The 288358-nt window shown below is 43.5% G+C and overlaps 3 protein-coding genes, 1 long non-coding RNA gene and 2 pseudogenes across 8 annotated transcripts; all 6 read right to left on the bottom strand.

Moving 5' to 3' along the window:
* Positions 1–17569: 17569 nt before the first annotated feature.
* Positions 17570–26143, bottom strand: LOC144763832 (E3 SUMO-protein ligase KIAA1586-like). Its single transcript, XM_078649800.1, is given in 3 exon segments — positions 17570–18248; positions 18250–19588; positions 26068–26143. Coding segments are annotated over 3 exon segments (2094 nt in total).
* Positions 26144–27013: 870 nt separating this feature from the next.
* On the bottom strand, positions 27014–28960 carry LOC144763825 (uncharacterized; annotated as a pseudogene).
* Positions 28961–63026: 34066 nt separating this feature from the next.
* Positions 63027–71020, bottom strand: LOC144772569 (uncharacterized). The gene is made up of 3 exons (XR_013599805.1): positions 70859–71020; positions 69824–69895; positions 63027–63233 (listed from the first exon to the last, which is right to left on the bottom strand). It is a non-coding gene; the product is annotated as an uncharacterized LOC144772569 (long non-coding RNA).
* A 15489-nt stretch (positions 71021–86509) lies between these two features.
* LOC144763815 (E3 SUMO-protein ligase KIAA1586-like) lies at positions 86510–90591 on the bottom strand. The gene is made up of 2 exons (XM_078649779.1): positions 90555–90591; positions 86510–88530 (listed from the first exon to the last, which is right to left on the bottom strand). Exons 1-2 carry the CDS (start codon positions 90589–90591, stop codon positions 86510–86512), a joined length of 2058 nt encoding a protein of 685 aa, XP_078505905.1.
* A 6706-nt stretch (positions 90592–97297) lies between these two features.
* On the bottom strand, positions 97298–99244 carry LOC144763812 (uncharacterized; annotated as a pseudogene).
* A 41010-nt stretch (positions 99245–140254) lies between these two features.
* LOC144822512 (chloride anion exchanger-like) lies at positions 140255–253880 on the bottom strand. Of its 5 annotated transcripts, none has more exons than XR_013608632.1 (22): positions 253761–253880; positions 251039–251257; positions 238490–238629; positions 235646–235756; positions 235050–235222; positions 233942–234106; positions 230621–230773; positions 212976–213058; positions 207487–207634; positions 197895–198008; positions 196552–196629; positions 193717–193812; positions 191567–191673; positions 184247–184316; positions 184064–184156; positions 180015–180110; positions 171983–172219; positions 155076–155130; positions 153380–153525; positions 152345–152416; positions 141493–144847; positions 140255–141445 (listed from the first exon to the last, which is right to left on the bottom strand). XR_013608632.1 is itself a non-coding variant. In XM_078680141.1 (21 exons), the coding sequence occupies exons 2-21, from the start codon at positions 251167–251169 to the stop codon at positions 144824–144826; spliced, it is 2292 nt and encodes a 763-aa protein (XP_078536267.1). In that variant the 5' UTR covers positions 251170–251257; positions 253761–253880; the 3' UTR covers positions 140255–144823. The 5 variants fall into 5 exon arrangements, 1 of the variants encoding a protein (XP_078536267.1); XR_013608633.1 differs by having other exon boundaries at positions 140255–141408; positions 141715–144847; XR_013608634.1 differs by having other exon boundaries at positions 140255–141406; positions 142526–144847.
* Positions 253881–288358: the final 34478 nt, after the last annotated feature.

The following is a 288358-nucleotide window of genomic DNA, read 5'->3' as shown; positions in this document are numbered from 1 at the left end:
ATTCTTTAAAACGTTTAGCTTGGCTGGTTCTTGTAGAAAAGCCTGGCCCCCCAGGTCCTTTATTGGATCAATGTATTGTAGCAATTTCCATCGCCGCTCCATAGTAAGTTTACTCAAGTCCGATCTAACAAAAAACGTAACTGAATCAGTAGTAACTGGAGTGTTCGGTCTTGCCTTTAATGAGATTGCTTGGCGAAGTAGAAAATTACCTATACATATCAAAATAGGGCGCGGGTATTGACTACCCTTATTTCTTTGAAACAGAGTAAGTCGATCGGCTCGCTGTATTTGTGAGTCCCAATCCCAGTCCGATAATTCAGGGAATCAAAACGGTTTTATGTTTTTTGTTTTTTTTATATGTAAGCACAAAATATGCTAACACATCCTATAACACAGCAAAATATATAGGGGCAGATTTACAAGACCCTTGCGCCACTTTTGCTTTATTTTTAACTTGGGAAAAGTGACGCAAAAGTGGCGCAAGGGGCTTGTAAATCTGCCCCATAGTTTTGTGTACTTTTTGGGAATTTCACTTAATTTCTGATAATTTAACCTCTTAAATTTTAAGAAGAAATGTAGACCAGACATCTCTGAAACCCGATCATGCAGGACAGAAAAATATAACCAACCAACACAAATAGATGTAAACTAAAAATGTATTGAATAGTCAGTCAGTTTAGCTGTATGAGGAGTTAATTCTGCCATAATGTGCTAATTGTGCAACATTATGGGCGATGTAGAGTAAATTACTGAATGTTAAAGTGTGTACTTAATACCTGTCGTAAGAAAATGTACAATGGGCAGATTTACGAATTCAAAAATCATTTTGAATTGGAACCCTTGGAACCCATTATACTTGTTCAAAGCAGACCACATTGGCTGGTTGTGACACTCACATTTGAGATGTTCCTTATCAATTTGCCCCTACAGCTCGCAGCATTTCCAAAGCTGTAGTTAGATTAAATTTGTATGCTAATGTGCCTGTCATTGCTTTAACAGAAGGAAGAGATAGGAGGTGAGAGACAGCAAGGAACAGAGACTACAAGTGATCCAGTACCATACAGTGCAGGATTTGCAACAGTGGTTGCATAGGTGGCCACTGAGCAGTGTTCGGTTTGAAAAATAAGTGCTGGTGCCCAAAGTTTGTTGCTAATGCCAAAGTTGGCATAATTTGGGATTGCCAAATTCCAAGGCTGCATAGTCTTGTTTCCACAACATGCCTCTTTCTTCCACCACAGTTGCAGTACCAGTCCCATTATTCCACTCTTTCAAATGCTCTTTCATCTCTACTTCCTCCTTTTGTGTTTTTATGTCCTGCCGTGGGTCTAAGTCTGATAAGGAAACGTATAGCCGGTCCCAATAAATGAGTGCTTGTGAGCCCCACCTTTAACCAGTGGCTCAAATTAAGCACTGACACACACACTTGTGACCCAGTAGCTGTGGTGACTGGTGATTTCAGAATAAGGGACAGCAGGAGATTTTTAGGCCTCGCCTACGCAGCGCGCATGTGCTGCTTAGGAAAAAGATCTTTTTGAAATGGATTCACTTTTCGCCCTAAAAACGTGTACGTGTTGCATTGCTTTCAATGGCAACGAGTGCACGTTTGGCGATTCCCTTGCGGGAACGAGCTTTGAAACCATATGTTTGTAATTAACTTGCAAACACATGGTGCCCTTGGCTTGCTCCCGCAAGGGAAATGCTCTTCCAGTCTTTTATTTTTTTACTTTTTTTTTTTTTACTTTGAAACTGGCGCGGCGCCGCTTAACGGACATTGCGCTTGGTTTATTTATATTTTTTTTACTTTAGCACTGAGTGCAGCGCTTGCTTCAAGGACACCCCTCTCAGTGTTGAAGTTAAGAAACATATAAAGAAACCGAGCGCGGTGTCCGTGAAGCGGCACAGCGCTCAGTTTTAAACGTAAGCATTTGCAATGCAATCGGATCGATTACATTGCAAATGCTTGTTTAGAATAACTTGTGTTCCCGCGTGCTGCGTTACTGAACGCCACAAAGAAGCTATTAGTTCAGAAGGACAAATCCTTGCAGGGCCGGGTCGGCCGCTCATTCTTCCGAGGTCTATTGCAAAATGACCCCTTGTATTTGGTGTTGACATCTATCATATAAGCATGTTGAAATGTCCAGTTTGTGGGGCATTCTTATTAGTCAGTTTTGTTAATCTAGAAGACAGAAACATCATCAGCTTTTTTTGCCGTGTTTTCCCACATGTTGGAAAATTATTTATTTTTACACCCAGATATGTGTGAAAAACAGACAATGAGACAGGCAATAAAAATAAAACTTGATTAAAAGAGAGAAGACGTTTCACCTACATTAATTTGTGAGCAGGGGGTGTTGCTCTCCCAAAGCTCTGGCACATGCTGGCCTTTAGCTGTGCGCTTCTACCATTCAACTGCTCGGATGACGTGTTAAATATTTATAAGGTGTGAAACCACGCACAAGTTGCAGGAAAGCGCGCCTTCTCCATTGATTGAGATCTTATAAGAGGCCTCCTCTTTCCCACTTCTCGTCTGATTGAACTGCATGTACTGGACATATCAACGTGGTGTGGAAAGAGTTGCCGGTACCCAAAAGATGTTCCTCAAAGAATTTGATCCCCCGTCTCACCTGCTTTATTTTAATGATCGTGTGTGATTCATCTGTGATGGGAATACTGCACCTCTCCAAATCCGGGTGTGCTTGTTGGTTGCAGGAGACATGCCTCGGTGCCCAGCCCTGGCGCGGCAATGATTTCTAAAGCAAATATTCGGACAATTTGAGCAGTTTTAGAATCTAACTAAACATAACCATGGACACTGGAATTATGTGGAAGGGCCTACTTAATTATGCGGCAACAAAAGGCAGTTATGGGGCTAATGCGGCACGTTCTCTGAAAGTATTAATGCACAATGCGGTCATTTTAATTAACATTAATGCAGACTTGGCAAACGTTTTTTCGTTACTACCTGTTGAATATCCAGATACTGCCACAAGCACCTGGAATGGGACAAGTGAACTTTTGTAAAGGGTCTACCACTGCGATAAACCAGGTGTGGCACTTTTTAGGAACGTTTTGTATATTTTCTATAGAAACCATTATTTTATGCTAAACGGAGGCCTGCCATTGGAAATGTTTTTTTGTTGACACCCTTTTGCCTCGGATCCGGACTGGGTCGCCTATTTTCTGCTGTCGCCATTGATGTAATGTTTGTCATTGCATGGTAACTAACAAGTTCTTGTTACCCAACAGCATTCTTTTCTTTCAAACCTGAAGGAAGAAAAAGTGAATCAGCCTGCTGTTAGTTTATAGTGAGACCTGCATTTTGCACAAGAGCATTAAGGTAGATATTTCCAAGTCACCCTTAGAAGAAGGTATTTAACATCTTTAGGAAACAGACCATGAAGGATATTATGTCTTGTCCATATTGGAGATATTGTTGCTGACCTTGTATCTGCTATTACATCTTCAAAGTGTGGCCCTCTCTGCTAATTGTCTTGCCTGCCATTCCTGAGATGGGCACAAGCATTGTTTAACCATTTTTGTTAGAATCTTGTCTCAGCTGGCACCTAAAAAGAAAACAGAAACACATTTAAGGGTTGATTACGATGATGGGCGGATTGCAACCGCCGGCCCGGCGATCCACCCGCCATCGTAACCTGATGTACCCACCGCCAGATTACAACGCGGTGGGTAACGCGGCAGATAGAAAGTCAGTCTGCCGCTTTTCCGCCGGTCGGCAATCGTTACGATTGCCGGGCGGGCGGAGCATGGGCACATATATGGTGGCGGTGCCTACTAGGCACCGCCATCCATATCATGATCTGTGGACTTTAATGCCTTTCCATGGTGGCGATACTGCCATGGAAATGCTGGCGGGATTAGCTTTGGGGGCCCGTTGTGGTCCCCCAGGGTGGTGTGGGGGTGCAATGCTCAAGGTGGCAGTGACTGCGCTTTGCCTGCCACGTTGTGCATGGCAATGCACAACATGGCATTTTATCATTGCGGCGGGTGCTGCAGCCAGCAGCACCCACCGCAATGTTAAAATGCCTTATGCGACTCCCACAGTGGCGGTGGCATCATAATTGGGGTGGCGGGACCGCCTCATGGCAGGCGGACGGTCCCGTTACCGCTAGGGTGGTGGGCGGACGTAAGTCACTCGCCACCCTAATCACCCCCTTAGTATGCTGCCTTGTACAGAGAACAAAGCCATTTTCCTAATTCTCAAAATCACAATAAGTATTAATTGCAACTTGCAATTATATGTATTATTGGCTTATGAGTCAATTGATCAGTTATCAACATCTCAAAGCAAATAGTAACTAATTTGCAAGCTAGGTAAACCTAGGTGGAGCAGGCAGTGGTCCCTTGGACCACAGCGTGCTTTCTCTGATGTGAAAGCAAATTAAAAAAATGTTTTTTTAAATTGTAGCACAGATTCTTTTTAGGAACATGGTCTGGTTAAAATAAATCCAATTTGTGAATGCAAACACAGGGATGCTGATCTGCTGCTCCTTGTGGGCCACCTCCCTGTGTTTATAGCTAATCCCTGAGGGTCACACATAGTGACCTGCCGAACTAATATTCTTTATGCGGGTCATTCGGCAATCACCTGCGACTGGTGATTTTGCAATGTGACCTATTAGTACCTGGGGTGCATTGCACAACTACTGAATGGTTGGAAAAAGTCAGTGCGCAATTTGCAACTATTTTTCACAATCAGTCTTTTATGATATGAGGCCTTAAGTATGCTGTTTTTCTTTTCTTGCTTTTGTTCTATGGTTCTAATTTATGCAAAATTAACTTAATGTAATTAAAATGAACTGACATTCAGTGACATAGAAGCACCTTGTGGCGATGCCCATGTTCAGGCACTGCCACATAATGAGGCACCGCTCCTCAGCAATGCAAACATGCATTAAATCATTAAGCAGGTTGGTCTTCAACCACCTGACACTGGAGATTTTGCAATGTTACCCATTGGTACTTAAGGTGCATTGCACAAAGCCCAAGTGGTCGGAAAAAGCCTGTGCACAATTTGGAACCATTTTTCACAATCAGTATTTTAGGATATTAGGCCTTAGGTCTCTATGATTCTAGCTCATCTCAAATGCTAATGCACTTTACTTTATTTTGTACTTACTTTAGATTTGCCCACCATAGGTTTGTTATTTTTCTGATTAGAAATGGCAGTTTTAAAGGCTTGGAGACCTGTTTATTTATTCTGTCAGATGCTATCACTCCTTTGACCTCTTACACTGTTGGATGCTTTTTATGCACTGCTGCCACGGTTAGGGTCAATCTTGATGTTTGTTGATTGTCTGATTTCATGACCATCCTGGGACATTTAATGATAGGGATTTGCTGTCATTTCTTTTATATGAAAAAAAATGAGAGATGGTGTGGCACACCTTGTTGTAATCAAGTTCAAAAAAAGGTAATCCTAAATGAAATTTTAGTACATTTCTGGGCACTTCAGGGATGGTCCCTTCTGGCTGGTAAGGGACTCTTGGAATGAAAACTAGAATTGGAGAAGTGTGGAAAATGTCCACACTGAATCCTGAAAGTGCTCCTGGAGAGGTAAAATGGTCCTCTAATATTTTTATCGAAATTAGTCTGATTCAAAAGTCCAATACGTTCATCAAATTTTTTTTAAATTATTCGAAAAAGTCATGTATTATAATCATACTGGCTCAGATAGAAAATATTGATTTTAAATCCATCACGAACGTTGCAAACGTTACAAAATGCCAAAATCCCAATGCATTTCGAGACGGAATGTCTCTTCATCAGGGGAGTACAAGTTTATCTGTAAGGGAAACCAACACTGTATCAGGAAGGGGACTTACCCTCAACTAAATGAAAAGTGACTGGAAAAAAATGTGATGTGATACATTCACATAAAAGCGAAAGGAGGTGAAATATAGTGAGATAGGGGATATCAAAACGTGTATCTAAGTGACTACAAAAGTCTAAACTGAAGGTGAAGTGAGGTGAATCACAGACATTATAAAAACGAGCGGTAAAAAAGTGCATGTAAGAACGGCAAATAATAAAGTTTCTCAAGGACAATTCAGAATCACCAAAGACACACCCGATTTGTGCTCTTAATGTAAACGACAGAAAAATATACAAGGAAGGACCTCACGTGAGCAAATTCTTACCCAAGCATTCGAGTAACCACACTCGGAAACGAATGTCGGCGTGAAGCGTGACGCGCAAAGGAGAAGGAGTGTTATTGGAGCAAGGGGTGTGACATAGAAAGCGGACAATAGACATTATTATTATTTTTAATTCATTATTTTCAATTTTTTCTCCTTCGTTTTCCCGCTTTATTGCTATGTATATTGGCTATTTTGTAGCGTTACCCTTAACGGAGCCCCGGGGCCCTTTTAACACTTGGTTTACCATAGTCTCTTCTCTACGTCTATTGTCCGCTTTCTATGTGTGGACATTTCTTTTATATGCACATACTAGCAGCCCGCCCCAGCGTTGCCTGGGGCAGAAGGGGGCTGGGGGCAGCATTTTAGGCTTGCGTGCACTCCCGCCCGCCACGACATTGTCTGTGTCCCGGAGCCTGAGCCTTACCTCAGCCGCTGTTGTTCAGGGCCAACCTCCCGCCCCCCTCCCTATCCTGCCCCCTCCCGGCCCGGCCCCCTCCCGCCCGTGTCCCCCTCCCGCCCGTGTCCCGGAGAGCCTGATCCTTACCTCAGCCGCCGGTCCCGCTCCAGGCACCCCGCCCGCACAGGCCGCCACTTCGCCCAGCAGCAAGCAGGGCTGCGGCAGTCCTCCCAGCAGGCCGCGATCTTCGCCGCCATTTCAGGAAGTGTTGCCAGGGAGCGCAAATGATGTCATCACGCAGACGTTGCGGCCGGTGCTACTTTCAAGGGACTACTTTATTTTTATTTCTAAATTTTTTAAACAACGTATATTTTTTATTTTTAATAGCCTATGTCCTTCTGCTTGCCCTGAGGCTTTCAAAGATGTCTTGGGTGTTTTGATTGGTGGTGTACTTTTCGAGTTTACCTGGCTCAAAGGACACAGTTCTCTCTTTATAATAGTAGTATAGAGTATAGATAAAATGCAGTTTCTTTACTTTTATGGTTCTAATTTATGCAAAATAAACTTAATGTAATTAGAGTGTACTGACATTCAATGTCATAGAAGCAACCCCTGTGGTGATGCTCATGTACAGGCAGAGATACAATCCCAATTGAACCGAAGTTTCACTTCACATGTTAAACTGATGAGAAAAAGATGAGTAGGACAAGGAGTGAAAACCAAAAATTACTGAATAGTCAAGACTGGAGTAAATATGCATCTATTGGAAACCGATAGGAGGCCTTGTGATACTATGCAATCTTTGATAATAGGATGCTGCCAAACTCAAGCTACGGCCATGCATGCATGGCCAGTAAGATGTATGCTGATGAGGTCCCAGTATCAATCAACTCTTAGTTCAGAGATCAAATACCTTTTGTCACTTCTCCTTCAACCTGGTGTACAAGTTGTACCTGAACCCCACAGCCCTGTTGTCAGTCGAAACATAAAAAGTTGTGAAATTATTTGTCCATTACATGTTGCTTAGAAATGTTTATTCTATGAAAATGTTATGCTCATGACAGAGATTTATCTGCACCTTATTCTGGTTGTGGTACTTTCTGTGCTTGAATTTTCAAACCTATTATATGACACGACTATGCAAAAAAGCACATATTTATTAAAACTACATCTTCTTAACATACATTGCTATTAACTTTCTAAACTCAAACATTTTTTCATAAAATGATACGGACAATAATTGGAATATCAACCTTACACATGAGTGTTTGGTAAGTTCAAACTACATATATATTTTTGCAAACTAAAAGTTACTGAAAAACATTGGAGTCTTTAGATCCTTCTGTACCTACCCCAATACCCTTGTTCTATTGATAGTTCCAATTAGTCATCACTAGATTAATTATGTTTGACAAGTGGTTAATCCACTAATAACAGCAAGTTGCTTTGGTTGTCACATTGTATATTAGGCAGAACAACACAATGATTCAGCAAATTCTTTATGGGGAGTACATGAGGTCCGTACATGCAAACATCGAAATTGACTTTCGACCAGCCCAATCATCTTTACAGTGGTATTTTTATACTGCTCTGCTTTTGTTTTCCTCTTCATTGTTGTGTGGATACAGTGTAGGGGTAGGAACTGCCACTTGTAGTCTAAAGCCAGGTAATTCTTAACAAGGATTTCTGCACTTTGAAGCCACAAGAAGGACACCAAGGATCATAACATGATGAAGTTAATTAATGCAGAGGTCATAACATGATGAAGTTAATTAATGCAGAGGTCATAACATGTTTCAGACAAAGACACAGCTTCACTTAAGGTTTCAATGTCATTCATGTTCATGCTCTCCTGCTGAATGCCCATCATGACTGGTGGAATGCTGCTACTCCATAAGATATAAATCACGTGTAGCAAAAGTCGTTGAATAAATCGTCAGCACAAATGATTTGCACATTAAAAAGTATGTCATTTTTCTGTTGTGAAGGATTTCTTGATTTGCTTTTAGAGTGTTCATCCATATGTGTGTGTTACCAATAGCACCTACCACATGAGGAAATAAAGGAAGGGTTTAGAAACCAATTTTTACAGCAGTCAACTCTACCTGTCTTTGGGTAATCAAAGCCACATTTTGTAACATTCCTCTGAGAACTTGCTTGATTATTCTGCAGAAGGTTCAACTGGAAAATTCAGTGGAAATACTAATAGTTCTTCGAACATGCTACTTTCGCAGAAATACAGACTAGCCAAAAGTTCCATCAAGGGGATCAAGCAATATGGATACTTGTGCATTGCTCTAATTTAGCCTTCATCTGAATGTCTAATATGATCTGCTTGTCCAGTTGCTAAATGTTAAACAGATTTGCTCCTCTTCAAAAAATAAAGTTCTCCCTACTTCTCTGTGATAATGCTGGTCTAGGCTGTTTCAGAAAGCTGCTGAACTCTGCCTCCTCAAGTTGTAAATGACTGTTGGCATTTTTCCCACGTCATCAGCAAGTTATTGCTATATGTCAAGTGCCAATAGCTGTAGTACTAAACTGCAGAATAAGGTCATTGTAGGATAAGATTATTGCAATTTAATTTCTTGCAGTTTTGCATAGCGCAGAAAAAAGTTTAGATCTCTGTTTAACTTTTTGCTATTTTATTAAACTGCAAAAAATTAAATGCAAACTGTCACCATACAATAGTCTGGATGAGACAAATTGCCTCTGCTTCAGTCTAAGTCAATGAGGAAAATACATGGTTATATGATACAACCACGCATGTCTAAAGCACATGGTCTGAACCACAACCTTGTCTTTACCACACGGTCTGAACCACAACCTCATCTTTACCACACGGTCTGAACCACAACCTCGTCTTTACCATGCATGCCTTTACCACGAATGTCGTTGTAACAGCATGATTGCTAATGGAATATGCATGGTAAAACTCATGCTCCTGCCGTGCAGTCCACCCTGCTCCAGCCCTTAAAAAATGTCCTACACCTCACCCTGAGCCCTGATACTTGGCCCCTGCCCCAAAAACTACCCAGACCCCTGCCCCAAAAACTACCCAGACTCCCCACACCCTGAACCATAAACTCTGCCCCCTGCAAAAATACAACCCAACCCTAACTGTCCTGAACTCTAAAACCCTGCCCCTTTCCAGAAAATTTACCTGACCCTCCTCCCACTCTGAGCCCTAAAAGTGACCCAGTCCTGAAATTAAAACTGCCCCTTCCCTTCCCCCCCTCAGGCCTAAAACCCTGCTCCATGTCAATAAACGAACCCAACCCCAACCCCGTAACAATGACCAATAAAACTGACCCCACCCCTAAATCCCCCCCCACTTACCTGGCTGAATCTGCAGCTTCCTCTCTCTTAGTGTTCCTCTCTACGTCCATCTGCAGATGCGTGGTTTAGGCAAGCATTGTTACGCTTGTGTGGAGATGGCAAGCATAGCTCGGCCCGCGTTGTACCGGCCGTTTCTAAAATACATTCTTCCTGCTATTTTTTTTTTAAAGCTGCCACTTGTCTGCTCAACAATTGTTGGCATGCATGGAATGTATAGATGGCACCTCTTGGACCTCATTTCCTGACAGTGGTTTCTGAAATCTAGCACTACCTCTACTCAAAATAAAATAAAGATACATTAAACAAAGAACATTCACAATTGTTTATGCCATCTTGTATTGCATTGCTTTACCCAATACTGTGCTGTTCTCATGATCTGGATGAAAGTATAGATCCAGGAAAATACCTGGCAAATTGCAGACCAAAGCCCCCCTGGACTGTGCCCTAACACTGATACCCCAGCCCTGTAATCCACCCCGCCCCAGCCCTTAAAACTGCCCAGAGCCCTAATACTAGGCCCCTGCCCCAAAAACTACTCCGATCCCCCGCCGTGAGCCCTAAAACATTGCCCCCTGCAAAAAATAATTTAGGCAAGCATTGTTCCGCTTGCATGGAAATGGCCTGCATGGCTCCACCCGCGTTTTAAAGGCTGTTTCCTCAATACATTCTACCCTCAATTTTTTTTTTATCTCCCACTTGCCTGCTCTAAAATGTTGGCATGTATCGAATGAATACATGGTACCTCTTAGACATTACCTGACAGTGATTGCTGAAACCTAGCATTACCTCTACTTCAAAAAAATAAAAATAAATCAACATTCACAATTGCCATCTTGTTTTGCATTGTTTTACCAAATATTGTGGCTTTCTCATTATTTGCCTGAAATGTAGATCCAGGAAGCGTTTTGTTTACAGCAGTATAATTTCATGGAATTTTTGGCATATTGCATTATGCTTATTATGTGAAATGCCCAAAAGTAGGACATTACAATACATCACATAATTTGATTCTGTTGCGCTAAAAATCCTGTCACCGAAGATGCACATAAGCAATGTGAATAGGCAGAACGTAAGTACCTGTTATCCGAATCAAGCAATTTTTTTGGCCACAAAATATGTCCTCAGAATCTATAATACAGTAAAATGCTAAGTAGGCATTTTGCATAGTATTGTGTACTTTTCCAGAATTTCGTGTAACTTCTGCTATTTTAACCTCTTAACTTTTTAGAAGAAATATAGTCCATCTCTTGAAGTGTAAGCCAATCATGCAGGACAGAAAATATCACTAACACAAAAAAATGTAAACTTAAAATGTATTGAATAGTTAGACTGTTTGGCTATATTACGAGGTAATTCTGCTCTAATGTGCTAATTGTGCAGCTTTACGAGTGATATAGAGTAAATGACTGAATGTTAACATGGGCACTTAATACTTGTCATGAGAAAACGTACAATGGGCAGATTTACAAATGATGTATACTGATGAAGTCTTATCAGCAGCCAACTCTTACATCATAGATCAAATACCTATTGTCACTTCTCCTGCAAACTGGTGTACAAGTTGTTGCGTACCTGAACCCACCAGCCCTGATGTCAGTAGAAACATAAAAAGTAGGGAAATTCTTTGGCCATCACATGTTGTTTAGAAATGTTTGTTGTATGAAAATATTACACTCATGACAGAGATTTACCTGCACTTTATTCTGATTGTGGCACTTTCTCTGTTTGAATTGTACTGTTCTTTAAGTTTTTAAAAACCCTTGATAAGACAAAGCTATTAAAAAACAAGCAATTATTTATTAAAAACACATCTTCCTAACTACATACATTGCTAATAACATTCTAATCACAAACAGTTGTTCATTCAATAATAGGGACAATACAAGGAAAATCAAACTTACACAGGAATGTTTGGTAAGTCCAAACTACATACATATGTTTGCAAACTAAAAGTTGCTGATAAACATTGGAGTCTTTAGATCCTTCTGTACCTCGTTTTATTTATACTTTCACTTTGTCATTGCTAGTTTCATTTTCTGTGACCAGTGGTTCCTCCATTAAAAACGCAAGTTGCTTTGGTTGTCACATTGTATATTAGGCAGAACAACACGGAGTGCATAGGCAGGTATTTCCTAACGAGGACTTCAGCATTTTGAAGCCACAAGAAGGACACCAAGGATCCATAACATGATACAGTAAATTAATGCAGAGGTCATTGCATGTTTCAGCCAAGGACACAGCTTCACTTAAGTATTCAATGTCACTGATGTTCATGCTTTTCTGCTGCCTGCCCATAATGATTGGTGGAATGCCTTTTCTCTGCAAAATATGAATAATATGTGTATCAAAAGTTGATCAATAAATCTGCATCACAAATAATTTGCACATTAATAAGTATGTTTTTTTCTGTTTGAAGAATTTGTCGCATTGCTGTTAGTGTGTTCATCCAAGTGTGTGTTACCAATAGCACCCACCACATGAGAAATGAAGGAAGTTTTTAGAAACCAATTTTGACAGCAGTCAACTCTATTTGCACAAAAATGCAGAATAGCCAAGAGCTCCTCCAAAGGGATCCAGCAATATGAATACCTGTGCATGTCTCTAATTTAGCCTCATCTGAATGTCTAATATGATCTGCTTGTCGAGTTGGTAAATGTTAAACAGATCTGCTCCTCTTAAAAAAATAAAGTTCTTCCTCCACCTCTGTGAAAATGCCGATCTAGTCCGTTCTTCGTTAAGCTGCTGAACCTTGCCTCCTATAGTGGCAAATCACTGCTGCCATTGTTCCCACATCATCAACAAGTTATTTCTATATGTCAAGTGCCAATAGCTGTAGTACTAAACTACAGGATAAGGTATTGCACTTTAATGAGTATACTTTTTCTCTCCAAAACGGTAATTTATTAACTTAAGTATGTTATTAAACAGCATAATGATCACTGAAATGCAAAAGTTGCCAAACTTCAAATTATTTGCAATTGCCACTATAGCTGCTGAAAAATGTGTAAGTTGGAAATTCTTTTATAAAAACATGCAACTTACAGAACTTTAAAGTAAGGAATGGCAAAAGTCAAAACTTCTATATAGCTTCATAAAATTAAAACACAAAGACACAGGGCGACAGAACAAAGGTAAGGGACCTATTACGCCACGCCGCATATATTGCATTGTGGCAGGCGGTGCTGTAAGCAGCACCCGCCACAATGCAATATATGCATGTTGTGCATTTGCATGCACAAAGTTGCAGGCACCGCGCGGTGCCGGCAACATTGTGCATGCAAATGGAGGGGGGTTCCATGGGTACCCCCAAGTGCACTTCCAATCCCCCACCAACTCTTGGGGACCTGCAATGGGCCCCCGAAAGTGAACTCCGCATGGCTTTCCATGGCGGGGTCTCCGCCATGGAAAGCCCTGCACCACTGCCCATCCTTATATGGATGGCGGTGTCTTGCAGACACCGCCACCATATTGAAGCCCTTTTCCGCATGGTTGCCTGTCCGACCGGCAGAAAACCGGTGGACGGTCTTTCCGTCCGCTGGGGTCCCCACCGCCATCGTAATTTGGCTGGGGAAAATGTTAGGCGGGTGGGGGAAAATGACGGGCGGATCGCCACCACCAGACGGGCGGTGGCGATTCACCCGCCATCCAAATAGACCCCTTAGTTCTTATTATGTTTACACCCAAAGAGTAGCATTGAAATCTTATTAACTGGAACAGTGGTTAATTACACACTTTTGTCCGCACCCACTCCCTCGCATTCACTCCCCTCTTTGTCTGCACATATGTGCAGTATGATGCCAAACAGATTGTGACCACACAGTGCACAGCAAATGATTGCAAAAAAGATGCTAGAAAAACTCGATAAAATGTACGTGTGGCTGGTTTGATTTTTAGCTAGGAGTTAGTGCTTTGCTTTAATGACCATGGTAGGGCATGCCCTATTCCAAGATCAATACACTAGATAAGTTGATTTTATGAAGGATTGTTTGCATGGTCTGCATCTGGGCAATGGAATAAACCTTCCTTCAAAAACACACTTCTGTATCACTCATCATAAGAACTGGAACAATGTCACAATCTATTGCATCGTATGCATGTCAAATTCAGAGAGGGCTCATCTCAGCGGAGAGAGAAATGCTCAATGGCAAGGTAAGAAAGGGTTGAAAGCTGAATGACATCCATGCCAAACCTCCCGATGCAGGCAGGAGACTACCGATTTCATGGCTAGTCTCACGCCTCCTTTATTCCTGCATGTAGAAACTCGATTCGGATTGCCAAATCATTTTTTGCTGGAAACGAGGCAGCTTGAGCTTGGAAATATATATCCTGAGTCAGACCACTTTGCCCTTAATTCTTGAAGTGTGTGATTAGAGGGCGAGACGGGCCTTGACATTTAATTTCTTGCAGTTTTACATAGCGCATAAAAAAAGAGTTCATAACTCCCTTTATGTTTTCGCTATCTTATTAAACTGCCAAAATTTAAATGCTGATCGTCACCATACATTCCAATAGACCAATTCAGACAAATTGCCTGTGATTCAGTCAAAGTCAATGGGGAAAATACATGGTTGTATGATACAACCACGCATGCCTAAAGCTCTTGGTCTGGACAACCACCTCATCTTTACTACGCATGCCTTTACCACAAATTTTGTTGTAAAAGCATGATTGCTAAAGGAATATGCATGGTAAAATGCAGACCCAACCCCTGCCCTGTGTTCTGGCACCCGATATCCCAGCCCTGCAATCCACCCTGCCCCAGTCCTTAAAACCAACCTGGCACCTTACCCTTTGTCCTAACACTTGGCCCCATCCCCAAAACTACCCAAATCCACCCGCCCTGAGCCCTGCAACACTGCCCTCTGCAAAAATACCACCCCAACCTCACCACCCTGAGCCCCAAACCCTTCTCCCTGCCACAACATGACCGCCCTAACTGCCCTGAGCCCTATAACTAACCCACCACTAAAACCTGCCCCTTTCCCCCATCCTGATCCCCAAAACCTGCCCCTAGCCCCAAATACTACTCTGACCCTTCCCCCTACCAAACTACTCAACCCCCCACCCTGAGCCCTAAAACCGACCCAGCCCTGCCCTTAAAATGACCCCTTCCCCTCCCCCTGAGGCCTAAAACCCTGCTCCCTGTCAAAAACTACCCCAACCCCCAGCCCCCTTCCAGCCTGAGCACTAAAGGTGACCCCACACCTAAAACTTCCCCCTAAAATCTTGCCCCACTTACCTTTCCACTTTCGGAGCTTCCTCTCTCTTTCTTTTCCTGTTCCTCTCTCCGCCCATCCGTACATGTGTGGTTGAGGCAAGTGTTCCGCTTGAATGGAAACGGCATGCATGGCTCAGCCTCCGTTGTCCAGGCCGTTTGCCAAATACATTCTCCCCGCATTTTTTAAAATTTATTTAAATCTCTCACTTGACTGCTCTAATATGTTGGCATGTATGGAAAGAATAGATGCCACCTCTTAGGCTACATTACCTGTCAATGGTTGCTGAAATCTAACACTACCACTACACAAAAGAAATCAACTTTCGCAATTGTTATTGCCATCTTGTTTTGCATTGCTTTACCTAATACTGTGCTGTTCTCCTGATCAGCATGAAAATCTAGGTTCAGGAATATGCGTGGTAAATTGCAGACCCCAGCTCCCCCTCCCTGTTCCCTAACACCCGATACCCCAGCCCTGCAATCTATGCCACCCCAGCCCATAAAACTACACTGACAACCCTGCACTGAGCCTTAAAATCCTACCCCCTGCAATAATACTAAAGCCACCCGCCCTGAGTCCCCTGCCAAAAAACAACTGTACTAACTGCCCTGACCCCAACAAATGACCCCTCCCTATAACACTGCCCCATCTCCGCGCCCTGAGCTCCTGAACCTGCCCCAGCCCTTGAACTCTGACCCTCTCATCCTGAGCCCTAAAATCCTGCTCCCTGCCAAAAAACTACCCTGATCCCTCCCAACCCTGAGCCCTAAAACCGTCCCACTCTGACTTCAAAACGACCCCGACCCCACCCCCTGAGCCCTAAAACCGGCCCACCCTGTCCTTAAAACCACCTGACCCACTCCTGACATCGAAAACCGATCACACCCAGCCCTTAAAATGACCCCATTCCCTCCCCTGCCATGAGACTTAAAACTATGCTTTCTGTACAGAACCAACCTCAGCCCCTATTCACCCTCAGCACTAAAATGGACCACCAACCAACCCCTCCACCCCCCCCCAATCTAGCCACGCTTACTTGTCCGCATCCTGAGCTTCCCCTCTCTTCCTGTTCCTCTCCCCGCCCATCGGCACATGCGTGGTTTAGGCAAGCGTTGTTCCGCTTTCGTGGAATCGGCACCCGTGGCTCAGCGCGCATTGTAAAGGCGGTTTCCCCGAAACATTCTCCCTGCTATTTTTTTTTAAGCTCCCTATTTCCTGCTCTTAATTGTTGGCGTGTATGGAATGAATAGATGCCGCCTCTTAGACTGTATTAGCTGACAGTGGTTGCTAAAATTTAGCACTACCTCTAATAAAAAAAAAAATCAACATTCACAATTGTTTTGGCCATCTTGTTTTGCATTGCTTTACCTTAATCTGTGTCGTTCTCAATATTTGGATGGAAATCTAGGTCAAGGAAGCATTTTGCTTATGACATTATAATCTCACTTATTTTGTGGCATACTGCATTATGCTTGTTATGGGACGTGCCCAAAATTACAACATTACAACACGTCACATAATTGTGACTCTGTTGTAGGGTAAAAATCCTGTAACAGATGCACATAAACAATGTAAACTGACCGTAAGTATCTGTTGTCCGAATCAAAACGGTTTAATGTTTTTTTTTTTTATGTAAGCACAAAATATGCTAACACATCCTATAACACATCAAAATATATAGGGGCAGATTTAAAAGCCCTTTGCACCACTTTTGCATCCTTTTTAACATGGGAAAAGAGACGCAAAAGTGGCACAAGGGGCTTGTAAATCTGCCCCATAGTTTTGTGTACTTTTTGGGAATTTCACATAATTTCTGATAATTTAACCTCTTAAATTTTAAGAAGAAATGTAGACCAGACATCTCTGAAACCTGATCATGCAGGACAGAAAAATGTAACCAACCAACACAAATAGATGTAAACTAAAAATGTATTTAATAGTCAGTCAGTTTAGCTGTGTGAGGAGGTAATTCTGCCATAATGTGCTAATTGTGCAACATTATGGGCGATGTAGAGTAAATGACTGAATGTTAAAGTGTGCACTTACTACCTGTCGTGAGAAAACGTACAATGGGCAGATTTACGAATTCAAAAATCATTTTGAATTGGTAGCCATTATACTTGTTCAAAGCAGACCACATTGGCTGGTTGTGACACTCACATTTGAGATGTTCCTTATCAGCAGGGCTTTAAGTGGGGAAAAAAAACCTGGGGGTGCTCTAAAAGGGGCGTGGCTACTCTCATAAAGGGGTGTGGCCTATCCAAGTAAGGGCGTGGTCTATCCGAGTAGGGGCGTGGTCTAAATCAAGATAACTAGCATTGTGTGCTTAAGAAAATCATGAAGTTGCATCCAGCAAAGGATAATAAAATAGGCAAAAAAGTATATTTATTAGGTATAAGCCATACAAATACCAAACACTTTAAAAAAACATGTAAAAATTATTTATATTACTTAGAAATCTATTGCAGGATTCCCCAAAACCCTTGAAGATATTCAGTGTGATTATTTTGCTGGGGTTTCTCACAACAATTTTCTTCAGCGGACCTTCTACCTTTTGCAAGCCAATTCTTCACATACAGCTTTGCATCAAATGTTTCAAATGGAGGACCATTGAGTTTTACCCATAGGCATGAAGAAATGGTCTCTACAAGAAGAGAGGCCCTTGTTGGACAAGCAATTAAGTTCATTCCTCTCTCGCAATCCGCATTACTTGCTGGCAGGGTTTCCATGCAAACGACTAACTTTTTTAATGCTTCAGGGGTTTTCTTTCCACCAAAATCTTTGAAAAGTCTAAAAGCTTGGATAGTATCTCTTACTGGCAGCTGAAACTCTGAACACAGTTTCTGGATATCTGTTTCCCCATAAAGAATACATTCATCACCAGAAGGCAAGTTGCTTGCATCTAGCACACTGAAGCTGGCTATAAGTTCTTTCTCAGAATCAGGGGCACATCGTTTATTTATATTTACAGACAGGCTTTGGTAAAACTGATTTTGATTAAGGGCAACAGAGTTGCTTCTACCATGGGGAAGAGGAACATTCTTGAATTTGCCCTCGTCCACTGCTCTCTGAGCCGCCGATGCAAACTCCCCTGGGGAGTCCTTCATTGCTATAAATATGCGTACTTGACTAACAAAGTCTGTGGGCATTAACAATTGTAATATCCCTCTTCTGTAAGGAGAGTGATAAGTCTTTGAGCTCTTGAAGTGCATCACACATTACCCCCAAATCTCTGATAAAAGAATAGGATGTAAGCTTCTTCAAGAGACCTTCATACTTACTCCGGTCTCTTATGGGTCTGGATGGGTCTTTAGAAGCATTCTCAAAATGTTTGCACAAGGCAGGGAAGCAGTTCCAAACAGCTTTCACAGATCTGTAACTGGATGCTACCCATCTAGTATCAAGCATTTTCCCTATCTTCTGAAGCTGTACACATAGCTCGCTGGCGGCAAGATTTAGCTCTCTCTGGTTTTTTGGTGACATGCTGTATGTGGCATACAATGAGTCCATGAAAATCTTGAAGTGATTGACCCCTGCAACCTCATCAACTGTATCTGCCACAGCAAGTTCTAGTCTGTGAGCCAAACAGTGCCATGTCAGTACAAGATTTGGAAATTCTGATTTCAACAATGCTACTACTCCTCCTTTTTTACCAAACATAACTGCTGCTCCATCAGTACATACCGCAATCAAGATATCATGAAGCAGACTTTTTGTGAGTCCAACTTTTTCAAAGTAGCTTAGGAGAGCGGTCTTTACGCCAATAGCATTAGTTTCTGCCAGCTCCAGGAGGCCGAAATAGATGGTCACTGGGGTACTTTCATTTCCAAAAATGCCACGGAGGTAGATGATCAAGGTAGAAGCATTGCTAATAGAAGTGCTCTCATCAATTAATACTGTGATCTTTGGTTTGTGTTGTCTGATATAACAGACCAATCTTTGTTGCATTTCCAATGCAATATGTTTTATTATTTCAGTTGCAGTCACATTGCTGTGCAAAACACGTCCCATTGCGCTGCTATTCTTTGCCTGAAGGAGAATTAGATCAGGGTGGTCAGTGAAAGGGCGATCTTTTTTTGCCAAGTAGTAGGCAGTGTCAAATACCCTGCATGTGCTCTCCATATGTTTTGCATTACATTCGTGTACTGCCACCACCAATGTATTTTTCTGCTGAGCTGTAAGAATGTCCTCAGCTGCCAAGTGACCAGCGCTCGCCTTATGCTCCATAATCTTCTTCCTGAGCTGTTTCTGCCTGAAAGCTTTTCTGTCACCGGAAGGCCCAACCTCGCCATCTGCCCACACTTTACTTACGCGCATGCCTTGGGTGTTATTGTGCACTGAAAGACCTGTTGATTTAGCCCGTTTACAGGAAGAACATCCAATATTGCCTGGCTTAAGATACAACCATTTATATTCCTCCTGAAAGTAATACCACTGTTTAGTGTTCCAGCAGTCAGGGAGTTTGACAATTTCTTTCTCTGGCACACGTTGAAGTTTTTCTAATGGTGGACTGTCCCTGTCAGACTCACCTCTGACAGACACAGGCCCTCCCCACCCCTCCAGCACAGACACAGGCCCTCCCCACCCCTCCAGCACAGACACAGGCCCTCCCCACCCCTCCAGCGCAGATACAGGCCCTCACCACCTCTCCAGCGCAGATACAGGCCCTCGCCACCCCTCCAGCACAGATACAGGCCCTCACCACCTCGCACAGACACAGGCCCTCCCCACCCCTCCAGCACAGACACAGGCCCTCCCCACCTCTCCAACACAGATACAGGCCCTCACCACCTCGCACAGACACAGGCCCTCCCCACCCCTCCAGCACAGACACAGGCCCTCTCCACCCCTCCAGCACAGACACAGGCCCTCCCCACCCCTCCAGCACAGACACAGGCCCTCCCCACCCCTCCAGCACAGACACAGGCCCTCCCCACCCCTCCAGCACAGACACAGGCCCTCCCCACCCCTCCAGCACAGACACAGGCCCTCACCACCTCGCACAGACACAGGCCCTCCCCACCCATCCAGCACAGACACAGGCCCTCCCCACCTCTCCAGCACAGACACAGGCCCTCCCCACCTCTCCAGCACAGACACAGGCCCTCCCCACCTCTCCAACACAGATACAGGCCCTCGCCACCCCTCCAGCACAGATACAGGCCCTCGCCATCCCTCCAGCACAGATACAGGCCCTCACCACCTCGCACAGACACAGGCCCTCCCCACCCCTCCAGCACAGACACAGGCCCTCCCCACCCCTCCAGCACAGACACAGGCCCATACAGGCCCTCGCCACCCCTCCAGCACAGATACAGGCCCTCACCACCCCTCCAGCACAGATACAGGCCCTCCCCACCCCTCCAGCGCAGATACAGGCCCTCGCCACCCCTCCAGCACAGATACAGGCCCTCGCCACCCCTCCAGCACAGATACAGGCCCTCGCCACCCCTCCAGCACAGATACAGGCCCTTGCCACCCCTCCAGCACAGATACAGGCCCTCCCCACCCCTCCAGCGCAGATACAGGCCCTCGCCACCCCTCCAGCACAGATACAGGCCCTCGCCACCCCTCCAGCACAGATACAGGCCCTCGCCACCCCTCCAGTACAGACACATGCCCTCACCACCTCGCATAGACACAGGCCCTCCCCACCCCTCCAGCACAGACACAGGCCCTCCCCACCTCTCCAACACAGACACAGGCCCTCCCCACCCCTCCAGCACAGACACAGGCCCTCCCCACCCCTCCAGCACAGACACAGGCCCTCCCCACCCCTCCAGCACAGACACAGGCCCTCCCCACCCCTCCAGCACAGACACAGGCCCTCCCCACCCCTCCAGCACAGACACAGGTCGTCCCCACCTCTCCAGCACAGATACAGGCCCTCGCCACCTCTCCAGCACAGATACAGGCCCTCACCACCTCGCACAGACACAGGCCCTCCTCACCCCTCCAGCACAGACACAGGCCCTCCCCACCTCTCCAACACAGATACAGGCGCTCGCCACCCCTCCAGCACAGATACAGGCCCTCGCCACCTCGCACAGACACAGGCCCTCCCCACCCCTCCAGCACAGACACAGGCCATCCCCACCTCGCACAGACACAGGCCCTCCCCACCCCTCCAGCACAGACACAGGCCCTCCCCACCCCTCCAGCACAGACACAGGCCCTCCCCCCCCTCCAGCACAGACACAGGCCCCCCCCCTCCAGCGCAGATACAGGCCCTCACCACCTCTCCAGCGCAGATACAGGCCCTCACGACCTGTACAGTCCCTTTAATCCCTTTAGCACTGAGCGCAGCACCCGCTTCAAGGACACCGCGCTCAGTGTTGAAGGTAAGAAATATGTAAAGAAATATATAAAGAAACCGGTGGAGCGCTCAGTTCTAAACTTAAGAATTTGCAATGCAATCGGACCGATTACATTGCAAATGCTTGTTTAGAATAACTTGCATTTCTGCGTGCTGCATAACTGAACGCCACAAAGAAGCTATTAGTTCAGAAGGACAAATCCTTGCAGGGCCGGGTCAGCCGTTCATTCGTCCAAGGTCTATTGCAAAATGACCCCTTGTATTTGGGGTTATTAGTCAGTTTCGTTAATCTAGAAGACAGAAACATCATCAGCTTTTTTTTCTGTGTTTTCCCACATGTTGGAAAATTATTTATTTTTACGCCCAGATATGTGTGAAAAACGGACAATGAGACAGGCAATAAAAATAAAACTTGATTAAAAGAGAGTAGACGTTTCACCTACATTAATTTGCGAGCAGGGGGTGTTGCTCTCCCAAATCTCTGGCACATGCTAGTCTTTAGCTGTGCGCTTCTACCATTCAACTGCTCCAATGACGTGTTAAATATTTATAAGGTGTGATAGCATGCACAAGTTGCAGGAAAGCGCCCCTTCTCCATTGATTGAGAATCTTATAAGAGGTCTACTCTTTCCCTCTTCTCGTCTGATTGAACTGCATGTACTGCACATATCAACGAGCTGTGGAAAGAGTTGCCGGTACTCAAAAGATGTTCCTCAAAGACTTTGATCCGCCGTCTCACCTGCTTTATTTTAATGAACGCGTGTGATTCATCTGTGATGGGAATACTGCACCTCTCCAAATCCGGGTGTGCTTGTTGGTTGCAGGAGACATGCCTCTGTGCCCAGCCCTGGCGTGGGCAACGATTTCTAAAGCAAATATTTGTACAATTTGAGCAGCTTTAGAATCTAACTAAACATAACCATGGACATTGGAATTATGTGGAAGTGTCAACTTAATTATGCGGCAACAAAAGGCAGATTATGGGGCTAATGCGGCACGTTCTCCGACAGTATTAATGCACAATGCGGTCATTTTAATAAACATTAATGCAGACTTGGAAAATGTTTTTTTGTTACTACCTGTTGAACACCCAGATACAGCCACAAGCACCCGGAATGGGACAAGTGAACTTTTATAAAGGGTCTACCACTGCGATAAACCAGGTGTGGCACTTTTTAGGAACGTTTTGTATATTTTCTATAGAAAGCATTATTTTTGTAGTCATGTGCGAATTACGAAGGAGCTGCTTGATTATCAGCAAGTGCAGTAAATCCATAGTTCTGATTACCACACTCTGCTCTCGAACCGCATAATTACAGTAGCACTTGATGTACCATAAACAAATAAAGACACCTGGGTCAACGCGATGTACATATTTGTTACTGATCAAATGGGGAAAACTGAATGCTAGCATAATTAGTAATGCCACTGAAGTAGATGTGCGAATGTCAATTTTGATTTTTCAGCTCTTCTAATTAGAAAAGTCATTATATCCCATTCAATATCTTTTGTCAGTTAATTAATGTTTTATACTAGCCAGTACGAATTTTGTGCCCATGTATACTCGGAAGGAACAACCGGGTGAACATCAGTGCACTACAGAACATATAGGAAAACCATATTCCGTATCTTCTGAAAATGGCCATTAAAATGCTTAAATTGAACTGTGATGGGACTGTATATTTATTTTTATAGAAATGATTGCTAACCAGGGCCGAGAAAACAAGAGAAAATTCCCACTTGACATGTTTTTCTTCTATATGTTTAAGCAGTACTATATGTTCTGAAACAGAAGGAACATTAGATACTGGACATACATAATACAACATTTCTTTCCTTTTTATATAGTGGTTGTTTCAAGTCAACTCAATTTCATCAATAAATGTATTGTTTTCATATAATCACTGTTTTTATAAAGTTGATTGTACTTTTAGATCCACATAGAACATTTATTTAACACAGACTATACAAAATACATCTAGAGATGTACAAATATAAGACCCCCATCCAGCACTCATTCATACATACCAGCAGACCCACCTATCATTCCATGTCTCAGCACAACCACACATACAAAAAAATAATAAAACAAGAGGGAATGAGTTTGTTTTTCAGCCGTTGAAATGTTGAGGGCTGAGACCACTTGATGTTCGGTCCACGTACTTTTCGGTGTGGAAAGTGTATGTTATCCAAACACTTTCTTCAGTGCAAGAAATCATCTCTAAGGGTGGCGGCGGAGGGGGGAGGGGAGGGGTGTAGGGTAATGCAACAGCTTAAATTCTTGAGGACACAAGACAGTGGGAAAATACCTTGTTGTAAATTACTGCGATATATGCTTTCTTCACGTAGTAGCAATACGAGCCAACCAAGAAGATGTAATCTAGGGCCCTCTTAAATAGCAAACTCCCAACATATAGGGACAGAGTCGTTTTGTACGGTGCTTTAACGGGTCATCCAACCTCTTGTCAGAGTAATTCTGTCATAATTGTTTTTCTGTATACACGCCTCTGTTCTTCGGTGCGCTCTACTGGGGTCTCCTGCAAAAGTTGCCGGCGCTCACAAACCGGATGAATGGCTAACCAGGACCGGCCTTTAGCCTGTGCTAGCTAGGAACCACGGCAGGGCTCAGATCTTTAGATGGGCGCAGGAGCTTCCTGCAGCTGTCTTTTTCAGACATGACTCCAAAGAAAGTTGCATTTCAGCACTTTACTGGAAACTGCTGGTAGCCATGTCTGCATTTTGTTTAGTTTTCTTCTAATGGGTCTCCTTTCTCTTACCCCCTCACCTTCCTCCTACCCCTCACATTTTTTTTTAACACACAGGCCCTTAAATGCATTTCTTAAGCAGTTTTCAGTTGCATCATGGTTAAAGCTTTTTTCATCCACAAGCTTTTTTTACACAATGGAACTGAAAGGAAAAAACAACAACTTTGCATCCACTCGCAAACAAAACGTGCCTAACAAAAATGAATGTGCCCTTATGTAACGCAAACGGTGCTAATGTAAAGCGCTCTGATATCCAATACTTTAAGGTCAGGTTTGCGCTATATAATACTCAGAGGAAAAAAATGAGTTCTAGGTAGAGACAGACGCGCATTCCCCTGTCTATTGTTCTTTGCAACAAGCTGACGTCACAACAGAATGATCGCCATGTTATTTGTGTACAATTGCTAGGGCATCGCACGTGCAGGATGATTGCACCTCCTGTTGTGACAACCGTTGAATCCCTGGCTGTAAATGGATCTTCACTGCCACAATTGTGATGTGAAGTTGTAATTAGAAAGACATTCCTTTGTCAGAGCACAGGGGCTCTGCACGTTGCAAATAACCCAAAGCTGCTGGGTTGCCCCTCTACAGTATCTATACGCAGTGTTGCCAGATTTTTAGACCCGGCCCAAGCCCAAAGCCGCTCAAATATAAGCGCAAAATAAGCCCAATCAGACTAGTTCCAACCCAAAAACCAGCCCAAGTTAGCAAGTCTGAAATTATGCACAAATTATCATCAGAAACAATTTTAAGGACAAATATACATTGTATTCAATATACAGATGGTGGGAGGGCGTTAACTGGGCACCTGCCTTAATGCTACTCAATTTTAAGACCAGTCCATACTGTGACTTTGTCATGTGAAACAGGCACCGCTCAGAATACAATAGTGGAAAACAAAGAATAAGCAAGGCTTAAAATAGTGTTCTGTGCAATTTACTGCTCCTTCTAAATTGCATTGTAAGAAAGTCTGTAAAACTTAGTGTCTTCATTATTCATTACATTACAGATTAAAAATCTACATTGAAAAATGGGCACTCACTTCTCTTGATGAGCAGCAATTCTGTAAATCTTGCAGACGCTCATTTCAAGGGGTGAGGCAAGTCCCTGTAAACAGGGCCAGCACAGGGAAGCTGCAAATTGTTCATTAATCACTTGTTTGTATTTCAACTTTGGCAGCTTTTGGCTGGACACAAAGACCTCAGCAGGAGCCACTTAGGTTTCTTCCAGTAGAAGACAGTCAGCTAGGTGAATAGGCACATGGCATGCCTGCAGACGCTCGTTTCAACGGGTGAAGCAAGTCCCAGTAAACATTGCCAGCACAGGGAAACTGCGAATTGTTCATTAATCACTTGTTTGTATTTCAACTTTGGCAGCTTTTGGCTGAACACTGGGTGCATTTGGAAGGGAGGGAATTCATCTTTCAAAATGTTACCATACCCATCTATAGTATTAATGGATGTACAACAAGCAGTTTGTGTGGCAAACTGGATTTCTCTTCTTTTCTGGTCGTTGGGTATTTAATGGATAGGTTGTACAAAGGATTGCATAGATGTGCTTGCTGCATTACAGCATGAGCTGTGTTTCTTTGTTACTGCATGTTGCTGCAAATCATTATAATGGGCATGCAGTTCTATAGGGCAGTACTTGCACGCTGCCTTGGTATGATCTTATTTTATTGGGTTATCCATCCTTCGGATTCAGAAACCACTACCACCGTTTTTTATGTTTTGAACTCACTTGCCCATGTTGCACTCTTTAAACTGCAACTGTTACGCTGCTGGGAGAAGCTGCACAATGATGAACTGTGTTGATGAGAGGGCAGGGGAGTACCTGAAACTGCAAGAGACAATTATATCTATCTGTACTGGCATACCTGTGGTAATACTAGTGCTAACACATGACAATGGCACCTGCTCAATCAAAGTAGGGAGAAAATAGGCATGGCTCATCTTGATATTGTGTGGCACAATCTTAATGCAAAGCAGTGTTCAACATGGGATGCTTTGCAAACGTTTAATTTTAAGGCATCATATTGTTCAAGTAAACTAATCTATGTTTGAAGTGTCAAGAAATGAGCAGGAGGATACAGTTCGCCATTGTGACTCCGGACTGTAGTAATCCTAGAGCTAATACATGACAATGGCAGGCACCTGCTCAATCATAGTAGGGGGAAAATAGGCAATCTACACGATCGGACGTCAATAGCCACAGTGTTTTGCAAGGAGAAATTAATTTCAGGGACATGCCTCCATCCAATGTGAGATACAACTCCTTATAGTCAGCCTGGTGTTTTGGTGAGTGCAAAAAACAGTTGGGAGTTTCTCTGATCACAAATTCTCCTTATTGCTTTCTTAGCAGTGATGTCAAGGGAGTGGCAAATACAGCGCACAAGTTGCAAGGATGGATGCTCATCTCGCAACATGATGAATGTTGAGTGGTGCTTCCCACACATGATGCTTACACCATCTGTGCCTATGCCAATTGCACTTTTTAATGTCAAGGTTACAGTTTTCAAGCAAGTTTAGGTCTGCATTTGCAATATCTTCGGAACAGGCATGATCTAATACTACCATGGCAGGGAAAGCGCTTACAAATTTGTTAAGCTTTTTGTTGAAATATAGAATGGAAATGCAGTGCTGTTTTTTCACTGCAATGTGGCTTGCTGGAAGTAGGAGAAGGTGGAGAATGGTGCTCTTCTAGGGTTGGCACCAGCAGGAGTGACACGCAATGCTCTGGGGTACACAGTGGCAAGAGTAGGTCTAACAAAGTGTTCTTCTGGTCCTGTTAGTAGCAGGCAGGCGTTGTGCCTCCTTCTGCAGTTAATGAGCAGGTATGTGAAAGTGTTTTTCTACCCCTGGCAACATACATGAGCTGCATGCAGCTCCAGGGTGGTGGCGGTGCTGACTGTTGCAATTTGAATCATACATTGTTCTGTTAAATTTTGCAAACAATTGCGGGGGTGGAAGAAATGAATAGGACTTTATTGCAATGCGTTTCAGTCCAAACTTAATATATAGAATATTTGAAAGCAGTTTTAGGCCCATTCTGTTCCTTCTATAATTTTTAAACAGCGTCATCTGAGAAAAAACGTTTTCAACATGAGCATTGGATGTCGGGAGAGTCAACATCTTTATAGCACCCATTGCAAGCTCGTGAAAACAATGGTTGCCAGCAGCATCGGTGTAGTTATACACTTCCATCCAGAACAATTCTATGTTTGAAGTGTTATGAAATGAGGATGAAGATATACATCTCCATTGTGACTCCAGGACCTCCAATGGACTAGTGAAAAAGGCTTCTGGCAAATCTGTTACAGGTGGTTTGGGATCTGCAAGTGCTTTTTGCGGACTCAAACTTTCTAACTTTTTAAGCATGCTGAGAGACTCGGGGAGAAGAGCTTTATATTCAGACACCAACAATTTCATGAACTCTAGGCACCTTGTCACAATGCCTTCCTTTGACACAGAGGGGAGTTTACTTTCTTCCAGCTTGTTACGGAAAGTGAGCCCAAGATCCACATCATCCTGTGAAAGATAAATGGCAGAACTTTGTAAGTCTAGGCTCTGCAACTGCTCCTGATTATTAGATGTGAAAACACTTGGTCTTAGTATCCTTTTAAGTGTGGACAAGTACAGAGTATATAGATCGCGGAAGATGTGGAGTGCATCCCCGGATTCTAGCTGAAAAATCTTGTTAACAACCTTTACTTTTGGAGCACTGGCTTTAAGAAAGTGAGGTAAAGTAGATTTATCTCATTTTGATATGTAATTTTAAGGCATCATATTGTTCTAGTAAACGATCTACACAATCTGCCATCACTAGCCACCGTGTTTCACAAGGAGAAATTAATTTCAGGGGCATGCCTCAGTCCAATGTCAGATACAACTCCTTATAGTCAGCCTGACGTTTTGGTGAGTAGGAAAACCAGTTGTAAGTTTCTCGGATCATAAATTCGATATTGCTAGGAATGCTCCTTATTGCTTTCTTAGCAATGATGTCAAGGGAGTGGCAAATACAGCGCACAAGTTGCAAGGATGGTTGTTTATCTCGCAACAAGGTGAATGTTGAGTGGTGCTTCCCACACATGACGCTTGCCCCATCTGTACCTATGCCAATTACATTTTTATTCTCAAGGTTACAAGTTTCCAGCATGTTTAGGACTGCACTTGCTATATCTTCAGAACAGGCCTGATCTAATTCTACCATGGCAAGGAAGGTGCTTACAAATTTGTTAAGTTTTTTACTGAAATATTTAATGCAAATGCACAGTAGTTTTTTCACTTCAATGTCAGTCGATTCATCAATCAATAAAGAAAATGGTGATGTTCCAATATCTTTCAGCAATTCCTCTTTGAAATATGGGCCCAACAGAGAATTAATTAGTGCTGTACATTTTGTGCGGTGCATTCGGAAGGCAGGGAATTCATCTTTCAAAATTTCACCATACCATCTATATTATTAATGGATGTACAACAAGCAGTTTGTATGGCAAATCTGATTTCTCTTCTTTTCTGATCGTTAGAAATGGAAGGGATAGGTTGGATAAAGGATGCAACAGATGTGCTTGCTGCATTACAGCGTGATCGGTGTTTAGTGGTTGCTGCCTGTTGCTTCAAATCATTATAATGGGCACGGATGTCCACATGGCAGTACTTGCATGCTGCTTTGCTATCATCTGTCCTTACAGGGGCAATCCATTTTTTTAGTTCAGGATCCAACTGCCACTCTTTTCAGTATATTTTTTTATATTGTGACCACTTGCCCATCTTGCAATAATTAAACTGCCAAGTCAGCTGGGCGCAGAAAAATGGACTATTTCACGATGAGGCTGGATGACTACCTGAAATTGCAACAGACAAAAGGCAATCCTTGTCCCTGGCTCACTGCCAAACATGTAAAAAGCAATAACAAAATACTATCAATAAATCCCTACTTGCAATGGATACTATAGCATACAGGAGCAGCCCGTGCAGGTAAGAGGAGGTGGGGGGGGGGGGTAATTTGACACACAAGGGAAATGGTATTATTCAATTTGCCCTCTGGGTCGTCTGTCCAATCCCTCCCCGCCTCCACTACCACCCTGCCCCACTGCTCTTACCTGTACAGGCCACTCCTGGTAGCATACCTCAACATTGTGCATGTCCAAGGGTGTCATTTCACTATTTGGGGTACAATGCCAGTAAAATCAAAAGGAGACAGTGTTGTTGACTGAACTTGGGCAAGTAATTTTACGAAGGGCTGACAATTGAGTCTGATTGTGTCAGAGTGGGATTTGTAATGTTTTGAAATGGAGGGTGGGCCAAAGGGTAGTGAGCCTCTTATTCAGTGAGTGTTAAGAGGTATGCTCTAGCTTTCAATCTATTTATAATAAACAAGGGCATCTTAGGGATCTCAGCAAAAATGAATACATCCTAATGGAATACCCCTCATACTTTACTTTCATGTCGGTCTAAAGCTTGTGACGAGCTTTCCTCTTTCCATTCTAAACTGATATTACTGTGCTCTAAGCATGAAGTATTGATGAAAAATGCATATTAAAAAAACCCATCTTATTTAGGATTCAGAATTCTTTTTTCCTTGCGCATTTGCCTGTGGTAAGAAAACTAAGGAGGATAATGTATTTGCTGGAGGGATCCATGTTTTGTCTAGTCCAGTTTTTCATTTATAGATAAAGGCCAAGTTAAGGTACCATCAGGCCTACTTTAGAACGAGTGACCTGCAACTTCACACTTAAATGTAAACACAACGAAGAGGAACAAAAGAACACAGCTCATCTTTTCACAGGTACTGGAGAGGCATGCTTGACTTTTTTCAGTCCCTTCATGTAAGTGCATGGAATGCTAGAATGTCAGATGTGTTGGTCTGTCCCAGTATTTACACACAATTTAAATAGCAGTATTTTATTTATTTTATAGCGCACTTCAGGGTATCACAGTGCTTTACATAACAGACACATTGGCAATAAATCATGCAACTGTACAAATCAACGTACAAGATGTGTTGCATGACTGAAGGTTAAAAGATGTAGCAGTCACACATAGCTCAATGTGCAATAGTGAAAGGCTTACTAATTATGAACTGCAAGGAGCAAAAGGAACTGGGGGCATATTATCAAGACTGGAGATAAAATTATCGCCGCTTTATCGGCAGAAAACTGCTGATAAAGCGGCGTTAATGGGCTTGATAATAAGCTCTATGGAATTCAATTGAAGCCCATGTTAGATGTGAAGACATCTAACATGGGCTTCAATTGGAATTCCATAGAGCATATTATCAAGCCCATTATCGCCGCTTTATCGGCAGTTTTCTGCCGATAAAGCGGCGATAATGTTATCTCCTGTCTTGATGATATGCCCGTGTGTGTGTCCAAAGCAGTAGCGCACGAAAGTAGCTACATTAAAAAAAACTGTCATCTGCAAATTACATTATGTGTAGTGTTTTGCAGTACACACATTACACTTCTACACTACTTTGATTCAGATCTCGGACTACACAAAGCAGACATCTCTCTAAAATACCTTAACCTCCAGACTTTTCACCAATTATTATTCACTGGTTACTGGGCACCTCTAAAGATGTCTTAGCCCCATAAACTATTAAAAAATGCACTTTCCAACCAATTCAGCATAACAGATGTAGTACCATACTTCTTCTTGTTGGCACTTTCGTTTCTGCTATTTAAAACTGCCTTAAGTAAAATATGGAATCAATCAGATGATTTAGGTGGGGAACATGGATTGGCCGTAGCTCTAAAATTTATATATATGCATTTATTGTACCTCAAATAACAAAAATATGGGGTGCTCTGTGAACATCGCAATTGGCAGCAAAAGAGCAAACAACACAAATATCACTGAGAAAGATTGGATCAATCATGCTAAAACATTGTATGGTAATGACAGACTGGGAGCAAACAATCCGGGCCACAGGGAAATCATGAATGAGGAGCCTGTTATGACTTTTAATGACAACTAAGTCAGTAAGGTCATTAAGCAATAGAAACAAGATGCTGGTCCTGTTTGCCCACAGCCATCAAGGAAGACCTAACATACGGCCACAAGTTTTGACTTCATTATACAATCATTGCCTTCTCTCAAATGATACACCTGAATTTTGGAGAGGTACTGTATTACATCCAATAATACAGCTAAGTCATTAAGGAACTCCAGCGAACTACAGCCTAATCATGATAGACAACTCCCCATCCACCCAGGCATCAGAGTAACAACAACAGCCTCCATTTGAGAGATAACAGATGCACCTGGGAATACCTGGGATTCGCAGCGACTGGGGGTCACCTCCACCCCCCACTCCACACATCCACCCAGGCAGCGTTAAGTAATGACACAGTGACAGGCAGCACAGCAGCCTACATTTCATGGACAGATAACAGGCTGGCAGGTGGTAGTGGAGGGTGGGAAAAGGCAGCCTGTGGGCAGTTTTAAGTAACTATAACCGTGTGCAAGTAGCAACCCAGACTCACCTGAGGTCGAGGTCCAGGAGAGGTACCGCCGTCACCGGACAGTCAGCAGGCTCACTCACTCACTGCTGCAGTGGCAGTGCAGAGACAGACAATGCGGCGCGAGTCGTCGACGTCGTCATGGTGACTCGGGAGTGACTCAGTCTCTCTAGGCTCACAGCACTCAGACTCAGTGAGTGAGTGAGTCAGTTCACGTGCGCCGCCGCTGTGGTGGGCAGTGGCTGGGCCTGGGCTGCGTGGCTGGGCCTGGGCTGCGTGGCTGGGTCTGGGCTGCGTGGCTGGGCCTGGGCTGCGTGGCTGGGCCTGGGCTGAGGCTGGGCCTAGCGTGGCTGGGCCTGGTGTGGGCTGGGTGCTGGACCTGCCTGAGGCTGGGCCTGGGCTGAGCCTGCTGAGTCTGGGGGCTGGGCCTGCTGAGGCTGGATGCTGAGCCTGGCATGGCTGGGCTGAGGCTGGGCTGAGGCGAGGCTGGGGCAAGGCTGGGGGCTGGGCCTGGCGTGGATCGTGCTGAGGCTGGGGGCTGGGCCTGCCTGAGGCTGGGGGCTGGGCCTGGGCTCAGGACTGAGGCTGAGTGCTGGGCCTGCCTGGGGCTGGGCCTGGCGTGGCTGGTCCTGGGCTGAGGCTGGTGCTGGGCCTACCCGAGGCTGGGGGCTGGGCCTGGTGTGGCTGGTGCTGAGGCTGGGTGCTGGGCTTGGGCTCAGGCTGGTGCTGGGCCTGCCTGAGGCTGGGGCCTGGCGTGGCTGGTGCTGAGGCTGGGTGCGGCTGGTGCTGAGGCTGGGTGCTGGGTCTGGAGTGGCTGGGCCTGGGCTTGGGCTCAGGGCTCAAGGCTGGGTGCTGGGCCTGCCTGGGGCTGGGTCTGGAGTGGCTGGTCCTGGGCTGAGGCTGGTGCTGGGCCTGCCTGAGGCTGGGGGCTGGGCCTGGCGTGGCTGGTGCTGAGGCTGGGCTCAGGGCTGGGCTCAGGGCTGGGCTCAGGGCTGGGCTCAGGGCTGGGCTGGGCTGGGCCTGGGTGCTGGGCCTGCCTGAGGCTGGTCCTGGGCCTGGCGTGGCGTGGCGTGGCTATTGAGACTAGGTTGAGGCTCACACCGCATCACACCGATGTTATCCACCCTCCCCTGGCTTCCCATCGAGGCTAGAGCTATCTACAAGACTGCCTGTATCACCCACAAAGCCTTGCACTCCTCCTCTCCTTGCTACCTTGCTACCTGGCGAATAAACTGAAACTCTCTGGAGGCTCTAGACCATCACGTAATGCGGAAAATCTACTGCTTGAACCTCCCACTTTCAAGAAGGAAAGATCAAATCCTTTTCAGGCAACGCGGTGAGAATCTGGAACTCCCTTCCACCTCAGCTCCGGACCACCACCACCTCCTCCCAGGCCTTCAAAATGGACCTCAAAGTTCTCCTCCTCCAAAGACACCTTCAAAAGTAATTCACGCTCTCTCTATTATCTGAAGGAAGACCTCCCTGTCGCGTGGCGCAAGAAGGAGGAGAGACTTGTTCCGGTTTGCAGAGGGTTTTATTTGTAACTTGTTACAGAAGCTTAGTGGCTTATAAATAAAAGTTCAGGGATTCCTGTCCGTTTTCCTGTCGGCGCTGTCTCCCTCCGGTCCCGCTCTCTTTCTCCGGACAGGTCCTCGGTAAAGAAAAATAAGAAAAAGGACGGTTACTACACTGTCTTACTCTTCAATGCAACAATAACAAAACAATGTTCGTTTCTTTGTTACTCCAACAAGTGTCCCTCTGTCTTTTGGGGTTCGATTCTCCACTTTTCAGAATGAGAAGAGAGAGATAGGTTATTTTCACTAAGTATCGGGGCCTCCTGTAACAGGGTGATCCCTGGTTTAGTTTAGCTGGTTTTCTCCCTCACTTTCTCTAACCCCTGTCCGTTTCACAACCCGGAATAGCTGGCCTGGACTCCCCACCAACCAACCACCGTATTCCCAGCTCTTTTTAGCACTTGCCTGAGGCCGGGACCCGCATGTGGGATCCCGGCGTCTCCGTCCGTAGCGCCTTCCTCGGACCTCTTCCCGGCTTCTCCAGGATACCCCCTCCTTTCGTCCCCAGCCGTCCCGGTCTTCTGGTCGCTTTCCTTTCGGTCTTCTCTTGTCTCCGGTTTCGTCTCGACTTTCCTCGCTCCTCTCGGTGGTTCTGCTCCTTCGCCTTCTCTGCTCTCCCGTCCCACCCCCGGCACAGCTGATTCCAGGGATTTTACGTTGCTCACACCCCGCCCCGGGCTTGTGAGTATCGTGCTCACAGGGTGGGGCTGGAAGGTGCCACCGGGCACTCAGGTGTATCTTCGATGCCGATCCGCCCAGATGCCTCGTCACACTCCCATTACTAAAAATTCTATTCTCCATGACTATGGAAGTGCCTTCCCAGTGTGTTCTTGTGGTTGGAGTGTTTGCCATTTATTGCAGTATTATCCTTGTACCTGTGTTTGGTACTCTTTTGTAACATGCACACGCCACTTTTCTCTTGTAACACACTGTTTGCTACCTCTCACATTTTGTTTGCTTTTGATACTTGCACAAGTGCTACCATTGCCTACGTAACGTTTGCTCTTGTGCCTGAGTGTCTAGCATATATTGCAGTATTATACCTCTAATTGTACTTTGTTTTCTCTTGTAACCTGCACACTTGTCACTTTTTCCTCCTGTAATGCACTGTTTTCTACCTCATGTATTTTGTTTGCTCACAATTGTCACTTTTACCTCATGTAACTTAACGTCTGCTTTTGTAATTTGTTCACTTGTAATTTTCTCCTCATGTATCATTACTGTTCCTATTTTGAAGCACTCTGATGCCTTCGGGTAAAGTCCGTGCTATATAAAAATGCATAAATAAAATAAAATAAATAAGGATGGGCCTGCTGGGGGCTGGGCCTGGCGTGGCCTGGGGCCGAGGCTGGTGTCGGCTTCAGTTCGCCTACCTTTGCTGAGTCAGTGTGTCACCGTGTCTTGTGCTCTTCAAGGGCTGGGGCTGGGCCTGGGTCTGGGCGCTGCCGCAAGTTGACTGTGGTATGGCCTGGGTGGGCGGCAGCGGCCGGCAGCAGCAGTGTGACACACGACGAGTGTCACGACTCACGAGTCCTCCTCCCGACCTCCGCTCCTCTCCAGCAAGCAGCCCGGGCCGTCAGTCAGTGGAGTGCGCCCGCAGTGCAACGACGACGTGTGGCAGCGTGTGAGAGTCACACGAGTCGTCATCGTCGACAGTCTGTCTGTCAGTCACCGCAGGTACCACCACTAACATCACAGACCCTCCGCCGCCCCGGGGCCCGCGCTGAAAGAGAGTGTGGTCACATCAGCCCCCCCGCATATATGGGAAGCGCGTGGAGGCTGACCAACAACTGCTGCCCAGGGCCGTCATTGGTAGCACTTTCGCGTGCTACACGAATGACAGCCCTGGGGGACCCCCCCATTGGCTAATTTATTGTGGCAAATGGCTCCAGGCGTAACGTTGCTAGCAAGCAACAAAGCTAGGTGGTGACCTGGGGGAGGAGGGGAGTGGACGGGCGTGCAGGTACAGCACTCGTGTGGAGTGAGTGTGTGTGTGCACCTTGCCGCCCAGCAAATGAATTACAGTGACAAGCAACCAGATAACACAACAAGCAAGAATGTAGCAAGGACTGAGCCAGGCCTGCAGCAGGCCACAATCATTGATGGATGCCAGACCTCTATGTGGGCGGGGTCATCATGTGCCTGTGCAGAGGCAGGCCCATCAATCATCGGACCTCCAATCAGTAGTGAGTTAGTGACTGTGCGCAAAGCGCTCTGAGATTGGTGTGTGTGATTGTGGGCGCCCGCCCAAGCCAGTTTTTTGCGCACAAGAACCCAAATGTAGCCCAAAAACTAGCCCCCCGCCAGGTATGGGTTTTTCCCTCACAACTGGGAAAAAAGTCACCCAATTGTGCGTGAAATAGCCCAATCTGGCAACCTTGTCTATACGTCGATCATCGCGTATCCTGTAATTACTGTCTCTGTAAATGGCTGTGCCACGCCAATCCCTGAGCAGCTTTCATTGATTGGACAAGTGAACTTAGGGCCTCATTTACAAACAAGCATTGGCATAGCCAATAGGTCTTGCCTTTGGGACCTTATAAGTGTTTAGCCACGCAACAGTTGATATTGTTGCACCAAGGATATTGTGCTGCATAACTAACTACTTATAAGGTCCCAAAAGCAAGACCTATTGGCCATGCCAATGCTTGTTGTTGCCTTGTGTGGGAGGTAAAGTCATTCCACAGAAGAAAGTACGAAATGATGCGGCAGGTAGACAAATAGAAGGGAAAGAAAGGAAGTAACACTGAATGAGAGTAAATAAGAGTTCTGCAGCGAGAATATGAAAATAAGCCAGAGGAAAAAAAGTGATGTCACAGATGCCTTTCGAAATCTTTCAAATTCTTTACAGGAAGAAATGTAAAATAAATTAAAAGCGGTAAGGCACAAAAACCCCATATGAAGCGATTGCCATTTAAGAATGAACAAAATAAATGTACTTGCATTTGAAAAGGTGTATGTACATTATTGGCATTCTATACAAAGCACAAGTAATCGTCCCATTACTGTACACAATATGTCAAGCAAACCAGTTGTCTATACATAATTGTACATGAACAACACAAATTTGAATAACCCTGTGCATTTGTATTGCGCATAAATTTCAGGAGAGATACATATACATTTATGTACACATTCAACTAAAAACACAACTCGCTGTATTCGATGATAAACAAAAGGCATCAACGGATAAAGAGAAAGAATATTATTTGACACTAAACTATTATTTTAAGAATTCTTATGAAACCCTTGAAAATATGCTGATAGTTCTAAAAAGTACATTTATAATCTGGTAGGAAATGGAATGTGTGAGAATCTTCCTTAATTCAGATTCTGGAGCCTTCATGCCTCACCACCCCTTGTTGTAAATTGAATGCAAAGAGTGCATTATTTTTAAAATGTCATCAATATTTTGAAAATGAGCTTACTTTGAAAAATCATAATTGAGTGTTAACATTTTACACACGAGTCCTTTTAAAACTAGAAACCATTCATGTTTATGAATCGAGGTAGGTCCTCGGGGAAATATATTATTTGTAAGAGTTTTGGATAGCAATGGTTGCTGCCTATGGGGTGCTTGAGATTTTGTTCAATTTTACTGGATATATTCAGAAGGCAAGAGTCTCATTAAGTAGCATATTTTAGTATGTGGCTGCACGTCGAAGTTGGTAGATTTGATGGCCAAAAGTAGACCTGGAGATAAATGGTTGTTTTTCATTTATAACTAAGAGGTAAACCTGACATTCATATAAGCCACATATACATATGTAATTGCAAGTTTCTTTGCTACTCTTATTTTCAAGAGGAATTAGCATGGTGTTGATGACTGGAGCAGAGCAGACAGAAATGAGGCATGTTATGTCTTGCTACTATGGGGTCTCCTACTGCACCGTAAAGCGTTCATCTAACTATGCTGCCGGGGACACCACATATAGCTAGGCAGCAATATGAGGACCCTGGGTGCTCAATGGGGGAATGTTCACAGCTTTGCTTTCTCTGCCCTCTTCCTTTTTCTCAACACCTTTCTATCTTCACATCTGCCTGTTGTTTTTTTTGTCTTGTGTTTCTTAGTTTGATTTTGCTAAAATGCAAAGTATGCTATAATTGGTCACAGCAGCTTTCTGTCAGCCCTCTTCAGCCATTGGCCTGTTGTTGTCATTCACATTTTCCTTCCACTCACTGCAGCATACAGCATGGGGCAATGGGTCAGACCACTTCAGCCATTGGCTAACTTCACTAAGAGTGATGGCATTCTGCCCTTTCACAAGTAGCACATCCACAAACAAAGTAGTTCCCTTCAGTGACATGGACTACTATGGTGATGTGTGGATTTTGAGACTATACATTTTATTTTACTGAAGATTGACGAGGGCTGTTATCTTTCCCAACAGCAAAGTTTGCAAAAAATAAAGAAAATGACAAAACAAAGGAAGCCTTGACTAACCCAAAAGGCTAGCAGCCTAGGTAAGAACAATTGGCTTTACCAATGCGGGTTAACTTTTTGTTTATTTCTAATTTTTCTTTATGTCTCTCCCATCACTTACTTTAACCTTTTCTCTTTTTTTATCCATTTTAACTTTCACTCTTTTCCTCAACCATTAGCCTATCACAGTCTTGCTCTCTTTTATCTTTGCTCTCTTCTTATACCCTTTTTAGGTCTCGCGTGGCGTTGCAGCACAAAGCACTGCTCGCTCGGTGAGAGTTTTTGTGGATGAGGGGTTTTCAGAAAGGGACTCGAAGACCCGCCCCTCATTTCCATTTGCTTGTGTCACCGTTTATGGTAAACGGTGGCCTACCATTGGAAATGAGTTTTTTTTTTTTGTTGACACCCTTTTGCCTCAGATCCGGACTGTATCACCTGCTTTGCTGCTGTCGCAGAGCACTTTCTTATCTTTATGGGGCCATGTGTTTCTAATTAGAAACACATGGCCCCATAAAGACAAGAGATCGATGCTTGTTAAAAGTCCCATTCTGGTGAAGGCGTATTGTCTAAGCACTTGCTGGGTTCAAGGGGAGGCCGTGGGCCTTTCTTTGTGGCCCCTACTCCTTGGGAGTCTGTTCTCGTGGCTCATCTTCGGCGTGAGACTATCTGCATGGCTCACCCTTGGAGCGAGGGTCCGTGCGTGTGCAATAGGTTCTAGTCTTTCTGCACATGATTTCTCCCATGCCTCTAAAGTTTCTGGTGCAAGGGGGTGCCCAGGGTGACTTGTCGCAGTGACTTGTGGCTCACTGGTTAGAGGAGGCAGACCTGGAAGCAGAGGTCAGCCCGGGACCAGGGTTCAATTCCCGGCTCGGCGGGGTCTTGAGTCCTAAAATGTCCATGGACTCGACAATACTCGCTCCGGTGCCTACTCGATTCACGGGTTCACACTCTGCGACTCTGGGCAATAGCTTGCTTAATCTCCACAATGGCCCCTCGCGGTGGGATGCCTGGCTTTCACCTTGCGGATACCCTGCCGGGGTTATCTCACAGGGGAATACCAGGACGGGTTCCCTAAGCAAGCGCTTAGAAACCGCTCGGTGATTTGCGCTATATAAATTCCTGTACATTTACATTTACATTTACATTTACATTTACATTCACACCTTTCTCAGCCTTTTTAAATTTTTTCTGGTGCAAGCGGGTGCCCAGGGTGACCTATCGCAGCACCACGCCTTTCTCGACGTGTTTACATTTGCAGTCCGTCATCACGTGCACAGTGTGCTTCCTGATCCAGTGGAAGACGATGGCAGTGAGGATGGACAAGATGCCCACCATGATGCCCAGGTGAAGGGGCTCCGGTAGACGTGGTGTGGTCCTGGGTACTGCTGTGGCGGTGGTGACGTCTTCGGAGCTCCCTTCCTTGTCGCCATTGAGTTTACAGGACAGTAGGTCGGCTTGCACAGTGTACTTGGGCCGGCAGGAGCTCCGGAAGGAGCCGGGGTGTTGTCACAGGCCTGGTCACAGTACTCCGAGAGGCACTCATTAAGATCCACACAGACCGTTCCACCATGCCACTGATCAATTGCAGCGAAGTGCCCAAAACCTATAACCAACAGAAACCAGGCAGCAAATTATGAGTCAAAAGCAAATGCTCCAAGAGCACCTTCACCCCGGTTCTGTTTTCTGGCAAGTCAGCATCACTTTAAACATTTCTGCCACTTTCAAACGTAGGCACGTCACACTCGGAACACGCCTTCAACATAAACCATCCATGAGAGCAGTGCAGCAGTTGTCCCGCATGAGGAACATTTTTCATCAGACTTTCATTGTGACTGGCTAGCATAGCACCAATTACCAGGTTGATCCACCTTGAAGGGATGTTCAGCCTGACACCCGATAAACAAAGACAAACTCCTACTACACTGTGGCAAGCACTGCATACTTTTTCTTCATATTAAATGCAGATGCCCTTAATTTTCTTTAACACGGTGTTTCTTAGTGTAATTGTAATACAGGCATAAGCCCTCACCCTGACTATTTAACCTGGTATTTGCCTGACACTAAACCACACTTCTGTCTAATGATAGCCTCTCCAGAAAGTCACCCTAGAGGGACACTGAGTGGGTCTTTGGTACAGAGAGCGGGTCCATAGGGCAATGAAGGATGTGCGATAAACCTTCAGCTGTTCTCTGATGTTTACTAAACACACAATGGGCCCAAGTACCAGAGCAATGTAAGATGAGATGTGTTCTGCGTAACCATGCCGATAAATTGCCGATAGATTGCAAAAAAGAGGCCTCTGTGAGTCAGGGCCACTGTGGCACAAAATTAAAGTCGAACGTCTGGCCGACTCAACCAGCGCGCACATGTGGTGTCTGCAGGATGTGCAGGGACCCTTCTTGCAGCCACGTTGACTACCCTAGTGCTGAGGGGGTAGCTCTCATCAAAATAGCAGGTGCATAGGTGCAGGAGTACAGGGGAGAGCCCACTGCACTCCAATTATGGCCTTCTTTACCTTCCCAGGGGCAGGATGGGCCTATCAGCCTGGCCTGCAGTGGGACCTAGGGCACCCTTGCTGCGTCACTGGACATTCACGGGGTTATGACCCACGAATATGAGCTCTAATTCCAAATTCAAACATTTTGCCTTCAGAAAGAACTGTCATGTGGAAGTCTCCCTGTGGTAGTCCTGCGGCCGCCCATTTAAAGCGCGTGTACCGCACTTTGTGGCGCACCACAGACACTTGTTGTGCATGTATGCAACAAACCCTCAATGGGATAGGGCAGGGAGGCCGTGATTTGTAACCTCCATTTTACAGCGACCCTTACATGCCTCCTCCGACTTGGCTGCTCACTTATAAACCCTGGGGAGGGCTGGGCGCCGTCTGTAAAAACAAAGACCAGGCTTTCTTGTTGGCTGCACACTTGCTCGGGTGGGAGAGGTGTCTCATAGAATGTGCATTGGAAAAACAGAGGCCTTTCATTTTTAGACAAAGTGGCTTTTTGTTTTATTCATGGAGGAATCCATTAAAGGTGAGATCTGAAGTAGTATGCAAATGACATGCCTTTCAAGGTAGAGCCAGGGCAAATGCACTCCATCAGCTAGTGATGCCGCTCATTATGTGCGGGTGCGGTGGTAACGACGAGCCCGCCACCCGCCAGTCCGGGGCCTGACGCGAACCCCCGCAGAACGGCCATCTCAGCAGGGCTCATTAGGGGCCTCTGAAACCGGACTCCCACCACCGGAAAATTCCAGGCAATGGATTCGGGCTCACTACAACTCGGAGAAGACTTTGAAAGAGATGATGTTTGGGCAGAGAGCACCAACATTTCCCGCAAGATGGCGGGATGCGTGACTGTTACAGGTCGAGCAAGTTTCCGACTAATTTGAGCGTCTCAGAGCAAACAAAGTAGCCCCCGGCATACCCACACATACCCGAGAATTATCAAATGATAAGATTTCTGACAGGCCGCCAAGTTTCCAACAGTATTTTAGCGTGTGCGCGCGCAGTCAAAACGGACCGACCTCTACACACAGAGCAGATACAGGAAGATCAGAGTGGGTGGAAGCTGAATGCGAATACGGTGCAGAGCTGTTACTACTGGAAACCAGAGAGTAAGTGTGATTTTAAAAGCAATACTCTTGCACTTTTTGTAAAATGTTGCACAACTTCTGTAGTGTTCGCCCTCTGGATAGGCTTCCCAGGGTGTGCCCCCCACGCACCTCCACCCCGCGCCCTCCTCCCACCTATTAATTTTGTGTTCAACCCCGTGCACTCCAGGCTCCAGCAGCTGGTCTGCCAGGCTGCACTGCACTCACAACCCAAACGTGTCAGCATTCCTTGCTCTCCTGTTTCACACACACAAGCACAGCAACATGCACAGTACACACAGCCGGGGCAGCACGCACCACACAGGACGAGCACAAGAGCAAGAGCACGTCCAACGAACAACCAGCAGGTAGAAAAGTAAACAGCTGACAAACAAGCAACCCAAACAGCTGCACGAGGAAAACAAACAACTTTAAAAAATAAATGCTCTGCAATTCAGAAAATATTAACTCGAACTAGTTGAGCTCGCCACTATGTCCTCTTGCATGAAAATCATGCTGATTCCCACGCGCCACAAGTTAATTACAAAACACTGATAAGTCGCAAGTGTTTTCTAAAGGCGGAATGTCCAGCCGGCCATGACGGCTGGACTAAGAACAAAAGATGCTGCGTCCTAAAACTGCTTTTTAAGCCGATTGCACCACTAGAGCTCACTACTGCCCCAAGTCCCCACAGCTGTTCTGCTCCCCACTTAACTTTTGCGCTCGAAACGCCGTCCTCCTGTTGTTGATGTCTACACCATTAGCGCTGTTTCAGGCGTGCTCCAAACGCTGCCCTGCCCATGGAGAGACCGTCCTAAAGTCGCGCTGTTCCCTGGAGCGCACCCACGCCGCCCCGCTGTGAAGAAAGTTCGCCCCGACCATCCTGGCTGCCTTCCTCTTGCTTGTCCACCACTGCACGTTCTCCTCAATCGAACCTGCAGAGGGCCAAAAGGAAAAAACAAGCCACGCGATCCTGTCCTTGAGCCTCTTTGTCCACTATGACCTGCAACAGGAACAACATCAGAAAAAAGAATTACAGCATCCTAGAGGCTGGAGGGGCAGGCCATGGAGCGCGGAGTCAAAGAGGCAGACTCCCGTGCTCCCTGGCCTTTTAACCCCTCACTGGTCAGGCTGGATCTAACCGGCCTGGCCTTCGTTCCACAGTGACCCGGAAGTGATTCAATCACTTCCGGGTCACTATGAGACTCTGGGTCCAATCGATGTGGAGGCGCGCCCGTCGCGTCATGGTTTTTGTTACCCGCCAGCATTCTTTTCTTTCAAACTTGATGAAAGAAAAAGTGAATCGTCCCGCTGCTATTTCATATTGAGACCCACATATTGCAAAAGATCAATAAGGTGGATATTTCCATGTCAGCCCTAAAAGAAAGTTTTTTACATCTTTGAGATACAGACTCTAAATGATATTATCTTATGTCAATATTGGAGATACTGTTGCCCCTCTGCTATTACATTTTGAAAGTGTGGACCTCTCTGTGCATTGTCTCGCCTGCCATTCCTGAGATAGGCACCAGCATTGTTTTAACCATTTTTGTTAGAATCTTGTCTCAGCTGGCCCCTTAAAAAGAAAACAGAAACGTATTTAGTATGCTTCCTTGTACAAACAATAACTCCTAATTGTAATTTGCAATTATATGTATTATTGGTTAATGAGTCCATTGATCCGTTACCAACACCTCAAAGGAAATGGTAACTGTTTTGCATGATTTGCAAACTGATCTATGATTTGGGACAGGTACATTTAGGGGTAGGGACGAGAGGACCACTGCCTGCTTTCTCTGATGTCATTTGAAATAAAAAACATTTTCTTTTAAATGTAGCACAGATTCTATTCAGGGAAATGGCCCACTTAAAAAAAATATCAACATTTGTGAATGCAAACACAGGGATGCTGGTCTGCTGCTCCTTGCGGGCCACCATCCCTCTGTTTACAGCCAAACCCTGGAGGTCACACATAGTGACCTGCCTAACTAATATTCACTATGCGGGTCCTTCCGCAACCACCGGCAACTGGAGATTTTAGATTGTGACCTATTAAAACATAGGGGGCATTGCATAACTACCGAGTGGTTAGAAAAAGCCAGTGCGCAATTTGCAACAATTTTTCACAATCGGTCTTTTAGGATACCAGCTTTTAAGTCTTTATGATTCTAGCTCAACTCAAATGCTAATGCGCTTTACTTTATTTTGCAGTTACTTTAGATTTGCCCACCATAAGTTCCTTTGATTAGAAATGGCAGCTTTTTATGTGCAACTATAAAATGCTGTTTATCTTTTCTTGTTTTTTGTTTTGTGGTTCTAATTTAAGCACAATTAACTTAATGTGATTAGATTGAACCGACATTCAATGACATAGAAGCAACTCATGTGACAATACCCATGTACAGGCAGTGTCACATAATGAGGTACTGCTCCTAAGCAATGCACAACTGTATGCAGAGATGCGATGCCAATTAAACCGAAGTTTTGCTTCACATTCTTAAACTGGTGAGCAATAGATGGCTAACACAAGGAGTAACAACAAAAATGACTGAATAGTCAAGACTAGAGTAAATATACGTCCACTGGAAACCAATAGGTGGCCTTCTGATTCTATGCAAGCTTTGATAGTAGGATGCTGCCAAACCAATGCTCTGGTTGTGCATGCATGGCATGGCCAGTAAGATGCATGCTGATGAGTTCTCATTACAGCCAACTCTGAGTTGTTGTGTACCTGAACCCACCAGCCCTGATGTCTGGAGATAGATAAAAAGTAGCAACATTTTTTGTCCACCACATGTTGTTTAGAATCTTTATATCATATTTACACAGAAATATTTGGTAAGTCCACCCACCCCCAAACCCACCCTACCAAACTCCTCCCCTTCCCCCCTCCCTCATGAGGCTTAAGGACCTTGGTCCTCTGTGATGGACAGTGGATAATGGACCCCCCCCCCCCGAAGTGACCAAAACAATGATGCAGTCAGGAAAAAGAAAAAACGAATATCTGCATTTAACGCTATAAAATAGGGAAGGCAATGCAGACATCAAACAAGCATAAAGACAGAGTATCTTGTCTATCTCAAATCACACTCAAAAAATCCTTAACTAGGATTTCAGACCCCCATGTATAATTTTCAATTTGGCTGGAATAAGTAAAAATGCCTGAGCCACCTTCGCCTCAAATAAAGGGATCATTTGCCAAAGAAGCTATCTCTTTTGGACCGTAACCTGGCAGAAATCAGGACGGACAAAGAATTCACATCCCTTGCCCGCTCTCTTCCATGTCAAATCATATATTGCTTCCCGTACCAAAAAATTGTTAAGACAAATCATGATTGCTCTGGCTCGTTTAATTGACCCCCCCCCCAGTTTCCTTGATTGATTGAATAGGAACCTATGAGCTCTCTGTAGCTCAACTTTCCAGTCCCAATGCTGCAGCTCTTGAAGGGCCTCTGCAAAAAGTTCAACTACGAACTGCCGAATATCATTTCCCTCCAGTCCTTCAGGTACTCCCAAAATCCGCAAATTGTTCCTTCTAGATCTGCTGTCCAATTCAGTCAACTTCCAGGATGTATCATCTTTCTGAACCTTCAAGGATTCAGTAATGGCCTTCTGTTGTGCCAGTTCATCTTCCAATACTGATATTCTGTTTTCAGCTTCCCCGATTCTTATTGCAAAGTCTGAACAGGTCATTGTGACTCTGCGCACAGCATTCTGCAAGTTGCGAGAATACACATTTTTTTCATGTTCAAGGTACTTAGCTTTTGGTATGGGCTGGTTCGACCCGAGTTGATTTCTTTCAGCCACAATGATGATTGGTAAATTACATATCTGTTCATGGAATATATGTGGTCTGAATGATAGGAAGAAAAGAGGGGTGACCACCTGAGAGACCTGCACTGGCTCCCCGTCAGCAAGAGGATCACGTTCAGACTCCTCACCCAAGCACACAAGGCTCTCCACGACCTGGGCCCCAAGTACCTCAACAACCGCCTGACCTTCCACACGCCCACCTGCCAGCTACGGTCGACCAGCCTTGCCCTCGCCGCCGTTCCACGCATCCGCACAGCCACCGCCGGTGGAAGATCCTTCTCCTACCTGGCAGCCAAGACATAGAACTCCCTCCCCATCCACCTCCGGCTAACCCAGGACCATCTCTCCTTCAGGAAGCAACTCAAGAGCTGGCTCTTCGAGCAGTAACGTACTCCTCCCCACCCCAGCGCCTTGAGACCCTTCCGGGTGAGTAGCGCGCTATACAAGTGTCATGATTGATTGATTGATTGATTGAAATCTTACAGTCTATGCAGATCGACTTGCTTTGTTTCCAAGAAACCCATATCCCCTGGAATAATTTGGGGTGGCTGAGGGATTTGGGTTTGGATGTGCTTCCTGGAACTAGACAAAGAACCACGACTAGAGGGGTAGCCATTTTGGCAAAACATGGTTTAGTTGTCTGTAAACATGCAAATGAAGATAGTTTGGGGCGGTGGGCTATTGTTGAAATTTTGGTTAATGGCTCTGCTTTGTCAATCTGCTCCATCTATTGCTCTAATCTAGATGACTCAGAAGTCTTGCATTATTTGAGTGTTGAATTAGTATCATGGCCTCATCCCTTAATTTTTTGTGGTGATTTTAACTTACATCTTGATAGCTGTTTCGACATCACGAGTAGTCTTCCATACACGTGAAAAAAAGCTAACGTTTTCAAAGCTATGCAAGGGTTAGTTAAGTAGTTCGGGCTGGTGGTTGTGTGGTATTGGCCCAGAAGAGATGATCCTGGAGCTACTTTTTACTCAGCTCTCCATACAAAATTTGTGTGTCTTGATTTTCCTTAGTTTCACTGGAAAAAGCTGAGAAAGCTAAGATAAAGATTACACCTCGAGTTATCTCTGATCATAACCCGTTAATTTTAGAAGTACCAGTTAGCCCTAAGAAACAACCAAAGCAGTGGACTGTTGAAAGAGAAATATTACTGGATCCGGCATATTGTACGCATATGGGAAACTGGATTCAAGAATTGTTTAGAATCAATAGAAGCTCAGCTCCTGATGCTATTGTATGGGACACCTTTAAGGCCGGGGTCCAGGGGAGACCCTCAGTTACTCTTTATCTAACCAGCAGAAAATGCTGGGAGAAATTAATGGTTGGATTGAACAACTAAGAGTATTAGAAATAGAACTCATGGGCAAAATAATAAGGTGTCTAAATGATGATGAAACTCAAAGCAATCGCTATCTTAAAATGAAAATCCATCAATACTTTGCCGAGAAGGTAGCTGCTATATCTGCCCTTTATAGGGCTCTAGTTTATGAAATGGGGGAAAATACTGGTAGTATATTAGCAAAGAGATTACAGCAAAGGGAACCAGCCAATCAAATTTACAGAATTAAGGATCATGCTGACCAGATTTAAGATACTCCGGAAGAAGTTTTAGGAGTGTTTAGAAGATACTATCATCAACTATATACAGAGGGAGAGGTCATTTGCCGGAAGCAACATGATGCAGGAATTTAGCTCAGAAATAGGGACAAATAAGGTCACATATGGTCAGAACGGAAATTGGCCACACGTATCACCTGGGAAGAAGTAGAGGGAACCATTGTGTCTCTTGCTAGTGGCAAAGCGGTAGGCCCCGATGGTATCCCCCTAGAATTTTTTAAGACGTTTCGGCAGGTGCTTTGACCAGAACTAATGATATTATTTAATTCTGCTCAACGGGGTTCAGTTCCAGGCTCTTGGCGAAAAACCATCATTATTATCTTTTAAAAAAAAGATAAACCTGAGCTGCACACTTCTTCATACCGACCCATTTCTCTGATCAATTGCGATAGCAAAATCTTAAAAAAAATTATGGCTTGTCGGTTAGGGAAGATTATTACTTCTTTAGTTTCAGTTTATCAACATGGTTCATCCCCGGAAGGGACACGGTTGATCATGTTAGAAGTGTAATAGCACTTTTAGATTGGGCTCAGGCAACGGAATCCCCGCTGGCGCTCATCCTGTTGGATGCCGAGAAGGCATTCGACAGGGTCTCCTGGCGGTTCCTGTGGGATGTTATGCACTGGAAGAGCTTCTGCTCGGAATTTATCCAAGCAGTAAAGGCTTTATACATTAGCCCAGTGGCCGTCATACCTATCTCTGGGCAGGAGGCAAGTTCATTCAGCATTAGTAGAGGTACGCGGCATGGGTGCCCATGCTACCCCCTGCTGTTCGCACTGTATATCGATTTATTTCTTAATAAACTCAATTTGAGTGTTAATAATATTGAACCAGTGAGAACCCAAGCCACTGAATATAGAGCATTGGCGTATGCCGATGATATCGTGGTTTTCACTAGTGACATCACCTCGGCTCTCCCTGCTATAAGAACTCTGGGTGAACAATTTGGTAGATTTTCTGGCTATAAATTAAATATGGATAAAACGCAGCTGCTTCATTCACATACCAAGTTTCCGGCAAACCAACCAATAGCTACTTCAGCAACTTATTTGGGTATTAAAATTACACCAGAAGTGGATCAGATCCCCGAGCTGAACATCACACCAGTGATGGATAAAGTAAACAAAACGTTGGAAAGATTAGATGGGGGAAGAGGCCAATAGCTGTTTGGTAAAGATACTTGAGCCTAGTTATTATAAAAAAAAAAAAATTAAGATACTTAAGGCTGCACATCAAGGTTGGAAGCAGATTAAGCGAAAGTTAAACATTCCAAACCTTCATGCTTATATCCCTTTTACTGCTTCTGTCTTGCTTCCTATTATATTTCGGGATCAAGTTGCATTTAGATGGGGCTTGAAGAATCTCAGATATTTGGGTGATCTGTTTGCCGGAGATCAATTTTTGACCTTCTCAAATCTGCAGGAGAAGTTTGGCCTATTAATGCAAATTTCTTTAAATACCTTCAAATTCGTAGCTTTTTGGGTCGGCTTGGGTTAGGGGCAGAGACACAGTTGGCTAGAATTGCCCTGATTGAAAAAGTGAGGAAAAAAAATTCAATTGGGCAGGTATATAGACAGATACTGGAAACATTTCCGATGACATTGATATATGGAATGCTAAATGGGAGAATAAACTTGGGCTCGTCGGTATAAGCATAGAAGAATCTTTGGACTTGGCGAATCAGATTCTTATTACTGGCAAGGTCAGGAGTCAGCATTTTATGTCTCTGTTTGATTTATATGATACCCCAGGGAAAATTGCTAAATGGGGGGCACCGAAGGGGGAGAAATGCAATAGATGCGGATTACAAGCTGCAGACTCAGGCCATATGTTCTTCTCCTGTCCTAGATTGGGGATTTTTTTGCAAGAGATTGAAAATATTTTACTTATGATACTTGGGACACGGATACCGCAGAATCAGTAATTTGGGCATGGGATTTGATAGGGAGGGCAATACAAAGCTGAGCTCTATGACTGTTATGCTGTTCATTGCCATGGCCGGCGTCCAATCATGTATCCCTAGTAAATGGATCGGATGTATGACGTTACAACTCATACTTTTACAACGCATACCATTACAACGAAATTTTTACCACGCAAAAACTATTACAACGCATGTATTTACAATGCATGTATTTACAACGCAGGTACCTTTACAACGCATACCATTACAACGTAAGTATTGGTAAGTATATATTAATTTTTTTAATTTAAAATAATCAAAAATAATCTATTTTAATTTAATTTAATGTTATTTAATTTAATTTCATTTAATTGATTTAATTTAAATTTTTATTTTTTTACCCTGTACCCCTGTATCCCAAAAACCCCAAACTGACCCTGAACCCTAAAAATACCCCTGTATCCCAAAAACCCAAAACTGACCCTGAACCCTAAAAATACCCCTTTACCCAAAAACCCAAAACTGACCCTGAACCCTAAAAATACCCCTTAACCCAAAAACCCAAAACTTACCCTGAACCCTAAAAATACCCCTTTACCCAAAAACTGAAAACTGACCCTGAACCCTAAAAATACCCTTTTACCCACAAACTGAAAACTGACCCTGAACCCTAAAAATACCCCTTAACCCAAAAACACAAAAACTGACCCTGAACCCTAAAAATACCCCTTTACCCAAAAACTGAAAACTGACCTTGAACCCTAAAAATACCCTTTTACCCAAAAACTGAAAACTGACCCTGAACCCTAAAAATACCCCTTTACCCAAAAACTGAAAACTGACCCTGAACCCTAAAAATACCCCGTTACCCAAAAACCCAAAACTGACCCTGAACCCTAAAAATACCCCTTTACCCAAAAACCCAAAACTGACCCTGAACCCTAAAAATACCCCTTTACCCAAAAACCCCAAACTGACCCTGAACCCTAAAAATACCCCTTTACCCAAAAAACCCAAAACTGACCCTGAACCCTAAAAATACCCCTTTACCCAAAAACCCCAAACTGACCCTGAACCCTAAAAATACCCCTTTACCCAAAACCCAAAACTGACCCTGAACCCTAAAAAACCCCTTTACCCAAAAAAAACCAAACTGACCCTGAACCCTAAAAATACCCCTTTACCCAAAAACCCAAAACTGACCCTGAACCCTAAAAATACCCTTTTACCCAAAAACTGAAAACTGACCCTGAACCCTAAAAATACCCCTTAACCCAAAAACCCAAAACTGACCCTAAACCCTAAAAATACCCCTTTACCCAAAAACTGAAAACTGACCCTGAACCCTAAAAATACCCCTGTACCCAAAAACTGAAAACTGACCATGAACCCTAAAAATACCACTTTACCCAAAAACTGAAAACTGACTCTGAACCCTAAAAATACCCCTTAAAAAAACCCAAACATATAAAATTAAAAATATAATTATATACTTACCAATACTTACGTTGTAATGGTATGCGTTGTAAAGGTACCTGCGTTGTAAAAAAATGTGTTGTAAATACATGCGTTGTAATGGTTTTGCGTTGTAAAAATTTCGTTGTAATGGTAGTGCGTTGTAAAAGTTGCGTTGTAAAGGTTGTGTTCCCCATCAGTTCCGACTCACCCAACTTTTTTAATTGGCGGTCTAGATTCCTAGCTACATACAATTTAGAAATCTCAGTCTATATCAATCAATCAATCAAGACATTTATAGAGCGCACTACTCACCCATAGGGTCTCAAGGCGCTAGGAGGGGGGGGGGGGTGCCGTCACTGCTCGAACAGCCAGGTCTTGAGCTTCTTCCTGAAGGAGAGGTGGTCTTGGGTCAGGCGCAGGTCGGTTGGGAGGGAGTTCCAGGTCTTGGCGGCCAGGTAGGAGAAGGACCTTCCTCCTGTTGTCGCTCTTCGGATGCGGGGGACGGCGGCGAGGGCGTGGCTGGTTGATCTGAGGTGGCGCTTGGGAGCGTAGAAGTTGACTCGGTTGTTGAGGTAGCTCGGGCCTTGGTCGTGTAGGGCTTTGTGTGCGTGGGTGAGGAGACGGAAGGTGATTCTTTTGTTGACGGGGAGCCAGTGCAGGTCTCTCAGATGTCCGGAGATGTGGCTGTTCCGTGGGATGTCGAGGATGAGTCTGGCTGAGGCGTTCTGGATCCGCTGGAGTCTCTTCTGGAGCTTGGCGGTGGTTCCGGCGTAGAGGGCGTTGCCGTAGTCCAGTCGGCTGGTGACGAGGGCCTGGGTGACAGTCTTCCTGGTCTCGGTGGGGATCCACCAGAAGATCTTCCGTAGCATGCGTAGGATGTTGAAGCATGACGAGGAGACGGCGTTGACTTGTCTGGTCATGGAGAGGGAGGAGTCCAGGATGAAGCCCAGGTTGCGTGCGTGGTCCGTCGGTTTGGGTGCGGTGCCCAGGGGGGGGGGCCACCAGGAGTCATCCCAGGCGGAGGGCGAGGAGCCCAGGATGAGGACCTCCGTCTTGTCTGAGTTCAGTTTCAGGCGGCTGGTCGTCATCCACTCGGCTACATCTCTCATCCCTTCGTGCAGGTTGGCTCTGGCGGCGGCGGGGTCGTTGGTCAGGGAGAGGATCAGCTGGGTGTCGTCGGCGTAGGAGATTATGTTGAGGTTGTGTTGGCGTGCGATGGCCGCGAGGGGGCTCATGTAGACGTTGAAGAGGGTGGGACTCAACGAGGATCCTTGAGGGACGCCGCAGATGACTTCGGTGGCCTCTGATTTGTACGGTGGTAGGCGGACTCTCTGTGTTCTTCCGTCTAGGAAGGAGGTGATCCATTCCAGTGCCTTCTCCTGGATTCCGATGTTGCAGAGGCGCTGCACTAGGGTGCGGTGGCAGACAGTGTCGAATGCCGCGGAGAGGTCCAGGAGGATGAGGGCCGCTGTTTCTCCGTTGTCCATCAGGGTTCGGATGTCATCAGTGGCAGCGATGAGGGCGGTCTCGGTGCTGTGGTTGGCTCGGAAGCCAGACTGTGAGGGGTCGAGGGATCCATTCGTCTTGAGGAAGGCGGCCAGCTGTTTGTTGACGGTCTTTTCTATGACTTTGGCCGGGAACGGGAGTAGCGAGATGGGACGGTAATTCTTGAGTTCGGTGGGGTCCGCTGTAGGTTTCTTGAGTAGAGCGCTGAGTTCTGCGTGCTTCCAGCTCTCCGGGAAGGTGGCGGTGTCGAAGGAGGCGGTGTCGAAGGAGGCGTTGATAATGTCCCGCAGGTGGGGTGCGATGACAGTGTCGGCCTTGTTGAAGATGTGGTGAGGGCAGGGGTCGGTCGGAGATCCGGAGTGGACGGAGTTCATTGTGCGATGGTGTCTTCGGTGCTGATCGGAGTCCAGGCGCGGAGGGTGGTGGTGGGTGGCGTAGCTGCGGTTGTGGCGTGCGTTGGTTGGATGCTGAAGCTGTTGTGTATGTCCGCGATCTTGTTGTGGAAGTAGGACGCGAGGGAGTTGCAGAGGTCTTGCGACGGGGTGATGTCGTTGTTTCCGGCGTTGGGGTTGGAGAGCTCTTTCACGATGTTGAAGAGTTCCTTGCAGTTGTGTGCGTTGTTGTCCAGCCGGTCCTTGTAAGTATTTTTCTTGGTGGCGCGGATCAGTTGGTGGTGTTTCCGGGTGGCGAGCTTGAGGGTGGTCATGTTGTCCATAGTTGGTTCCCTTCTCCATACTTTCTCGAGGGCTCGGCAGTTCTTCTTGGAGCTCTTGAGTTCGTCGGTGAACCAAGGGGTTTTTCTGCTGCCGGGTCTGCTGGGCGGGGTCCTCAGAGGGGCGAGTTCGTCCGCGCAGTTGCTGATCCACTTCGTGAGGTTGTCGGCGGCCTGGCTGGGGTTCGCTGAGCCGGCAGGAGGGTGCTGGCTCAGGGAGGCGGTGAGCTAGTCGGCTGTGATCTTGTTCCAGCTTCTTCGGGCAGCCTGTTGCTGATGGTGGTGGATCGTCGTTCTTTTGAAGGTGAAGTGGACGCAGCTGTGGTCCGTCCAGTGGAGTCCTGTTGCGTGGCTGAAGGCGATGTCTTTGCTGGATGAGAAGACGGCGTCGAGTGTGTGTCCGGCGAGGTGGGTGGGGGTGGACACCAGCTGCTTGAGTCCGAGATTGGCGAGCAGGGTGATGGTGTTGCGGTCGCTGTTGTTCTCCAGGTGGAAGTTGAGGTCCCCCAGGAGGATGTAGTCGGCGGAGGGGAGGGCATGCGGGCTGATGAAGTCGGCGATGTCCTCGCTGAATCGTGTGCGTGGTCCCGGAGGTCGGTAGATCAGGGTGCCTCTGAGGGTGGTGTTCGGGTCGGTGTGGATCTGGAAGTGCAGGTGTTCGGCGGTGGTTAGGGTGTCGTCGGTGTTGGTCGTGATGCGGATGGTGTCTCTGTGGATGATGGCGATGCCTCCTCCCATCTGGTTGGCGGTGCGGTCCCTCCGGGTGATCTTGTAGCCCTCTGGGATGGCGATGGCGATGTCGGGCGCTGAGGAGGCGTTCATCCAGGTTTAAGACCAAAGGGAGAAGGAAAAGAGCCCAGGGCTGCAAAAAGTGGGCTCCCTTCACTGACTGGGTACAGCGAACTTGGCGTTGGGTGTTTGAGAAGCAGGTGAGAAGGCTTTGGTACCCGCATCTACTCATTTGCTGTTGATATTCATTTTCTATGTTGGATTTCATGGCTATGTAATTAAAGTCTTAAAAATTAATATTCTATGGTGGGTAACCAGCCCAAATTGGACAATATTTTTCGTACCGTGCTTTCTTGTTCGTTTATTGTTTTCTGTTTATTATTGTTGTGATTGTACCATAACCGTTTTTTTCTTTTTGTACCATGCAAAAATTATAAACTAAGAAAAAAAATAGGAATGTTTGGTAAGTCCAAACTGCATACATATTTTTGCAAACTAAAAGTTGCTGAAAAACATCGGAGTCTGTATATCCTTCTGTACCCTACGACCTTGTTCTATTTATAGTTCCACTTTGTTATCACTAGTTTCATTAACGTTGACCAGTGGTTCATCCAACAATAACTGCAAGTTGCTTCTGGTTGTCACATTATATATTAGGCAGAACAACACAATGATGCAGCAAATTCTTTCTGGGGAGTACATGAGGTCCTCACCAGCACATGCAAACATGGAAATTTACTTTCGAGCAGCCCAATCATCTTTACAATGGTATTCTTATACAGCTCTGCTTTTGTTTTCCTCTTCATTGTTGTGTGGATACAGTGTAGGGGTAGGAACTGCCACCTGTAGTGCAAAGGCAGGTAATTCTTAACAAGGACTTCTGCATTTTCAAGCCACACGATTGACAAAAAAGGATCCACAGCATGAAGCAGTAAATGAATGCAGAGGTCATTGCATGTTTCAGACAAAGACACAGCTTCACTTAAGTTTTCAATGTCACACAAGTTCATGTTGCAAGCCCATCAGGATTGCTGTAATGCTGCTACTCCATAGGATATGTCACATGTGTAGCAGTAGGTGATGAATAAATCTGCATCAGAAATAATTTGCACATTAAAAGGTATGTCATTTTTCTATTGTGAAGAATTTGTTACTTTGCTTTTAGAATGTTCATCCATATGCGTGTGTTACCAATCACACAGGGTCAAGACTGATTTGCATATGGCCATGTCTGAACTGGGGTGGATTGGTGAGCAAAATAACGATGGATTAAACCCAGATCTGTAACTGGGGGTGAATGTTTTGCCATTGTGCAACATTCCGTCCATCATCTTGTGTGTTTTACCAATCGCACCCACCACATGAGGAAACCACAAGAGGAAATAAAGGAAGGGTTTAAAAACCAATTTTGACAGCAGTCAACTCTACCTGTCTTTGGGGAATCGAAGATGGACAGCCATGTTTTGTAACATTGCTCTGAGAACTTGCTTGATTATCTTGCAGAAGGTTCAGCTGGGAAATTCAGTGGAAATATTAATCGTTCTTTGAACATGCTACCTGGCAAACACGTAGATTAGCCAAGAGCACCTCTAAGGGATCCGGTCATATGGATACTTGTGCATGGCCCCAATTTAGCCTCCATCTGAATGTCTAATATGATCTGCTTGCTCAGTTGGTAAATTTAAATAGATCTGCTCCTCTTCAAAAACTAAAGGTCTTCCTCCTCCTCTATGATAATGCTGGTGTAGGCTGTTCTTCAGCAAGCTGCTGAACCCTGCCTAGTCACGTGGGAAAACATGCCGCCATTGTTCACATTCCATCAGCAAGTTTTTGATATATGTCAAAGTCCAATACCTATAGTTCTAAACTCCAGAAGAATGTCAGTGCACTTTAATGAGTATGCCTTTTTCATCTCCTTAACAGCCATTGCATTAACTTAAGTATGGTATTAAACAGGCTAATGGTCACTGGAATTGAAGGGTTGCCAAACTTTAAATTATTTGCAATTGCCACTGTAACTGCTGAAAGATTTGTAAATTGGAAAGTCTTTTTTAAAAAAATGCAAATTACAGAACTTTCAAGTAAGGAATGGCAAAAATCAAAACTTCCATATAGCTATAAAAATTAACACATGAAGATAGAGAGCCAAATCTTTGTTTATCACACTAATAAAATGTAAATCGGAAAGTAAAAAGACGAGTTTGAGCACCCCCATGGTTGACAATTGTATTTAATAGAAAAACAACTGCTTAGCCAATAAAGCTACACCCAAGGAGTACCATTGAAATCCTATTAGTTGGAACAGTGGTTGGTTACCCACCTTTGCCTGCACCCAATCCTTCACATTCCCTCTCCTTGTTGTCTGTGAGCATATGTGCAGTGTGATGCACAACAGATTGTGACCACACAGCGGTCAGCAAATGAGTGCAAATAAATGCTAGAAAAACTTGATTTGTTGTAGGAGTTATGCCTCAATGACCATGGTAGGGCATGCCCTATTCAAAGATCAATCCACAAGATAAGTTGATTTTATGAAGGATTTCTCGTATGATCTGCATCTGGCCAATGGAATAAATCGTCCATCGAAAACACACTTCTGTATCACTTATCGGAAGAACTGGAACAATATTACAACCTATAGCATAATATGCATGCCAAATCTAGAGAGGGCTCATCTCAGCGGACAGATAATTGCTCAATGACAGGTTAAGAAAGGGCTGATGGCTGAATGACCTACATGGCAACCCTCCCCATTTCAAGGCTAGTCTCCTGCCTCCCCCATTCCTGCATTTAGAAACTCGATTCGGATTGCCAAATCATGATTGAGCATGGAAATATAAAGCGTGAGCCAGAACACTTTTCCCTTAATTCTTGTAGAGGGTGATTATAGGGTGTGACAGGCTTTGAAATTTAATTTCTTGCAGTTTTATATAGCGCATTAGAACTTTTTTTAGCTATGTTACTAATCTGCAAAAAATGAAATGCTGATTGTCCCCATACATGCCAGTAGACCAATTCAGACAAATTGACTCTGCTTCAGTCTAAATCAATGGGGAAAAGTGTCTTTACCACGCTTACCTTTAGTACACATGCCTTTTCAACATATTTTGTTGTAAAAGCTTGGCTGCTAAAGGAATATGCCTTTTAAATTGCAGACCCTAGCCCCCTCAGCCCTACACCCTAGCACTCAATACTCCAGCCCTGCAATCCACCCCACCCCAGATCTTAAAACTGACCTGACACCTCACCCTAAGCCCTAACACTTTGCCCCTGCCCCAAAAACCACCCTAAAACCTTGCCCCATCCAATACATTTCCCTGCCCTGAGCCCAAAAAGCCTGCCAAAAAACAACCTGCACTAACTGCCCGGAGCCCTAAAACTGACTCCACCCCTGAAAACTGCCCTTCCCCTCCTGCCCGAGCCGTAAAACCCAGCCCTTGAAACTACTCCGACCTCCCAGCCCTGAGCCCTAAAACCCTGCCCTCTGCCAAAAAACTACCCGACCCCCGCCCTGATCCCTAAAACCCATCCCACCCTTCCCCTTCCCTCAAAACTACCCCTTCCCCTCGCACCCTCCCTGAGGCCGAAAACCCTGCTCCTTCCTAAAAAAAATGACCCCAGCCCCCTCCACACTGAGCATTAAAACTGACCCCCATCACTAAAAACTGCCCCTTCCAATTCCGGCCCGTCCAGAGCTTCCTCTCTTCCTGTTCCTCTCCCTGCTCATCCGCACATCTAGACCGCGGTCCGCCTTAACCACACATGCATGGTTTAGACTAGCGTTGCCCCACTTGGTTGGAAATGGCACGAGTGGCTCAGCCCCCGTTGTAAAGGGTGTTTCCCAAATACATTCTCCTCGCTATTTTCATTTTTATTAATCTCCCACTTGCCTGCTCTAAAATGTTGGCATGTATGGAATGAATAGAAGGCACCTCTTAGACTACATTACCTGACAGTGGTTGCTGAAACCTAGAACTACCTCTACTTAAAAAGGAAAAAAAACCTATATATTCACAATTGTTTCTGGCATCTTGTTTCGCATTGCTTTACCAAATACCGTTCTCATTATCTGGATGAAAAGCTAGGTCCAGGAAACATTTTGTTTCACCAGTATAATCTCACTTAATTTTTGTAATATTTCATTATAAACAATATGAACAGGCAGAACGTAAGTATCAGTTGTCTGCATCAAAGCGGTTTTGTGTGTGTTCTTATCGTATTTTTAACACAAAATATGCCCGCACATCCTATAATCCCGCAAAATGCCGAGTAGGCATTTTGCATACATTTGTGTACTTTTTGGGAATTTCATGTAATTTCTGATAATTTAATCTCTTATCTTTTAAGAAGAAAGATAGACCATCTCTTGAAGTGTAAGCCATTCACCCGGGGCAGAAAAATATAACCAACACAAATAATTGTAAAATAAAAACGAATTGAATTGTGAGTGAGTTTAGGTGCATGACGAGGTAATTCTGCCATAATCTGCTAATTGTGTAGCATTTAGGAAGTGACTGAATGAATGTTAACATGTGCACTTACTACTTGTCATGAGAAAACGTACAGTGGGCAGATTTACGAATTAAATAATCATTCTAAATTGGACCGCATTATGCTTGCCCAAAGCAGACCACATTGACTGGTTGTGACACTCACATTTGAGATATTCCTCATCAGTTTGCCCCTACAGCTCCCTGCATTTCCAAAGCTGTGGTTAGATTAAATTTGTATGCTACTGTGCCAGTCATTGCTGTAACAGAAGGAAGAGATAGGAGGAAAGAGGGAGGGAGGGACCGAGAGTCCAAGTGATACAGTACCATATAGTCCAGGATTTGCACCAGTGGTTGCATATGTGGTCTCTAACCAGTCCTTAGTTTGAAAAATATGTGCTGCTGCCGGAAGTTCGTTTCGGATGGCCGCAGCCAGACTTGTCGGATGTTGGGATTGCTGAATACCAAGGCTGCATAGTCTTGTTTCCACATCATGCCTCTTTCTTACACCACCATACAGTGCCTGTCCCATTATTCCACTCTTGCAAATCATGTTTTATTCCTACTGTCGCCTTTGTGTTTATCTGTTCTGCCCTCCAGTCTGGAGGGGCCCACAAGTCTGGTGCTCGTGGGCCCCTCCAGCAACTAATAGCTCAAATGAACTCCTTCCCTGCAGTGTTAATTTGGCCGCGGTGCGAGGGGGGGTTGTGGGTGCGGCGCCCATGATGGCTCCCCAACCATCATGAGTCACAGTAGGCGTGTGCTCATGACGGCCGGGAGCCCTCCAATCTACGCCCACTGATTAATTCGCCCGCACAGGCGGGGAATTAATCGCGCGTGGGCAGAGCGGAAACGAGTTAAGCACTGATACACCCATTCATGACACAATAGTTGTGGTGATGTCAGGATAAGGTACAATAGGGGACCTTTGTTGACTCATGTGGACGGTCAACTCATTCCGTAGGAGAAAGTACAAAATGATCCAACAGGTGGAAAAATAGAATCGAAAGAAAGGAAGTAACAGCGAATGAGAGTTCATCAGAGAGAATATGAATATAAGCCAGAGGGAAACAAGTTAGATCACAGCTGCCTTAGGAAATCCTTGAAATTCTTTATAGGAAGAAATGTAAAAATAAATTAAAAGCAGAAGAGCCCAAAAAACCCTTTTCAAGAGATTGTCATTTAAGAATGAAAACATTTAATTTACTTGCATTCAAAAGGGTCTATGTACATTATTTACATTGTATACAAAGCACAAGCAATCATCCCATTACTGTACACAAAATGCCAATCGAACCAGTTGTCTTAAATATAATTGTACATTAACAACACAGATTTTAATAACCCTGTACATATTTGTATTGCGCATAAGTTTCAAGAGAGAAGCATATACATTTATGTACACATGCAACTAGAAACACAACTCACTGTGTTCTATGACAAACAAAAGGCATCAATGGATACAGAGAGAATATTAGTTGATAAGAAAATATTTTTAAGAAGTCTTTTGAGATCCTTGAAATTATGCAGATAGTTCTAAAAAGTATATTTATAATCTTGTAAGAAGTTGTATGTGTGAGAATCTACCTAAATTTAAATTCTGAAGCCTTCGTGCCTTGAGTGGTAATAGTGTAATAATTGTAATGTTTCACCAATACTTTGACAGTGACCTCATGTAAAACCATAATTTAGTGTTGATATTTTGAATATGAGTCCTTTTAAAACTATAAATCATTCAATGCCCTTTATGTTGTCAGGGTCGCAGCAACAGTCCTGCACCAAAGTAAACAAAGTTGAAATTGTTAGGTAGGTCCCTGGGGAAAGATAATTTTTTATTTATTTAAGAGTTTTAGATAGTGCTGAATACTGCCAATGGGTTGCTTGAGATGACTTAGACTTTACTGGATATACCGTATTCAGAATTAATGAGTCTCATTAAGTAGCATATTTTAGCATTTGGCTGCAACTCGAAGTTGGTAGCTTTATTGGCCTAAACTAGACATGGAGCGAAAGTGTTTTTTTTCCCATTCATAACTAAGGAGTAAACCTGACATTCACATATGACACACACACATATGACACACACACACACATATGACACACACACACACACACACACACACATATGACACACACACACACACACGTTCCCTCTCTCTCTCTCTCTCTCTCTCTCTCTCTCTCTCTCTCTCTCTCTCTCTCTCCCTCTCTCGCTCTGTCTCTCCCTCTCTCTCTCTCTCTCTCTCTCTCTCTCTCTCTCTCTCTCCCCCTCTCTCCTTCTCTCCATCTCTCCATCAAAAAGAATTTTAACACAGCACTCTCCTTGGCATGATATTATTTCTTTTATTCAGATCTCCTTCTCCTCCGCCTTCGAACACAGAGTTATTGTTCACGGAAGTATACAGAGTCCCTCTTTAGTTTTTACATTTTATACCAGTTCTCCACGTTACCCATAATGAGGCCTTGTGGGACTGGTAGTTTTGCACATATAACGCAAAGAATATTTATAGTTGCAGGTGGAGGAGAAGGAGATCTGAATAAATTAAATAATATCATGCCGAGGAGAGTGCCATGTTAAAATTCTTTTTGCTGAAAGATATCTGTAACTGCAGGTTTCTTTGCTACTCTTATTTTCAGGAAGAATTAGCCTGGTGTTGACTGGCGCAGAGCAGACAAAAAGGGGACATGTTATGTCTTGCTACGATGGGGTCTCCAACTGCACGTAATGTGTTCATCTAACTATGCTGCGGTGGACATAACTAATAGGTAAGCAACAATATGAGGACCCTGTGTGCTCACTGTGGTATGTTCACAACTCTACTTTCTCCCCCCCTTCCAATTTCTCAACACCTTTCTATCTTTACATCTGCCTGTTGCTTTTTTTGTCTTGTGTTTCATCTTAGGTCTGACACTGGCAAAAACCTTTTGATTTTTCTAAAAACAAAAGTACAATACAATTGATTTCAGGAGCTTTCTGCGAGCCCTCTTCAGCCATTGGTCTGCTGTTTTCATTCACATTTTCTTCGACTTACTGCAGCATACAGCATGGGGCAATGGATCAGACCACTTCAGCCAGTGACAAACTTAACTATGAGTGATGACATTCTACCCTTTCACATGTAGCACATCCACCCACAAAGTAGTTCTTTTCAATGACTATCATGCTGATGTATGGATTTTGAGACGGGAAAAAATGTTTTACTACCAAATGTGTTTTGATTGATGCGGGCTATTGCTTACCCAACAGCAAAGTTATTAAAAAAAATGACAAACAAAGGAAGCATTTACTAACCCAAAAGGCTAGCAGCCTATGCGAGAACAATTGGCTTTGTCAATGCAGGTTATCTTTTTGTTTATTTCTAACTTCTCTTTATATCTCTCCATCGCTTACTTTAATCTTCTCTATATTTTAACCCATTTTATCTTTCAGTTTTGCTCTCTTTTATCATTGCTCTCTTCCTACACCTTTTTTCTTATTCCCTCTGTACTTATTATACTCTTTTGACATTGAAACTTCTCTCTCACACAAGCTAACCTGCCTCTGCCTTTCTCCATTATGTCTTCCTCTTCATTAGGTTCTGGTGCAAGCGAGACTTGTCATGTGTTGATGGGACACAAGAATTTGGTGTGTATTTGCAGCACTGCAAGTGTTCTTGTCCTGCCTGTGGCATATTTTTAAAACCCTGTTTGATCTCTCCCCTAGACTGCTTTTGCGATATTTCATCTGAAAATTCACTTTCTGTATATGATTTGCTTATTCTCCGGACTCACACTCAGTCCCTTTTACCTCGCTGTTCCACCTAAACATGTGAACACATGTACCACATGGACTCATAGTGTCAGCTCTGCGTACAGTAGATAAAAGCTGTGACAATTCTCAGCAATCTATGTTAGCGCAGGAGATTTAAATAAACAGACCAACTAGTCCTTGTGCAAGGGCACAGAAAAATATTCACCTTCTAATAGCTAAAGTAATCATATTCAAAGGAATTGACTATTGCAATTGTTCGAACTCCCAGCTAAATAATTTTCAAAGGGTAATTTTGACAGACCCATGGAATTAATCAGCCTTTTGGTGTCACGGAAAATATTAATACTAGTTGCACTATTCATCAGATTAGGCGCTAGGGTTGTTAATGATACAATATTGAAATATTGTATGCTAAGTGACTGCAGACAGTTATGTGGGGTCTACGGGAATAGTGGTCTTGTTGGGAGGATGTCAGATTCAGCACTATACAAGTGAGAGGTTTCAATATTGAGTTAAAGATGTGAGAATATGAGAATATTTAACAACTTAATGCAATTAAAACTTTGAGTCCCCCCTGTCACCTTCTTGCCACCAAACATTTCTGTCATATTCATGCACCATGTTTATTCTAAACTGAATGTGGATTTGGTGCTTCAAATATATGTTAAATAAATATATGGAGTACAATTGTCAATTTGATCTTCAATGTAACATCCAAATGATCAATTCATGTGTGTGCAAATCTAATTCTGATAAAATGTGCTTTTTGTTTAAATCGAACCTTTCAGACAATCCCTTCTTCACTGTAACTGGGATACTACATGATGAGTGTCTCTGTTCGCACTTAGAGATGTGTTGCCTGGTGTGGGGGGGGGGGGGCATGAGGTCATAACTGAGCCTGGAGATATAAAGTGCATTAATGATACATGGTTTCTTTAGGTGATAACTAACATCGGAAGCTCTATGGCCTATCTTGAGATTACAAGAAAAGTTCAAATATTAGGAGGAGTAATTACTGATACATTTGATGTTTTATGGTATAAAGGGTCCTATGGAGACGTACAAATCAGGCATCATTGATGCGGCCTGAACCTTGATACTTCTGCTCTGTAGGCCAGTGGGGTCCTGTAATCGCACACTCCTGTCTGGAGCCCTTTGGAAAACTAGGAGCATACTGCTCAAATTTACAGCATAAAAGGGCAACAGTATCATTAATAAGAAGTAAAAAGAAAGTCATTTGTTCTCCATGTGAAGACTGGTTTCTGCACAGACCTGTTTCTTGAGATATGCAGGAAGAGACATTTGCTGAGATCTTCTGAACCACGATACAGAGATGCTGTTGTATAGACAAACTGAAGAAGATTATTACCCTCAGATTGTTAAGAAAGCATCCCATATAATTCCGCTTCTAAAAGTACTTTGGAAAAGGAGTTCCATTATTTTGGAATTCTTGCAGAGAAACAATATAACACAATGTTCTTTTCCTCTGTTGTGTAAATTAGTCAGGAAATTTACAAAGTAGCAGTGGCCTCCTCTGTAATCGGGTTGATCCTCTGGAACTTGTTTACTCTTGAAACTGGAATGTTAGTTGTACAGAATTTAGCAGATAAAAACTTGCTCTAAAATTGCCCTTGATGTAATGGTTGTCACAGCACTGTAACAAACAAGTTATTGTTACCCAACAGCATTATTTTCTTTCAAACCTGAAGAAAGAAAAACAGAATCATCCCGCTGCGATTTCATAATGGGATCCGCATGTTGCACTAGAGCATTAAGGTAGATATTTCCAAGTCAGCCTTAGAAAAAAGATCTTTTATGACTTTATGAAACAGACTCTAAAGGACATTGTCTTATATCAATATTGGAGATATCGTTGCCACTCCCTCGTCTGCTATTACATCTTCAAAGTGTGGATCTCTCTGTGCGTTGTCTCGCCTGCCATTCCTGGGATGGTTACCAGTGTCTTTTTAACAATTTCTGTTAGAATCTTGTCTCAGCTGGCCCCTAAAAAGAAAACAGACATGCAATTAGTATTCTTCCTTGTCCTGGGACAAAAGCCATATTCCTCATTCCCAAAATCACAATAGCTCTTGATAACCAATAGTTAAATGTGTACTAATTAATTTTTGGGGGGAGTGCCCACAACAAACATGCCAAACTGGGCAGATCTTCAAATATATATGTTAAAAATATGTTGTACATGTGCTAAATGTATGAGAAATTCAGGAGAAGTGATATTTTTAACGTTTTCTTAAGAAAGCATGAAACATTAGTAATCTCCATCATCACAAAAATTGTGAGCAAATGCTGTTTGTGCCAGATTACAAATCACGAGTTCTGAGCAAATTACACTTAACCCCTGGTTTTTGCCCATGCAAGTTCCTCCAGGTAATGGCTAGAGAAATTTCTGTGGCCAAAATAATACCCAAATAGGAATACCATGCTTTACTGCTGGTTGCACACATTGTTATGACATGTTAGTCCACATTAAAAATTCAGAGTCTGATGCTAATAATGTCTGATACTGTGGTTAATGGTATTTCCCCTGTGCGTTTTTTCACTCTATTTTGCCAATAAGACCATATGAGTATATTATTAGCTTTCTGTTTAGCAATATCGAGGGCATCACACCTTAATAATGTTGCCAAATAAATCATGATCTAAACCAAATTAAGCAAGTTTTAATTGCCCACCTAAATCGAGGCTTCTTGTGGCATCTTCCTGCATGTTCTATCATTGATCTGGTAGTTTCAGTAGGATTCTGCTGTTACAGCATGATGTATATCTAGGGTTTTAGGATCAAATCCCTTCAAGTAAGGTGATTCGAGATTGTAAAAGATTCACAATTCAATGCTAGATCCTTAAACATTCAGTGGCAGACAATGCAGTATTTTGCAAGCAGGTTGGTTGCTGGGGACATGCAAACTCAACCCCTTCAAGAATTATTTATTTCAAGCTTCACCAAGTTGGTGCACTTAATGGCCTTGTGCTTATGGTAGTGTTAGAAGATCCATGTGAATTGAGCAACAAGAAAAAAGTATTTGTGGTGGAAGAGAAAAATGGAAAACCTTGTAGCCTGGATAACTCTTCAGCAACAAACATTTTTGGGAGAAACGATTCTACCAACATTTGTTTAGGATGCTTTGCTTGTAGGTTTTGTTGTGTCACGTGCACAAAATGTATACATTTTGTATCACTATATCAGTGAGAAATAAATCAGAAGAGCCCTATTGGTACTGGCACTTGCTGCTATATTCTGAAGTGCTTGGAGTTTATCATTCTCTTTACCCAATATCCCTCTTAGTAGAGGATTATGATAATTTTGAGTCTTGTGATATCTCTTTCTATATATATTACTTCTTCTTCTAGCATAAATGGGTGAACGTTTAAGAGAAATATAATGGTAATTAGAGGAAGCTTTCACTGCAATTGCCTGTTTCTCCCCATACATCATAGAGCCAAATAATATACCTATCATCTTTACAATCTCTGCATGAGTGAATAAATTCCCAGCAAGATGGACCTTTTCATAAGACTCTTTGCTATTGGGAAGTTTCTGAATAGAAATTACACTAAGTAACTCATTTTTCTTGTGCAGGCAGACAGAGTCATGCTGGGGGTAGTGTTTATGGGTTTAGGGTAGTGTTGTGGTGTTTGTGTAGTGTAGGGTCATGCGGGGGTAGTGTTTTAGGGTTTAGGGTAGTGTTGTAGTGTTTGTGTAGTGTAGGGTCATGCTGGGGGGTAGTGTTTTAGGGTTTAGGGTAATGTTGTCGTGTTTGTGTAGTGTAGGGTCATGCTGGGGGTAGTGGTTTAGGGTAGTGTTGTAGTGTTTGTGTAGTGTAGGGTCATGCTGGGGGTAGTGGTTTAGGGTTTAGGGTAGTGTTGTGTGTGTAGTGTTGGGTCATGCTGGGGTAGTGTTTTAGGGTGTAGGGTAGTGTTGTAGTATTTGTGTAGTGTAGGGTCATGCTGGGGGTAGTGTTTTAGGTTTTAGGGTAGTGTTGTAGTGTTTGTGTAGAGTAGTGATGTTGTGTTTGTGTAGTGTAGGGTCGTGCAGGGATAGTGTATTAAGGTAGTGTTATAGTGTTTGTGTAGGGTTAGAAAAGTGGTTTATGGTAGTGTTGGGGGGTCGTGCTGGGTAGTGTAAATGTAGGGAAAGGACTGTGTGTCGAGGGTTGATTGTGCATGGGTACTACATTAGGGTGTAGGGTAGGGTAGGGTACTCTCTCTTACCTTTAAAACTTTTACAATGAGTATACCTTTAACATGCATGCCTTTGCGTTGTATTGGCATGCGTGGTAAAGACATGGTCATTGTAAAAGTTTGCGTTGTTATAATTTGCGGGGTGATTTTATTTGTGGTGTAATAATTGCGGAGTGATGGTATGCGGGGTAAATGTTTGCGGAAAAATGTCACATATTCCTCTGTCATACCACTAGCATTACCCTGGAAAAGCTTACATCCTTGGACTGTTACCCTTTCAGAATAAAGTTACAGTTTAATTCCTATTTGTAGAATATATATGCATAGCCTGCAGTGAATATGAATATACAGCTAATAATCTTTTGCAAAAAATTATTATATGCAGATTGTTTGTCACATTTTAAAACAGCAGCACTCTAGAATGTGGAGAATTATGCAGCAATGTTGCTTTTGTGTAATGAATTGTTGCTGTGCAATAACACATACTGGAATGCATGTCTCCTTTCTACTAATTTCCTTTTATGGTCTTCTCAGAGAAACACATTTCAGAAAAGGTGAACAGCTATTTCTATCTTTTCTTTGTTTAAACAAGGATTGTAATTCTGGTGAGTGACATACTTTACATTGCCTTCTGGCTTTGAAAGTAAACATTGGAGCATCACAACTCAACTGTAAGTGTAAATTATTACAGATCATGTCACAACTACACTGTAGTAAGAACATCAGCTATGTATTTCTATACATGTATTGCATGCTTCCATGTAGGATACAAATAAAAATAAAATTGATGGCTAACAGAAAAATATTTTGTTGAGCTCTTTTATTTTTTGAACACTATATGTATATGAAAAGCCTCGAAACCTGCCAATTGTCAGGCCATGAGACAATGCGGTTTAGGAAGAGGCAAACATTGAAGTGACAGCATATAACAACGGAAATTGCCCTGTTTCACACATAACCCTACACATTTCTCAGGCTAGGAGTTGCAGCCCAAGCCACTAGAGGATATCTAGACACGCTCCATGGTCAATGGTGCCTCTCACATTGAGCTCACTTGTCTGGCAATAGTGGTTGCAGTGACTCTTTGCTACTCTAATTAGTTTTACCTGGCTTGACTCGATCCCTCACCTTTGTTGTTTTTACCCTGGTGGCTTAAGTCAGTTCCCTTGTTATCCTTCCTCTAATCATTTTGTTGATATTGTATAACCCATATAGCCTTATAGCCTGCAGTTGCGGGCTATACCAGCTCTTAAAGGCCTGCTTCTGCATTAAAGGCCCGATGCTGAAGGCGAGGGACTTTAACAAGGGCCCGGGACTTTAATAGCCGGTATAGCCCTGCAACGAAGGGCTATAAGGCTATTAGAACATTCTGCCACTGGAGGGCAGAATGTTATAACAAATAAAACAAAGGCCTCTCGGAGCTCGAGGGGATTTAAATCCCCAGAGCTCCGAGAGACCTTTGTAAAACATTGGAATGTTGTTCTGCGGGCCTTTACCGGCCGTTAGAAGCATGGAGCACTCCATCGTCTACAATGGAGCTCCCAACATTCCAATGCTCTAATATCAATTGCTTGACAGTAATGTACTGGGGAATCAATGTCTCAAAACCCAGTCGAGATGGAACTGAGCAAGAGAGCTTTCACCTTGATAAATCAACTTATAGTACTTATCTGTGGTTAGGAGAAGATGCAGTGATAGGCATCCTGACCCAAAGGAAGGAGGTCCTGAAGATGGCATCCAGTAAGACCACAAATCTGTTCATTTTTCAATCAATGACTTCGATACAGGAAGAGGAATTGTTGAGGGCATTTCCGAAAAAACTGGCTTTGGGTGCGGGGCACTTTTTTAGGTTATGTGTCATGCTGGCACAACAGTGTTCAACTCCAGTGTTTAAAAATTGTAGAGTCACAGCCTGCACCTTCTTTCCTCTTCACACTCATTTACCCTTCCCTGACAATCTGCCTCTCCCTGCCTCCTTCACACACAGCTATGTGTGAGACTTCAACTTCACATGGTTAAAGTGCACAGCTTGCCATATGTTTTTTTCAGGGAAATATGGGACACCCTCAGGCTCCAGTTTAATGGAACCATTGCACTGCGTGAGGGTTAGGCATGGTTTGCAAATATGCTACAATTCCTGCTTCTATTGAGCAGTGCAGTGTTGGGATTACAGTAGGACTGATCTGGTATCCTATAATAGGCTTCCACTGTGATAAAAGAAGCATAGGAGTGAGGGTGGATGATTTGCATAGTGGCACCTGTCTGAGAATGACATGTGGCTTGCATGAATACATAGATACTGATGTACTGCCAATTTCTGCGAATAATGTATCTCCAAATGAGCGTCCTACTCTAAAAGCATACTTACGTTTATGAAAATGTTGAGTAGATATTGTACACGTGCCAGTGAAATGTGTGTAAAGTTTGTAGCAAAGTTCTGGAACTAATAGGCCCTGTACTTTTATCCCTCGTTAGGGTAGCTCTTACAAGTGTGGTTCAGGTATAAAATATAAGGCAGCCATACTTTTTCTTCTGGACTCCATCCTCATTGTTGCTAATCGGTGCCACAGCTTCTTTCACAGGTTGTAGTGGAATAGAGTGATTACATTATTACACAATCCTCGAAATTAAGTCTTCAGCTAACCTTCAAAATACCATGGACTCGTTATAGTTGCACAGTTAGCAAGAGCAAATCATACATCATGGAAAGTGTTTGAGGATTGCCAACTGTTGTTGCAGTCCAATGTATCTCTCTATTAGCTTTACCACTGTTGCTCAAAAAGGACTCAGAAAAGTCCATGGTTTCTCCTGACTCCCTTGCCACATCCATAATCAAAGAAAATCAAAGGTTATTAAAAAACACAACTACAATATAACAGTAGATGAATTATCTTCAAGAATGTTATAGCCAACATTTGCAACATTTAAAAGAACTTTTTATATTCTCACCTGAAGTAGATACATGATTGCATAGTGTTTAGTACTTTAAACGCAGCATATTTATAGGTTGTGGCAGATTTTCCTGGGCCTTTAGGAGCAGACCAATGTTAGAAATGGAGCAGTAGTTTCTACTACAGATGTGAAAATTGCAAAATTTAATTTTGTTTGTAAAGGTTACGAAAATGTACCTGAAGTTTGCTAGCTAATATTCCATGTAGAGTCTGAATACTAGTGCATACCTTGGATTCAAAAGGTACATGAGATTCCAGCATAGGTTTGGTTCGAAGGGAAAATGTCTTACAGCTCCAGTTGTATTGTTCTGTGATACATTTTGTGTTCAAGCCAGTTTCCAAAGGGTGATAACTACCCAAAATTAAAATATAAAATGTCATAAAATTGGGGTCATTAAAAATTGATGAGTTTTGCTTGTGTAACACAATTTCACCCACATCGAATTGATAGTTCAGGGAACTAAGAAAATTCCTTGTGTGGATCCACATATGCTTGCTTTGGCCAGGGGTTGGGCCAGTATCAAGGAGCAAATAATGAAGAGGGTGAAAATTGCATAATTTACTAAAAAACATTGCTTAACGTCAATTGAGAAATTGGGACTTCTCCTGCAGTTTGGCATGCTCAAATGTAAGCCTTATATTCTTTAAGAAAGATTAAGGTTTTCATGTATGGTGTTTATGAATGAAATCCTCCTTGCCCCTGTGCACTTTGGAATCAAAAGAAATGTGTAGCCTTGGCAAAACCCAATGCTTCTTCCAAGAGGCTACTGTTTTAAAGCCAGCTTCTTCATGGGGAAATGTTCACAATTAATTTGAATGACTTGGTAAAAGAGATTGTATCACTGGTCATGGATGGGAGGGCAGAGCAATGAACTTTTCAAGGGACAGCCCTGGAGAAACCTGTAGTTGACAAAGAAATGTGGGTAGAAGTTTTAGATAGGCCTATTGTGTATATGTCATTGCTTTAGACTGTAACTAGGGACTAGTAGGGGAGGTTTCTGTTGGAGGGAGGCAATAAGAGAAATCTTTATCGACGGAAATAAGAAGTCAATGAAGAATGTGGTGATTTTCCATATTTTGTTTTTAAAAATCAATTGTGGGCACATTTTCACTGGACACTCCTTTAAGGTGTCTGAAAATTATACTAAACTATGGAAAGTCCAAAGCTAATCAGTACAATATGAGGAATTTATTCTAAAACTCAAAACGTGGCACCAAACCTTTCGACCACTAGTCACATGGAAGGAAAAGAACTATTATGCTCATGACAAAGAATTCTATTGGTCTGTTCCTTTCAAGACCATTTAAATCAGACATCTGTGAAGCAGTAAATGGATGACTGAATATGCTGGTACCAAATTGTAATTCAGAGTTATCACCAGTTGCAAAATGAAGATCATTAACAACGACTTATACACCAGAAATAGAAAAGTGAAAACTTACTGTGTGTTCCCTATTGCGGAGGTTTCCATTTTGGAATTCAGCCACGCTATCATACATATGTGTGCCTTTCTCCTGTTGGAAAAGGAAATTGCATTTATTTCAGCAAAGTATCTATCCCTCACATTTATTAGCATTTTTCATTCAGAGATCATCACACAACTCTTTAAAAATACATTTCCAAAATGCTTATTATCTTTATTATTCTAGGTACATTGTTGTGAGATAAAGAAGATGAGAGCTGCTACTTCCCAACTGAGTGGGCCTAGAGGGATGGATGGACTTAATCCAAAAGGAAGGGGCCAACCATAATAATTATCATTAATCATTCAGGAGAAGTTGGTTTTCTACAACTTGTGAAACTCAGAAATTAAACTATGTACCAGCATCCTTGAAAAACGAAACTGTGTTCTCCTAAAGAATTAGCTTACTAAAGAAGTATTGCATAACAGTTAAAAGGCTTTCCCTCAAATCTATTTGGGACATTCATTAGCGCAATGGAAAAATGATTTCAAGGGAGCTCTCAATGTTAGTTTGGTGGTTGTTATTGCTGTTGGACAAGCAAAGTGAGTTATGCTCAACTCCACATGATGACAGCTATGTTAAGGGCCTCATTATGAGTGCCCTGAATTTTGGGCCACAATACATGAGCTAATGATATACAGGGCATCATTAACTCCTGGGATGGGGTTGAGTGGAAGTCAATGGAATTATGAGAGGAAATAATTGAGGTATGACCATGTAATCAGAAATTCTGCTCTTAAGTTCCTCAGTAACTCCCCATTTTCCCACAGAGTACCATAGAGAGAATGCCTAGAGCAGGCAAAGTGCTTGAGAGATGCACCTGGGATCCGCAGGATCTTACAATTTCAATGGGGTTGCTAACTATTGGCACTAGCCGTATCAGTATTAAAGGGTCACATGTAATGTAATGAGACCCTAATAATCTGCTGTGTGGGGTGTAATCCTATCCCTGGGACAAGTGCAGAGTTGTCCACGTCACTTGAGCAGCTATTATAGATCTGAAATTAGTATTACCTTTATGGAGTTGTACTGTGGTGGACATGCCATTTCTCTTTTCATGAGTATATGTAACATTGCATCATGAATGGTGAGAAAAAATATGTCAGTAGTGACTTCTTCATCGAAAAATCCAGATCTTTGTAGTTTCTCCAGAATGTCATCTAAAAGTAAAGAAGAGGAATTTAAAACTGGCAATCTTGAAGGTAAGGGATATGCATGCCCACAGATTGCACACACATTGACAGTGAATAGGAGTTCTGAAAGCTGAACGTAGCTTTGTATATAGGCTTTCCCACATAGAATCACACACAATGTACACTTCTGTGGAATTACCTTTACCGAGAGTGATCCTGTGTAATTTCATTTCTTCAGGTCATGTGGTAGAATTTCCAAATGTCTGCTTAATGTGTGTTCCTTCAGAAAGGTGATGTCACCAAACACTAAGTTAAAAGCCTTACACAACTTTAAACACTATATAAAAGTTAGGGTTGTTTATTGAAATGTTACATATAGTTTCTGCAATGTTTTGAAAGTGTAAAACGTTTAATGCAGAGGGTCAGGTTTAAGGGCCTGTGCATTGCACACAAAGCTCAGTATGGAGCGGCATCCAGCTATATAAAAGATCGACTGAAGCCTTATATGCCTGGCTGTTGTCTTCGTTCATCCGGGAGAAATTTGTACTTTAACAGAGCTACACTGGATGGGGGGTGGGGGGGACTTTCTCTGTGTGGTAATCCCCCAGCTCTGGAATAAGCTACTGGAGAGCCTACATGGAGAAGCTACGCTACTTCCTTTTAGGAGGAAATTGAAGACCATCTTCTTTACTGAGGCATTTGGATAAGCTTCCCCACCTTTGCTCGATCAGCTGGCAGTAGGGGACCACTAGGTTTTGGGTCAATGTGGTAGCCCTTGGAGACCGTTGGTGCTTTGGTACTTTACAAATATATATTAACAATAACAATAATGTTAAATAGATATTCTTATCTGTTTAGCAAACAACAATGACTTTTTTAAACTCTCAGCTAGTTTAGTTGGGCATGAAAGAAATAAAGTTTAATAAAGCTGACAACGTTTGAGCTTGTTTGTATAGATACATTTTGGTACTATCTGAAATATTGTTACAATTTTTTTTTCCAACAAACATTACTAATGTATTTCATAAATTTAGAACTTTAACCAACCTTTTAAAACCTTTTTGTATATTTTCTATAGAAACCATTATTTTATGCTAAACGGAGGCCTGCCATTGGAAATGTTTTTTTGTTGACACCCTTTTGCCTCGGATCCGGACTGGGTCGCCTATTTTCTGCTGTCGCCATTGATGTAATGTTTGTCATTGCATGGTAACTAACAAGTTCTTGTTACCCAACAGCATTCTTTTCTTTCAAACCTGAAGGAAGAAAAAGTGAATCAGCCTGCTGTTAGTTTATAGTGAGACCTGCATTTTGCACAAGAGCATTAAGGTAGATATTTCCAAGTCACCCTTAGAAGAAGGTATTTAACATCTTTAGGAAACAGACCATGAAGGATATTATGTCTTGTCCATATTGGAGATATTGTTGCTGACCTTGTATCTGCTATTACATCTTCAAAGTGTGGCCCTCTCTGCTAATTGTCTTGCCTGCCATTCCTGAGATGGGCACAAGCATTGTTTAACCATTTTTGTTAGAATCTTGTCTCAGCTGGCACCTAAAAAGAAAACAGAAACACATTTAAGGGTTGATTACGATGATGGGCGGATTGCAACCGCCGGCCCGGCGATCCACCCGCCATCGTAACCTGATGTACCCACCGCCAGATTACAACGCGGTGGGTAACGCGGCAGATAGAAAGTCAGTCTGCCGCTTTTCCGCCGGTCGGCAATCGTTACGATTGCCGGGCGGGCGGAGCATGGGCACATATATGGTGGCGGTGCCTACTAGGCACCGCCATCCATATCATGATCTGTGGACTTTAATGCCTTTCCATGGTGGCGATACTGCCATGGAAATGCTGGCGGGATTAGCTTTGGGGGCCCGTTGTGGTCCCCCAGGGTGGTGTGGGGGTGCAATGCTCAAGGTGGCAGTGACTGCGCTTTGCCTGCCACGTTGTGCATGGCAATGCACAACATGGCATTTTATCATTGCGGCGGGTGCTGCAGCCAGCAGCACCCACCGCAATGTTAAAATGCCTTATGCGACTCCCACAGTGGCGGTGGCATCATAATTGGGGTGGCGGGACCGCCTCATGGCAGGCGGACGGTCCCGTTACCGCTAGGGTGGTGGGCGGACGTAAGTCACTCGCCACCCTAATCACCCCCTTAGTATGCTGCCTTGTACAGAGAACAAAGCCATTTTCCTAATTCTCAAAATCACAATAAGTATTAATTGCAACTTGCAATTATATGTATTATTGGCTTATGAGTCCATTGATCAGTTATCAACATCTCAAAGCAAATAGTAACTAATTTGCAAGCTAGGTAAACCTAGGTGGAGCAGGCAGTGGTCCCTTGGACCACAGCGTGCTTTCTCTGATGTGAAAGCAAATTAAAAAAATGTTTTTTTAAATTGTAGCACAGATTCTTTTTAGGAACATGGTCTGGTTAAAATAAATCCAATTTGTGAATGCAAACACAGGGATGCTGATCTGCTGCTCCTTGTGGGCCACCTCCCTGTGTTTATAGCTAATCCCTGAGGGTCACACATAGTGACCTGCCGAACTAATATTCTTTATGCGGGTCATTCGGCAATCACCTGCGACTGGTGATTTTGCAATGTGACCTATTAGTACCTGGGGTGCATTGCACAACTACTGAATGGTTGGAAAAAGTCAGTGCGCAATTTGCAACTATTTTTCACAATCAGTCTTTTATGATATGAGGCCTTAAGTATGCTGTTTTTCTTTTCTTGCTTTTGTTCTATGGTTCTAATTTATGCAAAATTAACTTAATGTAATTAAAATGAACTGACATTCAGTGACATAGAAGCACCTTGTGGCGATGCCCATGTTCAGGCACTGCCACATAATGAGGCACCGCTCCTCAGCAATGCAAACATGCATTAAATCATTAAGCAGGTTGGTCTTCAACCACCTGACACTGGAGATTTTGCAATGTTACCCATTGGTACTTAAGGTGCATTGCACAAAGCCCAAGTGGTCGGAAAAAGCCTGTGCACAATTTGGAACCATTTTTCACAATCAGTATTTTAGGATATTAGGCCTTAGGTCTCTATGATTCTAGCTCATCTCAAATGCTAATGCACTTTACTTTATTTTGTACTTACTTTAGATTTGCCCACCATAGGTTTGTGTTTTTTTCTGATTAGAAATGGCAGTTTTAAAGGCTTGGAGACCTGTTTATTTATTCTGTCAGATGCTATCACTCCTTTGACCTCTTACACTGTTGGATGCTTTTTATGCACTGCTGCCACGGTTAGGGTCAATCTTGATGTTTGTTGATTGTCTGATTTCATGACCATCCTGGGACATTTAATGATAGGGATTTGCTGTCATTTCTTTTATATGAAAAAAAATTAGAGATGGTGTGGCACACCTTGTTGTAATCAAGTTCAAAAAAAGGTAATCCTAAATGAAATTTTAGTACATTTCTGGGCACTTCAGGGATGGTCCCTTCTGGCTGGTAAGGGACTCTTGGAATGAAAACTAGAATTGGAGAAGTGTGGAAAATGTCCACACTGAATCCTGAAAGTGCTCCTGGAGAGGTAAAATGGTCCTCTAATATTTTTATCGAAATTAGTCTGATTCAAAAGTCCAATACGTTCATCAAATTTTTTTTAAATTATTCGAAAAAGTCATGTATTATAATCATACTGGCTCAGATAGAAAATATTGATTTTAAATCCATCACGAACGTTGCAAACGTTACAAAATGCCAAAATCCCAATGCATTTCGAGACGGAATGTCTCTTCATCAGGGGAGTACAAGTTTATCTGTAAGGGAAACCAACACTGTATCAGGAAGGGGACTTACCCTCAACTAAATGAAAAGTGACTGGAAAAAAATGTGATGTGATACATTCACATAAAAGCGAAAGGAGGTGAAATATAGTGAGATAGGGGATATCAAAACGTGTATCTAAGTGACTACAAAAGTCTAAACTGAAGGTGAAGTGAGGTGAATCACAGACATTATAAAAACGAGCGGTAAAAAAGTGCATGTAAGAACGGCAAATAATAAAGTTTCTCAAGGACAATTCAGAATCACCAAAGACACACCCGATTTGTGCTCTTAATGTAAACGACAGAAAAATATACAAGGAAGGACCTCACGTGAGCAAATTCTTACCCAAGCATTCGAGTAACCACACTCGGAAACGAATGTCGGCGTGAAGCGTGACGCGCAAAGGAGAAGGAGTGTTATTGGAGCAAGGGGTGTGACATAGAAAGCGGACAATAGACATTATTATTATTTTTAATTCATTATTTTCAATTTTTTCTCCTTCGTTTTCCCGCTTTATTGCTATGTATATTGGCTATTTTGTAGCGTTACCCTTAACGGAGCCCCGGGGCCCTTTTAACACTTGGTTTACCATAGTCTCTTCTCTACGTCTATTGTCCGCTTTCTATGTGTGGACATTTCTTTTATATGCACATACTAGCAGCCCGCCCCAGCGTTGCCTGGGGCAGAAGGGGGCTGGGGGCAGCATTTTAGGCTTGCGTGCACTCCCGCCCGCCACGACATTGTCTGTGTCCCGGAGCCTGAGCCTTACCTCAGCCGCTGTTGTTCAGGGCCAACCTCCCGCCCCCCTCCCTATCCTGCCCCCTCCCGGCCCGGCCCCCTCCCGCCCGTGTCCCCCTCCCGCCCGTGTCCCGGAGAGCCTGATCCTTACCTCAGCCGCCGGTCCCGCTCCAGGCACCCCGCCCGCACAGGCCGCCACTTCGCCCAGCAGCAAGCAGGGCTGCGGCAGTCCTCCCAGCAGGCCGCGATCTTCGCCGCCATTTCAGGAAGTGTTGCCAGGGAGCGCAAATGATGTCATCACGCAGACGTTGCGGCCGGTGCTACTTTCAAGGGACTACTTTATTTTTATTTCTAAATTTTTTAAACAACGTATATTTTTTATTTTTAATAGCCTATGTCCTTCTGCTTGCCCTGAGGCTTTCAAAGATGTCTTGGGTGTTTTGATTGGTGGTGTACTTTTCGAGTTTACCTGGCTCAAAGGACACAGTTCTCTCTTTATAATAGTAGTATAGAGTATAGATAAAATGCAGTTTCTTTACTTTTATGGTTCTAATTTATGCAAAATAAACGTAATGTAATTAGAGTGTACTGACATTCAATGTCATAGAAGCAACCCCTGTGGTGATGCTCATGTACAGGCAGAGATACAATCCCAATTGAACCGAAGTTTCACTTCACATGTTAAACTGATGAGAAAAAGATGAGTAGGACAAGGAGTGAAAACCAAAAATTACTGAATAGTCAAGACTGGAGTAAATATGCATCTATTGGAAACCGATAGGAGGCCTTGTGATTCTATGCAATCTTTGATAATAGGATGCTGCCAAACTCAAGCTACGGCCATGCATGCATGGCCAGTAAGATGTATGCTGATGAGGTCCCAGTATCAATCAACTCTTAGTTCAGAGATCAAATACCTTTTGTCACTTCTCCTTCAACCTGGTGTACAAGTTGTACCTGAACCCCACAGCCCTGTTGTCAGTCGAAACATAAAAAGTTGTGAAATTATTTGTCCATTACATGTTGCTTAGAAATGTTTATTCTATGAAAATGTTATGCTCATGACAGAGATTTATCTGCACCTTATTCTGGTTGTGGTACTTTCTGTGCTTGAATTTTCAAACCTATTATATGACACGACTATGCAAAAAAGCACATATTTATTAAAACTACATCTTCTTAACATACATTGCTATTAACTTTCTAAACTCAAACATTTTTTCATAAAATGATACAGACAATAATTGGAATATCAACCTTACACATGAGTGTTTGGTAAGTTCAAACTACATATATATTTTTGCAAACTAAAAGTTACTGAAAAACATTGGAGTCTTTAGATCCTTCTGTACCTACCCCAATACCCTTGTTCTATTGATAGTTCCAATTAGTCATCACTAGATTAATTATGTTTGACAAGTGGTTAATCCACTAATAACAGCAAGTTGCTTTGGTTGTCACATTGTATATTAGGCAGAACAACACAATGATTCAGCAAATTCTTTATGGGGAGTACATGAGGTCCGTACATGCAAACATCGAAATTGACTTTCGACCAGCCCAATCATCTTTACAGTGGTATTTTTATACTGCTCTGCTTTTGTTTTCCTCTTCATTGTTGTGTGGATACAGTGTAGGGGTAGGAACTGCCACTTGTAGTCTAAAGCCAGGTAATTCTTAACAAGGATTTCTGCACTTTGAAGCCACAAGAAGGACACCAAGGATCATAACATGATGAAGTTAATTAATGCAGAGGTCATAACATGTTTCAGACAAAGACACAGCTTCACTTAAGGTTTCAATGTCATTCATGTTCATGCTCTCCTGCTGAATGCCCATCATGACTGGTGGAATGCTGCTACTCCATAAGATATAAATCACGTGTAGCAAAAGTCGTTGAATAAATCGTCAGCACAAATGATTTGCACATTAAAAAGTATGTCATTTTTCTGTTGTGAAGGATTTCTTGATTTGCTTTTAGAGTGTTCATCCATATGTGTGTGTTACCAATAGCACCTACCACATGAGGAAATAAAGGAAGGGTTTAGAAACCAATTTTTACAGCAGTCAACTCTACCTGTCTTTGGGTAATCAAAGCCACATTTTGTAACATTCCTCTGAGAACTTGCTTGATTATTCTGCAGAAGGTTCAACTGGAAAATTCAGTGGAAATACTAATAGTTCTTCGAACATGCTACTTTCGCAGAAATACAGACTAGCCAAAAGTTCCATCAAGGGGATCAAGCAATATGGATACTTGTGCATTGCTCTAATTTAGCCTTCATCTGAATGTCTAATATGATCTGCTTGTCCAGTTGCTAAATGTTAAACAGATTTGCTCCTCTTCAAAAAATAAAGTTCTCCCTACTTCTCTGTGATAATGCTGGTCTAGGCTGTTTCAGAAAGCTGCTGAACTCTGCCTCCTCAAGTTGTAAATGACTGTTGGCATTTTTCCCACGTCATCAGCAAGTTATTGCTATATGTCAAGTGCCAATAGCTGTAGAACTAAACTGCAGAATAAGGTCATTGTAGGATAAGATTATTGCAATTTAATTTCTTGCAGTTTTGCATAGCGCAGAAAAAAGTTTAGAACTCTGTTTAACTTTTTGCTATTTTATTAAACTGCAAAAAATTAAATGCAAACTGTCACCATACAATAGTCTGGATGAGACAAATTGCCTCTGCTTCAGTCTAAGTCAATAAGGAAAATACATGGTTATATGATACAACCACGCATGTCTAAAGCACATGGTCTGAACCACAACCTTGTCTTTACCACACGGTCTGAACCACAACCTCATCTTTACCACACGGTCTGAACCACAACCTCGTCTTTACCATGCATGCCTTTACCACGAATGTCGTTGTAACAGCATGATTGCTAATGGAATATGCATGGTAAAACTCATGCTCCTGCCGTGCAGTCCACCCTGCTCCAGCCCTTAAAAAATGTCCTACACCTCACCCTGAGCCCTGATACTTGGCCCCTGCCCCAAAAACTACCCAGACCCCTGCCCCAAAAACTACCCAGACTCCCCACACCCTGAACCATAAACTCTGCCTCCTGCAAAAACACAACCCAACCCTAACTGTCCTGAACTCTAAAACCCTGCCCCTTTCCAGAAAATTTACCTGACCCTCCTCCCACTCTGAGACCTAAAAGTGACCCAGTCCTGAAATTAAAACTGCCCCTTCCCTTCCCCCCCTCAGGCCTAAAACCCTGCTCCATGTCAATAAACGAACCCAACCCCAACCCCGTAACAATGACCAATAAAACTGACCCCACCCCTAAATCCCCCCCCCACTTACCTGGCTGAATCTGCAGCTTCCTCTCTCTTAGTGTTCCTCTCTACGTCCATCTGCAGATGCGTGGTTTAGGCAAGCATTGTTACGCTTGTGTGGAGATGGCAAGCATAGCTCGGCCCGCGTTGTACCGGCCGTTTCTAAAATACATTCTTCCTGCTATTTTTTTTTTAAAGCTGCCACTTGTCTGCTCAACAATTGTTGGCATGCATGGAATGTATAGATAGCACCTCTTGGACCTCATTTCCTGACAGTGGTTTCTGAAATCTAGCACTACCTCTACTCAAAATAAAATAAAGATACATTAAACAAAGAACATTCACAATTGTTTATGCCATCTTGTATTGCATTGCTTTACCCAATACTGTGCTGTTCTCATGATCTGGATGAAAGTATAGATCCAGGAAAATACCTGGCAAATTGCAGACCAAAGCCCCCCTGGACTGTGCCCTAACACTGATACCCCAGCCCTGTAATCCACCCCGCCCCAGCCCTTAAAACTGCCCAGAGCCCTAATACTAGGCCCCTGCCCCAAAAACTACTCCGATCCCCCGCCGTGAGCCCTAAAACATTGCCCCCTGCAAAAAATAATTTAGGCAAGCATTGTTCCTCTTGCATGGAAATGGCCTGCATGGCTCCACCCGCGTTTTAAAGGCTGTTTCCTCAATACATTCTACCCTCTATTTTTTTTTTATCTCCCACTTGCCTGCTCTAAAATGTTGCCATGTATCGAATGAATACATGGTACCTCTTAGACATTACCTGACAGTGATTGCTGAAACCTAGCATTACCTCTACTTCAAAAAAATAAAAATAAATCAACATTTACAATTGCCATCTTGTTTTGCATTGTTTTACCAAATATTGTGGCTTTCTCATTATTTGCCTGAAATGTAGATCCAGGAAGCGTTTTGTTTACAGCAGTATAATTTCATGGAATTTTTGGCATATTGCATTATGCTTATTATGTGAAATGCCCAAAAGTAGGACATTACAATACATCACATAATTTGATTCTGTTGCGCTAAAAATCCTGTCACCGAAGATGCACATAAGCAATGTGAATAGGCAGAACGTAAGTACCTGTTATCCGAATGAAGCAATTTTTTTGGCCACAAAATATGTCCTCAGAATCTATAATACAGTAAAATGCTAAGTAGGCATTTTGCATAGTATTGTGTACTTTTCCAGAATTTCGTGTAACTTCTGCTATTTTAACCTCTTAACTTTTTAGAAGAAATATAGTCCATCTCTTGAAGTGTAAGCCAATCATGCAGGACAGAAAATATCACTAACACAAAAAAATGTAAACTTAAAATGTATTGAATAGTTAGACTGTTTGGCTATATTACGAGGTAATTCTGCTCTAATGTGCTAATTGTGCAGCTTTACGAGTGATATAGAGTAAATGACTGAATGTTAACATGGGCACTTAATACTTGTCATGAGAAAACGTACAATGGGCAGATTTACAAATGATGTATACTGATGAAGTCTTATCAGCAGCCAACTCTTACATCATAGATCAAATACCTATTGTCACTTCTCCTGCAAACTGGTGTACAAGTTGTTGCGTACCTGAACCCACCAGCCCTGATGTCAGTAGAAACATAAAAAGTAGGGAAATTCTTTGGCCATCACATGTTGTTTAGAAATGTTTGTTGTATGAAAATATTACACTCATGACAGAGATTTACCTGCACTTTATTCTGATTGTGGCACTTTCTCTGTTTGAATTGTACTGTTCTTTAAGTTTTTAAAAACCCTTGATAAGACAAAGCTATTAAAAAACAAGCAATTATTTATTAAAAACACATCTTCCTAACTACATACATTGCTAATAACATTCTAATCACAAACAGTTGTTCATTCAATAATAGGGACAATACAAGGAAAATCAAACTTACACAGGAATGTTTGGTAAGTCCAAACTACATACATATGTTTGCAAACTAAAAGTTGCTGATAAACATTGGAGTCTTTAGATCCTTCTGTACCTCGTTTTATTTATACTTTCACTTTGTCATTGCTAGTTTCATTTTCTGTGACCAGTGGTTCCTCCATTAAAAACGCAAGTTGCTTTGGTTGTCACATTGTATATTAGGCAGACCAACACGGAGTGCATAGGCAGGTATTTCCTAACGAGGACTTCAGCATTTTGAAGCCACAAGAAGGACACCAAGGATCCATAACATGATACAGTAAATTAATGCAGAGGTCATTGCATGTTTCAGCCAAGGACACAGCTTCACTTAAGTATTCAATGTCACTGATGTTCATGCTTTTCTGCTGCCTGCCCATAATGATTGGTGGAATGCCTTTTCTCTGCAAAATATGAATAATATGTGTATCAAAAGTTGATCAATAAATCTGCATCACAAATAATTTGCACATTAATAAGTATGTTTTTTTCTGTTTGAAGAATTTGTCGCATTGCTGTTAGTGTGTTCATCCAAGTGTGTGTTACCAATAGCACCCACCACATGAGAAATGAAGGAAGTTTTTAGAAACCAATTTTGACAGCAGTCAACTCTATTTGCACAAAAATGCAGAATAGCCAAGAGCTCCTCCAAAGGGATCCAGCAATATGAATACCTGTGCATGTCTCTAATTTAGCCTCATCTGAATGTCTAATATGATCTGCTTGTCCAGTTGGTAAATGTTAAACAGATCTGCTCCTCTTAAAAAAATAAAGTTCTTCCTCCACCTCTGTGAAAATGCCGATCTAGTCCGTTCTTCGTTAAGCTGCTGAACCTTGCCTCCTATAGTGGCAAATCACTGCTGCCATTGTTCCCACATCATCAACAAGTTATTTCTATATGTCAAGTGCCAATAGCTGTAGTACTAAACTACAGGATAAGGTATTGCACTTTAATGAGTATACTTTTTCTCTCCAAAACGGTAATTTATTAACTTAAGTATGTTATTAAACAGCATAATGATCACTGAAATGCAAAAGTTGCCAAACTTCAAATTATTTGCAATTGCCACTATAGCTGCTGAAAAATGTGTAAGTTGGAAATTCTTTTATAAAAACATGCAACTTACAGAACTTTAAAGTAAGGAATGGCAAAAGTCAAAACTTCTATATAGCTTCATAAAATTAAAACACAAAGACACAGGGCGACAGAACAAAGGTAAGGGACCTATTACGCCACGCCGCATATATTGCATTGTGGCAGGCGGTGCTGTAAGCAGCACCCGCCACAATGCAATATATGCATGTTGTGCATTTGCATGCACAAAGTTGCAGGCACCGCGCGGTGCCGGCAACATTGTGCATGCAAATGGAGGGGGGTTCCATGGGTACCCCCAAGTGCACTTCCAATCCCCCACCAACTCTTGGGGACCTGCAATGGGCCCCCGAAAGTGAACTCCGCATGGCTTTCCATGGCGGGGTCTCCGCCATGGAAAGCCCTGCACCACTGCCCATCCTTATATGGATGGCGGTGTCTTGCAGACACCGCCACCATATTGAAGCCCTTTTCCGCATGGTTGCCTGTCCGACCGGCAGAAAACCGGTGGACGGTCTTTCCGTCCGCTGGGGTCCCCACCGCCATCATAATTTGGCTGGGGAAAATGTTAGGCGGGTGGGGGAAAATGACGGGCTGATCGCCACCACCAGACGGGCGGTGGCGATTCACCCGCCATCCAAATAGACCCCTTAGTTCTTATTATGTTTACACCCAAAGAGTAGCATTGAAATCTTATTAACTGGAACAGTGGTTAATTACACACTTTTGTCCGCACCCACTCCCTCGCATTCACTCCCCTCTTTGTCTGCACATATGTGCAGTATGATGCCAAACAGATTGTGACCACACAGTGCACAGCAAATGATTGCAAAAAAGATGCTAGAAAAACTCGATAAAATGTACGTGTGGCTGGTTTGATTTTTAGCTAGGAGTTAGTGCTTTGCTTTAATGACCATGGTAGGGCATGCCCTATTCCAAGATCAATACACTAGATAAGTTGCTTTTATGAAGGATTGTTTGCATGGTCTGCATCTGGGCAATGGAATAAACCTTCCTTCAAAAACACACTTCTGTATCACTCATCATAAGAACTGGAACAATGTCACAATCTATTGCATCGTATGCATGTCAAATTCAGAGAGGGCTCATCTCAGCGGAGAGAGAAATGCTCAATGGCAAGGTAAGAAAGGGTTGAAAGCTGAATGACATCCATGCCAAACCTCCCGATGCAGGCAGGAGACTACCGATTTCATGGCTAGTCTCACGCCTCCTTTATTCCTGCATGTAGAAACTCGATTCGGATTGCCAAATCATTTTTTGCTGGAAACGAGGCAGCTTGAGCTTGGAAATATATATCCTGAGTCAGACCACTTTGCCCTTAATTCTTGAAGTGTGTGATTAGAGGGCGAGACGGGCCTTGACATTTAATTTCTTGCAGTTTTACATAGCGCATAAAAAAAGAGTTCATAACTCCCTTTATGTTTTCGCTATCTTATTAAACTGCCAAAATTTAAATGCTGATCGTCACCATACATTCCAATAGACCAATTCAGACAAATTGCCTGTGATTCAGTCAAAGTCAATGGGGAAAATACATGGTTGTATGATACAACCACGCATGCCTAAAGCTCTTGGTCTGGACAACCACCTCATCTTTACTACGCATGCCTTTACCACAAATTTTGTTGTAAAAGCATGATTGCTAAAGGAATATGCATGGTAAAATGCAGACCCAACCCCTGCCCTGTGTTCTGGCACCCGATATCCCAGCCCTGCAATCCACCCTGCCCCAGTCCTTAAAACCAACCTGGCACCTTACCCTTTGTCCTAACACTTGGCCCCATCCCCAAAACTACCCAAATCCACCCGCCCTGAGCCCTGCAACACTGCCCTCTGCAAAAATACCACCCCAACCTCACCACCCTGAGCCCCAAACCCTTCTCCCTGCCACAACATGACCGCCCTAACTGCCCTGAGCCCTATAACTAACCCACCACTAAAACCTGCCCCTTTCCCCCCATTCTGATCCCCAAAACCTGCCCCTAGCCCCAAATACTACTCTGACCCTTCCCCCTACCAAACTACTCAACCCCCCACCCTGAGCCCTAAAACCGACCCAGCCCTGCCCTTAAAATGACCCCTTCCCCTCCCCCTGAGGCCTAAAACCCTGCTCCCTGTCAAAAACTACCCCAACCCCCAGCCCCCTTCCAGCCTGAGCACTAAAGGTGACCCCACACCTAAAACTTCCCCCTAAAATCTTGCCCCACTTACCTTTCCACTTTCGGAGCTTCCTCTCTCTTTCTTTTCCTGTTCCTCTCTCCGCCCATCCGTACATGTGTGGTTGAGGCAAGTGTTCCGCTTGAATGGAAACGGCATGCATGGCTCAGCCTCCGTTGTCCAGGCCGTTTGCCAAATACATTCTCCCCGCATTTTTTAAAATTTATTTAAATCTCTCACTTGACTGCTCTAATATGTTGGCATGTATGGAAAGAATAGATGCCACCTCTTAGGCTACATTACCTGTCAATGGTTGCTGAAATCTAACACTACCACTACACAAAAGAAATCAACTTTCGCAATTGTTATTGCCATCTTGTTTTGCATTGCTTTACCTAATACTGTGCTGTTCTCCTGATCAGCATGAAAATCTAGGTTCAGGAATATGCGTGGTAAATTGCAGACCCCAGCTCCCCCTCCCTGTTCCCTAACACCCGATACCCCAGCCCTGCAATCTATGCCACCCCAGCCCATAAAACTACACTGACAACCCTGCACTGAGCCTTAAAATCCTACCCCCTGCAATAATACTAAAGCCACCCGCCCTGAGTCCCCTGCCAAAAAACAACTGTACTAACTGCCCTGACCCCAACAAATGACCCCTCCCTATAACACTGCCCCATCTCCGCGCCCTGAGCTCCTGAACCTGCCCCAGCCCTTGAACTCTGACCCTCTCATCCTGAGCCCTAAAATCCTGCTCCCTGCCAAAAAACTACCCTGATCCCTCCCAACCCTGAGCCCTAAAACCGTCCCACTCTGACTTCAAAACGACCCCGACCCCACCCCCTGAGCCCTAAAACCGGCCCACCCTGTCCTTAAAACCACCTGACCCACTCCTGACATCGAAAACCGATCACACCCAGCCCTTAAAATGACCCCATTCCCTCCCCTGCCATGAGACTTAAAACTATGCTTTCTGTACAGAACCAACCTCAGCCCCTATTCACCCTCAGCACTAAAATGGACCACCAACCAACCCCTCCACCCCCCCCCAATCTAGCCACGCTTACTTGTCCGCATCCTGAGCTTCCCCTCTCTTCCTGTTCCTCTCCCCGCCCATCGGCACATGCGTGGTTTAGGCAAGCGTTGTTCCGCTTTCGTGGAATCGGCACCCGTGGCTCAGCGCGCATTGTAAAGGCGGTTTCCCCGAAACATTCTCCCTGCTATTTTTTTTTAAGCTCCCTATTTCCTGCTCTTAATTGTTGGCGTGTATGGAATGAATAGATGCCGCCTCTTAGACTGTATTAGCTGACAGTGGTTGCTAAAATTTAGCACTACCTCTAATAAAAAAAAAAATCAACATTCACAATTGTTTTGGCCATCTTGTTTTGCATTGCTTTACCTTAATCTGTGTCGTTCTCAATATTTGGATGGAAATCTAGGTCAAGGAAGCATTTTGCTTATGACATTATAATCTCACTTATTTTGTGGCATACTGCATTATGCTTGTTATGGGACGTGCCCAAAATTACAACATTACAACACGTCACATAATTGTGACTCTGTTGTAGGGTAAAAATCCTGTAACAGATGCACATAAACAATGTAAACTGACCGTAAGTATCTGTTGTCCGAATCAAAACGGTTTAATGTTTTTTTTTTTTATGTAAGCACAAAATATGCTAACACATCCTATAACACATCAAAATATATAGGGGCAGATTTAAAAGCCCTTTGCACCACTTTTGCATCCTTTTTAACATGGGAAAAGAGACGCAAAAGTGGCACAAGGGGCTTGTAAATCTGCCCCATAGTTTTGTGTACTTTTTGGGAATTTCACATAATTTCTGATAATTTAACCTCTTAAATTTTAAGAAGAAATGTAGACCAGACATCTCTGAAACCTGATCATGCAGGACAGAAAAATGTAACCAACCAACACAAATAGATGTAAACTAAAAATGTATTTAATAGTCAGTCAGTTTAGCTGTGTGAGGAGGTAATTCTGCCATAATGTGCTAATTGTGCAACATTATGGGCGATGTAGAGTAAATGACTGAATGTTAAAGTGTGCACTTACTACCTGTCGTGAGAAAACGTACAATGGGCAGATTTACGAATTCAAAAATCATTTTGAATTGGTAGCCATTATACTTGTTCAAAGCAGACCACATTGGCTGGTTGTGACACTCACATTTGAGATGTTCCTTATCAGCAGGGCTTTAAGTGGGGAAAAAAAACCTGGGGGTGCTCTAAAAGGGGCGTGGCTACTCTCATAAAGGGGTGTGGCCTATCCAAGTAAGGGCGTGGTCTATCCGAGTAGGGGCGTGGTCTAAATCAAGATAACTAGCATTGTGTGCTTAAGAAAATCATGAAGTTGCATCCAGCAAAGGATAATAAAATAGGCAAAAAAGTATATTTATTAGGTATAAGCCATACAAATACCAAACACTTTAAAAAAACATGTAAAAATTATTTATATTACTTAGAAATCTATTGCAGGATTCCCCAAAACCCTTGAAGATATTCAGTGTGATTATTTTGCTGGGGTTTCTCACAACAATTTTCTTCAGCGGACCTTCTACCTTTTGCAAGCCAATTCTTCACATACAGCTTTGCATCAAATGTTTCAAATGGAGGACCATTGAGTTTTACCCATAGGCATGAAGAAATGGTCTCTACAAGAAGAGAGGCCCTTGTTGGACAAGCAATTAAGTTCATTCCTCTCTCGCAATCCGCATTACTTGCTGGCAGGGTTTCCATGCAAACGACTAACTTTTTTAATGCTTCAGGGGTTTTCTTTCCACCAAAATCTTTGAAAAGTCTAAAAGCTTGGATAGTATCTCTTACTGGCAGCTGAAACTCTGAACACAGTTTCTGGATATCTGTTTCCCCATAAAGAATACATTCATCACCAGAAGGCAAGTTGCTTGCATCTAGCACACTGAAGCTGGCTATAAGTTCTTTCTCAGAATCAGGGGCACATCGTTTATTTATATTTACAGACAGGCTTTGGTAAAACTGATTTTGATTAAGGGCAACAGAGTTGCTTCTACCATGGGGAAGAGGAACATTCTTGAATTTGCCCTCGTCCACTGCTCTCTGAGCCGCCGATGCAAACTCCCCTGGGGAGTCCTTCATTGCTATAAATATGCGTACTTGACTAACCAAAAGTCTGTGGGCATTAACAATTGTAATATCCCTCTTCTGTAAGGAGAGTGATAAGTCTTTGAGCTCTTGAAGTGCATCACACATTACCCCCAAATCTCTGATAAAAGAATAGGATGTAAGCTTCTTCAAGAGACCTTCATACTTACTCCGGTCTCTTATGGGTCTGGATGGGTCTTTAGAAGCATTCTCAAAATGTTTGCACAAGGCAGGGAAGCAGTTCCAAACAGCTTTCACAGATCTGTAACTGGATGCTACCCATCTAGTATCAAGCATTTTCCCTATCTTCTGAAGCTGTACACATAGCTCGCTGGCGGCAAGATTTAGCTCTCTCTGGTTTTTTGGTGACATGCTGTATGTGGCATACAATGAGTCCATGAAAATCTTGAAGTGATTGACCCCTGCAACCTCATCAACTGTATCTGCCACAGCAAGTTCTAGTCTGTGAGCCAAACAGTGCCATGTCAGTACAAGATTTGGAAATTCTGATTTCAACAATGCTACTACTCCTCCTTTTTTACCAAACATAACTGCTGCTCCATCAGTACATACCGCAATCAAGATATCATGAAGCAGACTTTTTGTGAGTCCAACTTTTTCAAAGTAGCTTAGGAGAGCGGTCTTTACGCCAATAGCATTAGTTTCTGCCAGCTCCAGGAGGCCGAAATAGATGGTCACTGGGGTACTTTCATTTCCAAAAATGCCACGGAGGTAGATGATCAAGGTAGAAGCATTGCTAATAGAAGTGCTCTCATCAATTAATACTGTGATCTTTGGTTTGTGTTGTCTGATATAACAGACCAATCTTTGTTGCATTTCCAATGCAATATGTTTTATTATTTCAGTTGCAGTCACATTGCTGTGCAAAACACGTCCCATTGCGCTGCTATTCTTTGCCTGAAGGAGAATTAGATCAGGGTGGTCAGTGAAAGGGCGATCTTTTTTTGCCAAGTAGTAGGCAGTGTCAAATACCCTGCATGTGCTCTCCATATGTTTTGCATTACATTCGTGTACTGCCACCACCAATGTATTTTTCTGCTGAGCTGTAAGAATGTCCTCAGCTGCCAAGTGACCAGCGCTCGCCTTATGCTCCATAATCTTCTTCCTGAGCTGTTTCTGCCTGAAAGCTTTTCTGTCACCGGAAGGCCCAACCTCGCCATCTGCCCACACTTTACTTACGCGCATGCCTTGGGTGTTATTGTGCACTGAAAGACCTGTTGATTTAGCCCGTTTACAGGAAGAACATCCAATATTGCCTGGCTTAAGATACAACCATTTATATTCCTCCTGAAAGTAATACCACTGTTTAGTGTTCCAGCAGTCAGGGAGTTTGACAATTTCTTTCTCTGGCACACGTTGAAGTTTTTCTAATGGTGGACTGTCCCTGTCAGACTCACCTCTGACAGACACAGGCCCTCCCCACCCCTCCAGCACAGACACAGGCCCTCCCCACCCCTCCAGCACAGACACAGGCCCTCCCCACCCCTCCAGCGCAGATACAGGCCCTCACCACCTCTCCAGCGCAGATACAGGCCCTCGCCACCCCTCCAGCACAGATACAGGCCCTCACCACCTCGCACAGACACAGGCCCTCCCCACCCCTCCAGCACAGACACAGGCCCTCCCCACCTCTCCAACACAGATACAGGCCCTCACCACCTCGCACAGACACAGGCCCTCCCCACCCCTCCAGCACAGACACAGGCCCTCCCCACCCCTCCAGCACAGACACAGGCCCTCCCCACCCCTCCAGCACAGACACAGGCCCTCACCACCTCGCACAGACACAGGCCCTCCCCACCCCTCCAGCACAGACACAGGCCCTCCCCACCCATCCAGCACAGACACAGGCCCTCCCCACCCATCCAGCACAGACACAGGCCCTCCCCACCTCTCCAGCACAGACACAGGCCCTCCCCACCTCTCCAGCACAGACACAGGCCCTCCCCACCTCTCCAACACAGATACAGGCCCTCGCCACCCCTCCAGCACAGATACAGGCCCTCGCCATCCCTCCAGCACAGATACAGGCCCTCACCACCTCGCACAGACACAGGCCCTCCCCACCCCTCCAGCACAGACACAGGCCCTCCCCACCCCTCCAGCACAGACACAGGCCCATACAGGCCCTCGCCACCCCTCCAGCACAGATACAGGCCCTCGCCACCCCTCCAGCACAGATACAGGCCCTCCCCACCCCTCCAGCGCAGATACAGGCCCTCGCCACCCCTCCAGCACAGATACAGGCCCTCGCCACCCCTCCAGCACAGATACAGGCCCTCGCCACCCCTCCAGCACAGATACAGGCCCTCGCCACCCCTCCAGCACAGATACAGGCCCTCCCCACCCCTCCAGCGCAGATACAGGCCCTCGCCACCCCTCCAGCACAGATACAGGCCCTCGCCACCCCTCCAGCACAGATACAGGCCCTCGCCACCCCTCCAGTACAGACACATGCCCTCACCACCTCGCATAGACACAGGCCCTCCCCACCCCTCCAGCACAGACACAGGCCCTCCCCACCTCTCCAACACAGATACAGGCGCTCGCCACCCCTCCAGCACAGATACAGGCCCTCGCCACCTCGCACAGACACAGGCCCTCCCCACCCCTCCAGCACAGACACAGGCCATCCCCACCTCGCACAGACACAGGCCCTCCCCACCCCTCCAGCACAGACACAGGCCCTCCCCACCCCTCCAGCACAGACACAGGCCCTCCCCCCCCTCCAGCACAGACACAGGCCCCCCCCCCTCCAGCGCAGATACAGGCCCTCACCACCTCTCCAGCGCAGATACAGGCCCTCACGACCTGTACAGTCCCTTTAATCCCCCCACCCCCGTGACTTTCTCCCAACTAAAACTGTACAGTTTTTCGACGTACCCTTTTAACTAAAAGTGACAAAATAATTCGTTGCAAAGTACAGTCCCTTGCCAGGAGGCACTTGGCTGTCAATAACAAAACACGCATAAAAAACAAAGATGCAAGTTTGTGACTAGAATCTACACGTTATGCAAGCTGAAACAAAAAAATTATTATAATCAAACTGTGGGGATAACCCACTGCACTTACCGATCAAGGATGGGGCTTCACAGGTGAAAAATGCTGAAACGAATTTCCCCGACCTCTCCAGTTCTAAACACGGCGCAAATTCATCAAGTGAAGGTCGGGTAGGTCGTGCTGGAGCAGGCTGCCTGGGGGCCTCTGCCTCTTCAGTTTTTGATCATCCACGACGTTGCTCCTGCGATGGTAAAGGTCCCGCGCTGGCACCACCACGACGTTGCTTCTGCACTGGAAAGAGAGGAGAGAAGGGAAATCCTGAGAGAAAATGGCTCTCTTAAAGGATTTCCCTTCCTCCAACAAAGCTCACCTGGCATGACGTCATGACGTCGTGCCGTGGACGTCATGCCGTGACTACTACTGAGTGAGGAAACGGAGCTCTCACTGCAGTAGTGCAAAATGTCCCAGCAGGTTTTTCTAAACGAGCAGCAACCGCCAGGGCTTTAAGTGAGCAGAGGCAGAGTCTGAGCACCGGCAGTTTTTTTTGGGGCCCTCGAAACGGGTCTGGAAAAAAAAAATAAAGAACGGACTACCTTTGCCAGCCGGTAAAATAGAGCCCGATAGAGACCCGTTTCGAGGGCCCCAAAAAAAACTGCCGGTGCTCAGACCCGGACCGACCCGGCCCACTTAAAGCCCTGCAGTTATCAGTTTGCCCCTTTAGCTCGCAGCATTTCCAAAGCTGTAGTTAGATTACATTTGTATTCTACTGTGCCTGGTATTGCTGTGACAGAAGGAAGAGATAGGAGGTGAGAGACAGCGAGGGACAGAGACTATAAGTGATCCAGTACCAAACACTCCAGGATTTGCAACAGTGGTTGCATAGGTGGCCACTGAGCAGTGTTCGGTTTGAAAAGTAAGTGCTGGTGCCCAAAGTTTGTTGCAAAAGCCAAATTTGGCAGAATTTGGGATTGCCAAATTCAAAGGCTGAATAGTCTTGTTTCCACAACATGCCTCTTTCTTCCACCACAATTGCAGTACCAGTCCCATTATTCCACTCTTTCATCTCTACTTTCTCCTTTTGTGTTTTTCTGTCCTGCCCTGGGTCTAAGTCTGATAAGGAAACGTATAGCCAGTCCCAAAAAATGAGTGCTTGTGAGCCCCACCTTTAACCAGCGGCTCAAATTAAATACTGACACACACACTTGTGACCCAGTAGCTGTGGTGACTGGTGATGTCAGAATAAGGAACAGCAGGGGATTTTTAGGTGTCGCCTATGCAGAGTGCATGCGCTGCATAGGAAAAAGATCTTTTTGAAATGGATTCACGTTTCGCCCTAAAAACGTGCACATGTTGCATTGCTTGCAATGGCAACGCATGCACGTTTGGCGAGGGAAATGCTCTGCCAGTCTTTTTTTTTTACTTTGTTTTTTTTAACTTTGAAACTGAGCGCGGTGCCGCTTCACGGACATTGCGCTCGGTTTATTTATATATTTTTTAACTTTAGCACTGAGCGCAGCACCCGCTTCAAGGACACCACGCTCAGTGTTGAAGGTAAGAAATATGTAAAGAAATATATAAAGAAACCGGTGGAGCGCTCAGTTCTAAACTTAAGAATTTGCAATGCAATCGGACCGATTACATTGCAAATGCTTGTTTAGAATAACTTGCATTTCTGCGTGCTGCATAACTGAACGCCACAAAGAAGCTATTAGTTCAGAAGGACAAATCCTTGCAGGGCCGGGTCAGCCGTTCATTCGTCCAAGGTCTATTGCAAAATGACCCCTTGTATTTGGGGTTATTAGTCAGTTTCGTTAATCTAGAAGACAGAAACATCATCAGCTTTTTTTTCTGTGTTTTCCCACATGTTGGAAAATTATTTATTTTTACGCCCAGATATGTGTGAAAAACGGACAATGAGACAGGCAATAAAAATAAAACTTGATTAAAAGAGAGTAGACGTTTCACCTACATTAATTTGCGAGCAGGGGGTGTTGCTCTCCCAAATCTCTGGCACATGCTAGTCTTTAGCTGTGCGCTTCTACCATTCAACTGCTCCAATGACGTGTTAAATATTTATAAGGTGTGATAGCATGCACAAGTTGCAGGAAAGCGCCCCTTCTCCATTGATTGAGAATCTTATAAGAGGTCTACTCTTTCCCTCTTCTCGTCTGATTGAACTGCATGTACTGCACATATCAACGAGCTGTGGAAAGAGTTGCCGGTACTCAAAAGATGTTCCTCAAAGACTTTGATCCGCCGTCTCACCTGCTTTATTTTAATGAACGCGTGTGATTCATCTGTGATGGGAATACTGCACCTCTCCAAATCCGGGTGTGCTTGTTGGTTGCAGGAGACATGTCTCTGTGCCCAGCCCTGGCGTGGGCAACGATTTCTAAAGCAAATATTTGTACAATTTGAGCAGCTTTAGAATCTAACTAAACATAACCATGGACATTGGAATTATGTGGAAGTGTCAACTTAATTATGCGGCAACAAAAGGCAGATTATGGGGCTAATGCGGCACGTTCTCCGACAGTATTAATGCACAATGCGGTCATTTTAATAAACATTAATGCAGACTTGGCAAATGTTTTTTTGTTACTACCTGTTGAACACCCAGATACAGCCACAAGCACCCGGAATGGGACAAGTGAACTTTTATAAAGGGTCTACCACTGCGATAAACCAGGTGTGGCACTTTTTAGGAACGTTTTGTATATTTTCTATAGAAAGCATTATTTTTGTAGTCATGTGCGAATTACGAAGGAGCTGCTTGATTATCAGCAAGTGCAGTAAATCCATAGTTCTGATTACCACACTCTGCTCTCGAACCGCATAATTACAGTAGCACTTGATGTACCATAAACAAATAAAGACACCTGGGTCAACGCGATGTACATATTTGTTACTGATCAAATGGGGAAAACTGAATGCTAGCATAATTAGTAATGCCACTGAAGTAGATGTGCGAATGTCAATTTTGATTTTTCAGCTCTTCTAATTAGAAAAGTCATTATATCCCATTCAATATCTTTTGTCAGTTAATTAATGTTTTATACTAGCCAGTACGAATTTTGTGCCCATGTATACTCGGAAGGAACAACCGGGTGAACATCAGTGCACTACAGAACATATAGGAAAACCATATTCCGTATCTTCTGAAAATGGCCATTAAAATGCTTAAATTGAACTGTGATGGGACTGTATATTTATTTTTATAGAAATGATTGCTAACCAGGGCCGAGAAAACAAGAGAAAATTCCCACTTGACATGTTTTTCTTCTATATGTTTAAGCAGTACTATATGTTCTGAAACAGAAGGAACATTAGATACTGGACATACATAATACAACATTTCTTTCCTTTTTATATAGTGGTTGTTTCAAGTCAACTCAATTTCATCAATAAATGTATTGTTTTCATATAATCACTGTTTTTATAAAGTTGATTGTACTTTTAGATCCACATAGAACATTTATTTAACACAGACTATACAAAATACATCTAGAGATGTACAAATATAAGACCCCCATCCAGCACTCATTCATACATACCAGCAGACCCACCTATCATTCCATGTCTCAGCACAACCACACATACAAAAAAATAATAAAACAAGAGGGAATGAGTTTGTTTTTCAGCCGTTGAAATGTTGAGGGCTGAGACCACTTGATGTTCGGTCCACGTACTTTTCGGTGTGGAAAGTGTATGTTATCCAAACACTTTCTTCAGTGCAAGAAATCATCTCTAAGGGTGGCGGCGGAGGGGGGAGGGGAGGGGTGTAGGGTAATGCAACAGCTTAAATTCTTGAGGACACAAGACAGTGGGAAAATACCTTGTTGTAAATTACTGCGATATATGCTTTCTTCACGTAGTAGCAATACGAGCCAACCAAGAAGATGTAATCTAGGGCCCTCTTAAATAGCAAACTCCCAACATATAGGGACAGAGTCGTTTTGTACGGTGCTTTAACGGGTCATCCAACCTCTTGTCAGAGTAATTCTGTCATAATTGTTTTTCTGTATACACGCCTCTGTTCTTCGGTGCGCTCTACTGGGGTCTCCTGCAAAAGTTGCCGGCGCTCACAAACCGGATGAATGGCTAACCAGGACCGGCCTTTAGCCTGTGCTAGCTAGGAACCACGGCAGGGCTCAGATCTTTAGATGGGCGCAGGAGCTTCCTGCAGCTGTCTTTTTCAGACATGACTCCAAAGAAAGTTGCATTTCAGCACTTTACTGGAAACTGCTGGTAGCCATGTCTGCATTTTGTTTAGTTTTCTTCTAATGGGTCTCCTTTCTCTTACCCCCTCACCTTCCTCCTACCCCTCACATTTTTTTTTAACACACAGGCCCTTAAATGCATTTCTTAAGCAGTTTTCAGTTGCATCATGGTTAAAGCTTTTTTCATCCACAAGCTTTTTTTACACAATGGAACTGAAAGGAAAAAACAACAACTTTGCATCCACTCGCAAACAAAACGTGCCTAACAAAAATGAATGTGCCCTTATGTAACGCAAACGGTGCTAATGTAAAGCGCTCTGATATCCAATACTTTAAGGTCAGGTTTGCGCTATATAATACTCAGGGGAAAAAAATGAGTTCTAGGTAGAGACAGACGCGCATTCCCCTGTCTATTGTTCTTTGCAACAAGCTGACGTCACAACAGAATGATCGCCATGTTATTTGTGTACAATTGCTAGGGCATCGCACGTGCAGGATGATTGCACCTCCTGTTGTGACAACCGTTGAATCCCTGGCTGTAAATGGATCTTCACTGCCACAATTGTGATGTGAAGTTGTAATTAGAAAGACATTCCTTTGTCAGAGCACAGGGGCTCTGCACGTTGCAAATAACCCAAAGCTGCTGGGTTGCCCCTCTACAGTATCTATACGCAGTGTTGCCAGATTTTTAGACCCGGCCCAAGCCCAAAGCCGCTCAAATATAAGCGCAAAATAAGCCCAATCAGACCAGTTCCAACCCAAAAACCAGCCCAAGTTAGCAAGTCTGAAATTATGCACAAATTATCATCAGAAACAATTTTAAGGACAAATATACATTGTATTCAATATACAGATGGTGGGAGGGCGTTAACTGGGCACCTGCCTTAATGCTACTCAATTTTAAGACCAGTCCATACTGTGACTTTGTCATGTGAAACAGGCACCGCTCAGAATACAATAGTGGAAAACAAAGAATAAGCAAGGCTTAAAATAGTGTTCTGTGCAATTTACTGCTCCTTCTAAATTGTATTGTAAGAAAGTCTGTAAAACTTAGTGTCTTCATTATTCATTACATTACAGATTAAAAATCTACATTGAAAAATGGGCACTCACTTCTCTTGATGAGCAGCAATTCTGTAAATCTTGCAGACGCTCATTTCAAGGGGTGAGGCAAGTCCCTGTAAACAGGGCCAGCACAGGGAAGCTGCAAATTGTTCATTAATCACTTGTTTGTATTTCAACTTTGGCAGCTTTTGGCTGGACACAAAGACCTCAGCAGGAGCCACTTAGGTTTCTTCCAGTAGAAGACAGTCAGCTAGGTGAATAGGCACATGGCATGCCTGCAGACGCTCGTTTCAAGGGGTGAAGCAAGTCCCAGTAAACATTGCCAGCACAGGGAAACTGCGAATTGTTCATTAATCACTTGTTTGTATTTCAACTTTGGCACCTTTTGGCTGAACACTGGGTGCATTTGGAAGGGAGGGAATTCATCTTTCAAAATGTTACCATACCCATCTATAGTATTAATGGATGTACAACAAGCAGTTTGTGTGGCAAACTGGATTTCTCTTCTTTTCTGGTCGTTGGGTATTTAATGGATAGGTTGTACAAAGGATTGCATAGATGTGCTTGCTGCATTACAGCATGAGCTGTGTTTCTTTGTTACTGCATGTTGCTGCAAATCATTATAATGGGCATGCAGTTCTATAGGGCAGTACTTGCACGCTGCCTTGGTATGATCTTATTTTATTGGGTTATCCATCCTTCGGATTCAGAAACCACTACCACCGTTTTTTATGTTTTGAACTCACTTGCCCATGTTGCACTCTTTAAACTGCAACTGTTACGCTGCTGGGAGAAGCTGCACAATGATGAACTGTGTTGATGAGAGGGCAGGGGAGTACCTGAAACTGCAAGAGACAATTATATCTATCTGTACTGGCATACATGTGGTAATACTAGTGCTAACACATGACAATGGCACCTGCTCAATCAAAGTAGGGAGAAAATAGGCATGGCTCATCTTGATATTGTGTGGCACAATCTTAATGCAAAGCAGTGTTCAACATGGGATGCTTTGCAAACGTTTAATTTTAAGGCATCATATTGTTCAAGTAAACTAATCTATGTTTGAAGTGTCAAGAAATGAGCAGGAGGATACAGTTCGCCATTGTGACTCCGGACTGTAGTAATCCTAGAGCTAATACATGACAATGGCAGGCACCTGCTCAATCATAGTAGGGGGAAAATAGGCAATCTACACGATCGGACGTCAATAGCCACAGTGTTTTGCAAGGAGAAATTAATTTCAGGGACATGCCTCCATCCAATGTGAGATACAACTCCTTATAGTCAGCCTGGTGTTTTGGTGAGTGCAAAAAACAGTTGGGAGTTTCTCTGATCACAAATTCTCCTTATTGCTTTCTTAGCAGTGATGTCAAGGGAGTGGCAAATACAGCGCACAAGTTGCAAGGATGGATGCTCATCTCGCAACATGATGAATGTTGAGTGGTGCTTCCCACACATGATGCTTACACCATCTGTGCCTATGCCAATTGCACTTTTTAATGTCAAGGTTACAGTTTTCAAGCAAGTTTAGGTCTGCATTTGCAATATCTTCGGAACAGGCATGATCTAATACTACCATGGCAGGGAAAGCGCTTACAAATTTGTTAAGCTTTTTGTTGAAATATAGAATGGAAATGCAGTGCTGTTTTTTCACTGCAATGTGGCTTGCTGGAAGTAGGAGAAGGTGGAGAATGGTGCTCTTCTAGGGTTGGCACCAGCAGGAGTGACACGCAATGCTCTGGGGTACACAGTGGCAAGAGTAGGTCTAACAAAGTGTTCTTCTGGTCCTGTTAGTAGCAGGCAGGCGTTGTGCCTCCTTCTGCAGTTAATGAGCAGGTATGTGAAAGTGTTTTTCTACCCCTGGCAACATACATGAGCTGCATGCAGCTCCAGGGTGGTGGCGGTGCTGACTGTTGCAATTTGAATCATACATTGTTCTGTTAAATTTTGCAAACAATTGCGGGGGTGGAAGAAATGAATAGGACTTTATTGCAATGCGTTTCAGTCCAAACTTAATATATAGAATATTTGAAAGCAGTTTTAGGCCCATTCTGTTCCTTCTATAATTTTTAAACAGCGTCATCTGAGAAAAAACGTTTTCAACATGAGCATTGGATGTCGGGAGAGTCAACATCTTTATAGCACCCATTGCAAGCTCGTGAAAACAATGGTTGCCAGCAGCATCGGTGTAGTTATACACTTCCATCCAGAACAATTCTATGTTTGAAGTGTTATGAAATGAGGATGAAGATATACATCTCCATTGTGACTCCAGGACCTCCAATGGACTAGTGAAAAAGGCTTCTGGCAAATCTGTTACAGGTGGTTTGGGATCTGCAAGTGCTTTTTGCGGACTCAAACTTTCTAACTTTTTAAGCATGCTGAGAGACTCGGGGAGAAGAGCTTTATATTCAGACACCAACAATTTCATGAACTCTAGGCACCTTGTCACAATGCCTTCCTTTGACACAGAGGGGAGTTTACTTTCTTCCAGCTTGTTACGGAAAGTGAGCCCAAGATCCACATCATCCTGTGAAAGATAAATGGCAGAACTTTGTAAGTCTAGGCTCTGCAACTGCTCCTGATTATTAGATGTGAAAACACTTGGTCTTAGTATCCTTTTAAGTGTGGACAAGTACAGAGTATATAGATCGCGGAAGATGTGGAGTGCATCCCCGGATTCTAGCTGAAAAATCTTGTTAACAACCTTTACTTTTGGAGCACTGGCTTTAAGAAAGTGAGGTAAAGTAGATTTATCTCATCTTGATGTGTAATTTTAAGGCATCATATTGTTCTAGTAAACGATCTACACAATCTGCCATCACTAGCCACCGTGTTTCACAAGGAGAAATTAATTTCAGGGGCATGCCTCAGTCCAATGTCAGATACAACTCCTTATAGTCAGCCTGACGTTTTGGTGAGTAGGAAAACCAGTTGTAAGTTTCTCGGATCATAAATTCGATATTGCTAGGAATGCTCCTTATTGCTTTCTTAGCAATGATGTCAAGGGAGTGGCAAATACAGCGCACAAGTTGCAAGGATGGTTGTTTATCTCGCAACAAGGTGAATGTTGAGTGGTGCTTCCCACACATGACGCTTGCCCCATCTGTACCTATGCCAATTACATTTTTATTCTCAAGGTTACAAGTTTCCAGCATGTTTAGGACTGCACTTGCTATATCTTCAGAACAGGCCTGATCTAATTCTACCATGGCAAGGAAGGTGCTTACAAATTTGTTAAGTTTTTTACTGAAATATTTAATGCAAATGCACAGTAGTTTTTTCACTTCAATGTCAGTCGATTCATCAATCAATAAAGAAAATGGTGATGTTCCAATATCTTTCAGCAATTCCTCTTTGAAATATGGGCCCAACAGAGAATTAATTAGTGCTGTACATTTTGTGCGGTGCATTCGGAAGGCAGGGAATTCATCTTTCAAAATTTCACCATACCATCTATATTATTAATGGATGTACAACAAGCAGTTTGTATGGCAAATCTGATTTCTCTTCTTTTCTGATCGTTAGAAATGGAAGGGATAGGTTGGATAAAGGATGCAACAGATGTGCTTGCTGCATTACAGCGTGATCGGTGTTTAGTGGTTGCTGCCTGTTGCTTCAAATCATTATAATGGGCACGGATGTCCACATGGCAGTACTTGCATGCTGCTTTGCTATCATCTGTCCTTACAGGGGCAATCCATTTTTTTAGTTCAGGATCCAACTGCCACTCTTTTCAGTATATTTTTTTATATTGTGACCACTTGCCCATCTTGCAATAATTAAACTGCCAAGTCAGCTGGGCGCAGAAAAATGGACTATTTCACGATGAGGCTGGATGACTACCTGAAATTGCAACAGACAAAAGGCAATCATTGTCCCTGGCTCACTGCCAAACATGTAAAAAGCAATAACAAAATACTATCAATAAATCCCTACTTGCAATGGATACTATAGCATACAGGAGCAGCCCGTGCAGGTAAGAGGAGGTGGGGGGGGGGGTAATTTGACACACAAGGGAAATGGTATTATTCAATTTGCCCTCTGGGTCGTCTGTCCAATCCCTCCCCGCCTCCACTACCACCCTGCCCCACTGCTCTTACCTGTACAGGCCACTCCTGGTAGCATACCTCAACATTGTGCATGTCCAAGGGTGTCATTTCACTATTTGGGGTACAATGCCAGTAAAATCAAAAGGAGACAGTGTTGTTGACTGAACTTGGGCAAGTAATTTTACGAAGGGCTGACAATTGAGTCTGATTGTGTCAGAGTGGGATTTGTAATGTTTTGAAATGGAGGGTGGGCCAAAGGGTAGTGAGCCTCTTATTCAGTGAGTGTTAAGAGGTATGCTCTAGCTTTCAATCTATTTATAATAAACAAGGGCATCTTAGGGATCTCAGCAAAAATGAATACATCCTAATGGAATACCCCTCATACTTTACTTTCATGTCGGTCTAAAGCTTGTGACGAGCTTTCCTCTTTCCATTCTAAACTGATATTACTGTGCTCTAAGCATGAAGTATTGATGAAAAATGCATATTAAAAAAACCCATCTTATTTAGGATTCAGAATTCTTTTTTCCTTGCGCATTTGCCTGTGGTAAGAAAACTAAGGAGGATAATGTATTTGCTGGAGGGATCCATGTTTTGTCTAGTCCAGTTTTTCATTTATAGATAAAGGCCAAGTTAAGGGACCATCAGGCCTACTTTAGAACGAGTGACCTGCAACTTCACACTTAAATGTAAACACAACGAAGAGGAACAAAAGAACACAGCTCATCTTTTCACAGGTACTGGAGAGGCATGCTTGACTTTTTTCAGTCCCTTCATGTAAGTGCATGGAATGCTAGAATGTCAGATGTGTTGGTCTGTCCCAGTATTTACACACAATTTAAATAGCAGTATTTTATTTATTTTATAGCGCACTTCAGGGTATCACAGTGCTTTACATAACAGACACATTGGCAATAAATCATGCAACTGTACAAATCAACGTACAAGATGTGTTGCATGACTGAAGGTTAAAAGATGTAGCAGTCACACATAGCTCAATGTGCAATAGTGAAAGGCTTACTAATTATGAACTGCAAGGAGCAAAAGGAACTGGGGGCATATTATCAAGACTGGAGATAAAATTATCGCCGCTTTATCGGCAGAAAACTGCTGATAAAGCGGCGTTAATGGGCTTGATAATAAGCTCTATGGAATTCAATTGAAGCCCATGTTAGATGTGAAGACATCTAACATGGGCTTCAATTGGAATTCCATAGAGCATATTATCAAGCCCATTATCGCCGCTTTATCGGCAGTTTTCTGCCGATAAAGCGGCGATAATGTTATCTCCTGTCTTGATGATATGCCCGTGTGTGTGTCCAAAGCAGTAGCGCACGAAAGTAGCTACATTAAAAAAAACTGTCATCTGCAAATTACATTATGTGTAGTGTTTTGCAGTACACACATTACACTTCTACACTACTTTGATTCAGATCTCGGACTACACAAAGCAGACATCTCTCTAAAATACCTTAACCTCCAGACTTTTTACCAATTATTATTCACTGGTTACTGGGCACCTCTGAAGATGTCTTAGCCCCATAAACTATTAAAAAATGCACTTTCCAACCAATTCAGCATAACAGATGTAGTACCATACTTCTTCTTGTTGGCACTTTCGTTTCTGCTATTTAAAACTGCCTTAAGTAAAATATGGAATCAATCAGATGATTTAGGTGGGGAACATGGATTGGCCGTAGCTCTAAAATTTATATATATGCATTTATTGTACCTCAAATAACAAAAATATGGGGTGCTCTGTGAACATCGCAATTGGCAGCAAAAGAGCAAACAACACAAATATCACTGAGAAAGATTGGATCAATCATGCTAAAACATTGTATGGTAATGACAGACTGGGAGCAAACAATCCGGGCCACAGGGAAATCATGAATGAGGAGCCTGTTATGACTTTTAATGACAACTAAGTCAGTAAGGTCATTAAGCAATAGAAACAAGATGCTGGTCCTGTTTGCCCACAGCCATCAAGGAAGACCTAACATACGGCCACAAGTTTTGACTTCATTATACAATCATTGCCTTCTCTCAAATGATACACCTGAATTTTGGAGAGGTACTGTATTACATCCAATAATACAGCTAAGTCATTAAGGAACTCCAGCGAACTACAGCCTAATCATGATAGACAACTCCCCATCCACCCAGGCAGCAGAGTAACAACAACAGCCTCCATTTGAGAGATAACAGATGCACCTGGGAATACCTGGGATTCGCAGCGACTGGGGGTCACCTCCACCCCCCACTCCACACATCCACCCAGGCAGCGTTAAGTAATGACACAGTGACAGGCAGCACAGCAGCCTACATTTCATGGACAGATAACAGGCTGGCAGGTGGTAGTGGAGGGTGGGAAAAGGCAGCCTGTGGGCAGTTTTAAGTAACTATAACCGTGTGCAAGTAGCAACCCAGACTCACCTGAGGTCGAGGTCCAGGAGAGGTACCGCCGTCACCGGACAGTCAGCAGGCTCACTCACTCACTGCTGCAGTGGCAGTGCAGAGACAGACAATGCGGCGCGAGTCGTCGACGTCGTCATGGTGACTCGGGAGTGACTCAGTCTCTCTAGGCTCACAGCACTCAGACTCAGTGAGTGAGTGAGTCAGTTCACGTGCGCCGCCGCTGTGGTGGGCAGTGATGGGCAGTGGCTGGGCCTGGGCCTGGGCTGCGTGGCTGGGTCTGGGCTGCGTGGCTGGGTCTGGGCTGCGTGGCTGGGCCTGGGCTGCGTGGCTGGGCCTGGGCTGAGGCTGGGCCTGGTGTGGGCTGGGTGCTGGACCTGCCTGAGGCTGGGTGCTGGACCTGCCTGAGGCTGGGCCTGGGCTGAGCCTGCTGAGGCTGGGGTCTGGGCCTGCTGAGGCTGGATGCTGAGCCTGGCATGGCTGGGCTGAGGCTGGGCTGAGGCGAGGCTGGGGCAAGGCTGGGGGCTGGGCCTGGCGTGGATCGTGCTGAGGCTGGGGGCTGGGCCTGCCTGAGGCTGGGGGCTGGGCCTGGGCTCAGGACTGAGGCTGAGTGCTGGGCCTGCCTGGGGCTGGGCCTGGCGTGGCTGGTCCTGGGCTGAGGCTGGTGCTGGGCCTACCCGAGGCTGGGGGCTGGGCCTGGTGTGGCTGGTGCTGGTGCTGGGCTTGGGCTCAGGCTGGTGCTGGGCCTGCCTGAGGCTGGGGCCTGGCGTGGCTGGTGCTGAGGCTGGGTGCGGCTGGTGCTGAGGCTGGGTGCTGGGTCTGGAGTGGCTGGGCCTGGGCTTGGGCTCAGGGCTCAAGGCTGGGTGCTGGGCCTGCCTGGGGCTGGGTCTGGAGTGGCTGGTCCTGGGCTGAGGCTGGTGCTGGGCCTGCCTGAGGCTGGGGGCTGGGCCTGGCGTGGCTGGTGCTGAGGCTGGGCTCAGGGCTGGGCTGGGCTGGGCTGGGCCTGGGCTGAGGCTGGGTGCTGGGCCTGCCTGAGGCTGGTCCTGGGCCTGCCTGAGGCTGGTCCTGGGCCTGGCGTGGCGTGGCTATTGAGACTAGGTTGAGGCTCACACCGCATCACACCGATGTTATCCACCCTCCCCTGGCTTCCCATCGAGGCTAGAGCTATCTACAAGACTGCCTGTATCACCCACAAAGCCTTGCACTCCTCCTCTCCTTGCTACCTTGCTACCTGGCGAATAAACTGAAACTCTCTGGAGGCTCTAGACCATCACGTAATGCGGAAAATCTACTGCTTGAACCTCCCACTTTCAAGAAGGAAAGATCAAATCCTTTTCAGGCAACGCGGTGAGAATCTGGAACTCCCTTCCACCTCAGCTCCGGACCACCACCACCTCCTCCCAGGCCTTCAAAATGGACCTCAAAGTTCTCCTCCTCCAAAGACACCTTCAAAAGTAATTCACGCTCTCTCTATTATCTGAAGGAAGACCTCCCTGTCGCGTGGCGCAAGAAGGAGGAGAGACTTGTTCCGGTTTGCAGAGGGTTTTATTTGTAACTTGTTACAGAAGCTTAGTGGCTTATAAATAAAAGTTCAGGGATTCCTGTCCGTTTTCCTGTCGGCGCTGTCTCCCTCCGGTCCCGCTCTCTTTCTCCGGACAGGTCCTCGGTAAAGAAAAATAAGAAAAAGGACGGTTACTACACTGTCTTACTCTTCAATGCAACAATAACAAAACAATGTTCGTTTCTTTGTTACTCCAACAAGTGTCCCTCTGTCTTTTGGGGTTCGATTCTCCACTTTTCAGAATGAGAAGAGAGAGATAGGTTATTTTCACTAAGTATCGGGGCCTCCTGTAACAGGGTGATCCCTGGTTTAGTTTAGCTGGTTTTCTCCCTCACTTTCTCTAACCCCTGTCCATTTCACAACCCGGAATAGCTGGCCTGGACTCCCCACCAACCAACCACCGTATTCCCAGCTCTTTTTAGCACTTGCCTGAGGCCGGGACCCGCATGTGGGATCCCGGCGTCTCCGTCCGTAGCGCCTTCCTCGGACCTCTTCCCGGCTTCTCCAGGATACCCCCTCCTTTCGTCCCCAGCCGTCCCGGTCTTCTGGTCGCTTTCCTTTCGGTCTTCTCTTGTCTCCGGTTTCGTCTCGACTTTCCTCGCTCCTCTCGGTGGTTCCGCTCCTTCGCCTTCTCTGCTCTCCCGTCCCACCCCCGGCACAGCTGATTCCAGGGATTTTACGTTGCTCACACCCCGGGCTTGTGAGTATCGTGCTCACAGGGTGGGGCTGGAAGGTGCCACCGGGCACTCAGGTGTATCTTCGATGCCGATCCGCCCAGATGCCTCGTCACACTCCCATTACTAAAAATTCTATTCTCCATGACTATGGAAGTGCCTTCCCAGTGTGTTCTTGTGGTTGGAGTGTTTGCCATTTATTGCAGTATTATCCTTGTACCTGTGTTTGGTACTCTTTTGTAACATGCACACGCCACTTTTCTCTTGTAACACACTGTTTGCTACCTCTCACATTTTGTTTGCTTTTGATACTTGCACAAGTGCTACCATTGCCTACGTAACGTTTGCTCTTGTGCCTGAGTGTCTAGCATATATTGCAGTATTATACCTCTAATTGTACTTTGTTTTCTCTTGTAACCTGCACACTTGTCACTTTTTCCTCCTGTAATGCACTGTTTTCTACCTCATGTATTTTGTTTGCTCACAATTGTCACTTTTACCTCATGTAACTTAACGTCTGCTTTTGTAATTTGTTCACTTGTAATTTTCTCCTCATGTATCATTACTGTTCCTATTTTGAAGCACTCTGATGCCTTCGGGTAAAGTCCGTGCTATATAAAAATGCATAAATAAAATAAAATAAATAAGGATGGGCCTGCTGGGGGCTGGGCCTGGCGTGGCCTGGGGCCGAGGCTGGTGTCGGCTTCAGTTCGCCTACCTTTGCTGAGTCAGTGTGTCACCGTGTCTTGTGCTCTTCAAGGGCTGGGCCTGGGCCTGGGTCTGGGCGCTGCCGCAAGTTGACTGTGGTATGGCCTGGGTGGGCGGCAGCGGCCGGCAGCAGCAGTGTGACACACGACGAGTGTCACGACTCACGAGTCCTCCTCCTCCCGACCTCCGCTCCTCTCCAGCAAGCAGCCCGGGCCGTCAGTCAGTGGAGTGCGCCCGCAGTGCAACGACGACGTGTGGCAGCGTGTGAGAGTCACACGAGTCGTCATCGTCGACAGTCTGTCTGTCAGTCACCGCAGGTACCACCACTAACATCACAGACCCTCCGCCGCCCCGGGGCCCGCGCTGAAAGAGAGTGTGCTCACATCAGCCCCCCCGCATATATGGGAAGCGCGTGGAGGCTGACCAACAACTGCTGCCCAGGGCCGTCATTGGTAGCACTTTCGCGTGCTACACGAATGACAGCCCTGGGGGACCCCCCCATTGGCTAATTTATTGTGGCAAATGGCTCCAGGCGTAACGTTGCAAGCAAGCAACAAAGCTAGGTGGTGACCTGGGGGAGGAGGGGAGTGGACGGGCGTGCAGGTACAGCACTCGTGTGGAGTGAGTGTGTGTGTGCACCTTGCCGCCCAGCAAATGAATTACAGTGACAAGCAACCAGATAACACAACAAGCAAGAATGTAGCAAGGACTGAGCCAGGCCTGCAGCAGGCCACAATCATTGATGGATGCCAGACCTCTATGTGGGCGGGGTCATCATGTGCCTGTGCAGAGGCAGGCCCATCAATCATCGGACCTCCAATCAGTAGTGAGTTAGTGACTGTGCGCAAAGCGCTCTGAGATTGGTGTGTGTGATTGTGGGCGCCCGCCCAAGCCAGTTTTTTGCGCACAAGAACCCAAATGTAGCCCAAAAACTAGCCCCCCGCCAGGTATGGGTTTTTCCCTCACAACTGGGAAAAAAGTCACCCAATTGTGCGTGAAATAGCCCAATCTGGCAACCTTGTCTATACGTCGATCATCGCGTATCCTGTAATTACTGTCTCTGTAAATGGCTGTGCCACGCCAATCCCTGAGCAGCTTTCATTGATTGGACAAGTGAACTTAGGGCCTCATTTACAAACAAGCATTGGCATAGCCAATAGGTCTTGCCTTTGGGACCTTATAAGTGTTTAGCCACGCAACAGTTGATATTGTTGCACCAAGGATATTGTGCTGCATAACTAACTACTTATAAGGTCCCAAAAGCAAGACCTATTGGCCATGCCAATGCTTGTTGTTGCCTTGTGTGGGAGGTAAAGTCATTCCACAGAAGAAAGTACGAAATGATGCGGCAGGTAGACAAATAGAAGGGAAAGAAAGGAAGTAACACTGAATGAGAGTAAATAAGAGTTCTGCAGCGAGAATATGAAAATAAGCCAGAGGAAAAAAAGTGATGTCACAGATGCCTTTCGAAATCTTTCAAATTCTTTACAGGAAGAAATGTAAAATAAATTAAAAGCGGTAAGGCACAAAAACCCCATATGAAGCGATTGCCATTTAAGAATGAACAAAATAAATGTACTTGCATTTGAAAAGGTGTATGTACATTATTGGCATTCTATACAAAGCACAAGTAATCGTCCCATTACTGTACACAATATGTCAAGCAAACCAGTTGTCTATACATAATTGTACATGAACAACACAAATTTGAATAACCCTGTGCATTTGTATTGCGCATAAATTTCAGGAGAGATACATATACATTTATGTACACATTCAACTAAAAACACAACTCGCTGTATTCGATGATAAACAAAAGGCATCAACGGATAAAGAGAAAGAATATTATTTGACACTAAACTATTATTTTAAGAATTCTTATGAAACCCTTGAAAATATGCTGATAGTTCTAAAAAGTACATTTATAATCTGGTAGGAAATGGAATGTGTGAGAATCTTCCTTAATTCTGATTCTGGAGCCTTCATGCCTCACCACCCCTTGTTGTAAATTGAATGCAAAGAGTGCATTATTTTTAAAATGTCATCAATATTTTGAAAATGAGCTTACTTTGAAAAATCATAATTGAGTGTTAACATTTTACACACGAGTCCTTTTAAAACTAGAAACCATTCATGTTTATGAATCGAGGTAGGTCCTCGGGGAAATATATTATTTGTAAGAGTTTTGGATAGCAATGGTTGCTGCCTATGGGGTGCTTGAGATTTTGTTCAATTTTACTGGATATATTCAGAAGGCAAGAGTCTCATTAAGTAGCATATTTTAGTATGTGGCTGCACGTCGAAGTTGGTAGATTTGATGGCCAAAAGTAGACCTGGAGATAAATGGTTGTTTTTCATTTATAACTAAGAGGTAAACCTGACATTCATATAAGCCACATATACATATGTAATTGCAAGTTTCTTTGCTACTCTTATTTTCAAGAGGAATTAGCATGGTGTTGATGACTGGAGCAGAGCAGACAGAAATGAGGCATGTTATGTCTTGCTACTATGGGGTCTCCTACTGCACCGTAAAGCGTTCATCTAACTATGCTGCCGGGGACACCACATATAGCTAGGCAGCAATATGAGGACCCTGGGTGCTCAATGGGGGAATGTTCACAGCTTTGCTTTCTCTGCCCTCTTCCTTTTTCTCAACACCTTTCTATCTTCACATCTGCCTGTTGTTTTTTTTGTCTTGTGTTTCTTAGTTTGATTTTGCTAAAATGCAAAGTATGCTATAATTGGTCACAGCAGCTTTCTGTCAGCCCTCTTCAGCCATTGGCCTGTTGTTGTCATTCACATTTTCCTTCCACTCACTGCAGCATACAGCATGGGGCAATGGGTCAGACCACTTCAGCCATTGGCTAACTTCACTAAGAGTGATGGCATTCTGCCCTTTCACAAGTAGCACATCCACAAACAAAGTAGTTCCCTTCAGTGACATGGACTACTATGGTGATGTGTGGATTTTGAGACTATACATTTTATTTTACTGAAGATTGACGAGGGCTGTTATCTTTCCCAACAGCAAAGTTTGCAAAAAATAAAGAAAATGACAAAACAAAGGAAGCCTTGACTAACCCAAAAGGCTAGCAGCCTAGGTAAGAACAATTGGCTTTACCAATGCGGGTTAACTTTTTGTTTATTTCTAATTTTTCTTTATGTCTCTCCCATCACTTACTTTAACCTTTTCTCTTTTTTTATCCATTTTAACTTTCACTCTTTTCCTCAACCATTAGCCTATCACAGTCTTGCTCTCTTTTATCTTTGCTCTCTTCTTATACCCTTTTTAGGTCTCGCGTGGCGTTGCAGCACAAAGCACTGCTCGCTCGGTGAGAGTTTTTGTGGATGAGGGGTTTTCAGAAAGGGACTCGAAGACCCGCCCCTCATTTCCATTTGCTTGTGTCACCGTTTATGGTAAACGGTGGCCTACCATTGGAAATGAGTTTTTTTTTTTTGTTGACACCCTTTTGCCTCAGATCCGGACTGTATCACCTGCTTTGCTGCTGTCGCAGAGCACTTTCTTATCTTTATGGGGCCATGTGTTTCTAATTAGAAACACATGGCCCCATAAAGACAAGAGATCGATGCTTGTTAAAAGTCCCATTCTGGTGAAGGCGTATTGTCTAAGCACTTGCTGGGTTCAAGGGGAGGCCGTGGGCCTTTCTTTGTGGCCCCTACTCCTTGGGAGTCTGTTCTCGTGGCTCATCTTCGGCGTGAGACTATCTGCATGGCTCACCCTTGGAGCGAGGGTCCGTGCGTGTGCAATAGGTTCTAGTCTTTCTGCACATGATTTCTCCCATGCCTCTAAAGTTTCTGGTGCAAGGGGGTGCCCAGGGTGACTTGTCGCAGTGACTTGTGGCTCACTGGTTAGAGGAGGCAGACCTGGAAGCAGAGGTCAGCCCGGGACCAGGGTTCAATTCCCGGCTCGGCGGGGTCTTGAGTCCTAAAATGTCCATGGACTCGACAATACTCGCTCCGGTGCCTACTCGATTCACGGGTTCACACTCTGCGACTCTGGGCAATAGCTTGCTTAATCTCCACAATGGCCCCTCGCGGTGGGATGCCTGGCTTTCACCTTGCGGATACCCTGCCGGGGTTATCTCACAGGGGAATACCAGGACGGGTTCCCTAAGCAAGCGCTTAGAAACCGCTCGGTGATTTGCGCTATATAAATTCCTGTACATTTACATTTACATTTACATTTACATTTACATTCACACCTTTCTCAGCCTTTTTAAATTTTTTCTGGTGCAAGCGGGTGCCCAGGGTGACCTATCGCAGCACCACGCCTTTCTCGACGTGTTTACATTTGCAGTCCGTCATCACGTGCACAGTGTGCTTCCTGATCCAGTGGAAGACGATGGCAGTGAGGATGGACAAGATGCCCACCATGATGCCCAGGTGAAGGGGCTCCGGTAGACGTGGTGTGGTCCTGGGTACTGCTGTGGCGGTGGTGACGTCTTCGGAGCTCCCTTCCTTGTCGCCATTGAGTTTACAGGACAGTAGGTCGGGCTAGCACAGTGTACTTGGGCCGGCAGGAGCTCCGGAAGGAGCCGGGGTGTTGTCACAGGCCTGGTCACAGTACTCCGAGAGGCACTCATTAAGATCCACACAGACCGTTCCACCATGCCACTGATCAATTGCAGCGAAGTGCCCAAAACCTATAACCAACAGAAACCAGGCAGCAAATTATGAGTCAAAAGCAAATGCTCCAAGAGCACCTTCACCCCGGTTCTGTTTTCTGGCAATTCAGCATCACTTTAAACATTTCTGCCACTTTCAAACGTAGGCACGTCACACTCGGAACACGCCTTCAACATAAACCATCCATGAGAGCAGTGCAGCAGTTGTCCCGCATGAGGAACATTTTTCATCAGACTTTCATTGTGACTGGCTAGCATAGCACCAATTACCAGGTTGATCCACCTTGAAGGGATGTTCAGCCTTGTGGTAAATAAATAAATAATACCCTATTTTTGACTAGGCTTATAGCATAACAAATAGCTCAATAAAATAAGAGTCAAGATTCGAGGTAGTAGGAGTTTCTGCAGGTTTATTACAGCATAAGGACAGGATCAGGACAACCTGCATAGGAACAGAGTGACAGGGCCCAGCAGGACAACTGGGGCCCAACAGGGGAAGAGAGGCCCAGCAGCTGCTGGGGCTTGGTCTGGGATGAGCGCGCTAACATTCAATAACAAAACACAGGCATATATACATAGCGCAAAACACATAGCATTACATTGCAGTAGGCGTAGCAGTGGGTGGAGCAGAAGGCGTGACGCGTAGCAGTCGCGAGAGATAACAGTAAAAGTAGGTGTAACTGGGCGTATACATAGACATGTGGTGCAAACGTAACAGAATATGTCATGAATGGGCGGAAACTTTGGAGGGGGCTACCTAAGGAGCCGGGACCTCTAACCTAATGGTGCGCGAAAACTGGCAATGACGTGTTACTAGGAGAAGCTGGGGGCTATGAACTCTGTGCTAGGAGCAGAGACTAGAGTCTGGAGGGTCGGAGCGACATGTACCTAAACCCTATCTGGTATCTGATGTTTAGGGAACATGTTGATATAAACTAGAAGTCATGAGGGGAAAAGCTAACTTGACTCTAAGACTGGACCATGCATTATTCTACATGTAGTGCGTGATGAAGAATACTAAATGACCATTAAATACAGTATTTCTCTAACGTGGAGACGAGAAGGCTAGACAATGACGGAAACTATTGATGCAGTTCAGTAGCTTAGGAATGCAGAGAGGAGGACTGAACTGATAGCTGGAACTATAACATACTTTTGGCAGACTCAGAGGCAGAGCCAAGCTACACCGGGCACTGCGAGGCAGGAAGTAAGTGAAGGGTCGAGGATACAGGTGGGGGCTGTATCGCTCCTCAGCGAGGCTTTCAGGAGACAGGAGCTGAATCTGTGGTCCGGGCCCTTTTGAGGCCTGGAAACGGGGACTTTATAACGGAATAACGTGCACACTGGGAAACGTGGCAACATTACTTTACATAGGCCTGATATTCGTAGTATTCACGAGAACTGGAAAATGACATACCAGAGGTGGACACAACTATAATTGCGTCATTAATCGGACATGGGGAATAACATATGCATATTGGTCATGCACACATAACATATGATGGATGAAGCGTAGGGACACAGAACATGGCAAAATTTACTTTTCCACATTCCCTCCTTGTCACTACGTTTCCATCAGGAAACATCAATTTTCATGATACCATCTATCATTTCATACAGTACCATTTGCTCGTCTCGAATTGTCTTGGAACGGGATTTAGAACGGGGCTTGGGACTAGGAATACAAGAGGTAGCACACATGCTGCAAATCGCAGGGCCACATTGTATACAGAGGCAGCAGCTAAATATGATCGCTACTGCAATACCTAGAAAGGACAGGACTTTCCATCCCCATGCGGAAATTATATTCCAGAACCAACCGGACCATGTCCAGGTGCCTGGATCTTGGTGTAACAGATGGGCAATTTTATGGAGTCTGGTTATAGCTGAATAAACAGACGGCGCGTTATTTGGAATGAAAATGCAGCAACTAGATCCGATGACTCTACAGGCCCCGCCCCTATCGGCCAGTATGACGTCAAGGACGAGACGATTTTGCAAAACGACAAATCTCATAGCAGATTGTTCTTCGGTTAAGTTACCTAGAGCAGAGGCAGTCTCATTAACTACAGCTTCAAGGGTTCTTGTTAACCTACGGATCAGTTTACTATTCTGGACAGGTCCTACAAAGAAGAAGAAACCTTTATTGAAATCTGTATACTGTTCTAGAGTAGTTTCAGTATAATCGACAATTGGGGACTCCCTTCTATGTCTAATGTGTACTAGATGTGTGTTTCTATGATAATCAGATGGGGCTAGGAAAACAGGTGGCAGTAGGAAAGCAATGTAACAGGTTCCCTCCCAATCGAGGGGCAGACGGACATATGCAGTTTGACCACAAATAAAATAAGAATGACGTGAAGCTTTGAAAATAGATTTCCCACTGTCACTATACTTGATAACAGTAGTACATTCACTATGACCTACATGTACAGAACCATAATTACGGACACATAATTCGCCTTTGACTGGTAGTACTGAAATAGCAGGTAAGTCTGGAGTAGTATCAGACTGAACATTCAGGACCATGAAATTCGACGAATAATTACCTAAATTATATACTTCATTTTCTAGATCTAAACCTGTTCTGTGGGGGAAACCTTGCTTGTCTGGAAAACATGTACTGTTAAGAAAAGACATATCTGATGAGGATGACGTTAACGTGGACCATGCTCCACACGAACCATTGTGTGAGAATGGATAAGGAAAGAGTGGCAGAACTCCCTTCGGTGTCTGGAAAGGGGGGAGTCGACCACACACCCAACAATTAGTGGCATTGCTGGTCTGGTGTGAGTAATGTAACATACGGATAAATGTGTTGTTGCGCATAGCGAGGCGGTATGAATATTCGTGAGGAGGCAGATCACTAAACGTGTGCTCTACTGTAGTATTAGCAGACATATTTACATGAGGAACTGGACAATACAGATAGAACGCATAGCTGGTGCAGGAAATCAAAATGCTGATGAATAATACGAAACTCAGAAAAACGATACATCTGATTGAACTTCGACTGACTCTCTCACTATGGGGGTCTATTTTATACATGTCAGAAACAGTCTAACCGTTTCACCTAGGGGAGGACTTATACAATCAAACTGACTGACTTATTTTACTAGACCTTAATTTGAGCTTATACTCCTGCTGCGGAGTTTTCTCTAACAAGGGAGGGGTTGTAATAATGTCTTGTGCGGGACAGTCCTTTAAAACAATGTTCTGGCAATCCTTCGAATCCTGGGAAATGTTTTTAGAAATGTTTTTGGAGACTGGTTTCAATCCTTTGAAAAGTTTTACATGAGAAAGGTGGACCCACCCCTTCCTGCCTTCCAACTTGACGGCAGTACGGGTGGTCAAGAGGACCTGACGTGGCTCCTTCCAACGTGGTTCCAGCGGACTTGATCTGTCGAAATTTCTGATCATCACAAGGGAGCCTGGAACGATCTCGTGCGGTGCCACCTCGGTATTGTCTGGAAATGCGGCAGCAACCTGTGAACGACATGAGTTGAGGGCAGACATCAAGGAAGCTAGGTAATCTGTCAGCATATTACATGAAACATCGGTAATACTTCGGGGTCTAGGAGTACCCCACATGTTAGGGGGGCGGCCGAATACGACCTCATACGGGGACAGACCTGATCTGGAATGTGCGACCATGCGCATATAAAACAAAGCGACTGGCAGAGCTACTAGCCAGTCTACACCTTTGTCCTTACAGACTTTTGCAATGCGGATTTTCAGAGTCTGATTATGTCTCTCTACGAGACCGGCTGCTTCAGGATGGCGTACACAATGAAACTTCCACTGGTACCCTAACAAAAGGGAAACGTGTTTCATGAGTTCAGATGAGAATGGCTGGCCGTTATCGGAATATACGACTCTAGGGAGTCCGTATCTAGGGAAAAATTCACGAACCAACTGCTTGGCAGTGGTCGCGGCTGTGTAATCTGGGACTGGATATGCTTCTGTCCACCTGGACAAAGCGCATACAACTACAAGGACATACTTGAAACCTCGACATCGCTCCATCTGAATATAATCCATCTGGAGGACCTCAAAAGGGTGGTCAGGGGGCTGGAAACCACCTTGTTCCACCGGGACACTTTTACCTGGGTTAAACTGACTACATATCATACAGGTACGGACTTTCTGCTTGGCTGCAGCTCGTAAATGCTTGTTGAACCAAATGTTCTGGATACTGTCTAACATAGCTTTTTCTCCTAAATGTGCTGGACTATGTGCGGTATTGATAATGACTTGAACCATAGAATCGGGGAGAAACCATGTGGCTCTACCCTTCGTTAACCATCCTTGATCTGTCTGGACCCCTCCTTGTTCAGACCATTTCTTGATTTCATCGGGAGTAGCATGTAACTGGATATCTATGACATTTTGTGTAGGGTCCTTAACTGTCATGCATGTAATCGGATCTGGAGTATGTGTCAGATTAACTGGAATGTCTGGAGTCTGTGCTGTAAGCTTGGCTGTGCGATCTGCTAGATCATTACCTTGGGAAATAATGTCAGTAACTTTCGTATGTGCTTTGCATTTCATGATAGCAATGGATGTCGGTAAATGTATGGCATCTAACAGGGCTTGAATAAGGAGACCATGCTGAATCTTGGTTCCATGAGAAGTCATGAAACCTCTCTCCTGCCAGAGCACTCCGAAGTCGTGTACAACTCCGAATGCGTAACGTGAATCTGTGTAAACATTAACTTTCAGGTTCTTGGCATGTATACAGGCTTGTGTCAGAGCGACTAGCTCTGCTGCTTGAGCGGACAGGGTGTCAATACGGTGTGTTTCAATAACTTCAGTGTCAGTAGTCACTGCATACGCGGCGACTAGTTCTCCTGTACTAGTTCTCATACATGAGCCATCCACATAAAGTGTCAGGTCAGGATCTGGTAAAGGAATATCTGTTAGGTCTTGTCTTGGCTTTGTCGTAATGTTAACTACTTCCACACAGTCATGTGGGACTGGATTTAAACTAACTGATGGTAACAGTGTAGCAGGATTCAGAACGTTGCAGCGTCTGATTTCTATGTGTGGCTGGAACAGTGTCAATTCATAACCTGTTAAACGTGCAATTGTCAAGTGCTGTGTTTGTGTTCGGTTTAAAAGAACTTCTACTGAATGTGGGACTTGTACTGTCAGGGAATGTCCTAAAACTATGGAATCACTTTGTCTGATAGCTAGTGCTGTGGCTGCAACTGACTTGAGGCACGCAGGCAACGCCTGGGCGACTGGATCTAATGTGCTAGAAAAATAAGCACAGGGCTTGTATTGTCCTGCTTGATCTTGTGTGAGAACAGATAATGCTGTACCTTCGCGTTCAGTAACAAAAAGCGTAAAAGGCTTACTGTAGTTCGGTGTAGCTAGAACTGGAGCTTGACATAGGGCTTTCTTTAACTCGTTAAAACTAAGTGTATGTTCAGATGTCCAAGGGAGGACAGTCGATACGGCTGCCTCCTGTGTCGTTAACTGTATCAGTGGCTTGGCTAGAAATGCATACTGGGGAATCCATTGTCTACAATAAGAAGTAAGGCCGATAAAGGCACGTACCTCCTTCTGGGTTCTGGGCTGGGGAAGACTCGCTATTAACTGGATACGGTCGGGTGTCAACTGCCTACCCCTCTTGGACAGCAAGTGTCCTAAGTATACCACTTGCTGGACACAGAATTGAAGCTTCGAAGGTGACACCTTGTGCCCCATCTCGGCTAGAAAATACAGAACTGTAAGGGATGCTCGCTCGCAAGCACGTTCAGAACGGGCAGTGATCAGTAGATCATCGACATACTGGAGCAGGGCAGTGTCAGTTGGCATGTGAATGTTGTCTAGTTGTCTCTTGAGTGCCTGACTGTAAATACTAGGACTTTCTGTGAAACCTTGAGGAGCGCGTGTGAACATATAGCTCCTTCCATTTAAACAAAATCCGAAAAGAAACTGGCTGTCTGGATGAATTGGAACACTAAAAAATGCATTCTTAAGGTCTATAACAGTGAAGAACGTGGCTTCGGAATCAATGGCTGTTAACAGGGAAGAAATATCTGGAACAACTGGATATTGAGGAATAATACATTTATTAAGCTCTCGTAAATCAATCACTAATCGATATACTGGGGGTGCATTCGGATCAGTACGTTTCATGACTGGAATGATCGGAGAATTACATACATTGGAGTCAGTTTCTACAACTACTCCTTGAGCCATGAGCTCGTCAATAATTTTGGATAAGGCTGCTACAGCCTCGGGTGGCAATCTGTACTGTCTGATTCGGGGTAACACTACACCTGGTTTGAGAGTCACACGATGGGGTGTGATTTGCATGTAACCTACATCAGTTGGACCTTGCGCCCATAAATGCTGCGGAACATTAGACAATCTTGAATCAAAATCTCGTAATACATAGTGACCCTTAAAGTCACGTAGGAACAGACGTATTCCTTCTGGGGAACAGCAAATAACTGCACCTAACTCTTTCAGTGTCTTAATACCTAATAGATTTTCTGGACATGACTTAGTAAGTAACAGATCAGTAGTACGGGACAATGGACCTACTTCTAGAGTAACTGGCTTAGATATCTCATTAACTATTGGTTTTCCCGAAAATCCAAGGGAAACATTTCTTGAGCCTGAGAGCGGAGCCCCTGGAACTTCGGCATGACTAATTGTGGTCCTACTTGCCCCTGTATCGATCAAAAACTTTCTGTCTTTCCCTAATACTTGACTGTGAACATAGGGACCTTCTTGATCTACAGGTATCTCGATGAGAGGCAAGCCTACCTCCCTCTCTAGGCTGTTTCATGAATATGACTGGTACTCTGGATACTCAGACTGCGCATACTGATACATCTGTGACGTAACATGCTGTGTTGCAGCAATAGGCTGCGGTGCGGAAACTGTCTGTTGTGCATTCTGTGGCTGAGGAATCTGTGAAACTTGTTCTTGTCTAGGCGGACGTGGTCTTTCTTTAGTCTTACCAGTAGCTATGTTGTGTTTCAGAACTGCACACTCGTTTATAAAATGACCTGGCTGTTTACAATAATTGCAGTTCCCTTTAACGGGAGCTGCAGGATGACTGGCTTGATTGGCTTGATTTGGACCCCTCTTCTGACTGTCTTGAGGAACAGATTGTGCAACTAGCACTTTCATTTTCGTGTCTTTCATACGTTTTCTTTCGTGTTCTTGCTCCTCCCTGATTCTATTCTGGTGATACTGGAGCATCTGGAGCATCTGGAGGAGTATTAGCTTGCCAGGTGCTTTCGACTTTCAAAACTCGATTTTTAATTTGTGGACTTGAATTCTCGACTAATTTAGTAACGAAAAGGTGAGGGTATGACTCACTACTTGTCTTGAGACCACTGTTGATACTGAAACATTTCTCAAATCTAGAATAAAAATCACTAATATCCTCATCTTGTTTCTGTTTACAGGCTGAGATTGCATCCCAGTCTTCTTTTCTCGTCGTCAATAATCTGGGTAAAACTTGAATCAGTAATTCTGGTAATTCTTTACATTTATCTCCAAGACCGGTACCTGGTACTCGTGCCTTGTCTTCAGCTTCTAGAGCTGTCCAATCGATCTTTTTCTCTCCCACCTCCCATTCTTTTTCCTTTAACTTTTCATACACCCCTGCGGGTAACAGGACCTTTAACATTTTAATGATGTCTGGGTAAGTGTATTCTCCCATACGGAGCATGTCTTTTAATTCTCTATGGAACCCTGCTGGATCTTTGTCATGACAGGGAATTAATTTCTTCATTTCAAGAAGTTCCATCTTTGAAATCGGAGTGTATACAAACACTCGTTGCATTACGCCACCCGCCCCTTGGACTGGGTGGACTTCTCGTAACGGATTCTGTCTGTCTATGTAGAATGGTTTACTTTCTGGGGGTGAGACATGAACAAAATGCGGGTTCAAAAACGTTCTATATTTGTGGCGCTGTTCTAGAATGACACTAATTAAATCGGTACCTAGACCTCTCCATCTATACTGGAGTAACTCGTTCAGGACATCGTGTAACGGGCCTGGATCAGAATGTTGACCCTCATACAGAGTAATGAGGTGCTGGATCATATACATACCCACCAGTCGTTGCTCGGCTGGGGGCAGTTTCAGAAACATTTGTGCCACTATTTCGTCTGGAAAAGTGGTAGAATCAGTAATCCATCGGACTGCTGATCGGGCTAGTTCTTGTTCATGCATGGTACTTAATTCACTGTAACCGATTCGTGATTTCAGAATGTGATCGGTAGCTTGAAATACTTGTTCTAGAGAACCTAGTTCTGGCGCTGTATGATGAAAAATAGACTTGTGTTCTAGGCGTAAATGGCGATCTGGAAATCTAGATTTTCCTACATATGCTATTCTGGCGGGATTCTCGTTCTCTTCCTCTTCAGGGTCAGAGATACTTTCTTTCTCACTTACTTGTGCTGCTTTACGCTGGTCGTGTAACCTTATTATTTCTTTACGAATTTTCTTGTACATACTCTCCATGGCACTGACGGTCTTGTGCTTACCCTCGGCTATATTATCACTCCACCTTGTCAGGATTCTCATTTCGGCGGGATCTTTAGACGGGTAATCTTGTTCTCTTATTAGACAATTGATCAGGAACTTTAATATCATGAGCTGAATCTCGGCTTTCCTTTGAGACATAATCTCGCCAATACTTTCTGGATCATCCCCTGTACGGATGAAACGATATATTCTGTCTAGATCTTCTTTCATATTCGGTAAGGTGACTAGATACTCGGTCACCCTCCTTACACGTAAGGAATATAAAACCATAGTATATTCGCCTGGGACCGGATCATAGACACATTCGCTAAGGGCTTGCCTGATTTCTGTGACAGACTTATTACTTTTAGGAGTACGCTGTGATGCTTGAGCATGTAATTCGAGTGCTGATAAACGTTTGTGTGGCGGCGGGGTTTGAGGAAGACCTCCCCCTGCGGCCCCTAGACTAGAATCGTCAACTGACATTCTTCGTCCTGGCAGAGTGGGAAATGGAACTGTAGGCTGGACCGGGGGTACCGTATCAGGTACTCCGGTGTCTGGAGGAGCGGGAAGTGCCTGATTTACAGGGACTAGCGGAGCGCGAACAGGATTTGCATATTCGGGGACTGTGTCGTCCAGATAGGACGAAATAAAAATATCAGCTGCGGTCGGTTTGTGACGTAGTTTGGTCGGAACTAATGGTGGCGGGAAATTACTGGATGCCTCTGGGGTCGCTTTTGGCAAGCCCTCGGCAAGAAGAGGATACATACCCCTAATGAGGGCATGCCTCTGTCTGTCTGACTGTTCGGTTTTGACTTGTTCACCTATCTCGATTAACTCTCTTTCTTGGGCTCGTTCTTGGGATTCTCTACTTAACTCTGACTTTCTGACTTCCTTTTCCGTTCTTCTATGTGCTTCCTTACGCCATAGCTCGATGGCATCTTTCTGTGACTGTCTGGCTTTCTTTTTCCATAATGCTTCTTCTACTCGCATGATACATTCGGCATCCCATGTACCCGATACGGGCCATCTATACTTTTCTTCTAACTGTTTGGTATACTCTACCCATAACTCTAGATACAATATGGCGCTTATGCCATGTTTCTGATACATAAAGTGACCTGGACTGTCCCTTGGCGGGACAGGAACTGCTTCCTCTAACAGACCCTTTCTAGTTTTTAACTGACGTAACTTGGAAAATATAGGCATGACTGAACTATAATCTGGACAAAATACAATACACAATAAAAACACGAAATCACATCGCACTCATACCACAACAGTAAAATACATGAAGAACATTTATAAATAACAGTTCGAACAGAATATTACCTGGAATACTGAGAACAGAAATAGAACAGATTTTCTCGAGAACAGAACAGACTAGAATTACTGGATGCACTGCTGTAACAGTACGGAACATACCGGTCCCATAAAGGGACACATCAGGACCCGTATCCACCTAGGTGAACACTTCGTTTGTGAGTCTGGGCACCACCAACCCACGGACCAGGAGTCAATTTAAATTGGTCCTGTCTAGATACTACCCCAGCAATGGTACTCACCGGGCAGCACGGAACGGAAGGCCTCGGACGGGACTGGACTGCTACGACGACGGACTTCGGACTTCAGTTACGGGTGGGCCTCCGGATACCTCGGACCTTGGACTCTCGGCTTGGGCTCTGGTCGGGACTCGCCGCGTTCCTCCACCGTCTCGTTCGGATGCTGGACCGCCTCCTCCGTCTCCTCCGTGGGCCTGAGGGATACTTGAGCAGAAATATCTGCCACTGCGCAGAAGAGTTCCGTCACGACTGCAGAGGGTCAGGGGGTCGGCGTGGCTTCACCGACGCGTGGGGAAAGGGCAAGTCCCTGTTCGGGCGCCATTATGTGGTAAATAAATAAATAATACCCTATTTTTGACTAGGCTTATAGCATAACAAATAGCTCAATAAAATAAGAGTCAAGATTCGAGGTAGTAGGAGTTTCTGCAGGTTTATTACAGCATAAGGACAGGATCAGGACAACCTGCATAGGAACAGAGTGACAGGGCCCAGCAGGACAACTGGGGCCCAACAGGGGAAGAGAGGCCCAGCAGCTGCTGGGGCTTGGTCTGGGATGAGCGCGCTAACATTCAATAACAAAACACAGGCATATATACATAGCGCAAAACACATAGCATTACATTGCAGTAGGCGTAGCAGTGGGTGGAGCAGAAGGCGTGACGCGTAGCAGTCGCGAGAGATAACAGTAAAAGTAGGTGTAACTGGGCGTATACATAGACATGTGGTGCAAACGTAACAGAATATGTCATGAATGGGCGGAAACTTTGGAGGGGGCTACCTAAGGAGCCGGGACCTCTAACCTAATGGTGCGCGAAAACTGGCAATGACGTGTTACTAGGAGAAGCTGGGGGCTATGAACTCTGTGCTAGGAGCAGAGACTAGAGTCTGGAGGGTCGGAGCGACATGTACCTAAACCCTATCTGGTATCTGATGTTTAGGGAACATGTTGATATAAACTAGAAGTCATGAGGGGAAAAGCTAACTTGACTCTAAGACTGGACCATGCATTATTCTACATGTAGTGCGTGATGAAGAATACTAAATGACCATTAAATACAGTATTTCTCTAACGTGGAGACGAGAAGGCTAGACAATGACGGAAACTATTGATGCAGTTCAGTAGCTTAGGAATGCAGAGAGGAGGACTGAACTGATAGCTGGAACTATAACATACTTTTGGCAGACTCAGAGGCAGAGCCAAGCTACACCGGGCACTGCGAGGCAGGAAGTAAGTGAAGGGTCGAGGATACAGGTGGGGGCTGTATCGCTCCTCAGCGAGGCTTTCAGGAGACAGGAGCTGAATCTGTGGTCCGGGCCCTTTTGAGGCCTGGAAACGGGGACTTTATAACGGAATAACGTGCACACTGGGAAACGTGGCAACATTACTTTACATAGGCCTGATATTCGTAGTATTCACGAGAACTGGAAAATGACATACCAGAGGTGGACACAACTATAATTGCGTCATTAATCGGACATGGGGAATAACATATGCATATTGGTCATGCACACATAACATATGATGGATGAAGCGTAGGGACACAGAACATGGCAAAATTTACTTTTCCACAGCCTGACACCCGATAAACAAAGACAAACTCCTACTACACTGTGGCAAGCACTGCATACTTTTTCTTCATATTAAATGCAGATGCCCTTAATTTTCTTTAACACGGTGTTTCTTAGTGTAATTGTAATACAGGCATAAGCCCTCACCCTGACTATTTAACCTGGTATTTGCCTGACACTAAACCACACTTCTGTCTAATGATAGCCTCTCCAGAAAGTCACCCTAGAGGGACACTGAGTGGGTCTTTGGTACAGAGAGCGGGTCCATAGGGCAATGAAGGATGTGCGATAAACCTTCAGCTGTTCTCTGATGTTTACTAAACACACAATGGGCCCAAGTACCAGAGCAATGTAAGATGAGATGTGTTCTGCGTAACCATGCCGATAAATTGCCGATAGATTGCAAAAAAGAGGCCTCTGTGAGTCAGGGCCACTGTGGCACAAAATTAAAGTCGAACGTCTGGCCGACTCAACCAGCGCGCACATGTGGTGTCTGCAGGATGCGCAGGGACCCTTCTTGCAGCCACGTTGACTACCCTAGTGCTGAGGGGGTAGCTCTCATCAAAATAGCAGGTGCATAGGTGCAGGAGTACAGGGGAGAGCCCACTGCACTCCAATTATGGCCTTCTTTACCTTCCCAGGGGCAGGATGGGCCTATCAGCCTGGCCTGCAGTGGGACCTAGGGCACCCTTGCTGCGTCACTGGACATTCACGGGGTTATGACCCACGAATATGAGCTCTAATTCCAAATTCAAACATTTTGCCTTCAGAAAGAACTGTCATGTGGAAGTCTCCCTGTGGTAGTCCTGCGGCCGCCCATTTAAAGCGCGTGTACCGCACTTTGTGGCGCACCACAGACACTTGTTGTGCATGTATGCAACAAACCCTCAATGGGATAGGGCAGGGAGGCCGTGATTTGTAACCTCCATTTTACAGCGACCCTTACATGCCTCCTCCGACTTGGCTGCTCACTTATAAACCCTGGGGAGGGCTGGGCGCCGTCTGTAAAAACAAAGACCAGGCTTTCTTGTTGGCTGCACACTTGCTCGGGTGGGAGAGGTGTCTCATAGAATGTGCATTGGAAAAACAGAGGCCTTTCATTTTTAGACAAAGTGGCTTTTTGTTTTATTCATGGAGGAATCCATTAAAGGTGAGATCTGAAGTAGTATGCAAATGACATGCCTTTCAAGGTAGAGCCAGGGCAAATGCACTCCATCAGCTAGTGATGCCGCTCATTATGTGCGGGTGCGGTGGTAACGACGAGCCCGCCACCCGCCAGTCCGGGGCCTGACGCGAACCCCCGCAGAACGGCCATCTCAGCAGGGCTCATTAGGGGCCTCTGAAACCGGACTCCCACCACCGGAAAATTCCAGGCAATGGATTCGGGCTCACTACAACTCGGAGAAGACTTTGAAAGAGATGATGTTTGGGCAGAGAGCACCAACATTTCCCGCAAGATGGCGGGATGCGTGACTGTTACAGGTCGAGCAAGTTTCCGACTAATTTGAGCGTCTCAGAGCAAACAAAGTAGCCCCCGGCATACCCACACATACCCGAGAATTATCAAATGATAAGATTTCTGACAGGCCGCCAAGTTTCCAACAGTATTTTAGCGTGTGCGCGCGCAGTCAAAACGGACCGACCTCTACACACAGAGCAGATACAGGAAGATCAGAGTGGGTGGAAGCTGAATGCGAATACGGTGCAGAGCTGTTACTACTGGAAACCAGAGAGTAAGTGTGATTTTAAAAGCAATACTCTTGCACTTTTTGTAAAATGTTGCACAACTTCTGTAGTGTTCGCCCTCTGGATAGGCTTCCCAGGGTGTGCCCCCCACGCACCTCCACCCCGCGCCCTCCTCCCACCTATTAATTTTGTGTTCAACCCCGTGCACTCCAGGCTCCAGCAGCTGGTCTGCCAGGCTGCACTGCACTCACAACCCAAACGTGTCAGCATTCCTTGCTCTCCTGTTTCACACACACAAGCACAGCAACATGCACAGTACACACAGCCGGGGCAGCACGCACCACACAGGACGAGCACAAGAGCAAGAGCACGTCCAACGAACAACCAGCAGGTAGAAAAGTAAACAGCTGACAAACAAGCAACCCAAACAGCTGCACGAGGAAAACAAACAACTTTAAAAAATAAATGCTCTGCAATTCAGAAAATATTAACTCGAACTAGTTGAGCTCGCCACTATGTCCTCTTGCATGAAAATCATGCTGATTCCCACGCGCCACAAGTTAATTACAAAACACTGATAAGTCGCAAGTGTTTTCTAAAGGCGGAATGTCCAGCCGGCCATGACGGCTGGACTAAGAACAAAAGATGCTGCGTCCTAAAACTGCTTTTTTAGCCGATTGCACCACTAGAGCTCACTACTGCCCCAAGTCCCCACAGCTGTTCTGCTCCCCACTTAACTTTTGCGCTCGAAACGCCGTCCTCCTGTTGTTGATGTCTACACCATTAGCGCTGTTTCAGGCGTGCTCCAAACGCTGCCCTGCCCATGGAGAGACCGTCCTAAAGTCGCGCTGTTCCCTGGAGCGCACCCACGCCGCCCCGCTGTGAAGAAAGTTCGCCCCGACCATCCTGGCTGCCTTCCTCTTGCTTGTCCACCACTGCACGTTCTCCTCAATCGAACCTGCAGAGGGCCAAAAGGAAAAAACAAGCCACGCGATCCTGTCCTTGAGCCTCTTTGTCCACTATGACCTGCAACAGGAACAACATCAGAAAAAAGAATTACAGCATCCTAGAGGCTGGAGGGGCAGGCCATGGAGCGCGGAGTCAAAGAGGCAGACTCCCGTGCTCCCTGGCCTTTTAACCCCTCACTGGTCAGGCTGGATCTAACCGGCCTGGCCTTCGTTCCACAGTGACCCGGAAGTGATTCAATCACTTCCGGGTCACTATGAGACTCTGGGTCCAATCGATGTGGAGGCGCGCCCGTCGCGTCATGGTTTTTGTTACCCGCCAGCATTCTTTTCTTTCAAACTTGATGAAAGAAAAAGTGAATCGTCCCGCTGCTATTTCATATTGAGACCCACATATTGCAAAAGATCAATAAGGTGGATATTTCCATGTCAGCCCTAAAAGAAAGTTTTTTACATCTTTGAGATACAGACTCTAAATGATATTATCTTATGTCAATATTGGAGATACTGTTGCCCCTCTGCTATTACATTTTGAAAGTGTGGACCTCTCTGTGCATTGTCTCGCCTGCCATTCCTGAGATAGGCACCAGCATTGTTTTAACCATTTTTGTTAGAATCTTGTCTCAGCTGGCCCCTTAAAAAGAAAACAGAAACGTATTTAGTATGCTTCCTTGTACAAACAATAACTCCTAATTGTAATTTGCAATTATATGTATTATTGGTTAATGAGTCCATTGATCCGTTACCAACACCTCAAAGGAAATGGTAACTGTTTTGCATGATTTGCAAACTGATCTATGATTTGGGACAGGTACATTTAGGGGTAGGGACGAGAGGACCACTGCCTGCTTTCTCTGATGTCATTTGAAATAAAAAACATTTTCTTTTAAATGTAGCACAGATTCTATTCAGGGAAATGGCCCACTTAAAAAAAATATCAACATTTGTGAATGCAAACACAGGGATGCTGGTCTGCTGCTCCTTGCGGGCCACCATCCCTCTGTTTACAGCCAAACCCTGGAGGTCACACATAGTGACCTGCCTAACTAATATTCACTATGCGGGTCCTTCCGCAACCACCGGCAACTGGAGATTTTAGATTGTGACCTATTAAAACATAGGGGGCATTGCATAACTACCGAGTGGTTAGAAAAAGCCAGTGCGCAATTTGCAACAATTTTTCACAATCGGTCTTTTAGGATACCAGCTTTTAAGTCTTTATGATTCTAGCTCAACTCAAATGCTAATGCGCTTTACTTTATTTTGCAGTTACTTTAGATTTGCCCACCATAAGTTCCTTTGATTAGAAATGGCAGCTTTTTATGTGCAACTATAAAATGCTGTTTATCTTTTCTTGTTTTTTGTTTTGTGGTTCTAATTTAAGCACAATTAACTTAATGTGATTAGATTGAACCGACATTCAATGACATAGAAGCAACTCATGTGACAATACCCATGTACAGGCAGTGTCACATAATGAGGTACTGCTCCTAAGCAATGCACAACTGTATGCAGAGATGCGATGCCAATTAAACCGAAGTTTTGCTTCACATTCTTAAACTGGTGAGCAATAGATGGGTAACACAAGGAGTAACAACAAAAATGACTGAATAGTCAAGACTAGAGTAAATATACGTCCACTGGAAACCAATAGGTGGCCTTCTGATTCTATGCAAGCTTTGATAGTAGGATGCTGCCAAACCAATGCTCTGGTTGTGCATGCATGGCATGGCCAGTAAGATGCATGCTGATGAGTTCTCATTACAGCCAACTCTGAGTTGTTGTGTACCTGAACCCACCAGCCCTGATGTCTGGAGATAGATAAAAAGTAGCAACATTTTTTGTCCACCACATGTTGTTTAGAATCTTTATATCATATTTACACAGAAATATTTGGTAAGTCCACCCACCCCCAAACCCACCCTACCAAACTCCTCCCCTTCCCCCCTCCCTCATGAGGCTTAAGGACCTTGGTCCTCTGTGATGGACAGTGGATAATGGACCCCCCCCCCCCCGAAGTGACCAAAACAATGATGCAGTCAGGAAAAAGAAAAAACGAATATCTGCATTTAACGCTATAAAATAGGGAAGGCAATGCAGACATCAAACAAGCATAAAGACAGAGTATCTTGTCTATCTCAAATCACACTCAAAAAATCCTTAACTAGGATTTCAGACCCCCATGTATAATTTTCAATTTGGCTGGAATAAGTAAAAATGCCTGAGCCACCTTCGCCTCAAATAAAGGGATCATTTGCCAAAGAAGCTATCTCTTTTGGACCGTAACCTGGCAGAAATCAGGACGGACAAAGAATTCACATCCCTTGCCCGCTCTCTTCCATGTCAAATCATATATTGCTTCCCGTACCAAAAAATTGTTAAGACAAATCATGATTGCTCTGGCTCGTTTAATTGACCCCCCCCCCAGTTTCCTTGATTGATTGAATAGGAACCTATGAGCTCTCTGTAGCTCAACTTTCCAGTCCCAATGCTGCAGCTCTTGAAGGGCCTCTGCAAAAAGTTCAACTACGAACTGCCGAATATCATTTCCCTCCAGTCCTTCAGGTACTCCCAAAATCCGCAAATTGTTCCTTCTAGATCTGCTGTCCAATTCAGTCAACTTCCAGGATGTATCATCTTTCTGAACCTTCAAGGATTCAGTAATGGCCTTCTGTTGTGCCAGTTCATCTTCCAATACTGATATTCTGTTTTCAGCTTCCCCGATTCTTATTGCAAAGTCTGAACAGGTCATTGTGACTCTGCGCACAGCATTCTGCAAGTTGCGAGAATACACATTTTTTTCATGTTCAAGGTACTTAGCTTTTGGTATGGGCTGGTTCGACCCGAGTTGATTTCTTTCAGCCACAATGATGATTGGTAAATTACATATCTGTTCATGGAATATATGTGGTCTGAATGATAGGAAGAAAAGAGGGGTGACCACCTGAGAGACCTGCACTGGCTCCCCGTCAGCAAGAGGATCACGTTCAGACTCCTCACCCAAGCACACAAGGCTCTCCACGACCTGGGCCCCAAGTACCTCAACAACCGCCTGACCTTCCACACGCCCACCTGCCAGCTACGGTCGACCAGCCTTGCCCTCGCCGCCGTTCCACGCATCCGCACAGCCACCGCCGGTGGAAGATCCTTCTCCTACCTGGCAGCCAAGACATAGAACTCCCTCCCCATCCACCTCCGGCTAACCCAGGACCATCTCTCCTTCAGGAAGCAACTCAAGAGCTGGCTCTTCGAGCAGTAACGTACTCCTCCCCACCCCAGCGCCTTGAGACCCTTCCGGGTGAGTAGCGCGCTATACAAGTGTCATGATTGATTGATTGATTGATTGATTGAAATCTTACAGTCTATGCAGATCGACTTGCTTTGTTTCCAAGAAACCCATATCCCCTGGAATAATTTGGGGTGGCTGAGGGATTTGGGTTTGGATGTGCTTCCTGGAACTAGACAAAGAACCACGACTAGAGGGGTAGCCATTTTGGCAAAACATGGTTTAGTTGTCTGTAAACATGCAAATGAAGATAGTTTGGGGCGGTGGGCTATTGTTGAAATTTTGGTTAATGGCTCTGCTTTGTCAATCTGCTCCATCTATTGCTCTAATCTAGATGACTCAGAAGTCTTGCATTATTTGAGTGTTGAATTAGTATCATGGCCTCATCCCTTAATTTTTTGTGGTGATTTTAACTTACATCTTGATAGCTGTTTCGACATCACGAGTAGTCTTCCATACACGTGAAAAAAAGCTAACGTTTTCAAAGCTATGCAAGGGTTAGTTAAGTAGTTCGGGCTGGTGGTTGTGTGGTATTGGCCCAGAAGAGATGATCCTGGAGCTACTTTTTACTCAGCTCTCCATACAAAATTTGTGTGTCTTGATTTTCCTTAGTTTCACTGGAAAAAGCTGAGAAAGCTAAGATAAAGATTACACCTCGAGTTATCTCTGATCATAACCCGTTAATTTTAGAAGTACCAGTTAGCCCTAAGAAACAACCAAAGCAGTGGACTTTTGAAAGAGAAATATTACTGGATCCGGCATATTGTACGCATATGGGAAACTGGATTCAAGAATTGTTTAGAATCAATAGAAGCTCAGCTCCTGATGCTATTGTATGGGACACCTTTAAGGCCGGGGTCCAGGGGAGACCCTCAGTTACTCTTTATCTAACCAGCAGAAAATGCTGGGAGAAATTAATGGTTGGATTGAACAACTAAGAGTATTAGAAATAGAACTCATGGGCAAAATAATAAGGTGTCTAAATGATGATGAAACTCAAAGCAATCGCTATCTTAAAATGAAAATCCATCAATACTTTGCCGAGAAGGTAGCTGCTATATCTGCCCTTTATACGGCTCTAGTTTATGAAATGGGGGAAAATACTGGTAGTATATTAGCAAAGAGATTACAGCAAAGGGAACCAGCCAATCAAATTTACAGAATTAAGGATCATGCTGACCAGATTTAAGATACTCCGGAAGAAGTTTTAGGAGTGTTTAGAAGATACTATCATCAACTATATACAGAGGGAGAGGTCATTTGCCGGAAGCAACATGATGCAGGAATTTAGCTCAGAAATAGGGACAAATAAGGTCACATATGGTCAGAACGGAAATTGGCCACACGTATCACCTGGGAAGAAGTAGAGGGAACCATTGTGTCTCTTGCTAGTGGCAAAGCGGTAGGCCCCGATGGTATCCCCCTAGAATTTTTTAAGACGTTTCGGCAGGTGCTTTGACCAGAACTAATGATATTATTTAATTCTGCTCAACGGGGTTCAGTTCCAGGCTCTTGGCGAAAAACCATCATTATTATCTTTTAAAAAAAAGATAAACCTGAGCTGCACACTTCTTCATACCGACCCATTTCTCTGATCAATTGCGATAGCAAAATCTTTAAAAAAATTATGGCTTGTCGGTTAGGGAAGATTATTACTTCTTTAGTTTCAGTTTATCAACATGGTTCATCCCCGGAAGGGACACGGTTGATCATGTTAGAAGTGTAATAGCACTTTTAGATTGGGCTCAGGCAACGGAATCCCCGCTGGCACTCATCCTGTTGGATGCCGAGAAGGCATTCGACAGGGTCTCCTGGCGGTTCCTGTGGGATGTTATGCACTGGAAGAGCTTCTGCTCGGAATTTATCCAAGCAGTAAAGGCTTTATACATTAGCCCAGTGGCCGTCATACCTATCTCTGGGCAGGAGGCAAGTTCATTCAGCATTAGTAGAGGTACGCGGCATGGGTGCCCATGCTACCCCCTACTGTTCGCACTGTATATCGATTTATTTCTTAATAAACTCAATTTGAGTGTTAATAATATTGAACCAGTGAGAACCCAAGCCACTGAATATAGAGCATTGGCGTATGCCGATGATATCGTGGTTTTCACTAGTGACATCACCTCGGCTCTCCCTGCTATAAGAACTCTGGGTGAACAATTTGGTAGATTTTCTGGCTATAAATTAAATATGGATAAAACGCAGCTGCTTCATTCACATACCAAGTTTCCGGCAAACCAACCAATAGCTACTTCAGCAACTTATTTGGGTATTAAAATTACACCAGAAGTGGATCAGATCCCCGAGCTGAACATCACACCAGTGATGGATAAAGTAAACAAAACGTTGGAAAGATTAGATGGGGGAAGAGGCCAATAGCTGTTTGGTAAAGATACTTGAGCCTAGTTATTATAAAAAAAAAAAAAATTAAGATACTTAAGGCTGCACATCAAGGTTGGAAGCAGATTAAGCGAAAGTTAAACATTCCAAACCTTCATGCTTATATCCCTTTTACTGCTTCTGTCTTGCTTCCTATTATATTTCGGGATCAAGTTGCATTTAGATGGGGCTTGAAGAATCTCAGATATTTGGGTGATCTGTTTGCCGGAGATCAATTTTTGACCTTCTCAAATCTGCAGGAGAAGTTTGGCCTATTAATGCAAATTTCTTTAAATACCTTCAAATTCGTAGCTTTTTGGGTCGGCTTGGGTTAGGGGCAGAGACACAGTTGGCTAGAATTGCCCTGATTGAAAAAGTGAGGAAAAAAAATTCAATTGGGCAGGTATATCGACAGATACTGGAAACATTTCCGATGACATTGATATATGGAATGCTAAATGGGAGAATAAACTTGGGCTCGTCGGTATAAGCATAGAAGAATCTTTGGACTTGGCGAATCAGATTCTTATTACTGGCAAGGTCAGGAGTCAGCATTTTATGTCTCTGTTTGATTTATATGATACCCCAGGGAAAATTGCTAAATGGGGGGCACCGAAGGGGGAGAAATGCAATAGATGCGGATTACAAGCTGCAGACTCAGGCCATATGTTCTTCTCCTGTCCTAGATTGGGGATTTTTTTGCAAGAGATTGAAAATATTTTACTTATGATACTTGGGACACGGATACCGCAGAATCAGTAATTTGGGCATGGGATTTGATAGGGAGGGCAATACAAAGCTGAGCTCTATGACTGTTATGCTGTTCATTGCCATGGCCGGCGTCCAATCATGTATCCCTAGTAAATGGATCGGATGTATGACGTTACAACTCATACTTTTACAACGCATACCATTACAACGAAATTTTTACCACGCAAAAACTATTACAACGCATGTATTTACAATGCATGTATTTACAACGCAGGTACCTTTACAACGCATACCATTACAACGTAAGTATTGGTAAGTATATATTAATTTTTTTAATTTAAAATAATCAAAAATAATCTATTTTAATTTAATTTAATGTTATTTAATTTAATTTAATTTAATTGATTTAATTTAAATTTTTATTTTTTTACCCTGTACCCCTGTATCCCAAAAACCCCAAACTGACCCTGAACCCTAAAAATACCCCTGTATCCCAAAAACCCAAAACTGACCCTGAACCCTAAAAATACCCCTTTACCCAAAAACCCAAAACTGACCCTGAACCCTAAAAATACCCCTTAACCCAAAAACCCAAAACTTACCCTGAACCCTAAAAATACCCCTTTACCCAAAAACTGAAAACTGACCCTGAACCCTAAAAATACCCTTTTACCCACAAACTGAAAACTGACCCTGAACCCTAAAAATACCCCTTAACCCAAAAACACAAAAACTGACCCTGAACCCTAAAAATACCCCTTTACCCAAAAACTGAAAACTGACCTTGAACCCTAAAAATACCCTTTTACCCAAAAACTGAAAACTGACCCTGAACCCTAAAAATACCCCTTTACCCAAAAACCCAAAACTGACCCTGAACCCTAAAAATACCCCTTTACCCAAAAACCCAAAACTGACCCTGAACCCTAAAAATACCCCTTTACCCAAAAACCCAAAACTGACCCTGAACCCTAAAAATACCCCTTTACCCAAAAAACCCAAAACTGACCCTGAACCCTAAAAATACCCCTTTACCCAAAAACCCAAAACTGACCCTGAACCCTAAAAATACCCCTTTACCCAAAACCCAAAACTGACCCTGAACCCTAAAAAACCCCTTTACCCAAAAAACCCCAAACTGACCCTGAACCCTAAAAATACCCCTTTACCCAAAAACCCAAAACTGACCCTGAACCCTAAAAATACCCTTTTACCCAAAAACTGAAAACTGACCCTGAACCCTAAAAATACCCCTTAACCCAAAAACCCAAAACTGACCCTAAACCCTAAAAATACCCCTTTACCCAAAAACTGAAAACTGACCCTGAACCCTAAAAATACCCCTTTACCCAAAAACTGAAAACTGACCATGAACCCTAAAAATACCACTTTACCCAAAAACTGAAAACTGACTCTGAACCCTAAAAATACCCCTTAAAAAAACCCAAACATATAAAATTAAAAATATAATTATATACTTACCAATACTTACGTTGTAATGGTATGCGTTGTAAAGGTACCTGCGTTGTAGAAAAATGCGTTGTAAATACATGCGTTGTAATGGTTTTGCGTTGTAAAAATTTCGTTGTAATGGTAGTGCGTTGTAAAAGTTGCGTTGTAAAGGTTGTGTTCCCCATCAGTTCCGACTCACCCAACTTTTTTAATTGGCGGTCTAGATTCCTAGCTACATACAATTTAGAAATCTCAGTCTATATCAATCAATCAATCAAGACATTTATAGAGCGCACTACTCACCCATAGGGTCTCAAGGCGCTAGGAGGGGGGGGGGGGGGTGCCGTCACTGCTCGAACAGCCAGGTCTTGAGCTTCTTCCTGAAGGAGAGGTGGTCTTGGGTCAGGCGCAGGTCGGTTGGGAGGGAGTTCCAGGTCTTGGCGGCCAGGTAGGAGAAGGACCTTCCTCCTGTTGTCGCTCTTCGGATGCGGGGGACGGCGGCGAGGGCGTGGCTGGTTGATCTGAGGTGGCGCTTGGGAGCGTAGAAGTTGACTCGGTTGTTGAGGTAGCTCGGGCCTTGGTCGTGTAGGGCTTTGTGTGCGTGGGTGAGGAGACGGAAGGTGATTCTTTTGTTGACGGGGAGCCAGTGCAGGTCTCTCAGATGTCCGGAGATGTGGCTGTTCCGTGGGATGTCGAGGATGAGTCTGGCTGAGGCGTTCTGGATCCGCTGGAGTCTCTTCTGGAGCTTGGCGGTGGTTCCGGCGTAGAGGGCGTTGCCGTAGTCCAGTCGGCTGGTGACGAGGGCCTGGGTGACAGTCTTCCTGGTCTCGGTGGGGATCCACCAGAAGATCTTCCGTAGCATGCGTAGGATGTTGAAGCATGACGAGGAGACGGCGTTGACTTGTCTGGTCATGGAGAGGGAGGAGTCCAGGATGAAGCCCAGGTTGCGTGCGTGGTCCGTCGGTTTGGGTGCGGTGCCCAGGGGGGGGGGCCACCAGGAGTCATCCCAGGCGGAGGGCGAGGAGCCCAGGATGAGGACCTCCGTCTTGTCTGAGTTCAGTTTCAGGCGGCTGGTCGTCATCCACTCGGCTACATCTCTCATCCCTTCGTGCAGGTTGGCTCTGGCGGCGGCGGGGTCGTTGGTCAGGGAGAGGATCAGCTGGGTGTCGTCGGCGTAGGAGATTATGTTGAGGTTGTGTTGGCGTGCGATGGCCGCGAGGGGGCTCATGTAGACGTTGAAGAGGGTGGGACTCAACGAGGATCCTTGAGGGACGCCGCAGATGACTTCGGTGGCCTCTGATTTGTACGGTGGTAGGCGGACTCTCTGTGTTCTTCCGTCTAGGAAGGAGGTGATCCATTCCAGTGCCTTCTCCTGGATTCCGATGTTGCCGAGGCGCTGCACTAGGGTGCGGTGGCAGACAGTGTCGAATGCCGCGGAGAGGTCCAGGAGGATGAGGGCCGCTGTTTCTCCGTTGTCCATCAGGGTTCGGATGTCATCAGTGGCAGCGATGAGGGCGGTCTCGGTGCTGTGGTTGGCTCGGAAGCCAGACTGTGAGGGGTCGAGGGATCCATTCGTCTTGAGGAAGGCGGCCAGCTGTTTGTTGACGGTCTTTTCGATGACTTTGGCCGGGAACGGGAGTAGCGAGATGGGACGGTAATTCTTGAGTTCGGTGGGGTCCGCTGTAGGTTTCTTGAGTAGAGCGCTGAGTTCTGCGTGCTTCCAGCTCTCCGGGAAGGTGGCGGTGTCGAAGGAGGCGGTGTCGAAGGAGGCGTTGATAATGTCCCGCAGGTGGGGTGCGATGACAGTGTCGGCCTTGTTGAAGATGTGGTGAGGGCAGGGGTCGGTCAGAGATCCGGAGTGGACGGAGTTCATTGTGCGATGGTGTCTTCGGTGCTGATCGGAGTCCAGGCGCGGAGGGTGGTGGTGGGTGGCGTAGCTGCGGTTTTGGCGTGCGTTGGTTGGATGCTGAAGCTGTTGTGTATGTCCGCGATCTTGTTGTGGAAGTAGGACGCGAGGGAGTTGCAGAGGTCTTGCGACGGGGTGATGTCGTTGTTTCCGGCGTTGGGGTTGGAGAGCTCTTTCACGATGTTGAAGAGTTCCTTGCAGTTGTGTGCGTTGTTGTCCAGCCGGTCCTTGTAAGTATTTTTCTTGGTGGCGCGGATCAGTTGGTGGTGTTTCCGGGTGGCGAGCTTGAGGGTGGTCATGTTGTCCATAGTTGGTTCCCTTCTCCATACTTTCTCGAGGGCTCGGCAGTTCTTCTTGGAGCTCTTGAGTTCGTCGGTGAACCAAGGGGTTTTTCTGCTGCCGGGTCTGCTGGGCGGGGTCCTCAGAGGGGCGAGTTCGTCCGCGCAGTTGCTGATCCACTTCGTGAGGTTGTCGGCGGCCTGGCTGGGGTTCGCTGAGCCGGCAGGAGGGTGCTGGCTCAGGGAGGCGGTGAGCTAGTCGGCTGTGATCTTGTTCCAGCTTCTTCGGGCAGCCTGTTGCTGATGGTGGTGGATCGTCGTTCTTTTGAAGGTGAAGTGGACGCAGCTGTGGTCCGTCCAGTGGAGTCCTGTTGCGTGGCTGAAGGCGATGTCTTTGCTGGATGAGAAGACGGCGTCGAGTGTGTGTCCGGCGAGGTGGGTGGGGGTGGACACCAGCTGCTTGAGTCCGAGGTTGGCGAGCAGGGTGATGGTGTTGCGGTCGCTGTTGTTCTCCAGGTGGAAGTTGAGGTCCCCCAGGAGGATGTAGTCGGCGGAGGGGAGGGCATGCGGGCTGATGAAGTCGGCGATGTCCTCGCTGAATCGTGTGCGTGGTCCAGGAGGTCGGTAGATCAGGGTGCCTCTGAGGGTGGTGTTCGGGTCGGTGTGGATCTGGAAGTGCAGGTGTTCGGCGGTGGTTAGGGTGTCGTCGGTGTTGGTCGTGATGCGGATGGTGTCTCTGTGGATGATGGCGATGCCTCCTCCCATCTGGTTGGCGGTGCGGTCCCTCCGGGTGATCTTGTAGCCCTCTGGGATGGCGATGGCGATGTCGGGCGCTGAGGAGGCGTTCATCCAGGTTTAAGACCAAAGGGAGAAGGAAAAGAGCCCAGGGCTGCAAAATGTGGGCTCCCGTCACTGACTGGGTACAGCGAACTTGGCGTTGGGTGTTTGAGAAGCAGGTGAGAAGGCTTTGGTACCCGCACCTACTCATTTGCTGTTGATATTCATTTTCTATGTTGGATTTCATGGCTATGTAATTAAAGTCTTAAAAATTAATATTCTATGGTGGGTAACCAGCCCAAATTGGACAATATTTTTCGTACCGTGCTTTCTTGTTCGTTTATTGTTTTCTGTTTATTATTGTTGTGATTGTACCATAACCGTTTTTTTCTTTTTGTACCATGCAAAAATTATAAACTAAGAAAAAAAATAGGAATGTTTGGTAAGTCCAAACTGCATACATATTTTTGCAAACTAAAAGTTGCTGAAAAACATCGGAGTCTGTATATCCTTCTGTACCCTACGACCTTGTTCTATTTATAGTTCCACTTTGTTATCACTAGTTTCATTAACGTTGACCAGTGGTTCATCCAACAATAACTGCAAGTTGCTTCTGGTTGTCACATTATATATTAGGCAGAACAACACAATGATGCAGCAAATTCTTTCTGGGGAGTACATGAGGTCCTCACCAGCACATGCAAACATGGAAATTTACTTTCGAGCAGCCCAATCATCTTTACAATGGTATTCTTATACAGCTCTGCTTTTGTTTTCCTCTTCATTGTTGTGTGGATACAGTGTAGGGGTAGGAACTGCCACCTGTAGTGCAAAGGCAGGTAATTCTTAACAAGGACTTCTGCATTTTCAAGCCACACGATTGACAAAAAAGGATCCACAGCATGAAGCAGTAAATGAATGCAGAGGTCATTGCATGTTTCAGACAAAGACACAGCTTCACTTAAGTTTTCAATGTCACACAAGTTCATGTTGCAAGCCCATCAGGATTGCTGTAATGCTGCTACTCCATAGGATATGTCACATGTGTAGCAGTAGGTGATGAATAAATCTGCATCAGAAATAATTTGCACATTAAAAGGTATGTCATTTTTCTATTGTGAAGAATTTGTTACTTTGCTTTTAGAATGTTCATCCATATGCGTGTGTTACCAATCACACAGGGTCAAGACTGATTTGCATATGGCCATGTCTGAACTGGGGTGGATTGGTGAGCAAAATAACGATGGATGAAACCCAGATCTGTAACTGGGGGTGAATGTTTTGCCATTGTGCAACATTCCGTCCATCATCTTGTGTGTTTTACCAATCGCACCCACCACATGAGGAAACCACAAGAGGAAATAAAGGAAGGGTTTAAAAACCAATTTTGACAGCAGTCAACTCTACCTGTCTTTGGGGAATCGAAGATGGACAGCCATGTTTTGTAACATTGCTCTGAGAACTTGCTTGATTATCTTGCAGAAGGTTCAGCTGGGAAATTCAGTGGAAATATTAATCGTTCTTTGAACATGCTACCTGGCAAACACGTAGATTAGCCAAGAGCACCTCTAAGGGATCCGGTCATATGGATACTTGTGCATGGCCCCAATTTAGCCTCCATCTGAATGTCTAATATGATCTGCTTGCTCAGTTGGTAAATTTAAATAGATCTGCTCCTCTTCAAAAACTAAAGGTCTTCCTCCTCCTCTATGATAATGCTGGTGTAGGCTGTTCTTCAGCAAGCTGCTGAACCCTGCCTAGTCACGTGGGAAAACATGCCGCCATTGTTCACATTCCATCAGCAAGTTTTTGATATATGTCAAAGTCCAATACCTATAGTTCTAAACTCCAGAAGAATGTCAGTGCACTTTAATGAGTATGCCTTTTTCATCTCCTTAACAGCCATTGCATTAACTTAAGTATGGTATTAAACAGGCTAATGGTCACTGGAATTGAAGGGTTGCCAAACTTTAAATTATTTGCAATTGCCACTGTAACTGCTGAAAGATTTGTAAATTGGAAAGTCTTTTTTAAAAAAATGCAAATTACAGAACTTTCAAGTAAGGAATGGCAAAAATCAAAACTTCCATATAGCTATAAAAATTAACACATGAAGATAGAGAGCCAAATCTTTGTTTATCACACTAATAAAATGTAAATCGGAAAGTAAAAAGACGAGTTTGAGCACCCCCATGGTTGCCAATTGTATTTAATAGAAAAACAACTGCTTAGCCAATAAAGCTACACCCAAGGAGTACCATTGAAATCCTATTAGTTGGAACAGTGGTTGGTTACCCATCTTTGCCTGCACCCAATCCTTCACATTCCCTCTCCTTGTTGTCTGTGAGCATATGTGCAGTGTGATGCACAACAAATTGTGACCACACAGCGGTCAGCAAATGAGTGCAAATAAATGCTAGAAAAACTTGATTTGTTGTAGGAGTTATGCCTCAATGACCATGGTAGGGCATGCCCTATTCAAAGATCAATCCACAAGATAAGTTGATTTTATGAAGGATTTCTCGTATGATCTGCATCTGGCCAATGGAATAAATCGTCCATCGAAAACACACTTCTGTATCACTTATCGGAAGAACTGGAACAATATTACAACCTATAGCATAATATGCATGCCAAATCTAGAGAGGGCTCATCTCAGCGGACAGATAATTGCTCAATGACAGGTTAAGAAAGGGCTGATGGCTGAATGACCTACATGGCAACCCTCCCCATTTCAAGGCTAGTCTCCTGCCTCCCCCATTCCTGCATTTAGAAACTCGATTCGGATTGCCAAATCATGATTGAGCATGGAAATATAAAGCGTGAGCCAGAACACTTTTCCCTTAATTCTTGTAGAGGGTGATTATAGGGTGTGACAGGCTTTGAAATTTAATTTCTTGCAGTTTTATATAGCGCATTAGAACTTTTTTTAGCTATGTTACTAATCTGCAAAAAATGAAATGCTGATTGTCCCCATACATGCCAGTAGACCAATTCAGACAAATTGACTCTGCTTCAGTCTAAATCAATGGGGAAAAGTGTCTTTACCACGCTTACCTTTAGTACACATGCCTTTTCAACATATTTTGTTGTAAAAGCTTGGCTGCTAAAGGAATATGCCTTTTAAATTGCAGACCCTAGCCCCCTCAGCCCTACACCCTAGCACTCAATACTCCAGCCCTGCAATCCACCCCACCCCAGATCTTAAAACTGACCTGACACCTCACCCTAAGCCCTAACACTTTGCCCCTGCCCCAAAAACCACCCTAAAACCTTGCCCCATCCAATACATTTCCCTGCCCTGAGCCCAAAAAGCCTGCCAAAAAACAACCTGCACTAACTGCCCGGAGCCCTAAAACTGACTCCACCCCTGAAAACTGCCCTTCCCCTCCTGCCCGAGCCGTAAAACCCAGCCCTTGAAACTACTCCGACCTCCCAGCCCTGAGCCCTAAAACCCTGCCCTCTGCCAAAAAACTACCCGACCCCCGCCCTGATCCCTAAAACCCATCCCACCCTTCCCCTTCCCTCAAAACTACCCCTTCCCCTCGCACCCTCCCTGAGGCCGAAAACCCTGCTCCTTCCTAAAAAAAAACGACCCCAGCCCCCTCCACACTGAGCATTAAAACTGACCCCCATCACTAAAAACTGCCCCTTCCAATTCCGGCCCGTCCAGAGCTTCCTCTCTTCCTGTTCCTCTCCCTGCTCATCCGCACATCTAGACCGCGGTCCGCCTTAACCACACATGCATGGTTTAGACTAGCGTTGCCCCACTTGGTTGGAAATGGCACGAGTGGCTCAGCCCCCGTTGTAAAGGGTGTTTCCCAAATACATTCTCCTCGCTATTTTCATTTTTATTAATCTCCCACTTGCCTGCTCTAAAATGTTGGCATGTATGGAATGAATAGAAGGCACCTCTTAGACTACATTACCTGACAGTGGTTGCTGAAACCTAGAACTACCTCTACTTAAAAAGGAAAAAAAACCTATATATTCACAATTGTTTCTGGCATCTTGTTTCGCATTGCTTTACCAAATACCGTTCTCATTATCTGGATGAAAAGCTAGGTCCAGGAAACATTTTGTTTCACCAGTATAATCTCACTTAATTTTTGTAATATTTCATTATAAACAATATGAACAGGCAGAACGTAAGTATCAGTTGTCTGCATCAAAGCGGTTTTGTGTGTGTTCTTATCGTATTTTTAGCACAAAATATGCCCGCACATCCTATAATCCCGCAAAATGCCGAGTAGGCATTTTGCATACATTTGTGTACTTTTTGGGAATTTCATGTAATTTCTGATAATTTAATCTCTTATCTTTTAAGAAGAAAGATAGACCATCTCTTGAAGTGTAAGCCATTCACCCGGGGCAGAAAAATATAACCAACACAAATAATTGTAAAATAAAAACGAATTGAATTGTGAGTGAGTTTAGGTGCATGACGAGGTAATTCTGCCATAATCTGCTAATTGTGTAGCATTTAGGAAGTGACTGAATGAATGTTAACATGTGCACTTACTACTTGTCATGAGAAAACGTACAGTGGGCAGATTTACGAATTAAATAATCATTCTAAATTGGACCGCATTATGCTTGCCCAAAGCAGACCACATTGACTGGTTGTGACACTCACATTTGAGATATTCCTCATCAGTTTGCCCCTACAGCTCCCTGCATTTCCAAAGCTGTGGTTAGATTAAATTTGTATGCTACTGTGCCAGTCATTGCTGTAACAGAAGGAAGAGATAGGAGGAAAGAGGGAGGGAGGGACCGAGAGTCCAAGTGATACAGTACCATATAGTCCAGGATTTGCACCAATGGTTGCATAAGTGGTCTCTAACCAGTCCTTAGTTTGAAAAATATGTGCTGCTGCCGGAAGTTCGTTTCGGATGGCCGCAGCCAGACTTGTCGGATGTTGGGATTGCTGAATACCAAGGCTGCATAGTCTTGTTTCCACATCATGCCTCTTTCTTACACCACCATACAGTGCCTGTCCCATTATTCCACTCTTGCAAATCATGTTTTATTCCTACTGTCGCCTTTGTGTTTATCTGTTCTGCCCTCCAGTCTGGAGGGGCCCACAAGTCTGGTGCTCGTGGGCCCCTCCAGCAACTAATAGCTCAAATGAACTCCTTCCCTGCAGTGTTAATTTGGCCGCGGTGCGAGGGGGGGGTTGTGGGTGCGGCGCCCATGATGGCTCCCCAACCATCATGAGTCACAGTAGGCGTGTGCTCATGACGGCCGGGAGCCCTCCAATCTACGCCCACTGATTAATTCGCCCGCACAGGCGGGGAATTAATGGCGAGTGGGCAGAGCGGAAACGAGTTAAGCACTGATACACCCATTCATGACACAATAGTTGTGGTGATGTCAGGATAAGGTACAATAGGGGACCTTTGTTGACTCATGTGGACGGTCAACTCATTCCGTAGGAGAAAGTACAAAATGATCCAACAGGTGGAAAAATAGAATCGAAAGAAAGGAAGTAACAGCGAATGAGAGTTCATCAGAGAGAATATGAATATAAGCCAGAGGGAAACAAGTTAGATCACAGCTGCCTTAGGAAATCCTTGAAATTCTTTATAGGAAGAAATGTAAAAATAAATTAAAAGCAGAAGAGCCCAAAAAACCCTTTTCAAGAGATTGTCATTTAAGAATGAAAACATTTAATTTACTTGCATTCAAAAGGGTCTATGTACATTATTTACATTGTATACAAAGCACAAGCAATCATCCCATTACTGTACACAAAATGCCAATCGAACCAGTTGTCTTAAATATAATTGTACATTAACAACACAGATTTTAATAACCCTGTACATATTTGTATTGCGCATAAGTTTCAAGAGAGAAGCATATACATTTATGTACACATGCAACTAGAAACACAACTCACTGTGTTCTATGACAAACAAAAGGCATCAATGGATACAGAGAGAATATTAGTTGATAAGAAAATATTTTTAAGAAGTCTTTTGAGATCCTTGAAATTATGCAGATAGTTCTAAAAAGTATATTTATAATCTTGTAAGAAGTTGTATGTGTGAGAATCTACCTAAATTTAAATTCTGAAGCCTTCGTGCCTTGAGTGGTAATAGTGTAATAATTGTAATGTTTCACCAATACTTTGACAGTGACCTCATGTAAAACCATAATTTAGTGTTGATATTTTGAATATGAGTCCTTTTAAAACTATAAATCATTCAATGCCCTTTATGTTGTCAGGGTCGCAGCAACAGTCCTGCACCAAAGTAAACAAAGTTGAAATTGTTAGGTAGGTCCCTGGGGAAAGATAATTTTTTATTTATTTAAGAGTTTTAGATAGTGCTGAATACTGCCAATGGGTTGCTTGAGATGACTTAGACTTTACTGGATATACCGTATTCAGAATTAATGAGTCTCATTAAGTAGCATATTTTAGCATTTGGCTGCAACTCGAAGTTGGTAGCTTTATTGGCCTAAACTAGACATGGAGCGAAAGTGTTTTTTTTCCCATTCATAACTAAGGAGTAAACCTGACATTCACATATGACACACACACATATGACACACACACACACATATGACACACACACACACACACACATATGACACACACACACACACACACACACGTTCCCTCCCTCTCTCCCCCTCTCTCTCTCTCTCTCTCTCTCTCTCTCTCTCTCTCTCTCTCCCTCTCTCGCTCTGTCTCTCCCTCTCTCTCTCTCTCTCTCTCTCTCTCTCTCTCTCTCTCTCTCTCTCTCTCTCCCCCTCTCTCCTTCTCTCCATCTCTCCATCAAAAAGAATTTTAACACAGCACTCTCCTTGGCATGATATTATTTCTTTTATTCAGATCTCCTTCTCCTCCGCCTTCGAACACAGAGTTATTGTTCACGGAAGTATACAGAGTCCCTCTTTAGTTTTTACATTTTATACCAGTTCTCCACGTTACCCATAATGAGGCCTTGTGGGACTGGTAGTTTTGCACATATAACGCAAAGAATATTTATAGTTGCAGGTGGAGGAGAAGGAGATCTGAATAAATTAAATAATATCATGCCGAGGAGAGTGCCATGTTAAAATTCTTTTTGCTGAAAGATATCTGTAACTGCAGGTTTCTTTGCTACTCTTATTTTCAGGAAGAATTAGCCTGGTGTTGACTGGCGCAGAGCAGACAAAAAGGGGACATGTTATGTCTTGCTACGATGGGGTCTCCAACTGCACGTAATGTGTTCATCTAACTATGCTGCGGTGGACATAACTAATAGGTAAGCAACAATATGAGGACCCTGTGTGCTCACTGTGGTATGTTCACAACTCTACTTTCTCCCCCCCTTCCAATTTCTCAACACCTTTCTATCTTTACATCTGCCTGTTGCTTTTTTTGTCTTGTGTTTCATCTTAGGTCTGACACTGGCAAAAACCTTTTGATTTTTCTAAAAACAAAAGTACAATACAATTGATTTCAGGAGCTTTCTGCGAGCCCTCTTCAGCCATTGGTCTGCTGTTTTCATTCACATTTTCTTCGACTTACTGCAGCATACAGCATGGGGCAATGGATCAGACCACTTCAGCCAGTGACAAACTTAACTATGAGTGATGACATTCTACCCTTTCACATGTAGCACATCCACCCACAAAGTAGTTCTTTTCAATGACTATCATGCTGATGTATGGATTTTGAGACGGGAAAAAATGTTTTACTACCAAATGTGTTTTGATTGATGCGGGCTATTGCTTACCCAACAGCAAAGTTATTTAAAAAAATGACAAACAAAGGAAGCATTTACTAACCCAAAAGGCTAGCAGCCTATGCGAGAACAATTGGCTTTGTCAATGCAGGTTATCTTTTTGTTTATTTCTAACTTCTCTTTATATCTCTCCATCGCTTACTTTAATCTTCTCTATATTTTAACCCATTTTATCTTTCAGTTTTGCTCTCTTTTATCATTGCTCTCTTCCTACACCTTTTTTCTTATTCCCTCTGTACTTATTATACTCTTTTGACATTGAAACTTCTCTCTCACACAAGCTAACCTGCCTCTGCCTTTCTCCATTATGTCTTCCTCTTCATTAGGTTCTGGTGCAAGCGAGACTTGTCATGTGTTGATGGGACACAATAATTTGGTGTGTATTTGCAGCACTGCAAGTGTTCTTGTCCTGCCTGTGGCATATTTTTAATACCCTGTTTGATCTCTCCCCTAGACTCTGCTTTTGCGATATTTCATCTGAAAATTCACTTTCTGTATATGATTTGCTTATTCTCCGGACTCACACCCAGTCCCTTTTACCTCGCTGTTCCACCTAAACATGTGAACACATGTGCCACATGGACTCATAGTGTCAGCTCTGCGTACAGTAGATAAAAGCTGTGACAATTCTCAGCAATCTATGTTAGCGCAGGAGATTTAAATAAACAGACCAACTAGTCTTTGTGCAAGGGCACAGAAAAATATTCACCTTCTAATAGCTAAAGTAATCATATTCAAAGGAATTGACTATTGCAATTGTTCGAACTCCCAGCTAAATAATTTTCAAAGGGTAATTTTGACAGACCCATGGAATTAATCAGCCTTTTGGTGTCACGGAAAATATTAATACTAGTTGCACTATTCATCAGATTAGGCGCTAGGGTTGTTAATGATACAATATTGAAATATTGTATGCTAAGTGACTGCAGACAGTTATGTGGGGTCTACGGGAATAGTGGTCTTGTTGGGAGGATGTCAGCTTCAGCACTATACAAGTGAGAGGTTTCAATATTGAGTTAAAGATGTGAGAATATGAGAATATTTAACAACTTAATGCAATTAAAACTTTGAGTCCCCCCTGTCACCTTCTTGCCACCAAACTTTTCTGTCATATTCATGCACCATGTTTATTCTAAACTGAATGTGGATTTGGTGCTTCAAATATATGTTAAATAAATATATGGAGTACAATTGTCAATTTGATCTTCAATGTAACATCCAAATGATCAATTCATGTGTGTGCAAATCCAATTCTGATAAAATGTGCTTTTTGTTTAAATCGAACCTTTCAGACAATCCCTTCTTCACTGTAACTGGGATACTACATGATGAGTGTCTCTGTTCGCACTTAGAGATGTGTTGCCTGGTGTGGGGGGGGGGGGGGCATGAGGTCATAACTTAGCCTGGAGATATAAAGTGCATTAATGATACATGGTTTCTTTAGGTGATAACTAACATCGGAAGCTCTATGGCCTATCTTGAGATTACAAGAAAAGTTCAAATATTAGGAGGAGTAATTACTGATACATTTGATGTTTTATGATATAAAGGGTCCTATGGAGACGTACAAATCAGGCATCATTGATGCGGCCTGAACCTTGATACTTCTGCTCTGTAGGCCAGTGGGGTCCTGTAATCGCACACTCCTGTCTGGAGCCCTTTGGAAAACTAGGAGCATACTGCTCAAATTTACAGCATAAAAGGGCAACAGTATCATTAATAAGAAGTAAAAAGAAAGTCATTTGTTCTCCATGTGAAGACTGGTTTCTGCACAGACCTGTTTCTTGAGATATGCAGGAAGAGACATTTGCTGAGATCTTCTGAACCACGATACAGAGATGCTGTTGTATAGACAAACTGAAGAAGATTATTACCCTCAGATTGTTAAGAAAGCATCCCATATAATTCCGCTTCTAAAAGTACTTTGGAAAAGGAGTTCCATTATTTTGGAATTCTTGCAGAGAAACAATATAACACAATGTTCTTTTCCTCTGTTGTGTAAATTAGTCAGGAAATTTACAAAGTAGCAGTGGCCTCCTCTGTAATCGGGTTGATCCTCTGGAACTTGTTTACTCTTGAAACTGGAATGTTAGTTGTACAGAATTTAGCAGATAAAAACTTGCTCTAAAATTGCCCTTGATGTAATGGTTGTCACAGCACTGTAACGAACAAGTTATTGTTACCCAACAGCATTATTTTCTTTCAAACCTGAAGAAAGAAAAACAGAATCAGCCCGCTGCGATTTCATAATGGGATCCGCATGTTGCACAAGAGCATTAAGGTAGATATTTCCAAGTCAGCCTTAGAAAAAAGATCTTTTATGACTTTATGAAACAGACTCTAAAGGACATTGTCTTATATCAATATTGGAGATATCGTTGCCACTCCCTCGTCTGCTATTACATCTTCAAAGTGTGGATCTCTCTGTGCGTTGTCTCGCCTGCCATTCCTGGGATGGTTACCAGTGTCTTTTTAACAATTTCTGTTAGAATCTTGTCTCAGCTGGCCCCTAAAAAGAAAACAGACATGCAATTAGTATTCTTCCTTGTCCTGGGACAAAAGCCATATTCCTGATTCCCAAAATCACAATAGCTCTTGATAACCAATAGTTAAATGTGTACTAATTAATTTTTGGGGGGAGTGCCCACAACAAACATGCCAAACTGGGCAGATCTTCAAATATATATGTTAAAAATATGTTGTACATGTGCTAAATGTATGAGAAATTCAGGAGAAGTGATATTTTTAACGTTTTCTTAAGAAAGCATGAAACATTAGTAATCTCCATCATCACAAAAATTGTGAGCAAATGCTGTTTGTGCCAGATTACAAATCACGAGTTCTGAGCAAATTACACTTAACCCCTGGTTTTTGCCCATGCAAGTGATGCCTAGAGAAGTTTCTGTGGCCAAAATAATACCCAAATAGGAATACCATGCTTTACTGCTGGTTGCACACATTGTTATGACATGTTAGTCCACATTAAAAATTCAGAGTCTGATGCTAATAATGTCTGATACTGTGGTTAATGGTATTTCCCCTGTGCGTTTTTTCACTCTATTTTGCCAATAAGACCATATGAGTATATTATTAGCTTTCTGTTTAGCAATATCGAGGGCATCAAACCTTAATAATGTTGCCAAATAAATCATGATCTAAACCAAATTAAGCACGTTTTAATTGCCCACCTAAATCGAGGCTTCTTGTGGCATCTTCCTGCATGTTCTATCATTGATCTGGTAGTTTCAGTAGGATTCTGCTGTTACAGCATGATGTATATCTAGGGTTTTAGGATCAAATCCCTTCAAGTAAGGTGATTCGAGATTGTAAAAGATTCACAATTCAATGCTAGATCCTTAAACATTCAGTGGCAGACAATGCAGTATTTTGCAAGCAGGTTGGTGGCTGGGGACATGCAAACTCAACCCCTTCAAGAATGATTTATTTCAAGCTTCACCAAGTTGGTGCACTTAATGGCCTTGTGCTTATGGTAGTGTTAGAAGATTAATGTGAATTGAGCAACAAGAAAAAAGTATTTGTGGTGGAAGAGAAAAATGGAAAACCTTGTAGCCTGGATAACTCTTCAGCAACAAACATTTTTGGGAGAAACGATTCTACCAACATTTGTTTAGGATGCTTTGCTTGTAGGTTTTGTTGTTTCAAGTGCACAAAATGTATACATTTTGTATCACTATATCAGTGAGAAATAAATCAAAGAGCCCTATTGGTACTGGCACTTGCTGCTATATTCTGAAGGGCTGGGAGTTTATCATTCTCTTTACCCACAATCCCTCTTAGTAGAGGATTATGATAATTTTGAGTCTTGTGATATCTCTTTCTATATATATTACTTCTTCTTCTAGCATAAATGGGTGAACTTTTAAGAGAAATATAATGGTAATTAGAGGAAGCTTTCACTGCAATTGCCTGTTTCTCCCCATACATCATAGAGCCAAATAATATACCTATCATCTTTACAATCTCTGCATGAGTGAATAAATTCCCAGCAAGATGGACCTTTTCATAAGACTCTTTGCTATTGGGAAGTTTCTGAATAGAAATTACACTAAGTAACTCATTTTTCTTGTGCAGGCAGACAGAGTCATGCTGGGGGTAGTGTTTATGGGTTTAGGGTAGTGTTGTGGTGTTTGTGTAGTGTAGGGTCATGCGGGGGTAGTGTTTTAGGGTTTAGGGTAGTGTTGTAGTGTTTGTGTAGTGTAGGGTCATGCTGGGGGGGTAGTGTTTTAGGGTTTAGGGTAGTGTTGTGGTGTTTGTGTAGTGTAGGGTCATGCGGGGGTAGTGTTTTAGGGTTTAGGGTAGTGTTGCAGTGTTTGTGTAGTGTAGGGTCATGCTGGGGGGTAGTGTTTTAGGGTTTAGGGTAGTTTTGTCGTGTTTGTGTAGTGTAGGGTCATGCTGGGGGTAGTGGTTTAGGGTAGTGTTGTCGTGTTTGTGTAGTGTAGGGTCATGCTGGGGGTAGTGGTTTAGGGTAGTGTTGTGTGTGTAGTGTTGGGTCATGCTGGGGGTAGTGTTTTAGGGTGTAGGGTAGTGTTGTAGTATTTGTGTAGTGTAGGGTCATGCTGGGGGTAGTGTTTTAGGTTTTAGGGTAGTGTTGTAGTGTTTGTGTAGAGTAGTGATGTTGTGTTTGTGTAGTGTAGGGTCGTGCAGGGATAGTGTATTAAGGTAGTGTTATAGTGTTTGTGTAGGGTTAGAAAAGTGGTTTATGGTAGTGTTGGGGGGTCGTGCTGGGTAGTGTAAATGTAGGAAAAGGACTGTGTGTCGAGGGTGGATTGTGCATGGGTTCTACATTAGGGTGTAGGGTAGGGTAGGGTACTCTCACTTACCTTTAAAACTTTTACAATGAGTATACCTTTAACATGCATGCCTTTGCATTGTAGTGGCATGCGTGGTAAAGGCATGGTCGTTGTAAAAGTTTGCGTTGTTATAATTTGCGGGGTGATTTTATTTGTGGTGTAATAATTGCGGAGTGATGGTATGCGGGGTAAATGTTTGCGGAAAAATGTCACATATTCCTCTGTCATACCACTGGCATTACCCTGGAAAAGCTTACATCCTTGGACTGTTACCCTTTCAGAATAAAGTTACAGTTTAATTCCTATTTGTAGAATATATATGCATAGCCTGCAGTGAATATGAATATACAGCTAATAATCTTTTGCAAAAAATTATTATATGCAGATTGTTTGTCACATTCTAAAACAGCAGCACTCTAGAATGTGGAGAATTATGCAGCAATGTTGCTTTTGTGTAATGAATTCTTGCTGTGCAATAACACATACTGGAATGCATGTCTCCTTTCTACTAATTTCCTTTTATGGTCTTCTCAGAGAAACACATTTCAGAAAAGGTGAACAGCTATCCGCCTGATTCATCAAGCTAAATTGCACTCGCAAAGGGCAAGATTCTAAGAATCTTGCCTTTTGCGAGTGCAATTTTTGCATTTGGGATTCATCATCCCAAATGCAAAATTCGCTATTTAAGAATTCGCACATTTGCGAAGAATTGAATTTAAGGAATCTCTATTTGAGATTCCTTAAATGCAATTCATGAAGCATTTTAAAATTGCGAAAATGCAATTTTGGGCCGCTATTTACCGAGAGGTCAGACCTCTTGGTAAATAGCCAGAACTTAGAAAAATGCATTTAAATGCATTTTTCTAAGTTGCATGTTACACACACACATGTCCTTTGGACATGTGTGTGCGCGACACCAATGTAGATTACATTTCAGGGGTGCTACAGGGTGTCCTTTGGACACCCCTGCACCCTTGAAATCGCATCCTTATTTGCGATTAGCTAATTGCTAATCGCAAATAAGGAATAACTCCCCATTCATTCCTATGGGCCTGTAGGCCCATAGGAATGCATGGCGAGTTATTCCTTATTAGCGATTAGCAATTAGCTAATCGCAAATAAGCAACATGTAGGAATCGCAATATTTATTGCAATTCCTACATGAATCCCGTTTTGCAAGTCCTTATTAGCGATTCGTTATGAATCGCTATTAGGGGCTCGCAAAACGGGAGATTGATGAATCAGGCTGTATTTCTATCTTTTCTTTGTTTAAACAAGGATTGTAATTCTGGTGAGTGACATACTTTACATTGCCTTCTGGCTTTGAAAGTAAACATTGGAGCATCACAACTCAACTGTAAGTGTAAATTATTACAGATCATGTCACAACTACACTGTAGTAAGAACATCAGCTATGTATTTCTATACATGTATTGCATGCTTCCATGTAGGATACAAATAAAAATAAAATTGATGGCTAACAGAAAAATATTTTGTTGAGCTCTTTTATTTTTTGAACTGTCTGACAAAGCCTCGAAACCTGCCAATTGTCAGGTCATGAGACAATGCGGTTTAGGAAGAGGCGAACATTGAAGTGACAGCATATAACAATGGAAATTGCCCTGTTTCACACATAACCCTACACATTTCTCAGGCTAGGAGTTGCAGCCCGAGCCACTAGAGGATATCTAGACACGCTCCATGGTCAATGGTGCCTCTCACATTGAGCTCACTTGTCTGGCAATAGTGGTTGCTGTGACTCTTTGCTACTCTAATTAGTTTTACCTGGCTTGACTCGATCCCTCACCTTTGTTGTTTTTACCCTGGTGGCTTAAGTCAGTTCCCTTGTTATCCTTCCTCTAATCATTTTGTTGATATTGTATAACCCATATAGCCTTATAGCCTGCAGTTGCGGGCTATACCAGCCTGCTTCTGCGTTAAAGGCCCGATGCCGAAGGCGAGGGACTTTAACAAGGGCCCGGGACTTTAATAGCCGGTATAGCCCTGCAACGAAGGGCTATAAGGCTATTAGAACATTCTGCCACTGGAGGGCAGAATGTTATAACAAATAAAACAAAGGCCTCTCGGAGCTCGAGGGGATTTAAATCCCCAGAGCTCCGAGAGACCTTTGTAAAACATTGGAATGTTGTTCTGCGGGCCTTTACCGGCCGTTAGAAGCATGGAGCACTCCATCGTCTACAATGGAGCTCCCAACATTCCAATGCTCTAATATCAATTGCTTGACAGTAATGTACTGGTGAATCAATGTCTCAAAACCCAGTCGAGATGGAACTGAGCAAGAGAGCTTTCACCTTGATAAATCAACTTATAGTACTTATCTGTGGTTAGGAGAAGATGCAGTGATAGGCATCCTGACCCAAAGGAAGGAGGTCCTGAAGATGGCATCCAGTAAGACCACAAATCTGTTCATTTTTCAATCAATGACTTCGATACAGGAAGAGGAATTGTTGAGGGCATTTCCGAAAAAACTGGCTTTGGGTGCGGGGCACTTTTTTAGGTTATGTGTCATGCTGGCACAACAGTGTTCAACTCCAGTGTTTAAAAATTGTAGAGTCACAGCCTGCACCTTCTTTCCTCTTCACACTCATTTACCCTTCCCTGACAATCTGCCTCTCCCTGCCTCCTTCACACACAGCTATGTGTGAGACTTCAACTTCACATGGTTAAAGTGCACAGCTTACCATATGTTTTTTTCAGGGAAATATGGGACACCCTCAGGCACCAGTTTAATGGAACCATTGCACTGCGTGAGGGTTAGGCATGGTTTGCAAATATGCTACAATTCCTGCTTCTATTGAGCAGTGCAGTGTTGGGATTACAGTAGGACTGATCTGGTATCCTATAATAGGCTTCCACTGTGATAAAAGAAGCATAGGAGTGAGGGTGGATGATTTGCATAGTGGCACCTGTCTGAGAATGACATGTGGCTTGCATGAATACATAGATACTGATGTACTGCCAATTTCTGCGAATAATGTATCTCCAAATGAGCGTCCTACTCTAAAAGCATACTTACGTTTATGAAAATGTTGAGTAGATATTGTACACGTGCCAGTGAAATGTGTGTAAAGTTTGTAGCAAAGTTCTGGAACTAATAGGCCCTGTACTTTTATCCCTCGTTAGGGTAGCTCTTACAAGTGTGGTTCAGGTATAAAATATAAGGCAGCCATACTTTTTCTTCTGGACTCCATCCTCATTGTTGCTAATCGGTGCCACAGCTTCTTTCACAGGTTGTAGTGGAATACATTATTACACAATCCTCGAAATTAAGTCTTCAGCTAACCTTCAAAATACCATGGACTCGTTATAGTTGCACAGTTAGCAAGAGCAAATCATACATCATGGAAAGTGTTTGAGGATTGCCAACTGTTGTTGCAGTCCAATGTATCTCTCTATTAGCTTTACCACTGTTGCTCAAAAAGGACTCAGAAAAGTCCATGGTTTCTCCTGACTCCCTTGCCACATCCATAATCAAAGAAAATCAAAGGTTATTAAAAAACACAACTACAATATAACAGTAGATGAATTATCTTCAAGAATGTTATAGCCAACATTTGCAACATTTAAAAGAACTTTTTATATTCTCACCTGAAGTAGATACATGATTGCATAGTGTTTAGTACTTTAAACGCAGCATATTTATAGGTTGTGGCAGATTTTCCTGGGCCTTTAGGAGCAGACCAATGTTAGAAATGGAGCAGTAGTTTCTACTACAGATGTGAATATTGCAAAATTTAATTTTGTTTGTAAAGGTTACGAAAATGTACCTGAAGTTTGCTAGCTAATATTCCATGTAGAGTCTGAATACTAGTGCATACCTTGGATTCAAAAGGTACATGAGATTCCAGCATAGGTTTGGTTCGAAGGGAAAATGTCTTACAGCTCCAGTTGTATTGTTCTGTGATACATTTTGTGTTCAAGCCAGTTTCCAAAGGGTGATAACTACCCAAAATTAAAATATAAAATGTCATAAAATTGGGGTCATTAAAAATTGATGAGTTTTGCTTGTGTAACACAATTTCACCCACATCTAATTGATAGTTCAGGGAACTAAGATAATTCCTTGTGTGGATCCACATATGCTTGCTTTGGCCAGGGGTTGGGCCAGTATCAAGGAGCAAATAATGAAGAGGGTGAAAATTGCATAATTTACTAAAAAACATTGCTTAACGTCAATTGAGAAATTGGGACTTCTCCTGCAGTTTGGCATGCTCAAATGTAAGCCTTATATTCTTTAAGAAAGATTAAGGTTTTCATGTATGGTGTTTATGAATGAAATCCTCCTTGCCCCTGTGCACTTTGGAATCAAAAGAAATGTGTAGCCTTGGCAAAACCCAATGCTTCTTCCAAGAGGCTACTGTTTTAAAGCCAGCTTCTTCATGGGGAAATGTTCACAATTAATTTGAATGACTTGGTAAAAGAGATTGTATCACTGGTCATGGATGGGAGGGCAGAGCAATGAACTTTTCAAGGGACAGCCCTGGAGAAACCTGTAGTTGACAAAGAAATGTGGGTAGAAGTTTTAGATAGGCCTATTGTGTATATGTCATTGCTTTAGACTGTAACTAGGGACTAGTAGGGGAGGTTTCTGTTGGAGGGAGGCAATAAGAGAAATCTCTATCGACGGAAATAAGAAGTCAATGAAGAATGTGGTGATTTTCCATATTTTGTTTTTAAAAATCAATTGTGGGCACATTTTCACTGGACACTCCTTTAACCACATCGATGCTCGAGGTGTTCCAGCCCTGTGCTGGAATATGCAAAAACCCATTATTCATGACGAGCTGGGCTCGTCATGAGCGTGCTGGGAGGCTACTGCATGACGAGCCCAGCTCGTCATGAGTGTGGAAGGGGTTAAGGTGTCTGAAAATTATACTAAACTATGGAAAGTCCAAAGCTAATCAGTACAATATGAGGAATTTATTCTAAAACTCAAAACGTGGCACCAAACCTTTCGACCACTAGTCACATGGAAGGAAAAGAACTATTATGCTCATGACAAAGAATTCTATTGGTCTGTTCCTTTCAAGACCATTTAAATCAGACATCTGTGAAGCAGTAAATGGATGACTGAATATGCTGGTACCAAATTGTAATTCAGAGTTATCACCAGTTGCAAAATGAAGATCATTAACAACGACTTATACACCAGAAATAGAAAAGTGAAAACTTACTGTGTGTTCCCTATTGCGGAGGTTTCCATTTTGGAATTCAGCCACGCTATCATACATATGTGTGCCTTTCTCCTGTTGGAAAAGGAAATTGCATTTATTTCAGCAAAGTATCTATCCCTCACATTTATTAGCATTTTTCATTCAGAGATCATCACACAACTCTTTAAAAATACATTTCCAAAATGCTTATTATCTTTATTATTCTAGGTACATTGTTGTGAGATAAAGAAGATGAGAGCTGCTACTTCCCAACTGAGTGGGCCTAGAGGGATGGATGGACTGCATCCAAAAGGAAGGGGCCAACCATAATAATTATCATTAATCATTCAGGAGAAGTTGGTTTTCTACAACTTGTGAAACTCAGAAATTAAACTATGTACCAGCATCCTTGAAAAACGAAACTGTGTTCTCCTAAAGAATTAGCTTACTAAAGAAGTATTGCATAACAGTTAAAAGGCTTTCCCTCAAATCTATTTGGGACATTCATTAGCGCAATGGAAAAATGATTTCAAAGGAGCTCTCAATGTTAGTTTGGTGGTTGTTATTGCTGTTGGACAAGCAAAGTGAGTTATGCTCAACTCCACATGATGACAGCTATGTTAAGGGCCTCATTATGAGTGCCCTGAATTTTGGGCCACAATACATGAGCTAATGATATCCAGGGCATCATTAACTCCTGGGATGGGGTTGAGTGGAAGTCAATGGAATTATGAGAGGAAATAATTGAGGTATGACCATGTAATCAGAAATTCTGCTCTTAAGTTCCTCAGTAACTCCACATTTTCCCACAGAGTACCATAGAGAGAATGCCTAGAGCAGGCAAAGTGCTTGAGAGATGCACCTGGGATCCGCAGGATCTTACAATTTCAATGGGGTTGCTAACTATTGGCACTAGCCGTATCAGTATTAAAGGGTCACATGTAATGTAATGAGACCCTAATAATCTGCTGTGTGGGGTGTAATCTTATCCCTGGGACAAGTGCAGAGTTGTCCACGTCACTTGAGCAGCTATTATAGATCTGAAATTAGTATTACCTTTATGGAGTTGTACTGTGGTGGACATGCCATTTCTCTTTTCATGAGTATATGTAACATTGCATCATGAATGGTGAGAAAAAATATGTCAGTAGTGACTTCTTCATCGAAAAATCCAGATCTTTGTAGTTTCTCCAGAATGTCATCTAAAAGTAAAGAAGAGGAATTTAAAACTGGCAATCTTGAAGGTAAGGGATATGCATGCCCACAGATTGCACACACATTGACAGTGAATAGGAGTTCTGAAAGCTGAACGTAGCTTTGTATATAGGCTTTCCCACATAGAATCACACACAATGTACACTTCTGTGGAATTACCTTTACCGAGAGTGATCCTGTGTAATTTCATTTCTTCAGGTCATGTGGTAGAATTTCCAAATGTCTGCTTAATGTGTGTTCCTTCAGAAAGGTGATGTCACCAAACACTAAGTTAAAAGCCTTACACAACTTTAAACACTATATAAAAGTTAGGGTTGTTTATTGAAATGTTACATATAGTTTCTGCAATGTTTTGAAAGTGTAAAACGTTTAATGCAGAGGGTCAGGTTTAAGGGCCTGTGCATTGCACACAAAGCTCAGTATGGAGCGGCATCCAGCTATATAAAAGATCGACTGAAGCCTTATATGCCTGGCTGTTGTCTTCGTTCATCCGGGAGAAATTTGCACTTTAACAGAGCTACACTGGATGGGGGGGTGGGGGGGACTTTCTCTGTGTGGTAATCCCCCAGCTCTGGAATAAGCTACTGGAGAGCCTACATGGAGAAGCTACGCTACTTCCTTTTAGGAGGAAATTGAAGACCATCTTATTTACTGAGGCATTTGGATAAGCTTCCCCACCTTTGCTCGATCAGCTGGCAGTAGGGGACCACTAGGTTTTGGGTCAATGTGGTAGCCCTTGGAGACCGTTGGTGCTTTGGTGCTTTACAAATATATATTAACAATAACAATAACAATAATGTTAAATAGATATTCTTATCTGTTTAGCAAACAACAATGACTTTTTTATACTCTCAGCTAGTTTAGTTGGGCATGAAAGAAATAAAGTTTAATAAAGCTGACAACGTTTGAGCTTGTTTGTATAGATACATTTTGGTACTATCTGAAATATTATTGTTACAATTTTTTTTTCCAACAAACATTACTAATGTATTTCATAAATTTAGAACTTTAACCAACCTTTTAAAACCTTTTTAATAATGGTAACACAAAGTTAATGGATCTTGTAAAGTCTAATGAATAATTAAACTTTCAGCAAGCACTTATTACTTTAAAAAATATGAAACTTATTAAATAGTTTTTTTAATCAAACAGGTAACGTAAAAATATCTATTTACAAATTTTAGGCAAAAAAAGAAAACGTTTTATAAAAAAATGAAAGGGTTATTTATAGTTTAAACAGATTAGAGTTGTTCATTTAAATAGTATGTACGGTATGCACAAGTTGTAACAATTGGTAATTGTAGAATTCAGCTAAGATTCAATATTCTTTCTTGGTGGATGAAAAGCCTCCCTTTCTCCTGGAAGTATACTACCTACCGGAAGCACACTTTCCTTAAGTACCAGTGTTTTCTGCCACAGTTTCACCAAAATTGATCTGTTTTGGTATTTGTGCAGAACAAGCCACCAACCCTGCCCTCTATAGGTTCAGGGATGAAATAGAATATTAAAAACTGAAATGATAACATACAATACTTACTGTCTAGGCCCACAATATAAATGTCCACTTCAATCCTGATGAATTCTTTCACAATCTGTGCAAAAAACAGAGCAAACATTTAGACAAAGGTGTGTGTCCACATGCTGTGTTTCCCAATAAATCAGTGACATTGACAGTCATTGCACTTATATCCTGGAGATCTGTCTGTTATTCTTATTCTAAATAATGCGGCCCATGCCTGAATCCCATTACTGGAACATGATGTCATGGTCTCTGAGTGCCAATACTGCTGTGCAGTAAACGATTATTGATTAGAAACAACATTACTACAATGTGCAAGTCAGTTGAACTTCATCAATTTCTAGTAGAAGTAGCATTATTTCAATATATATGCAATAACAAGAAAGAAAAGAAAATACACTAGTGGTAAATATTACAGTCTTATATTTCCTAATACCTTGTTTACTTCTCAGAGAAAAGAAATGGGACAAGACTGCGTGTTTTCTCTTGCACTGAAGTGACCTAGTTGGGATGACATAATGTTTTGTGTTAGCATTAACTAAACCAAAAATTGTTTTTTGTTGATTCTCGTTTAGTTGAGTAGGAATGCCTGGGGACCGACTCCTTATTCATGGTACCTAGCTGCTATGCCTCACGGATGAAGACCATCAAGCCTGAAATATGTTTGAGTTTGTTTGTTATAATGTGCTGTGGGAGGTGTGGCAGACCATTCTTCCAAGCTTGTGTTTCTGTTCAAGGAGGACCTTGTCGGGCAGTTCGGCTGAACTGTTCCTAGTGGGGCTGCGTTAAAACTGATTTACATACAGCTGCGGTGCGTCCATTGGGGCGTAGGGGCGTAGCCCCACCAGCCCTGCTTGGACCCGCGGCTGCCGTAAAATAATTAAAATAAATGTTCCTGACTCACTGTGTATTTTATATAAATGCTCATGATATTTATCCGAGCGCCGCCGGGCACACCCGACTGAAACGGGAGTGCGCAGGGGGGGGCGGGCTGGTGTGATTGACAGTCGACTCGAGACGAGTCCTCCACGTATTGTATACGCGCTTGTACTGCTTGGGGCAGCAACTTGCCCAAGCATGCGCATGAAAGTCCCCCCACATTATCCACATTAGCTAGTGGCTAGGGGGGGTGCAGGTTTATTCGTGCGGCAGCCCCTGGCGTTAAAAGGGCGACAGGGCGAGCAGTTAGTGTGCCCTCCAAGCCAATCGCGGCGCTGCATGCAGCGCCAGGATTGGCCGGTCACCGCGCAGCAGAGCAGGGGCAATCCATATTGGATGCCGAGCGTGGGTGGCTCAGTGGCACTGCACAATGGCCAATCACTGTCTCTGACTTAATGTAGTCATGCAGTGATTGCCCATTTTGCGGCGCGCGGCGCTGCTGTCGTTGGATTCGTTTCACTCGCCTCGTGGTGTGTGGAGTAGAGACTGTGCCTTTGCTTGCCTGTTGCCTTTCTTTCTGGACCCGTTGTCATCATCAGTCACCAAGTAGTGTGAGTACTAGCCTGCCTGCTTCCTGTGTGGAGGAGAGGACGCGGGACGGTGTGGGACCGGACTACACGGGCCACAAAGGTAAGTTACATTTTTTACATTTATTTAAAATTAACTCTCCCTCGCGCCTCCCTCCCTGCGTGAACCGCCGCACACCCAACCGTGAGTCATGCCAGCCATGACGGCCTCCTACAGCACCGAGGCATGGCCTCCTACGACAGCAGAACAAGGACAGTCACAACAGCGGCTCTAAGACGTGGCCTTCACAATACTGCATGCCAGCTGCTTTTAGTATATGTATAACTTATGTAACTAAAGCCTGCCCTGCAAAAACCGTCCCCATTGATTCTCTCTGCACCCGTTTTGCTGCTGAATTTAAGAGTTTAAATACAAGAGAACGAGAGAGAAAGTTTGCGTCCCTGCAGGTGTGGTGACGAGTGGGAGGTTGAAAGTGAATATGAAAACTTCAGTGTTCCATCCAGGCCCCGTGGATCTCACTGAATCTCTACACACAACCCCTGGCGCTGATGACTTCAGTTACGGCTTTCACCCTCACAAGGCCCGGAACAATCCTTGACTCGGCTCCAACCCAAAAACTGAGGGTCCAGAGAGAGAGAGGAGTTATAGCATTCACGTTTAGAATTTAACTAATTTTTACCAGTCAGGTATCTTGTAGTGAAAGTGTGAGACGGTAGCAGATGTTGTAGAGTTGCACCTGAGGGGGAACGATTTGTTTAATAACTAGAGTATCAGTAGTAGTATGATGGATGACGTTAAAGAGACTGTGCGACTGTGCAAAAGAAGCAGTCACTTTACCTTGTAAAACAGTTATACCGCGTTTTTTTTATATTTGATTACAAAAGAGGGCCACCTTTTCAAGCTTTCTGATTTGTTCATAAAAACCACATTTAATGTGTTGCCCAGGCCTCTATTTGTATCTCATTCCGACCTTGGTTGAAGGAATTGACTTTACCCACTGCAGACGCCTAAAAACCGCCGAGGCAGCGGAAGCCCATCATGATATGGCCCATGTGTTATTATAAGGAGGCGGTATTAATGGTAGGAATATTTTTTAGACCCGCATTTCATTGATCCTGTTATTGTATTTTTATCTTCTCTTCCAAACTGAACGGTGGCTGTCCACTGTAACTAATTAATTAGTATGAATTTAAAAACTACCGGATGCTTGACGGAGCCATAAAACTCCAAAAAGCAAATACAACCCAGTGGTTTGTGGGAGGGTCCATTAGCAAATATTTTTTGAATTACAGATAAAAATTGAGCAATGGGAGGCATGCGCCTTTAAACATAAGCAGCAACCCCCGGCAACAGTCTGCAGCGAGGATACCATTACTGGAGAAATACTTCAAATTAATGCCCTTGGCATCGGGTCAATGAAAATGAAGATTAATGAATCGACGTGATTCAAGCTAGGATCCAAATGTGCAATAACCAAATGAGGAATTTTTCAAATGGATTGCTGCTATAATATCGTAATGTTTTTATTGTTCTGTAATAATTATGTATTGTAATGGTGCTCTCCGTGGCGTTGTTGAGCTGCATTCTAGTTGCATTTTTTAATTAACTAAAACCAACAAAACCCAATTGATCAATTTAGAAATGACTCGCTTACATAAAAAGTAAAGCAGAGAGCAAAATGATCTTCCTTGAGTAAATCTGGTACACAACAAAGGGGAGGCACAGAAAGGGCTATCAAAGCACAGTAGTGCCTTGTGCACAGTGGGCACTAACTTCTCTGAAGGGTTTGCGGGCGGGGGTGGGGGGGGTGAGGAGGGGAGATGGGTCCATTGTCTCCAAATATGTTTTGAAAATGGGGCCAAATAATGCATTTTAGAGCATAATTAGTAACTGAATTGGGGCCAGATTTCTCAATGGAAGCATTGGTCAGTTGCAGTTGTTGAAATTCAGAACTGGGGTGATTTAAAGCGAATCCATGAGTAGAGGTAACTGATGAAGTGTTGGGGAATAAATGGCCAGTGCAAAATGCAAAAAGCGAGCGAGCTGTATTGATACAAGGACATTCGGAGGAAGATTTTCACAAAAGTACATTTTAAATAAATGAGGATACAGAGTGCATTTTAGAGAATATTTCCACCAAAAATGGAAGCAAAATGTTTTTTAACAGGCATACTCAGGAGTCACAACTGATGAATTTTTAAGGAGAGTGACTTGAAGTGAAATCATGAACAGCAGGTGCTGGTAAAGTCTGAGGTGAGTCATAAGCACCCCTTATGAACTGCAATACGAAAGTGATGCAAGGGATCCATAACTGCTCCTGGGGATGGGAGATTTTGTAAAAATTCATGTAGCTTTGTGCATTTTAGAGCACAACGCGGACATTATGGGGTTGATTACAAGTAAAGGTGCTATTTATCGCACCTCAAAAATAGCGATACCTTGTTCGTTATTTTTTGGAATCGATAAACAGCCCCTATATAAACAGGGGCTTACCCGTTGATCTAAATACACTGACCAACTCATAATCAGGCTCAAAGTGGTATAGGTTCTGAAGGCACACTCAAGATACAGTCGAATACTTTAATTTTTTGCCAAGCAAAACTGGCTCTCAAGCGCAGTGTTTTGGGCTTCAACTTGACCAAAAATCTTTGAAAAATTGAAGCAAACCTCCATTTTTCGATGTAATATCACTATAATTTGGCTAATGGTCAATGGTATGACATAAAGTTCAACACTTATTGGTGTGTGATTTCACATGACCTGGCAGAACTATGACTAGAAATCTAAAACACACACATCAAACAGATGCTGTCATGATGTCTTCAAAGCTTTATGATACATGTAGGAAAGGGCCTTCAAAAATCATGAAATCAAAGCCACAGCAAGAAGGCAGCAAGGAAACTTCACTAATAAATCTCCTGAACTGTTGTACCTGACCCTCTCTGTATGGTCACTCCAAACATTTTGGCTTCACTCCATTCATTTGCTGGACCCATTTTTGTTGGCTTTTAAGACTCTGTGAACTTTACCACTGCTAACCAGTTCTGAAGTGCTTGTATTTTCTCCTTAAAACCTGATAAATCTGCTCTAAACCTGATTAGCACACTTACCCCTTACCCCTTTAGTAATAGATTAACCCTTAAGTAATAGGTCAAGCCTCATAGAGCCCATTGTATTGAAAAGGTAGGACATATGTACTTAAGTTTTACCTGTCCTAGCAGTGAAAATTTGTAAAAGTTGCAAGGTCTATCGACGTCAAGGCTATCTTGGGCATGGACTTCGGACTCCACTGCTCAGAGCTTTCCTACTGTCGACAACTGCACCAGGATCCCGGCATGGATTTAAGCTTCATTCTAATGTTTATTTAGGCAATAATGGTGATGTTACGAAACTGGTGCTCATGTAAAGCGCTCTGATGCCCGATGTCTCGGGTCTACTTCGCTATATAAAACAAAAAATAGAAACATCAGTTGTTGGCCTATATATGTAGGAGCGTTTGTAGTCTGCCAGACTATGTTTGTGGTCCCAGTGGTGAACTAGCAGCAGGCGGCAGCGCAGAAGCTTAATGTGCCTGCTGCAAAGAACATATACCTGATGCAGATCACAAAATGCATATGATTTAAATAGGTCAGTGAGGCACTGCTTTTGTGAGAGAGATCCTTTTGTTACTTGCAGTTTCTAAGTAAAAATCCTAACATACAACAACGAGCTATTAACTGTCATCTAAGAGCTGGATGCAAACTGCAAAGAAAAAATTGAAGCGTTATGTTTTTTCCCCACAGAAAGTATTATAGTCTGAATTCAGCACTTGAGTATAATAGGACGGAATGTATGAAGCTCTGTGGTTATACTGAATAAGCAGCTACCTATGTTATGTATGTATGTATGTATGTATGTATAACACACTTATAAAGCGCTACTGTCACCCGACGGGCATCCTGGCGCTGTGATCAAGCAGATCCTGAAGCACAGTCAATTCAGTATCAGCAAAAGAAAACTACCCTGACCTAGGGAACAGGTGTGTTTTTAGTTCTTTTTTAAAAGAAAGAAGATTTTCTGAGCATCTGAGCGACAGTGGCAAATCATTCCACAACTTAGATGCCGTGAAACAAAAAGAGCGGCCACCCATTCGCTTTCTTCGAATTTTGGGTACGACAGCCAAAAAAGCAGAGGCCGATCGGAGGGATCTAGTGGGGGTATACCAGGAGAACATCTCCTGTAAAGGCAGAGGTCCCGATCCATGCAAGGCCCGGAAGACCAGGCATAAAGCTTTGAACTCAATCCGCTGAGGGATGGGAAGCCAATGCAAGTCTCTGAGTGCCGCGGAAGACGAGTCAGAACGTCGACGGGAAAGTGCTAACTTGGCCGCGAAATTCTGCACTCGTTGTAGCTTGCCTATCGCTGTAGTAGGTGCCCCCAGAAGCAGTGCATTGCAGTAATCAAGTCTACTCAAAATGATACTGCGCACTACTTCTGGTCTAGCATGGGCAGGGAGCAGAGGGAGAATCTTCCATAGGGAACGCAGCAAACCCATACAGGTAGACACCGTTTTGTCAATGAAACCATCTAGTTGAAGATTAGGTTCCATTGTTACTCCCAAGTTCCGAACCGATGTGGCTGCCGCTGCTGTGCCCTGAAAGGAGGGGGGCCAAAAGTCCTGAGGTAAAGATCGAGGGACCCGGTCCACTGAGCAGTGCAGTACCTCCGTCTTGGAGCTGTTGAATTGCAGCGAGATGTTACTCAACCATGTTGCCGTGGTGACCATGCCATCTATTAATGTAACAACTGCACTTTCACAATTGCTTTATTAACCTTCCTGCTTTCTCAAATTTGCTTGAAAATGCACGAATTTTCTTTTTTTTTTTCAAAATTTTCTTGGGGGTGGGGGGGTAACCCCCCCAAACCCCCCTTTTGGGGTTCGGGAGCACTCGTTGCGCTCGCACGCTACGGTGCTGAATTCAAATCACTTTGCGCCCCACCATTTTCAAATGTCACCCACCACCCCTGTTTGCATATAGCTAGGTCCAAACTAAGGTGGCATGATTGGCAAAAGAATAATGGACTAGAATGCTACCGCGAGCGATTGCTAGTGGTTAGACTTATTGTAAGCATCCTCCCATCACTTCTTGTATGTTTCTTGTACCGCCCCAAGTGGCAAAGGGTATGCCCAGATATTGGGCCTGAGCTCACTGTGCAACTGAAACCAAGCTACAGCCGACTGAAGAGTTCAAATCGTGGTGAACCCAGTCTTGGGTTGCTTGTGTTTCGGTTTGAGGAGGATCTTGCCTGGCAGTTCGGGCTGGATTGTTCCTATTGGACAAGAGTCAAGAATGCTTTGCATATGGCTGGGAAAACAAGATTTTCCAGATTAAATGGGCATGCACTCAGTGCAGCCTGGGGATCATTCATGCAGACCCATGAACTTACAAAGAAAGCTACGTGGTGTCCCTTGGCGACAAGGTGCAAGAAAGAAACCAGCTCAGCAAAGCCAATACATCTGTCTTGCATTTTGAATACAATGAATCTGTGAGAGAAAGAATCGAACCTGTCTTGAATTAGTGGACTCCTGATATGTGAAACGGTTCCTCAGGTGCTGCAATGCAAGCACCTCGTAGGATAGAGTTTGATACACCAAACAGCAAATAGTATAAGATGAGAGAGAAATAATCCTAATAATGGAGATAAAGCCCACTTTATGTATATTGAAAAGAACTGGTAACAATAGGTATCACACAACGGCGGTGTCAAACCAGATCTGAAAATATGTTTTGCACTCTCAGTAGAGCTTTGCTTCAGTAAACAGCTGTACACTGACACGGATTACGGTCACAGCTGATTGCCCCCTATAAAAGATTCATCATGACACACTGATAAGACCTTTATATAGCAGGTTTATTGTCACAAACAAACCTGCACCTCACTTGAGAAAGAGGTCACGGCCATAAGCTTATTAAATGTTCTACCTTTGCTCCTTAGCCTCACATTGCTCCATACTTATCATAAAGAGGATTGTCTTCAAACCCAGAATAAGAATTCATTGTTTCTTAAACAGAACAGGCTTGCATTTGCTAAAGCCTTAGGAAGCATACAATGGAACCAAAAGAGGAGAGCGGTTGATAATAGGCTGAGCAACCACTGGGAAGCAGTGTTACCTAAGGATTGGGGCAGACAGCTCTTTTCTAAAAATCCTATATAGCAAAGCCTTTTTGATGACATGATGCCATATTTTCCCGTTTAAGACATTGAGGTAAATTAGCCTCTCCTTCCGGTTGATTCCATGTTAAGATGGACACCCAATCTCCCCTAGCAACAAGGCTATTTTGAGACCAGTTTTTGCATTCTGGTGCCTTCATGTGATCTCTTCTGGAGCATAGCTGCAAAGGTTTCAAATAGCTTATGAGTGACATTTTCATAATTTGCGTGTAATTATGAGTGACATTCAATGACTATGAGTGACACTTTCTCGCAAGCAAAAATCAAGCAATGAAGATGAGAAACATATAAATATCAGAAATTAAATCCAGTTGAGCATCGTGAAACTCTAAGAAGATCTTAAAACTGTTCTCAAAGTAGCAGAAATGGAAGGGAACTAACGGGAATCTGTCCAGGATCTCCATGTGGGGCCCCATGGTAACCAAACTGAAACAGGATTATTTTGGAGAGGCCCCAGCATGGATCTCAGCTGCCTTAGCCTACTAATAAATTATGATAATACAAGTCACAACAACTGACAGACTCGGAGCGCAGTTGCAGCACTGGGGAGGTCTCAGGATTACTAATTTGCCAAATAAATCTGTCCTTACTCCTGTGCAGATGTTTTACCATGTGACAGGTGCAGCATGATTAGTTCCAGATTGTTAACTAGGCCCAACTTGGCAATTACCCTGAATCTAAGGAGTTTGGTCAATATATTCTGGCAAGTCTCAGCTCTCTCCCTACTGTGAGAAAAAACAAAGGTCATGCCATCTCACGCCTTTTGGGCTGCAGCAGCCTAGGAGAAACTGAGTAGGATTCCAACCAAAAAGAGCTTCTGAGTTTGTATGTTTCTGGCCTTTGTTACTTTGCTAGTTGAGGCAAAAAGAAAATCCACATGTGGAAGCACAAAAAGCCTCGTCCAACCTTTTTGATCCACAGAAGCACAAAAGAAAACATATACCCCCCCGCCCAGGTTTTCTCTTCTCTCCAGACTTGGCAAATTTCTGATGTGTTACAGCTAGGAGCACAATGTTCAGGGCACGAGTCGGGGGTACATGTGGGTGGACGGCGTCCACCCACTATTTTCACAGGGTGCCTTCCACCCTGCCAAGAAGTTAAGCCCCACTAAAAAATATGCTGACTGGTCGCGGTGTAATTTGAAAACACCGGGACACATTCTACAGCGACTGCACGTTGTTGTCAGCTTTCGAACTGCAACAACGTGCAGGCAGGAAGGGGGCCTTCTTAGTTAAAGCTCCTGCTGGGACCATAACAAAGGCCGAATCTGAGGGGTCATCAGGCATCCCATTGTTGGAGTCTCTTGGTAAGGCGCCTCATACCTGATGCAAATGTAGCAGAGGGGAAACAAAGGATCACACCTTGTTAGCACTTCACACATACTTGAGAAAGGCAGCTTTCACTTTGTCCAGGCTCTGTTTGGGAGATATGCGTGCACTTTAAGAATGTCAGATGTGTTGGTCTTTCCCAGTATTTACACAGAATAAATGTAATTTATATAGTGCTTACTACCCCTGAGGAGGCGCTGAAATAATTTAAGTGCCACAATTGTTTCTTGTAAAGCACTATGGGTGGAGGAAGTTTACGCAGACAAAAGGCAATACTTTTTTATGTGTAGCTTACAAAAGTATTAGTCTTCTGCCTAAATAAAGAGGGTTCCCCTGTATACTCAAAACGTGCTCCAACGTACTCACGATAGACCTGCTAAACATATATGCGAGGGCATAAAATCTGATGTCACTTCCTATGATGACACTTCCTGTGATGTCACGTGCCGTAATGCTCCGCGCCGTGATGTCACATGCGTTGTTGTGACACGCCGTAATGTCAAGTGCCATGATGCCACTTGCATTCTGATTAACTAGGTTCGTCCCCCTACTTCTTTTTTAGGTCTCGTCTAGGCAGCGCGCACCGAGAGAGGATTTTAATGACAGCGCTCACCCCCTACATATGACGAAGCCGCTAACGCACCCTGGGAGAGCCAAGATAGACATCAGCTTTTTGTTGAGCATGAAAGCTGGGTGGAGACCTGGGGATTTGTTTTAACACCCCTCCAGCTAATGACACAGGTGGACTGTAGTGCCCAGTACAGGAGCGTGGGAGAATTTAGACCAGGGATCATGTGTGTGCAGCAGTGGTGAAAGGAGGTGCAAATACTGAAGATGCTCCTCCTTTTGACTGTCTGGCTCCTTTTCCCCTCTTGTTCTTCCTCCGTTGGGTCGACCCCCTGGTTTTCTTTGGATTTGGCCCTCGTACCTTTTGGACTGGAACTCGTGTGCGCCCCACCATTTTGGGACCCTCTCCTGTTGTCGCTCTTGCCCTGGGTGCATCTTGCCATGTTGAGATGGTTTCCATCGATGCCCACGACCCGGGTCCGCCATTTTGTTGATTCTTGTCCTTTCCTTTGGTCCCTTGGATTCCATCCTGCTGACCTTCAGACATTTCACTTACGCTGGACTGCCTTATCTCTTTCTCCCCCTCAGGTCCCCCTCTCTCCTCACTCTCACCAATCTCAGCCTCCAACTCTTCTCCCCCACATACCGCTCTCTACCGCTTTTATTTTAATTTATTTTTTTATTTGTATTTCTCTTTTCACTCTGTAAATATGTGATATATACTTGTCCAAGCCGAATTGCTGGTAAAATGGAATCCTGAGTAAATCTACCATTTGTATATATATGTATATAGAGATAACTCTAACCACTAGTATATGTAGTAGACCTTTGTACTCACTACCATTCCTATGTGATTCTTAGAGTTTATCCATTTGTATCTCTTCCTTGAGTGACTTTACAACTTCTACATTTGCAATTTTTTCTATTTGTATCTCTTCCTTGTGTGACTTTACAACTTGTACATTTGCAATTGTTTTTTCCTGTTTTGTATCTTTTATGTAACTCATGTAATCCTAAGTCCTTATGCAGCGCAACTGGTTCTTTTGGAAAGCGCTCTGACACCTTTGGTTAATGTTCGCGCTATAGAAAATCGCATTAAATAAGTAAAAATAAAATAAAATAGGAGAGGGCTTTTAGCAATCGGTCTTCACTTTTCAAGCACTCGCACTCGTGGCGGCATCCACCTTGCGGGAGCAAATAGCGGTGCGCTGTTTATAATTAAAGTGGCCGCGCCGCAGCTCGCTCCCGCAATGTGGATGCCGCCACAAGCACGAGTGCGAGTGCTTAAAAAGTGAAAGCAATGGTCTTCCCTCACCTCCCGTGAGATGTAGCCTTGTACCTAACAGCGGCGGCCGGTAAGTTTTGGAGGGAGGGGGGCGGACGGGACACAAATACACACAAGGCTCACATACACATAACACTCACAACCAGGCGCAAACACACACAAACACATTCATTCACAACACTCTTTCCCAAACATTCACACATGCACGCACGCACGCACCAAACTATGTAAAAATAACTTACATTCCAATTACCTTTTGCCAGCTCTGCTCTGCCTCGGAGGTTCCAGGAGGCTTGGGACTGGTGCCTTCCCTCATTGGCTGACCTAGGGTCAGCCAATGAGGGAAGGCACCAGTCCTATTGTTATCACAGAGTGGGATGGGGTCAGGGAGACTACTGACCCCACCCCACTCTGTGATCAAGTGTCACTGATTGACACTCGATCCTGGGAGCTTCAGGGCTTAAAACTGAAGCACCCCGGTGCAAGGCAATCGGTGACGCAATCCCTCGTCACTGAGGGGGAGGGCCTCAGCAACCTTTGCTGATCTGAGAAAGTCACGCCCAACGGAGCGGTGACTTTCTCAGCCCAGCAAAGTTCAGTTCAGGCAGCCAGTAGCCCGCGCTAAATGCGCATGTGTGTCTCCGGGCTGCTTAAACTGAAAGTGAATAGTGTCTTTTAGGGTGACTTTTGTTCAGCCTGACACTGTTCCTATGGGGAAAAGGGGACGGACGGGGCCCTTGCGCCCAAATAGACCAGCCGCGCCTGGTACCTAATTTGTTGACATTTAGATTACACCAGCTTCCACATGAGATCATCATGCGTGATTAATCAATTCATCGCACACGATCATCATGCATGATTAATCAATTATTCTCCCCATGGTCCCCCTGTTTACTAAAAACTGGGTGTTAACCCCTTCCATGCTCGTCATGCAGTACAGTGCTCCTGTGCTCATGACGAGCTGAGCTCGTCATGACCACACCCGTTTTTATTGCTGTCCAGCACAGCAGGGGAATCGCTCTAGCAGCGATGCGGTTAAGGAACATTCACATGCGCTATAAGAAGGGACCACCCAGGTTCTATCTACTCACCGTTTTTTGTTTCTAATATTCAGCCTCTTTCTGCTCTCCCATGTGCCCCCTTCGAGATCCTTCTCTCCTTCTGGATTCTGCCAGCACCCTCCTACCCAATAGTCGTCCACAACCATGTCCACCGCCACCACCACGACCACCACGTCCACCACCACCACCACCACTACCAAGTCCACCACCACCACCACCACCACATCCATCACCACCACCGTGTCCACCACCATGTCCACCACCACCACATGCACCACCACCGTGTCCACCACCATGTCCACCACCACCACATGCACCACCACCGTGTCCACCACCATGTCCACCACCACCACATGCACCACCACCACCACCACCACATCCACCACCACCACCAAGTCAAAGTCCACTACCACCACTTCCACGACCACCACGCCCACCACCACTACCACCACGTCCACCAACACCACTACCACCACCATGTCCACCACCACCACGTGCACCACCATCACATCCATGACCACCACGTCCACCACCATCACATCCACGACCACCACATCCACCACCACATCCACCACATCCACCACCACAACATCCACTACCACCACCACATCCACCAAGTTCACCACCACATCCACTACCACGTCCACCACCACATCCACTATGTCCACCACCACATCCACCACCACATCCACCACCACATCCACCACCACCATCACCACCACATCCACCACCACCATCACCACATCAAACACATCCACCACCACATCAAACACATCCACCACCACCACATCCACCACCACATCCATATCCACCACATCCACCACCACATCTACCACCACATCCACCACCACCATGTCCACCACTACGTCCACCACCACATCCACCACCACCACATCCACAACCACCTCCACCACCATGTCCACCACAACCACCACGTCCACCTCCACCACTACCACCACATCCACCACCACCACCACCACATCCACCTCCACCACATCCACATCCACATCCACCACCACCGCGTCCACCACCATGTCCACGCCCACCACTACCATCACGTCCACCACCACCACATACACCACCATCACATACACCACCACATCCACCACCACCACCACACCCACCACCACCACCTCGTCCACCACCAACACCATGGCCACCACCACCATGTCCACCACCACCACATCCACCACCACGTCCAGCACCACATCCAGCAAGACCACCACATCCACAGCCAAGTTCACCACCACCTCCACCACCATGTCCACCACCATGTCCACCACCACCACGTCCACCATGACCACGTCCAACACCATCACATTCACCATCACCACGTACACCACCACCACCACCACATCCATCATGTCCACCACCACATCCACCACCATGTCCAGCACATCCACCACCACCACCCCATCCACCAACACCACCCCATCCACCAACACCACCACCACATCCACCACCACCTCCTCCACCACCATGTCCACCACCACCACCTCCACCTTCGTCCACCACCATGTCCACCATCCCATCCAGCACCACATCCACAACCACCACGTCCACCACCATGTCCACCACCACATCCACCACCACGTCCTCCACATTCACCACCACATCCACCACCACGTCCACTACATCCACCACCACCACATCCACTACATCCACCACCACCACATCCACCACCACCACGTCCACCACATTCACCACCACCACATCCACCACTATGTCCACTACCACCACATCCACCACATCTACCACCACAACCATGTCCACCACCGCATACACCACCACCACATCGTCCACCACCACATCCATCATGTCCACCACCACTACCACGTCAAACATCACCACCATGTCCACCTCCACCTCCACATCCACCACCACGTCCACCACGTCCACCAGGTCCACGTCCACCACATCCACCACCACCACCCCCGTGACAGGTAAAGTGTCACTGGAGGGCAGGGGTAATAGGAGTGTCAACCCCAGCTGTTCATGGGAAATTTAAGTATGCATTGGGTGTGAGAAGACTGGATTAGGGGCAAGAAGTATTACACCAGACCCAAGATACATTTTGAAGAGGTATAATGTCACAGGGGCTCCTGTAAAAGCACTCCTAGCATCTCTACCTCACAGTAGCATACCTGCACGAGCCACTCACTCAAAACAAGCATTGGCGTAGCCAGTAGGTCTCGCCTTTCGGACCTTATAAGTGTTTAGCTATGTCCACCACCACATCCACCACCACGACCGCCATGTCCACCACCACAATGTCCACCACCACATCCACCACCATGTCCACCACCATGACCACCATGTCAACCACATCCAACACCACCACCACCACATCCACCACCACGTCCACCATCACCATCAACCGTCACGTCCACCACCACATCCACAACCACCATCATGTCCACCACCACCACATCCACCACCACCACCGCATCCACCACCACCACCACATGCACCACCACCATATCCACCACCACCACGTCCACCACCACCACTATGTCCACCATCACCACCACATCCACCACCATCACCATGTCCACCACCATCACCACGTCCACCACCATGGCCACCACCACCACGTCCACCACCACCACGTCCACCACCACATCCACCACACCCACGTCCACCACTTCCACCACCACCACATCCACCACCACCACATCCGCCACCACATCCGCCACCACCTCCACATCCACCACCACCTCCACCATGTCCACCACCACCACATCCACCACCACCACATACACTACCATGTCCACGTCCACCACCACCAATTCCACCACCACTACCATGTCAACCACCACCACATCCACCACCACCACGTCCTCTACAACGTTTACCACCACATCCATCACGACCACCACATCCACCATGTCCACCACCACAATGTCCACCACCACATCCACCACCATGTCCACCACCACCACCATGTCCACTACAACCACCACATCCACCACCACCACCCCGTCCACCAACACCACCACATCCACCACCACCACCCCATCCACCAACACCACCACATCCACCACCATGTCCACCACCACCTCCTCCACCACCATGTCCACCACCACCTCCTCCACCACCTCCTCCACCACCTCCTCCGTCCACCACCACCACGTCCACCTTCACATCCACCACCATGTCCACCACCACCACGTCCACAACCACCACTACATCCACCACCATGTCCACTACATCCACCACCATGTCCACTACCACCACATCCACCACCACATCCACCATCACCATGTCCACCACCACCACATCCACAACCACATCCACCACCACATCCACCACCACAACCACATCCACCACTACAACCACGTCCATCACCACATCCACCACCACCACATAGACCAGCACCACCACGTCCACAACCACCACCACCTCCACCACCACGTCCACCACCACGTCCACCTCCACTACCTCCACCACATCCACCTCCACCATGTCCACGCCATTCACCACCACCAAGTCCACTACATCCACCACCACCACTACATCCACCACCACCACCATGCCCACCACATCCACCACCACCACCACAACCACATCCACCACCACAACCACGTCCACCACCAGATCCACAACCACCACAGTGTCCACCACAACCACATCCACCACATCCACCACCTCCACCACCACCACCACGTCCACCTCCACCACCACGTCCACCTCCACTACCACCACCACATCGTCCACCCCGTCCACCACCACCACGTCCACTACATCCACCACCACCATGTCCACCACATCCACCACCACCAGCGTGACAGGTACAGTGTCACTGGAGGGCAGGGGTAATAGGAGTGTCAACCCCAGCTGTACATGGGACATTTAAGTATGCATTGGGTGCGAGAAGACTGGAATAGGGGTGAGAAGTATTACACCAGACCCAAGATACATTTTGAAGAGGCGCAATGTCACAGGGGCTCCTGTAAAAGCACTTGTAGGATCTCTACCTCACAGTGGCATACCTGCACGAACCACTCACTCAATACAAGCATTGGCGTAGCCAATAGGTCTCACCTTTGGGACCTAATAAGTGTTTAGCCATGCAATACTTGATGTTGTTGCACCAAGGATAGTGTGCCGGATAACTAAACACTTATAAGGTCCGAAAGGCGAGACCTATTGGCTATACCAATGCTTGTTTAGGACTTGTGCCCTGGCAATACTGATAGCAACTTGCTCTTTAAAGGCATGTGCTGCTTTTGATTGTAGGGCTGGAAGAACATGGTAGTTCCACATCATAAATACAGAGAATCCTATACTTCCCATTGTATACTAGCACCATCTTGTGGCCTTTGAAAAACAGTATCGGAGCTCAGCCTTTATGCATGAAGTGAAGTGAGAAACTGGAATTACATGGTTTGGGACACCGTTCTTGTGCATGACAATCTCGTGGATTGTGGTTATGTTGGAAAAATACCCAAAGTGCGTAATTTAAACTCGAAATTCATGGCACTAGGCAGGGCTGCTGGAGGCTGCACAAGATATAAGGCTATTGCTTCCTTAAACTAGCACCGTGCCCCATGACCTGTTTATGATCAGCACGTTATCTCTGTACCAAAGTTTGACTATTAACCCATTGGGATGCACATGGAATAACTTGTAAATGAACTCCTCATGCAAACTAAGGAGTTGCATTGATTATCTGTTGAGGAGATCTCAACTTTTGCCTGTTCAATAAATAAGTGGATAATGAAACCATCACTGACAGGAGGTTAACCGCTAATTTTTTGCCAAACTGTCTGATGGGGTTGGGTCTGGCTGGCCTTTTTTTACACTCAATAGAGTCAGAGACCTTTCCAGTTGATGGTACGGGCAGGAGCAGGGGGTTGCTGTAGCACCATCCAAGGTCAGACCAATATCCCTGGCTCCTATTTTCTTCTTTGCTCTGCATTTTTACCAAAGTGTCATAAGTCCATCCAACCAACCCAGCCACCACCCTAATAGTTGTTCCCACATGTTAATAAAGTTAGTTACCGATTTAATGCCCTTTGTGCCAGAAAGATCCATAAACGAGACAGATGTGAAATCGAGGATCAGACTGTGGACATCAATTTTGGGAACTATGATATTGTTTGGCAGGTCGGAGTTCCAGTCAATGTTTATGGGGAGGTCAGCAGTGTTCGTGGGCTGGTCCAGCTCCTCGATTTGGTTATTGTCGATTTCTTCATCATCAGAAGCTTGGTAGTCATAGCTCGTGCAAATCACCCCTTTCTGTGTGAAAACAAATATATAATTTAACCAATAATTCTTTTTTTTTTATTCTTACTTTTGCACAGTTAACACATTACAGCGCACTTCGTCAAATATATTCATTTCCATACATTATATCAGTACATTTCCTTTCGACTCAAGCCAACCCCTATAATAAATTCATAATAAATTACTTCATAAACTGAATTTCATTCAACTAATGCAATACATTTCATTTTAACTCATATATTGGAATCGTCAAAACCTACTTCACCCTATTCACAATAACCCCAAGCCCTCTCTCCATCTTCTAATAGGGTCCCATATTCTTAAACCTAAACGCTTCCTTTTCCTGTCTTTTCGAGCGTATATGTTCTTTTCCAGATTATAAGTTGCCAATAGATTAGCCAACCATACATGCATTGCTGGAGGATACTTATCTAACCAAGCCCTGGCAATACAGTCTATAAACTGCCATAGCTACAAAAATAAATTCTCTATGGATAATGTTACTATCTGTGGCTATCCCTAATAGTATTTGGGGAGGGTTTAAAGTAATTTGAATGCCTAAAGAGGAATCCAAAAAGTTCTCTATCTCTTTCAATAATGTGTGCAACTGCGGACATGCAGCAAATATGTGTATCAAATCAGCATCGGATGAACTGCACCTTGGACATGTAATACCTGTACTGCCCCCCCACTTTGCTATCTTCGCTGGTGTAAAATACAACAAGTACAGGGTTTTATATTGTTGAGACTGCAGTGGTGCTGAGCATAATAGAGTGCGGCCTAGATCCAATGACTCTTGAAACCAGTCAGCTTCCCCGCTCAATTTCTCTGCCCACTTGGAGCTATGCTTGTCCATATCATCTGGTTTCGCTGCTGTAAGGCTTGCATAAAAGCTTTGAATAGAGCAATCTCCGCTTAATCTTATCTTCTCCATAATTTCTACCTTACTAAAACCCACCGCCCCCCCTGCTTACACCCGAGATAACTTCTTATTTGCAGAAATTTAAAAAAGTCCCTCCTATCCAAACCATATTTGCTCATTAAATCTGAGAATTGTAACACTCCCTCCGTATTCCTCACATCCCCGATTTGAATTATCCCCTTATCTGCCCACCCCGCCATTATCGTATCCCCAAAAATCTGTATTGGAAATAAAATATTTTTGTGCATCCTAGTATAATAATTATATCGGCCAATGCCAACTTTCTTCATGACAGCATTCCAGATCTTAACCGCGGCTTGGACTGTTTTGAACCTTGTCCTTTTATAATATCTAAAGTCAGTACAATTAAGGAAGCAGTTCTCCACCTCTGACCCCAAGACCACAGAGTATATCCTAGATGAATCATTGGTGGTTCTCTGATCTAAACCGCCCGCTCCGATTAATCCCCTCATATACTGCAATACAGCTGCCCAGTAGTATAACTTAAAATCGGGCGCCATCCACCCTCCTCTTTCTCTTGGTAGTGACATGAATCTGTAGGCCCTGCGTGTCTTGCCGTGAGCCCAGATGAACCTATTCAGAATATTCTCCAATTCTTTAAACCACTTTGCCTCAAAGAATAAAGGTATTGCCCTGAAAAAGTATAAAAATGTGGGCAATACCAGCATCTTTATAACATTAGTACATCCAACTAGTGAAAGGTGTAGATTGTTCATCCGTTTTAAGTCTGTTTTTACCCTAATCATCAGGGGCACGAGGTTATTCTGGACAACTATATCTAAATCAGCTGTAATTGCCACCCTTAGGTATACAGCAGAATCCACCACCCTATGGTCATTACAAATGACATACTGATTACACACAATTTGAGTTTTAGAGCTATTTAGGCTATATCCCGCAACCTGCCCAAATTTATGTGCCTCAGTCTCAATTTCCCTTATTGCCTCGGTAGGATTGGATGTCAAAATGGCCACATCATCTGCGTAGGCTAGCGTCTTTGCCTCGTAGCCGTTCAACCTGATTGACGGGATCATGTAGTTGCCCTCTAGCTTGCGTATCAGTGGATCTAAATAAAGTGCAAACAGGAGTGGGGATGACGGGCATCCCTGTCTGGTCCCACTCCTAATGCTAACTGATGTTGAATAGCCCCTATTAACTCTAATCCTTCCTGACGGGTTTTTATAAAGAGCCTGCATTGCTGTTATAAAGCCTTTCCCGATCACACTCCACTTTAGCGTATGCCAGAGATATTCCCAGGAGACCCTATTGAACGCCTTCTCAGCATCCCAAAAAAGTGACGCCATAGGGTCCCCCAGGATTCCTGCTGCATCAAACATTGTAACTACCTGCCTAATGTGTTGTGTGGTACTTTTGCCTGGGATAAACCCATGCTGGGTGTGGCTTACTAACCCCTCTATTACTACCGCTAATCTTCTCGCCAGTATCTTGGAGTACAGTTTTGTGTCCGCGTTCATCAATGTAATGGGTCTATATGACCCTGGCAGTGATGGTATTTTGCCTTTTTTTAAATAACAACAATGTCCGCTTTCCCCCAAGATTCGGGTATAATTTCCCCTTTCTGTGCTTCCAGCATGACGTTAACCATATCTTGACCGATCACTTGATGGAACACTTTGTAAAACTCGATCGGCAGTTGATCAGGGCCAGCTGCTTTGCCTGAGGGTAATAGCTTCAATGCCATGAGGAGTTCCTCTAAGCTGAAGGGCGAGTCCAGCATCTCCCTTTCCTCGATAGTTGTAATTGAAGGGGTAATATCTCTAAGGTAACTTTCTACCTCTCTTAGAGTCCCTGTCCTGCCCCCAGCATACAACTCTACATAAAATTGTCTAAAAACCTCCCTTATGTTAGCTGTTTCAGAGACTAAGGTCCCACTCCCATCCCTAATCTCCGAGATATCCGAAGCTGCTAGTCTTTGTCTAGTGCGGACCGCTAATAAGTGTCCCACCTTCTCGCTTAGTTCGTATGCAGCTTCCCTCTTGGTTAAATAATTCTCTGCTGCTTTGTTAGAGATATTTTCTACAGCTTCTGCTCTAAGAGCAATAATTTTAAGGAGGTGCTCTTCGATTGGTACATTCAATCGCAAATTCCTCGCCAATTCCTCCTCTTCATTCATCAAACTATGATATACTTCACTAATTTTATCTCTTATCTTTTTCTGGTTATAGAGTACGTAACTCATTGTCTCACCCCGGCCTTAAAAGCATCCCAGACTACTCCCGAGGGGGCTGTGCCTCTATTAATATCCCAATACATCTTAATCCAATCTGTCATATGATCCCCGTATGTCTCATCCTTCAACAGAGCTCTATCGAACGTCCATTGTATATCCTTTCGCTGTATCTGACCTATTCTGATGGTTAAAATCAATGGACTATGATCCGATACAATTCTAGGCTGTTTTTCAACTTGTGCCCCTGCCATCAGGGGGGTAGATATCAGAAAATAATCCAGCTTAACCAATACCTTATGAGGCGCTGAATAAAATGTGCTACCGTCCATGCCTGGCTTCAGCTTAACCCACGGATCCACTAAAGAGTTGTGTAAGGCCATATCTTCCAGTGCCCTATGTACTCTCCTCTTCCTACCTAGATATTGCCCTCCTCTCTGTAAGAACGAACTGCTGGGGTCATGAATATTAAAATCCCCACAACAAATAATTGGTTCGGACCACAACGCCAGTTCTGTATCTAAATATTGAAATATCTCCGGGTCGTCCTCTGTGGAGCCATACACGGACACAACAGTACATTTCTCTCCTTTAAATTTTATTTACAAAATTACCCACCTACCCCATTGATCCTCCTTTTTTTATCACCTCTATCTCCCTTAGTCTCCCTAGTACTGCCACTCCCCTATGCTTAGTAGCTTGTTTGGTTTTTGCCAAAACAGCAAACCCTAATTGGTCCAGGAGATACCCCTTGGAATCTTCTACATGCGTTTCCTGGAGGCAAACCAAATCTAATCGTAGCGTCCTAAGTAAAGCCGCCACTCTTAGCCTCTTTCCAACATCGTTAAGGCCACATACATTAATAGTAGCTATTCTACAGCTCATTAAAATACCTGGAAGGGTTTGCCCATACTATTGTACTGGTTATGGATCTGGGGTTGATCAAGTGTCCCCCAACATGTCTCTGCATACTGTGTTGATTGTACTCCTTGTGCGCTGTCATGAGCCACACTGTGCTGCCTCATATACCCTGTACCTTTACCTTATTTTTGCCTTTTTCCCCCCTTTTACCCCCTAAAACCACCCATCCCACCCATCCTATCGCAATCTCCCCCCCCCCACTTACTGGCAAATAGGTCAATGAGACCTATGTGTAGCCGCTCCGGCTTGTGGTGATCGCTCCCCTCTCCCCCTCCACCCAACTTTTACCTATGTCTCGTGTACCCCCTTTATCCCCCACCATTAAATTACATACCTTACCTATCTTACTTAGCTTGCTGCTTTAAACAAAGACCGATTATACAGCCTACTCCTTATGGCGCCCCGCATTTACAGCATCTACAGGACCTTGCATAGTATATAGGGCGCTCTAAATATCTCAGCCACCTTTCTGACTCTTAATCTCCTCCAAGAATTGTTGAGCCTTAATCTCGGACAAGAAAATTCTTGTTCTCCCCCTTATGACTATCTTCAGCCTAGCGGGGAATAGCAAAAATGCCTCTGCGCCTGAAGACTGGAAAGGCTTAATAAGTTGCCTGAGTCGCCATCTTCTCTCCACGGTTACGTGGCAAAAGTCGGGCCTAGTAAAGAAGGTGACCCCCTTGAATGATCTTTTTTTGTCCGGTCTGGCCTTATCCATTATTTCCTCTCTAAGTAGGTAATTTCCTACGTATATCAAGATAGCCCTGGGTAGCGCAGGTTGACCTGTCTGGCCCCCTCCGCCCCGATCTTTCCTGATAGAAAAAGGGAATCTATGGGCCCGTTGGATCTCTTTTTCCCACTCCCACTCAGCCTCCGAGAGGGCTCCTTTTAACAGATTAGTCACAAATCGCATAATGTCCTCCCCTTCTGCCACCCCCAAAATGCGAATGTTATTCCTCCTCTGACGATTTTCAAAGTCCTCGATCTTCCACTGTAGGTCACTTGCCAGCTTCTCCTGCTCCACCTTAAAGTCTTGCCATGCCCCAACCTCGTCTTCGAGTTTCCCAGTTCTCTCCTCCATCTTGGTGACCCTCTCTGCAATCCCATCGTATAGTTTATTAATTTTCCTGAGGGAGTTCTGGATTTTTTTTGATGTTTGTCTTGCCCTGCGGCTTTCTGTTCTAGCTTCCCCTTGCATTTGTTTGAGAGTGTTAAAGATCATATCAAAAGGGGTCTGATTCTGCAAGGGGGTAGGAGTATTTGCATCAGCGGGGGATTTGATGTCCTCCAGGTAAGTCTGTGAGGTAGCGGAATAATCTCATGTTAGTTTCTCTCCCCCCGTTGTGGGCAATCCTATATCCATACCTCGCCTTTTCCCCTTAAGACACTTCTTTTTCTGCGTGCTCTCTTTCCTAGAGGTACTTGATCCAAAGTCCGACTCGTCATTCACCTCCTCACCCCCCTCTGAATCAACTTTGCTTGTCTGGGTGGTGTCAGTATCCTCGTCAACCGAGTAAAAAAGATCACCTTCCATTGATCCACCCTCCTTCCTTTCAGGCACCACAGACCGATTGCTGCCATCCAGGCGCCTACCTTTAGCTGCCAAACTGGTATTACTGCCCCAGCTGTTTCCAACCTTTTGCAGCTTCCCCATCTCAGCCTCTACCTGCATTAGTGCCTCCAACATATCCGCACTTCCCGCAGTCCCGCTGGTTATGGGGGTAGAAATCTCGTCTCTCTGTGAGCCTTTTTCGGAATCTCCAAGACTCTTCACTATACTGCTGTTGGAGTCTAACAGCAGAGCTCCCATAGTTGTGCTGTCCGCTCCATTATCGCCGCTGTTAGCTGCCGCGGCTGAATCCTGGGGTTGCCTAGCGACCATTCCCTCCGCGCCGGGAGCGTCTATCGCTGCGTCCTCGAGGACGTTTCTGTATCCTGCCTGCGCTTCGCCCGGCTGCATGTTTGCCCTGGGACTAAAGGACTCCAACAAGGTAGGCTGCCTCAGGGCTGATTCTTTTCCTTTACTCAGCCCGTTTTTCCGCCTCTGTGCTCAATGGGTCCGCTGCGTTGAGTCTAGCCAAGTCCTGCTCGAGCTGCTCAGCCCTTGCCGAGTTTGCCAAGTTCACTGCGGTCGCTGATTTCAAGCGGCTCTCTGCTTTCTTCCCTTTCTGAGCTGGGGCCACAGTCTTTCGAACAGCTCCGAGTCCTCGCTGCTGTAGGCCAGGAGTCCCAATATCATTATTCTTTTTCGCATTTGCTACGCTTCCAGCATTGACAGCTTGCTGTCTCACAGTGCCAGCTGCCCTCTCCTTATCCTTGTCTATGTCCATCTTGGCCTGGCGTGCTGTCATTCTCACAATCTGCATCCGGACCTCCGCTGTCATGGTGTATATTTTTACCCGGAGCCAGCTGACTCCAACTTTGGTTATCGGGTACACTTTCCAGATGCTGTCCCACCTCGTTTGTGCCCAAGCAGCCAAATCCATAGGTGGGGGCCAAGCAGGGGGTAATAATGTCTTTTATTCCATTACGATCTGGGTAGCGTGGGGAGAGAGGTCAGGAGCGACTTCTCACCACAACCTTCCGGCGGCCATCTTGCCCCCTCGTGTCCGAGTGCCATAACCAATAATTCTTAACCATGTAAAACATTTGTTCTTTCATTGTGTAGTGCTCAACTTAGCCTTTCCTGTCCTTGGAGAGATATTTATTCTATCTGGTGGTCCACGCTCCTCGCTCTTTATAGGCACCTATGCACCATGTCTCACTTTCTCATTTTCCTGACGTTTGTTGTTATCTATTCAAGGACATCTTAAGGATTTTGGGACCCCAGGCCAAAAATAATTCGGGACCCCCTGCTCGGAACAACGCTGAATTTATTATCCATTTCACCTCATTCAAGAACTTGGCAACTATGGTCTGATCAATGACAATCCTCTTTGCTGGACCTCAAACAAATAAGTGAACCCCAGTCCTTTGGGGTGGGGTCAAAGCTATTGAATATTTATGAGATATTGAGGCCTGGGAGCCACTTTTCATATTGTGCAGGGGGTCCTATCATTTTGCCTTATGCCACTGTCTGGGACTTCGCTAAAATCTTAATGATGGGTCCCTCTAGAAAGGTGGCAGCCCTGGGCCCACTTTGCCCATACCTTAAATCATCTCTGATTCTTAGCTGTCAATCCCCAGGGTAAGAGGGAGGGTTGTAACTAATGTCTAGTGAGTTTGTAAAACAGAAATAGTGCAGGGACCCAATGTTTTTCTTAGGCGCCTGTCATTGGTGCTGCTGAAGGCCAGGGTTGCTGAATAATATTGTTGCCTTGGTTCTATTTTCCCCATCTACCCTACACTAGCTGTACATTTCTTCACTCTTGCAGTTTTTACTGCATCCATGCTTTCTCCCTGTGTCATTGTTCTCCTGTGTTTATTTCTATTTCTCTCTCCGTGCTCTTTTCTGCTCCCACCCAGCTGCCAGTACCTACACAAATTAAGTACTGGGCTCATGTCCTTACTCATTGCATGTTTCCTTTGGTTTGCTATTACATTAAATAATATGGTTCTCCTTCAATTGGATATTGTGTGTTTTGTTAATGATGTGAGCAAGAACGATTAAGAATAGTGTGTGTGGTGCTTTGGAAGTGGAACTGTTTGTGATGTCATTTTTAAGAATCCATACTGCCCCTTCCACGGCAGGTACGTGGATAGTGTACACATTTTAGAAAGAGCTATTGCTTATAATCAAAATGGCATGAACTTACTGGAGTTAATTGCATTTCTCCATTCTTCAAAAGCTTCCTGATTTTTCTGAGAGCTTTGTTGCGTTTACGCAATATCCTCAAGGGATTGAAACCAACCTGAAAAAAGAAATGGTGAGAGCTTTGTCATGTGCATTTTTTGGCATCCCTCCTTTTTTATTTCCTGCTAATGCACCTGAAGCCATTTGGGTAAAACAAAGGTTGTTTCAAAGTCACTGTAGAGCAGGTTGACAATAGTAAACTTGTCAAAATATTTGTCCAGAAAATATTTTAACTATGATTCACAGGGACCCGTGAAATACAGAAAATATTTCACGGGTCTTTATGAAATATGGCTCTCATTATCATAATAACATCTTCAAAGCCACTCTGCAGAGCCTTAGCATTATCAAGAGCCGAGAATTATGCGGCATTAAAGGAACAATTTTTACCGAGGGGCAATGGTTTCCGGTTATAAAAAAAACTGTTAACAGATTGATGGTAAAAACAAATCTCAATCATCCGGGTTAGAAAAAATGATGATTCTGTGGCACTCTTTACTCCATAATTATGGATTTACCACACTTGCCATATAACTTCCTGCATATTTTAAAGGTTTGAAACACATTGTAACTCAAATGGACCAACATAATGCTGCAAGGGAATGTACATCATAATATATCATAATTTGTCTTCTCTTGCCCCATACCGAATAATTTGGTGTCCCATTATGACATAATCTCAGTGCGAGCAATCATTCTGATGATGAACCCCATGTTTCACAGACCCCCTGTAAAGTATTTTCCACATTTTTCATAGCTCCATGTGAGTTTGCTTTTGTACAATTAAAAATAATCCGAACCTGTAAAAGTTGTAGGCAAGAAAAAAAATGAATTTTCATTGTAAAGTTGTCCTACACAATAGCTACACAGTGGCGACTGTGTAACATACATTCATTACCATTGCATAAGTATTGCATTTAGACTACACTTTATGGTTTGCGTGGCTGTTGTGTGTGTTATGAATTCTTATCTTAACCATAGCTTGCAAATGTCAGTGTCTATTGACCTTTAATTCATAACCATATGTGAATTTATGTGTATTCTTTTTAAACATATGTTAAAGTGTCATAACAAAGGCAACCATAACTTCACTTTAACCTTTGTTTTACCAGTGCATTACTGGGTTTGTTTTTGTGTCCTATTCCACATCCAAGAGTTCCCTGCAGGAAGCTGGTCTTTACTTCTCTAAACGAGCTCAGCAGAGCTGGGTGCCGGTCATGGCCACCTGCACGCTTCCCACCAAAAGACATGTAACCATTGCTGTGTTCTGCCTTTGGCTGGGGAGCAGGGTTTAACCGCAGGCAACAAATCCCCACTGGGCAGGTGTTACTGGAGGTAACAGAAGGGGTAGTTGGCCCTGCAAGAACATCTTTGGGGGATAACTACCCCTCCTGTTACCTCCAGTAAGTCTCACACAGCAGGATTGCTGAGAGATTGTAAGAGGCTACGCCTCCTTTCTCCACCACTCTGCTAAACGCTCCTCCTGGCACACATCTAGTAGGGGGATGAAATTCCCTTGGCTCTTGAGGGTCCTTGGAGCCAACTACCCCTCCTGTTACCTCTAGTAAGTCTCTCACAGCTGGATTGCTAAGAGGTTCTGAAAGGTCACACCCCCTTTCTCCACCACTCTGAAAATGCCCCTGCTGGTGCACTACTTGTTAAGGGAAGAAGTCCACTTTAGTCCTGAGTTCCTCAGGAGTAAAGTGGAATTCATTCCCCACCTAGCAGTGCGCCAAGAGGCGTGTTTGCAGAGTGGTGGAGAAAGGAGGCTTGACCTCCGAACACCTCTCAGCAATCCCACTGAGCAGGACTCACTGGAGGCAACAGGAGGGCTTCTCTGGACCCAAGGGGACTAAATCCCCCGATCGGCAGTGCGCCAGGAGGCATGTTATGGATTGGTGTCAGTACAACGCGTTGTATTACAACGCATTCCGTTACAACGCAGATTTTACAACGCGGGATCCATTACAACGGATGTCATTACAATGCATGGCATTACATCGCAGATGCTATTACAACGCATGGCATTACATCGTAAGTATAGGTAAGTTGACTTTTTTTAAAAAATGTTATTTAGTTTATTGTAATTAAATTTTTTTAAATAATTTAATTAAAAGACATTTAAAAATTGTCATTAATTTAATTTAATAAAATAATATCTATTTAATAAATGTAAATATAATAAAAATTGTAATTAATTTAATTTAATTAAAAAAATAATTAGTTTAATGTACATATTTTTTATAATGAAATTAAATTAAATTAATAATATTAAATTATTTAATTTAATTAATTTAATAAAAAAATGTAATTAATGTAAAATAATTAATTTAATTTATTAAATATATTTCAATTAATTTTAAAATGGTAAATATAATTTAATTATCCCTAAAGCCAAACCCTGCCCTAAAACCTAAAAACACCCCTGTACCCCAAAACCCAAACCCTGCCCTAAAACCTAAAAACACCCCTGTACCCCAAAACCCAAACCCTGCCCTGAAACCTAAAAACACCCCTGTACCCCAAAACCCAAACCCTACCCTGAAACCTAAAAACACCCCTGTACCCCAAAACCCAAACCCTGCCCTGAAACCTAAAAACACCCCTGTACCCCAAAACCCAAACCCTGCCCTGAAACCTAAAAACACCCCTGTACCCCAAAAACCAAACCCTACCCTGAAACCTAAAAACACCCCTGTACCCCAAAACCCAAACCCTACCCTGAAACCTAAAAACACCCCTGTACCCCAAAACCCAAACCCTGCCCTGAAACCTAAAAACACCCCTGTACCCCAAAACCCAAACCCTGCCCTGAAACCTAAAAACACCCCTGTACCCCAAAAACCAAACCCTACCCTGAAACCTAAAAACACCCCTGTACCCCAAAACCCAAACCCTACCCTGAAACCTAAAAACACCCCTGTACCCCAAAACCCAAACCCTACCCTGAAACCTAAAAACACCCCTGTACCCCAAAAACCAAACCCTATCCTGAAACCTAAAAACACCCTGTACCCCCAAACACCTATACATATACTCCTATACTCATATTTATTTTAAAAATTACTTAAAATAATAAATTTAATTTATTATATTTAAAAACATAAATAAATATTTTATTTATAATTAATATTAATTAAATCATTTATATAATATTAAATAAAATTAAAATAAATTATATACTTACCAATACTTACGATGTAATGGTATGCGTTGTAATAGCATCTGCGATGTAATGCCATGCGTTGTAATGCCATGCGTTGTAATGGATCCTGCGTTGTAATAGCTGCGTTGTAACAGCATTACGACGTAAAAGTTGCGTTGTAAGTGATACACACCGCATGTTTGCAGTGTGGTGGTAAATGGGGCATGGTCTCCGGCAAGTTTTTTTTGTTTTGTTTTGAGGGAGGAGGGCTGCATGAGGCCTTTGTTTTACTAAGTAGAACATTCTGCCCTCTAGGGGTGGAATGTTCTAATAGCCTTAGAGCCCTCCTTTAGAGGCTTTTAACAATGGCCATTAGAGCTCAAGGCTATATTAATAGTTATTGAGTTTCACATAGTCATAATACATTGGTCTGATATATTGTATTGTGCAAATATGCTAAAGTGCAATTAGGAACCCACCTATAAATGTCACATAAAATTGTCAATTCCAGAGTCAAACACACTTAGATATCCAATTGACATGTGCAAACTATGGTTAAGGTACAGAGTACTTTATAAATAAAACATATAATTCCAATAGTTGTCTGGCTGGTGCAAATCATAAATATTTCAGTGTATTTTCAATATATATAGATAGAGAGAGAGGGAGAAAGACTGATATACATCCGCTCACTGCACAATAGGGATCGGCATGTAGGTGTTGAATAGAATAGCATATTTGTTTTTATAATACCCCGGTAAGGAGATCCATTCATTTCAGTTCCTTATTACATACAACAGTTCCTTAGTAAATGTCAATGTTTTTGAATCATGTTTGCTGAAAACCATCTTAAAGGAACAACTTACTGCAGCAACAAGCTTGCTTCTGAATAAATCAATATTGGCAAAAAACACTGGGGCTGGGCACCTGAAGATCTTAACGCCTTCTGTCTCATAAATCTGAAGAAAAGAAAAAATGTTATATTTACATTAAGTCCTACTCATGCTGGATTCTACTAGCATGCAGTATGCAGCATATTGATTATTTACCTCAGCGAAGTCCTTCCTGTTTTTGTAGATGTTGTGCCCTCCAACATTAGCCAGTAGAGTAAATTTGGGACTGTGAACAGAAAACAGACAAAGTAATTATTTTGTACAAGTTAACAAAGCGCCTACGGCAATAGGTAAGATAACGCCTGAGAGGGAAGACAGGAGAAGGTGAGATGAATGCAATCAATTGATCAAATACACAAAATATTTTAGAAGAGGAGGGTGAGGGCAAAATATTCTTCCCCTAAATGGACTGTTTTGTCCAGTTTTCCTCTATGTCATACTTGGGGCATTTTTATGTTTAGGATTTCTATTCATTTGAAGAGTGATAAGCTTAGGTGTTGGATCTGTGTGATTCCATGTATGCTTTTATAAGAAATGCATTAAAGACAAAGAACAAGAGAGGAGGTAAGCTCTCAGCAATTTGTAGCTGCTAGTCCATATGTGGTCTGGGCATATGACTGGATTGAAAAGTGGCTCAAGTTGTGATAAAGTTTAAATAGACATTGGGCCTAAGAATGAGAGATAAGTGAGTGGTAAAAAAGCAGGGAACAGTCAATTCTATGTATTATTTATTGAGCAGATAAAACAGCCATAAAAGTATATACAACTACATAAAAATACAGTATAAAAGAAGCTCACAATTTAAAAACAAAACAATAGAGGTAAAGTAACAATTCTTCTTTGTCAAAGCTAGCACACCATATTTGTCCTAAGATTAATGGCCCCTTTCATATAAAATGCAACATTAAAGTGAACATGAGGGTCTTGGAGGGCAAGTAAATAACTCAATGCTGATTTAAAAACTAATGCAGTGCCAAGAGGACTGGTTTAATATAATAACTCCTTACGTCAGCAGGTACCCCATCTGGGGTAGGAGCTTTCCCAACTATGCTTTGTTGTACAGCAAGCAAAACCGCCTCTAGCGTGATACCTAGTGGGACTAAGTGGGTAGGCGGAGCCTCTACCCCTTTAATCATCAAGCCAGCTGGTTGGTTTGAGCCAAAAATTCCAGCTGAGTGGGCCTCCCATTACTCGCATAGGAACTAAGCTCTGAAAAATTGTCATTTTTTAGAAGGGGGGGGGGGGGGCATTGACTATACTCCAGAAAATGTGGAATCCTCTGTTTCAACAGCCTGGAGTAATGTTGTCTAGGCCTCATGCTGAAGAGTCTTCTTCCTAGCAACTTGAGCCTGGTTGCAAGTGTTACGAAGGAGCTTGACAGTTTCAGGTTCCCTAGGTGAAGTATGTAGTGCTTCCTTCAAGCACTTCAAGGCATAGGTACACAAATGACCAACCATCCGCATGTGCTAGGTTTGTTGGATCTAACTGGGGGCAGTCAATCAAGTCCCCGGCAATAGGTTTGTCACTATGGTTGAGGCACACTCTGAACCTCAATGGTGATGTTAATGTATGGAATGGAATGCTGGAGGAATAGTTCCATTGTGTGTTCGACAGTATGCATTGCTTACCTGGATAATGCACCATTTTCACAGAGAAAATAATACAATTAACCGTTTTGGGAGCTTCAGATTTATATTTAGCGTGTTTACAATAGTACTCCACATACAATAGTTGCAAGGCAATAAATTGACCCGCCGACACATCATAATTGTTCCCTCTGTCTTTCTGCATTGCAAACATTTACTTTGCCTCAATAAAGCAGCCTTATGGATTCTATAGTGTGTCCATAGGATTTTATGGCAAATGAAGAATCTTGATTCAGCTATCCAGGTTACCTTCAGTTTGAACTATAATATTCTCTTACCAGACTTTTGAGTCAGATAATGGTGAGGAGTCATTAAGACCTAAATTCCAATTGGGTTAATAATTACTTGTACATTCCAGAGACACTGTTTCCATTTGGTCCAGTTCTCCTGACGGCTTTAATAAAATCTGGGGTCATTTTTACAGAATACATTCATTGATAATTTTTTTTTTAGTTTAAATAAGTTAGGAAACTCAATACAATGCAAATTATAACAGGGTTAAATATGGCCGACAAAGAGAACATGTGGACAATTCAAAGCTCAGTAAGTAAAGTTATCTCTGCATTCTTTCAATCTGCCAATTCAGAGGTACTCTGTTAATTCATTTCCAGTCTTTTGTGATAACATAAGAGGATGCAGGTTGTTTTGAATATGTGGGCCCATGGAGCAAAACCTCTATCTTGTGGTTTAGTACTAGAAAAAAATGCCTGTTTTTTTCTTAGCAGAAGTAAGATTGTAGGGGAAAAGGAGCTGCCAATAGTCTTTCTAGAACCAGCCAAAGAGGTACGTTTTCAAAGGAAAGTGTGGTTATAAACCAATTTCAGCTTTGAAACCCCTAGAAAGCTAAATGGTTTTCAAAGTTAAATTGTCCGATCCATCCATAATGTTTGCCTATTCAGATTTTTGATCAACAATGGCTAGGGATTTGGAAGAATTCTGATGAAGTCTTTGTTATAGCATATTTAATTTATATTTTTTTGTAGAGGTAGCTTCATTTTGCTGACTTCTTCCTTGCCCTCCGTGAAGATATATTGGAGACCATTTATATATTAGAAAGTCTATCCAATTAATATAATAAAAGGCATTTAATACAGTTTCCTACACTTCATTCATATAGAACAGTCACATGTATTTCAGGGAGCTTGGTTGCCAACGTATACTTGAGTCCTCAATCACATGTTTTTTTCAGTGTATGTTTGATGGTTTGTATATGGATTTGGCTTTATTATGAGTGTAATCTAAAACCAGAGAAGCCTGTTGTGAATAAAATGTCTGCAAGAGAAGTTTCAACATTTGAGACATAGATGATGTAATCGCATTATACAGCAAATATGTAGCCATGTTGGCTCCCAGGATAAGTGTAAAATTGTTCTATATTGCAGTAACCTTGCTGTATACTCTGATGTATTCTGAATGAGGCAGAAGAGAAACCATTTGTTGTGCTGTGATGGTTGCTTTTGGAGGATTATAAATAGCCATTGCACTCCTGATAAACTTAAGGGTATTATTGAATATTTCCATCACTGAGTGAAGAACAGGCCAATATGTGTTGTACACAGCCAAGAGAAATAGTTGTAGAGCGGTATGGGGAAGGTTTGGCATGGCCAATGAAGTTTCCAAGTATTCTTGAAAACCTGCTGGTGTGAATGAATTAATGAGTTGGATGTGGTTTTTGCGTATATTTTGCAGCCAGTATCAGTATATAGTATTAGTTTGTTCTCATGCCTTTTAGGTAATACAAACCACACATCTCAAAAAAGCTGTAATAATAAAAACAAAAAATAATAATTTCAGAAAACGCATTGTCAGCAATAAAAGCCACTAATATTCACATACAACTGGAATCCTTCGATTCAGAAAACTATTGTCTGGGACGACAATCAGAAAGGCTTGCACACATAGACACATTAAAATAAATGTAAAGTGAATACACATAAAACATGCTAAAATGAATACTACGGCTTGGTGAGGTCCAGTGAAGGAATGGAACCATACCTTGCCCTCATACACAATGCCCAGGATAGATTTTTAATCACACGTTTTAGGCTCAACCTTTTACACTATTTATTAGCTGACCCGGCAGGTTTTACTAGTGCAGCTGAGCCAAAGGGTTCCTGCGGCTGCAATCAACGATCTCCGCAGGACACCCTTCATTTTGTATTATTATGCCCTTTTTATTCATTGCCCAGGCGCCGTTTCTTAGTAAATCTGCTGAAGAATAATACATTTAAACATGCTAAGTTGGCCCTTCTATGTTTACAAATGGCACAAGACCCCCTGACCCTACTTTCTATTACGAGTTTTTTAAGATTAGCAGTTAAGTTAAGAGAGACAAGAGGGATCTGCTGAAAGGAGTGCCCAAGGAAAACAAGAGTAAAATGTGGGGGAGGGATCAGGGCTCAATGAATTGTAAATAGAATAGTTTGTGAACCCTTTTTTAAAGGAAAAGAAAAAGTATATACATATCACTGTTATTTTAAACTGTACTTTTATGGTGTTTTGTGATGCCGAATAAAGTTTCTTTGATGATGATAATGATGAATACAATATCAAACTCCGACCGTATTTTGAATATCCAACAATTCTTTGCATTTAGACTTTTGTAGAAAGAAGGCAGAGATTTAAATGTTATATTGTTTTAGAACCACCACAACTGATGAGGAATGGTATCTTTTGTGCTATTGTTCAACAAATTCTTATACTAGTACTCCAAAGTTGGCAAGCAGTTTTGATCTGAATATTTTTGAAGAAACAATATGAAAGTTCATTAGACTGGGAGTTTTTTTAGAGAGACCTCCCATTGCCTCAGAATTTCCCTAATTTCAATTAAAGAATGAAACTATGCCTGCCTACCTGCTTTAATATAGTTGGGAGAGTAACACTTTACAGATTTATATTAATTGGTTTTAGTTTTGATTATACCAATGGGGATATTATTTATCACCAATGTTTTTCTCTCTCATAATAGTCTAGGTAAAAACGTCAAAGGTTACAATATTAGTGTGTTTTTATTGTAGTGAAGCAAAGCCCTGTTGAGCTTTTTTAACTTTAAGAGAATTTGCAAGAACGTGACCTGCTTTATGAGCACCTCATAAGAATTTGATAACATGTTTGTACCTAATGGCATCAATTATAAGGGCTTTAATAGGATCCTAAAAAGGATTTCCTGATCACCTTTAGATCTGTTTTCTGCTAAATTGAGCTCTGGTCGGAATTTATATTGAAGAAAGTGTTTGGGTTTTCCAAGCTTCAGATCATAGTCGCCATTTCCTGGATTTTAAGGTGGTTCTTAATGTTCAATGAACGATCTGATGGAAGGCATAATCCAAGAGGAAGATCAGTTTGATAACTAGAGATTATGTTTGGTCTTAATGTAAATTATTGACACATTAGTAATCTAGAGGGGAAAACCTTAATGAGGAAATTAGTTAATCCATGGCCAACCTATGGTGTTCTTTGATCTCCAGCGAGCTTTATGGTGTAAGAGCCTGATTCACAAAAAGTAGTGGGAAATTTAGTCCTGTAGGTTTACTAATATATTTGAAATACATTTCTGATCATCATGAAATTTACCAAGGGTTCCACAATGCTTCCTAGAAACCTGGAAGAACCACAAATTCTTACGAGTAGATGTGTAATTATTTGTGAATTGCATGTTTCTCTCGTGCCATACCATTTGCATCTGTATATATTTACACATATGTAAATGTGACAAAAATTTAAATGTAAAACTTTGTGTCCAGGAATAACATTTATCATTGTGGAGAAACCCTTTCCCATTTATACACAACTATCCTATTGCTGCTCTGGATACAAATTCACTCTTGCACCTGACAGGAGTAAATCCCCAACCACATCTAGGGCTGGCCTGGAACATGCCTTACAAGGCTATGTGAAGACACAAACTCACAGGTTTGTGGTAGTTCGACAACTTTGTTTGGTATCTTCGACTTGGAATGCAAACCCAATACCCATCTGAACAGACTGAGTTACATGTATTGTTATGCCACAACAGTGCAAGATTACTTGTGAATGCATCCCATTGCCAATGTAAAGACTTGCCCTGACAATACAATATATTAGTTTACACTTGTAACATAAGGCTTTTTCGCACTTAAGTCCAATTTAGGTGTGCAAATGCCTTTATGAACAAAATTGTCTCTGTGGCCATGATTTGTGAACCTTGCTAGCTCGCTTAAGGTCAAGTATTAGATTAAAGACCCTCCAATGATCAGTTCTGAGTTTGCAGTGATCAAGAGCAGTTTTACCTGTATTATATTGAACAGGTTATTTTGCATTAGGACCAACCTTTTTTGGACTTTTGTAAGTTTGAGAAAAGTTAAGAAACCCCCAACAAAATGAGCCTGGAACTGGAAGATATCCCAAAATTGTTTTGTTTAAATTTTGACTTTCAGGACAGGAGACTCCGAAGTACTCTTAAACCATCAGCAGTTACTTTATAACGTCTTCCTGGGATCCCATTGTAGTCCTTAGCCCAGACAGGGACTCTAATAACCCCTACTGTCCATTGGCTGCTCATCCTACTATTTTTCTCTCTTAATAAAAATTTTTAAAAAGTAAGTAAGGTGAATAGCACCACCTGCCACCACACCTATTTTTTTATGTCAACGGCATCTCTTACTTTAAGATTTTTGGAAATGTAATTATTTAAACTTCTAAATAGTAGAAAGACTCTAAAAATGTTAGACAAGGAATGTTATCATTCCCCTCCCTTTTAAAAAATTGCTTGTACTGTGGTGTCAGCTATATTCCATGAATACACATAAAGAAGCTTAGCTGTGCATGCATACGCTGTAGATGAAGATAAAATAAAGGTTTACTTAACACTGATGCTTTCTGTTTGCCTCTAATGCATGTGAATGGATTAACACTCGTCACTTCACCTCAATACCAAGGTGGTGGAAGCGATATCACACACTCTTCAAAACCCAATGTATTCAGGGCCGGAGTGGCTGTAGCAGGCAGCGGGCAATCCCCCGGTGCGTCATGCGGGTGGGGGTCGGTTTGTGGACCCTGGGGGCCGTTTTTGTCACAGGGCCGTTTTTGCAGCATTGCTGCAGAATCAACCCTGTAACTAAATCGGCTAAAAACCGGCCCTGGCAAAGAGCTCGGCGGCACCCACAACCCCTTGGGGGTAGAGGGGCCGGTCGAGCACTTTGCCAGGGTCGGTTTTGGTTCCCAGTTTGGCTCTGAATGTATTCATTTCTTCTCCCACCCTTCAAACCTCAAAAGCCTCATGTTTTTAGTTGGTGGTCTATGGGGAAAGGCAAGGTATTAAAATTATAGAAAGCAAAGATGACTTTTTGAGTCATCCCAAACGAGGTCTCCTAACAGACTCCTTCTCTCCCTTCAAGACCACTGAGAGCAGGAGATGTTAGGGTGGTGTCAAGGTCAACATAGTGCAAAACCGGTGTAGCAGCTGGTACGGCTGGATCCTCCCAATAGATGTCCATGCAACAGTGTGGCTGCCTATGTAGTCAAAAGACTCTATTAACTAAGAAGAAGAGATAGAAAAAGAGGCAATAAAGGTTGAATGCATATTGTTGTAGTAAGAGTTGTGTGAGTTAAATGGTTGAGACTCTAAATTTTGAGGGACTAAATGTACAAAGAAAGGAAGTTTTTAATGTAATCTTGAACTCTTTTCACTTTGCTAAAAAACAGAATCCGCATACTGTTAATAAAGATGGGCTATTCCTAGCTTTTGAAATTATTATTCCACTACAGTGAGACTTCTCAAATGCACTGAGATGGTTGAGGTACAAATATGCTTTGTGAAAATATGGAGACACCACGGTGCATACTGACTTACAATTGTGCGCGGAACACGACAGTCAGGAGCTCAAATCCTACCCCAGCCGCAAGTCCTAGATCAAGGCCAAGTAGAATTGCAGCAATACAGGTCACAACCCACACAATCTGCGGAAAAAGCATATAACGTCACCACTTGCACCACATGAAGACAACGTACAATCTAGAGTCACTACACTTCAACTTGCTAGAACAATTTGTAAATGTAATTATAATGGTATTTATATTGCACTTCATACCCCCCGATGAAGCGCTTTAGTGCATTAGCTGATAGGTAGCATTCTGGATCATGCCAGAGTATTTGGTTGGATGTGGGTTGAGTTGAAGGTTGGCTTGTGTGGGAAGTGTTTTGAAGTTGTGCATAAGCGCCCAGTGTGTTGTTTTTTTCCTGTCTTAGTTCTCTTAGCCTATACCTGTTATGCCAGTTAGCCAGAGTTAGCCAGGAGGAACACAATGACATAACCTGGAGAATGCTGTCATATTGAGAGCACTTTAGGGAGTACCACACAGGAAAAGTGAAGGCAAAAGGCCTCCCAGAGTGCCCTCATTACAGACATACAGAGGTCAGTCTCTGCAGGATTAGTCCAAGGGTGAGGGGACAGCGGTCCTTATGAAAAACATTTGTTAAAGGCAACAGGCATAAATACCCTTAATGGTAGGACCCATAGGCAAATAACTACTCTTATGGGGGACTGAATGAAACTTTAACAGAAGGTGTCGGTGGACATTTTCCCCACCTGAATATAATACTACATAACCTGTGCAAAAGGTATCCAATGCAAGGTCTCCCCAAACCCCACGCACGAACACCCCTGTTTCTTGCAGGGTCTTCTCCTTCAGTACATGTGAAATCAAACCGCTTGGGAACTTAGGGGATGAATAAATGATGCACAATAGATGTGCGATCTAGTATAAAGAGTTACAGGTAGAATGCACCAGTCCACCACAATTACACCTTTTGGTCCACTTAAATATCTGTATTCTGACAAAGTCTTCATGTTAAAGGTAATTTCTAGATGGCTTGTACACCTCGGAGGGTTTTCTTAGCACTAAGAACGAAAAACTATGCATCTGACCAAATTAAGAACTAATCAAGATATCTGGAGAAGAGACAGACTTTTGTCAGCTTTAAAGTTGGGTTGAGGTACACAGTAGGGAATAGCGGTTTACCACAATATTATTGCCAACATGTCAAGGACAAAAATATCAACAGGTAAGTGCAAATAGGGAGGGACAGATTTATATTACATTGCTTCACGTCTACGTACCTAACAATATCTATATGTTTTTATTGTACATAGATATGGAGTCAAGAATAGTACATCTGTGCTTTAAGTGCAATATGCACTACCTGTCTTGATAGTTTGTTCCTTGATCTTTTGGCTATGAAATTCTAGTAGGCCAGAATTCCCTACTCTATATTCCAGACTACAAACTTCAAAATGCAAACAGCTGATGGATGCTCCTCAATGTTGGGAGGGTACAACTTTCAAAGAGGCAGTGCCAGGATGGAAAAGGCATGACTGCCATTGGTGTAGCTAGACCTTTGGCTGCCCGTGGTGGTCCTTAAATTTGCCGTTCCAATCCGACCACATGTAAGAGTGGGAGTGGGGGTGCTGGCGATTCCTGCATTTGCTGCCCCCAAAACGTGCGCCGCCACCACACCCCGCCTTATACGCCACTGATGACTGTATAATCTCTAGCTGATCCTGATCCATAGAGAGTAACGTCCCAGGAGGTGTATAATTTCCCGTTTTTTTTTTTTTTAATGGCGGGCAGTACAATAAATAGCTCAATGGACCTTGCACAGCGCTGTTAAAGAGATGCGTGTATCTATGTATGGGAAGTCATGGAAGTGTTTTCAGTGGTAGGGAGGTACAACAATGCCGCCAATGACAAGCCATAAAATGATTTCATAAAATTACCATTGAAAACAGGCTCTATTTTGGATTGCTTTTGCTCGGCGGGGGCATTGGGGGGGGGGGCCTGACTGGTGAATTCCCACCTAAAAAGCCATTATACTTTTCCTGGGATGGTAGATGTTTAGGTCAGAATGGCTGCTTTTAAGCTGGAAAGAATCGAGGGTGGCTGGTAAACTGGAGCGAAAGCAACATGAAGCAATGTAGTAGGGCAAATCTAAAGGCTACTCACGCAGTCAACTCGGTCCTTTCGCCATAAAATTGGAACTTGAGTGAATTGCATCAGCATCCCTTTCAAGTTGACCAGAACCAAAGCGGAAAGCACAGACTAAGGATAGAGAGAAATCATTATCATTGTCAAAATACTGTTGATAAGAAATACTAATTGCCCAATAATTGAGTCCATTTTTTGTGATTCCTTCTCTCTAAGTATCTTTTAGTGAAACACTGGCGGCACCAACCTAACTGGCTAATATTAGATAATTATTTAAAGAAAAAAAACTTTTTATTCAGAAACTGATGAAATACAAAAATACATCATGCAGCATCATGCAGTACTGCTTTGGAACCATTTAAGCACAACTACAGCAAAGATATGTTCAGTGCTGTATTTGCCTTTGAGAATTATTGATTTTAAAGGAGGCTGAGGTTTATTACATTAAACTAAATTAATTGATAGAAAAACATACTAAGACAATATGCAATTTAAGACTTCACTCAATAGAACAACGTTTCATGGGAATAATCTTGTATTAGAAATACACATTTAGGTACAAAAACCCCAAATCAATTTTACCATGTTTCGATTTAACAAAGTAGATTAAAATTCGATAATAGAGACCAGATATCAAAATCTGTGTCTGAAGGAGAAAAATGCAAAAACAGCTCTAAAACGTCCTAAATCCTGCAAAATAAGGACTAGAGCGCTGCGCATAATGTTTCAACCAGAAAAAGGTGAATATGTCAAAGTAATTTTGCAAAGTCTATGGTGTATTTTCCATTGCATCAGTAATAATGTGGTGTGTTGTGTATTGTGACCCTGTGATATAAGTGGCATGTGCAGTGTGGCTACAATAACACGCTCCGTGACACAGGATCTTACTGTATAGTGGAGTTGTTGCAAGATTCAGTACAGCACTGCAGAGCTGTTGCAAGATGCTGTGTAGCACAAAGAGCAGCGACCTTGGCAAAAGGAGAGTGAATAACCTACCTTATGAATTCTGGGCATATTGCTTTCAGATGAAGGAACTTTATCTAAGGCCACGCAGGCCTTTGCTTGTTTATTGTAGTGGAACAAAAGTGGCTTCTAATTCAATGCATCAAATCTTAGTGAATAGCTACCACTAATTTTTATCACACCCCAATAGTCTTGAACATAATTCTCCACTATAGGCCTAGAGATTAAAAGAAACTAAGCTGCCACTAGACCTAAATGTACCATAGTGCAATTACATGTTGAGGAAATACTTCCACCAAAGCACAAAATTAATTTAGAAAGTGTTTCTTGATTACTGTTTGAAAGGGGCAACTGAAGCAGGTTTCCAGGCAAATCCTGTAAAGATTTTGTGATTTGCATAAAGTCATAACTCGCAATGGACACACAGTTGTAGATTTGTGGTTGCAGATTTACAACTTTCTTTGTGAATTAAACCCAAGGAGCCAGGTCTATTGAATGACAATGTTAGCTGTCCTATAGATTAACCCACTCTCGAGACAATCTGTTTTAGGTCTGTTTCACAGCGAAGGAGCCACTCCCTCGTAGAATAAATGCAAAATCTCAAAATGTTCAGAATTTATAATATTCTGGGCCGCATTTACAGTTTGGTGGTAACTTAAAATATGCTAGTTCCTGGTGCAAACTCTACCTAAAGAGTAGAATACACACGATGGATTTCCTGTACTATTGGAATAGTATTGTGTCTGAAATTCAGCTGGTATATTTTATTATGTGTTTAGAGTCTCCTACACAATTTCCAGGCCTTTCAGTTACCACAAGATACTAAATCAGACAATATGTTTTTTAGAATATATTTTTAGATTAACTTAATAACACTAATATATTGACTGATAGCCCATTAAGGATTAATTTAATGGAAAACTGAGAAATGTATTATGCTTCACAATTCAAACGTTCCAGCGGAGAAAAATACACATTTTTGTTAGAAGCACCCTTTCAACTGTGATAACAAAACGCAACGAATATGAGACTTTCTGCAAAAGTACTCTTGGACATGTTGAAAATCAGAAATTTAAAAAAAAGTCTCGAACCAGCCATTGAAGAGGGTGTGAGAAATGTATGATTTAAAATCAAGAACCAACAAAACTAAGTGAAGGAGGCTCTTTCCCAGTCACTGAGACTGAACACTCTGCACTTCTGACTGATAAACAGTGCTCCTTACATTTCCACGAGGGGCTATTACTAGCACAGTTCTCCAAAAGAAAGTATTTATGATATTGTAAATATTGATTCTCTTGTCACTAGTGCCAAACTGAGATTCCCTAATTAACAACAGTAACAGCCCAAGACTTGTATGGGGCCACTGTGGTTGCTAGATTTGATCCAATCGAAATTGGGAGAGCAAGACGATTCTTTTAAAATGCGATTTTCGATTCTGTTTTTTATACAACCAAGGAATGTAGTTTTGCTGGATTTGGGTGTTCCTTTCATTCTCTCTGTGGGATGATTGGCTGAGTCTCCTGACTTAGGCATGCTGGCAAAATTAGGAGTATGGCTAATGAAGAGAGCTCTTGGCACACATCAGCTTGCTAATAAAGAGGATTAGAGGTTGTGAAAGCTTGCTTAAGGTCCTGTCAGTGTTTTCCTGCCAAAGTATGCTTGTGTTTGACTTCAGTGCCAGGAGCTGCAGATGAAGTTAATATGTTAATAGTTAGAGAGACCTTTGATATCCAATGTTGGCAAATTATCCACCTACATGGATCGACTCAGTGCATGTAAGTCATGTAACCTCATTGAATGTCACATTGAACAACATCAAAGTGGAAAACAACAGTCCAGAAGGAAAGTAACGAAAAGATATATTAAAGAAAAAATAAAAAGAAAATGTACCTTTTGTAAAGGTGCAATGAGGAATCCGATGGCCAGAGTGACAATCATCACGATTAGAGCTGAGATGAGTCCTGCAATCTGAAAGAGTACACAGTTATCTTCAAGCAGCGGTTTCTCATGCAGCGCCATATTCTTTACCTAGATATGCAACTGATATCTACTACCCGGTTTCTGCGGTGGCCAGTGCAGGTAAGAGTGATGGGGCAGTGGGGCATTCAACAGGCAACAGAATAGGGAAAATAAAAAATAAATGAAACCATTTACCTTGCGCTCGCCATTTCGCCGACTTAGCGATGCGGCGAGCGCAAGGTAAGTGGTTTTATTTATTTATTTTATTTTCCCTATTCGGTCTGTCGACTCCCCCCTTCCTCCCCCACCCCGCCACTGTTCTTACCTTTACCGGTCACACCTGCCCCGTTGATACCATTGATATGGGTTGATGATGTACTGCCTTTCCATAGAACAATTCAGAAAGTCAAAGCCTCTTTCCAACTGACATGTCTTCATCAACTGCATGCAATGAATCAAAGATGTATTTATATTTACCCGCGAGGATGTATCCTACAAAGACACTAAACTCCTAATAAGGCTTGCAGTGATATCATGGATCCTTGTGAGGGGTCATGTGCAAAATGCTTGAAAAGAGTTGGCAACTTGTGCCTCTTGGTTCTTTGATACAGTTTAAACCTTCCTTCATATCCCCATGAGAAAATTGAGCTAAAAAACCTGAAAATATTTCCTTTTGTTCGGCTCCTACAAATTTATATGATTTAGACATGTAAATCCTGATCATATACTTTGATAAAAACACAAGGAGTTCAGATCTTGCCTCGGATATGACCACTTATTAGCAGTTAAGTGCTAGGGGCGATTACTTAGGAAGCATCCTTCACATTGAACATACCGTAAACTGAATGACCACTATCATAGTAAGTCTAGGAACAGGACAAGGCCAAAGGCTTCAGAGAAACTGGCACTCTATTGCAGTGAAAGCTTACATTTATTGCAACATCCATTGCACTTGGTTGGTGGTCATTCACCCACGCTGTGGTGGTCATTCACCCACTTACTGCACCCACCCACCTTGATCTTAAAGCATACATTTCCAGGCCCTGCCTAATCTTAAGACACCCAAAATGGAGTGGTTGATTTGGAATGGCTTCTGTGCATTCAAGTATCCATTGGGGGCCTCACCTCAGTGTTTTGACGGAACCATCTTTCTTTGCCTTGCGTTTACAGTCAATAGTTATATCAATAAATTGTCCCCTCAAGCTTCAATTCTTTTTGAGTTTTCTTTCCCTGAAAGGATACACCAATTTATACAAAAAAGTTGTGTTTCCTACCTGTGATTTACCGCCTGTGCTCTCCTGAACAGCTGACCTAGACAGCGAAGTGGCGGCTGCAAATCCACGGAACCCCCCGCAGAATATGTTGCTGACCCCAAATGCAATCAGCTCCTGCAATTCAAATCAAGCACATATCTCAACACAGAATAACAATTATACTAATTGATAATCAGACAGAATACACAGTGCTTAAGCTGGAAAAAAAACACAGGCCTAAAGTTTTTTATAGGAGCTCACCGCTGGAGATGCCTAATGACAGGGATGTAGAAGACACGCCTCCTAGTCTTGAATACACCTGATGCCTCATTCATTAACAGCACTACTCTTCCTGTCTCTTTATGTGAATTGTGCAGTTTCCTTTTCATCCACACTTCCCGCTAGTGACTGTTTCCAAGCTTTTTCCAACTTTTCCTATCTCTCTTGTTCTGCGATTCAGTTGCTCTCAGCCAAAGTTTGATGGAAAAAAATTTATCTCGGTCCTCACAAATGAGTGCCCTGCTCATCACCTGCAACCATTTGCAAAGTTAAGCAGTGAGTTTATATAGTGCGTCTCTGGTGGTTTGTTGTCAACACTGACAGAATCACAGAGGCCCTGAGGCTCAGTTCTTTATGCAGAAGCAGCACCTTATTATAAATAACATTCTACTTTTAACATACACATGAGGAATGAAAACATTTTTGTTCCTTTAAGCTATGCTGCATTTCCATCATTTGTATAATAGCATATTAACATGATAGTGTCATAACCATGCAGTTTAGCATTGAGGAAAGCATTTTCTTGTATTGAGGGCAGATGTGGTCCAGGTCACAACAGCTTTAGTGGATGTTTCCCTGTGAGCAGATATGTTATTAGGGTGTAATTCCTATCTAGAAGCTTGTAGAATTACCTTTTGTTTTGCAATATTATCATATTGTTTTGGCTTTTAACCGCAGATCAAGGTTGTGTGCTTCTGCATTTACTTGTTCTTCTAGTCAGCACTTATCAGAGCTCCTTTGTGTGTAGAAAGTCTTTGGGCGTTATTATTTGATAGAAGGTGCGGGAGCATAACCGTCCTGCTTCTGCCATATTTGAACCACCCGCCATATTAGGAGTTTTCTCCTGTCTGGCGGACGGTTCTTTGGCATTCTCACGGTGGTGCCTCTGAAATAGGCACTGCAATGGGAACGTCAAAATTAGTACCTACACTTCATGGACTGCTGCAGGCCATGCTGTGCAGGTACTGGGGTGCATGCACACAGGGGGCACATCATGTGCCCCCCTGAGTGCACCCCATGGCGCAGAGGCACAAGGGGGCCCTGTAATTCCCGCTTTGTTTCCTCACCACTGCTTTTCATGGCTGTAGCACCTCCATGAAAAGTTTGGCGGTGAAGAAACTCGTAATATCAGGGCCTCAAGACCGCAGAGCCACTGCCAGGGATCGCTGGCGAATGCGGTGGTCCCAGCGCGGCCCCACTGCCCTGGTCGTAATAGGGCAGTTGGAAGACCATAATGCCGAGACTCATAATAAGCCCCTAAGACTGCTACAAGTAGTTTTCCTTTCTTGCTTCACTACTTTCTAAGGCTTTTAACCAAAAAGATTTGCTGTTCCTGTTCCTCACACTTGTAGGCTGTTTCCCTATATTAAACAGCATTGGCTGTTGTCTTAGCTGTGTTTAGGAATCCCATGAGTAGTTATTTAAAGAAAAGAAAGTGCAGGTTTTCTAGAGGGGTAGTGTCACGCTCTATGTAATCTTGAATTTTGGTGGGACCTCACAGTGCACTGATATAGAGTGATGTAAGTTTAACCGCAGTTTCAAAAATAATTGTGACCCGCATTATATGTGACAATTTGGCCTCCAAAGCACAGACCACTCTCACAGGCTTTTGGTACAGAGACTTTATATCTTCAGTGTGATTTTAGGTGTTTTATTTTATTCCAAACTCCTTGGGTTTCGTTTTGTCGACTGGTTTCCCATTTATGCATAACAATTATTTATTTTTTTGTTTGTATTTTTTCCTATAAAACCTCTGATTTGCCATCACCCTTTGGTATGCGGCTGCGATTTATATTCTTTACTACCAATCCAGAACTTTTGATTCTTGTAAGGGGACAGTCATGTCATTCATATAGATATTGAATAGAAAGGGACTTAAGCTGCACCTCTGTCTTACCACTTACTTATCATCTCTTGTGTTATCGTCATTCTTCTGATGAAGGTAAATACCAAACATCACTATTGAGATGTCAGAAAGGTATGTACCAATTCGAGTCAAAAGTTGCTTGCCAGGGAACAACACTTGCAAACATTTTCACTTTCAGTGGTCTGAGGATGTATGAACCTATTAATATGTGGAGGAGGCACATGTGGTTGGCAAGAAATGCTTTTTGGAGTCGGATTAGGATTTCTCTAATATTAATAATGTGAAAATTCTCTATTAATAAAAAGGATTCCTAACAGTTTTGTAGGATTGCTGCTTGTGCATCTATTTTAGTACTTTCTAGCATCCATGAAGTTTCCATTTTTATATGCAGGGATGGTGCGCCCCTTCAGCAGGAGCGGCCTGGGCAGGTAAGAGCGGCGGGGGCGAGTTTGGGGGGTGGTGGGGGGGGGGAGAGCTTCTACAGATGACCACTAGGGGAAATTAAATTGATAATTAATTTTCCCTCGTCGTCGTCATCTGTCGAAATCGCCCCCACCACTCCGCCAGGCCGCTCTTACGTGCACTGGCCGCTGCTGCGCATTCAGATATGCTTTGAGGATTTGTCCAGAGGCGAGGACCAGTTTAGTTTTGTTATTGCTGATTGTAATCGCGTTACGCAAATCTCCATGAAAAGGTAAAAAATCTCCGCGAACACGCAGAAATTCCGCGAACACGCGCAATTGCTTGTTTGCAATGTTTTTTCCCTTTTCACAATCGCTGTTTGCATTCTCGGGGGGAAATATCTCACGAACACGCATTTTGAGATCGCGAACAAGCAAAACATTTTGTGAAGTTGGAGAACGCAGAATTTTGGGCAATTTCGTGTTCTAGGCAGAATGCGAAATTACCCAAATTCCGCAAATTCTGCGAGTGGAACGGAATTTACCACCCAGGCCTAATACAAACAGGTGACGCACAGCCAGCAAACCACCTAAGGTGTCGCTTGGAAGTGGGTAATCCAAATAATCTCCACATCTCCCTCTTAAGGACAGTGCACTCCATCACTGTCCCCCTTGCAACGGCAAGCAGCATTGCCACCTACAAAGTGAAAGATGAACTGACTGCTTTAAACAGCTAGTCTGTCTTTCACTAATGCACTGCCCTCAGGGCTGGCGCGAGTTTGCACTTGCTCTTGGGGAGGCACATTACCACGCACTAGGGCACCTTGACCAGGTCTGTGCCCAGCACACCCAATTAAAGGGGCGCTGCAGCACAGACCATGTCAGTGCACCGTATACATAACAAAGCCCCAGACAGCCTAGTTCTGGTTGGTTGGCCATGTTGGGCCCATGTCTGTGCATCTACAGTAGTTGCAGACAGAATGTGCATTTTTCTGTTTAGCTGGATTTCCATTTGGTGTTGTCATTGGTATACGCCAATCACACATTATCCTCCTAGTTGGCTTGTAACTAATACATGCACTGCCTTCTCGTGGAGGTATTTTATGACTTGAGTGAAGTTTCCAGATCTGCTGACTGTTCTTCCCAAATAAGCAATATTGGCCCTTTGCTCAAAAGTGACCCTGTTTGTTGTTAACTAGTATTGGTTGGGTTGTACTTATGAATTATACTGGAAGATTATATGTATATATATATATATATATGTATATATATATATATATATGTATATATATATATATATGTATATATATATATATATATATATATATATATATATGTAAGCTCACAGGTTGCCCTTCAGGTTCGGGGAGCACTGCCAGGAACAACAATGCCATGCAGACTCAACAGTTCAGAAGTCGTGGCCTGACGCGTTTCGCTTCTTTGCTTTCTCAAAGGCCGTTCACTGCTTTCCCTCGGCAATGCGCGTCTCACTCAAATATGAAGATGCCGTCTGCTGATAGGCTGCAAGTTCCCACTGCATTGTGGTATTCGTAGTGAGTCGCTAATTTACCCTGGATGGGTGCCGGGTTCAGAAGATCCCTGATGTCTGCCCTGGATGGGCCCCCTGAACTGGAGAGTCAATAATATCGGCGTTGGTCCTCCTGAACTGAGCTGGGCGATTTCCCAACTCATCAGCCCGCTCAGAATTCAGCAGTGGTGCTTCCCCCGCGGCAAGGCATGCCGCGTTGTAAATGTAAGCTCACAGGTTGCCCTTCAGGTTCGGGGAGCACTGCCAGGAACAACAATGCCATGCAGACTCAACAGTTCAGAAGTCGTGGCCTGACGCGTTTCGCTTCTTTGCTTTCTCAAAGGCCGTTCACTGCTTTCCCTCGGCAATGCGCGTCTCACTCAAATATGAAGATGCCGTCTGCTGATAGGCTGCAAGTTCCCACTGCATTGTGGTATTCGTAGTGAGTCGCTAATTTACCCTGGATGGGTGCCGGGTTCAGAAGATCCCTGATGTCTGCCCTGGATGGGCCCCCTGAACTGGAGAGTCAATAATATCGGCGTTGGTCCTCCTGAACTGAGCTGGGCGATTTCCCAACTCATCAGCCCGCTCAGAATTCAGCAGTGGTGCTTCCCCCGCGGCAAGGCATGCCGCGTTGTAAATGTAAGCTCACAGGTTGCCCTTCAGGTTCGGGGAGCACTGCCAGGAACAACAATGCCATGCAGACTCAACAGTTCAGAAGTCGTGGCCTGACGCGTTTCGCTTCTTTGCTTTCTCAAAGGCCGTTCACTGCTTTCCCTCGGCAATGCGCGTCTCACTCAAATATGAAGATGCCGTCTGCTGATAGGCTGCAAGTTCCCACTGCATTGTGGTATTCGTAGTGAGTCGCTAATTTACCCTGGATGCGACTCACTGCGCATTCAGATATGCTTTGAGGATTTGTCCAGAGGCCTTTGAGAAAGCAAAGAAGCGAAACGCGTCAGGCCACGACTTCTGAACTGTTGAGTCTGCATGGCATTGTTGTTCCTGGCAGTGCTCCCCGAACCTGAAGGGCAACCTGTGAGCTTACATTTACAACGCGGCATGCCTTGCCGCGGGGGAAGCACCACTGCTGAATTCTGAGCGGGCTGATGAGTTGGGAAATCGCCCAGCTCAGTTCAGGAGGACCAACGCCGATATTATTGACTCTCCAGTTCAGGGGGCCCATCCAGGGCAGACATCAGGGATCTTCTGAACCCGGCACCCATCCAGGGTAAATTAGCGACTCACTACGAATACCACAATGCAGTGGGAACTTGCAGCCTATCAGCAGACGGCATCTTCATATTTGAGTGAGACGCGCATTGCCGAGGGAAAGCAGTGAACGGCCTTTGAGAAAGCAAAGAAGCGAAACGCGTCAGGCCACGACTTCTGAACTGTTGAGTCTGCATGGCATTGTTGTTCCTGGCAGTGCTCCCCGAACCTGAAGGGCAACCTGTGAGCTTACATTTACAACGCGGCATGCCTTGCCGCGGGGGAAGCACCACTGCTGAATTCTGAGCGGGCTGATGAGTTGGGAAATCGCCCAGCTCAGTTCAGGAGGACCAACGCCGATATTATTGACTCTCCAGTTCAGGGGGCCCATCCAGGGCAGACATCAGGGATCTTCTGAACCCGGCACCCATCCAGGGTAAATTAGCGACTCACTACGAATACCACAATGCAGTGGGAACTTGCAGCCTATCAGCAGACGGCATCTTCATATTTGAGTGAGACGCGCATTGCCGAGGGAAAGCAGTGAACGGCCTTTGAGAAAGCAAAGAAGCGAAACGCGTCAGGCCACGACTTCTGAACTGTTGAGTCTGCATGGCATTGTTGTTCCTGGCAGTGCTCCCCGAACCTGAAGGGCAACCTGTGAGCTTACATTTACAACGCGGCATGCCTTGCCGCGGGGGAAGCACCACTGCTGAATTCTGAGCGGGCTGATGAGTTGGGAAATCGCCCAGCTCAGTTCAGGAGGACCAACGCCGATATTATTGACTCTCCAGTTCAGGGGGCCCATCCAGGGCAGACATCAGGGATCTTCTGAACCCGGCACCCATCCAGGGTAAATTAGCGACTCACTACGAATACCACAATGCAGTGGGAACTTGCAGCCTATCAGCAGACGGCATCTTCATATTTGAGTGAGACGCGCATTGCCGAGGGAAAGCAGTGAACGGCCTTTGAGAAAGCAAAGAAGCGAAACGCGTCAGGACACGACTTCTGAACTGTTGAGTCTGCATGGCATTGTTGTTCCTGGCAGTGCTCCCCGAACCTGAAGGGCAACCTGTGAGCTTACATTTACAACGCGGCATGCCTTGCCGCGGGGGAAGCACCACTGCTGAATTCTGAGCGGGCTGATGAGTTGGGAAATCGCCCAGCTCAGTTCAGGAGGACCAACGCCGATATTATTGACTCTCCAGTTCAGGGGGCCCATCCAGGGCAGACATCAGGGATCTTCTGAACCCGGCACCCATCCAGGGTAAATTAGCGACTCACTACGAATACCACAATGCAGTGGGAACTTGCAGCCTATCAGCAGACGGCATCTTCATATTTGAGTGAGACGCGCATTGCCGAGGGAAAGCAGTGAACGGCCTTTGAGAAAGCAAAGAAGCGAAACGCGTCAGGCCACGACTTCTGAACTGTTGAGTCTGCATGGCATTGTTGTTCCTGGCAGTGCTCCCCGAACCTGAAGGGCAACCTGTGAGCTTACATTTACAACGCGGCATGCCTTGCCGCGGGGGAAGCACCACTGCTGAATTCTGAGCGGGCTGATGAGTTGGGAAATCGCCCAGCTCAGTTCAGGAGGACCAACGCCGATATTATTGACTCTCCAGTTCAGGGGGCCCATCCAGGGCAGACATCAGGGATCTTCTGAACCCGGCACCCATCCAGGGTAAATTAGCGACTCACTACGAATACCACAATGCAGTGGGAACTTGCAGCCTATCAGCAGACGGCATCTTCATATTTGAGTGAGACGCGCATTGCCGAGGGAAAGCAGTGAACGGCCTTTGAGAAAGCAAAGAAGCGAAACGCGTCAGGCCACGACTTCTGAACTGTTGAGTCTGCATGGCATTGTTGTTCCTGGCAGTGCTCCCCGAACCTGAAGGGCAACCTGTGAGCTTACATATATATATATATATATATATATATATATATATATATATACATACATACATATATATATTCACTGAAAAAACCACAGGTTTCAGGGACATTATAGTTAGTTGGACATTTCACTTGTACAAAACCAGTAAGATTCGGCCGTTATAGTTAGTTCAGCTAACTAGAACTCGCGCCCCCGCAATGCACTGCTGATGACATCAAATATTACATCACTCATGACATGGTCAGTGACATCACTGATGTCCTCCTCCCGTGACACTTCTCGCCCTGGGGACCCCATCCCTCGGGGCCGGCCCTTTCAATTGGGGACCATGGGGAGTCCCAATGCCCCACGATCCTGCCGGCTCCCCGCCTGTGGGAGCTGGCATTGCTTTTGGGCAAGGGGAGCTGTTAACATGCAGCTCCCCTTGCTCAAAAGCAATCCTGCTGTGCTTTGTTGAAGCAAGAGCAGGTTTTCTTGCTCCTGCTTCAACGAAGCAAAGCAGAATTTGCTATGGCAGGGCGGGAAGCGTGATCCCTCCCTGCCATAGCAAACAGCAAAGTCCCGGGGGTGGGCCCCCAGGACATTGCAGGATCTGGCCTTGGGGGTAGCGGTCCCAGGGCCATGGAGAGCTCCAGGAGGGGGGCCGCGTGGCCCCCCTCCCAACATATTTAAAGCCCCGGGGAGGTGGTGGTCCCCATGGCCTGGGGGTCTGTAACAGACCACTGCAGTTTATTATTAAGGGCCCCCGGGAGGTGGTGGTCCCAGGGGCACTGTGGGGGGGCTTAACCCCTCCCCCCACACTTATCATTTGTAGCCCCGGGGAGCAATTGTTTTAGAAGCCCCGGGGAGGTGGTGGTCCCCAGAGCTGCTGGGGGGGCCATGTTGCCCCCGCATTTAATTTATTAAGACCTGTGGAGGTGGTGGTCCCCGGGGCTGCGTGGTCCCTGTGTTCCCTGTGTCCCCGCGGGCCCGTGGGCTCCCAAAAATTAATTGCTGAGTGCCCCGAGACCTGGCCACCCGGGGGCTTAAATACGTTTTATTTTAATTTTCTCAGCCAGATTCGCAACCCAAGCACAAATTCGGCAATTTTTTTTTTTTAATGCTCTTTTTGGCCCTGGGGTCCTTGTGGGACCCCCTGAGCAGGCCTAGGGGGTCAGAGTGTATGTACCCTGCCCCCTTTTTATGTTTTGTATCTTTGTTTCATCCTTTTTCGTGTGACTCGGTTACAAGAGTGTTGGCAGCTAATCAGAGTGAAGCTCGTGCCCGGGAGGGTTTGTGAACCCTCCGTGGTGCTCAGATAACAATATTTTTCTTTTTTAAATTTCTTAGGAACTACTGAATGGATTTACACCATTTTAAAAAAGGGCACACTCTAAACAAAGACCTACCATTTTTTGCCAAATTTGGTGTAATTCCGTTCAACAGGTCGAGCTGTAATACGTTTCCTATGGAGAAAACATGCTTTGGGACCCCCCTTTTTTCTCGGCCCCCACTTGACAAATCACCCTGAAACTTTCAACACACAAACTGAGCCGTGCAACCCTATTTTTGGGGAAATTTAACAAAGATTCGTCAAACGGCGCCAAAGATATTGGCTATTCCAAAAATGCTTTTCCTATGGAAACTAGGTCCTAACTATAGCTACCTACTGGCGACCGCCAATAGGAGATATATAGATATATATTTTTTTTTTCCAGCAATCGAAGAATACGCCGCACACACCTTAGTCATTTTTCAGCTCTTTAATTTGACAAAAGCTCTCCTCTTCCCTACGCGTTTCGAACCGCTCATTCTTGATCACTACCGTGACTAAGGTGTGTGCAACGTATTCTTCGATTGCTGAAAAATAACAAAGCAAGAACTGGCCCTTTTCTCGCAGTGAGGACCAGCTGTAGAGTGTTCCCCCCACCAAGGACTAATTTTGTTGAATATATATATATATATATATATATATATATATATATATATATATATATATATATATATATATATTTAATTATTTTAAGGTAGAAGAGGTTGCAGTAGTTATGGAATACACCAAGACTTATTCAGCCTTCCATCCTTACTCTCTTTTCTTTTTTTTCTTTCTACCTGTTTCCCATCTCTAATTTTCTTCCTCTTTCTCTGCCCGATCCCTTTCTCTCAGATTCTCACTCGACTTAACTAGCTACTACTCACCTGATCTACACCTACTCCTTTTTGATTTTTCTTCCTCTGCCAAATCTCTCTCCTTTTCCTTTTTCTTCCCTGTCTTTCTCTGTTTCCTCGCTTTTCCTTGCCCCACTAATTTTCAATGTATCTTTGTGCTAACATATCATGGTGACTATTATATGTACTATGTCACCTGATAACTTCCAAAATACTTAATGTGATGAAAATTTAATATTAACTCTATTACATATGTAATGCAAGCATAGCCATACCTGATTACCATCTATGACATAATCATGCTTGATTGAATACACTTTTGCCACGGAGTATGCCACAGCAAATCCAACAATTCCAATAGAAAACCCATCTGCAATGCATTCTGTAAAGACTTTGCTACTCGGCGTAATAGGTGCTTGATATCTGTAAAAATAAAAAGAGATATACAGGTTAAAACATGCTGATTTGGGTACTTTAGCTTTGAAGACAAACCTGTAGCTGTAATGTAAAAATATGTAAATGACTCATCTACAATAATGCCCTTTTTAGGTTGAGCCTAGGCAGGGCATATGCACTGTCTGCAAGACCTTATATAAGTACAATATGGCCTTTAGCCAAGCCCTTCGATTGCCATTAGGACTTTGTTGTGGCAATCGGAAATGCTGCCTTTTTATTGGTGCATTGTCCCTTCTTTGGGCGCTTGGATCCCTTCCAGGCGATTTCACTCATTGTTCAATTTGGTTGCCGATCGCAACCTGTACATGCTCCTGGCACAGTGCGAAAGGGCCCCTCTTCCCGTGTTCCTCCTGGTCGGCCATCGCACACAACAGTAGTAGTATTTAAATCATTCATGCCATCAAAGTTTTTTTGTAATTTTGAAGAGCTCTTCACGCACGCTCCTCTTCTTTAACCGCATGCGCGCCAGCGGTTTTCCCGCTGCGCGCTGCGATTCGCAAAATCCCTCGTTACGTGACAAGGTCAGCTCGTCATCCGCGTAGCGCAGGTAACGCCCATGACGAGCTGACCTTGTCACCAGCGCTGAAGGGGTTAATACGGCGCCCACTTTATCTTTAACCAAAGCAGTCGTGCGTCCACTGTACATTTTAATTAATCAGCCTGCCTGGTGCTGTGCTTTAGTGCCTTTCTTTTGTTCACAGCATGGCCGCTTGACTCATTTAATGTTTAATTAACTTTGCAAGCTAACCATAGTGGACACGCACCAACGTTACATTTTAATTACTCATCGCGACTGGCGCTGTGCTTTAGTGCAAGTCTGGGTGGTGAACTCCGCTCGCGGAGTTTTCCGCACTCCGCGTTACGCGGAGTTCCGAAAAACTCTGCTCCACATATCGGATTGAAGTTTTTTTCTCGCTCTCGTTCATCAATGTTAAGTTGGCAAGCGAGCGGCGAGATTTTTCCTTGTTCGCGATCGTCAACATCAAGTTGGCGATCATGGAAAATCAACCTCCCTGTGAGATTTCTCAATGCGGGCGGTCAGATTTCTCATTGTGAGTGGTCGCGAATGGTTGAGAAATTGTCCATTCGCGTTGAGAAAGCTGTCACTTGTAAAAATCTGCTCAAGCGGTAGAAGGGAAGTAGCACCCACTTGCGCTGTGCATGATGTTGTTCGCGATGATTACACAGTGCGGACAAGCACATGACAAAGAAAATCACCGCAAACTGCATTTATCTAATGAAACTCCGCAGCTTACGGAGCTCCATGTAGCGCGGTACAGTTTTATTTGCACTTCGCGGAGTTCCGCGTAGCAAAACTACGGGAAGTCCCCCAAGGCTTAATTTAGTGCTGTTCACTGTGCTGCCATGGTGGGGCTCATTTAATTAATTAGGACAGCCTAGTATGGCTTGTGACAAGTGGTGCACTCTCACACTTACTTTCATTGTGCACTACACTGCCTCTAGAAGGCATGTTCAGACTCATAGCACACTCAATGCTTGCCCTTTGATGAGACGTACTTTACCGAAGATGAAGTGGGACCTACAACAAAGTCAATGGCTAAAAAGAACCTGAATCAAAAAAATCTGACACTGTTTGCAAACGTTTGGCAGTAAAACAGGGCGGGTACAACACAAAATTAAGAAGCTATATAAAGTATTAGAATGGATCAACTCTGTCTCATGTTCTCTGTCATTTTTTACAATCTTTGAAGGCTCTGTAGAAATTGTAAATTAGAAATGACCTAGGTTAATGCCAGGCCTGTCACTCCAAGATTCTTGAGTCGACAGGTCAAAATGTTATGGTTAACAGTGTCAAATGAGGCACTGAGATCTAGGAGCATAATTGCTGCAGTGCCTCCCTGGTCCAGTATCCTCCTCACCGCCTCCGTTACTGCCAGAAGGGAAGTCTCAGTCCCTAGCTGAGGGCAAAAGCCTGTTTGGGAGTGATGGAGCAGATGGTTAGATTCCAAGTTTTCTACCAGTGTGGTGTTTGAGTGTTTCTCAATTAGCTTACTCAGCCAGGGAAGGAGGGAAATGGGGCGGTAATTGGTCAAGTTGGATTGGTCCAGGTTGGGTTTCTTTAAAAGGGCCTTGACCAGCGTACATTTCCAGGCAGGGGGAACCGTACCAGAGGAGACGGATGAGTTTTGAATGTCAAGAATTACGGGGCGAATGGAGTTAGTGACTATGGTGAGGGACCAGGATCAGAAGGAGAGCCCGAGGTTACCCCGGGTATGATTAGGTCTAAAGAATCAGCATCCAGGAGAAGAAGTTGCCCTAGAGAGAACTGGGGCTTAGTTTGTGGTCCTACAGTTACGGAGGCAGTGGGATCAAGGACATGTACATTCTCCAGCTTCCCAATTTGATATGGAGGGAGATGTTGTCACTGCCCATCAGACAGGATGAACCATTTACAAGAATGATTGCAAATTACTTCTTTCAAAGTGTCCAACCAAGTATTTCTATTGGCCACAATGGCTTTAAGAAAAGATGCAACACAGACAACAGGACAGCAGGTAGCACCGTGTGGCCGCCGCAAGATAAGCCTCCCTTTTCTTTTTAGGTTGAGCGCTGGCTGGTCTTATCCATCTCACTTTACAATGGAATTGATGGGCTGAGCTTCCGTACATGTTTTGGGATCAGCAGCCATAATATTCTATGCCTAGAATTTTGGGAGTCATTTAAATTCTAGAGTACACAATGCTTCCATGCATTCATTTTTTAGAGAAAATAACTCCCATGAGAAAACAAGTCAGTAGTTAGGTGAGGCTTATTCAGAATACTCACAACTCATAGTTGTCAGTTCAGAGAGAGAAATGGAAAGCAGAGGGAGTGCAGGGAGGTTCCTGGGAGTAGGCAAAAAGGTAATATGCAATTACAAATGCAATAGGTTTCCATTTAACTGACCCTCACTTCAAAATACATACTCGCCAGGGAGAGGATAAGAACAGGTTGCGTGTTGATCTCTCACACACATTTGGGTTGCAGATTTTGTTTTTAAGCATATCCTTTGGGGACAGAATAAAGTCAAGTCTTAAATCCTCCAACAGATTTTTTTAATTTCACTTCCTATACCACTGCACTCTGCACCATCACTCATACAGTTTTCCCAAATAGGGATTACCCATCCAAAGAGCTCCCCTCCTGCAGGGGAGTCATAGCCCACACCATATGGTGTCGTGAGGAACCTTATGATAAACATGCCACCTGGGAGTCGTTTTTTTCCTAACAGAAAAATGTTTCAGGAGCCATCATTATGCCACCAGTTAAACCTCGAGTACCTTGTGTGCTGTACGTATAAACCAATCTATTCTGGCATGCTAGACAACAGCCAAACCCAGCTTGTATTCAACCTTGTATGCAACTTTTCCACACAGGAGGGCTAACCTCAAGTTAACCAGGACTTAAAGAGTTGCACCTCAAACATCAGAGCTATCTCTCAGGTTACACACAAATCTAAATTTGTCCCCAAACAGCATATCTATCTATCTATCTACCTATACACTACACACCGCCCACGCTGCTTTACAGCATAGATTAAAGACATCAGCAAGATTTATATAATGAATTAAACATTTTGAACTAAAAAAAAGACTATGGGAAACTTAGCGGCCACTTGAAATTCTGTCAAGTACATCATGAGATCACCATGCTCTAGCAGTTTTCTAGATACGACTCGTTGCTTTAGGTTGAAATCCATGCCATAATGCAAGACGGTGTTTACAGTAATCTGAGATTATTTCCACCTCCTCTCTCAAAAAGTGGCGGCCGGCATGGCTCGCGAGTGGCGAGGGTCGCGCATGAAAAAAGAAAATACCTTGCCACCGGGCCCGCATCTCTGCTCCTGCTTTACTCGAGGAACAGAATGCACAGCAGCCCCACACTGACAAATCACAACACTCAAATGCAGCATTGTGATTGGTTTTAAGCACCCTGGTTCGGTGCTCAACCAGGAAAGTGGGACCTGGGGTATGTTCTCCGCGCAGGCTGTAATGCTGCCTGCATGGAGAACAGGGAAAGTGCTCATGACGGGTTTGGGCAGCCGGAGAGGATGTCCTAAAATTCATTCTGCATTTAAGAGAGGGCAAATCACTCCACCTCTGCCCTGCTCTGAGAGCCGAGCAGTCTCACCTACCCGCCTGCCTGCAAAGCAGCACAAAGCATAAAATGATAATAACGCAAAGCTATTATCATTTTATGTTTCTACTATGTACGCACTGCTTAAAAGCAGTGTGACGATGCTCCTCCGCCATAGCGGAAAAACCGACACTGCTCTCGGCGTCTTCCCATGTCTATTTGACTTAACTCTGACTGATGCCTTTTAAGAAGTGGACGAGACTCACGCTTTTGGTTTTGTAAAATATGGGCTCCATCTTGAGTTTTTAGGATTGTGACTGCTATTAATAGTCGTATATGTAAATCACAACAGTAAACAGTGTCCATCTTGAATCCTGCCCTTGGATATAAGTAAAGTTACATATTAAATGGTATTGCTGTTATCTTATTGCAACGCGTAAGAAAGCGCTTACATAAAACAGGTCTTATCGTTCTGTAGCTGCTGTAAAAAATAGTAAGCTGGTATACAATGCCTCAGATTTCTGGACTTTATAAAAGAGGTTAAGAATATTTTAGTAAATATTTTATAAAAGTCCCACCAGGACCTGCAATTATTTTTCCTCCTTAGGCTTTGACCCAGAGCAAGAGAGTGAAAAACACACATTGGCGAAAAGAGGCAGAGAAAGAGAGAAAAACATGACAAAGGAAGAAAGCTAGAACCTACAAGAATGAAATAAATGGCCAGGGTGTGTCTGTCAGTGGATTAAAGAGGCCTGAGGTGGAATAAAGACTACGCAGCCGTGGTATTTGGCACACCGACACTCAATAGGACCAGCAGTGGGCTTCTGAGAAAACCTTTGAGCTCGGGCACTTATTCTTTTACATTTTAAGCCATGATGATATTGATATTTATGTAACGCTTACTACCCCTGTCAAGGAGCTGAAGCCTTTTGCACTGAGCCTAAGGAACTGTGATTTATGAAGTCTGTTGGGTTCAAGAGACAGGAATCATCTAACTCCCAAGCAGGTTCTGCAAACTATGTGTTAGTAATGACATACCCAACACTTGAGTAGATTAAAACTGAATGAGTGGATTGATATGGGAATTTTCTAAATTAAAAGAAGGTGTTTATAAAGGAGCTCAAGAGATCGAGCGGGGAACCAATGACTATATTTCAATGTGATATTCTCAAAAGAAAACATTGAATGTAAACTATACGCAGTTGAGAAAAAAAGAATTGTGTACTCTTACCCTCTTTCAATATGTCCGACAATATCTACTCCAAATCGTTTTTCAAAATTACAGGCATAGGAAATTCCTGTTGCAACCACCGTCTGTTAGGAGAAAAATATAGGTTTTTGAGGATTGTATGTGTTTGATTCATTTTTGAGGGCACATAACCCCATTTTGTGTGCTCCATTACTTTTCATTCTTTGAGAGTTGTTCTAAGAAGTATGCACAGCGTGTGTTTTCATCCTCCCCACAAAGTTTATTGGTGATAGAAATGTGGTTTAAGTGATAGCGGGGTGTGTCTCTATCCCAGTATGTTTGGTGAGACATGAATTCTAATTACACTCAGTGTAAGGCCTTATGACTTGATTTCTCTCAAATCAGATGGCTCTTATTCTTATTATAGTAAAACATAGTAAGCTATTTTAAAAAAAAGAGACTTATTTTCTTGGATAGTTATAATAAATCTAACCTTGGCAAGTTGCTGGATTTATTCTATCATTTTAATACTTTTAAGTATATTTTTAGCTCACTCCTGTCAATAGTTATACTATAGTAAAGTATCCCCATGTTAGTCAATGGAGCCACCGTGCTATAATAGGGAAACATGAAATTGACAGTTTTTCCCTCACTTGGGCATATAAAACATCTTTTAGAATGCCCCTGCTTGTTTTTATATGGCAACCTACACTGGGGGTACCTAGGGTAGACGTTTGGGGTGACTTGTATGTAAAAATAAGGTTGTTTAAGACTTAGGAGTTACCTTTATTTCCAAAGTGGAATTTGCATATAATTAAATTATAAAAGCTGCCTGCAACGCAGGGCTGCATTTAAAATGACAGCAGGCAACACAGCTGTACACACTTAACTGCATTAAATCTACTAGATATCATACCTACATGCTGCACCATATACTGGAGACTTACAGGTAGGTTGTCTGTACTAATTGTAATTATACCTAATTACCAGGGCTTCTGGAAATATGCAATAGTCCGGTTATTTTCACATAATTGTCGATTTGTCACTTATCCATCATGTGCTGCATAATCTGCATATTTTAACAAAAAACGAATTTAGTTTCTAGCTCAAAATGTTTAAAGGTTAGTAAAAGCACAGCAACATGTGTTGCCGCCCAGGGGAAGGCTCTCTTCAAAGGTTTACGGGTCTCTTTTCTGTAGCTTAATGCTACATTTGGATGTTAAACTGGTACTAATGAGGCACAACTAATGCCCAAGCAGTGTTAACAAGTTTAAAAATAACAAAATAATTAAGTAATACTATCACAAATTATACCTAATTACCTTGTATGTTTAATCAAGGAACAGGCCCTGGGTCTGGTTGGCAGTGCCCAGGGCACAATTAGAGTCAGAAAACCAACATCTAGTAGTCAACATGGGGGCAATAAGTAGGGGGACATTGCAAAAAGCCCTGGTTTCCCACAAGAACTAACTGTCTTCATTTAGGAGGGTGGCATTGGAAGTTCATAGTCACACCTGCCAAAGTTCCAGTTCGGATTCTCAGTGAGTGCTGGGAGACAGGTGTGAACCTCCTAGTTAGTAACAATAGTATTATTTTACAGAAGCCCATGGTTCCATTTCCATACATGGGTAATATTTCCTGGTACCTGTGGTACATATGATATTCCTCCCAGCCTTGCAAAGGACACAATATTGGATTAAGCTTCAGCAAGAGAACAAGGCAGTGTCAGATGCTCAAAATTGCCTTATTTATGGCCACAGCCTCCCCAAACAGCCTCAGGTATGATAGTCAGATGAGAACCTATTCACTTAGTAGTTGAAGAAGCAAGCTCTCAAGACAGAGTCACCACTCAAGCCCATCAGAGGGGTATAGTACAAAGACACAGGGTAAAGACAACTAACAACATTTCGTAACAGTTTCTTAGTCTACACTAAGGGCCTTATATTTGCAATATTGTTTGTGCTTGATACAGGATTACAAATAGTGCAGATTCCCCCGCCCCCCCCCCGCCCCCCCCAACACGGGCGGCTCTAGGTTCATGGCGTCCCTGGGCAGGGAGCATAGGTAATGGCCCCCGGAAGAGGGGGTCCGGGCGGGGCGGAGCGCGGAGGCCAGTGAAGAGGGGGGGGTCAGGGTGTTTGGAAGTGGAACAGAGCCGGAGGCCGCCAAATCCCTGCCAGGGGCTGCCACGCAAATATGTATCCATCCTCAGAGGACTATTATATTAAGGATATATTGGCGTGGTGGCCCCTGGGGTTTGGTTGCCCTGTGCAGGTGCACAGCTTGCACATGCCTAAGGCCGCCCCTGCCCCCAAGTCAGTTTCTTCATGCAAATGTCAGTAAACAAAAACCTGGTGGATTGAGCACTAGGAGGGATGATGGAAAAAGCAAAACATTCTGTAATAAGGTGCCCAAACTTCGATACTGCATGTTCTGTATCATTCTGACCTCCCAAACTTGGAATCAGCTGTTAATTTCCGTTGTTACCTGCATTCTGCTGTATTAGTATTGCCTCCGCACAGCCACAATTAGAAGTGCACTCATAATGAAACCCTCATTTGCAAAGTGCGACCCTGCAAACATGTCACCTCTCAGATCACACCTGATTGTTTTATCAAATATTAAGTGGTAAATTTATCTCAGCCACTTTTTAATTGTGTGCTATGGCTCTTTTACCCAAGCAATGAATGTTGCAACAGGAAATGAGTAACACCTTTGTGGATCTACTGTAACATAAGCGGGCCATTTCATGCAGATACCAGTGCAAATAGGCAATGGCACTAGGCTAGGAGCCCTTCAAGCATTAGAATATCAAACATCTTTTTATTGCCAAGAAGCAGTATCAATTAAGTGTGCATCGGGTAGGCCACACACTACTTGAGCATATAAAGACATTTCTTTGAAAGACTAATGGGACAGCTTCTACTGTCCTAATAGAATGGGAATCATTTAAAGTTTTCACAAGAGGCCAGTGTATCAAGATAACAGTGGAGGTTAGACGGATATTTACTAGAGAGGCCCTAAAGTTAGAGACTGCCTTGCAAAACTTGCATACTACTCCCTATGCGCCCGGATAAGCCAGAAGAGCTTTTCTCAATGAAATATAAATATTATGAAAAACTTAAAATCTTAAGATGCCAAGATTATTCTTCATATTTAACTAGGATACACAATGAAGGTGAGAAATCTAGCAGTCTGTTAGCTTGCCTTGCGAAACCTGCAACCTCACATGCCGTTCCCTTGCTCATTATCTCACCCTCTAGTGTAGATGCCCATACACAATCATCTATACATACTGCCGTTTATGTATACTACACTGATTTGAACGAAACACCTATGGGTTCTACTCCTACCAAAATAAAACCATTTCTTCCAGAGACCTTGTTGCCCCAAATTTAGAGTCCTTAGACTCCCTATTACAGTGCAAGAAACTAAAGGGATCATCTACGACTTACCGCGAGGGAAAACAATAGGCTGGGATGGTTTTCCATCCAAATTCTGCATGTTGCTTTCTTCTTAATTGGTACCTAAATGACTTGGTTACTTAAAACCTATGCCTATGGGTTCACTTCACCTCACTGCTAGAGAGCCATTGATTGCTGATATGCTGAAACCGTATAATGACACCTCAGATATGGCCTCATATTGGCCTTTATCTTAAATTTCGATTTTGCAATCTTAGCCTAACTCTTGGCACGCCGACTGCTTCCAGAACTCCTCTGATTGGTTCTTCTTCATCAAGGGAGTTTTTATACTGGGTCATAACACAACTCCCAACCATCAGAAATGATGGAACATTAAAGTATTTTCTGTGGGGTCATTTTTATGCACTGAGTCTACCGTCCTAGACCTGGAAAAGGCCTTTGATTAGTTCAATTGGGTATATATTCATACATTTCTTGAGCTGTACAGGATATGTTCATGCTTTCGTAGGTGGGTACATGTCCTTAATACCAACTCGACTACTAGAGTCAAGAGGGGCCGAGTGTATCTGACACTTGTACAATTGGCAGGGACACTCATCAAGGTTGAGCTTTACCACCATTACTGGCTTGCTCTGGCTACTTAGCAGTTGGCTGCCTGCTTATGGCTCTAGGGATTACATTGGGGCGACCCTATAGAAAGGGTAATACATGCAGCCCCCCTGATGACGTTTTATTTCCTAGGGACGATATGGCAAATCTCTCTATTACAATGCAAACATTAGACAAATTTACACTGATCTCAGGTTTACAGGTGAATCGATCAAAGTCCTGCATTTTAACCTTACACCCTGGATACACTTTATTACTGCAACCAATTTTAGAAGACAGACTGACATAGGAAAATGCAACATTTCAGTATCTAGGGATAAACATTTTTCACACAGCAAAATTTGCCAAGGCGGGAACCTGGATAGAGCCGTACACTCTCTTCATTCACATATGTTTTTGACTTCATTGTCACTCTGTTATGGATGGCATAATGCTAATTAAGATGGTGGTGCTTCCGTGACTGCTATATTTGTTTTGAATCTCGCACTAACTATTGCATTGCTTCTTTCAGAAGCTGGATCAGTTACTTAACATGGGCCATCGGCAGACGCAAAGTTGCCTTTCGACTTTAAAACTACATATGGAGGCTGGGGGCTAGGTCTCCCTGACTTTAAACAATATTATCTAACTACAAAATTACAGTGGGCATCTAGATGGTGGTCAGAGCACTCTTAAGCGGGCCTCCTGAAGAAGAACCAGACTAAAAGCACCTTGCAAGAGATTCTGTTTCTTATTAAACAATTGCTAATGAGACACATCACCCTGTTAAGTACTGCAGTAACTTATCTGAAGCACAGTAGTATGATAACAAAACATGCACTTCTTTATACCTCAGCTATTCCACTTCTCAGCTGTCCTAGACATACAAGATGGCTAAATATTCACCAAGTTTAATCTTTGACTGAACAAGGGTTACTCTATTGGAGATATCCTCTCTAATGGGTGTAATCATGGATTTAACTGCTCTTATAATAGACTGCAACATCTCAACAGGTCAGTCCTTCGCATATTCCAGAGTAAACATGCATTACAGAAGTTATACCACATTAAATCTACGGAACCTCGTGTACATTCATTTTCTAGTACATTGTACAGCATGGGAGAGTGTAATAAACTAGGCTACATGGAGCACATGTACAAAATATGGATCTGTTGCATACTAAACTTTGTGCTTTATGGAAGTCAGACATCACCAGATACTTAAATGATTTTACATGGCAAAAAATGTCAATGTACACAATTTAACCTATTGTGCAAAACATGTTTTAAATATATCCAATTTATTATATTAAACAGAGCATATTTGACACCCAAATAAATTGACAGAATGTATACAGGTGCTAATTCGAGATGTCTTAGTTGCTTGGCAGACGCTGCTGATTTAGATAATTTGCTATGGTTTTGGGGCTTACTGGCGGGTATTGGGATGAGATCATTGAAGAAGTATTGGGTGTTGGCTAAATAATACATGGGTAACCTGCGTGCTGGGCCTCTTTACATGCCCCAGAACCAATAAAGCATCTAGGAAATTCTTAGACAGTGCATTACTCTTAGCAAGATGCAATGTTATGATGAATTAGAAAAATGTTAAGAAATGGCCTGTTACTTACCAGTAATTTGGTCTGGGCGAAGTTCGCTGAGCTATGCGGAACACCGCGAAATGACCAAAAAACTCTGCTGAGCAACTCGGAGTTCTGCAAACAGTGGAGTGCACTAGGTTTTGCCGTTCACACCAGTTGTTTGTCCTGTGCTGGAAAATCAGGGTGAACTGCACCATACGCAGCACAAGAGGACTGCTTCTTTATGCCGCTCGGGTAAATATTTTACTCCAGTGGCAGCTTCATCAATGTGAACAGAAGGTTTCTCAACATGACCGGTTGCGGCCATCCACGACCGCCCGAGTTGAGAAATCTTGCCAGGAGGTGATCTGGAGTAATAGTTTCCTCACTCACCAACTTAACATTGGCGAGTGAGGAAAAAAGGAGAGGAGTTCACTGCCCAGTCCTACTAGTAATCTTTATCACTCCAAGTCAACAACGCCTCCATCACAGTCATTAACATATGAGCACATGCTCCTCCCAACAAAACAATAAGCAAGTAGATTTGAAACATCTGCACCCCCCTAAGACATATACCAGCTTCTCACACTGGCTACAAATACCATAATCACCAATCTCTTCCTGAATTTCCAAAGTTTAACATCGAAGCCGACAGTGGGAAAGAGGGGGATAGGAAAGTGGACTGTGACTGGGAGTTTGCTGACTCAGAATAATGAAGATTACTGGTAAGTAACCGGCCAATACCTCCTTTTCGGACCTTCCTGTGTCAGTCAATAACATATGTGCTGATACCCAAGCATTCTTTTTTATTTTATTTTTATTTATTATTTTCTTGCAAGGAAATACAGCAATACAGATATACGAAAGTAAGAAGCAATCCACATTAGATACATCCAATATACAAAATGTATACAATTCAAACAATATTAAATCCATTCGGCAGTAGGTGCCCAAATTTTCTCCCCCAAAGCTCTTCTTTTAATCCCCTTTAATGTATAGATAGCAGACTCGATATTATACATAAACAATAATTTTTCACGCCAAGTAAAGAATGAAGGAGGATCTGGACTAATCCATTCCCTAGTAATAGGCCCTGGCTACCGCCATGCATATAAATAAGAAATAAGATATTGGCTTTGGTCTAGAAGAAGTATGCTCAAAACCCAATAATACCAACTCAGTGGTTATCGTAATCTCACATTTAAGAACGACAGAAAAAAAGCCTTCAATTTGTTGAAAGAACGCCCTAAGTTTGGGACAGGAAAAAAACATGTGCAAATCATCAGCTGCAAATAAGCCACAGCGACTACATTTTGTTCCAGTGGTCGTACTCCACTTAGCGACTTTACTTGGAGTATAATAAAGGTTGTGTATACACATAAAATGCTGCGATTTCATCATCCCTGTAATCAAACAGTCTGAGGCAGTTTTAATAGAAAGCAAAATGTCAATATCGGGGATGCCTAGTCTATTAGCCCATTTTAACTGGCATTGTCCCAGATCATCCCCACATTCTTGAACCAAACTTAAATAAAGAGATCCTATACAAGGCTTTTTCTGCAGAAGTTCTAATAAAGGAATTTTCATCATTCTAGCTGAGGTGAAAGATAAATAGTTATGTAGAAAACTTCGAAGTTGAAGACATTTTAAAAAATCATTTCTTGCCAAAGAGAAATTGTTCTCTAATTCCTGAAATGAAGCAATTTGGCGATTAACAAATAAGTCTCCCAAATATCGTAGTCCTTTCTGCTCCCATCTATACGTCGTTAAATCACAGAAAATGGCTGGCAAAAGACCAAATGATGCTAAGGAGGTATAAAAATTTAGCTTAGATAGGCCTAAATGTTTTCGAACTTTTTGCCATGCTCCATAAGCTGCCTTCAATGTCTTATACTTTGTTTTTTTATGATAGCTGGGCTCAACAACCTTAAGAAAACTACCTTTCACTTTCTCGCCCATAGTCATTTCAAATATCGTTGGCATTTGACAGATGGGTACATTTGCTCTATCTCCCATTATAAGAGGACTAATAAATTGTAATGCAACCGCTAAATAATAAAATAAAAAATAAGGAACATTCCAACCGCCACATTCATTACTAAGTATCATTTTCTTGAGAGCTTTACAATGGCGTTTGTAGCCCCACAAAAACCGGGAAGTAGTCCTTTCTAAGTTTTTATAAGAAAGAGAATGAAATTCTAGCGGTATTGTACGAAACATGTACAGCACTTTTGGTAGGATCAGCATTTTTAGGATATTAAGTCTGCCATACAATGATAGGTGTAGGTGGTCTAAACGCTGTAACATAGTATTGATTTGCGCTATCACGGGATTTATATTAAGTTCCGGTATTTTCTCTATAGGCAAAGAAATCTTAATTCCTAAATACGTGACCTCTGGAGTAGTGGAGATATTCGGAGGTGGATTATCCCCAGAGCAAAGGATCTGCGTTTTCTCAAGATTGAGTTTATAACCAGAAAATAATCTGAATTGTTTAGTAAGATCATTAATTGCCGGAAGAGCTGTCTGGACATCGGTGGTGGTTATCACAATATCATCAGCGTAAGCCAATGCTCGATAATTGGTATTAGCCAAGTAAATAGGTTTAATTTTTTGTTCCAAAATAAAGCGATTAATTAAAGGGTCAATATAAAGTGCAAAAAGTAAAGGCGAACAGGGACATCCTTGACGGGTGCCCCGGGTGATTGAAAAAGAAGAGGAAACTTGACCATTAATTCCGATACAAGCTTTTGGAGCAATATATATAGTTTTTAGTGCTTTTATAAAACCTAAACCTAGTCCTTTCCTGGATAACACTTCCCATAAATAACCCCAAGCAACCCGGTCAAAGGGTTTTTCAGCATCTAAAAATACCAATCCGACATTAGACTGAGTTGCTTGGGACCAATCAAGAAACATGAGCACCCGTCGAATGTGATCCGCAGTGTCTCGGGCAGGGATAAAGCCATGTTGGTATTTAGAAACTAGTGGAGAAATAATATTAGATAATCGTGAAGCAAGAATTTTGGAGAAAATTGTACTATCGGCGTTTATAAGTGAAATGGGACGAAAGGATGAAGGCAAAAGGGGGGGGTTTACCTTTTTTAAGAAATACAGTTATTATGGAATCATGCCATGATTGAGGGGCGATACCTTGTTGTGCTCTTAAACATAAATCCACTAATTCTGATTTTAAAATACCCCAAAAATGCTTAAAAAATTCCAAAGGAATAGCATCAGGGCCTGCAGCTTTTCCAGAGGCTAAAGACATCAGAGAGAGCTCAATCTCCTCCCAAGTAATTGGAAGATCCAATTTCTCACTCTCTTGTATCGGCAAAATATCATTCAAAACTGATTCAATAAATTGAGTAGTCTGGTCTGAACAGTCTCCCGCAACATCCTCAGTGTAGAGTTTAGAATGGAAATCGCAAAACACGTTAAGTATATCATCTGTTTTGTTAACAGTCGTCCCTGCATTGTCATTAATTTTATCGATACTGGCAAACACCGCTTTCTGCCTTGCTCTCTTAGCCAAATATTTTCCTGAATTTTCTCCCACTTCATAGACCTCCGTTCGGAAAGCAGCCATTTGCTGAGCAAACTTTAAAGCAAATCCTTGATGAATCTTAACCTTAAGAGCCAATAGTTCCTTAATAATAGTATCTGCAGTTAGTCCCTTGTTACAAGCCTGCATAAGCCGAATCTCCAACAGTTTTAGATTATTCATTTCTGTTTCCTCTTGCTTTCTAGTCTCCCTCTGTTTTCTTATTGAATAACTCAATGTTTCTCCTCGAACACCACACTTAAATGTATCCCAAACGACTTCTGCGGGAGCAGATCCCTTGTTGTTGGAAAAAAACTCAGAAATCCAGGTATTCATATACTCGACATAAGATAAATCAAACAGGAGTTTACGTTCGAAAGACCAAGGTCGAGGGGTGGGTAAAATGTTTAAGTCAAGACTAATAGTGATGGGGTTATGATCCGATATAATCTTTGGTAACACCCTATGTTCCATTTGAGAATGTTCGTTATATAATGTCTTAGCGACAAAGGAATAATCCAGCCAAAAATGTCTTTGATGGGGGGCAGAAAAGAATGTACATCCAAAAGTTCCCCCCCTTTTTTCATACCCTACATCTATCAATCTATATTCTTGTATAACCCCCTTAATTGCTTTAAATACATTCTTCTTCCTACCTGCATATGGAGTATTTCCGTAAATATCAAATGTTTCATCCAAATGCAAGTTAAAATCTCCACATAATATTACATAGGGTGCCCATAACGCTAACTCCACACTTAAATAACGTAATACTGTGGGGTCATCCACAGTAGAAGCATAAACCGAGCAAATAGTAATGATCGATCCCCCGAATTTGAGTTCAGCAATAACCCATCTTCCCAATGGATCTTCTTTAATTCTTTTAATTTCACCTAATCCAAACCTCTTTAAAATGGCCACCCCTCTTATTGTGGAGCTTTGACGGGGTTGACAAAGAGAATCCCTGTGTTTTTGAAGCAGCCTCAATTTGCTGAGGGAAATAATCCCAAAGGGGTTTTCTTATACAGAGTCTATTACGGGGCGGGGACAGCAATAACCCAATAACATTAAGCACTAAACAATCCAATGCAATCAAATAATCAGCATAAACAACGGGATAGAAGAATCAATTTGTGATTTATTTGGACCTCCCAAATGGGTTACAATCTAAAAATGGTTAAAAACAACTAAAACAACCTATAGTGTAAAAGGGTTGAGAAATCAAATTAATATGTTTAAAAGAAAATCAAGACAATTCAGTATACAAGAACAAGTCGACGCGGCGTTTCGGTGGCTTTCTTTACACCTTCTTCAGGACAAACATATATTTCACAGAATCTGTAATGTGTTTACAGATTCGAGTCTAATCCGTATCTTAAATTCAGACGAAGGCGGACGCACGGAGGAGCAGGGAGGCCGACCACGAAATCAAAGATTCTGTTGACCTGATAGCAAAGCCACAAAATGGAGGTGCATTATTAAGAAAGCACATCGCCAGACTCTAACACTAGCAGCTGGAGATCCAATAATATAAAAGGTTGTAAAGATTTCACCAATATACGGTGGTTCCTCCGTGCAATTAGAAAACGTGGAGGCACAATCAAAAGCTTCCCAGTGTGACGTAATCATCAAAAGCGAATCCACACTGAGATAATAAAGTTTGAAGATACGGATTAGACTCGAATCTGTAAACACATTACAGATTCTGTGAAATATATGTTTGTCCTGAAGAAGGTGTAAAGAAAGCCACCGAAACGCCGCGTCGACTTGTTCTTGTATACTGAATTGTCTTGATTTTCTTTTAAACATATTAATTTGATTTCTCAACCCTTTTACACTATAGGTTGTTTTAGTTGTTTTTAACCATTTTTAGATTGTAACCCATTTGGGAGGTCCAAATAAATCACAAATTGATTCTTCTATCCCGTTGTTTATGCTGATTATTTGATTGCATTGGATTGTTTAGTGCTTAATGTTATTGGGTTATTGCTGTCCCCGCCCCGTAATAGACTCTGTATAAGAAAACCCCTTTGGGATTATTTCCCTCAGCAAATTGAGGCTGCTTCAAAAACACAGGGATTCTCTTTGTCAACCTCAATTCCCCCTCCCTGACATCCGTCACCAGGGGACCCTCCATTTGTTTGGAGCTTTGACGAGAACATCCCATAACCTCCATTCCAAGATCCCTAAGCCACTCTCTATTTCCCCAAGAGACATGGGTCTCCTGTATACAAATTAAGTCCATCCGCATAGTTTTTAACATCTGAGCCATTATACCCCTTTTTCTTTTATCATTTAAACCACAAACATTGATGGAGCAAATCGACGATACCCAAGCATTCAAACGGCTTCAAAGAAAATATTTCAGTTGAAATGATGCTGCAAAAGTAATTTATTATTGTAACAAAGTTGTTTTGCATCTCGGCCGTCTTTCAGGGCATTCTTTCTCGCACACAACCTATAATGTTTCATAAAGATATTGGGAGAAGCCTGTGGAGCCGTTTTACATATATCTGCCATTGAGGCCCCTTTCAGTGCTGCCCAAGAGTCTGACGCGTTTGGTTAACCATCCATGAATAATACCAGGAAAAGTTTCACCTTTTGCCCCATAAGCCAAAATGATAGTCTATTTTAGCCATCCAATCAAGGCATTGGACATTTTTAATCCCTGAGCAGCAATGCCAAAAGTAACAAACATGAATCCACCTTCCTCTATTCAGCTGTTCTCTCCATATAAACTGAAAGAGCTGTTCTCAAATCCAAGGTGTGAACAAACTGCCCTTCCTGAGATTCTTGGAAGGGATCAAAAACTGGCAGGACCAAATCCTCAGAACAACGAAATACTGATGGGAGTATAGGCACAAACTGTGGTCCTGGTCTAAGAACCACCCTTTCTGGGAAAAATCTCAGAAAAGGCTCAGAGGGCAACAGAGCCCAAATTCCCAGATCCTAATTTCCGATGCCACAAAAACCAGAAATATCAACGTCCGAACCAGAAACTTCAATGGAACCTGATTTAAGGGCTCAAATTGGGGGAACTCTAAAGGTGGAATGGGAGATCTATACACTGGTATTTTAAGGATTTTTTTTTAAGTCTAGTAACTAAAGGTACCAGAGACTCTCAATCCAGATTCCTAAATGCTCTAATGGCCACCTATTGGGCCAGCAAGGTCGAACTAGCTACGTCCAAGTCAAACCCTTCCTCTAAGCAATTCATAATTCCAACCTTTTCAACCGCCAATCCAGTGGTAACATTTAGATCACAAAAAATGTTCAATATACTGTAAATGTCTTGTATAGGCGTTACACGTTGCCGGGCGCCTGGACTGCTGGATAAACAGAGCTATCTCTGATGAACACCCTTTAGGCTCAGGAGATATCCATTCAATAGCTAAGCCTCCTACTGGAGGCACCTAAAACTTGGAAGAGACATCTGTGGGCAAACCAGGAGGATATGGATCTAGAGGAATTCTCCAAACTGGACGAATCGCCAGCCGAAGCATTAATGGACGACGAGACCGACATTAAACCAAAATCAAGACCCTCGCCTGATCTTATTTTACCTTCAATACCATCTGAATCACAGGAATCTGAGATAGGCATAGATCAATTCCTGTGGCCAACTGAATGACATCACAACCACCTTCCAGCCTTTAAAGGAGGGCATAATCATGCAAAAAAGAGAAAGCTGAGCATTCTCCTCCAAAGTAAACAGATCTGTCTTGGGAAGACCAAACCTCTTTACCAAGTTTCCAAAACCTCCCTTTTGAAAGACATCTACGAGAGAACTGAAAAACCCATGCTCAGCAGATCTACTGTGACATTATGAACCCTGGGAGATGGCTTGCTCCCAGTGACAACAAATTCAACACGGCCCATGGACGGATCTGCTGTTCTAACCCATTCAACGGTGGGACCATCGCCTTGATGTTTCAGGTAACATACTTCTACCATGTTGTCCATTTTGACCTGAACCTCTTGTTGAAAAATCTGGGGTGAAAATGAAGGAGAGCCAATTGTACTGCTTTCAGTTCTATCCAATTAGATATGGCCTACACTTCCTGAAAAGAACAAAGATCCTGTATGGTCTGTTGGCCCAGAACTGCTCCCCACCCCAACTCGGTGGCATCTGTTGTTAATACCACTACTGGCAGTGAGGAAAATTGGTACCCCTGATCACATTCTCCACCTTTAACCACCACTGCATCTGCTGGGTGATATGAGGATTCTCTGGAATGGGATTATCATAATTCGCTGAACTGGGCGATTATTCTCACAACAGATAATTCACCAAGGGTTATATTTGAAGCCTTGCCCAAAAAAAGAACTGTCACTGTGGAGGTCATCAATCTCTGGACCCATAACCATAGTCTGGCTGTGGGATTCTGACTTGTCAAAAGAAGAGTAAAATCTGACTACAATGTCCGTTTTCTCGATTGAGGTAAAAAACACCTTCCCCAAGTTGGTCCAGAAGCAGCCCCCAATGAATGGCAGATCCTGAGATGGTACCATGTGTTACTTATGTTGGTTCATTAGAAGTCTGTGTTGAGTCGCAGCTCTGCAGACATTTTTGGTCTGAGCTTGCAAATTGGAGAAAGAAGATGCATAAATTAACAAATCATCTAAATATTGAAAAATCTGAATTCCTTTACAATGTAAATATCCCACCAGTGGTGCCAATACCTTAGTAAACACCCTGGGAGAAGATGAAAGACCAAATGGTAATACCCTAAACAGGTAATGTTCATTGTTGCCATGAAACTTCAAAAACTTCTGTGATGCCTGGTGGATTGAGACATGAAAATGTGCATCCTTCAGATCGAGAGATTTCCGGTAATCGCCCTATGGCAGTAAGGGCACGATCATTTGCAATGTCACCATTTTAAAATTCTTTGGGGAAAAACAAGTGTTAACTAATTTTAAATCCAGCACAGGCCTGAACTCTCCATTTTGTTTTGCAACTAGGTAAAGAATAGAATAATTCCCCTCTCTTCTCTAGTTTAGTGGCACTTTCGCCATTGCATTCTTCTGTAACAGGCTCAGGACTCCTGCCAAGAGCCTAGTTCTTTTTGCTGGAAAAGTTGGAGTGGTTTTGCACACAAACAATGCAGGGGGTTCTCCTGAAATTCGATGTGATAATCGTCTTGCAGAGCTTTCAACCCCAAATTGTCTGTTATGAATTCCTTCCATACCCTCCAGAAAAACCTGAGATTGCCTCTCACTCCCAATGCCTCATCCACAGTAGCACAATTAGGACTTCTGGTTTGACTGTCTGGCCTGTCTGTTGAATCCGGCCTTTTGAGAGTAAGGGGCACCCCAGCCATGTCCCCTTCCTCAAAATGGCTGGACTCCTACCTTTGAGTGCTACGACAGCCCAAACGCTCTATGTGCACTGAATAATTTGTTTTTTTCTAGTTGGTGGACTAGAGCTAATAACCTTTTATCCTCAGCTGACTTCTTAAGCATGGTCTCCAACTAAGCTCAGAACAACTTTGAGCCAGAAAAAGGAATCTTCTTCTGAAGATTCTTCTGTGATGCTTTCACCTTCTACAGTCTTATCCACAGTTTTCTGTGCGCTGCGATAGCAGAGCCGCTGTAGCTGAGGACGTTGGCAAAGAGTCATACGACAAGTCTGATAAATAACAAACTTGCTGTTCCATGTGGCCAGAGTAACCGTGATGTCAGCCAAATCGGTTGTATGATATTACAACGCATTCCGTTGCAACGCATGCCTTTACCACGCATGCGTTACAACGCGAATGCCTTTCCCACGCATAACCTTTAGCACGAATATTCCTTTACCACGCATATTTTTACAACGTTTTTTGTTGTAAATGTATGCATGGTAAGGGCATACTCTTGTAAAGGTTATTCCCCTACCCCTAAACCATTCTTACAAATACCCCTCCCCTGCCCTTTACCCTAAATTATTTTCCCTTTGTTTATTTTTATTCAAAAATTCCCCTTACCTCTCCACTTTGTCTCGTCTGTCGTCTGTTCTTCGTGTTCTTTTTTTTTCACGTTGCACGTCTTTAAGAGGAAACGGAAGTGAGACTTCTGTTTCCTCTAACGACGTTGATTGCCTTTATCAGGTGCGTTTTTAGGGGAGGAGACCCCCCAAGGCCTCTTTTCTTTTCTCCCGCTTTTTTTTCGGGGGGAGACCCCCTGCGCCCCCTTTTTCACGAATAGCCTTTACCACACATGCCTTTACTATGTATCTCGTAGTAAAGGTATGCGTGGTAAAGGCTATTCGTGTTAACCACGCATGCGTTGTAATGCATGCGTGTTTAATGTTATGCGTGGAAACGGCCGCGTTGTAGTGGCCATTTCCCCACCAGATCAGGTAATCCTTGAAAATCCTATACCAGTGTGAACTACATAGCTTGAATAGGCTGTTGTTCTATTAGCACGATTAGCAGCTGCATAGGGTCTTTTTAATGCTTCACCAATTCACCTGCCAACAGCATCCGAGGGAAAAGCATTCCACAAAATGATAATTTTCCTGCATGGACACACCAGCCATCAAAGAATCCAACTTTACCAGGGTCAGGAATTAATCAGAAAAACCTTGTAAAAATTATACTGTTTAGCCAAAAAGCATGGGAAATAATATTTACCCACATCCCTCCATTCTCCCTCTTTAATATTCTGAATAGGCGGGACTCTGGCTCTTTCCATTGGTAATTAGCATAGAAATGATTGGTCTCATCCATCACTGGGGAATCAGGAAAGGCCCTATTACTCCTGTAATGTTCTTCAAGTCAGACTCCTAAATCAGTCTCCTTCGACCTCCTCTTCCACTTCATCATCATTGCGGTCCAGGGTACTGCGGAGTCCATTTTAGTCATTTGGGAGACACTGCAGATTCCCTTGCCTAAGCAACATCTACATCCTGCTGATTCATGAGTTGTAGGTATGATACCATAGGAATGGCTCCTCAACCTCGAGAAGCTTACGCTTCTCTGACTGCTTGCCTTCCCCCATACTGCCAAAGGAGCGGTTTTGCAGGCTTCCTTGAATAACTGGTTACCTGTTACCACAACCAATCAGGAACCACTAGCTTTGGGCAGAAATTCCATATCATAACAACTAGTTGCTAAGGAATACCCAAATTACAAGAAGAGGAAGTCTTCCGGAAGCCTATTCCTCTACTTCCTGGTGCATATCCTTCTTCCTGGTGCATGCGCGTGTAGTCAATGACAGCGCGGCCCTGTGAGGCCCTGGACTTGGTTGAGACACCCAGCCTCCGTTCAACTTTCCAGCAAAAATGCACGGGAGACTGTGGCTCTCAACCCTACTTGCTGGTCCCCTTTCTTCGTGGCGATTGGCTCTGCTTGGCAAGAGCTCTTACTTCTGGGACCTTAGCCGTTAATGGATCCACCTAGCAGGACCTCTTACAACGGCGACGTAGTCGCTAGAGCGAACCAATATCCAACACAGACACAACTCACAAACGTACTTTTCTCTACTTGATGACCTCTGGAGCAGAAAAGCTGAAATAGGAAGTGAGGTTTGCGATTACGGTATTTAAAGCCACTGTTTGACGCCCAAGGGGTGATGGAAAAAGGGTGTTTCAAATCTACTTTGTGACTGTTCTGGTAGAAGGAGCATACGCTCATGTGCTAATGACTGTGATGGGGAGATCGGACAAGGAGGTAATGCACTCTACAACCATTATGGGCTTGAGATGGAGAGTACCCACGGGTGTAGAAAAGAACAGGCAGCATTATGTAAAAACCTTTATAGCACAAGCATGGGATACAATGTTATAAACCTTTCAATCTCATAGTAAAGACGATGAATGTCCTTCATAAATACCTCCTGACTATTAACATATACAAGCTATTTTATGACATAATACTTAGTGCTCTTTGAGTATTTCTGCAGCTTTTGCTGCATATCATATTTATTGCTACATAAGAGAGGATAGGTTAACTGTTGGGGTGGAACTGTGCAGGCACCTGCTATGGATCCATTTGTTTTCCTTACTGTTCGTTGGTTGGATGGGAGGGAACGAGTGAGTCACAACTAATTATTTTAGAAAAAAATATTTAAATACACAGTTATAAACTTCAATGCAGAAACATGTATGTACCTGAATTACAGTTTATGGTTCCCAGTATTACCTTCTGTCCGCTTGACTATCTGTGCTAATAAAATTGTTTTTAAAAATGAGTTTGTGTGGGGTGTGTGCGCGCGCTAAATAAACATAATCTGAAGAAACAGGGCTTCCTTGTATAGTCAACGTACTCAGGGAATTTAAAGGCATAATAAAAATGCGGTACTGAAGGTAAAGAAAATCTAATCCCGATTTGGAACATGTTTCATTTTATAACCTTGTTTGCCAGCAATCACACATTTTTCACTGTCTAAGAGTATGAGAATTTCTCATTAAATGTATGACTTTTGCGTTTTATCAAATAAACAGTTCTGCCGGCTCTACGGGTGTGTGAGTGGGGATGGCCGGACTCACCCAGCAGGAACTGTGGACTGCACCATCAACCAAAGAAAACAGGGGAGAGAAAGTTAAGGCCACAAGCTAGACCTTACCATGATAACTTCAATGGGTATTGGCACCGGAAGCTTCGCCTTGAAACGATCATTGATTTCCTTCACCGCAAACACAATGACCGCTATGACAATCGATGAAACAAGGTCGCAAACGTTTGTATTCGTGATTTTTCCAAATATGCTTTCCAAAGTCTGTGAAATGAAACCAAAATCCATATTTACACACAATACTTTATACAAAAGGTCTGTTCCTTCATTGTGATGCTAGGGTAATATAAAGTAAAGATTCATTACCATTGACACAAATTAACTAATGCGCGCAACATACAATAACTGGCTGCACATTTGACTATGCACGTGCACTGGGGTGCAGTGAGGGGAGGGAAGGGTTTGCTAATTTACGCCAACAAGATTAGCTGCATGGACGGTGGACATGACGACATGACAAAGAGAGCGCGTGGGGCTGGGGCAGCATCATGGTAGAAAGTGTATCTAAACATTCGAACGTGAGGCCTGTGGTGGATAACGGCAGAACTCTGCACGTGGACGGTTACGTAGTACATTTGCGGGATTACCCAAACCAACCAGGCCGTTGCTCTTGCTTCGCGTCGGACTGATACAGTTGCTTCTAAAGAAGTACACAGCTTGATAACAGAGTTTTTTTAGCTCGCACTGCAGCTGCCTACGAGAACTCGAACTCGCCATAGGGAAGTCCTCGAGTCTGCAGTGTGTTTTAGAGAGTTCTGTTTGTCGTGTTGTATAAACTGCTGACGGGTTAATGCACATATGTTTAATGTCGCAGGCAGAACTTGTCATAAAATCTCATGTTTGAAATTTTGGAGACTTTCTCTTTTAGGAAGCCTAAATATCTGTATGCCGAGAATGCCCACCATGAGAAACAAACGTGAAGGGACATTTAGGTGAAGTTGCAGGTTTCTTTGTTTACATTGCACTGTTTAAAGCTCCTCCTGGAGTGATTAGAATGACGCGCCTTTAGACGCACCTGCTCACCATTGAGTGGTATTGACCCAATGCAACACAAGCAGCAATTCACACATCCCGGGAGAGATCCGTTACTTCCTGCTGAACAAGGACAATCACTCAAAAACACGTCTAGAAATACCAGTACTGCCTGCAGCAGCTGATGATGAACACCTTGTTACTTCTGAGTTACTGAAATGATCATAAACTGCATTTACCAGAATGAAATGGGGAACTTTTGCTGAGTGTGCTCCTTACCACCACACCTCGTTTACACTGTTTCTTACTCTGACGATAAAATCGTGGAATACATCAGGGAATGGTCTAGCCCTAGCTACTAGACCCAAACGCCTCTGAAAGGCAAAAGAATAGCTCAAGACTGGCATTTGACACCCTATTCATTGAGCACTCCAATGTACCTCCATGTGGGCAATCCCATTTTCAATTGGGTTTGCTTCTTTTAATTACCAAACAGGCATATATATCAGAGCTGCTGTATCAACTTACATCTATGACCTGCTAGAGCCAGCCCTCCGAGGTGGCATTGCCTTACTCATAGAAAGATTGTTAGTGGGGGCGGTTGGGGGGGGAGAATCACCAGTGCACCACCGTCCATAAACCGGTGTAATAACTGAGTGGCTTAATTCACCTATTGCAAACACTGAAGTTCACTTGTGCAGCACAATTACACATTTATATTTTAATTAAGTTAACTCTAAATTTATAATCTAGTTATTTCAGACAATTTTACGTATCCACCATGCTTCTTGTGTTCTCTTTATCTATCTGCTAAAGATGGGCCCAGGAAGGGTGTGAGGCTGGTAACAGGTACCCTTAGCTGTCTGTTACCAGTCACTAATGAGAGTGATACAGCATCGCCTAGCACAAAAAACACGTGGGCGAGCAACAGTTGCTCACGTTCCGGCCGTTCACATTATTCCCAAACCGTTATGGAAAAATGTTTTCCAGAATTTTGGGAAATGAGCATAATGCAAAATTCCCGAAATTACAGGGGTGTGGTTGTTCAAATTTCGCCTATGCCTACCCCTAACCATAAACTTAAAAATGGGGAAAATGTACATATAGTTAGATTTTTCACCACCATAAGTGCATTTTCCTGATTTTGTAATGAGTGTAGAATTTCAAATCACACATTTCTATGTTAGGGCTCCTAGGTTACAGTTAGATTCACAAAAAATATTGTGATTTGGGTCTAGTGAGGTCCTTCTTCTGAAGTCACAGTCACACAGCTGATAGGCTCTCCTCACCCATGAAGAGGGAAATGTCCAGTATTTCAACCATTCAGTTGACTGACACTGACTCAAGTGTGTGGGTGCTTCTGAAGGTCACAAACATGCAAAGGGTTGCTGAGGCTGAGGTGTGTGATTAGTCAAAGAAACTGAGACCAGGTATCTAAGACATTCTGGAGAGATTTGTTAATGGAGGATTGACTTAACCTTTTCAGCGCGACCGCGATTCCCCCTCCGGTGCTGGGCCCTAATAAAAACGGGCGTGGTCATGACGGAACGGTTCCGTCATGAGCACAGCTCAACCGTAGCTCATGACGGAACCGTTCCGTCATGAGCATCGAAGGGGTTAATCTTTAAATATTTCAGAAAGCTTTCTAAAATTTCAGGATTTTAGTAAGATTTTTTCTTATAGCTTTAAGGATATTTCTTCAGATATCTGAGAACAATGAAACTAATTTTGACATATCTTTCTGGAGATTGGAAATGCCTCACTTTCTGAGGACTCCCTCCATCTGTCTCTTTCGACATCTCTCTTGCTTGGTCTTCTCCTTCTGTCTCTTTCTCTCTCTCACTTTTTCTTCCAACTTTTCTCTCTCCTTTACTCACTCTCGCTGTCTCCCCCATCTCTTCTCAATTGCTGTCTGTGTTATGTGCCAAAACTCCACAAATGTTCATAGAGTGCTTTCAGAGACCTACTTGAGGTGTCCTGTTTTTTCCTTTTGGGGTGAGTTCCCGCCACCAAATGCTGCCAAGGTTCTTTTTGTCTGTATTCTTATTTCCTTAATTACAAATTCTAATAATTAATGCTGCACATATTTCTCCTTTGTGGGAACTTCTCTGTATACCGTACAGTTACAATGAGCCCACCAATGAAGCTACTGAGCGGAGCCTATGGGCACCCAGGTAGACAGCTGTGACATAATGTACTGATACTTAGCCTATCTCTGATGCACTGTAAATTGCAAGGTTAACATGTAATGTGATATCTGTGCTGTATTGCAATAACAATAAGTTTTTTTAAAAAGAGTGCTTTCAGAGATTCTTTCCTAATTCCCTGAGTGCAAATGTGTGCGCTATAGGAGTGATTGAGGGAGTTGTACTAAACTTTTAATATGAGATTGAAGCTTACATAAAAACTTGCTAAAGGTCCACTGAAGCTTGGAATTGTAAGCCCAAATATAAACTTCAGCTGCGAAATAAAGACGTGGATTGCTGCCGCAGTAGTGAAGCCGCTAATCAATGATTCGGATAAATAGACAACGATGAATCCAATCTGAAGTAATCCCATGGCCAGCTGAAAATACAAAGAAAGACTTTAGTGAGACACTCGTCACTGATTCGTTTACACTTCTAGGCATATAGTAAACAGAAAAGATGGACTAAACAGGAAATGTACGCTAAAAATGTATCCCTGTGCCTGACACAAAGAAGTAAAACTTGCAGAATATGCTTGAATGTAGGTCAAATTGGTTAAAAGGCACGGCGAAGTCGATTTTACTGTGTTTGGTTTTGTGATTCTTCCCCTTTTACAGTACTTCAATTTCTTCTTTTAAGTTTAAAAGCATATTTTGTTAAAATGTAAAAAAAACTATTTGTAAGCCAGGAAAACTGGTCCATAAATTGGGCAAACCAGCTCAATTTTTGGCAGTGTCTACTGATTCCCTACTCTGCCCAATCACAGTGTTTTAGTTCATAAAAGTTCTAGACGTTCTACAGTATTGGTGCTAACACTGTCAAACCTCTTATATTATGATGTCTATCAAATAACATGGCTGCTCAGTTTGCCAGAAGAGAGAAAAGACCATATTAGTTTCTTTTTTGGGCAATATATGAATTTGCCTGTGGTTAAAGCAGAGGTTGGTATTTGAATTTGTCAGCAGCAAGTTGAGCTGTGGCTGGAGTTAGCAATATTGCACCACGTAACATGTTTTTCTTTGTTACGAGTGATATTCTAATTAAATACAATTTTTGCTAAACAAATTGAAATATTCTCAATAGATTTTACTGTTGACATTCAAGTGCCCTTTTCACAAATCTGTCTGTCTACATCAAGCAACTAATACCATGAAGAAATTCAACTGTTGGTGACGCAAGATAGTTTGTGATAAGACACACATTTATTATTTTGGAGTTACGGGAGAGGAGATTAGAACCATTTCAGCTACGCTTACCTGGAAACAAGCAGCGAGTATTAAATACTCAAGCAATGACTGATTATAAGTGGATTCAGCACATACCTGGAATATTCCCGCCAGCATGGTTATCGATGCAGCTGCTATTACTTTCTGTTCTTCATAAGACAAAGTCCCATTGGCGGTGCTGTTATCCACGGTCCCTGGATTAGTATTAGGGTTCGGAACCATGCGGGATACCACTGCTCCCACCATCAAACTCAAGACAGGAAATGGACCTGTCGATTGATGAAGAGTGCACTAATGTTTGATGTTAAAGAGGCAATAATGGATGCAAGAATAGTTTTAGAATAGATTCGCAATGACAGCGATATGAGTTTATAACACATTATTAGCCATGGCAATCCCCAGATATATTTAATGCAAGCATATATGGCAGCTTCGCACCGAAAAAGCAAAACATTAAATGGGCAGGTACTCTAAGGTACTGTGTACCTGCGCTTCTTTAATTTAAAAGGGAAAATACCACAACTTCTCAGTACTGGTACTATACTTTTAATGGGAGAGTGCTTGCACTTTTTGGTAGCAAGGAGGCACTCTGGAGTAGTGAGTACCTGCATGTCTATGTTTCCATTTAAAGAACTGCAAAGGGGACATACATTACTTACAGAGAAGAGTTTGTTGGTGGTGTTTAAACTTACCAACTGATATGTGTTTTGAAGTTCCAAGGAAAAAATACGCTATCACTGGGAAAAAAGCAGCATAAAGTCCATACCCGGGAGAAATGTCGACCAGCAGAGCAAATGAGAGACCTGCAAACCACCAAAATAGTTCATGGTTAGTATTTATTGAAAAACGAGTAATTGCCAAGATCATAGAAAAGCCAAGGTATAGAAATACAGCAGAACCACCCTCCTCTTTCAGAGCTGTCTTTTCGCAGACTGGCAGACAATGTTCCATGCACCTCTGACTTCTACTTGGACTCCATTGGTTGACCACTTGAACAACCACGTCACAACATTCAGAGAAGACAAACACAGACACACTAATGAGCATGAAGAAATCCAGAAGCTATTCCAAAAAACATATGAAAACTTTAGGACAACTTATAACCTTTTGATGTCCTTCTCCTTTCCTTATCACCAACTCTTACCCACTCTGGAGTACTTGACACCCTCTTTTTGAGCTATGCCACATGCATGGGCCTTTTGCCTTGTAATTGATACTCTACACTCTATTAGCATCACCCCACTTTACAAATTTCGCAATAATTTAAGTTGTTTAAACAAAAAAAGATTCCCAAAGAAAGTGTGGCATACCATGAGAGACTTGAGGTGTGATAGTAAAGTACCTCCAACTTGTCATAAATGCAGAAGTTTCATGAGGATCAAATGATCCATTGATAAGTGCCCATATGCATTGAAATGGTGATCCCCACCTCCCCCATGGAGTCTGACGTGGAGTAAGTCCTTAACCCATAAACTTCATAAATTCCAGAGATTCCATACCTACATCTACAATGCGCATGGGTACCCAAACTCAGGAGTGCTGTATCCATGCCGATTTTTCAGAATATCTAACGGCCATGAAAATGAGACTGACTCTATGTAAATCTGTCTTATGTGGCTTTCCTGAAAATCTGTATGGACCCGGTCTTTCAGGAACTCCTTCGGAAAACCCTAGTCAAGGCTGGTCTGTGAGAGTCAGTTCTGCAGCCAGACATGTGCTCCACAATTCCTTGCATGTAAACAAACAATTTGACTAACTCAGCATATGAGAATAAAATTGAGATCCTCAGGTCTTTAGTAAAGCACCATCTTACTTGCGAGACAAGATCAGATCGGTAAAACGTGTAAGGAGATCTGTGGTCATGATCTTTCAAGAGAGAACTAAATTATACCTGGCATTCGCGGGTGGACAAAGGTTCTTTGGCGAGAGCCATCATTTCTAGAGGCTCTTATCACAATCCTGCAGCTTTCTACATTTCTGGAAAAGCCCTAAACCCTTATTATTTCATTTTGGGCTGGTGTGGGTCCTCCAGCATGCCGTCAAGTCAATCACTCTAGTTTTACACCAGAGGTCTATAATGGCGGTCCAGGTGGGCCTGCCACTTGCAACATAACCACTGACTGACTGTGTAAATATCTTCCACTGAGGTTAATTTTATGTTAATTCATCCTGTGTGGGCATACGCCATGTGCAGAGGGGTTGCCCATCCAAGGAAGGTGTAACATATGCTGCATTTAAGAATATATTTGAAACAAACTGAAATTCACTGGCAAAAAGGTTAAATTAACATTATAGTTAGGCATGGTAATAAGATTTTAACTTATGGGAAAAAAACATAGCATAGATCAGATCCTCTTGAAGAAACATCGACACTCATGATTTGAAGCACTGTTACTTAAGACAATCTTAAAACTTAGAAAACATAGAGTTCTTCTTTTGCATCCTTTGAGTGGGGACATTTGTTTGTCCAAGTTGCATCTTTCTGTACCCCATCGTGTACCTGACATGCCAAAATATGCAAGGTAGGCAAGGGTGGGCTAATTACTGGCAAACAATTCTACTGCCTTGACTTAATTTTCAGTTTGTGGGAAGAGGAAGGTAAATGATGTGTCACACAATAAGGGAATACTTAGGTATTTACCTCCTCTATAAGTACATGGACATTTAAAAAACTTGGATCGGGTTTCTCAGAATTCCTAAATGGTGAGATGTTCCTTCGAAGATCACAATGTTGCAGATATATAAATAACAAAGGGCACTTTCCCCTTCATACTTAAAACATTGTGTGGCAGTCATTGCAGGGATCCCGACTAATAGAAGGAGCTTCTGTCCTCATTCAGTTTCCATTACTTGTTAAGCAGCTCATGATGGCTTTCACATGCAGGTCTATGAATACATCGGCCTTCGATCCCTGGAGATTCCATCTATACCTGGCTGTTGAACCTCGTCTATTTAGACCCACAGACCAGTCTAAAAGTAAGGATCAAACTTCTGTGTTCACCCATTTTAGCTACTGCACCTAGCGGAGTATGACTTCAAATCTGTACCAACCTTTACTTCTAGGTCCTACTGGGAGGAAATTGACCACTCGAGCTAGAGGGCTAAGGGTAATGCCACATGAAAAATGGCACAGATATCTCTTAAATCTGGTGTTACTGATTTTAGCCTTCATCTGTAAATCATGTGCAAAATCCAGGGGTGTTTTTGCCCCAGGCTCTTCTAATGGTGTCTATACGACTCCATTACCCTAATGCATCTGGGGTTTCTGATTACCATGATCTGGTCTTTTTGGGATAGGGCTGGACGGCATCACTTTAGGATCACTCCCTTCAATAAGGGCAAAGGTGAGCTAAAAATAAAGGCAATAGCTTATCGATGTATTCCAGTGATTAAAGGTTATGTATTGGCTGTTTCGATTTTGATCACCTCTGCTTGATCTCTTGATTGAATGTTGTTCCTTTACGCTGTGTTCCCTGTCCTCTGTCTAGACCACAGTTTGATCATAGTTTTGCTGACAATCTTCAGGAATAGATTACCTTGTAAGACCGCCACGAGCCCCGTGCTGATGCCAGAGACGATGTCGCTGACCAGCCACTCCTTAAAGCGGTACATTGGAAGCCAGGATGCGATTGGCAGAAACGTGTAGGCGATTTTCTTGGCCTTTTCGGAGGAGCAGCTAAAACAGTTTCAGGGGAAAAATAGTAAACAAATGTGTAGAAATGTGCAGTCTGGTCGAATTATATATTGTCATATGATAACTGTAGCACTTCCCTGCTACTACTGTGATTACACCCCACCCTTTATCACATGCATTGACAAACACAATTAAATTCACACCAAAAGTCCTTCTTGGTCTACCGAAGTCGCCTCAAAGGACATTGGTTTTACGTGTGTATGTGTGTGGGTGCACAGGTGGGTTGGCATTTCTTTTCTAGATGAACGAGCTTTATTGTGCTTCTTTACAAACTTCCTGTCAAGTGACAGAGCTCTCTGAATAGCAGTTGGCCTGGAGAGTGCGTGTGCCTGGAGTGCTTCAACATAAGATCGGTCTGCATGCCTGTATGCCTGCATGCCTGCTTTGTGTTGTTATTTTCCGCCTTTTCAGTGGCGTTGCCTAATCTCTCTGGTTAGAAGGGTTGCGCTCAATCAAATGTGTTTACAAACAGCCAGTTGCTCATAGGATTGTTCCTACGACCTGGTAAATGCTATACCCGGCAGTGGTTCCCAAACTTTTGACTCCTGAGGACCCCCATTGAGTCACCACTGGAAGCCGGGGACCCCCAAGCAATTTGTATGACCTAAATTTTAAATATTAAAACAGTAATTCGAAACAAACACGTGCACACAAAACAAATACTCAAATTTCTAAGGATTTTGGTGCCCGATGTACAACTATTTCATTTAGCGCCACTCAATTGGCGACACATTGCGAGTAGTAAATTGCGAGTCGCTAACTGAAATGTACAACAGTGTGTTTAACACTGTTTGGGATTCCCAATGGGGTCGCAAATTGCGAGGCTCATTAATATTAATGAGCCTCTCGCAATTTGCGAGCCCATTGGAAATGCCAGACCTCCCAGGGATAGTGGCCTACTGGGCTCAGCAGACCACCATGTCGGGGACTGCTTTTAAATAAAGCAGTTTATTTTTAAAAATGCAGCCCGTTTTCCATGCATTTAAAAAAAAAAAGAAAATGAAACATTTTTGTTTCATTTTTTAAGGGCAGGCAGTGGTCCTGGGACCACTGCCTGCCCTTAAAAAATAATTTTGCTTGCATTTGCAAAGGGGAAGGGGTCCTCTGGGGACCCCTTACCATTTGCGAATGCATTACCATCTACTTGTAGTAGGTGGGAATTGCGAATATTTTGCGACCGCAATTGCGGTCGCAAAACATATGTACATGGTTTGAGACTCGCTATTTGGAAAGGAATGCCCCTTCCAAATAGCAAGTTGCAAGACCTATTTAGCGAGTCGCAAAAAAATGGAGACTCGCGAAATAGGCTATGTACATGGCCCAATAGGTGTTTGCATGTGCAAACGGGTTTGCAAACCCGTTTGCGCATATAAAAACGGGTCATACATTTGGCCCTTACTATTTTATATTGAAGGAATTTGCAAAAAAGGAAAAAAATTAATGGGAAGGTTGGTGCTGCATCTCCATGACTAACATTTAAATTGTTGGTTTTATTTCGCAGTACGAGGCTTTTTAGCAGCATCAGGATAATGAATGACTGGGAAAGAACATAAGTAACTAACTGGTAACAATCAGTTTGCAAGCAGCTCTTTGATAACAGTTTATAGATCCCTCTGCTAGATTACGATTGTCACTTATGAAGTGCACAGTATCAAAAGAATCTCTGTGCCAAAAGCAGTAACCATGGACCTATGCACATAAAATACTGCTTTTTAAAATGCATGTTACATGTTCTTTGCAGTAGGCATATTAACCCTCTGTGCTACATTAGTTAAGTCAAAGCTGCCACTGAGCAAAACTCTCATCTCTTCCAAGCAGGTACATTAATCACTGGCATTATCTTGACACTTTTATTGTAGCTAGGAAGCTGCTAATTATACAAGAAACTTTGCTGAGGTTTTAAAACTGCTGTCTACGGACCCCCTGGGAATGTGTCACAGACCCCTGGGGGTCCGCAGACCCCAGTTTGGGAAACACTGCTATACCGGATGGCTATGAGATATCTTGTTTAGATAGACAAGGTAAATGGGGAATTGCAGTGGTGTACCACAGTCATTTTAATACTTCTTTTACTACGGCTTCACACTTATGCGATGAGACCCTGCAATTCACTTTTAGTTTTAATAAGGTCCCCACATTCCATAGGGCATTAGTCTATTGCCCGCCCAGTTCACAAGGGTGTTTCATTACGGCTGTTCGGACTTTAATGGAATCCAGTGTTGAGTTTTCTAAATTTGCATTATTAGGAGATTTTAATTTTCGTTTAGAAAAGAATGATTGCCCAGCTACAGCTCAGCTAGGCTGTGCTTAGACAGAGTGATTCCCCTGACTTGGACAAACCATAATGCGGTCCCTGAAAATCAAAAAGAAACCCCTCTGGAGGTAAGTTGAAGGTGTAGTTTTGGATCAGGTGTTGATACAACAGAAACCTGACCTAAACTGTAATGTTGAAGTTGATACTGACAACTTTATAACTAGCTAGAATTGGCAGCCTTGAAGATGGCACCTTTAAAAACTTTTAAAGGTTTTTGGGAATCTCCACTGCCCCATCGTATTCCCCTAGGTGTTTTGAAAGAAGAAGGAGAATTGACTACAAAAAGGGGAAAAAATTGCAATACAAAGCGGAGATAAATGAGTATTAAAAGTTGATTATGTTGTAGAAATTCAATATTTTACTGATAAAATAGGGTTGGTCAGGGATTCTACTTAAGATCTAATGAGAACAGTCAATTTCCTTCCTAACTATAATAATGTACAACTTATTGTACCCTCGCAAGAGTTCTGCAACAGGCTGGCAGAGGATTTTCAGTCCAAGGTGTCAGGGGTATATGATGAATTTTCTTCCATATCTGAAAGGGTCTGGTTCAGTTATGGCATGTGGTCCCCTTCTTCTCCTTCTCTGGAATCTACAGATGGCGTTGAAAGTAGTCAGTCTCTGCTGGATCATTTTGGATCTCTTGTAGACCATTAAATCAGGGTCCCTGCTTGACCCCTGTCCCCCTGTGGGGTGCCCCAAAACTCCTCACAATCACCTACACTCTTCGTCCCTCCATTGGTAAAACTCAGGTCTTACAGTTTCACTGTGCTGCCATATGCAGATGGCACAAATTGTAGTGCCCATTTCCTTTGATGCCAATGTGGTAGCTACTAAATTCAAGGAATGTCTACTCAACATTGTCACCTGGATTCAAGATAATGATTTAAAACTGGATTTTAAAATGATGAAGGTAATCCTCTTTGGTTCTAACCTCTCTTTCTGGGACACATCTTGGTGGCCTTCTTCGTTAGGTATCCCCCCCTCTCCCCATCCAGTTCAGAAAGTAAAAGATCTCGGATTGTGGTTTGATGAACAGCTTTGCTTTTCAGATCAAATAAACAAGATTCATTCTTCCTGCTTTCAACTTCTTAGGGTTGTGAGGCAGGTGTTACCTTTCACTCTGGTGGATTTGTAGAAGTTGGTTATGGTTGCATTTGATCTATCAAGAATAGAGTTTTGAAATGACCTTTATTTGGGCATAAAAAAAAAGTTGCAGCTGGAACTTCAGTCACTCCAGAATGCGGCTGCTCGCCTGATTCTCAGGATTCCCAAGTTTAACTCGATCTCTAAGGGCATTCATGACCTTCATTGGTTACTGGTGACAGAGTGGGTCAAATTTAAAGCCCTTTGGATCGTTCTTAGGGCCTTGCACCGCGGAGGTCCTGTATAGTTTCAGCAGTCTTTTTCTTGACACATGCCGAATCGTATTTTAAGTTCCGGTACTACAAAAGTAGTAACAGTTCCCAAAATAAAGAAAGCAAAATGGGGAGGAATAAGCTTTTCTTTCTTGGCCTGTAGGCTGTGGAATTCTCTACCCTTTGTCTTGAGATCTCAGTCCAACATATCTTCTTTTAGAAAATTGTTAAAGACATGGCTTTTCTCTGCACATTTTTAGTAGATTCACCGTAGTCTCTTTCTAGTAGGAACACTTAGCGCTAAGACGCCTCAGCAATTGTGCGCTTTATAAAAATGTTACATGCTAACTTAAATCAATCCTGTAGGTACACATGCTACTGGGGTGAGGCTGTGGGGTGGTGTTTGGGCTGAGTTGGATGGGGGAGAGTCTTTTCTCATATTGGATGTCGGAAAACTGCAAAGGTGTTTGGTGTGTCAGGCATATTTGAATTTTGCCTCTGGAGCGCACCCCATACACTGACAAAATAGACATATTTCAGGTGTTTTATTGGAGTTTGGCACCACTATTAGGTGCTATATGTGTGTGTGAGCTACACCCCTGCTTGGATGAGACCAGCCACCCCTTCCATTTTGCAGGATACCATTTAACACAGGAAGGAGACTGATAAAGAGCATGATCTCTCAGCGTCAGACGATAAAAGTCTATCGACCAAAACCGAATTTACAAACTTGTAGCAAAGAAAATTAAAAAAAAGCAATCTCAAATATAACGTTAAATATGAAGCTTTAATTTTTGGAGCTGACTAGTGCTACTGCTTTACAGGCATAAGTATAGGGTTAGTGTACATTTTGCAAAGTGGTAAGACTTCTAGGGTCCCCTGTTCAACTTAAGCGGACATCATTTAACCGAATTTGCAGAATCTAAGCCCGCCCTGGAACCTGAGAGGGGTTTGCCCGTACCACGGGATGGCTCGATGAGTTCGCGGAATGGCTCGGTGAGTTCCCGGAATGGGATGGCCAGTTCGCGGAATGGGTCGGCGAGTTCGCGGAATGGGTCGGCGAGTTCGCGGAATGGGTCGGCGAGTTCACGGAAATGCCCGTTGAGTTCACGGAATTACTCGGTGAGTTCGCGGAATGGCTCTGTGAGTTCGCGGAATGGCTCTGTGAGTTCAACGGTTGTTTCTGACTTTTGCAATGATCTTCAACTCACTCATTCAATCCCCGCTGTGCAGCTTCAGCCTCCCGTCTGTCTCAGGTCAATTTATTGAGTGCTGTAAATTAGATAACAGTAGCCCCTGTTATTTCCAGCACTGAGAAGTGTGGTGTGAGGCACTATATGAAAGCAAGTTACTATTAATAAGGCCGGCAGATGCATAAGTACTCTATCCCTTGTCTATAGTCACAACCTTTGCATTATGTATCCGTCATTGTTGCCGATGATTTCAGTATCACATAAATCTTCGGGTACAAAGTCGAAAATGGACGAAAATAGCGCATCGAGGTAACACTCAAGGTGTTATATATGTCAAACTTTGGTCATAAACATAAAGTAAGCTATTACACTGCAAATTAAGTTTACCATGGGGAATGGCCAATGTTAAATTTGCTGCTGTAAGTTCCATCCCTCAATAAGTGAGTTAAAACACAGTGATAAAATGCGCAGTTGTAAGTGCTCTACCAGACAGTAAAATTTTACCAGCTGGTGGTAAACCAACCCCGAAATTTAAGTTAAGAAATTACGCTGGAGAAAGCAATAAACCCCATCTCACAATTGAGCGCTCCTGCCTACAGACTACGCCTCCTTCACCGCGCAACTGCATCATTGTTTGCTGAACTGTGGGAGTAAAACTGCATAGGACATCTCAACTGTATATTAGTCTAGTGCACCTTAATATCTGTATGTCCTTTGAGCGTTTCCCCAGTACTGAGGCAACTTCAGCAGTGTAGATCTGATGGAGTAAGCCAGAGCTAACCTGATGGGGGGAAATGATGCAACAGTGACCAGGCATCGACCTATAAGCAGCCTGCAATGGCCTGTTGCCATGGCCTGTTGCCATGGTGAAGCTTTAATTCAAGGGTGCCCACCATTGGTCCAAAAGGGACAGGTCCAACCCAGATTTTCAGGATAACTTCTAACTACGCAATCTTGGTGGGTTTAGATTCGTGTGTACACTTTTTACGCAGTTATCTCAACAATATTGTAAAATACAGGGCTCTCAGAGCCATGCTTGACACCCCGTTTTATATGTAGCCTACATTTGCTACATGTTGCCTAAATCTAGAATGGCAGGAAGCCAAGTGAAATGAGAGAAGCCAGACAGTATGCCGATGAGCTGTTATCCTACTCATTGAACAATGTGCTATAAACCTTTAGAGTAGGTGATCTACATTCTCAGTATCAGGGACCAAGAGAAAGCGCTTCTCAAGGCAAATAGTTTTTTTGATTATTAGCTCTAATGTGGATGCAGCAATTAACCAGATCTTCAATATGCCGATTTTTAAAAAAAATTCCAGATATAATTGTACTAAAATTGAGCTTCTTGTGTTAAACAAGCAAAACAGAAAGTCTTAGAAAAACAGTAGCATGACCTATTTAGGAAGTAACATTTCTGCTAAGTTTGAATATTAAACCCCCTGCCCCCCCTCCACACCAGTAAATTCACCTCTCCTCTGCTATGAAACACACATGCTTTGAATAGTAATGGATGCTAGAGAATAGTGTTTTATTTGAACACATTGGGAAATAAACCAACATGTTTCGGCTCCAATAGGGAGCCTTGGTCATGGTTGTATGACATTACCACGCACTACTTTGCCATGCACGTTTTCACAACACAGATTTTCAAACGCATACCACTAACACGCATTTAAATTCACTCACATCTGATATACCTTTACCATGCAATCCACTACCACGCACACTATTTCCACGCTTATGTCCAGTCATAGTCTAACACTGCCTCCTACTGTTAAAAAATTATACAATAATCTTAAAACAATATTGTAAACAAAATTATATATTTTTAAAAAATTACGTTTATGTCGGTTACAGGTTTACTTTTTGGAGGGAGACCCCCCAACACCCCCTTTTTTATTTACCCTTAAAATATATATAAACTAAATATCGCAAAGTCACCAATTCAAACATACATGCAGTGTAAAGACTTACTTGGTAAAAGTAATTTCGATATAAAAAACTTACATTTCATGTTAAAAACTTTGTGGTAAAGGCTGTTCCCCCTCGATCATGATCTGGGTCTAAATTAGCACCCGGATGCATTCACATTTGTGGGCGGAGTGGTCCTACATACCCTGATGGTAGCACAACCTCCCACTCACCCAATTGAAAAAAAATGCACGCCACCACAAGTCATTTGGCATGATTTGGAATAGACTGGAGCCTCATTTCCTTAGAAGATAAGAAATGGTAACATCTTGTTTTAAGTTACTGCTTATTATTAGAAAGCCATATTTCACCTTTCCATCCATTCAATTGACAAACGTTTGTAGAAGATCTGGAAACCTTCGGAGTAAGAGTTACTGCGCCATGGCTTCAAAAAAGTGAATGTATCTTTAATTTGAGATGATGACTATGAGTTTATTTCCCTGACTGTGGCAATGTACTGAGGACACAGAACGCAGTTGTTGGCCTGTTTGCCAATCTTAAAAGTCAGAGCTCACACCGTGACAGCCAGGGAGACCTTGCATAGGTTGCCAGTCATTGACAATATCCACTGTTCCATTGTTTTGTCTACAAGTGCCTCCATGGCATGGCATCTTCCTATGTAATGCAGAGAATGCATGCATATAGACCTTGTAGAGCTCTCAGAAGTACAAATCTTGGTGGAGGGACCATTCTTTAAGTTAATCTGTGGAGGTGGCATCGACTTTTCATTTCAGGGGCCCAAATTCTGGAATGCACCCCCCTCCACCTGAGTCAATGCTACTCTGGAGCCAATGTTACTCTCTTATTGCAATCAGGAACATTTTTAAATCTCAATTGTTTTAACGTTTTTGGTTTGCTGGTTAGGAAGACTGCGAAAGAGAACCGTAATGTTCGCGAGCATGGTATAAATGCAATGAGCCAGGCAGACAAAAGATCAAGAGGGAGTGACAAAGGAGGTTTATCTGGATTTTGAAAGAAAGTTATTCATTAAATTTCACATTGTTCAGTTATTCATCAACTGTTTGAACTTATCCAAGGGTTGTGAGCTGGAAAAGGTGCTACCTGGAATGTGGCTGGCAAACATGTTGTAATTCCTGTGGTTGTTGACATGCCTCGGGAGGGCATGCAGACAATTTGACGCAATTACCAGAGAGTCACAAAGCATTTTTAAAATAACAAGAATGTAAAGGGTCGAAAGAATATCCCAGAAATACTGTTGAAAACCAAAGTGACAAAGCCCTAAATTATGCCCTTGTTTTGACGACACTCAGGATAGGAGGGTTAGAAATTGGCGCAGAAGTAGGATTTTGGCATTGAATGCTCAAGAAGAGCTAAACTAGGATAGCACTGAAGAGTGCCAGCCCCAAGTCTGTGGAGACCAGAAAGAGGTACAACCAGCAAGAACAAGGAGGGTGTGGTCCCAGTGGACAATTCAATCAGAAGACCTCGAATCAGAAAAAGTGCACCTAAAGTTGGAGTTCAATGTGCCACAAGTATAATAATGCATTAGTGATAGTCCAGGGACTGGATACTACAAAGTAGCGGAGTTTGAAGCCTGAGACGGAGGAGGGAAGCTACACTGTGTCAACACAGAGATGAACAGAAGCAAGTAAGTCATCAAAAGATAAATGGAAACAGTCAAATTTTGAATATAGATATTATCCGCAGCAATATTTCATTTTAAGTATCGAATTCTGACATGAAACATCTAAATCAATTTACAAATGTCCATGATCGTCAATTTTAAGTTTATGTTTAGATGCCTGTAGACCCTGGTGCTTCTAAGTATTCACCTGGTTTACCAAAACATGGTATTGCTGTTTTTAAAATTGTTTGTTTATTGGCTCTAAACAATAATTTCATCTAATTATATTATACAAAATAACTTCATGGATGATAGAACGGATAAATTATCAAGGGATAGCAATCAAGACACAGAGGGTCTAGGAGCCCTCTTAAAAGTACAGAATACAACTTCGTTGTATCTTAACATGTAAAAGGTATGATTATTTCCTTTTAGTTTTCATAAAAAGTGCATATTGTGATAACTATAAACATCAACAGAAGAATGAACCTTCATTTGAGATAAAACATCTCAAAGCTCGTCCTGCTATTGCACTGTATAAAAAAAGTCATGCATTAGAATAATAATAGTTAAATGTATGTTTATAATCTGTCTGTTTTCAGCAATGCCTGTACAATGTCTGCAGATTCGAGGTATACAAACATACAAGCTGGCAAGCTTACTGTCCTGTAGTGGTAAGTCACGCACATGGAAACTGGAACTGTGCAGATAACTAGAGCATGTGCCTGGTGTAAGACAACAATCAAAGGAGTTAATTAACAATATACTGGGTACAAATATTGGTGTTTTAAAGCGTGTGTAAAATTCAAATCTATAAACTTCAACATTTAAATATATTGAAAAGTTTGTTACAATACTTAGTCTGTAGGTAAAGTCAGGGTATGTTGTCCCAGAAAGGCCAAGTTTATATGCCTTAACAAATATGGGAAACGCTGAGATAGTAAACTATGCACAGGCCTAGTTATTATTAGTGGCAGAAATGTGTCTGCCATTAACACGTCTGACCTTTCTTGAATAACTATTCTTTTTTGAGCTTCCATTTTTAGTACCTGGTATTTGCAAATACTTGGGGACAGTCGAAAAACACACCGCCCTATTGATGGTGTTTTTTTCTATTATTTGGCCCTGCTGATACCTACCAATGGGTTATTTGCCTCTCCCTGAATAAACCTTCCCAGTTGGCCAGATGGCTGCAAATCCCCACTTACTCCCAGAACTATCATCTCTACTGACCCATTAGCACAATAACTGACCACATTAATATTGGCTTGACATTGTCCCGGCAGACCTCCATCACCCTCTGTCCCTCATCCCTAACCTTTAGTATCATGTGATAAACCTTAAGCTGCCTTTACCTTTCAGCTTTCTCAGGGTCTCATCTAAACTGGGTGGCATGGTGAGCAAAAGAATGATGGATTTAACCCAGATCTCTTGACTGGGGGTGAATGTTTTGACTTGTTCTTCATTTGGTTTTTGTTCTCAGGGTGAAGAGCAATCAGCACATTCTCCAGGCCCTGAACTATACTGTCCATAACATAGCTCTCTGACTTCCATAAGACCTGCTGATCAAGTTGCATTTATTCTATTTACAATGGAATTAAAGGATGGAGGGTCACCTAAGCTACATTATAAGCATGTGGCAAGTCAACCAAGTGGGTGTGGGAAAGAACGAGAAAGAAGACCAAGTGCCTTTAGAAAGATAAGGAGCTCCAAGGTGTCTGTCAATATTTCATGGGAGTCTGGCAGGAGGTATTTTATTCCTTCAAATGCATGACTGCGCTATAACCTTACCCCTAAACTTCAAGATTATGCCTTTGGATGTTTGCTTCTACTTATGAAACAAACTATAAGTGACATCTGAAAAAAGTCATTATGCGTGGCTTGTGATTTGTCGAACAACTTATTTATCCTGTGCTATGTAGCCCACTATCAAAACCAACTGTAAACTATGCAGAACAAGCAGAGTGATTATATTTTCACGTAATGCATTCCAGCTATTCAGTAGATTCACATATAGTCATAAATGTGCCCTTTTTGGTTAATTACTGCATTTCATTGAAAAAATAATTCTAAAGAAAGAGCTGAACTCTAATGATCTCTTTCATTGCTTGAGCAGCAGTGGAAGTTCTGCTGAGTGACGAGCCTTTCACACAGATCTGGCCCTGGCATTAGGCATTGTGATGTCACAACCTTACTGTAATTAATGGTATTAGTAGAGTACTGCTGTAATTTCCCTATTACATGTCTGTAGTAATGTCTTAATAGACTGTAATAAGGAAATGAAGCACACGTTTTTTTCAGCTATTTCCAGCTTCTATGTATAATGTTATGACTTTTATGTCAGTATCAAGGAGCGCAATCAATGGGCCTGAGTTATCGTGGTGTAGCAACCATCAGGGGTAACAAGCGCCATATATATGCAAACCATTGTCCCTCTTCTATCTCTCTGCTACCCTTCTCAATCTAAATAACTGACTAATATCCACCACTCAAATTACTTTCAGATTACACTATACTAATTCACCAGTAACCCTTATGGGTTCCAGAGTAGCGTGCTACTCACCAAAAAAGTGCTTCAACACCCCATCAGGGGTAACATGCACTATATAAATGAAAACCTTTTTCCCCCTCTTCTATCCCTCCGCTATCCTTCCCAATCCAAATAACGGACTAACATCCACCACTCACATTTCACTTTCATATTTCACTACACTAATTCACCACTAATCTTTTATGGATTCCGGAGTAGCGTGCTACTCGCCAAAAAAAAGTGCTTCAACACCCCATCAGGGGTAACAAGCGCTATATAAATGCAAACCTTTTTCCCTCTTCTATCCCTCCGCTATTCTGCTGAATCCAAATAACTGACTAACCTATCCACCACTCAAATTAGTTTCATATTACACTATACTAATTCAACACTAATCCTTTATGGGTTCCGGAGTAGCGTGCTACTCCCCGAAAAAGTTCTGCGACGCCTCGTCAGGGGTAGTAAGCGCTATATACATGCATATACATTACAATACAATACAGTCTTAAGCCGTCAATGTTAACCAATCTTAAGGACGAGCAATAATAATCTCATTTTCTTAAGCTGCAACAAAACCATTTTAAACGGTTGTATGTTTATACAACGCATTCCGTTGCAACGCATGCCTTTACCACGCATGCGTTACAACGGAATGATTTTTTACCGCATAACCTTTTCCTCTAATTCTTGCGTGGTGACGTCGTACGTCGTTAAGAGGAAACTGAAGTTTTTTTCCGTTTCCTCTTAAATGACGACGATTGCCTGCATAATATGACGTGATTTCAGGTGAGGTTTTTATTTGGGGGGGAGACCCCCCCAAGCCCCCCCTTGTTAAATTTTGAACCTTTACCACATATGCCTTTACTACATACCTCGTAGTAAAGGTATGCGTGGTAAAGGCTTTCGTGTTAACCACGCATGCGTTGTAATGCATGCGTGGTTAATGTATTCGTGGAAACGGCCGCGTTGTAGTGGCCGTTTCCCCTTTTAAACAAGTCATATTTTCGTGCTTTCTTAATGCCAGGAGAACATTGGAACATCAATTCCATTGGTTCTATTTGGAAAATATACGCACTTTGACCTTCTAAGTAATCTAAGCTTTGATGTTTGATGAAAAAAGCACTGAATTTTGACAAACGTCAAAGATGGATTATTTTACTCTGATGATGAAAAACAGCACTGACCTCCACAAAAAGAAATTAAGCAGCACATAGGCAAAGTGGTGCTCAGTATCATCCTGTTTTACATTAGAACAGACCTATAAAATAAACACCGCACGTAAAATTCACATAATGCACTCAAAATTGTGGCCATGCTTGAATCAGACCACCTCTGAGGGAGGTGCAAAAATGTGCATTTATTTATTTATTTATTTATTTATAAAGTTTTATATTAGGGGTAAAAGGCAGGGCAGATGCAGTCTGCGGTCTTCCTTACCTGAAGCAGACCCGTAGATGGTCCAAAAACTTCTTGTGGTACCGGTCCAGCTTCCGGTGCTGGTCGTTGAAGGAGTTTTCCGAGTATATTGGCCTGGCCACCACATACTGGTTCCCCACGGTTTCGATCATGGTGTCCAGCAGTGTGAAAGAGCTGGGTGATCACCTGGGGTCCCTTGGGCTTGTGTTTGATGCTCTTCTAGTCAAGCCACTCAGGGGTCTGAAAAACAAACATCTTCCAGTTCAAACTAAACTAGGATAGCAGGGGCCACATGACCTAAAAGAGGGAACATGTTCTGCTGTGGATCCTTAACTATGTGTGGCAGGCACAGAATAGGACGGTACACCCTAGTACTGTCAAAGCCTTTTCAGAGAGCAGGCGTGCCTGCTGTTTGAAGCCCAATACACTGCATATTCTGTATCTCACCTCTTTGTTCCCACTATAGCGCCTTTAAACCGTTTGGTGTACACCAGGCGCGCAACACCCATTGCACTCACCGGGCTTCAGCCCCCCCCCCCCGTCGTGTGTGGCAGCCCGGGATGAGACAGATCCCGGGCACACACACAGCCACACCCGAACGTTTCACAGGTCTTTAAAAGACCATTTGAATGTTAATTAGGCCTTGCTGTTGTTTCACCCCTTGTTGGAGGCCCTGCAGCTCCACTCTGCCTACTGATTAAAGGTTCAGCCCCCCCAAATATTTTCTTACCCCCCCCCCCCCCGAAATTTGACTCTAGTTGCGCCTCTGGTGTACACACACACTTTATAAACTCACTAACATAACACATAACTAAGTCTAACCTTTCAGTTGCAGCTTGAGGCCCGCCCTCAGTTAAAAGGGGTGCAGAGACAGTAAGAGACTGCACCCAACGCAGGGGGATACCTGTGGGTTACTGGGACCCCCACACCCCCTTCTAAGGAGCTCAGTCTTTGGGATCACTGACTTTGTGCCACTTCTATGTGGCATATAATTAGCGCGACTCCTAACAGCTTCTATGCCATTGCGTCCACTTATGTAATGCAGCACAAGCAGGGCGCAAGTCCTAAAAAAAAAAGAAGTGGGGGGACGCTGACGTCACGACAGGAAGTGACGCCATGAAAGGTGGCTTGCACCATCAGATTCATTGCCTCCCCTCGCTCACCCCTTAGATGCGATTGCAACAAAGAGGCCAGCGCGTAAGCAGCGTTCTGAATGAGCTCCAGTCTCGCCCCAGAGAGGCCAAAGAGTGAATGTGTGGCTCCATTTCCTCCAGTAATCGAGCTCCCGGTAAAATAAGTGGGGGGACGCCGTCCACCCGCGTGGTACCCCGACTCGATCCCTGAAAGTGTCTAGGACCATGTTACACAAAGTGTCCTGGGGCGCCAGGGGTGTTTGCACCCACTGTTTGTGCTCAGAATTGAGGTAACTTCTTGATGGAATTAAAATTTAAACGGCTTAACATATTTCTATGTTTGTATTCCACGCAGTAGCTGCCACCAGAAAGTGGTACCGTTTTAAAACATGGGTTACTGTCACCCATCCCCACAGTACCCACCATGACCACAGTAGAGGAACACACGCAGGCTAAACTTGTTTGGGTTCGAGCTGCAGATCGGCAGGTTTCACAATGATTTCTACAGCAGGCGCATTAGCCCACCGAACTGCCCCAGCAGTTAATACAAGGAGAAGCAGCTTTTAAAAAAAAACCCACAGACCATGGAATTTGACTTGTGGATGACATATTAAAACATGAAAATATATTCATAAAAATAAACAATCTTAGTAATTGTTCTTTTTAAAATGGCCCAAATGAGTATTTCCGAAAGACCTCCGGCACACTGGGGCAGACTTTATTATACTTGCTACAAGATATGTTATGTCGCTTTACATATACATTTTAAAAATTAATATCATAAAAAACGCTACTCTACGCTTACAACAATAAATAAAACAATGTTCCATTCTAGCATTAACTTCGTTACTAAAGCATTTTTTTATGTATCTTAAATCCATCTTAAAAGGTAAACCCTGCGATTAAAATTATTTACATCCATTTACCGTTGCTTTTAATCACGGTAGGGCAAGCCCTAACAATTCTCAAATGTATCAACACCATCCTTTTTGTTAAAGTTGTTCTGTTATGTAAAACCTAACAAGATAGGGGCTGTATCACCCTGAGCCAGATAACTTAAAACGCACCTGTACGGGACAATTTTGCACCAGTTATGGTCAATTTTGCACCAGCCTTGAATCCACATTTGCACATAGCAATTGGAGCAAATTGAGGAGGTGTTTTAGCCAGTAAGTGTAAATGCCGTGCTTGTACTTTTCACTAGTGTAATTGTCATTTAAACATGGCCAGGCACTGATAACAAATTGCCCTGAACCTGCACAGAATTGCCCAGAGTGGCTTTAACGTACACAATTCAATTTCAATTCAATTCAATGAAATTCGCTATCCCCCTTGTACTTAATGTAGTTCACAAGCATATGCCATTCGAGTTTCTAATGTCAAATACATTGGGATTAATCACTAAAGTTGTGCGTGGTGCAAAGCAATGGAAGAATTGCCCACATTTTACTTAGCATAAAAAAAAGACCAAGGGCTTAGCACAAAATTGCTCAGCCCAACAGGAGCATCCGCCCAACGCTTAGTAAATCTAGGCCTTAATTCCTTCTCATCCATTGGCTGTGTAATGTCCTCTTCAGGTCCAATTCATGTCCCACCAGATGGAAACCTACCTGTGTCAGAAAGCTGCCAGGGACTTCATTCCAGCAGGCCACCAATAAAGGCTCTTGGAAGAAATTCACAAAGGCTCTGAAGCATGCGCGCCTGCACCGCCTTCCATATATGCCTGCGGGAGGTGTTATCATGCCTCCAGCAGTAATAATTAACTATGATTAACTTTTACAAGTGCAGCCAGGTTCCACCAGCAGCCTTGACCATTGAGACGAGAATCAATACAGGTGATAACCAAGCTTCCTTGAATCTTTCTCAGGATTGCTCAACTTTTTACACACCTTTGCTGCATGTTCTTAAAAGCCAGAGCCATAAACAGTGTTTGTTTGACACAAAATTCTCCAGTATTTTCCAGGAGGTGCTAGGTGCGATTCTACGTCATTCCTTCATGAATTGCCCACACTCAGCTGACACAATTTGCAAGAATGTCCTATGTTGAAGGAGGGGAAGGTGAAGAAGGCGTCACTCATTGGGGAAAAAGTACTCCACTCCCACACTCAAGGCAGGTGCCCAAATTCTGCTCTGGGAGACTTCCCACAGGAGCCACAATTGACCCCGCTTTCCAATCTTAGGCAAGATGCTGACGCTCTTATCAACCAATCCGCATGCGTAGGCGACTGGAGCGGTAAATGTGTCTGCCTTGAGATATGACCGCCACATCTGGGCTAAAATTTACTACAGCTTCTGTTAGGAGTTTGATTCTCTGTAAGGAGCAGCACCAATTGAAGGCTTCTCCTTTATCTGTGTGCACATGGATGGAAAACGCTGATTACCCAGCATTCATAGCCATAAATGGCTGGGAGGTTAGCTGACAGTGGTTGGACATGTCCAGTGCTTAGATGACTTTCATATTCTTCACCTCCCCTTGTTCTTCTCTAGAGTAAAGTCTCATTCTTGATTGAGTCATGAATGGTTTCTTTTATACTTGCAAATAGGACTTTCCAATATGGAAATTTCATTAGTAAAGTAGAATTTCCGCATGCACAAATTTAAGAATAGGGATAATATTCTGGCATTTCTAGATGGATTTACCTGCTACTGCTTTGGTGTTCCCATCTGCCCGAATGGGACTGCTGATGTCGCAGAGTTTACATTAGCCTTTACTGGTCCATTTGCCTCAATGACTTCACTGTCTGGGGTGGGGCTGCAGCTGCTAACACAGCCCCTCTCCCGTGGTGCCAGGACCACCTCTCTACCAGGGCACAAGTCCTAAACAAGCATTTACAATGCAATAGGTCTCGCAACTGTGAGTTTTGGAGCTATTGGCATTGTAAATGGCTGTGCTTTTTAAAATAATTAAAAAGCATTGTTATTTACAACACTAAAAGCAAAACAGATTGCATTTAAAGTTCCATGGTTTATCATTTGCATACGTTGGCCAAGCAGCTTTCCTATTGTTTGATCTTAAATACGAGCACTTTTTTTTAGTATTGCAAGTTCTTCTACATTTATTTCAATACTGACTTTTGTTGCTTTCTGTGGAACCAGGATTGTAAACAAGACAAATCAGTGGCAGATTTCAGCAGGTTCATAACATTTGAGCTGGAAGGATCAGACAGGATCCTGTTTCCGTTTGAGAAGTCCTGTTTCAGCCAGATATAGCAGACTTGGCGGTCATCAGTGTTCCAATAGCAGCTCATAGTTTTCATGTTACCAATAAAAGGTTGGCTTCAAGAAACAAGGAAAATCCCCCGCGCTGCATTTGTTTGACAAAAGGCCGATATATGTGGGGTGCGTGCAATGTGTAACAGTTTACAGAGGAGTACAGTTGTGTATAGGGGATGTAGGGAAAGCTGAGAAAATAAGAGGGAAAGGCATGGAAATGGGAGAAGACGGAAACGGTGGAAACGAAGGACATATCGTGAAGGAGGGGCAACAGAAGAAGCGAGATAAAGGAAAATACAAAGAGTAGGAGAGAAGGTGAGAGGTATGTTAAAAGGCTATTGATGGAGAGGTGAACGTAGGAGGACGATAAGAGCAGGGGCAGGGAAAAAAGGTGTGGAAACAAAGGAAGGCAAACGGTAAAGTAAGAGTGAGAGAATAAGACATGGATGGAAAATAGTGATGTTGAGATAGAGGGGAAGAGAAAAGCAATAAGAAAGGGAAGGAGTGAAGAGGAAGAGAGGGGTGTGTCAGAATGAGACAAGAATTATTAAATTGACCGCTTGGGCCGTATTATAGAACCTTTGGAGTGCTGCCAAAACAGTATACAATAACGTTGCACTGTTTTTGCTAAGTATGTAATAAAAATAGTCGAGGATAGGATGACAAAAGGAAATGATGAGAAAAGGAGGCATAGAAGAGTAGATTTATTTTTAGAGGAATAGAGGGGTTGAAGTGGCAGATTAAAAGTGTGTGGCAGGACAACAGAGGACAAAGATGGACAGGGGAGCCAGAGAGAGGTCACGTGTATATCTGCGAGTAAAAGAGAACGCGTGTGTGCAGAATGAAAGAGCTCAGTGCTGGAAATGGAAATACACCTGGATACCGTAAATAGGGGGTAAGCATAAAAGGGGTGGGGGGTCACAAGGGGCAGAGTCTGACTGTCAGCGTATACACCAAAAAAAATTGCACCTAAATAAATTTGCAACAAGGACAAACTATTTGCTCAGCCCCTGAAGTGTTGCAGCTCTGAACGTACAGTACAGAAATTAGAGCAGATGAGACTGCCCTGGGGCCTGTAAATTGCACCGGATCCGGCTCAATAATGACTTCCAGACCGGATCCTCCCAGATCTCTCCAACCCCCCCTTACAACACTAGAAGAGAATGAGACTGAAAGAGAGAATCCATACTAATATTATAAAGAGAGAGCCCAAACCTTTGAGGCGGGTAATCTCAGTAACCACAGCACCAATCACAACACCCAATACAGTGTTGGAAAGGGCAGTTGCAGCAGAAGGACATAGGCTATGCAGACGGCCACCATATACATAAAAAAAATATATATATTACAATTTCAATATTTTTAAAAACATTTTTTTTCCAATTTATATTAAAAATATGTAATGTAATTGAAAAAAAATAAAACATCTAAAAATAAATACTTTAAAACAATGTAGTAAATTAGTATAAAAAATAACAATTAATACATTTAAAAATGATCATTTACAAAACCTTTGAAATTCACTGGAAAAACCATAGGTTTGAGCCACGTTATAGTTAGGAATTTGCATTTAAAAAACCTTGAAATTCACTGAAAAAACCATAGGTTTCAGCCACGTTATAGTTAGGAATTAGCATTTAAAAAACCTTAGAAATTCACTGAAAAAACCATAGGTTTCACACATGTTATAGTTAGCTGGACATTTCACTCATACAAAACCATTGAAATTCCCCCGTTATAGTTAGTTCAGCTAACTATAACTCGCGCGCCCGCAATGCACTGCTGATGACGTCACATATTACATCACTCATGACATGGTCAGTGACATCACTCATGACAGCACTGATGACATCTCAAATGACATCACTCATGACATTATCCTTGTGAAAGAGTGGCAGACCTCCTCTCAGCGTAATTTAACCTTTGATACACACCTTCAAAAATAGAAACTAAAATTTTCAAAATAATGGAGATACCAATACCAGTTAGAACAACCTATTCAGTAATTCCAAAATCTACATACACATCCACTCATTCATCAACAGTTCTATATAGTCACTCATACATGTACTCACTCATCATATGTACTTATACACCTATACATCCTGTTACACACCGATACTCATCCATACAGTTACTCACACACATACTCACACATGCAAATAAACTATCAAACATCCATTTACTTGCATATACAGCTATACACACACCACTACACTTACTTTTACAGAAACGTACGCATACTCTCTTAAACAATCACTCATAGAAACACATACTTATTTATACAGGAACTCTTCCAGTCTCTCACACTCTCACGTATAATCACTTATATACATCAATACTCACATATAGTAAATTAAAACATATGTAGTTAATACTAATATTATAAAGAGAGAGCCTAAACCTTTGAGGCGGGTAATCTCAGTAACCACAGCACCAATCACAACACCCAATACAGCGTTGGAAAGGGCAGTTGCAGCAGAAGGACATAGGCTATGCAGACTTCCACCATATACATTTAAAAGGTAAAAGAACCGTGCCAGCAAAGTAGTCCCTTGTGGGCGTGTCTGCGTTGTGCTGTGGGCGTGGGCTGGGGGTGTGACTAACGCTGGGGGCGTGTGGTATGGCCATCATATCGTGGGCGGGTGCTGGGGGCGTGACAAACGCTGGGGCGTGTGTCCGCCCTTCATGCCATGTGAGTCGTACATACAAGCGCAAATTACGTTGCTGCACAGCATCAAGGGGCACGCTGGGGGCGTGAGAAACGCTGGGGTTGTGTGTCCGGCCTTCATGCCATGTGAACGCAATTGCGCCGCATCAAGGGGCATGCTGGGGGTGTGAGAAACGCTGGGGGCATGTGCTACGTTCCGCCCTTCATGCCATGTGGGTCGTACATTAATCAGAAGATCGTCTGCTGTGGCCATGTTCTAGGGGCGTGACAAACGCGTTCAGCTAGAGGCGTGGTAAGTAACGTTACTGCAGCCTCTCCTGCGCGCTGTTACTGAACTCTCTCATTCAACGAAATTACACGCACCTGCTACCATCAACCAGGGACCTAGCCGGGCTCAGGCGGCGGATCAGTACACTAATTACACGCGCCTGATAACATCAACCAGGGCTCCTGCTGGGCCTCAAGCGGGGAACACACGCCTGCTAACATCACAGGCCTGCATCTGGGCCTCAAGCGGGGGAACACGCAAATGAGCGTGTCTGCGGGGACAATTACTGCAGCCTCTCCTACTCGCTGTCACTCAACTCTCTCATTAAATGGATTTACCCGCGGCTGATAACTCTCTCATTCAACGACATTACACGCGCCTGCTAACATCAACCAGGGCTGCAGCTGGGCCTTCTCCGTCCCGATTCTAATGAAACAAAAAATGTTGTCTACCGCGAGATCTTAAAATAAATTGCCCTTGCCAAATACACACATTACACACATTCTATTTCATACCCGGACAACGTCGGGACGGGCTGCTAGTAAAATATAAAGAGAGAAGGACGATGTGAGTGAGCGGGAAGAGAAGTGAGAAAGAAACAAAAGAAAAGTGGGGAATTGGGAAAATAACGAAAGGAAGCCAAAAAAGAGGCTAAGGGAAAGACTTCAAGGGGTTGCAAAGAGGACATACAGGGGAACATAAAGGCAAGATTCAAAATGGCGGAAAAGTGGAAGGGGCGAGGTAGAGGGTGAAGGAGACTGAATTAAGGAAAGACAGGGCAAGAAAGGGAGGTGGTCAAGGGAAAGAAGCGAAAGAGGGAGAGCATTGGAGGGAATGAAAACAAGCATACAGTGCACTTCGCGCCAGGCGGAAACAAAGCACCAGGAGCTCAGGAGGAGCAGAGTTCCTCTCAGCCCTGCTTGGTGAGCTTTGGTTTCGTCTTCGATCTCTTATCTTTATTAGGCCATGTGTTTCTAATTAGCGTGGAGGCACGCACTGCCCCTAACCTCTCAAAGGAAAAAAATCTTGACTAAACCTTTGAGAGGTCGGGGGTAGTGCGCGCCTCCATGCTAATTAGAAACACATGGCCCCATAAAGATAAGAAAGTGCTTCACGACAGCCGTGAAGCAGACGAGCCTGTCCAAATGGGCCGTCTGAAAAGGACAAAGGGCAGCGACTACAAAACCCCATTTCCAATGGCAAGCCACCATTTAACATAAACTGTGACACAAGCCAATGGCAATAAGGGGCGGGCTTCAAGTCCCCTTCTCAAATCTACTCTCTTACAATATCTCTCGTCCAGCGAGCATCGCTTTGCACTGCAATGCCAGACGAGACCTAAAAAAAAAGAAGTGAGAGGACTAACCAAGTTAGGCAGTATTCAAATAAGATCACAGCACGTGGCATCACAGGACTTGGCATCACACCTCATGATTTTACAGGAAGTGACATCATAACAAGACGTGACATCAGATTTTAGCACACATATGTTTAGCAGGTCTATTATGAGTATATTATAGTGCAGTGGTTCCCAAACTTTTGATTACTGAGGACCCCCACTGAGTCACTACTGGAAGCCAGGGACACCAAAGCAATTTGCACTATTTAAATTTCCAACATTAAAACAGTAATTTTCAAAAAAATACACAAGCGAGTGCACACCAAACAAATATTCAAATAACTAAAGATTTAATTATTTAATATTGCACAAATATGCAAAAATTGAACATTAGGGAAAAATGGTGCATTCTACTACATTTGTGGTTATATACTTAATTGTATTACCTTTTAACCCCTTGCATGCTGATGACGCCCCCCAGCCGTCATGCACTACGGCGCTCGTGTGCTGATGACGGCTGGGGGTCGTCATAAACCCACCCACTTGCGATTTTGCTGCACAGGCGCAGAATCGCGGCTGCATGCAAGGGTTTAAAGCCTCGTAAATGATTAACTTAATGTGCACCAGAATACGACAATCTTTGTTTGGGCTCTTCAATGAATCCCTCACTATCACCCTCCCGCAGAGCCTTTTATCTCCTCATAGCCCCTCTGTCACATGTATTTCATTCAGTACACTTTACATCACACACACTTTACATCACACACACTGACAATGAATCATACATGTGTAAATCAATGTATAGAAAATGTTAAATAAGGCAAAGGGTACTACAACGTGCAGGATTCATGTCATCCATACTGGTAAGCATTTTTTAAGAGTGCTTGGTCTGGATAAGCACACACTCAGGATTCAGAAGATAACACAGTGGTTAGTGTTGACTTTAATAAGAAAAATTTATTTCTACCCAAACCATTTTAGCAGCATCAGGATAATGAAAGACTGGGAAAAACATAAGTCACTACAGAATCTCTGTGACAAAAGCAGTAACCCACTAAGCTATGCACATAAAGTATTGTTTTTTTGAAATGCATGGTACACATTCTTTGCAGCGGGCATATTAACCATCTGTGCTACCTTAGATGAGTCAAAGTTGCCACTGGACAAAACTCCCATCTCTCTCCAGCAGGTTCATTCATCACAGGAGTTATATTGACACTTTTGTTGTTGCCCGAAAACTGCTGATTATGCAAGGAACTTTTCAGTGCTTTTAAAACTGCTGCCTGAAAACTCCCACGGAATGTGTCATGGACCCTGTGGGTCTGCAGACCACAGTTTGGGATCCACTGTTTTAGTGCATTATGGGCATAAATGCAAAGACCCCTGATTTCGGTAGAAGACTCACGCCAAGCATAATATTCCATATGCAGCACATTTCCATGGAGATGTGATTGCTTTAGCTACCTGCACATTCCAGAGGTGCGACCACTCTTGTAGGAGAAGTATGCCTACTCAGCACTCCCACCAAATAATGTGTCTGTGATGGGCACCTGCACTCATTGTAGGAGTTCAGGGCTCAGCTTTCACCAACAGACCATGACCCAAAGCAAAATAGAAAGACAGTGAGGGAAGGAAGGAGAAACAGAGATGAGAAAACGATGATGAAGTCAGAAAAGGGGATGAAAAAAGTACCTATAGGAATAAGCAAGTGTAGAGTAGAGAAATAAAAAGGTTATGGCAACCTTGGCATTCAGTGTTGAGGACGTAAGAAAAATGTTGAAGCTGTACATTTATGTTTTTTCAAATTACACACGGACCTAAAAACTCACTGCCACATTTAGCAGCCGACATCTCTTGTGTTCTTAATGTTGGCATTATATGTCTAATCACAGCTCACCTTGAAATCAGTACAACAAGAATATCCACACAAAGATTTAACCAGAAATTTCAGATTAAGAGGTATCAGCTCCACATCAAATAAATGTAAGCCATCCAGTATCCAAGGATGAGAATGGAATGGTGATAAATATAGCTCACAGGAAAAAGGCACATTCAATTCCAGTCCCAACTAGCACTTTCAAGAAAATATTGGCCTTCAGAAGGAAATGTTGCTAGCTTGCTCAGGAAAACTACCCAAGTGGGGAGGTGCACGAACAGCGCGAGACACCACAAACTTAGGCCTGCAATTAGAATCTACACTAAACTACTCTCACTAATTAGAACGTTGCATATTCTAGACATGTTACACTGCCAACATGGCGCGCTGGAGAGAGCGCCTACTTGGCCTTCTTGTTTATAGTAACACTGATTTGTTGGGGCACCTACTCACTCTTACCTCACCCTGAAGTAGTTAGCCCTAAGTAAGGACACATGATCTTTCGTTTCATATATAGCATAACTCTGAATTACATCAGTCTCCTGAACCTAAGAGCATGATAACAACAAAGGTTTCCCGTGTTATTGTGTTATAATGCAGTACATCACACACTTTGTAGCATTGCTGCAGTAGGTAAGTGTGAGAAGGGCAAAGAACAAGACCATCCATAGCCTGACAGGGTAAAAAATTGGCAAAATGTAACATGGCCATATCTAGTGCTCTCGTATTTCCAGAGGTACAAAAAAGCAACATGTTCTCCTTTCAAGGAAACACCTCTTCTACAATTAGTGATTGGAACAGGTGAAAAAAGCCTATAATTTCAAATGTTTGGAAATCATTTTTTGTAATGGTGGGATAGATCTTGAATCTTTTTTTTGGCATTTTTATATACCGATAAAAGCAACCCAGATTTGGGTCAGGGAGGACCTAGCAGGATTATCCAAAGCAGTCCTTATTTGAAGTGAAAAATGCACAGTTGCAGTATGAACAAGCAAAGAAGCAAACACTCGATTTCTAGAAATTGGCAAATGATTGTACCTCAATCTGTGGTACTGACCAAACATGAAATGATCAGTTCAAGTAGACAGGTGTAACATACATATATATCGGTCAATGCACTTTCACAAACATACAGAAATAAGTAAGTATGAGTGGTAGGTATATAAATCTTTTGAGTGATTTAGTCAGATTATAATGTTTAATAAGAATCTAGGCCATTTATATGGTGTGCATGACAGTTGACATGCATGTGGCTTCTGCTGGCCATCTGTGCTCCAATCTCCTTTGCCAAGAATGAAAGACAAAATCTTCTCAGCTTGACCAAATTGTGGGATCCTAGGCAAATCTTTCTCTTGTGTTTGATTTGATAGGCTTTACTGTTGCACCACGCATCATAGGAATCTATGCCACATATAGGATGCACTTGACTTTCATGTGGCTTTTGACTGCCAACCACACTCTAACCTTATGCACTAAGAGTTGAAGACAAAATATAAACCTTTGATGTGAAATAGGAGAAATAAAGAGATGTCCATTTAGTGGATGAATTGCACAAAGTGAATGCGGAGAACCCATGTGCTGCCCATGAAACTGTCACCAAATTGGCCGTTACTAAGCGAAGTGACCTTCTGGGCCTATACCAGGTAAAACATTAACTCTGAAAGCTAGGTCCATGCAGTGCTTTATAGGTAATGCAAGTTCTTTGAAAACCATACTTTGTCTGACTGGAAGCCAATGCAGTTCCCTGGGATACCTAGAGATAGATTGATGTTTAGGAATACTGCAACAGAACTCTTGCCGCTATATTCTGCAGTATTTGCAACTTCTTTATAACTGATTGATGTGTATTAAGATATAGGACATTGCTGTAGTCAATCCAAGCCATCACTAAGTCAGTGATGTCCAGTTTACACAATTGTACTGAATGAAAGGAAGAACTTTTTTTTAGCAACCTCAGCATATTAAAAGTTACTGATGTGATTGTATTAGCCTGGTACACGAAATGTAATGTATCATTAAAAATCACTCCGAGATTCCTTGCCGTCCTAGAGGGAACAGGAGGAGAGCCTAGCTCAGACGGCCACCAAGATGGAGACCAGAAGGATGGTTTTGCCCCAAAGATCACTATCTCAGTTTTTGCTGAGTTGAGTGTAAGCAATTTTTGACCATCCAAATGCTAACTGCTTGCATGCATTTAGTGAACCTTTGATCACAGCCCTCCTCACCTGATTTAAGAGAGATGATGAGTTGTGTATTGTCTGCAAAGGATGTGAGTAAGAAATCAAAATACCTGATAAGTACTGCCAAAGGAGCAACATATATATTGAATAATGTTGGCTAAGTGAAGATCCTTGTGGAACTCCACAGGGAAGAGAGTAGGTAGGTGAGGTAAAGGCACCCAGGTTTACTGTTTGTTCCGGGTTATTGAAAAAAGAGCTCAGCAGTTTCCAAGCTATTCCAGATACCCCTACCCTGCTCAGCCGATCCATCAGCAACTTATGATTGGCTGTGTCAAAAGTTGCTGATAGATCGAGCAGAACAAGGGCGGCTTTTCCTCCTTGATCAAGAGTCATTTGAATTTCATCAGAGGCTTTAATAAGAGCTGTTTGAATGCTGTGTTTAGCACGGAAACCAAATTGCATGACATCCAGACATCTATTTTTCTGAATATGTGCAGTGAGTTGCATATTCATCGACTTTTCAAAGAGTTTTGCTGGAAGAGGGAGATGAGAGATTGGACGATAATTATTTGTGGCCCCTGGGTCTGAATGGTTTTTTTTTGTAGGATGCAAAACAGAGGCTTTTTTCCAACAGGAATGGTTGTAAGTGCCATAGCTATGGTTTCTGCTGCAAGGCCACTTATTTTGGGGGGGACAGGGGTCACATAGTGATCCTGATTTTGCCTCTTTAATTAACTCTATAACATCATCTCTAGAAGGAGGAGAAACGTGCTTAAGCTTCACCAGTTCAGTTTGCTGATTAGGGACAGTAATATCAGGGGTTATAGCTGCTATCAAGAAGAGGGCAGTCACCCTGTGCAATGCTATGATCTGAAGGGGCAATTTCCCCGTGTGTGCTGTTATAAACCCTGTATGTCAGGAAGGGGCCGTAGTGAAGCCCTGGAGCAGCGTGCAGCCATAAAGGAGAAGCAAGCCATTATCCACACAGAAAGAGCCAATGATTCAACTACCCAACAATCCGGGAAGACCAAAGACCCGCCGCTGGATTCAGGAAGGCTTACCATGTAGGTGGAGGAGCATGTGGACACCTGCCACCTCTACTGTAGCATCCAGGCACCTGCTCATCACTGGTAAGTTCTAGGAAGGGTTAATGCACAGCATCAAATGCCTTCCCAGCGTCAACTGCTTGTAGGACATGTGGCTCCGAACGACCCTTTATTTAGTTAATTCAAGTGTGTGCATGTCTCAGTTTATAATGGTATATCTTACGGGCATAAAGCCCTATTGATCTCTGTGAATGAGCGGCTTAATGGCTTGTATCAATCTGGAGGCTAAAATCGTAGCCAATATTTTAACCTCACTGCTTAATCGAGATATCAGGAGGTATGAGCCACAGTGTTCCCTGGACTTTCCGCCCTTGTGCATAACAACTATAGTTGCCCTCTGGAGGTCAGGGGGAAAACTCCAATCCTGGTCACCTCAAAGAATATGTCTAGAAACTGGGGTCCAAGAGGGGCAGCATACTTTTTGTAAAATTCAGCAGGAATCCCATTTGTCCCCGAGGTTTTATGTGTTTTGAGATGGGCTGTAGCATTTCTGACTTCTGTTAGCGTTGTCATCTCACATGAGTACCATTGAGTAACAAGAAACATCTGTTATTCAGCGCCAAGATACCTCCGGGTGAACGTGCGCTTTACAAATACACATGTTATGTTATGTTAAGTTATGTTATCAGAGTGGTGATTGATTCTAGACATACTCTGGTCTGGGACACTGATTGGAAGACCTTGGCCGTATATAGCTCTTTATAATAACAAGCAAAGGCTTCAGCTATGGTTTTATCCAACTAATCCACCTCCCCATCTGGTCCAACCACCTCCCCTCCAGCTCTTTTTTCGCCTGCCAGGCTATAGTCTACAGGCCTTCTCTCTACCATCATATAGCTTGTGAAAGATTTCTAGTAGCTGATGTTTGGCGCTTTCCTGTGCCAAGGTGCAGTATAGCTCTCTAAGGAGCTACATGAGAATGGAAGGGTTAGGTTCAGGGCCCAAAGTGCTTTCCAGTTCCTGCAATTGGTTTTCTAGTAATTCTAGGGAGCTGAATGCACGTTTCCGTTTCTGCGCCACCAGGTTCTGTGCCCGAACTTGAAGGACTGTTTTATAAGCCTCCCATAGTGTTATTTTGGAGGTGACCATGTTCTCATTTTCTTTAAAATAAAGCTTGGTGTCTACCTTCAACTGCCACCTCCTGACAGCGTAGATCCCAGGCATTTAGTTTCCAGCTTGTCCAAGACTTCGTACCCTTGCCTATCTGTGTCAGGAGAGGCGAGTGGTCAGACAGGTCTTGGGCCAAATAGTTAACTTGCCGCACTTCGCTCACTTCTTCTGCAGGTGCTAGGATATAGCCTAATCAGGAGAAGACCTGATGGGCTCCAGAGGAGTATGAGTAATCCATATCATAAATCAGTTAATCCCAGGACAGTCCTGAAATTTGCAAGTGGGGTTGGGTGGGCATGCGATGGAGTAGGGCCAGTTCAGTTCTGAAAATATGCAACCATGAATTAAACATTACTGTAGTCTGGTCTTCTAGGTGTCCTTATCCCGTTTTCCCCTTCACACCACTTTCCTATGCCAGTCTCTTGCAACATCTTTCCAAAATCTTCCATCTGCATACTTCACACGTTATATTCTTCCTCTTCCTCACTAATCTTATAACTATATCCTATTGGATGTACGTGTTGTCACGTCACCTTGTCCTATGTCTTACACACATACACACCCCCAACAGTGGCAGCTGATGCCAATAAAAAGTGGTGTTTTTTTAAGAAAAGGTTACCTGGCCACCAATTTTAGTACTGCTAGTTACTTCTGCAGATTCAAAATACAACGCAACAAGTCATTGCATTTTACTTTCATGATTGTAATATTTCAACTTAACTTGAGACAACCTTTCATTATTTTTGTTGCATTAGAGGAATACTCCTTTCATTCATTATGTACAATTGATAGCATTGATAAACTCATAACAAAATAAACAATTCATAACCAGAAAACAACAACGGGTTACACTAATACAATTACACCAGTCGGTAATTCAAACAATGCCTGTAAGCGCTTGGACAATTATCATTATGCAATTCAATGTGGCACTTATGACAGGCAGACTGCGGGGACAACTGTCTCTAAAAAAAGGGTGTGCTCTGGGGGTATGTTTCATGCATTAACACCCTCTCTAGAGTCTCAATTGATGTGGATCCCTCGCAGGCGGATATGGACGTGCCGACGCGTTTCCAATCCCCTTCTGCCTTAGGGGATTATCATCAGGGCTCAGACCACGGTGTAATCCAAATGATTAACAAAATAATAAGTTATAAATCACACAATTTATCACCCTGTCTCTCTCTACAACTGATAGGCAGATTGAGCACCACTTTTTAGGTACCTTATCTTCTTTGCTGTGGTTTGTTCTCTTGTTGGTCCTTCTTCTATACCTAAACATAGGCATAGTCTGTTTCTCTACAGACTTGTAAGAGCATATATTCTGAACAATGTTTTCTCTAACTCACAGCCATGGTCGGAGACTTGCACCACCTTTAGAGCCCTTGGTCATGCCTGATCATGGACACCCACCCACAACGTGAGCTCACCCAGACATCTAGCTTTAAGACTCAGTTGATGTTATGTGCTACAAGAAGCCCATGTTGCATAAAAGAAAATACAGAACCACATCATCCTTAAAAAGCAATTACTTTTAGGGAAGGCAAAATAAAGTAAAATGCAAGCAAGGACTGCATCACTGATGTGCATTCTATAAAGGGTTTTCATCATCCTTGTTGAGAAATCCATCTGTATTTTTGCCTTTAAAGTTAAGGAAAGGATAAGCAAGGACCATTTCACAGCAGGTTAATTACTCTGAGGTCTGAGACCTGACAGGATCCACCCCCCCCTCCCCCCTTAAAGTCCTGCCTCGAGCCAGTGGAAATCGGTCTATCTTAAACTCATAAGGACATATAGCTCATGTAATTACATTTTTGTCCGTTTTCAAAGAATACCATTTATATCCATAGACTTTTATGTTAACAGTGACTCCCAAGTCATTGATTTGGAACAGTTAAATTATTTTATCAACATTTATTTTGAAATAAATTATTTCACAGTAATTAGCTAATACATTTTCCCTTTCGCTAAATATCAACTGGTGTTTACAGTGTATAACATTGTACTGGTATAGAACTCAGAGGTCGAAGTGGGTGGGATCTGTAGCCCATGGCACGTCAATCTTTTTTTAGTTTAACTTAAATAATCACCCTGGGATTTTGTTTTTAATAACAACTGTTCCTCACAGTTCATACAAGAAGTTGAGATGCTTTATCTGAACTGGATGGGAGGTTGCCTCCTGGCTTTAAAGTAGAAGGAGGAAGAGAACGACAGCTAAACAAGAAGCAAGCCTTCTTGCCAGGGTGCCTGCTGCCTGAAAGAAATGTAAATGTGTGCAATTGGTCATTCAGACAGACAGACATTTGCACTTACTTTGAATTCGTGGCACTGAGTCCAGCAGAGGTCAGCAGTGAGCCGTGAGCTGAGCAATCGCCGAGCAACTGCTGGTTGAGGGAGCTCCCTGTAGCCCGCCAGAGCAGATCCCGGTGGATTTTTCTCTTTTTTCTCTTTTTCATCGAGCCGTGCCGTGGAGCCGGGAGGCAAAAGGCAAGAGGGGGCAGGAGGTGGGCTCGAGAAAATCAATCTGCTCTGAGCCGCTCCCGCTCCCATAGCTCTACGTCTGGTCTTTCTCACAGCTGCCGCGGGAAACGCGGGAACGTCCCGGCGGGAACGGGAACCCCAGCAGATTTCAAGCAGAGCCCTCGGCAGATCAGGGGACGACGGAGAAATTGACAACTGGCGCACTTGGGCTGCGCACACTGCGGCATCTCCCTGACTGCCTGACTCCAGTCCCCCGGTGTCCTCTCGGTTGTTTAGCCCTGCGGTGCCTGAGGGGGGCCAGGCTACGGTCAAAGCGGAACAGGATCCACAGGACCTCAGCATACTGTGCATACAGTGCTACTGGTGAGAGGGGCAGCATTGGTGTTTCGACAGTATCGGCGCAACGTACTTTAAAGCATCCCCAAACATTTAACAAAGCGCCAGTAATTGCCCATTTCAAACGACTAACTATGAACTTTATGAATGTTGGATAAAGTTGACCGACGGTATTTCCTGGAAAGTTGCATGGCTGGTGTGTAACACTTGGAGCGCTAGAGAGTTGTGGGGAAACACGCTGTTGCTGCTGCGGCGCTGTGGTTGCTGACCTGTTGGTCGACCAACGTGACCCTTCAACATTCTGATATCTCGTCGCGCCGTGGGCCCGGTGCTCCTGGGGATAGTACGAGCTTGAAAGTCATGGAGCAGTGGGATTGATAACCCAAAGTGAGGCCAAGCCAAGCCTAGCCAAGCCAAGCTAGGAAACGGATACAGCTGGCTACTGCACAAAACAAGTAGGCGGAGGATAATCATCACCGGGCATTGGCAGTGGCCGGTAAGAAAAGAAATCAAATTTGCTCCAGCGTTCTACATTATTATAAACTATAAACACTCCTTGTAAATTCACTACATAACTATAAATATAAATATAAGTTGCAGCCTTTCGAAGCCTGAGTCCTCTGAGCAATCTTGAAAAACGCGTAGCACTGATTATTCTGAATCATCGTGTATTGTCAATGCAGTAATTACGTGAGATAAACTTGATTTCCCCACTGTTCTATTGATCAGCCCTCTACTGGAAACTGGTTATCCCGCAATCACTGTAACGTGGCCTCTCTGACGGCAGCTGCACCAGATCCCCTAGTGTGCCTGGTGTACGAAGTGGCTACACGGTAAGGAACGAAGGGTGCAGACAGGCTTGGGAGGGCGTGTGGATTGCGTGTGGACTGCGCAGCCTTGTACCACCAGGCTTGAGTTATCTCGTGAATACCTTGCAGTAAGGGGACTGTTCAATACTTGTATTGCCTGGGCTGGGGCGATACCTAAGGTCCAAGACATAATAATGCCAACGATCAAGACAAAGTCCAGGATAAAGATCAAGATAAAGATAAGTCAATATAAAGATTTTTTCTGGTTATATCATGAGGTCTGGGAAAGTGAGGAAGGCTCTAGGGGACAAGACTCCAGTCTCACGAGGCACCCTCAAACGAAAAAGATTGTAAGAAGAGAATGCCAATAAAGCAAATAGTTCTATACAAAATCCACTGATTTCACCAATCGCCTCTCTGTTTGAAAAATCAATCCAAAACAAAATTTCGTCATGCGCTCGATTCCAGTACTTGAAAGACCCGGGGGATGTAGTGTTTTCATCAACGGAAGGAGTCCCGGGCCTTTCAACACCAATAGAGCCTACAACTGAGATCCACCACGGGGAACATCGGGTGGGCACCCCAATCAAAGCCTCCTCAAGCTTTTTTGTCACACATAGTAATCAATCAAGTGATATATGTAAACATACTGATCAGATGGAGAGCTTATGTAACAAGGAAAAATCAACAGGAGTGTGGGGAAAAAATCATGAAGTTAAAACAGCAGCATTAGTCCACAATACCCCGGTGATCAAACCAATGACATCCTTAAACCCGCAGTCCCCAGATCTGTCAACAATTGTAAGATTGAGTCAAGCTTTTCCGGCTCTAACAGAGCCTACAGCTTTTGGGGAAGTTTACAGCGCGGGTTCAACGGAAGTGGCCTGTTCCAGTCACAATACAAGCTCATTGTCAGACAAGGGTGACTGGAAGGATGTGTCGGTTGGGTTCTTCCCAGGTAAAGGGGAGTCAGAGGGGGTAGGAACATCCGAGAGTGTCATGGAGGTCAATTATCTGGCAGATGAGGGTCTCATGGAACATCTACAGAGACCAATGGGTCCCAGGGTGTCTTTGTCTTTATCACCAACAATTAATACATATCACACAAACCACAAAGATCCAACAAAGGAGGAACCCATGACTAAATCACAAATGGATATGGCCTTCGTGGATTTGGTTTCCCCTCTCCTAAAAGTCTTGCAAACGTCTGTAACAACCATGACAATGCAATCAGATAAATTGGACATCCAAATCGACCTAATGAGCATTATTGCAACCAACATTGCCGGGATAAATACAATGCTGGATAACTTAAATAGCCTAATATCAAGAGCACAAGCACATACGTATCAGGTACAATCCTCCTGTTCCTGTGGCCCCGTTTTGGACAAATTGCGCACTCTCCCAGTCATCCTAGAACAGATTTTAACCCTAAATCAAAGATTGATTAATGCAAATGAGATGCAGGTTGGTAGGACCAGTGCCAAGCCTGAGTTAAATTTACAGGATGATGAAAATACTAAAAAAGTGTCCTGTACCAATGAGGTTAACATGGCCTTGGGTAAGATTAATACAGGTGATGTCATCGACTTAATAGCTGTGAACGACGCTGGAAATAATGAGACCACAAAGCCAATGGTAACTAAGAGACAAAGGAAAAAAGAGAGGAAAGCCAGAAATAAGAAAAGTGGGGTCGTTCCAAACAAGGATAGTGGACTATATCCAATCTTTTTGAATTTGAACCAACGTTTGCCAAAAACAACTGGTAAATCCGAAAGCTACACAGAGTCAATATCAAGTAATGAAACGGCTAAAGGAGGTAAATCAGTATTCAAAAATGCTGTCAAAAATCTCCAGAAATCCGACACACTTACTAATTCTATATCTGTGGGAAAAATACAGCAAACTGAGATGGCTGGCACAAATCATCCACCTATTTTAAAACCTGAAAGAGATTGCAAATATACTGGTAATCAGAGCATGCAGCAAGAAGCAAATTATAACATCAACCGTACTGAAGTCATGGTCCCAGGTTCGGATAAGGATGATAAGAGGGGTCATTTACAACCTAGTGGAGTATAGTGGAATTAATACCAACAATACCACAGGCGGATGACCAGCCAATAGAAAAAAATACTGCCCCTGAATGTTTAATTAACCTTGCACAAATGTTAACTCATAGTGATGAGGGTCTAAAGGGAATTCCAGCTCCTTCGACTCAACCAACAACGGACAGGGCAATCATAATCAGAGAGGTCTCATCCCATCATGAACGTCAAGGACTGAATGTGGACTCAAGCTCCCCGTCGCAGAGACCAATAAAACTCTGCGTAAAGAACCCAGAGGTTGGTCAGGTAAATACGGAATCAGTCATCCTGCCACGGCCACTCAATCATAAAGCTGGTGTTGAGCTGAACAAAATAATTTGGTCACCAGAGTATAAGTCCCAGGGGACACATGACATACTAAACAGGAGCAATATTCTGAAGCTACTGACAGAATTTGATGACCTAAAGGAAATCAACACGGCAGATCTTGAGCTGGTACAATTTCTTAAAGGCCCTAATGAAACGTCGGCTGAATATACTCTGACAACCTGGAAATCAACAGAAACAGCAGAATCAATCATGAGGAAAGTGGATATCTTTCAATTGTGGGGCATTCAAATATCTTACCAGATTTCCCCACGATATCCGGCGCCTTTGAAGAGGTTGTGCGGAGTTCAAGTCACTAGGAAAATTGACGACGCACATGCAAATCAAAAGAAACCAGTTTATTCCATCCTATTTAATGCAAAGGGTAGAAGCGAAGTTCCACCAATATGTGAAGAATCAAAAGGGGCAAATGAGGAATCACATAGTACACTAGATAATTGGAAATGGCTCCCTGGTACGCTAAATGCAAAACGGCAGGTCTGACCGTTCAAAACTATACAGAAACAAGATATTAATAAGGACATTCACCTAGTTTCATGGAATATTGCAGGTGCTAAGAGACTGCTGGAAGGGGGTCTTCCTCCGGGAGAATGGCACGGTTGCGACATAATTGCGCTACAGGAAACCTGGCTCCAAGAAGATATGGCACTTGCTGGGTTTATTCATTATAGCGTGGCAGCAGAAAAATGTAAGATCTATGGCCGTGCAATTGGTGGCCTTTCTGTATATATATCCTCATCTCTAAAAATCGATTCAGTACAACTACAGTCACCGGATCCCAGTATTCAGCTAATCAAACTAACAGATCAAAGCAATAACTGTAATAAACCAACAATCCTGGTTAATTATTATACGCAACCAAAAATTAAGGCAAAAAAGCTAAAGAATGAGATGTTGTGCAAAGTCATAACAGACCTACGGTCTACTGATCCACTCTCCAACCTCATACTAACGGGTGACTTTAATTCCAACTTGATTTTAACACCTGAAGATGATGATAAATTATTATCAGATAACATCTACTGGGGAGTCCCCCAACAGTTGCAAGGAGGTACCGGTCCACGCAAAGACAGTCTAGCAATCCAATTAGTGACTGAACTGGAATTTCTGGGATTGCGTGTATTGAATGGGAGATATTCCGAGGACCAACCCCCCAGGAAAACATACTATGGTCCTCATTCTCAAACCACGTTGGACTTTACAATGGTTAGTCTGTCATTAATCCCCCTGGTGATCAATTTTAAAATCGAGTTCACCCTGTTGAATGACCATGCATTGCAACATAGCTTTTTTAACCTGAACAAGGAAAGACTGCAACCATCACACTTACCAGAAGGGCAGATAAGTACTGTCAATTTGAAACGGATAAATTGGTCCAACATAAATGATTATGAGTGGTTCTCTACAATGAAGGACACACTGACTGAGATAAGGAGTTCCTCAATGAACGCTATTCAAGGATGGTCTCTTTTTCTGTCAAAATTAAAATCAAAGATGAAGCCACCTGTCATGAAACCCGGCCCTGATGGACCAGGGAAAAAACACCCGAAAGAGCTACAAGACCTGCGAAGACATCTTAGAAAAACTCAAAGGAAGCTACAGTCGGCAAATCATGGTCCAAGCCAATGGGCCAGTTTCAGGGCTCAAAGAAAAGAATATAAAAATATGATCTGGGAACATAAAAGGTCAACTAATGACAGCTTTTGGTTAAAACTAATCTACAGCTCAAAACTACAGAATTCTAATATATTCTGGCAAACAATAAACCAGTTAACGAGACCTTGTAACGTCCTGAGTTCTAATGTGCAGGAATCGGAGTGGGCAGCATTTCTCGCATCTAAATTCTCGGACACTGTGGTAAAAACACAAAGCAGTGACCCATGCACTAAAAGTCAAAACAAACTGTGCCATGTAGAAGAAAAAGGGGGTAAATCGTTGCTCAGAGACCATAGTGATGTAATAAGCTCGGACCCTCAGAATAATCCATACACGGCGGAAGAAATAATTAAAAGAATCAAAAAAGGAAAAACAAGCGGGGCGCCAGGCCCGAACGGCATCCCACAAGCGGCGTACAAATATGCTCCGGAATTCTGGGGACCTTGCCTGGCGGAACTGTTCTCAGACATACAAAACATGAACCAAGTACCGGAGAGCTGGAAAGGATCAATATTCACGCCGATTTACAAAGGTGGGGAAAGATCTTTAGCAAACAACTATCGTTTGATAGCGTTGCAGGACATCGAGGCAAAATATTTTGCTTCTCTACTCTTGGATGATTTGGTCGCATGGTCAAGTGAGAAAGAACTGATCCCCATAAATCAAACGGGGTTCAGGAAGGGGATCGGAACGACAGCAAATATCCTATCGATAACTATGATCGCGGAGAAGTGTATGAGTAGAAAACAGGATCTGAATATGTGTTTTATTGATCTTCAGGCGGCCTTTGACAGTGTGGATCGTAATCTCCTGTGGGCGAAATTGAGATCATGGGCAATCCCTGAGTGTATCCTAAGGGGTTTGCTGCTATTTTATTCTGATACTTGGTCGCAAGTAAAAATTGGTGATGGAACACGACTGTCGAGAAAAGTTCCCACAACGATCGGCCTCAAACAGGGGTGTGTTCTTGCGCCACACTTATTTAACCTTTTCATCTCAGATCTCTCTGCGAAATTGAACCACTGCAATGCCCATCCACCAAAACTTGGTGATCTACAGCTCACTCATTTGGCCTATGCAGACGACATTGTCCTCTTGAGCCTAACAAAGGTGGGGCTAACCAGATTAGTAACGGAACTGTCGGATTTCTTGTTGGCAAACAAGTTGGCATTAAACGTCTCAAAAACTAAAACCATGTTGATTACTAACCGCCGTGGATTGCATCATGATATATGGTTAAAAGGAAAACCACTAGAGAAAGTCTCGGCTTACAAATATTTGTTTTTTTTTATAGATGACAAACTTAACCTAAAAGAACAGAAGAATTATCTGACCCAAAGAGCGGGTGCTCTGATATTTGGACTAAGTACCTTGGCAAAAAAGTTGGAAGGGCCATCACTCAAACCCCTTCTAACCGTGATGGCAAATAAAATCCTCCCAACCCTGACCTATGCAAGTGTGGCAATGCACGGAAAGGACGCCGACCTACTAAACACCTTGACAACTAAAATATACAAAAAAGTATTACGACTCCCACGCACGACATCACCAGCTCAATTGCGACTTGAATTCGGACTAAAAAACGAAATACCGGGGCGACTATATTCTCATATTAAGGTGTGGTATCAGATCAAGCAAAAAGCAAGTAATAACAATCTGAATACCTACCTATGGCAAGAGTTTAAATCCCAAAAAAAATCCAAAGCAAATCAATTTCTCATGCAAGCTTTGGAGACAACCTGCTCAAAAACCTTATGGGATAATAATCTGTCATTTGTTGTACTAAAACAGACCCTAAATAAAGTGGCCAAACTCCACTCGTTAATTTTGGACAAAGAAATTTTCTCCCATCGTTCGCACTCATGGGCTGTGATAAATGGCTATAAGACATTGACAGCTGCACAATACCTGGAAACAACTTACTCTGTTTTTATTAAGAAAAAGCTGATGGCTTTGAGACTTGGCGACTTTCCGACACGAGCCAATGAACCTGCCTGGAAACTGCTTGATGATGTTTCTTGTCGACTGTGTGGCAGCCCTAAAGAGGATCTAATACACATCATTTGTCACTGTAAAATGCTATCCAAGGAACGGTCACACCTAAAGGAAAGTTATCGGTCCATGAAACTACGAACATGTAGATCAGCCATTATTGGAAGCCTGGACACTACCACTCCAAGAATACACTGCAAGCTGGTGAAGTTCTTGCAGGCATTTGAGAAACGTATAAAAACAACATGAACAATTAATGCTTGAATTTTTTAACATTAAGTCTTTTTATCAATCATTTTAGCGATAAATGTATAAATTTTATATCTGTTATGTGACATTCATCAAATTGTTATGGTTTTAATTAACTAAACAATAAAGTTTAAATTTCAAATTTCAATTTCAATTGGTCATTCAACCAATGTAAAGACTCCTTGGCAGCCAGATTTGGCTTTAGTTGATGAAGCACGGCAAAGATGTATTCTTTTTGAGAGGAAGTGTGAATGGACGGTTTTAAAAATGTTTGTACTAGATACAGTCTGCATCTCTAAATTCTAAGTTTTGGTAGCAAGTTTTTATCTTATCTAATCTTTATTTGTGTGTTTTGTGGCAGCCGATCTTATATTTTGTGGAATAATGCATTCCTCGCTGATTAATTTTCCTTGCATTTATTTTTCATTTAAGATGTGCATTGTTTGTATGCAGTTACCTGTAGGTGAAAGATCAACATAATAACAGAACGTTTTGTTCATTTGAACCTCGCTTTTAGCGCTCAATGACCACCCCATCCATCCCCCTCCCCCCGAAATAAATTGCACTCAGGATCATAGTTCCTATACATTTAATACAATTCCACCAGTGATAAAGAAATTATTTTTTTCACCTCCGAATGGACTCATTTGTAACAAGCTTGCGCAACAAAACGAGGCTGAAGCTGTCATAAAACGGACGAACAGGGAAATCAAAATTCTCAACATCTTAAGTCTTTGACAGCTATGCAAATCATCGTTCGGTGCGATGTACTGTGATGGGCGTCCCAAATGCTGTCACCAAATGTCAATGACGTAATGGGATGGCCCTTTTAAACCAATTGGATTCTAAGAATCGAAATACCGACTGGGCCTTATGGAAATTCTTCTTCAATTCGTGCTTTTCGCTGAACTCATGAAATGTTAAACAACATAGCCCACTATAACTTTTATTTGAATGCCTGAAGTCTGGATGAACTCGTCAAACAACCAATTAAATCTTTATTTCATAGGTTATGGCGTCATAAAATTGAGAATTTAAAAATATGTTTTATTTAATTGTTGCATCATTTTAATGCCGCTGTTGCAGCGTGTCTGTTGGAAAATAAAAGACAAGAGAGGCTGAGTGAGTGAGATAAATGAAAGAGACTCCTTTCGATTGCGTAGTTGGGAAAGTATTCTGCTACTATCGCTGATAAGGTAGTAAAGTCGAAAGGTCAAACGGAGGACATGAAAGTAGGAAAGGGACAGAGTCCTGAATCCCTGAGTAGACGTTGCACAAGCAGCGAGTCCCTGTGTTTCGGAAGGGGCTTGCCGATCATATGTTAAGTGTTATATAGCACGGAGTAGCGGGCGCACTTCAAACATAAGGTGCAGCACTTGGAACGGGATGTTCTGTGGGTGACCTGGGGCGGGTGGGTCATGGGTGGAAACATGTCGCTTTCGCCGGGATTCAAATGAGATTTGACAGAGACATTGGAAATGCGTGAATTCCTGGCCATAATTGTTGCATGCCACTAACCCGTGGTCACCTATTAGAAACGACAACGACATCAATGCCTCTACTTCCACCCTCACTACATCCCAGAGGTAAGTTGTAAAGGTATTTAACTACTAATGAACACCACTCTACAACTGAATCATTAATCAAGCGATTTGAAATAGATTTATTTATATTTAAATATACTTTTTGTTTAAACCCATTATAACCATAATTGTATCCATGGTCTAAATATAATTTAATTAAATGCATGTATTAACCTTAACACACCCTTTGTTTTCAGTTTAAAATTTATTTTATTAGGTTGGTGGTCCACATAAACATAGTACACTAATTGGAAAAATGGCATATAAATACAACACGTTACAGTGCCCATTGTATTGTAGCATTTGTGTAGCACTTACTACTCCTAGATGGTGCGCTGAAGCACTTACCCACACGCTTAGCACACTTCACCACTTGGATGTGTGGTTGAAGTGTGCTATCTTTGCTTTGAGGCCCATGTGAGAAATCTTTCCATGTCACGGCCGGGAAATGATGATCACCAACGTGTCGTTATCATACTATAGACTTCAGCACATGGCACTGTGATGGATGACGAAGTGTGAGAGATAGATGTGCAGTTTTATCGTTTGAGGTATACTGGTTGTTGTGATCAGCTCACTAGGTTCCGTTATTTTGCTGGTAGGTTTTCTTTCAATCAATCAATCAATCAATCAGGTGTTTGTTAAGCGCGACTACTCACCCGTAAGGGTCTCAAGGCGCCGGGGGGTGGGGGGGTCGCACTTTCCAGTCCATCAAGGAGGGGGGTCTGTCGAAGAGCCAGGTTTTGAGATTTCTTGCAAAGATGGGGAGCAATGTTATCTGTCAGAGGTGGAGTGGAAGGTCGGGTCAGGCTCTGGCCGCGCGAAAGGAGAAGGAGCGGCCTTCCGATGTGGTCTTTCTGGTGCGGGGGACCACGGCATAAGAGAGCTGGGCTGATCGTTGTGTCTTTTAGGGTGCGTGGAATTTGAGTCGGCTGTTCAGGTATGCTGGTCCGGTGTCGTGGAGGGCCTTGTGAGCGTAGGTTAGCATCTAGCTTCGATGGGGAGCCACTGGAGTGTGCGCAGGTGCTGGGAGATGTGGCAGTGTCTTGGCAGGTTGAGGACCAGTCTTGCGCCTGTGCTTTGGATGTTCTGTAGCTTGCGGGTGAGGTTTTTGATTATTCTGGCATAGAGTGTGTTGCTGTAGTCGAGCCTGCTGGTGAGCAGGGCGTGAGTGACAGTTTTTCTGTTTTCGAGTGGGATCCATTTGAAGGTCTTACGTAGGAGGCAGAGGGTTTGGAAGCAGGAGGACGAGACAGAGTTTATCTGGCAGTCCATTTTGAGCTCTGCGACCAGGATGATTCCCAAGTTGTGTGCGTGGTCCGTGGGGGTGGGCGGGCTTCCCAGGGCAGGGGGCCACCAGGTGTTGTTTCAGGCATCGGGGTTTGGGCCCATGATGAGTACTTCCCTTTTGTTGGTGTTTAGTTGTAGGCAGCTGTTTTTCATCCATTTGGCGATGGCTTCCATGCCTTCTCAAAAGTTGTATCTGGCGGTGTTGGGTTCGTTGGATAGGGAGAGGATGAGTTGGGCGTCTTCTGCCTATGACCCATTGTTGAGTCCGTAGGTTCTGACGATGGGGGCGAGCGGAGCCATGTAGACGTTGAAGAGCGTAGGGCTGAGGGAGGACCCCTAGGGGACTCCGAAGGTGGTAGGTGTAGGGTCCAAGAGGAAAGGGGGGAGTCTGACCCACTGCGTTCTGCCGGAGAGGAAGGAGCGGATCCAGTCGAGGGCCTTGTCTTGGATCCCTGCGACGTGGAGTAAGCGTATTAGGGTGCGGTGAGAGACTGTATTGAACGCCGTTGAGAGGTCAAGGAGGATGAGGGCTGCTGTTTCTCCTTTGTCCAGTAAGGTATGGATGTCATCTGTTGCGGCGAGGAGGGCGGTTTCTGTACTGTGATTTTTTTCTGAAGCCGGATTGGGAGGAGTCGAGGATGTTGTACTCTTCGATGAATGTGGCGAGTTGGCAGTTGACGGCTCTCTCGATGACTTTTGCTGGGAACGGGAGCAGGGAGATAGGTCTGTAGTTTTTGAGGTCGGTGTGGTCCACCGAAGGTTTATTCAGGAGGGGGTTGATCTCAGCGTGTTTCCAGTCGTCAGGGAATGAGGCGGTTGCCAGGGAGCGGTTGATGGTGTGGCAGACCATGAGTGCAATGGTGTTGGCGGCTCTGTTGAAAGTGTGGTGGGGGCAGGGGTTCGTCGGGGCCCGGTGTGGATTGACTTCATTGACTCTTCAGTGGTGAGGTCTGTCCAGTTGTCGATCACTGGCTTCAGGTTGTCGGGGTGGTTGGTGAGGGTTCAGTGTGTTGCTTGTCTTCGTCGATGTTGTCGTAGATGCTCTTGATATTGTGGTGGAAAAAGGTACTGAGTTTGTTGCAGAGATCTTGTGAGGGAGGGATGTCAGTGAACTCGCTGGTGGGTTGGGCAAACTCCTTGATGATGTTGAAGAGTTCTTTGCTGTTGTGTGCATGAGTGGAGATTCTGTCTTCAATCGCTTTTTTCCTCGTTTTTCTGATGAGTTGGTGGTGGGCGTTGGTGGCGGCTCTGAAGTTGTTGTGGTCTTCTGTGGATTTGGTGTTCCTCCAGGCCTTTTCGAGGTGTCGGCAAGTGCGTCTGGACTCTCGAAATTCGGTGGTAAACCATCTAGCTTTCTTGGCGTGGGTGTTGTTGATTTTCGTGAGTGGGGCTACAGTGTTGGCGCTGTCGGAGATCCATCTGTGCAAGGTTCAGGCTGCGGGTTTGGGGACGTCATTTTCCACAATGGTTGGGGTGGAGTTGCTGAGTGATGAGGTTAGCTGGTCTTCGGTGATTCTGGTCCAGTTTCTTCGTGGGAGCAGGTGCTTGTGTCTGCGGATGGTGGTTGTTCTGAAGGTGAAGTGGACGCATCAATGGTCAGTCCATGGGAGTTCGGTGGCGTGGCTGAAGGTGATGTAGTTTCCTGTTGTGAAGAGGGGGTCGAGGGTGTCTCCTGCTGAGTGCGTAGGTTCGGTCACGATCTGGCGGAGTCCAATGTTGTGGAGGTTGTTTAGGAGGGAAGTGGTGCTAGGGTCCAGTTGGTTGTTGAGGTGGAAGTTGAGGTCTCCCAGTAGGGTTTAGTTGGTGGACGCGAAGGCATGCGGGGAGATGATGTCCGTGATGCAGTTGGCAAAAGGTCCGCGGGGTCCAGGTGGTCGGTAGATGAGGGTTCCTTGGATGGTGAAGGTAGGGTTGGCCAGTATCTTGAAGTGAAGGTGTTCCATCAGGTGTGTGGGCTCGTTGGGGAGTGTGCTCAGGCGGAGGGTGGATTTGTGGAGGATGGCAATTCCTACTCCCGGGCGGGTGGGATGGCCCTTCCTGGAGATCTTGTATCCTTGGGGAATGGTGATGGCGATGTCCAGTTTCGAGGTGGCATTGGTCCAGGTTTCGGTAAAGAGTGCTACGTTCGGGGTGGTGCTGTCAAGGAGGTCCCAGATTTCGGTGGCGTGTTTGTGGAGGGATCGGACGTTGAGGAGGATGCATTGCAGGGTCTTTGGTTTGGTTGTGTTCTTGCTGGCGGGTTGCACTGGGTACGTGGTCTTGGTGGTGCTGCAGGTGTGATGGCAGTGGTGACAGCTGAAGGGTCCATGGGTGTCGGCTGGTGATGCTAGCTTGCAGTTGTTGTAGGGGCCTGGTTTGAGAGTGTGGAGTGCCGCTGGGTCGTAGCGTTTTCTTATACATGCTCTATCTGATTTCCTATGCTGGCTGTAGCGGAAGGTTGTCCACTCTGAGATATCACGGATCCAGGAGAGCTAACAGCTGTAGAAAAAGAGCGAGGATAATTTATGATCCACCTGCATAGAAGGTGCTTCAGTTCTCTTTTTATGTGACTGCCATTATTACATATTATTTACATAAAGTAACACTGTTGTATTCATCCTTTTTTCAGTGACAGTATAAAATGCGGGTGAGGTTTTTGTTTATTCTGGCATAGAGTGTGTTGCTGTAGTCGAGCCTGCTGGTGAGCAGGGCGTGAGTGATGGTCTTTCTGTGTTCGAGTGGGATCCATTTGAAGGTCTTACGTAGGAGGCGGTGGGTTTGGAAGCAGGAGGACGAGACAGAGTTGATCTGGCAGTCCATTTTGAGCTCTGAGACCAGGATGATTCCCAAGTTGTGTGCGTGGTCCGTGGGGGTGGGCGGGCTTCCCAGGGCAGGGGGCCACCAGGTGTTGTTTCAGGCATCGGGGTTTGGGCCCATGCTGAGTACTTCCCTTTTGTTGGTGTTTAGTTGTAGGCAGCTGTTTTTCATCCATTTGGTGATGGCTTCCATGCCTTCTCAAAAGTTGTGTCTGGCGGTGTTGGGTTCGTTGGATAGGGAGAGGATGAGTTGGGTGTCTTCTGCCTATGACACAATGTTGAGTCCGTAGGTTCTGACGATGGGGGCGAGCGAAGCCATGTAGACGTTGAAGAGCGTAGGGCTGAGGCAGGACCCCTAGGGGACTCCCAAGGTGGTAGGTGTAGGGTCCAAAAGGAAAGGGGGAGTCTGACCCGCTGCGTTCTGCCGGAGAGGAAGGAGCAGATCCAGTCGAGGGCCGTGTCTTGGATCCCTGGGACGTGGAGTCAGCGTATTAGGGTGCGGTGAGAGACTGTATTGAACGCCGTTGAGAGGTCAAGGAGGATGAGGGCTGCCTTTCTCCTTTGTCCAGTAAGGTACGGATGTCATCTGTTGTGGCGAGGAGGGCGGTTTCCGTACTGGGATTTTTTCTGAAGCCGGATTGGGAGGAGTCGAGGATGTTGTGCTCTTCGATGAATGTGGCGAGTTGGCTGTTGATGGCTCTCTCGATGACTTTTGCTGGGAACAGGAGCAGGGAGATGGGTCTGTAGTTTTTGAGGTCGGTGGGGTTCACTGAAGGTTTATTCAGGAGGGGGTTGATCTCAGCGTGTTTCCAGTCATCAGGGAATGAGGCAGTTGCCAGGGAGCGGTTGATGGTGTGGCAGAGCATGAGTGCAATGGTGTCGGCGGCTCTGTTGAAAGTGTGGTGGGGGCAGGGGTTCGTGGGGGCCTGGAGTGGATTGACTTCATTGTGTCTTCAGTGGTGAGGTCTGTCCAGTTGTCGATCGCTGGCTTCAGGTTGTCGGGGTGGTTAGTGAGGGTTCAGTCTGTTGCTTGTCTTCGTCGATGTTGTCGTAGATGCTCTTGATTTTGTGGTGGAAAAAGGAACTGAGTTTTTTGCAGAGATCTTGTGAGGCAGTGATGTCGGTGAACTCGCTGGTGGGTTGGGCAAACTCCTTGATGATGTTGAAAAGTTCTTTGCTGTTGTGTGCATGAGTGGAGATTCTGTCTTCAATCGCTTTTTTCCTCGTTTTTCTGATGAGTTGGTGGTGGGCGTTGGTGGCGGCTCTGAAGTTGTTGTGGTTTTCTGTGGATTTGGTGTTCCTCCAGGCCTTTTCGAGGTGTCGGCAAGTGCGTCTGGACTCTCGAAGTTCGGTGGTAAACCATCTAGCTTTCTTGGCGTGGGTGTTGTTGATTTTCTTGAGTGGGGCTACGGTGTTGGCGCTGTTGGAGATCCATCTGTGCAAGGTTCGGGCTGCGGTGTTGGGGACGTCATTTTCCACAATGGTTGGGGTGGAGTTGCTGAGTGATGAGGTTAGCTGGTCTTCGGTGATTCTGGTCCAGTTTCTTCGTGGGAGCAGGTGCTTGTGTCTGTGGATGGTGGTTGTTCTGAAGGTGAAGTGGACGCATCGATGGTCAGTCCATGGGAGTTCGGTGGCGTGGCTGAAGGTGATGTAGTTTCCTGTTGTGAAGAGGGGGTCGAGGGTGTCTCCTGCTGAGTGCGTGGGTTCGGTCACGATCTGGTAGAGTCCAATGTTGTAGAGGTTGTCCAGGAGGGAAGTGGTGCTAGGGTCCAGTTGGTTGTTGAGGTGGAAGTTGAGGTCTCCCAGTAGGGTGTAGTTGGTGGACGCGAAGGCATGCGGGGAGATGATGTCTGTGATGGAGTTGGCAAAAGGTCCACGGGGTCCAGGTGGTCGGTAGATGAGGCTTCCTTGGATTATGAAGGTAGGGTTGGCCAGTATCTTGAAGTGAAGGTGTTCCATCAGGTGTGTGGGCTCGTTGGGGAGTGTGCTCAGGCAGAGGGTGGATTTGTGGAGGATGGCAGTTCCTACTCCCGGGCGGGTGGGGTGGCCCTTCCTGGAGATCTTGTATCCTTGGGGAATGGTGATGGTGATGTCCAGTTCCGAGGTGGCATTGGTCCAGGTTTCAGTAAAGAGTGCTACGTTCGTGGTGGTGCTGTCAAGGAGGTCCCAGATTTCGGTGGCGTGTATGTGGAGGGATCGGACGTTGAGGAGGATGCATTGCAGGGTCTTTGGTTTGGTTGTGTTCTTGCGGGCGGGTTGCACTGGGTACGTGGTCTTGGTGGTGCTGCAGGTGTGACGGCAGTGGTGACAGCTGAAGGGTCCATGGGTGTCGGCTGGTGATGCTAGCTTGCAGTTGTTGTAGTGGCCTGTGTTGAGAGTGTGGAGTGCCGCTGGGTCGTAGCGTCTTCTTTTACATGCTCTATCTGATTTCCTATGCTGGCTGTAGCGGAAGGTTGTCCACTCTGAGATATCATGGATCCAGGAGAGCTAACAGCTGTAGAAAAAGAGTGAGGATAATTTATGATCCACCTGCATAGAAGGTGCTTCAGTTCTCTTTTTTTGTGACTGACATTATTATATATTATTTACATAAAGTAACACTGTTGTATTCATCCTTTTTTCAGTGACAGTATAAAATGTTGGTGCCCAGACTGTGTACATAATTGGGTATGCAGGAAAGGCAATTTTGGAGGCTTCCAGGTATTAGCAATGTGTGGCATATCTCTCTGATCTTCGCTGGTCTATCTGGCTAGCTTTGAGTGCTTGGTTGAGCAGGCTGGGATAGCTTCTGTTAGTGATTTCCTGTTGCCAGTAAGGTACTATAGGTAACTTCAAACATTATATACCCGCCACTCTGATTATGAAGGATCATGTAGCGAACTGGTATGATTTCATATGGTGACACAGATTATATCAGCTTGGGAATTGGAAGAGAAAACTACTGTCCACCATTTTGTGGTTATAGTTAGAAGGTAGGGAAGACATTGTTTATATGTCTGTTGTTAGAGCGTTTGGTCTTGTGGTGGTTTTCCTTCAAACCTTTTACCTTACTTCTCCATTTTTGCTTATATTGTTTTTGTTGGCCTTAGGACCCTGTACATTTTGCCACTGTCAACTAGTGTTAAAATGGATATTCTCTCTCCTTCAAACATCTTGAAATTGTCTTTCTCCCAATTGGCACTTTTAATGTACTTGTAAGTGCCTAGTAAACTGGTGCTACTTGTACCTAGGGCCTGTAAATTAAATGATACTTGTAGGCCTGCAGCACACATTGTGCCACCCACTTAAGGAGCCTTTTTTACATGTCTAAGGCCTGCCATTGCAGCCTGGGTGCAGTTTTAAAATGCCATTTTTGGCCTGGCAAAATAAACCTTTCGCCAGGTCTAAACCTTGCTTTTAAATATGTATGTCTACCCTAGGGTAGTTCCTAAGCAACTCATATTTCAGGGTGCAGTGCATTCAAAAGTTGGACATGTACTTTTCACTGTTACATGTCCTGGTGGAGAAAAACTCTTAAATTCAATTTTCACTGCTATAAGGCCTGCCCTTCCATAGAATAATATTGAGTTACCTTATTAGATTAAATAATAACTTTCTATTGGGAGCAGGTGCAAATCTCAAGTTTGCTGTCTTAAGAATTGTAATTTAAAACCCTCATTAATGGTAGCGCTGGATTTTAAGTCACAATTTTGAAAATGTGACTTTAAGAAAGTTAAGATGAACAAGGGGTTTTGCCAATTTATTGCCAGTAAGACTAGGCCACTTTTAGATCGAAAACAAACAATAAAAGCAATGCTAACATTAATTAACAACACAGTTACTTTTCTTTGATGGTCACTTAAATAAATTAACGTGATCACATTTTATTGTATTTTTTTACTTTTCATCAAAATGCTGCTGTAAATTTTCAACACAACATTGCAAGGCAATTAACAAAAATTTGTAAGCCTACACCACTAACTAGATACTTAGATCACGCAAAGCAAAACATAAAATAGTCAAAGCTAACAATGAAATATTTCAGAAACATAAATTAATCCACAAACAACTATAAATTGGTTAAAAAAAATGGTGTCTCATTCCTTAATTTTGAAAGCAAGGGAAGCCAATATTTGGTTATCACTTTAACCCAGACTCCTATAGTGAACCGTAGCCAGGGGTTTCAATGTTACTTTTTTAATCAGGCCACAGGAAGGGACAGAGGTGGTGTTTTCTAAAAAAAAAAAATAGGTCCCCTGCACGCCATCATTTCTCAACCAACTTTCTCGGTTATAAATTGTTGTAAATTGTTGATGCGTTTTGAACCCCACAATTCAGGGTTCTCCTCAGCACCAAGAACTGGTGGGCACTGTAGAAAACAAGTACAAGAAGGGAAGGGATGGGACTTTGTGAGCATTCATACTTTTGTTGGCAAACAAATATTTTTGTGGGGGGATAATTGTCATTTAATAGTCCACCCTCATTTTTTCGACGTACATTTTTTTATGCTGTACATCTCAATTACTTATTGTATTATTGGCCGTTCTTTTGTGATGATTTTCAATCAACTGAATGAAACAAGAAATGAGCATATAGAGCCAGTTAAAATCTCAAATAGTTATTTTCAAATATCAGGCTTCCGTAAGAATGCTTATTTAAATTCTTTCTGAAGAAACTCACTTAGTTTTGAAGGGAACAGAGGGATCCATGTGGAGCCTGTGCTACATAACTCTTGACTGGTTTACAGCATTCACAGTCGGGAGCGTTTAACTATAAAACTGTGTTTTCCATTCAAAATGTTTGTGCTACCTAATGAATACAATATCTAGTGCGAATCACATTTTTTTTGTGAAGGCTGCTATTTTCGTCTGAGCGCAGCATCATTAACTCTGGTACATGAAATACAGAGGATGTAGGGGAGCGTTGATATTATACCAACTCAGTCTGAACTGAGTCTGCCGTGAAGGCATCTGATAAAGATAAGGGGGTTACCCTGTGTCCCTCAGAACCTGGGTCTATGTGATATAAGCTACAATGTGTTCTGTTGGGTAAGATATTTGCTTAATCCAAAAAATAATTTATCTAATGAAACCACAACAAAATCCATTGGTTGGAGTAATCAATACTCAACACTTAATCTAACATTCCATGTAATTCACTACACACCACAAGAATAATCAATATTATTTATTCAATTTCAGTTTTATTGATTACCTTTTTATTATAATGGCTCCTGGTATTAAATGTGGTGACACAAACTAGCTTATTCTTTTTAGCTTTATCCTTTTGTTATTCATCTAACAATGTATCACAAGGACAATACCAAGCTCTCTTCCTGACTCTGTGAAGGAGACTCTTAAAATAACCTCTCGTTTAGTCTGGTGATCAATATGTTTGTTTCTTTGAAGAAGTCAGTTCTCCTTGTGCAGTTCCGTCTTAACCTCAGGAACTGACCATAGCGCAGATGATACTGAAGATTTCTGGGATGATTAGAGTTGTATCTTAGAAGCGTATTACAGACAGTGGGTTTGATTAGGAGCATTGTGTATGCCTTGTCATCTTCTATTTTCAGTGATAAATCAAGGAAGCTGATGGTCTCCCTTTTATATGTCATCGTGAATTTTATGTCTGGGGACCTGCCTTTTAACCAAGAGGTGAACGGTATCAGATTCAGTTCACTGCCTGTCCATATTATTAAAACATCATCAATGTACCTTTTCCACATTGTGATATTATCTAGAAAGTGTTTTTTAGACTAGATGTATGTATGTGTATGTATGTATATTCATAAAATTTGGACCAAATCTGGCTCCCATGGCTATTCCTCTGCGTTGAAGAAAGAACTCATTTTGAAAGACAAAAGTTCTCTGGGCAATATTCAGTAGTCCCAATATAAAGTCTGTTAAAACCCAAACTGGGCCTACTTTTCTGTCAAGAACCCCTCTTACTACTAATCTCCTTAACAACTATTTGTTCATAAGCCTGAATTGTATGTGAAACTAAATGTGCAGCTGGGGTGATGGTCGATATGGGTCTAAAAATAGTGGTTGCACTCTGTAAAGTTTGTGTGGGATTGTTTGAAAAAAATATCTAAGCAAATATTCCTAAAGAACTGTTTTAGATCATTTTTAACATTAATGTTCAGTGGTGCAGTAGGAATGAATGAGAGGCCTTTAAATAGTATATTTTTCTCTGATTCAGTAAGGGTGTAATTAGAAAGGTTTATGATTGGATCCTGAAGATCCTGAAGAATCTCTAGTGGGGGGGGTTTCACCAGCTTGTTGTTCTTGTACTAAGCCTTCATCCGGGGTTCATGTAAACCTTTAATCTCCCATCTGTAAGTCTGTCTCTGGGTTTGAATTTCCCCATGATTCTCTTGTGGGTACAATCTGACCCTAGAGCTCCCTCTCTCTGTGTTCCTCCGTCTTTTCCAGCCTCTGGGTCTGCCACAATTCAGGTCTTCCCCTCTCCCTCTAGTGGTCATCGATGAGCAGTCTCCTAAAAAAGGAGATCCACTGTTAGGATCCTAATAGTTGGGACCCTGATTGTAGGGACAGAGGATCCTAATAGTTGGGACCCTGATTGTAGGGACAGCTACTGGTACTAGTGCTGGGTCTTTCTGTATCACTTTCCGAACCACTTCCACAGGAAGAATCTGAGAATGTTGTAAACCTTCTAGGTCCTTGCCTCCCTCTATTAGTGTAAAATCCTTCACTCATCTGTTGATTATGGTCCTCTGATAAAAAGGGATAGGTCACATTTTTATCGTAGGCTCTAATATCTTTTGACAATGTGTCCAATCTCTTATTCTGTGTTATTGTGTTAAATTCTAAAACTTTT

Source organism: Lissotriton helveticus, chromosome 1_1 (assembly GCF_964261635.1).
Source record: "Lissotriton helveticus chromosome 1_1, aLisHel1.1, whole genome shotgun sequence".
In the NCBI taxonomy this organism is placed as follows: Eukaryota; Metazoa; Chordata; class Amphibia; order Caudata; family Salamandridae; genus Lissotriton; species Lissotriton helveticus.
The sequence above is the reverse complement of the archived record's forward strand: the minus strand, read 5'-3'. Positions and strand labels throughout refer to the sequence as shown.

Excerpts from the sequence above, each read along its gene's own strand:
- LOC144822512 (XM_078680141.1), bottom strand. The coding sequence starts at position 251,169 with ATGATCGAAACCGTGGGGAACCAGTATGTGGTGGCCAGGCCAATATAC. Across the intron at positions 196,630-197,894 it reads GCACAGGCGGTAAATCACAG|ATTGCAGGACTCATCTCAGC; the intron begins GTAGGAAACACA and ends GTACTCTTTCAG. Across the intron at positions 184,157-184,246 it reads ACAGGAAGGACTTCGCTGAG|ATTTATGAGACAGAAGGCGT; the intron begins GTAAATAATCAA and ends TCTTTTCTTCAG.
- LOC144763815 (XM_078649779.1), bottom strand. The coding sequence starts at position 90,591 with ATGACGTCCACGGCACGACGTCATGACGTCATGCCAG. Across the intron at positions 88,531-90,554 it reads ACGTCATGACGTCATGCCAG|AGAAAGAAATTGTCAAACTC; the intron begins GTGAGCTTTGTT and ends AACGTGTGCCAG.